This window comes from Cervus elaphus, chromosome 27 (assembly GCF_910594005.1).
Source record: "Cervus elaphus chromosome 27, mCerEla1.1, whole genome shotgun sequence".
Classification (NCBI taxonomy): domain Eukaryota; kingdom Metazoa; phylum Chordata; class Mammalia; order Artiodactyla; family Cervidae; genus Cervus; species Cervus elaphus.
In genome coordinates, this window is record NC_057841.1 from 56,384,947 (window position 1) to 56,616,270 (window position 231,324).

Here is a 231,324-nt window from a genome sequence, read left to right on the forward strand (position 1 = left end):
CATGGAAATAGCAGTAATACACGTTACTCTGTAAAAGACACATCTCTAAATGCGATAAAGGAGCTGATGAGAGAGAAAGAGCTCTTCCCCTGAAGACGCGACTCTGCCGTGTTGGAGAGAAAGGGGAAACTGAACTGCACTAAACACTTCCGTCAGCTCCGAGAAGTTAGTGGGGCTTAACATAAGTAAATCCCAACGTCTGTTATGTGTAGAGCTTCTAGATTTTAATAGTATTTTTCTAACTTGAAAAGTAAAATTTGTTCAAAGCAAAAGACTATTTGACAAATAGGAAAAAACCCAAGCATTTATTCACCTTATTGCTGTACATACAAACAGCGGCCAGCTCTACACACATCATGCTGCATGGTTCTTTAGACGCTTCTTTTTTGTACATAGGTATCATTTTTCCCCCCAAATATAAAATAAAGTACGTACCTTATTGAGATCATTTCTTTTCTTAACAATGTCTCATAAGCTCTATCCATGCCAAAAACAGCATTATCCTACCACATGATATTCTTAAAGTTTTTTTGGTGTTAAAGTACATACTACCCCCATTTACAATGATGTTTTTCTGAAAAGAAAAGAAAAATTTTGTTTGTGTGTGATGGGGACAGTCTTATATTTTTCCACAATGGAAGAAATGTTATTAGTATCAAGCCATTTTCATTCATGTTAGGTGCCAGTTCTAAAAGAAGCATTTTAAAAAGATGAATTGTACCCTGGAAAAACAACTCTTTGAGGGAATTTTTTGATTCACCAGTAAATGCTTCCAAAAGCAACAGACAGGTATGAGCAGCACACCTTAGTGGGGGAGGGGAGACCTCCGCTGGACGCCTGTTGGAAAGAAAGCAACACCAGGTATGAGGTGCACAGAGGGTGTTTCTTTGTTTTTGTTTAATGCATCTTCATAAGGCAATGATGAATAAATAAAAATAACAGGGAAAACGCGTTAAGGTTTTAATGCTTATTGCTTTGCCTTTGTTAGCAACAGTTAGCATTATTTATTTTTTATATTTTTAGCATTATTTTAAATGAGATAGAATTTTTAAAAATTGTATATATACATACATATGCATTTTTTTTTCTCTAGCTGGCTAGGCCCTCTAAAATTTTTGAATATCATGCTTAGCTCTGATGCAAGAATACTTTGGGGGGAAATAAAAACAATTATGAGTCATCTAAGAATACGAAAGAAAAGCTTTCTCAGAGTCTATTCTTTGTATTGCTAGTGGCAATTTTTGTCAAAGTTTAAAATGCACACAGAGAAAAAACAATTCTACTTCCAGGAAAATACATCACTCATATACTGACCAACATACACAAAGATATCTATAAAGTCATGTTCATTAAGTAATGTTTGCAAAAAACAAAAACCTGGAAAAAACTTGGATTTCCATTCTGGGAAGTGATTAAATAAATTAATAAATGGCAATAGAAAGAAATATACTTGTTACAAAGAATGAGATGGATCTATAATATCATTATGTTCTGAATGTATTACAGTATTGGATAACTTCTGTAAAATGGTTTGTATGTATGTGCATATTTGTTTAGAAGTGCACAGAATACATATTCAGACTGAATGACCAATGAACAAGGGTTAAAATCCACATCCAGATAATGCTGAAGCCAAACCAAAGTCACAATTAAGAGAGGGAAGTCCTGGGGTAAAGGAAAGAGTTTGATATTTTATTAAACATAATAGTGATTAAATTCTTATTATTAAAATGTCAGTAAGAAAATGTGGAAGTGTATTGTTATAGTGAAGGCAAAATAAATTCTCATCATCGACACGAGTCATTCCTAGGGTTCTTTTACTGCACATTCATGATCCTAAGAAGATGTTGATTTTCAAATGGCACACTGCATAATGCCATTTAACTTTTGGACAACAGGGTATAATTCAGAATTAAAATGTTAATTAATCTATCCTCTAGATGAAACATTGTATCTGGGTTCTGTAACTAAAAGTGGCTGGCAATCTTTTTGATGAGATTTTTGCATAAATTTTAGGTATCATAGACTCAAATCTATCAGAAATTGTCTTAAAACATTTTTCATGAAGTCTGTTGATTTGATATTTGAAGAGTGAGGACAAAATAAGATTTCAGATTTCTCATTTTTCTCTAAAATTTTTGGATTACTTTGTTTTAAACTTTCTGATATCTGTTATTATGTTTTGACTGAAGATGATTCCTTAAGTTTGATGTTCATGATTTTAGAGATTTTTAAGCAGCAAAATTGATATATCCTTTTAATTATTTCCCCAAAAGATGTGAAGAAATCTCACACAGAACTTTTTCTTGGAAGACTTATATTCTAATTGGAAATAAATAGCTAAAAATTAAAAATGTATCTATAAAGAATATACATTATAGTAACCAAATAATGCATATCTTGCTGTACAAATAATATGTGGATTGTTATGCTACGTATGTTAGATATTCAATAAATATTGAATGATTAAAGAACTTAATTTACTTGGATAATAAACTAATAAATAAAAGATGATAGATTATAGGCATTCAAAACAGGAAAATCCTTAAAAATTGCTTAGATTTATTGCTAATCTTTTGTTTTAAGTTACTAAGGCTTTTCATAAAAAAAATTTCCTAAAAGTCATCTTATGATTTTTTTCAAATAATTTTATCATTTTGCATGATATATGAAGTTATTTTGAGAAAAAATATTTTATATTAGATCAGTGTATTGTTAAAGATTATATTATGAAGTTAATTTTAATAAAATATTTAATAATATTACAAAATTATTTTTCCACTTAGTCAACCATGCTTAATAATTAATTATGTTAGGAAAAACACATGATTTGTCAACAAATAGTTTTTAAACCACATTATATTGTATTTGGTTTAGAGACTATTTAAAGTATAGAGTTAAACTGAAATATATTGCGGTATAAAAAATAAAATGGAACCTCCTTGTTGTTCTAGCGTGCAGAGAAGAAGCTTCATTCATTCATTCATTTAACAAAGGTTAATACTTATGAATCGTACTGTGTAACAGAAGGGCTTCCCAGGTGGCTCAGGGGTAAACCCAACCGCCAATGCAGGAGATGTGGGTTCAATCCTTGGGTCAGGGAGATCTCCTGGAAAAGGAAATGGCAATCCACTCCAGTATTCTTGCTGGGAAAATTCTATGGACAGAGAAGCCGGCTGGGCTACAGCCCACGGGGTCGCAAAGAGTCGGATGCGACTGAACACACCCGCACTTGCGCGCGCGCGCACACACACACACACACATACACACACACGCGCGCGCGCGCGCACACACACACACCCTATATGACAGAGATTCTGGGAACAGGAAATGTAACACCTAAGACAACAATTGTCCTGTAGTTTCAACTATAAGCAGCAGATTACTGAGCCTGTCCACCCACAGCCATTCCCAGGAACTATTCTGCTCAGAGGGCAGTAGCGCCCTGTACCTGGGACTCCTATTTGAGCCACGGCATCATCCTACCACACTAAGTCCCTCTTCCAAAAGCTTCCCAGTGGGGTTTGCTCCTTGGGTGGTACTTAGACCACTGCCCTGAAACCCAGACTTGGTTTGCTAAGAAAAGAAGAGCCGAATTAATCAGACTGCCCGTATTGGAAACTTGAATAGTGCCGAAGAGAAGAAGGCAAAGGTGATCAGCAAGAAAGGCTGAGGTGTAGAGACGGCTGCAGACACCATAGGAGCAGCTGAAGGATCAAGCATTCTATGTAATCCAAATCTATGAGGGAGATGGAAAGGGTGTGTGTGTGTGTGTATTTGCACATGACAGCAGGAGTGGGGAGAAAATGAGGCCGATGACTGGTAACAGAAGTACAGAACACACGTGCTGAAAAGCAGCAGAAAGACCTTTACCACTTTACCACCGAGCCACCTGGGACGCCCATCTGTCACGCAGTCCAGTCCATAAAGGACTAAGGATGTTGTGCAGGCATTGTCCCTGGAAAAGTATAACATCTTATGTTATGGAGAAAATAATTCCCCTGAGCCTGTCTGTTTTGGATAGCCAGCGTGGGCATTGAGGGTTGGCAGCTCCGTTTTCTCTGCTAGGGGAAGCCAGACCTCCTTGGGGAAAACTATCTTGAATAGGAAAACAAATAGAAAATAAATTTCTGTGGCTTCAGCCACCCATTATGCAGCCCAGCAGATTAATTCAGGTGCTTACTAAACATTTTGGGGTCTTCAAATGCAGTGTAGACCAGCTCTCGCCAAGGGCTTGCACATACTGTCCCTCTGCCCAAACACGTTCCCTCCTGGCATGCCCCCATCCCTGTCCTACCCGTCTATCGTTCCTGCTCATCCTCCAGGACACGGATGACTTGTTACTTTCTCTAGGAGGTCTTACTTGACCCTCCAGGTTGGCAATTTCTTTATCCTTTGTGCTTCTCTAACACCCGGGATCTCCCTTCTTTTATAGAATTTTATCATTTGAAGTTTTTTCTGTCTACATTATCCTCCAGCCTGCTCTGCTGGGGCACTGTAGAAAACAGAAAATCATAAACAATATGCATTTGTCATATAGTTTGATTTTATTCAAGGATCTTGTCCACGATAATTATCTGACTTCACTATTAAATTTTACTTTGTTCTTTTCTTTAGCTCCACTAGTGTAGAAAAGGCTTGATTTTACTCGTTGGTCCTTATCATTCAGGCTTACCAGGTAGCTCAGTGATAAAGAATTCACCTACCAATGTAGGGGATGCAAGAGACACGGGTTTGATCCCTGGGTTGGAAAGATTCCCCTGGAGTAGGAAATGGCAACCCACTTCAGTATTCTTGCCTGGAAAATCCCACGGACAGTGGAGCTACAGCCCATGGGGTCACAAAAGAGTCAGACATGACCAAGCGCATGCACGCGCACACACACACACAAAGACATTTTATCTTGGCTTTTACCTGACAGGCCCATTGGTAACTAAACCTTTGGCTCCTACAGATCTATTTCTAAAAAGCAACACAAATTTAACTTTGTGTCCATTAGCAGGGACCATTTTTACCTGGTTTCCCCTTATTTTTTCGAGTACTTAGAAATTAGTATTGATGTAATAAATATTTGAGGACAAAATGAATGCGTCCAGCTGCACTGGTACAGTTTCTTAAGCAATGATGCAAGAGAAAAGTAACTATAATGTAAAGTAAATATTATTCAAAAACTTTAATTTTAATCATTCTAATTATAGGTTTTTCTTAGAGGGTTCAATTTTTTTTTTTTGGAAACTCTCTACTTCTTGCTTTCCAGATATTGTACTCTGTAATGGACAATGTAGCCTACTAAACTATGTTCATGGAGAATTGTATTTATGGTGATAAATATCCAAAGTTTTAAGCTTACCTTGTATCCATTATATTTATTTGAAATATCATGGTAACATCATTCACTCCAATAATATTGCGCTGTAAAATTCCACACTGTTGCATTTAACACTGTTATCACTCTTAATTCCTATCCCACCTGGCAAACTATGCTTACATTTCAAGCCCTGAATAGAATTTCAATTCCTTTTGGAAGTTTTCTCCTATTTTTTTTGTCTTCACTGGTAATTTTTTTTTTTTTTTTTTTTTACAATCTAGCTCATTGTACACTGCTATTAGTGATGTATATGTCATTTTCCTGCTGGTCTGTAAGCTCTTCTGGGGAGGGGGGTGTATTCTTGTTTATAAACCCAGACCTCCAACAAGCACTTGTTAGGTGAATGGAAAAGAGAATAAAATTTTTTCCTTATGCTGATCCAAAACCTTTGGGAAAAGACCACGAGGCTCCATTTTCTAGCATCCTTTGCAGCTGGGACAGACATGAGACTTGAGTCCCAGTGAGCAGAGATGATGGCCCACTTGGAGGCAGAGCCCCTGAGAACCAACCCTGTGCCCACTTTGGTGCTATTTTCTCTCTGGCTGGTTGGGTGGTCAGCCCCCAGGAGACCTGAGAAGTCACCTGAGGTGACGGCCCCCACCTCACTGACATAGAGCATCCTTGCTGTTTCATGACCTTGTACTGTGTTAGGCCAAACCAAGCTTCTATCTATTTTTCACTGTGGCCTAAAAAATCCTGACATACTGGTCAAAGAGGGAACTGACCTAGTCTAAATGATTTAGTCCTCTTTCCTAATTCAGGGCAAATTAGAGATGAATGTCTAGGGATCCATCCATCCATCCATTCAGCCAGTATCAACCAAGTCCTCACCATCCACCATGTTCTCTCCTGTGTGCTGAAGACAAAACAGTGAGTAAGGAAGGCACTGATCCTGGCCTCATGGATCATAAAACACAACGGAAAAGACAAGTAACAGACAAGCAAACACAAAACATTTTCAAGTTGTGATAAGTACTATAAAAGAATCAAACAACATGTGAAGATAGAAAATCAAAAGTAAGCACATGGAGAGTTTTACTTGGAAGGAGGCTCAGGACAGACCTCCCTGAGAAAGCAAAGCCAAGACCCAAAGGATGAGGAGCACCCACTACGTGAAGACTGGAGCTAATATCATTCCAGGCAGAGGGAGCTGCACGCAAAGGCTGAGCATGGGAAGCAACGTGGCAAGTTTGAAGCCCTAAAAAAGGCGAGCCTGGCACGTGGAATGGGAGATGCTGTTGAGTTGAGCAAAGCCAAACTTCTGAGCAATTTTCAGCTGGGTGCATGTGGTAACATTCTGGTTCTCTTGTTTATAAATATATTATTGGATTGAAGACAAGACACACGTGTCTTCCGTTTGCTTTACCCAATTATTTTGTCCTGTGTAGACAGAGGTCACCCAGGGGAAAAACACTTCCAAAGCCAAAGTGGTCCAATACGTTTGATTCTAATTTTTCTTAATTAAGGGCCATCTGGGTTACTAAATTAATTCTATAAAAGAAACAAGGAGTTCTATTCTATGAAAATATTTTTTACTTTGCTTTATGCATAGTTGAAGCATAAACTTTACTGATTAGGGTTAATCATTTGGAAATACGGATAAACACGTGGTCTCTTCCATGGATTAGAGCACTGCACAATACATCATTAACATTTATTGATAGAAAATTATCACTCCTTTTAATTACTGTTACTCTTATTTGATTACCCAAAGATAACATCATACATTAAAGTTATTGAGACTTTATCCTTCTCTTAAATGTGCCAATGACTTTCTACTTTACAGCATCCATTTCAATGATTTTAACAATTTTGTCCAACTTCAGGTTAGCCTCAGTGCTGCTGTGACAAATTGTCTTGCCAGTAGCAACATGTGTAATTATCTCCATAGACTGCTCACAGTTTTATGCACAACGTGTTGCCTAAAGGATTCTTCACTGAATGCCATGAGTCAAGGACACCTAACATAAAAGCCATGGGATCTCATTTCAATGGCTTTATGGAGACGGAAAAGACAATCATCCACCTTGGAAATAGACCTGGGGCTTTTTTTCTATTAATTATTCTTACCCATAGACAGGGACAGTGTGGAATCAAATTCAGCAGGTTACTGGACAAATTCAGGATCTACAGAGCCTCTGATTCAGCACCCTGATGGATTGCTATGTTGACTGCCTTAGGGTTAGTCCATGGTAGCTTGCCTTGAAAATGAAATCACCATATTATGTTTTAGGCTTCCATGGCTCAGACAGTAAAGAATCTGCCTGCAATGTGGGAGACCCAGGTTCCATCCCTGGGTTGGGAAGATCCCCTGGAGAAGGAAATGCAATCCACTCCAGTATTCTCGCCTAGAGAATCCTATGGACAGAGGAGACTGGCGGGCTACAGTCTATGGGGTTACAAAGAGTCAAAGACGACTGAGAGAGTAACATACACACATTGTCTTTAAATGTTCTTGGGTAAAATAACAATATTTGGATTATCTCTTTGTAAATGCATATTAAAATATGACAGTGAAGTGTCAGGATATCTACAGCTCATTTTCAAACGAAATCTGAAGATAGAGCAAATGTGATAAAATGACCATGGGGGAGTCTAGATCTTTTCAGGTTTTTTTTTTTTTTTTTTTGCAGACTTTTAGTTTTTTAAATAAAATATAATTTGGGGAAGGGATGAGAAGGAGATAGCCTTGATGCCAATGGAGAATCTAAAGATCCTTTAAGTATAGCATGTAGCATGGGAAGCAACTTGGCAAGTTTGAAGCCCCCCCAAAAAAAGGCCAGCCAGGCAAATGGAATGTGAGGTCACACTGAGTTGAGCACAGGTAAAGATAAAGAGAGCCGCTACCTTGGTTTCCCCAAATGGTTTCTCAGTAGTTTTGCTCTGTCAGTGGTTTGTTGTCTGGGTTTTAAAGCTACACAAACTCCATTAAACATCTCTCAGTTTTGTGACACCCCAGGAAAAGAGGCATCCTGGGTTTCATTCATTTTCAATACCATAGCATACTGAGAAATGCTTTCCTAAAGCAAATCAGGGTTTTGTTCCCTGCATTGTCAGGAAATCCAGGCTTCCACATCAAATGTAAGGGAGACCATATGACACGCTTTATGTGAAATACTTAACCCCATGCCAGGCACACAATTAGCCTGTGATAAACGACAGCTGCCCTGTCATCACCGTGTTTATTAGCTCCTACAAATCCTTTGTTAGAGACTGACTGAACTTCAAACCTACGTCAATCAATCAAATTAACAGATGTTTATTGATAGCAGAATATGACTAATAGCTAATTCTGTGAATAGCCAGTATTGCAATAACTCAGGGACATTTCACAATGGAGTAAACAATCAGATTTCACACACACACACATTCAGGGTAGCACTGAAGCCAGGGTTTAAAGCATGTTTACATTTTCCACAGGCAGCAAGCCTGTCTCCTTCTCATCCCTTCCCCAAACTGTATTTTATTTTGAAAAACTAAAAGCCTGCAAAAAAAAAAAAAAACCTGAAGAGAAAAACATCTGTTTATTCTTGACCTGGATTTCTCCATGGTCACTGTTTTATCACATTTGGTCTATCTTCAGACTTTGGCTGAACCACCTGAGAATAAGTTGGAGCTATCCTGACACTTCGCCCTCAGATTTCAACACGTATTTCCAAAGAGAGAATCACCATATTGTTACCTGTTGTTGTGTTAGTGGCTCAGTCACGTCCAACTCTTCGTGACCCCATGGACTGTAGCTCACTGGGCTCCTCAGTTCATGGGATTTTCCAGGCAGGAATACTGGAGTGGGTTGCAATTCCCTTTTCCAAGGGATCTATCTTTCTGACCCAGGGATCAAACTCAGGTCTCCTGCATTGCAGGCAGATGTTTTACTGTCAGAGTCAGCAGGAAAGTGAAGTGAAAGTGAAAGTCGCTCAGTCGTGTCCAACTCTTTGCGATCCCATGGACTTTACAGCCCACGGAATTCTCCAGGCCAGAATACTGGAGTGGGTTGCCATTTATTCCTCCAGGGGATCTTCCCAACCCAGGGGCTGAATCTGGGTCCCCTGCATTGCAGGCAGATATTTTACCGTCTGAGCCACCAGAAAAGCCCAATTGTTATTTTACCCAAGACTATTAAAAAGTACTGCCATAATATCATCTAGTATGCAATACATTTTCAGATTTCCCCCTTTCACAAACTGTTCTTTTTATAGCTTTTATTGTTTTATTTTATTTTTATGTATTTTTTAAAGCCAAGAAACAGTTAATGAACAAGCATTTGTTTGCTATCAGGACTGTACCTCCTGGGACTTCCCTGGTGGTCCAGTGGTTAAGACTCCGTTCTTCCAATGCAGGGGGCATTGGTTTGATCATTGGTCTGGGAAAATAGATCCCACATACGTGCAGGCGCACACACACACACACACACACACACACGATTGTACGTCTGGTTCCAGGTGATTCCCATGAAGGCAGAGGCTCTTGATATTATTTTCTACACATGGAATGATAGGCACTTCATCAACCCTGAAATCAGTCATTCTAGGTAGTTGACAAATCCTCACAATTGAATTCCCTTTTGAAAAGACTTCCTAGAAACATCAAGGAGAATATTAAAACAATTACTCATGTGGTTCACTTTTAAAAAATTTTCATGTTAATTTTCTGATAATTGGAGGGATAAGGTGGAAGGGGGGCAGCAAATGATTGCTTTCCCTTTAATTATCTGCCTAATTGTTTTCACTCCCTAAGACGCTTTGTCACTGATGGTGTGGACTTAGCATTACATTGGGAATACAGGTGGCCCAGAGGTAAATATTGTTTCTACATTCTGTGGTTCATTTGAGTTAGTTTGAAATGTAGAGACCTATTTCTTTTCTCAGAGTGCACTTTTGTTTGCAGCAGATAGATCCTATCTCCTTGGAAATAATTAGATGAAGTTATAATGCTCCGCAGCTGCTGAGTTATTAGCCAAATGCTCACCAAATGAGATCTCTCATTAGGGCTCATGAACAGGTAATCTCTTTTGATAGATGAACTTATAATTTTCATATCCATTTACACAAGTCACAGATATCTGCTTTTATATTGATTTCTAATGACTTGGCACATAGGATGCTATATTTGATTTCCCCTTTTAAAGGAGATAAAATCATCACTGACACGTGATTAAGCTCATTTTCAAAATGGCACAGGATCCGCTAGGAATTAGATCCTGTGAATGGTGATACTTTATGCATTGAGACTCACAAATTTTTTCTTAGTTTTAACTTCAATGGAAAGTCATGTCTTCTGATATCTTCACCATTATGCAAACTGATAATTATAATTCACATACAACTTGTCCACACGTCCTTATTTAACCAAAGCTGATGAGTAGAAGTTAACACTAAGTTACAAATGAAAACAGGTAAAAGTGTTCATTTTTTCCTGCCTCTGAGCCAGATTGCTTCAGGATCTAAACTGCTGCTTGATAGCAATTTAGTAACTTTCAGGTGGTGCAATCTTTTTCTGGATGAACTGAGAAAATTCCAATATCTTTCCTTATTGCAAGTAGAAAAAGCTTACCTCATTTACAGGAGGTAATAAATACACCTGTGGCAGCTTAATTTTTTGATCATGAAAGGATGGTGTTGAAACTGGAATCCTCTTGCACAGTCTTACTAGGAATGTAAAATAATGCAGATCCTCTGGAAAACAGTCTGGAAGTTCCTACAAAGATTAAACAAAGAGCTATCATTTGACCTGAAATCCCACATCTAGGTATTCAACCAAAAGAATTGAAAATATATGTCCATACATTGAAAGCAACACTATTCATAATCACCAAAAATGGAAACATATCAAATGTTCATCAACTGATGAATGGAAAAATAAAGTCTGAAATAGCCATATGATGGAATGTTATTTGACAGCAAAAGCTGTACTGAATTGAGCTCCATCATAGATGAACCTTGAAAATATTGTGCTAAGTGAAAGAAGCCACAAACGAAAAAAATCATTTTGTGATTCCATTTATATTAAATAGCCAGGGTAACCAATTCTATGAAGACTGAAAGTTGATTAATTGTTCCTCAGTGCTGGGAGTGTTGGGGGAGAAATGGGTAGTGACTGCTAATGAGCATAGGACTTCTTATTTGGGTGACTAACAACTGTTTTAAAATAGATTGTGGCGATGGTCACACAACTTTATGAATATACTAAAAGCCATTGAAGTGTACATCTTAAATAGATCAATTGAATGCTGTGTAAATTTTATAAAAAGTGTTTTATATAGAATTAATATGTGGTGATGGTTTAGCTGCTAAGTCATGTCCAACTCTTGCAACCCCATGGACTAAAGCCCACCAGACTCCTCCGTCCATGGGATTTCCCAGGCAAGAATACTACAGTGGGTGGCCATTCCCTTCTCTAGGGGATCTTCCCAACCCAGGGATTTAATCCAGGTCTCCTGCATTGCAGGCAGTCTCCCGTACTGCGGATAAATTCTTTACTGACTGAGCCACCAGGGAAGATCAGAATTAATATATATACAACATATTTATGTAATATATAATATATATTAAATTACATCAATATATAGCATGATATAATGTTTAGATCTATCTATCTATAGTGGTAGTTCTTTCTGGGGAAGGAAAAGGTGGTGGTTTTGTTAACATGCAGCCACAAGGACAATGCAAAGATTATTCAATGATTATTACTCCTTTTGGAAAAGTATCTTAGAAAGATTTCTATTCACCATATTTAATTCATTGGTATTTGAGGACAAAGCACAAATACCACAGTTCTATGTCTGTGTCTTTCATAATATGAATGAGACAGACAAGTCATAGTGTGTCAGGCTTAGGAAACATTTCCTCTTCAACAAAAATGAATAAGGTTGAAATCCCTCCTCTTGCAGTCTCTGAGTTCCAGAATATTTTACTTCTTGGTCTAGGAAGTTACACATTGTATGTTTTATGATAATTCATTAAATTGTACATTTACATTTTGTGCACTTTTCTGAATGTTTATTATTTTTAAAATTTATTACCTCATGGGCTGGGGCATTCAGGCACGACTTGAAACATATGCATTAAGGGTTTTTCCCCAGGTACAGGTTAGAGGGGTGGGGAAATGTTTAAGCTTTGGCTTTCCTTCTCCCCCCGGACAATAGGGCAGGTTTGGGGGACATGGGCATGAAGTCAAGCTGGAGTAACTGGCTCCCAAGTCCATTAGAAACTGGACAAGCTTACATGCCACGTCCATCGTCACCTGTGTGATGATGACTGTCTTCTTGGGACCCTTGGGAGGTCCTGAGTCCCATCAATCAACTGCTGCTATGACTGGTGTGGGGCCATTGCCTCCTCCAGGGGCCCATCTTCTTGCAGGGTGGGTGAGGCCTTTTGAGTGGAGGCTAGGACCTGTTTCTTGGGCATTCCTTTCTCCAGTTTTCAGGGGTCCCACAGTTAAAACAGGCTCCCTTTCCTGGCAGAGGTTTATAGAAAGTACTTTTGGGGTGACCAGGAGCTGGGTCTGGTGTTGTCACGATGCTCCCAAACGCCTGGTTTTGCCCTTCTCATTGTGCTCTTCTTTCCTTTCTGCCTTGGCCTGATATCTGTTGTTAAAAACACTGACAAAGCACGTCAATAAGAGAGCTGAGAGGAGCTTGGGGTTCCCTGGTAAGCTTTTGACATTTCCGATAACGTCAAGGGTTGACCGGCTAAAGAAGTGGGTGCAAATACAATGTGCCCCTTGAAAGTGTTTGGGTCCACATTCATATGTTTTCTGATAGTATTGACTAACCACACCTGAAATAGGACTTGATTTTCATCTTGGTCTTTAGTGATCTATTTAACCTTACCGCAGTTGACAGGTTTAATTATGTATCATTTATCCCTTCAATGAAGCAAAGGATTCTGTGATCCTTTCTAGTGAATCCAGGCTGGCCTGGCTGACAGTGCCAGTTAGAATCCCTTAGAGGCACTGCCATCATGCCCAGGAGTCCCAGGGGTACTGATGAGGTTGGGCAGCGTGTAATCCTTCAGCATGTTTGACCTGTGCCCAAATGTAGGTCTTCCCCTCAAGGGTGCAACAGTGAGAAAGTACAATATCTGGGTCCTTCCCAGTAAGGTCAGGGCTTTCCAGGTGGTGATATTGGTAAAGAGTCCACCTGCAATGCAAGCAACACAAGAGATGTGGGTTCAGTCCCTGGGTTGGGAAGATCCCCCGCAGAAGGAAATGGCAACCCACTCCAGTATCCTTGCCTGGAAAATCCCAAGGCTGGAGGAGCCTGGCGGGCTACAGTCCATAGGGTCACAAAGAGTGGGACATGACTGAGCATGCGCTCAGTTTGAAGCTGGAAGTAAGGCCGAATGGGGCCTTCTCTCATAGCTCAGGTGGTAAAGGATGCCTGCAGTGCGGGAAACCTGGGTTTGATCCCTGGGTCGGAAAGATCCCCTGGAGAAGGGAAAGGCTACCCACTCCAGGATTCGTACCTGAAGAATCCCACGAACAGAGGAGCTTGGTGGGCTACAGTCCATGGAGTTGCAAGAGTAGGACACGATTTAGCGACTAAACCACCACCACCACCAAGGTCATAGGAGACAGTCAGTCCCTGAAATCCTTCCGTGAATCTGCGAGGCATTTCCTCTGACAACCAGCCCCAGCGGGGGGCCACTGAATGAGGTTAGGCAGAGAAAGCAGTGTGGACTTTGGTAATTCCCTGAGGCTCCACCTGCTACTTCCTGAAAAGGGCAAAAATACTCTGGCTGCACTTCTGGCTCAGAAGAGTAAAGAGGCTTACAGGGTTGGGGGAAGAGGCTGAAGACGGTGAAAGACTGCTGGGGCTTGGGTCTTCTGTCCCCCCACCCCAGGGGTGCCTCTAGGGAGGACTTTGTGTAGACTGAATGGGTTCCAGCTGGCTAGGTTCCCTAATGCAGGACTTACAGAGCTCTGGGTACTCTCTTAGGGCCATAAAAGTCTAAACGTAAGAAACTTCGATTTTCCCTGCCTTTAGCAGAAGATGTCTAACTGGAGGATGGTATTATAGTTGAGGCTTCCGTTTTCTGGAAAGGCCTAAAGAAAATGAGCTTTTTGGGGTCTTAAAGAATCTAGAGAAAACTTGTCCCTGTGACTCAGAACACAGTCAAGGGGTGAGTCCTTGCGCTGGACAAGGTGTTGCCCACAGATCTTTCAGGGAGAGGATGCTCCCCTTAAGCAGGGGTCCTGGAGGGGTGGGGAATCCCTAAGACAGGACTGCTTCCCGGTGTCCCCATCCACTTAGTCCCGGCAACTCTGGCCATGATGGGAGTTAGCCACCTCCGCAAGCGGTGGTTCTGGTGGCCCCAGCGTCCCGGGGCCCATGTCCTATCCCGGCCTCCTGGGTACCCAGGATGAGTGACCTTCCTGACGGCTCCTCTATAGATTCTATGGCCAATCATTAATCCCTGTGGGCTGAGGTGTGTTCCAGGGGAACTGCACAAATCCTCATAGTTCTAGGACTTATTTAGGTCCCAGGTTTTTGTTTTTTTTCTTAAAGGGTGGTACATTTCTGAAAACAGGCACTGGCTATTAATGGAAATGTGAAAAAGCCTCTCTTTCCTCCTCCCTTTTGTGGGTGGTCCCCGCCCATCAGCCTGGTGCCGCCCTCCCCTGCCCACCCCTTCCCACCCTCGCTCTGTCCGGTGGGCGAGGGGCTGGGTGCAGCGGCTGAGGGTGGGGTGTTAGGCCGTGCCCTGCTCTGCACTTGCGGGGACTCAACACCTGGAGGCCCTGCAAAGACGCTCCTGGTCTCGTAACCCTGGGAGGCAAACCCCGGGAACACGGATCAAAGCCCGGCTTGTACCCAGGGGGCGTGGCCAGGTGCGCCCCCTGCCCCGACAGTGGGAGCTGGGGCGGGGGCTGCCGGGACCCGGATGTGCGCGGACCAGAGAGGGGCCTGGCGGACCGCTGGGTGGTGGGCAGAGGGCAGAGCCGACGTGGAAGGACGGCCTGGACTGGGTTCCACCACTGCGAGTCTCAACAACACCCGGGGTTACTCCCACGGACCACCGACGGGGTAGGGAGCGCCCAAACGGACGCAGCGGCGCTACTGCCGCGGGAGCGCACAGAAAGGCTGCTTTTTCTACTTCCACTCACTTGGACCTGATGGTTTTTAGTTAAATAGTGGATGAGGCAACCCCACAGGGCAACGCTCGGATGGTTGGGGTCCCTGGCTGCCTGCGGGAAGGGCGGGAGACTTTCCCTGATGAGCCCTTTGCAGATGTAACAAGGCTAAGTGGAAGACCCCGCGGTAAGGTTGGAAAACGCCTGGCCGATTTTCACCATTTCCAGCGGAGTTAGGAGATGAGTGGGAAGTAAAAAGTCAGATAGGGATACAGTGATGAGACAAGAGAGTAAGACGTAGGTAGACCAGTAAGAAACTTATAAGGGGGGACTTTCCTGGTGCTCCAGGGGTTGAGACTTGGCCTTCCAAGACAGGGGTTGCAGGTTCGGTCCCTGGTCGGGGAGTTAAGGTCCCCACATAATTCGCAGCTATAAAACCCAAACAAACAAAAAAACCCCACAGAAGCAATATTGTAATAAACTAAATAAAAACTTCAAAAATGGCCCACATCAAAGAAATCTTTAAAAAAAAAAAAAAAAGCCTGTAAGGGTAGTGGTGGAGAAGGAGTGAGAAGATGCTTTTAACTGTGAACTTGAGGGGTAGCACGCAGACTGCCTTGATGTGGGTGGACAGACCTATTCTCTCACTAGTAATTTCCGCGACGCATCCTCTCCAGGGAGATTTCTGGGGCGACCATGCTAGGGACTTTTACGGTTCCACCCAGTTTGTGGCAATAGGTCCAAAAATGCCACAGACAGTAAGAAAGCATAGAAGAGAAAGAGAAGCAGGAATTCAGTCAGTGCCGCTCAAGCGCGAAGGAGGTGAGAAGCTGAGGCTTAACCGAAGTCTCCTGGCTGCCTCCACCAGAGATGTTATCAGAGGGTAGGTTCCTGTCTCCTTGCAGAAAGAATTCAGAGATGACAGGGAGGGCAAGAAAGCAAAGAGAGGATTTATTTAGGTGATAGTACACTCTGAAGGGGGCTTTCTTGGTGGTTCAGCTGGTAAAGAATCCGCCTGCAGTGCGGGAGACCTGGGTTCGGTTCCTGGGTTGGGAAGATCCCCTGGAGAAAGGAAAGACTACCCACTCCAGTATTCTGCCCTGGAGAATTCCATGAACTGTATAGTCCATGGGGTCGCAAAAAATGAGACGCAACAGAGCGACTTTCACTTCACTTCATTTCACTTCACAATCTCAAAGGGAGAGTGGGCAGTCTCAGGTGAGTAGCTGCATTGAGTTTCTTTGGCAAAGGGGTAATATGGGGTGTAGAAATGAAGGGATGGAATATTCATTCGGGAGGGAGTGGTTTGGGGGGTCCTATTCTTTGATTTTCCTCCCAGCTCCACCTTCCCGAGGGGAGGAAGGCTTTTTGTCCTTATTTAGCCTTGATGGGAAGTGTCATGGGCTGGTGCATGATGGGAAATTCTCATTTGAAGGTTTCTTATATTGTAATGAGAGCATAAGGAGCAAAAGTTACATGTGAACACCAGAGATTCCTTCCTTTTCCCACCTTTCTCTGTTTGCCTCCAGGACACTTATCACCCCAGCTGTGTGGTTTCCTGTCAGCCTGGAGGTTCCTTCTTTTGTCTGCTCAAAGACCCCCACTGTTTACAAGATGGGTGGTTTCCTGCCATCTGGCCTGTGCCCCCTTTTCTCTGCTGGTATCTAGCTACCTGCCTGCTTTAGCAAATCCACAGCATTACATGTTTTCTAAACCTATCACAGGGTCAAATTTTAAGTTGGAGCAGAGAAGCAATGCAAAGGGAATTAAAAACAAACAATAGTTTAAGCACTTCTTTGTTTAGAAGCTGGGCTCTTTAAAAAAAAAAAAAGTTTTATATTGGACTGTAGTTGATTTGGAGGCTTTCCTGGTGGTTCAGATGGTAAAAAAATCTGCCTGCAATGCAGGAGACCTGGGTTCAAACCCTGGGTTGGCAAGATCCTCTGGATAAGAGAAGGGCTACCCACTCTGGTAGACTTGCCTGGAGAATTCCATGAACGGAGGAGCTTGGCCGGCTGTAGTCCATGGGGTCGCAGAGAGCAGGACATGATTGAACGACTAACACTGTAGTTGATTTACAGGGTCGTGTTAGTTTCAGGCGTACAACAAAGTGATTCAGTGAGCAGATACATAGATCTGTTCTTTTTCAAGTTATTTCCCGTTTAGGTGATTATAGAATATCAAGCAGTGTTCCCTGTGCTATACAGTATTAGGTCCATGTTGGATATCTACTTTAAATATAATAGTGCGTGTATGTCAATCCAAACTCCCAATGTATCCCTCCCCACCTCGGTAACCTTAAGTTTGTTTTCTATGTCCATGAGTCTGTTTCTGTTTTGTAAATGAGTTCATCTGTAAGTCAGACAGGAAAAGACAAGTAGTACACCATACCGATTATATGGGAAATCTAGAAAAATGATATAAATGAACTTGTTAATGAAGCTGAACTCTTAAAAGCTTACCTGTTCCTCCCTCCCTGTAATGAGAATAATTGTTTGACTTCACATCTGAGGCCCGGGATGCTCAGAGGGGGCTCATTAAGTGCCAGTCCAATAGGTGTTCGAGGCAAAAGGTGAGAACAAGCCTAGTTGTGACCAAATGAGCCTATTTTATTATTCCATAATTAGCTTCCTTCTCAAGCCTGAGACACTCAGTTCAGTTCAGATTAGTCGCTCAGTCGTGGCTGACTCTTTGCGACCCCATGAACCGCAGCACGCCAGGCCTCCCTTGTCCATCACCAACTCCCAGAGTTTACTCAAACTCATGTCCATCAAGTCCGTGATGCCATCCAACCATCTCATCATCTGTTGTCACCTTCTCCTCCTGCCCTCAATCCTTCCCAGCATCAGGGTCTTTTCCAGTGAGTCAGCTCTTCGCATCAGGTGGCCAAAGTATTGGAGTTTGAACTTCAACATCAGTCCTTCCAAGGAACACCCAGGACTGATCTCCTTTAGGATGGACTGGTTGGATCTCCTTGCAGTCCAAGGGACTCTCAAGAGTCTTCTCCAACACCACAGTTCAAAAGCACCAATTCTTTGGCGCTCAGTTTTCTTTATAGTCCAACTCTCACATCCATACATGACCACTGGAAAAACCGTAGCCTTGACTAGACGGACCTTTGTTGGCAAAGTAATGTCTCTGCTTTTCAATATGCTGTCTAAGGTTGGTCATAACTTTCCTTCCAAGGAGTAAGCGTCTTTTAATTTCATGGCTGCAATCACCATCTGCAGTGATTTTGGAGCCCAGAAAAATAAGGTCAGCCACTTTTTCTACTGTTTCCCCATCTATTTGAGACACTCAGAATCCTAGTCAAAATTCAACTTCGGATTTCTTGGTAGCGTTTTGTGATTTTATGTCTGAGTTTATTCACCCAAATGTTGTATCTTCTGGATGGCTTGTAATAACTATATTACATGGTGAAAGATTCAAGATCTAAGGTTGTTGATACTATAAAAATACAAACTGCTTAGTAATGTATAAAAGCAGTGTCAACTAAAAAATATAGTCACAAGCTGAAAGTAGAGAGTTATTTTATTTGGTGGGAATGTTTAGGACTCAGACCCCAGGAGACAACATCTCAGTAGCTCTGAGAAAACTGCTCCAAGGGGGCAGGAGGGCAAGTCAGGCTATGTACAAGTTTGCAGCAAAGGGAGCAGGCAGTCTGAACATCAAAGATCAGGTAGCAAGTTAAGGAATTTAGCATTCTATGTGTGGGAAGATGCAGGCCTCCTGGCTCACTGAATTTGTTCCTTTCATATGCACCTCAGCTGTCTGGGGCCAATCCTGTTTCCTTGCTGGCCTTGCTTCTTGCATTCCCCCAGCTCCTCAGCAGTCACCGTGGGGGATGGCAGCATCCACTGGATGGCAGTGTTGGGAGCTCTCATTCACGTTTAGAGGCCAGAAACCGCTGATGGCTGTGACATTTCTTGTTTATTTATACATCAGGAGATATTTTCATTTCATAGCAGATTCAACAAAATGACAACAAAGTAGTAAGATGTCTTCAAAACCATTTAGTGTTTGACTATGTGTTTTATGGTTTAATACATATCAGCCTCCAAGAAAGGGTGGATTATTTCAATAGAATGACAGATACCTCCAAATTTACAAATATCCTGGTCATTTTCTGAACTTGGAGCTTTCATCTGAAGTTCTGGCTTTCTAGAAATGTTTTTACAATATTTATAATTTTATGAACTTAGTTATAAGCTCAGTCCTTGGACAAAGATCGGTCTAAATGACAGGATGTCCTACAGAAGTGAAAACATTTTTATATGCACCTTAACCCACCAAACCCTTGATTGAGAGTAATTATAATTATCAGCTCAAATTATGTATAAATTATTCCCCTGGAATTCCTTTCCATTATTGTTTTGTGAACACTATTTCCTCATAAACGTTGAGAAAACCCAAGTCTTGGTTAGATATTTAGTGGAATTCAAATTAATGCAATTTAATCATAAGTTTACATTTTACCACTTTATGTTGAATTGTTAATATTTAGCTGCTGGCCCTGTGTATGTCAAATGACCGCGATAAGTAACTTTTCTTATGTATATAGCTCCCAATTATTCTTCAGCATCACCTTACATACAATTTAGATTCTTTGAGATTTGGTCTGTCTGTCTCACTCAAGTGTTCCTTCAGGCATTAGGATTCTTGGCTTATTTTCTTGACCTGACATGGCCTTGTGAGAAAAATTTTGGCAGTTGTTTAGTGCCATCTAGTGGATAATTTGTGAAGAAAAGCTCTAAAAATCTTGTTTAACAAAAAGGCTTGTTGCATTTTATTTATTTTTAATAATACCACTGGAAGTATATAATTTTAATTTCAAATTTTATAAATTAGGACATAATAAAGCCATCAAAATTTTAAATCGTTTACTATTGCATTAAATAACTAGTTTTTTGCTTAGCTAAGGAACATACTTCAGATTGCCCAAGTAGCTTACAATCACTCTCTTATTAAAAAAACATTAAAATTTTCACACCTAATTTAAAACTCTGCCACACATATTTTGCATTAATCAATATTTTAAAATTATACTATTCAGAAGAAGTGAGTTAATAGTGCTGCTAAGTATACAAGTGTTAATAACAAGAATGTAATTTCTTATAAAATTACTTACTTTGGAGAGCATATGATTTACTGAAAAATAAATATTTTAGGGAAATAACTTAGAATATTTTAGCATAACATTCATGATGTTAATTCTCTAAAATTTTGCTCTTCATTAGTTTCATAAACAAAATGCCAGTGTATATTCTGCCATTATGAAATAGAACATCTTTTAAAATAATCACTTTTGATAGCATAGCATAGAACTGTATACCAGTTGGTCAGCATCATCCACTGAATAGATGATGCTGTGTAGTGTTAAGTGGGTAGAAGACACACGTTGGTTGAGGACACTGATGCATGAGCATAGTTAAAAATATAGAAAGATGCAGACGCTAGAGCCCCTGGTATTGCAAATCTGAAGTTTTTTGTTTTTTCAACATCACAGCTTGCTAATAATGAGAGCTATGTGGCAACAAAATGAACTGCATTGCATTGTAAAATATGGGTCTTTGTTAAAGTAGTTGAGTTGATGCTTTTGAACTGTGGTGCTGGAAAAGATGCTTGAGAGTCCCTTGGACAGCAAGGAGATCCAGCCAGTCCATCCTAAAGGAAATCAGTCCTGAATATTCATTGGAAGGACTGATGCTAAAGCTGAAACTCCAATACTTTGCCACCTGATGTGAAGAACTGACTCAATAGAAAAGACCCTGATGCTGGGAAAGCTTGTAGGCAGGAGGAGAAGGGGAAGACAGAGGCTGAGATGGTTAGATGGCATCACTCACTTGATGGACATGAGTTTGAGTAAGCTCTGGGAGCTGGTGATTGACAGGGGAGCCTGGCGTGCTGCAGTCCATAGGATCTCAAAGAGTCAGACATGACTGAGTGAATGAACTGAACTGAACTGAAACAATAGTTGGATGTTGATAGTGGTAATGATGATGCAATCACAGTGAGAATACTGGCATCATAACCTGCAAAGAAACTGCCATTGGATGGTTATTGATTTTCGTGAATTGCATCAATTGATCCTCTCCACAGATAAGTAAATTGATAGTAATAGTTCTTCCATATTACAGACTAGAGGAAAAGGGTACAGTATGGTTAAGTAACCTGTTAGAAATCATACAGCTAGAATTGTGTTGAAAGGATCGGGCCCCAGGTCTGCTCACACCTAGAACTCACACTCTCAATCGTGCTCTGTTGCTAATTTCAGCAGTTATAAATGAGTTTCAGTTTCACTTATTTATTTCATTTCACTCAGCTATAAGTGAATTTCTTGTTTTATGTGTGTGATTGAATCAGAAGGTTCTAGATTACCTTTTATATTCTACAATTCTGTCTCCGTGAAAGGATTTTTCGTAAAAGGCAAATATTTTGACCTTGTATTCTTTTAATCTCTAAAAATTCAATGGAAAATTCCATTTGTGAATTAGGATTTGCATAAAATTTGAATATTATACATATACTTGACACTGTCATCATTTGGGTTTCCGGGAAACTAAACTCCTTTCTTAATCCCAGAGACCCCCTTTGCATAAGTCTAGGCTTCATCACTCAAACAGAAACTGGCAAATGATGAAGACTTGGTCAATTAGATACTCTCACCCAGGACTCTGAATCATGGAAAATGATAAAAGGAAGAAGAGATGAGTACCACTCGCAGTGATGGTGATGCCTGGAGATAGTAGTCAGAGAAGACAGCCTGTGCAGAGCGGTCCTGCTAAAAGTTGATGTCCTTTCTGCTCCTCGTGTGCATGTGTGGTAAGCCACTTCAGTCCCTGTCTAACTCTTTGCTAACCTATGGACTACAGCCCACCAGGCTCCTCTATCCGTGGAATTCTCCAGGCAAGAATCCTGGAGCGGGTTGCCGTGCCCTCCTCCAGGGGATCTTCCCGACATGGTGATCGAACCGGCATCTCTTAAGTCTACCTGCATTGGCAGGCGGGTTCTTTACCACTGGTGCCACCTGGAAAGCCCTTTCTGCTCCCTGCCCCTCTTCTATTTTGCCAGCCTGGTTGAGCAGCCTCTTATCAATTCTGTGAACTTTAAAATGCTTCCAGTAAATCCTATTATCAGCTAGTTCTATTGCCTGCAGCTGCAAATGGTAACTGACTCCTCACTTCTAATGTTCACACAGTGACCCCTGTGGCTACTGATGTTTGCCAACATCAGAGAGCTTATTTGGGACTATCTCTAATGAATTATGTTTAAAAATATAAGTGTAACTAATTACGACTTTCTAGTGGCATACAAAGAACTTTCATGAGAAATTTTCTGACCTGACATCACTATCGTTCTTCTATATATCTCAGGATAAATATTATAATTTTCCTTCACTTACAGAATGATTATTACTGTTTTCAGTCTACTGAAGAGTGTGAGACTAAAATTATACAAGTGAAAGACTAAGATATCCTTTTTTCTCCCTGTGATATTAGACTGTGGATTTAGGAGAATGCAAGAATTTCCGCTGGGCTTCCCTGGGGGCTGAAACAGTAAAGAATCTGCGTGCAGTGTGGGAGACTTGGGTTCGATCTCCAGTCGGGAAGATGCCCTGGAGAAAGGAATGGCAACCCACTCTAGTATTCTTGCCTGGAGAATCCCATGGACAGAGGAGTCTAGTGGGCTACAATCCACAGGGTCACAAACAGTTGGACACAACTGAGTGACTAATGCTTTTTTTTTTCCCCCAAGAACTTTCCATTACTGCATTTTAGGATTTTATGGATGTGAGAGATAGTATAATATGATGCTGCTGTGGTATAGACTGTGAGCTCTGGAGCCACAATCAAGCCTAGATGTGAATGAATCTCTGCTCTAATTACAGTATGTAATCTTAGGCCAGTTACTTAACTTCTCTGTGCCTCCATTTCCCCAATTTAAAAATGGCAGTAATCACAGAGATTATTTTAATAATCTTACATCTAAGAAATTTAAGGAGTCAAAACTCTCATAATTTTTCATCAACACTTGGGATAAAGAAAAATATATATACACTTAATATATAAAACTAATGCATAGAAATAATTACTTATTTCTGTTAAGGAAGAAACAAGCTTCAAAAGTTACCTCTAAAGCTTTGCAGTAGCCTCTGTTTTCATTAATTAATAGACTGAAAATATATGAGTGTCAAACCAGGATTTAACATTAGTTTGGTATTCTTAACTAAAGACCTTATTTGAACTTCTCCAGTTTCTCTGCTAATGTCCTTTTTTTCTGTTTCAAGCTGAATAAGGTATATTTGGAAACCCTCTGTACAGTTTTTGCAAGTTTCCTATAAGTCTAAAATTAGTTCAGAATAAAGTCACTTTAAGTACGGAAAAGAAGCAAAAGATTAAAAGTTTAGAGGAGTAAAAATTGTGTTTTATTTTTCCCTCTAAACAAATATGCTGAATAAAAGTGATGACTTGGAACAACATTATGTCAAAAGATATTTTTGCACATAAATTGTAAAAATTTATTTTTAATTGAAGAATGATTGCTTTATAATTTATTGTGCTGGTTTCTGCCAAACATCAGCATGAATCAGCCATTTGTGTGAATAACCTCCCTCCCAGCTCCCTTCCTATCCCTCCCCTCTAGATATAAACATATGAAAAGATGCTCAATATCACTCATTATAGAGAAATGCAAATCAAAATGACCATGAGATATCACTGCACGCAGTTCAGAATGGCCATCACCAGAGAGTCTACAAGCAATAAGTGCTGGAGAGGGTGTGGAGAAAAGGGAGCCCTCTTGCACTGTTGGTGGGAATGTGAATGATACAGCCAATATGGAGATCCCTTAAAAAACTAAGAATAAAATCATATGACCCAGCAATCCCATTACACCTAAAATTTTAAGAGAGAAACTCTGAAGCTAGTCTTCCCATAACACTAAAGGGTTTATCGTAGACTTGGCAATATAGTAGTAGCAGAATGGTGACAGGTAAAATGATCAAGATCATGTTAGACTGACTACAACGAAATTTTAAGACAAGCTTCTGCTGCCTGCCTTTTCCAGCCAGTCCTTTACTTTCTGTCTAAATTCTTCTCACTATTTAATTGGCCTCTTCTACCTCTAGATCCCTTCCCTTTTGCAACACATTTTTTGGTTGATCTTCTAGGATACAGCTCTCTTGTACCATACCCCACTCTGAAATCGTCATTGTCTTTGAATTTCTTATTTTGTGGCCCATGGATGGATCACCTGAAAGGGTGTTAGGAATGCTGATTCATGGATGGAACCTCAGACCTGCAGAATCAGAATCCCTGGACACTGGTCTCAGAAATCCGCTTTCCAGAAATCATCCTAGGTCTAACCTGCAAGACCCCAAGGATATATCATTTGAATAAACAAGTTTGACACCTAAGACCTCTTACCACTTGCTGTGTATTCTCTCTCCCAGTGGGCCTGTCTATCTAGCTAAGAAGCTGGTCTTGTAAAAAAAAAAAATTCTTTTTTGCATATTATTGAGCATAGCTTATGCTCAGTTAAATTATTTTGTTTAAATCACAAGTAGCTTTCTCACTAATTTCCTTCAGATTTTAACTGCAAAAACCGAGAAAGAAAGGCATGAAGCCCGATAGAGATGTGACATGTTTCCTGTCTATTCAGTTGTAAAATGGGGATAAAGATAGCATGTAGTCTTTAGAACAGCTGTGAAAATTAAGTGAGAATTAAACCTCTAGTGCAGAATAATCTCAATAAATATTGCTTTTTATTATCATTATCTCTGTGATTAATCTACAAGCTTTTTTTTTTTTTTAAAGAGCAAAGCTTGTGTTTTATTCAGTAGTGTGGTGGTGCTGATTTAGTCGCTAAGTTGTGTCTGACTCTTGTGACCTCATGGACTATATAGCCCGCCAGGCTAGTCTAGTAACGTGTGACGTCATAGGAACTCAGTTCTTGAGTGGATAAGAGAATGATGAGGCCTTCAGATGATGAAAACATGAAAAGAAGGTAGAAAGAGAAGAACTGCAAGAATTTGCCTCTTACCTCATCAGGTTAAGAGGTCTTAGGTGTCAAACTTGTTTATTCAAACTATATATCCTGGGGGTGTTGCAGGTTAGACCTAGGATGATTTTCAGAAAGCAGATTCCTGAGACCAGTGTCCAGGGATTCTGATCTGCAGGTCTGAGGTTCCATCTGAGAATCAGCACTCCTAATACCCATTTCAGGTGATTCATCCATGGCTATAATCTCAATGTGCTCTAGATAGCCTCATTAAATTTAACCAAAACAACACTGAAAGAGAGAGATAAATTTGTCCATTTCCTCTGAAGAGGAAACTCACTTAAAGGATTTCCGTAACTTGTCTAAAGTTACGTAGGTGGCAAGGGGTGAAGTTGGGCTTTGAGAAAACCCTGGTTCCATGATGCTCTCTGTTCAGTGTAGCCTTGGCGGCCATGTTTGTTGGCGTGTTTGGTGTTGGGAAGGGCTGTGTTGCTCTTCTCACCTTGGGCATCATCAGTCCACGGGATTCTGTGTCACTCAGAGTCTAACAGGGTCAGTCAGATTACTTAAAATCTAATTTGAAGGACTGCATGCTTAATCCAATCAATTGTGTGCTAATCGGCCATTAAAATGGCTCACAGCACAGACCCCAGAAGCCTTGGGGATTCATTGGTCACACAAACAAGACCATCTGAGAAAGTGAGAGGGAATAACATCTTTTATACTCTCTGTTTGTTCCTACATTTCACTGCCCTCTCCCCCTTTTTTAAGCCCTTGCTAATTTTCTCTTCAGACAAAGAAAATTATTTTTTTCTTCTTTTAGCTTTATTGAGGTATAATTGACAAGTAGAAGTTGTAAATACTTAAGGCCTACAATGTGTTGATTTAATACATATATATTGTGAAGTGATTATCACAGTCAAGCTAATTAATGTAGCCATCATTTCTAATGGTTATAATTTTTTTGTGTGTGTATGTGGGGAGAACCCTTAACACCTACTCTCAGGAAATTTCAGTATATAATTTCAGGGTATAATTCAGTATTATTAACTATAGTTGCTATACTGTATATCTGATCTTTGGTTAGCTCTTTTCATAGTCTTTAGATCTCAGACAGTACTTTATATTCATCTCCAGGATTCACTTCTGTATGAACTTAAGGAAAGAAGTAAGGTGAAACTTGCTGGGTAATTTCTGGGTACTTTCATAACTATGATGTAAAAAAATGCTGACTATGTTATGTCACCTTATTCATTAAAAATTAGAAAAGTAAATTTATATTTATGTAGAGATATTGTATGCATGCATGCTAAGTTGCTCCAGTCATGTCTGAGTGTGCAATCCTATGGAGTGTAGCCCAGTAGACTCCGCTGTCCGTGGGATTCTTCAGGGAAGAACACTGGAGTGGGCTGCTGTGCCCTCCTCCAGGCGATCTTCCTGACCCAGGGATTGGACCTGAGTCGTTATATCTCCTGCATTGGTAGGCAGGTTCTTTACCATTGGCATCACCTGCGATGCCCTAGAGATACTGTATATCCCATATCAAAACTCAGAAGCAGTCAAAATAAATACTGGTGAATAGCATTGCCTGAAAGTCCACAAATTTCTACACAGAAAAGATGCACTAAAACAAAGTCAATAACAAGCTGCAAAAAATGTTTTTAACATACAGAAAAAATTTATAAATATTCTTTACATATACTGAGCACTTACAAATTAATAAGATACTTACAAACACATGAAAAGAGAGATGAGCAAAGGCCATGAATATGAGTGTCATAGAAAAAAATGCAAGTAGTGAATATAAACAGAGACAGATGACCTCACTAATAATGAAACACATGGAAACTACAATAAAAGTGAAATATTTTTATCATTAGGTTTAGGCTATTAGCATATCTGAAAATTGGCATGTTTTTAGCAGAGCTACTTGAACCTGATGTAAGTATCCCCTTATGAGAAGAAACCTACGATTTTAAAAGAACACATTTAAATATATATGTATATAACATTAAAACATTTGAGGACTCTGCTGCTTTCCTTGCCCATTGGCCATGGAGACATGAGATCTTTTCCTGCCAGTGTTTCCTCCTTTTCCAGCTATTTTGAGAGACTTGTTCAATGAGTCTTATTGAGCATATGGTCAAAGCCCTCAGGGTGTTTGGAAGGAAAATTCAGATTTGAGGTATGCTGGATAGTCAAGAAGAAACATCTTTCTCTTTGGGTTCTTCCCGAAGGAGGTGAATAGATATTTTAAACCAGGGCATTTGAATCAGTGGAATGTGGTGCTTATGAGGGTGGTTCCAGTGACGGCTCTGTCACTTCCTAGCCGAGCTACTCTGGGCAACTGATGTGTTCCCTCTAAGCTTCAGTGTCTCGGTTTCTTCATATATTCTTTTATTCCAGGAATATATGCACCAGTGTAAGCGTCATATCTATTTCGCTGACTCCTGTCTAAGCAATGCTGGGAACGTAGTTCTCTAGGTACCACTGCTTGGTGACTCTGGAGGTCAGGAGGGAGAAGGGATCATGGCATTGTGAGGAGAGAAGACGGCTTGGAGGAGTTTGAGGAAAGTGTTCAGGAAGCTACAGATTATAAGAGAGGGACACCTGTAACAAAGCTCGGAGGGATAGGGAAAAACTCAACAGGAAAATCAAACCCTCTGATAACTGCTGTGGATCAGAGAACACTGTCCTCTCACAGGAGGAGCTGGGAAACAGCTAATATCTGGGTAAACAGAGAAACACAGTCAAAGGAATAAGGTAGATATATCTGTCTTGCAAGGGAAATAGACCCTAAACATAATTAGTTTAGGAAAAAAGTGCAGCAGACGTGACAGAGGGGTGCTGGGCTATGTTTTCACATGCACGCTTAAGTGTAGATATGCGTGTTTCTTTGTACATGTAAACATAAAATAATATCCAGCAGACTCTTGGCGGTGTTTGTTTTGTATGTGTGGAAAATGATGGGATAATAAGGGGTTTTGCACCACTTTCGTCATCAACAAAAACAACAGGAATCCTACTTCATGGTAACCGCTTATGGAATATGACGATTCTAAAACGGATTTTAATCACCCAAAGGAAATGTGCCTTTTGTTTTATGTGCCTCTTTACTTCTCTTTTGAAAATTGATATCAATATTATTCTGTTCTAATGGAGATATATTTTATATGAAATCTGCTAGACAGGTCATGTTTTTGTCTTTGGCTCTAGCAAACATTTCTGTTTTCCCACCCCCACAGGAAAGAGAGGGGGAAAGCTACAGGGATAAATTATGACTCTTTGTGTCAAACAGCCGGGTCTATCGTGATTTAAGATCCCTGAATTGACTTGCATGTTTCAAATTCATCCTGTAATTGAATCAAGATTCAATCAAATATTCTGCAGCTTAGCTTGTGCCCTCATTGTTCTTCACAATTGTATTTGGGATAAAATATTCTCTACAGGGAACCTAAAATAACCAGGCCTCCAGAGATGTCCATAAAGTGCACAAGTACATAACAACAGATGAAAATTCTGGAAAAGTAAAAGTAGGTTTACCAAATGTTAATGTATGATGTTGCACTCAGTCGCTTCAGTTGGGTCTGACTCTTTGCGACCCCATGGACTGTAGCCCACCAGGCTCCATTGTCCATGGGCTTCTCAGGCAAGAGTACTGAAGTGGGTTGCCATTCCCTTCTCCAGGGGATCTCCCCCTACCCAGGGATTGAACCTGTGTTTCTCATGTCTCCTGCTTTGGCGGGCAGGTTCTTTACCACCAGCGCTACTTGGAAAGCCCAGTGTATCACGAGGCAGAGACATCGGAGCCACCTTCCCTTTCTGTCCAAGTGGTCAGCCTTCTCCAAGGTGGGGCTTGATGCACTGGAAGATTTGCTCCTGGTCTTTTTCTCTTAAAAAAATAAATCTTAGGGTGTCTGCTTCTGATGTGATTCTAAGAAAATGTCCCTAACGAGTCCTTCGAACCTTCATCTGTTTTCATCCTTATTGCCTATGCACTTTGCAATAGAAAATGCCCCGTGAAAAGGCTAGAGTGGCATCTATTGATTCGTCCAGTTCTTCCAGTTCACACGGGTCATGTTTGTGAACTGCCCTGTGTGTGCCCACCCACCACTCCCCCCACACTGAATTTAACAGGGTTGGCTCTCTGCCATTCTGGCTGTCAGAAGCCCTGTAAAACCAGTAGAGTGCCTGTGATGGGAAGATTGGACCATGAGCACTTCAGTCCCTCAGGACTTCCAATTAATCGTCCCAGGTTATTGGGCAATATAATTGCATAGCTATATATGCAGTGCTTATAAGCAATGCTGATGAGTGCTGGTTAGTTATAATTCCTTATGACACAGAAAATAATCTTTGAAAAGCCAGTCCAGAAGGAAAAAAAACAACCAGTAGATGTCTCTCTGGTGCTTCAGTTCATTCATTTTCCTGTGTGGTTAGCCACAGATGTCTGTGGATTCAGAAACAGTGGTACGAGGGAAGATTTGCATCTCTTAGTTTGGACAGGTGGAAGGAGGGCCCTAAGTGCCCTAGAAACATACCCAAACCTAGCCATTAGCAGTTGCACTTCTGATCTCATCTTTTTAAAAAGGTGTGTTTTACTTACAAGATGAGCAGTTATGAAATGTTGCACATATTTTTGCAAAATGATCACAGTGGTGATTTGGGGAATGTGTATCCAAGTAGGGATTCCCAGGTGGCGCTAGTCATAAAGAACCCATCTGCCAATGCAGGAGACGTAAGAGATGAGGGTTCCATCTCTGGGTCGGGAAGATCCCCTGGAGAAGGAAATGGCAACCCCCTCCAGATTCTTGCCTGGGAACCCCTCAGACAGAGGAGCCTGGCGGTCCACAGGGTCACAGAGTCGGACAGGACTGGAGCAACTTAGCGCGCACAACCCGCACGAGTATCCGGGCGAAAGATGGTCGTCCTGAGAAAAAATATTTCGTTGCCTCCTCAACAGTTCCAGTCCCTGAATAGCAGAGAATGTGGCACTTTGAAAGGGAAAAGGAGGCCATGAAAGGAACCCGTTGACAGTCCTGAAGACAACGTGGAGGGGCTCCAGGGACCCTGGACTCCCCGCTTCCTGTCTGTTCCCCCTGAACATCGTTCTCCAGATTGTGTTCTGTGTTGGGCCCCTGAGGTGGGCAGGTGCCCTTTCTGCAGGGCTGGGAACCTGCCGCTGGGGAAAATCACGAGTCCCATCCAACGCTGTTTAGCACTTCAGGGACAAGAACTTAGAGATTTCATATAACTACAGCAATTGCCCTGAATCCATTTTGTAAATGGGATATTTGAAGAGCAATCACTGTGAAGTGGGACTTGCTTGCCCTCTAATAAGGAAAGCAAAACAAAAAGATGAGCAACTCACTTTAAACAATGGATATATTTCTGTAAAATATAGAATCTTAATTTTTCTCTTTGTGAGTTTACCATGGGGAGTGTATAAATTTATATAATTATATATGCATGTATAATTATATAAATTGTTATACATAAGTTTAGTAAAGGATTCCTTTGACAGTCCTTTTGTGAATTAAGTGAATAACAACCCTTAATATGTATTTTCTGTAAGTATGATTTTAAAATTACAATATTTATTGGGATGGTTATAGAGTCACATGCAGTTGTAAGATGTAATACAGGGAGATGCCATATTCATTTTGCCCAGTTTTCACCATTTTGTGAAACCACTTTGATGTCATGAGCAAGATGTTGATACAACCCACCAATCTCATTCAGTTCCTCTGTTTTACTTGTGCTCATATCTCTCTGTGTGTGTGTGTGTGTGTATGTGTGTGTTCAGTTCTGTAGTTTTACAGTGTTTTAGTTTGTGTGTCCACCACCAGGACCCAGATGCTGGACAGTTTCAAACCCACAGGATCCCTCCTGTCGCCCTTTTATAGTTATGTTCACCTCCCTGCAGCCGCTTCTTGACACCCCCTTCACCCAGGGTTACCAAACCTTGGCAATCCTTAATCTATCCTCCGTTTCTCCAGTTTTATTTCTCAAATGCTATATAAGCAGAATCAAACAGTATATAGCCTTTTGGGACTGGCATTTTTCACACAACATGAATCCCTGGAGATTCTTGGAAGTTTTCAGTAAAGCAATAGTTTGCTTCTCTTTATTTTTAAGTAGCTTTTCCAGGGATATGTGTATTCTCCTGTTAAAGAACTTTGGATCAGATTCTAGTATTTTGCTACTACAAGTAAAATGGCTCTGAAATACACATACAGATTTTTGTATGAACATTAGTTTTCATTTCTCTGAGATTCATGCTCAGGAGTAAAATGCTTATTTATATGGTATGTTTAACTTTTGTGCAACTTTCTAAACTGCTTTCAAGAGTGACTGGATCCCACCTACAAAATATGAGTGGTCTAGATTCTCCACATCCTTTTCAGCATTTAGTATTGCCAACTTTTAGCTATTCTGATAGGTGTATATGAATATCTCATTGTATTTTTAATTGCATTCCTCTAATAGCTAATGATGTTTGAGCATCTTTTCATGAGCGTGTTTGCTGTCTACAAAACCTCTTTGATGAAATATCTCTTTGTGACCTTTGTCCATTTTTTCATTGGATTGTTTGGGCTTTTTTACTGTGAGTTTTTAAAATATTTTATATTTCATACATACTGATCCTTTGTTGGGTATGTGGTTTGTAACAATTTTCTCCCAGTCTATAGCTTGTATTTCCATCCTTTCTGTTTTACTCAACACTTAAACCTTGCTCACCGTAGAAGCCTCAGCCTAATGTAATGGTGCCATCCTCCATAAAACCTTAAACACATTCACCTCTTCTTTAAAATCATGGCTGGATACAAATCTGGAGGTGTCACCAGAAATTTGGGGAACAGAGGCATGGCTAGAACTCTCAGGATGGACTTACAGCCTGAGAGTGTGTCCCATGAGAATACCCCAGAAGGCTCCCAGTGCAAAAGAGGACCTTAGAATCAAGCAGCAAGGATGGTTTTATAGACGCCGGCATCTTCCTTCATTAGCCACAGCAGGGCTTGCTCACTGCAATCATGAATAAGGAGGCAGTGTTGATGCAGGACTGAGAGCTGTGTACCCCACCTATTAGGCTTGTAGTGCCCTGATTTAGAAACTGTGACGTAGTGTTCAACTTGAATTTTATAACTAAAATATTCCAGGTTTTCTGGATCTCGGCTGGACTAGACCAGTCTACTATGGGTTCGCAGCTTCTTCCCTAATGACAAGGATTAAGTCCTTGAGTACAGGTGAGGCTCCATCCTCTTAAAAGAATTTTTTTCAGTCGGACACTCTCAAATTCCATGCCACAGATTTATTTCAGCTTTAAAAACGTAAAATAATAGCAAGAACATTCCTCTAACTTTTCAAAAAGTCAACAATTATGAATCCTCATGTTCCTACCACACAGCCTCAACAATGGTCAGATCATTTCCCCAAGGTTTTGACAATGACTTTGGCAAATTTCTGTCATGTCCTCCTGAGGTCTTTTTTCTTATCTTTCCTCCTCTATTTGGTCTATATTCTGCATTTTCCCATGAAGACCACACTTAGTTTGAACCCTGGACACGGTTCAAAGTCATTAGGTGCCTTAGTGTTTCTTATGCAATCTATGGTTAAATAGCCAAGACATTCCACAGTAATAGAATGTGCATTTGAGAAGTCTTGACTGGTGGATAGTGAGGCTCATGTCAACATTTAATAAGAAGAGAGGAAAATCATGAGAGAGGTCAAAAAAGAAGACTTCCTCGCCAAGAAATCAGATATAAATAAAAAATAAGACTCTCGGGTCTTGTGCACTGTAATAGTTTGTCAAACCCAAGATGAGAGCCACAGTTGAGAATGTTGGAAGGAATTAGATTCAAATTATGGCTGAGTAAAGACATGCAAAACAAATCATCCATCTGAGGAAAAGCACATAATACAGTAAACCTGCCTTCCAGGACTGGTTGCCTGGCAACCAAATAGGGATATATGGTCACTGGAAAAGTCTAAGCCAGGAAGGAAGCGGGTCAGTGACCGTGGAGGGGTGAGGGAGCTTCCACGGCAGCAGAGTAGCAATAGCATTTCTGAGGGAAATTAGCCAGCAGGAAGATGCCTGGAGATTTAAAGGGGAATAGGATCATAGATATTAATCAGAAGGGATCTATCTGCTGACACTTTTCACATTTCCAGGGAAGTTTTATAGTTTTGAGGAAAAGTAGGTTATGGGATTATTTGCGTAAAGAGATCCTTAGCACTCCCAGAGTACAAGTATGTTTGAAATTTTCTGAAGACAACTGAAGACCGAAAGGAACCAGTGAAGGATTTTTGGTTTCAATCTTAAACAAACCTTTCATTCCATGTTCAAAAGGCTGTAGGAAAGAAAATGGAAAGGAAAAGGACCATTTGATATTGAAAATAATTCTTCACAACTCCACACACTCACACATTCCTGTATAGACTAACACACATCCAGGATCACTTTTTGGAGAGTCCAACTTATAAATAATTGTTTCCATTTAGTTCATTCAGACTGTTAAATACCATAAATTGTGTAGCTGATAAACAACAGGAATTCCTCACAGTTCTGGAGGCAAAGAAGTCCAGGTTAATTAACACATCTATCACCTCACATATTTATCTTTTTTATTTTGGTGGGAACATTTCAGTTCTACTCTCTTAGCAGATTTCACTGATATGACAGGGAAGCTTTTGAATTTTGTCCCATGTGAATGTGCTAGTTATTTTAAAATAGGACAAAAAAGAAGTTCAAGGTCAAGATGCTGGCAAATCTGGGGAATGGTCAGGGCCCACTGCCTGGTTCCTAGACAGCTATCTTTCCCTATATCCTTATATATCAGAAGGGTGACGGAATTCTCTGTGGCCTCTTTTATAAGGGCATGAATTCCATTCATGTGGGTCTAAACCCTTCCCAAGGCCCCATCTTCAAATAACATCGTATTGGGGATCACATTTCAGCATATGAATTTTGGGGAGACACACATATTTATTCTATAGCATTTTCCTTCCTACTGTACTTATTGCAATGGAAGCCATACAAGGAATGATAAGGTAGTCTCCGCCCTCAAGAGAATTGTAACATAATTGGGAGAAGAAAGCTTAAATAGGTGAGAGTATTCAATAAATGAAGAAAGAAGAAAGAGATGAATAAACATTCATGAAGTGTTCTATGAACTACATAGTATTATGTTCTATGTATGTTAATGACTTCACATATTTTTTTATTGACATTGATGGATATTTAAGTTAATGTTTCTCAATTCCTTTTTTGTATGGACCCCTTTAAGTGTCTGATGAAAGCTATGAGCCCCCTACAAAATGAAATGAGAATATATACATATATAATATTTTCTCACAATATTCAGGAACTTTTTGGACTGCTGAATTTGATCCGTGGGATTCAAGTTAAGAAATTCTGTTATTAGACTTACGGAGCATTGCTTTCCATTGAAGAACAAAACCGACTCTTAAAAGTTTACATGCTCAAATGTCTCCACAAAGTCTTACAGTGAGTAAGTAACCCATTTGGGGATAAAGCACCATCTTCATTATATATAGGAAATATCTCTAGTCAAACCATAAAAGGAAAAATGAAGTATGAAACTGAGATAAAATTACATTAAACCTTACAGAAATGTATTAGAAACTTTGCAAGAGGGCTATAAGATATCTCTAGGAAGTTGTTACCATCTCTAGGACAGATTCCCTCTTTTTTCACTAGAGCTTTTCCCTATTAAATATTGATAAAATCTTTCTGGAAATTTTAATGAAAGTTCTTAAACTCAGTGTTTAGATTTTTTTCCCCATTCTCAAGCCAAAGAAATTCATTCACAGTAACTCTAGCAGATAAATAAATCAATTAATTAAAGAGCTTTCAAAGTAAAGATAAAGGGGGTATCTCATGGAATATGCGAAAAGGAAGCATGGACCGCCTGAAACAGAGAACAAAAGAGGTGGTGAGGGACCTGGGGTGTGATTCTCACCTCTCTCCTCCTTAGATTCACTGGCTCTCATGGGAGTCTGATGTGTGCTCAGATGTGTTCTGAGCGCATCTGGGATGATGACCAAATCTAGCGCCCAAGTCACCTTGTTCTTACTTCTAGCAGTTAGAAACACCTGACATATATCTTTCCTGATCTCTTGATTTCCAAATTTTACTTCAACATCCTGGTAGAGATCATTTTAGTTGTTGAGTTTGGGTCAGTTTTTACCTTTCATCTAATCAGCGATCGTTGGGTGGGGGGAAAGGCAGAGATCAGCCATTAACAACTTGTTAGGGATCCATCTTGGGGGTGCCTAGAATATGGGAGCAGTGACCCCAAAAGGTTTCTGTAAAGGGCCTAATGGTTATTTTAGGATTTGTGGGTCAGATGGTCTCTGTCATGGATACACAACCTCTTGTTGTAACCCCAAAGCAGCCCTACTTAATATATAAACAAATGAAAGCATCTCTGTTTGGATGAAAGTTTATGGGCACTAAAGTTGAACTTCCTATAATTGCACATATCACAATATATTACCCTCCTTTTGCATTTTACCCCTAGCTATTTAAAAATATAAAAATCATTCTTCATTTCCGAGGTATACAAAAACAGGTGGCAGGCCAGATTTGGCCAATGACTCATGGTTTGCAAACTCTTGGAGTGCTCTCTTCCACCTGGTGACTTGGAGACCCATGCTTTCTTCATCTTTTCATGTCCTGATCTTAGCATGCGACTTCCAAGGTTGCCACAGCAACGGGAAAGGAAGAATGGAGGGAGCACACAGACTCTTAACTGTCTGGACCGGAAGTGACCCACATCATAAATGTCTTCTCACAATCCGCTGACCAGTGCGAGTCACATAATCCTAGACTAATTACACGAGACGTTGAGAGATACAGGGCAGCAGACAGACAGCTGGTGAGTAGCAACAATCTATGCCACACTACTGAACCAAGTAGTGGCCAATAACTTGTCTTTATGACTATTAATCAAATATACTGCATTTCTGTTTATTTTTCATTGTACATCTGGATGCACATAACCTCAGAAAACTCCCCCCCAAGTAATATTACTATAAAACTAATGCGTATATATGTAGTATAGAAAACTTAATGAATGTATGAAATAGAATTCAATTCATTTTCATTTCTTATATTACTTGATAATATTTATGTCTATTGCTATTTCTGCCTTATTGAATGCCAAAAACTGTATTTTATGCTCATCTTATCATTAAAAAACCTCTGCAACTCACTGAAATGAATAGAAAACATTTTCCACTACTCAGTAGCAGATGCCACTCAAAATGCCTGTGCAAAAGTAATGTCCACTTTTGCAATGTTGTAGTGCCTACATTTTTCCTATTAGTTTACTTGGAACTTTACCTTCTTAATTGGTTACATCCAAATTCTTTAATAATCTGCCTGGTAGCTAAACTTCTCCACCAGTTGACCTCATCTCACTTATTACCCTGGCGTATAGCCTTCGGTTCACATAGCTCACCTCTTTAATATTCTTTTTTTTTTGGCCACGCAGCATGTGGAATCGTTCCCCGATAAGGGATCACAGCTACACACCTGCATCGGCAGTACAGAGTAGTAACCCCTGGACCACCAGGGAAGCCTCTATCATTCTTGGTTTGTTTCTTTAATGTTCTACTATGTGAAACTCTGCTTTCTACCACTGCCATCACTTTCTGCCTTCCTCAGCTTACATTTCATTCATATCACATTTTACATTTTCCTGTTCTCTGAAGTCTTACCAGATTAGCCTCACCTCATGGAAAGTGAAAGTGTTAGTGGCTCGATCATGTCTGACTCTTTGCAACCCTATGAATTGCAGCCCACCAGGCTCCTCTGTCCATGGGATTCTCCAGGCAAGAGTACTGGAGTGGGTTGCCATTCCCTTCTCCAAGGGACCTTCTCAACCCAGGAACTGAACCTGGGTTTCCTGCATTGCAGGCAGATTCTTTACTGTCTGAGCTGCCAGGGAGGCTGTTCCTGTTTTTGATTTCTTCACACCACTGAGGATCTGAATCATTCTATCAGTTGTTAATGATACAACAACATACATTTTAATGTAATTTCTTTAAGTCTTATTTCCACATTTAGATTTTAGTCTTCACAGCGACAGGGCTAGTCTGTTTCCAATTCAACACAAAATATCCTACATAAAATTCTCTTATTTTTTATACTAATCAATCAGACTAGAAGGGAAACATTAAAAATTTTTGAACTAAAAATATTATCAAATGTTATTTATACATATTGCTGAATTTGAAGGAATTTTTGGTGATGAGTCTGTTACTGAAAAGTGCTATGTGGAAGACAGATGGTTCGTGCAATAAGGGTGTATTCTAAAAGCATTTATAATCATTTAATCTAAAGCTGTATTCACCAGAATGAGCTCAAACGTGTACATGCATCATTTTATGGGGAATGTTCTGTAGCACTGCACGCAAATTAAAGATGTAGTAGACACAGAGTTTTGAAAATAGAGTTGAAATTGATTTGACACTTTTCTCCAAGAATTCTTTTCACCTTCTTAGGAAAGAAATTTGTGATCAAAATTATTCATTTTCGTAGATAAAGAAGACAGGAGTCACAGTGAGGCGTGTCCACGTGATAGCTTTCGTAAGACGAGAAATAGCCCCAAAGGGAAAGTAGAGATCAGAGTGCAAGGTGGGTGAGATAGTAGCTAAGCAACACACTACAGAATCAGGGCCTGTAAATGGTAATTACAACACCTGACATCCGGTAGTGCTTTTCCAGCTGAGAACTCAAAGTGTACCCGGGCTAATAGCTTGGTCCCAAACCAAGTCATCCACCCTCAATTTAGTCATCTGAGAAATGAAGACGGAGTCGTGGCCTACTAACAGTTATACAGATAGCTTCCACATAGAAGAGAGATGAAAGGAAATTAATTCAGGATGTGAGCAAGCCTGATGACTCAATATTAAAATGAAAGAAACAAGAAGAAATATCAGAGACATACCAGAAAAAGCTTCTGATTTTTCAGAATTCTCTCAAATTGCTTCAGACTCTCATTTCAATGACTTCTAATGATGTAATTTCAAAAACTGTTAGCTCTCAAACATCTTGATCCAATAGAAAGTAGTCTCAAGTTTCATCAAGGATCATACAGAGAATTGCTTTTAAAGGTTAAATTATTTTAGATTTAATTGAAATACAGACCTTCTAATAGTAGAACAGTTTATACTAGAAAAATAAAAGACATTTTAAATATAAAAATAAACACTTTTCATTAGCACATTTGTGCTATAGCCAAATTAAAAGAACTGATTTTAGAATAAGCCTAACTTAGAAATTAGGTTAAAGCTCTAGCATTGATTATTCCACACCTCAGTGTCCTTGCTAATTTTCTTAATTATAAACTGGGTTGAACATCATTGCACAAAATATTAATTTCTCTCCAGTATTGAATCACCGTGAGGGTGATGGGATGTGTCACTCATTCATTCAGCTCAGGTCTGTATTAATTTATTGGGGTTTGTGTCTGCCAAATTAGGGATTCCTTCATCCTCTGGCCAGAGAACACCCTGGTTCTTTTCACTGCAATGAAAAGGAAATCTCAGACAACAGGAGACGATCCTCAGAGAGTATCACCCTCCCCTATTCTTTTTTTAAAGTAGTTTTAGTTATGTACTCGTGTTCGGCTGTGCTGGGTCTTTGGTGCTGTGCAGGCTTGTCTCCGGGTGCGATGCGCAGGCTCCAGAGTGCGTGGGCCTTGGCAGTTGCTGCCCGCGGGCCCAGCGGTTGTGGCTCCCGGCCTCTAGGGTACAGGCTCAGGAGCTGTGCTGCAAGGGCCCAGTGCTCTGTGCCGTGTGGGACCTTCCCGGCCCAGGGATCGAACTTATAGCTCCTGCACTGGCAGACAGATTCCCTACTACCGGGCCACCAGGGAAGCACCCCGCTCCCTTGTTCTCTTCTGAGAGTAACGGCCAAACATCTTTAGTTCTTCCCTCATTGTTATCTGGCCTTTATCGGAAGGTGGGAAACTTCATGCATTTGGAGCATTTTGGGCTCCTGAACTGACAGATTTCTCATCGGTGGGATTCAGAAGACCAGGAGTTTGCCATTTCCCTACAACTAAAGCCCTAGCGGTTCAGATGACCTTTTTAACAATCCTAGCAACCCCTCTGATCTGGTGTGGCTGGTAACTCAAGAGCTGTGACCTCCACTCAGATGAAATTCCACTAGATCTGTTACTTTATTTTGATGAAAAGGGGCACATCTTCCCTCTAGAAATCTGATAGATACCTATGTTAAAGAAATACTTCTCTAGACTTTCTAATCATCAGAATATATTTCTGGAGATTGGAGGATGATATTCTTCCTCAGTGAAGATACGTAGATTTTTTTAAATTGCAGGTCTAAACTACTTTGCCTGGAAGATATTCATTGCTCAAATATTTCCTTAATGGAAAAGTCTTCCCTGATCATCCTTTATAAAATACTTCACATACCTGTACTATCATTTTTACTTGTGCCCTTACTCTGATTTTTTCCCTCGTGGTTCATACTCTCATCTGAACTCTGTGTGTGTGTGTGTGTGTGTGTGTGTATTTGTTAACTTGTTAATGCCAGAGTAGAAATAAACTTCATAAGAACAGAGACTTTGCTTATTTATCACCTAGATTAATGATTAGTAACAGTGGATTCTTAGCACACATTGTCTAAATAGATGAATACATGAATGGATGGAAGGCTGGATGGTGGACGGCAGTGTTTGGTAGTCTTCAAATGCACAACAGAACCAATGTATTCTGTAGAAGCCCTTACCCTTAGAGAAAGTGATTAGTGAAATATCATAGCAGGCAGAGGACCTGACATTAGCTTTGAAAGATGTAGACAGTCAAGGAAAAGGGAAAGGAGAGCCTTCCAGAAAGAGAGCCAATTGTTTCATTATAGGTACAAAGTGGGGATACGTGTGTGTGTGATGGCTGAAGACCAGAAGTAGCCATCAGGATTCATGTAGGGAATGTTATAAGTATTGGTTGGAAAGGTAGGGTCAAGCCAATTTTTAAAAGACCTCTGATGCTTGAATGAGGAATGGGAAACAACATAAAAAGTGAGTAAATCAAGAAGATGAAGTTGAAAATAGAGAGGATGGATTGGAGACACAGGAAACTAAAGAAAAGAGCAGTTGGGAGCTATCTCAGTGATAAAAACTCAAGTGGTAAATTTCAGTTTTCAATAATGAAAAGGAAAACAATTTTTAAAGGCAGGTGCATACAGAAAATAGTATAGAAGGGAAATCAAGCAAATCAATATCATTTTTTTCCACATCTTCAGGAAAATAACAGAACCCATCTTCTTCATTAAGACACTAAACATATTTAGTTGTGTAACACTTTACAGTCATCATCTAATAATTCAGAGTAGTAAAAGGAATTATTTTAAAAATTGACATTGAATAAAACAAATCTTCTGGTTTATTTTTGTGATTTTTAAGTACTGTTTATGGTCTTCACATTTTATTTAATCAAAATAAAAAACAGAACCAGATGATTATACTCCCTATGGCTGAAGGCTTGGCAAATTGCCACAGATCAGGATTGGTTCTCATATTGCTTGGATATTTTTGAAGGATGGATCATATAAGATTTGAAAATCTTCTTAAGCACTATAAAATCTGTGGAACTCTAGTCAAAAGTATCATCAAGAATTAGGAAGAAAAGACACCGAAGAGCAAGAGAAAAATTTGATGTCTTTCAGGAAACTTTATCTTTAATTAGATTTCTTTGGTTATCCAAGCAAATAAGAAAGAAAATTTTAAGAAGAAGATATAAAGAAAGAGGGCTTAAATAAGATAGACAGTGAGTTTTTTAGTTTATGCTGGCTGAATCCTATGACCATTTTCAAATTATTCAATTACACTAAGGCACGCTGTATCTTTTAAGTCCTTTTGGGAATTTTACATGGTGAAGAGTCTGTCTTCCAAGCTGTTGGAATGATAAATCTTGATCTGAAGATAAGCTAAAGTATTATTTTTTCAATGAATTTAGCTGTGTTTTCTACATATGCCTACTCACTATAGTCATCAGTTTTACAGTCAAGTGGCAATGCATTTCATTTACAAATATTGAAGTGGAATTAGACTTTGTAATGCTCTACGGGACTGGTGTATTTTCTCTTAGCAAAGTCATGCCTGTTAAAGTACTGACCTTCACTGTGAAATTCTGTTGATGGTTAGTGCTCTATTTTAGATGTTATTATTAAGAAAGATTTTACTAATCTCTTATATTTGTTTTTTCTTTTAAAAAATCAGAAAAGTTAGATAAACTATCACAGAATATCTTTGACACCTTTGAAGGAGATCTCTTATTTGGGACACTAAAGGATCAACTCTAAAATTTAAAAAATTACAAATTGGATTACATTAAAATAAAAAGAAATATTCTCCAAAAGATATCTTTAAGAAGTTAAAAAGCAACCCACAGAATGAGTTCAGATACATGCATATGTAATATATATGTATATATACATATGTATAAATATAAGTAAGAAATAACTCAATAGAAAAGAGGATATTTAAATGACAAATCTATGAGAAGGTGCTCAACTATATTTGTTATTTTTTAAATGCAACTTAAATCATAATTAGATGTCACTAAATAACCACCAGAATGATCAAATATAAGGCTAATAATACCAAGTGTTGGCATGAATGTGGAGTAAACTGAATTCCATACCACAGGTAGGAGTGGGAATTGATAAAAATCACTTCTGAAAACTGTTTGGTGACATCTTTTCAAGGATAACATAAAATCTAGAGCTAGAAGTTCTACTTCTGGGTATAGCTAGCAGAAATGTGTGCATGTGTTAATCCTCCAAGAGACGTGTAAAAGAAAGTTCAGTGCGCTACAGTTTATATTACTCCTAAACTAGGTCACTACCCAAATCACCATCAGCTGTAGATTGGATAAATACATTCTGGAATATTCACTCAGTGAACAGTATTGAGAATAAAAAAATCTGAAGCTACTATAAAGATGATTCAAAATCATAATATTGAGCAAAAAGCCAGATATTAAAAAATTACCAAGCATACAGTTCCTTTTATATAAAATAGCAAAATAACTAAAAATAATATTAGTTGTCAGATGTCAGGACAATGATTACCTTTTGACAGAAGAGGACATTTCTGTTTGGAAGGAAACCAGAAAGTCTGAGCTGTGGGGGTCATTCTGTTTTGTGATCTGACTGCTCTTACTTGCCCATCTTGTGGAAATTCATTCCATGTCCCTACGTGTGCATGTACCTGTGTGTAAAACATACAGTATGCTCAGTGAAAAGTTTAAAGTATCTTAGCCAAGTTAGATGTGACTAAATTCCAGCAAAAGATTCACAAAATAGAGAAGTAAAATGAAGCATGTCATTTCCCCTTCCCCACTCCTCCCTTAATTTTAATCTTTCTCCAGAAACAATCACATAAATGGTTGCACATCCTTCTACCCCTACCCATAGTATTTATACACATAAACTTACAAATAATAGTTTGAAAATGTAAATTGAGTTATATTTTATGTACCGTTCCTTGATCAGTAATATCAAGTTTCTCTTTAAAAAGATTAGCAATATAAAATGCCACCAATTAAGTATGACAATGAATGACTTTTCCTACATTCTTGTCACTTATTTATGGAATCAACCTTTTTAATTTTTGATAACGAGATGGACAAAACATGCCAAGACTTGGGTTCTTAGTTCCCTGGTTGGGAAACTAAGATCCCTTAAGCCTTGTGGTATGACCCCCGTCCCCCAAAAAAGGTGTTTCTTAAAGCTTTGAGAGGCATGGCTGAAGATCCATCAGAGAAGATACTTCTGCTACTTTTGCAATATTCGAATTAGCCATGGCAGGATCTGTGCTAAATTAACCTGAAGATAGGATAATTCCAAGTCTAAAGCTTTTACTGAATTGGCTGGCATTCAGTTCAATTCACTTTTAAGGGAAAAGTTCATGCTATTTTACAAGCAGAGAGGAATATGGCATAAAAATATGTGAATTTATGTAATAAAATAGAGATCTTATGTCTAAAATAAAATTTATGTAATAAAATATGTATGGCAAAATTGAGTGATATGTAATTCTAAACAGGTGTGTTTTAAACATTTTTTTCTTTTATTCTGCAATTTTTAATTTTTAGAACTGAATAGATAATTGATCCTCTTCTTCATATATGCAGTCTTTTCTGACTTTATTTGGGGGATTCAGGTAATGATTACCTTATTTGTATCGATTATCAATAGATAATTGATTCTCTTCTTTGTATATGCAGTCTTTTCTGACTTTATTTGGGGGATTCAGGTAATGATTACCTTATTTGGTCATTAGGTACAAATGACCAATTAGTTGGTCATTTATAAGTTAATTTATAATTTAAGTCATTAAATAAGTGAAGGGATTTTGAATGTGTAGGGGGTGGGAAGTCACCAAGTCAATCAAATACTTATCTCAAAAGGCAGAGACCTAGGCTCAGGAAGTTAAAGGAGGATCTTCAGGGAGGATGACTTTAAAATGGGACAAATTCTGTGAAATAATAGTTGAAGGTTGGTGGACGCGACAAGGAAGGATCTTGGAGATAGTGTTGAGAAGCAAACGGTTGTTTGAAAGAAAGTTGTTTGCCCAGGTGAACAAACATCCTGGACAAATGAGTTGGCAAGAATTTTCTGAAGTGAACGTTGACTTTTAATTTTCTTGCTTTATGCTGTTATCTGGGCAAGAATTTCTCAGAATAAAGAATCAAGTCACGTTGACCCAAGAGTTCTCAGTTCGCAGTCCCAATAGTTGAGTTGTTTAGAAGCAGATGATGTTAATTCGCAAAGGGGAATTTAGTTGGCAATAAGCTGGATAAATAAGGCAAATTTGATGATGGAGAATCTTGAAGGACAGGTTGAGAAATTGAGCTATTATCTGAGTGTTAAATTCAGTGTAAGGATATTCGATTTTTAGTCTTGATTTGTTGCTGTTAAGCTGTGACAATATTGGCCCCATCTTCAGTTTTCTCTTGAGGTTACCTCCAAAACACTCAGTTACTGATTCTGCTTGACAGATCATCAGTCAGCTCCATTTGGGTTCTCGTGTTTCTGCTCCCTGAGGCTTCCCAATTTCTCACCCAGGCTCTGGCTCCAAATAACACTTCCATGTAGTACATCATAGGGCATGGAATTTGATGTTCTCGGAAGATGCCAGTGTAGCCAGGTGACGGAACTGGAAGTGTGGCAGAGTTAATTCCCTTGGTGTAAACTTTCAGGAGTAATAGAAAGGGAAGCAAGAAGGATCCATTAGGTAAACTCTCTCTTCCCCTCTCTCTTTTGGGGTATGGTACGGATGTCTGGAGTCATCTTGATTCACTGAGCACGTATATCTGCAGAGTAACCAGCTTTGTTTCTCTGAGCTTGGCAATCAGCGGTCCACATGATGATACATCATTGTCCATCTGCTTTCCGTCCTTCCCTATCTCACTTTCCTTACTTCCATTAACCTGGAAGTAACCTGGTGGCTCAGATGGTAAAGAATCTGCCTGCAGTGCAGAGATCCAGGTTTGATCCCTGGGTCGGGAAGATCGCTTGGAGAAGGAAATGGCAACGCACTCCAGTGTTCTTGCCTGGAGAATTCCATGGACGGAGGAGCCTGGTGGGCTGTAGTCCATGGGGGTGCAAAGAGTCGGACGTGACTGAGCAACGAACACAGAGCATTAAGATTTCTAGGAAACACAGGCTAATACAGTGAGCTTAAAGCATCGAATCTCTGTGGTCTCTAACTGTAATAACTGTAAAATGGGGAAATTGAACTAAATTATTTCTATGATTCTTCTAAGGTTTAAACTTCCCAGATAGCTCAGTGGTGAAGTAGCCACCTGCCAATGCAGGAACTGCAAGAGACAGATCTGCCCTGAGCCGGGCAGATCCCCTGGAGGAAAAATGGCAACTGACTCCAATATTCTTGCTGGGATAATCCCATGGACAGAGGAGCCTAGTGGGCTGCTGTCCATGGGATCACAGAGTTGGAAACTACTGAGCACTCACACATGCATATACCATTAGTATAATTTAATCACCTAAACTTTTGAGCAAGGAAGTGTGGTAGAAAGCTGACCCTGGTGGCACAGCAAGGATTTTTGGAAATATAAGGAAAATAAAAGCAATCTGGGGAGAACAGATGTTTATAAAAAGTTCTGTCCTGGTCCGATAACTACTGAAGAGATGATTTAATCATGATTCTCAGAAAAGTTGCTGAAATTGCACTGTTGTAAACATAAATGAAAAAGGAAAGATTACGTAAAAACTCAAGGAAAATATGTAACTTTTGCTGACAGTCATTGAAACAAGGAGGGCTTCATCCATTACTTTTTGCCCTTGACCATGACCTTGTATCTACTTCACTGGTGAAGACCAGAACTCATAGCCATTTCTAAAGAGAAAACAACATATTTTTCATGTGAAAGAATTCCTTTACAGCTCAGTGGCTTCTAAGAAGATTTAGTTCCCAAGATGCTGACCTAGGTCCTTGCCAGCACACAGGCCCTGTTTAAGCCCTTGAATAACGTGAGCTCAGTTTTGGATCAGGAGGGGTGTCCAGGGAGATCTTCTAACAGAGATTTCTAGTGGAAATCACACAATCCAACATGGGCTTTTCAGTGGCAACTGCACTATGTCTATTTGAAATGGCCTTCTCATTCTCTACACCTGATGACCTCAGAGTCCACATGTTCAGATGTGAGAAGCGTGTTGGATATCAGCTCATTGAGCCCCTCTACTTTATTGGTAAGAAACACAAGTCCAGAGAAATGAAGTAACTTACCCAACGTTATAGAACTGGACAAGGAAGGCCCCTAGACAAAAATTGTCTTGTAACACGAATCTTTTATTTTCTGCATCTTACTAAAGAATCTTTTTGCTATAATGTCCAGCAAAAAAAAAAAAAGCTAACATACCATGCTGGGGATTTTTTTTTTAAACCTCCTGCAGTAATAAAAGCTTCTGTGTCATCTGATGTATTTACATTCTATATAGGTAATATTAATTATGTATAATATGTCCCTCTGTCATCTGGAATTTTGTGAGTAAACAAGTCTTTAACCCCATAGAGCGATAAGAAAATGCAACCTCCCATCTAGTTTATGTCTAATGGAATGATCCAGAATAGAGTGAGAAGTCCTTAGCGCACTCAGTCTGGGAAGTGTCCTCAAGCTTAAGTGCTGCTTCTGCCTCGCGCGTTGAGAGCTATCATGCCGCACACCACCTATTTAGTGCAGAAAATCAGCGAGAGCTGCCCTCACTCATGTAGTTTAATGAGGGAGAAACTGATCCATGCCTGGTTGGCTTCAGGGATTAATATTTCACCTTGATGGGATACATATGTCGATATATCGTGCCTAATAAGTACTGTTTTGTTTTGTTTTTTGGTGAGTAAACATAGTACCATGGATATGACAGGTTACACAATGCTATCAGAAGGCTTGAAATTATAATGCTCTGGTTTTTATTCCAATGTTGGATAAATTGAAAGGCATCGAGCTATTTCAAGTCTGTCCTCTATTGGGTTTATAATCAGTTCGTTCATTTAATTATATCTCTATGTTATGGAAACCACAATGGCATGAAAATTGAAAGAAAAAGAAGGTACAAAGCATGCAGTAATTTAGTGTAAAGCAAATAGTAAAATATTTTGAGACATCATTATGTTGGTAGCAGGCATTATATGACAGGTATGGATAAAAAATACAACTACTGTGGTGAGTTCATAAGAGGAGATACACTTTCTGACTGATGGGAAAAGGCAAACCCTTGTAAAAGAAACTACATTAAACCTAGGCCTTGAAGAATGGGTATGATTTAATGAGTTAGGAAGAGAGGGTTAGGGTAAATGGTAAAAAGACATATTATGCATATGTAACTCACCAAAAATATATAAGGATTTAAAAATCCATGATTGGAGAATAGAGAATAGTTGAATTTTTTAAAGCTTGGCAAACAAGACTGGTAAAGGAAATGAAGGTCTTAAAGGCAAGTTAGGGACAATTTGAAGAGTATTAAATACCAGTGAAAGGAATTTTAACTTTATTCTGTAAGCAGCATAAATTCATTGAAAATTTATGAGCAGGAAATTAATGTCATTAGAACTTTAGAAAAGGAAGCAGTCAAGTAGGAATATGAGTCGAGGAAGATGTAGCCATAACAAGTAGACCAATAAGGAGACCATTTTGGCATCCTAGGATAGGCCTCAGATGAGTGCTCAGTTGCTCAGTCACATCTGACACTTTGCAATCCCATGGACTGTAGCATACCAGTCTCCTCTGTCCATAGAATTTTTCAGGCAAGAATACTGGAGTAGGTTGCCATTTCCTCCTCCAGGGAATTTTCCCAACCCAGGGATCAAACCTGTGTCTCGTGTCTCCTAAAGAAAATGAAAAATAAAGTCGCTCAGTCGTGTCCGACTCTTTGCGACCCCATGGACTGTAGCCTACCAGGCTTCTCCATCCATGGGATTTTCAAGGCAAGAATACTGGAGTGGGTTGCTATTTCCTTTTCCAGCATTGGCTTGAAAAAGAAAAAAAAAAAAAAAAAGCCCAAATGAAGGTAGGTAGGCAGCTGTAGCAGGATATTATAAAGCTGTATGTGAGAAAAGAGGTCAGATGTAAATGCTAAGAGAAAAGAGAGCTTAGGCAAGAGCCAAAGTTTGTTACTGAGATATCCAGGAGGATCCTGGAGGGAAAAGAATAGTTAGTAGGAAGAAGGGGCAGACAGAGTGAGAAGAGATAAAGCAGGAAGCTGGAGGGCCTCAGATCCAAGGACAAAGAGGGTCAATAGATCAGAGGCCTGAGAAAGATCAGGGAAGATTGGCCAAAACAGGTCATTAATATTGTGACTTAAAGATCACTAACAACCACTAGGCGTAAATGAGCAAAAGTAGGCGCCGAGAATGTGTGTGCCGTGGATGCAGGTATCCTTTCCAGGCGTTTTGTTATGAATAGTGGTAGTGATGTCAATTGGAGGACCACTTGGCCACATGATTCAAAAGCTTTATTTAGGACATTTACTTTGATTAAATAATTTCAGTTTTAGAATGGATGCAAAGATTTGTGAACCAAGGTAATCAGAAAAGGAAAAAATTGGCAGTAGTCAAAACATCCAAGAGTCAGAAATTCATTAATTTATAACACACTCATAAAATGAAATATCATGTAGCCACTGAAAACTGTTTCTAGCAAGAGTTTGCACTTTTTCTAGAAATACTAGTTGTAGGCTAAATAGCTATAGGGTCGCTATCACAATTACTCAACTCTGCTGTTATAGCCATAGATGACGTAAAACCAGTGAGCATGGCTGTGTTCTAATAAAACTTTATTTACAAAGAAAAGTGGCAGGCTGGATTTGGCATGTGTTATAGTTTGCCAACTCCTATATTTGAAGAATTTGTAATGAATTAGAAACAAAATGATAATATCAACAATAACAAGTTTGAGAGATCTGTTGTTTAGCTGCTGAGTCATGTCCAACTCTTTTGCAACCCCCTCTGTCCATGGGATTTCCTAGGCAAGAAAACTGGAACGGGTTGCCGTTTCCTTCTCCAGGGGATCTTCCTGACCCAGAGATTGAACCTGTGTCTCCTGCTTGGCAGGGGGATTCTTTACTGCTGAGCCACCTGGGAAGCCCAGTTTGACATATGACAGGCTTTAAAATCATATCTACTGTATTTCCAATTTTCTGTATGTGTTTGTACACCATCTTTAAACAGGATGTATCTTTGAGTATTCGCACCAGGATGAAGTTTATTATCCACTTCATACTTCTCTGTGTCTTCACCTTTTTCTTTATCACCAAATATTACTTGTTTTTGTAAGCAGAGAACAATGTTGTTTTTAAATGAAATTTTGTAGTGAGAGAAGTGAGATGAGATTGCAAATTGAAATAGTTTACTTATACACAGCTCCAGACTGTATAACCTAGCAGATCTTTATGAGGAATTGGCAATTTCCATAGATTTGTGAATTCTGGATTACTGGCTCCTAAAAGGCTTAACCAAAATAACCTAAAAGGCTTCTCGGTGAGCTGTGCTTGCCATCATGGCATGATTAACCAGCACTTGTTAGGAGAAGCAAGGTCAAGTTTACAAAGACCATCTTCTCAACCAAGTGAGAAGATGTTAATAGGACTGATATCTGTATTACATAGACACCCACGAACTGTCCCCGTCTCCCCCACTACCAGCCTCCCCTCACCTGCTATTTCTCCTTTGGTCCGCATTATTGTTCCAACTTGCTGCTCCAGTATCTTTCCACATATTATTTCTTCTATGTGAAATAGGACTTTTCTCTTTTATTTGCTTCAAGAATATATGTTATATACATTATCTGCTACACACAAGAATTAATATAAAGTACATGTAAGGTAAAAAGCATTAGATATAGTGAATGGCCACAAACCCAAGAATTATATCATTACTATTAAATTGCACATACTACTTTACCACTTCACCTCAGAAATGATCACTAGGCTAAGTGTGAATTCTTGGCTTTTTAAAATGTATAGCTCATCACAACATATTGTTTAGTTCTATTTTAAAGTCTCTATTACACTATCATGTTTATTCTTCTGGGATTTGTGCTTTTAGTTGAACATATGTTTCAAAATTTGGTTGTGTATAAGATTATACATTTGTTATTCTGTGTATTATTATTTGTGTAAATAGAGCACAACTGGTTTACCTAATCTTCTTCTCATGACTCTAAAATTTTCAAGTTTGTATTACTCAAACCTTGCTGCCATGACCATTCTTATATGTATGTCTCAGGTATCATCCCATCAACAGGATTACTGAATTTTAGAGCAATTGTTTTAATGTCATTCATAATACTGGAATTAATTAGATTTCCTGTTTTTTTAAAAAATCAGTTTTGGTAAATTGCGTTTTCTAGGAATTTGTCCATTTCCGAGTTTCTAAGTCTGGGTGTAAAGTTGTCCTTAGTGTCCTATTGTTACGTTCAACTTCTGCTTTGTCCACTATTGGGTTCCTCATTTTGATAATTTTATTGAGGCATAATTGACATATAGTCAACAGCACATTTTAAAACTGTCTACTTTGATGAGGGGATAGCCATGGGAATGTCCTTCTCAGATCTTCTACTGTAGGAGAGTACGTGGCTACCAGCACTGACTTCTGTGCTCTGAAATCCATCACTGCGTTTGGGCCAACGTCATGCTTCCCACAGGCGGCTCCCACCCAGTGACCAAGTGCCCCAGGGAACTAAGAGCCTTTCCTTTGCTACGCAGGACTCCACTGATGGCCCAGAGAGATCCATGTCAGCCCGGCCAATGTTTCTCAGAACTATACTCCTGTCCAAGACCTTCCTCTTTTTCATCCTGCTTTTCTGTTTCCCACAAACGGTACGGTGGTGTCTTGGCTCTCCCAGGCTCCTTCATCTCCTTCACCTCTTTCCTCCCAGGTTCCCCCCCCCCCCCCCCAATGCTCTCTTACAATCTGATCCTTTCGTGGGATCTGCCTCTTGAGGACTCGGCCTAACAGGGAATTTTGACTTCTGTAAACTCTATAAAACCATCACCATAGTCGAGATAATAAACATATTCATCATCCATCGTTCCCAACAATCTCTTCTTGCCCCTTGCCCACATGCAGACTCTGGTTTCATTTCTGTAACTATAGATAATTTGCATCTTCTCATATTATATATATAAATGAAATAATAAAATATGTACCCTTCCTTGTCTGTTTACATTTAGCATAAGGATTTTGAGATTCATCTATATTGTTGCATATATCAATAAGTTAACTCCTTTTTTATTGCTGAGTTTTATCCCACTAGGCAAATATATGACAATTTATTTATTTCTTGATCGATACAAAATATCTTGTTTTCCATTTTCAGTTATTGCAACTAAAGGTATGAAAACTCATATTCAAATCTTTGTATAGTTTTCATCTTTCTTGGGAAAACTACCTAGGAGTGGAATGGATGGGTTATATGACAAATGTGTGTTAAAATTTTTAAAAAACTAAAAACCTATTTTCTAAAGTGCTCTTAAATGGGTGTTTTGCCTTTTTTTTTATATTTAACCATTCTAACCAAATATTTACCTCTTTAACTTTCTAAAAAATACTGTTGGCTTTCTTGGTTCTTTATGTTCTATATTTCTGTGGTATAGATTTGTTTTCTTTTGCATTGATTTATTCTCTATTAATAACATCTTATCTCCTTCCTTAATTGTCTGACTTTTTATTTGTTAATATAAGAACTGAAGACTAAATGTATTTTTAAGCATGTTTTTATAGCCTCCTGCATGTAGTATTTTTATTTCTAATGATTTTTAACTTCATGTATTCATTTTGTCTTTGACTCGTGAATTACTCAGATGTGCGGTTCTATTTGTCAACTGTATAGGAATGTTTGATTTATCATTTCATCACTGATGTATGCAGTTGCACTCTGCTCAGAGAACATGGTCTATGTGATATCGATTCTTTAGAAGTTTTTGCAACTTGTTTTATGACCTAGTGCATGATCAGTTTTGATATATGTTCCATATTTTTATCAAAAGAAGATATATTCTCTGCTTTTCCCTATATTAGCTAGATGAAAATTTTTTTATTTTGTTGATTGAGTCTTTAATCTTTATAAATTTCTATGTATATAGTGACAACAGTCCGACTCTTCTTTCCTCCACTTGTATCATACAGAGACGACATGTCAGTGTTTTTCTGAGGCCCGACCATGGACACAAGCGCATCATTTCCCAGGATGCTTTCCAATGCACAGAAATCAGTGGCTACAAAGACATGCTTGATGGAGGGTTACTGCCTCCCTCTTGTACCAGCCACAGCCAGCCGTTTCCTGCTGCGGTCCTGTCCACACACCTTGTGTTCTCACCAGCATCTCTGGAGGGTACGTTAGCCCTTTTGCTGCTAGTCAACTTGTTCTTTAAAACAGAGTCTCAGTTCAGAAAACATGCTGAACTGAGAAGTGGAGAGAACTACCATGGATAAGTGAATCTTAATCTGTGGGCTCAAAAAGCAATCTATCTTTCCTTGAGGCAAAATGACTCTGGCTTCACTTGACTCTAATGATTGCCTGCCTCTCTTTCAGGCAGTTCTCGCCCAAACACAGTCTCAGCTGCTTGACCTGCGTGTGACTTGAGATCAGTCTGACTGATTGACCTCCACACCCTGAGATCTTAAAAAGCACCAGTGCCCCTTGCTGGGGGGGGTCAGTCTGGCCCTGAGTGTTTTGGGTGTGTACTTTTCCTATGAGAAACCCCCCGCCTTGACTGCTCCATGGGAGAGTATGACTTTGACCTTCCATCTTCTGTCTCTCCTGTCTTGGCCTCTGGAATTCTGAGCCTCAGCCTTACCAGCAAACCTTGTCATGGGCCCGAAGCTTGCTACTGGCTGCCATTTCTTACCGAATGGTCTGACCTCCTGACCATGAGGTGTGAGGGGCCCTCCCCGCCGCTCTAAAAGTCAGCCACCCCCTGACGGATGCTGGACCATCCTGCTGACTCCCTGAGGCTTTGATGCAGGGCCTGCAGCACCCACTTACCTGTCCTCCTTCTTGTCATCTATGTTGCTGGACTGTGCTTAGTCGCTCAGTCGTGTCCAACTTTTTGCAACCTGTGTTACTACCTGTATTTATTCTTTTAATAAATCTTACTGGAGTTCACTTTCCAGATTCTGATCCCTACCGAACCAATCTGCCTACTGCCTGCCAAACTCTAACTTTATACTTGAGGGGAGAAATCAGTGTTGAATTCTCAAACCCAATTCCCTGGCTGAAGACCGTATTCATAATGTCAAAACAGAAGCCCCTAGCAAGAATAGCACATCTGGACTTATATTGTTTACTCCATTATGGCAAGTATATGCACACATAATTGTTTGGTTGCACATATAGATTAATATCTCTTCTCTACATTTAAATTATAAGCTTCTTGAAGGCAAATATAAACTCAACTCCTTAAATAAAACAGCTGCTCAGAGAGATTTACCAATTGAATTTAATCAGTTAAGAGATTAACTTTTGTACTTGTTTATTTGAGTGTAATTTCTTGGTGTCTAGTTCATTCTTCCACAAGTATTTATTTATGGAGGATTGGGCTTCCCTGGTAGCTTGGTCGGTGAAGAATCTTACCTGCTGTGCAAGAGACCCAGGTTCGATCCCTGTGTCAGGAAGATCCCCTGGAGGAGGAAATGGCAAACCACTCCAGTAGCCTTGCTTGGAAAATCCCATGGACAGAGGAGCCTGGTGGGGTGCAGTCCATGAGGTCGCAAAGAGTAGGGCACGACTGAGCAACTAACCCACTATGTGCTAAGTAATCTTCCAGGCTCTCAAAGAATTACTGTGTCAAAGTAAATAGAACAGATTCCCTCATAGAGCTTATGCTGCAGTGGCCGGGGTGCGGGTGGGGGGCTTAGACAATAGCTAAATTTAAAACAAAAAAAAAGAATGTCGTATGGGAAAAGGTGCTACAGAGGGAAAAAAAGTGGGGCAGATGAATAGAGAAAGATGAAGGGTGGTGTTTATTGGGAGTTTTGTACTTTCACGTCTCTTAGAAAATAGGCTTCTAGAGGTCTCTACTCCATTTGCTTAGCATTTATTTTGAGACTTTTAAACAGAATACACCAAACACGGAGTTTTTAAGTGAAAGTGCAAGTCGCTCAGTCGTGTCCGATTCTTTGTGACCCCATGGGCTATACAGTCCACGGAATTCTCCAGGCCAGAATACTGGAGTGGGTAGCCTTTCCCTTCTCCAGGGGATCTTCCCAACCCAGGAATCCAACCCAGGTGTCCCACATTGCAGGCGGATTCTTTACCAGCTGAGCCACCAGGGAAGCCCAAGAATACTGGAGTGGGCAGCCTATCCCTTCTCCAGGGGATCTTCCGGACCCAGGAAAGGAACCAGGGTCTCCTGCATTGCTGGCGGGTTCTGTACCAACTGAGCTATCAGGGAAGCCCATGGAGTTTTTAGGCCTGTAACAAATACTTTTTGCAAATGGTAAGAAAAGAAAAGATTTATCAAGCTTTAAAAAATTCTCTACTCCCCTTTACATTTTAAATATTGGCAGGACTGGGGCGGAGGGAGGTGTGGGGAGTGAAAGACAAGGGTGGCCCTCAAAATAGTATACGTGGGGATTTATTTTCTTTCTTAAAGCCCTCTGACTCTAACATTTTCAACAGCACATTTTATTTAACAGACAAGATCGTCTGTACTATTTTTATTACACCCCCCCCCCCCCCCCCCCCCGGTTTCATCAGCAGTATCTGGAAACAGGAACGATCCTGTGTACTGATCAGTTTTCCCAAACCCAAACCCCCAGTGCCCTAATGCTTAAGGAGCTGACGTCCCTGAAAAACCCTTGGTGACACCCGCTGGAAGAATCACCAGGAGCAGGGAGGCTCTTCCGAGTTACCTCGGGTGCTAACCTGGGCCAGGCGCTAGGACCGCCCAGACGCCCACAGGCCGCGCGCTTCGCCGCCCGGCAGAGGGGCTGAGCCGCCTCCGCGGTTACACAAGCGAGCAGGCAGCGGCGGTCACCGCGCAGCGTCCCTCCCCCTTCTGGTGGATCGGAAGGTATTTACTTGCTATTTATCATTCAGATTTTGGACACCGTCAATGTGCCTTTAGTGTTCCCTGAATCTGATGCTCTGAAACGCGGTCCAGCACTTGTTGGCTCACTCTATTATTTTATGTCAATTTCCACAGCTGATGCAAGCAACAGTGCCATAAAGAAATGGGCTAGATATTTCCAGAGGCTGAGATCTGGAGGCATTTGGAGGTGTAAGTACATCGGTCACAGATTTCTAATGTGCTGGCTGTGTTAACTGTGTCTTCTGACCTTCTTCTTCCTCACTGAAGGCGCCCCACTGAAAGATGCCATCTGCATATTTCATTCATGAAGGAACAGCGCCAAGACGGTGACAGAAAGCCCTAATGATGGGCCTGAAACTCCACTTTGGAGTGGCTGTGGCTCCCTCCTCTAGTCTGTGGGTTTGCCAGAGGAGAAGCTGGGTTTGCAACAGAGTTTTCTTGGGAAAGAGCTTCTGCTCACGGCTGCAGGCTGCTTGCTTACTGTCGGCTCTCTGTTTTCAGAGCTCAAAGATGGTCCTTGCTAATCGCTGCGGTGGTGCAGTGTAGGAGTCTTTGTTATGCTTGGTTTATTTCCAGTTTCAAATACTCTTATCTTAAATGTGGATTACCAGAAAGCTGTGGAACCATTCTGTACCTCTCAGGCAAAAGCCATTGAAGAAAATTCTAGTTTGCTTTCTCTTGACCTTACTATACTCAATACTCCAATTAGCAGGTTACACACAGAGACATAAAAAAAAAAAATCTAGGATTCCCTTTCTTGTTCAGCAATAAATCTGGTTATGTGTGATAAGGGAGTAGTTGGCTATTAGAACACCTAAAATGAAGATGACTGTATAGAGAAAAGTGGACATTCTGTTTAAGTATTTTATGAATCAATTGGAGTTGCTCTTTTAGGGCTTTCTACCCATTTTATGCATTAAAAACTCCTTGAAAACTTTAAAGCCTTTTCAAATTGTCAGGTTAGATAATTATCTTAGAAATTAGATCAAATTTAGGAATCTTATACCAAAATGTAATAAGTAGACATACTTATAAATCCATAAAATGTTGAATTTTATTAATGGTCAACTCATAGAAAATTTTAAAGTAAACAGTGTCATTTAATTTATTTCTGGAAATAAAATATCAAACTAAGACAAGGCAATTCATCAATAGTGAAAAAGTGACTTCAGTGAAAATGGTTTTTAAAATAAGTTTTAAAAATACTTTTAGTGGTTCAAAAATTAAGTACATTGTATTTTCTATATTGCAGTACCTTAAGTGAGATATCAAATTACTTACATACTGAATGTTTGAAAACAGTCATAAAACTCTATTTTGTAGAAGGAAGAGGGACAGAGTATACGAGGGAGGGAAAAATTAAGTCTTCTTTTATTTTCCATACTTTGTATATTTTTAACATTCTGACTGAATATTTACTCCATAAATATGCTACCCATATTTTTAAAAATGTAACAGAAATTACAAATGTCTATATTAAATAACTTGCAACATCATTAAAAGCAAATAAATATAAGTATATAAAAATAGCATGCTAATATTGCTATGTAGTATTTCTTAAGTAGGGGAAATCTTTTTGAAGATAATGCCTTGCTTCTAGTGGAAATTAGGGAAATCAGATTGGGGTTAGTAATAACCTTTCAATATTTTGTGATGCAAAAGTCATTTTGAAAGTTTATTTTTAGTTGGTATAACAAAATTCTGGATAGCTCTGTGAACTTTCCGTAATAAAATATCTCCCTCTCTCTTTTAAAAACATTTTCTATATTCCAAGTTCAGAATGATGACTCAATTCTTCCAATTAATACTTAGTTTGAAAATTCTTGCCCAACATAGGACTTGCATCCTTCATCTTCAGTTTTATGTCATACTCATGCATGTCTTATCATCAATGATTTTTAAATAACTTCATTACATGTTCGGCCTAAAGACTCTTTGAATTCAGTGATGATGGGGGAAAAATCTTGAGAATACAGATCTTATTGGGAATTTGATACTTTTCTTAGAACCTGAACCTTCTTCCTGAGTTTAAGTTCTAAAACTGAGTCCACTGGCTTGAACAAATTAAAGACAGCGCTCAACCGAAATCTTGAATTGCTGGTAAACCAGTGGAGCTTAAGCTGAAGAATAAAATGCCAAAGAGGAAACTAATTTGTTAGTGTGAAAGTAGTGACTACCTGGTGATGTTATCGCTGAGAATAATGATAGTCCTTGAGAAGTCTCCCTGGCTAGGAGATCCAGGTGAATGTCAATATTGTCTACGTTTACTAAGTAAGTAAGGTAGAGATTTCTAAAAGATTGATTTTGAATACGCGTTTTTATTTAAAGAGCTTCAGCAGATAGCAAATCTGGTTACACCAATTTTGCCCACAGAAATGTGAATTTTTTTTCTAAAGAATATAGTATATTCGGTATGGAAATGGTGCTTAGTAAGACATTTAAGAAAGAAATAAAAAATAGCTTTTACATATTAAACCACCTACAAGAAAATAGTGTAAAGAGAGAGAAGACACATCAACTCAGTTTACTTTTGTTTTGGTTTTCTGAGCACCTGTGTTTTGAGTAAGGAAAGATGTCTCCTAGTAAAAGCCACAGAAAATGCACCTGGGGGCTGACTTCCAGTGGGAAGCACTTTGTGTTTGTGGTTGTTCGGTCACTCAGTCATGTCCGACTCTTTGCGGCCCCATGGACTGCAGCACGCCAGGCTTCCCTGTCCTTCACCATCTCCTGGAGCTTGCTCAAACTCATGTCCATTGAGTCGGTGATGCCATCCAACCATCTCATCCTCTGTCATCCCCTTCTCCTCCTGCCTTCAATCTTTCCCAGCATCAGGGTCTTTTCTAATGAGTTGGCTCTTCGTATCAGGTGGCCAAAGTACTGGAGCTTCAGCTTCAGCATCAGTCCTTCCCATGAATATTCAAGATTGATTTCCTTTAGGATTGACTGGTTTGATCTCCTTGTGTTTATTGAAACCAATGTAAAGAAATGACAAGTCATCCTTCTCAATTTGTCCTGAAAAGTGATTACAGTACTAACATGAGTTTTTCAGAATCTGTTGGCCACATATGCAAGCCACAATAAATAGGAATTACGTGTAACTTGAGAATTTATTTGATATCTAATTATGATTTTCCCTTATTAAAGACCTAAAGGAAAGGCTACAAGAGGGTATCGATGGCAGGCCATGTCCATAGAAGTTACATCTGTGAAAACAAGAGGGATAAATTATGTATTTTGCTGGAATTTGGCAATAGAGGTAAGCGATTATCCATATAATCACTTTTTCAGAAGAAGCTTTTCTTGAAAGCAAAGATCTTGTTGTTTATAGAAATTGATTTTACAAATAAAGAAATGTTTGTAGGTGCAGAAAGCTTTTAAATAGATGAGATGCAGCCTTTGGGTATAAAAGGGTCACTAATAATATGAAATACATGTCATGCAGTGTTGATAAACTGATTTATCCAAACATTAATTGTCCCTACTGGTTCTCACAACTGGAACTGGTGTAAATGTGTTGTTGTGTTGTTCAGTCACTAAGTTGTGTCCAACTCTTTATGACCCCATGCAGTGCAGCACGTCAGGCTTCCCTGTCCTCCATTATCTCCTGGAGTTTGCTCAAACTTCTGTCCATTGACTCAGTGATGCCATCTAACCATCTCATCCTCTGTTGTCCCCTCTTCTCCTGCCCTCAGTCTTTCCCAGAATCAGGGTCTTTTCCAGTGAGTGGGCTCTTTGCATCAGGTGGTAAAAGTATTGAAGCTTCAGCTTCAGCATCTGTCCTTCCAGTGAATATTCAGGATTGATTTCCTTTAGAATTGACTGGTTTGATCTCCTTGAAGTCCAAGGGACTCTCAAGAGTTTTCTCCAACATCACAGTTCAAAAGCATCAATTCTTCGGTGCTCTTTATGGTTCAACTCTCACATCCATATTTTACTACTGAAAAAACCATAGCTTTGACTATACAGACTTTTGTTGGCAAAGTGATGTGTCTGGTTTTTAATATACTATCTAAGTTTGTGATAGCTTTTCTCCCAAGGAGCTAGAGTCTTTTAATTTCATGACTGCAGTCACTGTCCATAGTGACTTTAGAGTCAAGAAAATAAAATCTGCCACTGTTTTGTGAGATACCACTAATATACGCTCATTCCCTACCCCTAGGTCTTTTATTTGAGGGAAGAAGTTAAAAACTCTAAGGAAGCATGACAGATATTAATCATGGTTTCATAAGTGTTTAAGTTGCAAATGAGCTTTGTTTTTCCTCTGCATGTAAGGTAATAACTCTAGTCTGTGCTTTAGAATCAGTATATAATTTTATTGGCAAAGGATTTAATATTTTTGGATCCTCTTTTTAAAGACCGTTATTTATAGGTTTTTCAATGTATGCCCGGTACAGTCTTTAGACCAGTAAACAAGATATGTCCACCATTCATGGTTTCCATTATTCCATCCTTTTGTGAAGGGAAATAGGCAACAAGCAATTATTATGAAGGAAACACATGATTATTAAAGTTCTTTTAAAATTATTATTATAACTTCTTTCAGATAAACCAGAATATATCTGATAGTTACTAACATGAAAATGAGAAGAGTGCTGTGGTAAAGAATGACTTGGTGGCTTTTGTAGATGTGGTTGTCTAGAAGGTTTGCTGAAAAGGTGATGTATCGTCAGGGACCCCAGTAAAAGCGGCAGCCAAGGAGAGGGGAGCACGTGCTATAATAGAAAAAGTGTAGACTGTTGCAGACCTACCACAATTTAAATCCTTTCTACGTCATTCTTAAACCTTGACATGTGGAGAATTCCATCCCCTTGATAAAAACTTTACAGAATTTTGAGAACAATGACTTTTCCATCACAGAGTTTTGAGAAGGACGAGGTAACATGTTGGATGTCCAGGGCAAATTTAAATTTCCATAATAACTTACGAAGTGTTCTCACAACTTTATGAACTCACTCCTTGGAGTATCTAGTCAAATAAACAAGTGTTGGGCTGTTTTATCACTCCTGTGCCCCTTCCTTTAAATTGGTGATTCTGTATCACATGGTTGAAGGAGAAAAGAGCACTTCCACAAACAGCAGAAAAAAAGAGCTTTGCTCCTGAAATTCCCAGACGACCAAGTCTCCTTGAGGAGCTTTGTTAGAAGCATTTATGGGAGATTTTTGATCATCTCCTCAGAAACCACCAACACGGTGCTTGATGGGGATCGATTAAGGCGCTGTTCCTCCCAGGGAATGCCAGACGGAGATGGCCGCACCCAAGGAACTTAGACACACGTCCCCTAGCGGGACTGTGCTTCCTGGGCTTGGCGTGTCAGCCGCAGCTTCTCGAGAAGTTCAGTGATTTGAATGTGGCATCTCACAGTGCATGGCGCAGGGTACAAGCTCAGGGCCAAGAGGCGAGTTCTTTGATGAACAGGATAGTTCCTTGACACTTGGAGTGACTCACATCTAATCACTTTTGGAGTTTTGTCATCTCATCAGTGTGCAGCCCTAAAGTACATACGTGCACACAAACAGCCACAGGTATATGTATGTGTGTATATGTAAGTGTATACGTTGTGTGTATATATACATAGATATCTGTGTATATACACATTCCATGAGCTACATCTACATGATTACCAAATAAATAAATCATTGGTTTATAATAAGTCCCGATTCTGAGGCCAAAATTCTATTGTGTTTACTCTGATAACTATGGGTAAATTCTCATTCTCAAGATTGCAGTTAACTCATAACTAGTCTATATTGCAATATCCTATATTTTTAATATAGAAATATTTCAATCACTGTAAAATAAATACAGACCAAATCCATTATCAATGGAATCCCAAAATGATTCATCTGCATCATAAATGCTGTAGATTTTATCCTTTTATATATGTTGTTTTAATTATTATCTTGCTTTTCACTTCTTTTATAAATATATATTTTTTAAAATCTTGGAATGTAGAACTTTGTATGGCCAGTGACAGACCATTTTAATGCTATGCTTTAGAAAAGTTTAAATTATTCTCAATTTTCTATTTGTCAAAATTTCTAGCTAGATCAAAATTCCATTTCAGGTCCATAGCAGCTTTGCTCTCAATCTGAAAAGGGCAGAGAGACTTTCTGTCTGAACGTAGCATATACTCTGATAACGAATGACCTCATTTCATGTCTTGACAAGAAAAAAACTCTAGGAAAGAGATAAATCTTGTATCATTCTATGCGTATGTCAAAAGTTATATAGCTAAAGAACAAATAGCTCAGTTAAAGAGCAATTACTCCTGCCTAAGTGATCATCTAAATGGTGCCTTTTCATTTTGAATGGATCCCTCTCGTGCAATTAAAAGATAGTATATTCCAAGTCTGTTCAAGTTCTTTTCAGAAAGTTAAAGCTTCCTTCTTTCAATAATATTCTGTCTCAACATATTAAACTTTAATGTATTCAAACTTCTTAGTTTTAGAATATTTAAAGTGAAGTTTAGAAAGGACTTTAGAAATCTTGGTCTACCACCTCCAGTTTAGAGATGACCATTCTGAAGTTCTAAGTGGTCAGATCACAAGAAACAAACATGTTTTATATTTTTCAACTGGACTTATTGTATCAGCATATGGTTTGTTAAAGTACAATTTCAAAATGTAAAATTACAACTTTTGGGCAAATATAAAATGGATTATGTGTAAGAATTTGCATTCTTAAATTTATATATTTATAAAATTTATATGCATATCAATTTATAAACTAACATACATATCCATTGCTTGAATGTGTATGTATATACATTTTATTTAATTCATTAATTAATGAAGGATATCAGTAACATGTAATGACCAGTTTGAAAAGCATTTAAAAAACAGAGGATATATTCACAATTTTAAAAAGAAGTGTTAGGGTAAGATTGTGGAGTTAAAAAAAAATCTTTGGGGTTATCTGTTTTGTCAGACAAAAATTATTTGCATCTCTATGAGACAAAAACCTAAAAGTTAGCAGTAACTTGACTAAATCTAGGATTTTTAACCAGTATTAAACAGTGGGATGAACTAAATCCCTTTTCTTAGACAGGGCCAATATATTATTGAAGGTACTTTCTGTCCATCATTTTGCCTCATGTCTGTGGTTTAGGTCAGATATTGACCAACTAAGCCTGTTTGCCGAGTCCGGCCCATCAGCTTTTTGTGAGTGAGATCGTATTGGAGCATAGCTTCGCCTTGATTATTTCCAAAGGTGTGTCAAGAGTGGTAATTTACTGTAGACGCCTTCTAGTGCTTGCTTTGCAAATGTAAGTTCTTACAGTGTTCAGCAGCCACTAATGCCACAAAATTTACTTCTATCTGGTAATTTTCTTAAGGAATCTTAAGTTGAACTTTTAGAATTTTGTTTTAGTACCTCTTCTACTGTGAGGCTAGGAAACCAACCCCAGAAGACTCTTTCCACTAGATTTCACCTGCAATACCTTTACTTTTAGGTGAAACCTTCTCTTTTAGAGGTCCCTCAAATTTGCTGAGGTCCCTAGTGTGCTGAAAGTAACCTTTTTACTATCTGAGAGGTTGGGAAAGTTGTCTAAGCCATGTGGGTTTAGAAGCCTGTCCCTGAGGGTCTGCTCTTTGAAGAGTACTTGGTGCTGTCCTTATACGAGGCTCCAGGACTGACCTCCTCTGTAGCAATTCAAGCCCATAGCTTACAGCAGAGCCTTCAGGCGGGCAGCAAGAAACAGGGAGCTGTTTGATGATGAGACTAATTGGCTGTGGTCAATTTATGACGACAACCAAGGACGTCAGAAGAAGAGGGGAACAGAATTACTTAATAGGCTTTCATAATGGTTTGACCAATGCGCTCTCTGAGAATAAGAACATATTATGGAAGGCACCGAAGAATCTCCAGAGCCTTCCCTCCAAAGCAACTAGTTTCTGAAATACTTTTATTAATATTTTATCCAAGCAAACTAGGCTAAAGAAGTCTGAGTCTCTATTTGGTTTTGTAGTTCTTCCCGTGCAGCTCTTATATAACAGTGTTGTACTTATTAGTAACTATGAAACTGCCAAACAAACCTAATTATTTCTAGCAATTTTTTCACTTTTATAAAGAAATAAATCTTTGTGATTATCAGGTTTTCTCTGAGAAATCTCAAAAATAATTTTATAAGTGAATTTTAAGGGCTTTCAAGGGTGACCTCCAAAGCTGCTAAAGTCTAATTTTATAATCATGCCTCTCTGGAAAATATAAAATGAACAAATGTCAGCAATTTCACATAACTTATTATTTAATAAGGAAACCAGATGTTATGGTCACTTTGGAGAAAATGTGAGATATTATATATATATATATATATATATGTAGAGAAATTTTAAAAGATATATGAAAGTAAAATTACTGCATCAGATTTACATATATATATGTGAAAGTCACCCAGTTGTGTCCCACTCTTGTGACCCCATGGACTATACAGTTCATGGAATTCTCCAGGCCAGAATACTGGAGTGGGTAGCTGTTCCCTTCTCTAGGGGATCTTTCCAACCCAGGGATTGAACCCAGGTCTCCCTCATTGCAGAAGAATTCTTTACCATCTGAGCCACCAGGGAAGCCTGCATCAGATTTAAAAATGGGCTAATATCCAACAAGTCATAAGTCTTTGGGTTTATTTGCTCCACTGGGCAAAATTATTGGTATATATAATGGATAAAATTCTACAAATTAACAAGTTATTTTACTAAATCTAGGTGCTTCAATTAATAATAAAAAATGAGACAAATAAGCAGGTTTCTCTAAACCTTTACTGTGTAATAAAGTAGCCACTAACTCTTTAAATTTTTTTTTTTTTTTTTGCTTTGCGTGCATGCTCAGTTGTATCTGACTCTTTGTGACCCCGTGGACTGTAGCCCACCAGGCTCCTCTGTCTGTGGGATTAGCCAGGCAAGAATACTGGAGTGGGTTGCCATTTCCTCCTCCAGGGGAGCTTCCCAGTCCAGGGATCTCTTCCATTGGCAGGTGGATTCTTTACTGCTATGCCACCTGGGAAATCCCAAATATCGCTATTAAAATTTAAGCTCAAATTAATTAATATTGGACATATTAAAATTCTGAGGTCCTCAGTCGCACTGTCCACTTCTCACATGCTTGGTGGTTGTACTGGCTTACTGGCTAGTACTAAGTGGCTCCTGTACTGGGCAGCATTTCTGTCTTCATGGAAATTTCTTTGAGATAGCACTGTGCCTGCCTAGACAATCCTTAGGCAGCCGTTGACCCTTTATGATGCGAAACAGTTAAGTTCCCCACCATTTTGCCTTATTTTCAAATTTCAGAAAAATTTTCTGACACTTTTAATTGTGACAGAATTTATAACCATCTAAAAATAAAACTCAATAGTAAAGGACTGCTCTCCAAATAGACTTTGTATGTAGCGTGATCAGGGCTTCCCAGGTGGCTCTATAGTAAAGAATTTGCTTGTCAATGCAGGAGATGCAAAGAAGCATGTTGAATCCCTGGGTTGGGAAGATTACCTGGAGGAGGAAATGGCAATCCACTCCAGTACTCTTGCCTGGGAAATCCCATGGACAGAGGAGCCTGGTGGGCTACAGTCCATGGGGCAGCAAAGAGCTGGACAAGACTGAAAGACTATCATGCCAAAACAGGATAATTATGTGATACATGATATATTTTGGTAGCAATGCACTTTGGAGCAGTGCACACAATGATACCAAAGTATGTATCATTCAAATTACTAAATTTGATTCAGTTAGGAAACCAAAAGAGCTGGGATGTTGTGAATGTTTCTGATAAACAAGAGGAGGGTCAATACAGAAACAGGACAACCATAGTATCTAAGGAAAATTTTGCCTTTTGCTTCACATAGCATTTTATTTTTCTGGGCTTAATTATGATAAAATGGAATTACACGTATTTCCATGAAAGTAACTTCTGTATTAAATAGAACCTAGGAAAAAAAAAAGAGAAAAAAATAAATAAATAGAACCTAGGTTTTACACGAAGGATCAGTAGTGCAGAAGGAAAAGAAACATCAAACTAGAATACTATTTTAAAATTGTGAGAATTACTTATGTAACAGAGAACTGCTTTATCTTGGATTTCTCATTAACAAAATGAAAGCATTAGTTCCCTGAATTACATTATTGCAAATTTGTAAATGTAAATTTAATTTATCAAACAAATAGCTATTAGGTGCCTATCGTACAAATAAGATGGAAACAGTATCTGCCCATATAGAGGGTGCAGGGGTAAGGAAGGCAGAAAATAAACACAGTAATAATTAATTGCAAACTCTGTAAGTTTTGTGAAGAAGTATCATGAGAGCATATGAGGGGAAACTCTTTCCTAGTCTGTTGGGATTGGAGCTGGGTATGTATTTGAAGGGATGCAGTCAAGAAAGTCATCTTTAAGAAAGTGATGTGTAAATCAGGATGTAGAGGATAAGAAGGGATTTTCTAGGTACAGGAGAACCATGGAGGATTGACAGTTTCTTAAAGGAAACATCATATAGAAGGTCACTTACTAAGGAGGTAATATGAACATTTGAGATTTCAAATGGATGAAGATGTAATGACTATTTTGAACTATTTTCCCAATGTTATTTTCCCTTTTTGGCCAAAAGAAAGGGAACAGATTGGCATAGATTACCTTTTTATATCAAATTGCAATGAGGAAATAACTAAGCAGATAAAATCCTTGTGACCTACTTCTCATTCAGAATTGCCACAAATGTTTCCCTCTGTGGAAGAAAGCTGCCTAGAGAGTAGTCACCTTGACCTTCTACTAAGGTCCACAATGGAAGAGGTCAATTTCTAATCATGTCTTAATGTACTGGTTCACTGTTGACTCTCTGGGCTGTTTATGCAAACAGAATTTCTTACAAATATAAGTGAAGCCTTGGCTAGGCTTATTGACTTTAGGCATGACTGCAGGTCTTGAGGTAATCAGCAAAAAAGAGTTACTCTCATTGCCTGGAACAATAACCAAATGGCAACCCACTTCAGTCTTCTTGCTGGGGAAATCCCATGGACATAGAAGCCTGGTGGGCTACAGTCCATGGGGTTGCATAGAGTCGATCATGACTGAGCAAACATAGACAATGTCTGAATAATTCAACCTTTATTTATAGTATCAATTACAGATCATCCACATTCAGATACATAGATGGCATTACATTTGATTACAGAATTTTAGATTAGATAATGAATGGATGGATCAAAATTTTATTTTGAACTTTATCTGGAATATTATCTTGACATCATCTTTCTCCCTGGCCACATACTTTGCATGAGTGTTTGTCCCACCATTATAAATTCATTGCTGTATTTGATATCTTTTCTAGAATATGAGTGCATAATAATCTCTATTTCCAACACTTAACATATTGCTTGGCCAGTAATGTTCAGTATGTGTTTATTAGGAGACTAAGCAAGTGAATTTTCCCCTGGTGGCTTACCTGGTAATGAATGGCTTCCCTGGTGGCTCAGCTGAAAAAGAATCTGCCTGCAATTCGGGAGACCTGGGTTCAATCCCTGGGTTGGGAAGTTCCCTTGGAGAAGGGAAAGCTACTCAGTCCAGTATTTCTGGCATGGAGAATTCCATGGACTGTGTAGTCCATGGGGTCACAAAGAGTCAGACACGACTGAGTGACTTTCACAAGCAAGTGAATAAATGAAGGATTGTAGATTTATAAATATATCAGGAAAAAGAAAAAGACCTTAAAATATCTGGTTGACTCTCTTTAAAAAGTTTTTCATTTTATATGGAAGTAAGTTAATAGTATCTAATTTATTTGATTAAATAATGTTGATGAGGCAAGAACTTTTCAAGGATATTATCAATCTTATCAACAGTATTCAACTTTTATTGAATGCCTCTTCAGTACAAGTGCAAGTCACTCAGTCGTGTCCGACTCTTTGCGACCCCATGGACTCTACAGTCTAGAATTCTCTGGGCCAGAATACTGGGGTGGGTAGCCTTTCCCTTCTTCGGTACAAATCAGCCATAAAAAATTAGAGGTATCAGGCATGGTTCTTGCCTTCTGGAATTCTTGACAAAATTGAAAAGCAAGGATATTTGCTTAAAAATATTATGTCTAATATAGAAAATGTGCATGTGCGTTCACGAGAAGTCATTTCAGTCGCGTCTGACTCTTGTGACGCTATGGACTGTAGCCCACCAGGCTCGTCTGTTCATGGAATTCTCTAGGCAAGTATATTGGTGTGGGTTGCCATGCCCTCCTCCAGGGGATCTTCCAGACCCGGGACTGAACCCGAGTCTCTTATGTCGCCTGCCCTGGCAGGCGGTTCTTGACCACTAGCACCACCTGGGAAGCCCCCTAGGAGATGTGTACTAGAAGTCAAATGAGTACAAGAAAAAGTGAGAGATGCCAGAGTTAGGAAGGTTAGCAGCAAGGACATTCTGAAACCCAGGTCATATTAAAAGTCACAAGAGGGAAGAGATTTCATCAAATACTAAGCTCCTCTAATTGTTCATTGATGACTAACCACTGACTCATAATCTTGTTCTTTCCTATATATTTCTCACTATTTTATAGTTGACTGCCTTTGAAGACATTAGTTATATCTTCCACATAAAACAACTGAAAAAAAAGAATGAAATTAGTATCTGTTGACAACCTACTATATCCCAGACATTGTAGTCAGAATTTTACATAATATATCCCTACCTCAAACATTTTTTAGAATATAAACACATTCACCATGTTTTTTAAAGATTTAAAAATATTTTTATCTGCATCTTTTATGACAGAGTCTAACCTGGACAAAAACCTTTTTTTTTTTTTTCCAGTAAAACAACTTTGTTGTGGTGTACTTACAGAAAACAAAGACTTATTTTATATTTACAGCTTAATGGGTCTTGACAAATGTATTCTCCTTTATATTCAATCAAGATAGAGAATACTATCTTCACCCCCCAAATTCCCTGATGTTCTTTTGCAACCCGTCTTGGCCTTAGACTGCCTCTGATATGCTGTTGGTCATTGTAAATTCATTTGCATTATCAGGAATTACATCTAAATGAAATCATATGGTATGTACCCTTTTGTATATGGCTTCTTTCATATGGAATGTTTTTGAAATTCGCCCAGGTCCTTGCATGTAGAGGTGGTTAAAGATTTTTTTTTTTTTTAATTTCTTAGTAGTATTTCATCTTATGAATATATTACAGTTTGTTTATCCATTCTCCTATTGATGGACACTTAGGTAGTTTTCATTTGGGAGGATGATAAAATTGGGGTGAACCTTGATTTTCAAGACTTTGTGTAGAAATGTGTTTTTATTTCTCCTGCTGAGCACCTAAGAGGGGGTTGCTGAGCTATGTGACAAGGATACATTTTGCTTTGTGTTTGTTGCATTTTGCTTTTCCAGCAGAAATGTGTGAGAGGTCCAGTTTCTCCTTATCTTCACTAGCACCTGATATTGTTAATATTTTCATGTAAACTTTCTTATTGGTGTGTAGTGGTATCTCACTGTAAATTTAATTTGCTTATCAAATTAAACCAGTCTCTGACAGACTAATGGTATTGAGCATCTTTACTTGGGCTCATTAGACATTTGTTTGGCTTCCTTTGAGAAGTATCTATTCAGATATTTTGCCCACTTTTGTGTTGAGTTGCTTGTGATAGAGTTGTAAGAGTTCTCCATGTTTTGTGGATGCAAATCCTTTGTAAGATACACATATTACAGATATGTTCTCTCCTTCTATGTCTTTTTTTAAAAGAAGACAAGTTTTTAGGGCAGTTCTAGGGTCACCCCAACGTTGAGAGGAAGGTACCAAGAATTCCCACATATCCCCTCTCCCGTCCTCAGCATCCTCCACAAAAGTAGCACATTTGTTACAGCTGATGAGCTGCGCTGACACGCCACTGTCACTCCAGGTCCATCGTTTACCTTTGGCTTCGCTCTTGTTTTACATCCTGTGGGTATGAAAAAAATATATAATGACTTATCTCCATTGTTACAGTATCATGAGGACTGTTTTCACTGCCCTAAAAATCCTTTGTCCTATGCCTATTCATCCCTGCCTTCTCAGACCTCCACAACCACTGATCTTTTTACTATCTCCATAGTTTTGCCTTTTCCAGAAGGTCATATAGTTGCAGTCATTTCGTATGTAGCCTTTTCAGATTGGCTTCTTTCCCTTAGTTATATGCAGTTAAGTCTCCTCCATGTTTTCTCATAGCTTGATAGCTCATTTCTCTTTAATGCTAAATAATATTTCATAGTCAAGATGTACCACAGTTTACCCATTTACTTACTAAGGGGTTATCTTGGTTGCTTTCAAGTTTTGGCAATTATGAATAAAGCTGCTGTAAACATCCATGTGCAGATTTACGTGGACATAAATTTTCATTTCATTTGAATAAATACCAAGGAGCATGATTGCTGAATTGTATGATGAGAGTGTGTTTAGTTTTGATTGTCATTTTATTTTCATAGGTTTCTTTTCTTTTCTTTTTTTTACTAAGAGCAGTAGGTTTTAATTTGATACAGTCCCTTTTACCTCTTTTTGTCTTTTATGGTTTGTGTATGATCTGGTGGCAATTTCACATGTCTAGAGGGAGAATTCACCCCATGCTTAATACTATTAAAGTTCAGTTACTTGATTGACTCTACATGAGGCAGTGATATTGAGGATCATCACATAAGAGTGATTTTATCTTACACATTTATTAACCAGTGCTCTGGATAATGAAGTGATTCATAGGCACTGTCCTCCTAACTGCCTGAATGTCAAAGCAGAGTTATAGAGCCGCAGGGTCAGGAAGGAAATGATAAGACATCCTTTCCATCCATTGGATAAACATTTTAACAGTCAGATCATTTGTCTAATGCACATTTCCAGAACCTGTTTTCATCATAAGCAGCAATGTAGCATAACTCATCTGGATGTTAGAGCAGGAAAAGAAATAAGAACCTTCTCTCCTTTTTGTCATTATAAGATGCCTGCCTGACTTTCCACAGCTTAACAGTGGAACATTTCCAGCTAACATATCACTTGCTTTCAAGTAGAATGATGCCTTTGGAGTGGCTAAGTGGTCCTCTGAGCAGAGTGGGAGCTTTCTAATCAAACCAAGCCCAGGCATGTATGCTAGGCTAGCAGAGTGAGCAGGTCACTGAAATGTCCTGAGCCACGGTTTCCATCATCTGTAAGATTTGAATATATGCATCGAAATATAGTAGGCTCTCACTGCTGCTGCTGCTAAGTCGCTTCAGTCGTGTCCGACTCTGTGCGACCCTAAAGACGGCAGCCCACCAGGCTTCTATGTCCCTGGGATTCTCCAGGCAAGAAGAATACTGGAGTGGGTTGCCATTTCCTTCTCCAGTGCATGAGAGTGAAAACTGAAAGTGAAGGTGCTCAGTCGTGTCCGACTCTTTGAGACCCCATGGACTGTAGGCTACCAGGCTCCTCTGTCCATGGGATTTTCCAGGCAAGAATACAGGAGTGGGTTGCCATTGCCTTCTTCAGGCTCTCACTAGCTGGGTGTTTTTTGGTTTTTTGGTTTTTTACTAATTGGTGATATAAATAATGAATTAGAGAGAAATTTTATTTCTGGTGCATTTTTATCATTAGAAGAAAGAGAACTGAGAAATTCAGGACAAAAATATCTAGATTAAAAACTTGGTCTTTGTTTTCCATAAATCCTATCTAGGTTTGTACTCATGACCATAATCTAATTGTGGTCTTTTTTCACAAGAAGCATGTCTTGGAAGTGATGGATATTGAATTATGTTATTGCTATACAAAACCAGAGAACAAAGTGGCATCACAATTATTTTCAAATCTAAGGCAAACAGATATTATTGAGGGACCTTGTCTTCCTATGAGACCTCTTAAAATTTTGAATAAGTAATAAATTGCACTGCTGATTCAAAACCAAACAATAAGACTACACCAAGAAGCTTTAACCTCCACTGTTCCCCCATCTGTAAAGTTCTCCCTACCTTGTTCCCTAAGTTTTATTACCTACTCTGTTTTTTAAGTCAACTTGGGCAAATATGGGCTTCCCTGGTGGCTCAGACTGTAAACAATCCGCCCGCAATGCAAGAGACCTGGGTTTGATCCCTGGGTTGGGAAGGTCTGGAGGAGAGCATGGCAACCCACTCTAGTATTCTTGCCTGGAGAATCCCCATGGACAGAAGAGCCTGGCGGGCTACAGTCCACGGGGTCGCAAAGAGTCAGACATGACTGAATGACTAAGCACGTGGACAAAAGTTAGTATACTACATACTCTCTTGCACATCTCGCTTATAAAAATGTATGTGTAGAAATTAACATGTCATCCGTACAGAGTGGCCATGCTAAGATTCTGTGTGGCATTCCAACCTTATTGCACGTGCTGCTGAAGTGAAAACCCTGCAAGTCCTTTGCTAAATAAAAAAAGTGACCTGCCTCTCCACCTTGATGACTTGGTACTCTTCATGCCTAGAGGCAGAAAGTGGCAACAGGTAAGAACTCAAGGCCCCTGGAATTTTTGAAGACATAATTCTAGCATGTAACTGCTCAGGGAAAGAGGCTTTGGGAATTCTGATGTTCTTCCCTCTGGCAAAATCGGTCTTGAGGGATTGGTTTTAGCCTGAAGGCTTGTGCTACAAATAGAAGTATGTTTCAGCATAAAAGTTAATATGGCTTTTCATTAAGAGTGAATGTTTTCATGTGTAAAACTTGAAAGGGAAAAGTGTCCAATGTAGTCTTACCTCCTGATTAGAGGAAGTGACTGGAAGGAAATCCTTCTAAGGCAATTGCTTGTAGAGGCGACTTACTTGTCACCCTGGAGGAAACTGTAAGCTTCTTGGAACACTATCTCCCAAGAACATATAGGAGAGGCCTTTCTCTGAGTCGTAATGATGGGTGCAGCACGGCGTTGGAGATGCTGTCATAACTGAAGTTTATTTGGTAGCTAAAATTTCTGAATTCAGTTTTGTCTTTGAGTTTATAAGCATCTCAGCTTGTTTTTCAAAAACCTAAAAGCACATGTATACAATATACATGTATACACATGCCTTATAATAATGGAAGGCAGGAGCAAGTTAGGGTCAGATATACAAATATTAAAAAGTATAAGGTTACCTAAGTCACTCATAATTTATTTACTGAAAATTTATTTATATCATATTATATATTAGGTATGCTTATGATATAATATATGATATGACTTATATGTGGAATCTAAACAAGTAATACAAATGAACTTATTTACAAAACAGAAATAGACTGTACAGACATAGAAAACACACTTATGGTTTCCAAAGGAGAAAGAGGGGAGGGATAAACTAGGAGTTTGGGATTAACAGATACCTACTATATAAAAATATACAGAAGAACTGTATAAAAAAGATCTTCATGACCCAGATAATCATGATGGTGTGATGACTCACCTGGAGCCAGACATCCTGGAATGTGAAGTCAAGTGGGCCTTAGGAAGAAGCATCACTACAAATAAAGCTAGTGGAGGTGATGGAATTCCAGTTGAGCTATTTCAAATCCTGAAAGATGATCCTGTGAAAGTGCTGCACTCAACATGCCAGCAAATTTGGAAAACTCAGCAGTGGCCACAGAACTGGAAAAGGTCCGTTTTCATTCCAATCCCAAAGAGAGGCAATGCCAAAGAATGCTCAAACTACCGCACAGTTGCACTCATCCCACACGCTAGTAAAGTAATGCTTAAAATTCTCCAAGCCAGGCTTCAGCAATATGTGAACTGTGAACTTCCAGATGTTCAAGCTGGTTTTAGAAAAGGCAGAGGAACCAGAGATCCAATTGCCAACATCTGCTGGATCATCAAAAAAGCAAGAGAGTTCCAGAAAAACATCTATTTCTCCTTTATTGACTACGCCAAAGCCTTTGACTGGGTGAATCACAATAAACTGGAAAATTCTGAAACAGATGGGAATACCAGACCACCTGACCTGCCTCTTGAGAAACCTGTATGCAGGTCAGGAAGCAACAGTTAGAACTGGACATGGAACAACAGACTGTTCCAAATAGGAAAAGGAATATGTCAAGGCTATATATTGTCATCCTGCTTATTTAACTTACATGCAGAGCACATCATGAGAAACTCTGAGCTGGTAGAAGCACAAGCTGGAATCAAGATTGCCGGGAGAAATATCAATAACCTCAGATATGCAGATGACACCACCCTTATGGCAGAAAGCAAAGAAGAACTAAAGAATCTCTTGATGAAAGTTTCTGAAAGAGGAGCATGAAAAAGTTGGCTTAAAGCTCAACATTCAGAAAACTAAGATCATGGCATCCGGTCCCATCACTTCATGGCAAATAGATGGGGAAACAGTGGAAACAGTGGCTGACTTTATTTTTCTGGGCTCCAAAATCACTGCAGATGATGATTGCAGTCATGAAATTAAAAGACGCTTACTCCTTGGAAGGAAAGTTATGACCAACCTAGATAATATATTAAAAAGCAGAGACGTTACTTTGCCAACAAAAGTCTGTCTAGTCAAGGCTATGGTTTTTCCAGTGGTAATGTATGGTTGTGAGAGTTGGACTATAAAGAAAGCTGAGCACAGAAGAATTGATGCTTTTGAACTGTGGTGTTGGAGAAGACTCTTGAGAGTCCCTTGGACTGCAAGGAGATCCAACCAGTCCATCCTAAAGGAGATCAGTCCTGGATGTTGATTGGAAGGACTGATGTTGAAGCTGAAACTCCAATACTTTGGCCACCTGATGCGAACAGCTGACTCATTGGAAAAGACCCTGATGCTGGGAAAGACTGAGGGCAGGAGGAGAAGGGTATGACAGAGGATAATATGGTTGGATGGCATCAGCGACGCAATGGACATGGGTTTGAGGGAACTCTGGGAGTTGGTGATGGACAGGGAGGCCTGGTGTGCTGCGGTTCATGGGATTTCAGAGTCGGACACGACTGAGTGACTGAACTGAACTGAACTGAACTATATAAAAAATAGGTAAACAACAAGGACCTTCTGTGTAGTTCAAGGAACTATAGCCAACATTTTTAATAACATATAATGAAAAAGAATAGACATATACATGTATGTACAACTGAATCCCTTTGCTGTTCGCCTGAAACTAGTGAAATGTAAATCAACTATACTTCAATTAAAAACAATAATGATTAAAGAAAGAATTCACTTGTTATTTCCTCAATAGATTTACCTTTATTTCTGTGTTTTACTTCTGCTAATAATCAAGTTTATTTGCATTTACTGAGTGCAAAGCAAGTCTTTAAAAGAACAGGTGCCTTGAAGATAGGAGTAAACCAGTCTGGTGTCCTCTGTTTCTGGGTTGCTAGATAATAATCATCCTGAAGGGCCAGAGTCCTGAGTCCTCAAAAAGGGAGCTCATTTCCAAGGCTGTCACAGTACTCTAGGTGAGAGATAATAGTGGTCCATCCAGTAGCTAGAGGACTCAGTCTGACTTAGTTAATATCCAGTGAACATCTCTCAAGAGAATTTGGGCCAAGCAATGTGCCTGAGTCTCTGCTGTTAACCACTGCACTGTTCTTAAAAAGTAAAACAGTAAGTGACTGTTACAATGATAAAATAGATTGATTTCATTCATGTAAAAGTTTTTGAGCCATGGCTACACCTCTTAGACAACTTTTATTGGATCCCTTCAAGATGCTTATCAGATATGGGTTTTTAATATTGCTTTTTACTTTTCCTAACTCATTTCAGGACAGAGTTCTTAGTTATTTATTTTTATCCCAACACGTGATAAAGAAGTCTTCTTAGAGAAGATGAAGGCTATTTTTTTCTTCCTTTAAAATTTGGACTGAATTGATAATAATAAATAAAGCAAATGATAATTGATACTAGAACTATGAGACCCAGATCATAGGTTTCCCTGTATCTCATCACCTATGGTCTAGACCTGTTAGCCTGTTTCTTTTTATAGGAGGATGCATAGACATATCGGAACCAATGCCATCTGGGGAAGAATAATAATTCAAAAGAAGTTACGGGAAGCATCCATTCAGTCAGTCAGTTATTGAACTGTGGCAGTGCGTTGACTACCGTGCCATCATGTAAAGATGAACATTACAGTCTGGTTGAGGAAACAGCACATAATCTACAGTTATAACGAAGCGTGAGGCACAGACCACAGGAGACATATGTGCAGAACACCGTGGGAGTAGATGGAGGGAGGTGTCAGAAGATGTTGACGGATGAGATGAAGCTAGGAGGAGGTTGCTAGGTGGACAAGGAAATCTGTTGACTAGTTTTTGAACTTATCCAAGAAGAATGAAATTAGTAAGTGCTCATTCTAAAAAAAAAAGTAGTTCACAACTGGGGAAAAGCTGTTTAAAGATTATGCTGGTGTTATTAGGCAGCATATCTTTTGCTCAGGTCCCAGGTATAAGTTAAGACTCTTGATTGTCAGTTAGATGGAATAAACCAGGAGGTTGATGTTGGTTTCTGGATGGCAGGAGTATTATTAGATATAGCTGCTATTGAGAGAATCTATGGTATGACCTGAGTCCTCAGTGATGTTAATAATTTTTAAAGACCTGTTTTGAAGTCTTTCTGCATGGGTAGACTTTAACTTATGAGAATGTTCCTGAGGTTTTGCAGGGAAGTTTAAAAATAAATTTGAATTACTTTTATACAGATCAAAGAAGATTGCAGGTACAGGAACCTTAAATTTAAGACTTTTTATGTAGTCAACATTCTTTTAGTTTTTTGAAGGCATTCAAGCTTGCAATTAAGACAGAAGAGAATGGAATAAAATCAGACTCTGGTGTAACTAAATCTTGGCTTTATCTCTTACCTGCTGTCCTTATTTAATTCATCTTTGCTTAGTCATCTGAAAAATTGGAAAATAGTAGTACTTTTCATCATAGTTGAAAATGATGTTAGTAGACATAAAACACTTAGCAAAATGACTGGCACAGATTAAGTGCTTAATAGTTATTGTTGTTGTTGTTCAGTCACTCATTCGTTCCCGACTCTTTTCAACCCCATAAAGCAGCACGTCAGGCTTCCCTGTCCTTCACTGTCTCCCAGAGTTTGCTCAAACCCACGTCCATTGATTCAGTGATGCCATCCAACCATCTCATCCTCTGTTGCCCTTCTCCTTTTGCCTCCAATCTTTCTCAGCATCAGGGTCTTTTCCAATGTGTTGGCTTTCCGCATCAGGTGGCCAAAGTATTGGAGCTTCAGCTTCAGCATCAGTCTTCCCAATGAATATTCAAAGTTGATCTCCTTTAGGATGGACTGGTTTGATCACCTTGCTGTCCAAGGGACTCTCAAGAGTCTTCTCCAGCACCACAGTTCGAAAACATCAATTCTTCGGTGCTCAGCCATTTTATGGTCTAACGCTCACATCTGTACGTGATTACTGGAAAAACCATAACTTCGACTGTATGGACCTGTGTCAGCAAAGTTATGTCTCTGCTTTTTAATACACTTTGTTTGTTTAATATGCTAGATTTGTCATAGCTTTTCTTCCAAGGAGCAAGTGTCTGTTAATTTCCTGGCTACAGTCACTGTCCACAGTGATTTTGGAGCCCAAGAAAATAAACGGCCACTGTTTCCACTTTTCCCCCCTCTATTTGCCATGAAATGATGGGACTGGATGCCATTATTTTGTTGTTGTTAATTTTTATTGGAGTATAGTTGCTTTACAATGTTGTGTTAGTTTCTGCGGCACAGCAAAGTGAATCAGCTGTGTGTTCATATATGTCCCCTCTTTTTGGGTTTCCTGCCCATTTACGTCGCCAGAGAGCAGTGCGTAGGGTCCCCTGAGCTGTACGGCAGGTCCTCATCAGTCAGCCTTTTCATGCACAGAGAGCGCATGCTTGTGCTCAGTCCTGTCTCTGCGACACTTTGGACCGCTGCCCGCCAGGCTCCTCTGCATGCCAGGAAAAAAATCCACGGGATTTTTCAGGCAAGAAGACGGGACTGGGTTGCCATTTTCTCCTGCAGGGGATGTTCTCCATCCAGGCATCAAAGCCACACCTCCTGCACTGCAAGCAGATTCTTGACCACGGAGCCATCAGAAAGGGTATCTATGTCAATTACAGTCTCCCAATTTATCCTGCCCTCCCTCCCCCCCTTAGTAGTCATACACTTGTTCTCTACATCTGTGTCTCTCTTTCTGCATTGCAAATAAGTTCATCTGAACCATTTTGTAGATTTCACAGATAAGCAATATTATATGATATTTGTCTTTCTCTTTTTGACTTACTTCACTCTTTATGACAATCTCTAGTTCACCCATATCTCTGCAAGTAGCACTATTTCACTCCTTTTATGGCTGAGTATATTCCATTGTATATAAGTACCACATCTTCTTTATCCATTCCTATATTGATGGACATTTAGGTTGCTTTCATGTCCTGGCTAGTGTAAATCATATTGTAATGAACATTGAGGTACATGTATCTTTTTGAATTATGGTTTTCTCTGGGTATTTGCCCAGGAGTGGGATTGCTGGGTCATGTGGTAGATATATTTTTAGTCTTTTAAGGAACCTTCATACTGTTCTTTATGGAACTTTCCAGGTGGTGCTATTGGTAAAGAATCCACCTGCCATTGCAGGAGACTTATGAGATGTGGGTTGGATTCCTGGGTTGGGAAGATCCCCTGGAGTAGGAAGTGGCAACTACTCAATATTCTTGCCTGGAAAATTCCATGGACAGGGCACCAGAGGATAAGATGGCTGAACAGCATCACTGATTCAATGGACATGAACTTGGGCAAACTTTGAGAGGTGGTGAGGAACAGGGAGGCCTGGCATGCTGCAGTCCATGGGGTCACAAAAAGTCAGACACGACTGGGCGACTGAACAACAACAAAGAGACTATATGCTGTAGAATATTTTCTCTCCCCTTGTGATGATCAAAATGTGCTGGCCCAATGTCTCACTTTCTTGGTTCATATTGCCTTATAATAGATACAGATTAATATGATAGTGGTTTTTAATATTTATGGGTTACTCTTTCTAGGTGACAAGGTTAAAAACTAGCAACAGCTTGTAATACACAAAGTTTTGTTTTATTCTTAAATATAGATTAAAAAAAACCTGAATAATACCAGTACTAATTTGCCATGGATGGGAATTATAAGCTAGTGGTGCTATGCAAATGACCACAGTGGGTGATTCATTCTGAAGAACGTGGGAGAATTTTTAAAATCTGAATGATAGTTCTTGACATTTCAGTGTGTGTGTGTGAATGCTCCTGTGCACACATTTAAATTCTCTTTCTACTTCCATTCTTTGCCTACATGTAATTATGACATTCCAAAATAGGCATGGACTTCAGAGCCAATGTTAGTTATTAGATTGTGAAATTAGAATTTCCAGCTCAGCTATTTTATATTCTCTTTATTAAGACTTTCTCAGTGGTTGGTCCTATCCAATCTACAATTATAATGCTGTATTACATCCACAAAATCATCTGAGTTCTCGTAAGAAGGAATATATTTCCTATGAGGCTAGCTCTGGAGGGTCAGCCTTTAGGAAGTCTTTTCTAGAGAAAAATCAGAATGACCAGTGTGGGGGTTCAATGAGCTAGATTCCTTCAGAACTTCACAGTGGTTCTCACCTCAGAGCCTTAACACATACGGGGATTCACTTAAGGTATGTCAAGAGTAATTTCTTGTGAGTAAAATACTAATTTATTTAGCTTCTAAATAAAATACCTAAATGCAAATGGATTGAAAGCTGACCCTACGATTATGTGGTCCTCTTGGGTGAGAGGGAAAGGAACTGTAGTCATAGACATTTTGCATATAGCTTAAAACAGATTCCCCGAACTCTACCCTGCCTCTGAATCTTCAGGAACACTGGTGACATTCAGGTTCCTGGGCCCTTCCTCCGTGAAATTTGATGATGTTCATCCGTGTTGAGGTGTAAACACGCATTGTTAACCAGCAACCCAGGTGACTCAGACTCAAGTGGGAAGAGATCCCATTTTCACAAATAGTCACTGGACTTCACAGAAGGCAACCTGTCTCCAACAGGTCCCATGATTTCCTTCCAGCTTGACTGCCTTGTCCTGGCTCCCGGTCTAAGACTGGCTGGTATGTTCTCAGTAACGAGTGGTTACTTGTCACAGACCCTCATTTCTTATGGCAGGTGCTGACAGCCGCCAATTGCTAATGTGAGTCACCCTCCTCTTCAGTTGCACTAGCAGAGATTGTAGAAGACTTCTCTAAATTATATATCACTGCCACCTACAAATAACAACACAGAAAATGGAAGAACAGTTTTATTCATTTCTAAAGAGTACATGTTATATGAAAAAGCTACTAAATGGATGGGATAAGAGAGGTCTAAAAAGCTAAAGTTATGAGTTGCTTACCCAGTGTGAAGAGAGGTGATAGGGAAAAAAGAAGCAAAATTTTTAAGTATTCATAGCATTCCCCAGCAACGCTACAAACAATACTAGAGTATTTTTGGTTTTGTTTTTTATCTGCAAGCTATAATTGCTATGTTTTATTATAAATTAATACTGCTTATTAATTATGCTCTTTGCTTTGCGCTTTTAAAATTTTTCTTCTGTTTTATCATACCTACTGACAGCTTTTAAAAATACTGACTGTTGCTGAATCCCTAATCATTGATGTTTGAGATTTTTGCATTAATTTAGTATCATGCTTTCAACCACATTATACCCGAGCTAAAAAAAGATAGATGAGTCTTGCTTCATTTGTATACAATGGAAGGTCCATCTTTCCTAACTAGCCATTATTTCTAGAATGTCTCTGTCCATTCACACATGTAAGGGAACTGTTTCTTACAGTTAGGACAGATAGAAACTGTTACAATTTTCTATCATGGAAATTGATGATCTCTTTTAGAATCTTAGAATTATTCAACTCTGGAATAAGGGAAATATTCTACTTATAGTTGGCTATGTGAAGGCAGTAACTGTTTCTTTTTTTAAAAATTGAAGCACAGTTGATATACAGCATTATCTTACAGAGGTACAGTATAGTGATTCACAATTTTTAAAGGTTATACTTCATTTAGTTTTTGTAAAATATTGGCTGTATTCCCCTATTGTACAGTCTATCCTTGTAGCCTATTTCCTACCTCATTGTATCTCTTCCTTGCCCGTATATGGAACCTCCCTGCTTCCCTTTCCCTACTGGTAACCACTAGTTTGTTCTCTATATCTTTGAGTCTGCTTCTTTTTTGTTATATTCACTGTTGTATTTTTTAGATTCCACGTATACGTGCTGTCATACAGTATTGCCTTTCTCTGTTTGACTTGTTTCATTTGGCATAATGCTCGCCAGCTGCATCCATGTTGCTGCAGATGGCAAAGTTTCATTCTTTTATGGCTGAGTAGTGCTCCAGTGGATGTGTGTACCACATCTTCCTTGTCCGTTCATCGGTTGATGGACACTTGGGTTGCTTTTATATCTTGGCAACTGTAAATAATGCTGCTATGAACTTTGAGATGCATGTATCTTTTAAAAATTAGTGTGTGTGTGTTTTTAGGATATATATCCATGGTGGAATTGCCAGATCATATGATAGTTCTATTTTTAGTATTTTGAGAAACGTCCATACCGTTTTCTGCAATAGCTGCAATAATTTACATTCCCACCAACAGTGTACAAGGGTTCCCTTTTCACCACATCCTCACCAGCACTTATTTGTGTTCTTTTTCATGATAGCCATTCTGACAGGTATGAGGTGATATCTTATCATGGTTTTGAATTGCATTTCTCTGATGATTAGCAGTGTTGAACATCATTTTATGTGCCTATCGGCCGTCTGCCTTTCCTCTTTGGAGAAGTGTCTGTTCGCTGCTTCTGCCTATTTTTTAATTGAGTTGTCTTTTTGATGTTGAGTTGAATTAACTGTTTATATATGTGTTGGATATTAATTCTTTATTCATCATATCATTTGTAGATATTTTCTCCCCTTTAGTAGGTTGATTTTTCATTCTGTTGACAGTTCCCTTTGCTGTGCAAAAGCTTTCAAGTTTAATTAGGTCCTACTTGTTAATTTTTTCTTTTTTTTAATTTAGGGGATGGACCCAAAGAAATATTGCTGTGCTTTATGTCAGAGTTTTGTCTGTGTTTACTTCTGAGAGTTTTATAACATCCAGTCTTACATTTAGGTCTTTAATCCATTTTGAGTTTATTTCCGTGTATGGCATTAGAGAATGTTCTAATTTCATTCTTTTACAAGTATTTGTCCAGTCTTCCCAGAACCACTTAATGAAGAGACTGTGTTTTCCCCACTGCATATTCTTGAAGGCAGTAACTATCTCTGATATTCTAGGAATCTTTCATTGTTTCATTTGTTTGTATAGAGAAGTGAAGGATAATATTACAAATTTTACTTAAATTTTTAATGCCGACCATTTTCACATTGTGCTGACCCATGATATGGAAATTGGGCCTCACTTAAGTCCTGTTTTCCAGTCATCACTGATTGGAACACCTACTTATGCTCAGGCAATATAGTCAACACTGAAGAAATAAAAACGAACACGGTAGTCTTTGACGGTCGTCCTGGAGTTAACAGTCTGGTTAGAGAGAGAGGAAAGACACAATAAAAGCTATCGAAGATAACGAGTTTCCTGTAGAAGGAGCAGATACTGAGTGCCATGGAGGCAGTCATCACTCACAGTGTTTCACGGAGTACCAGACTGGCTGGTTGCTGAGAATACGGAGTACAGTCACTGAATTCAAGAAATTCTCATTATAGAGGAGGATGGTGGTTCATTTTAGTCGTAGAGAATTGCACGAAATACTATGAAAGCAAATTCTATTTGCTGGGAGGCAGTGGGAGACAAGGTAGTCTCCTGGAAGAGGTGTAACAGGAAAGAGTCTTAGGTGATGGGCAGGAGTTACCCAGGGAAAGGCAGAGGGCCAAAGGCACGGGTTACAAGGCAGGTTGAAGGGGCAGTGCAAGCAGTTATGATCTCTGGAGCGCTGAGTCCTAGACAGAGGCTGCTGGGAGTTGTAAGTGAAGAAGACAGGCCAGTCCATGTAGGGACCCTTGGCCATCTGAAGAAATGGGACTTTATCCTGTCCCTGGGGGACACTGAAAGTTAAGAGGGCAGTGAAACAGCCAGGTTTAATTTTACATTCTGGCAGTTACATAGCTGATGGTTTTAAGAAAGACAGTACTAAGAGCTCAGACCCTGAACTGACAGTGCTTGTGAATCGTAATGGGCTTCCCTGTTGGCTCAGATGGTAAAGAATCCGCCTGCAATGTGGGAGACCCAGGCCTGATCCCCGGGTTAAGAAGATCCCCTGGAGAGGAGAATGGCTACCCACTCCAGAACTCTTGCCTGAAGAATTCCATGGGCAGAGGAGACCGGCAGGCTATAGTCCATGGGGTCACAAAGAGTGGTCCGTGACTGAAGCAACTTAGCACACACGTGAGTCGTGACAGTTTTAACACAGGCAGCCCACTGTTGAACAGGATGGTAGCCGAGCGCTGCAGACGTCAAACCAGTAGCATGTAGTGGCCGGTTGATATGAGAAGCGACGATGAAGGAGAAAAATCAAGAATGACACCCAGAGTTCTTGTTTGAATCCCAACGTGGATGCTGGTGCCACTGTCTCAGATCCGGCGGGAGAGACAGGTGTGAAGAGAAAGATGCTCAACTTGGTTTTGGGAACATGGGTTTGAGGGGCCCATGTCACTCTTAGGGGAGCCATCACAGATAAATATTTGAACATGAAAGGGAATCTGGGCAGGGGATTTGGATTTGGGACACCCCCCACCCCCACCCCCCGCCCCCCGCCCAGGGCTATCAGGGTAGTTGGAAAAATCTGAGTTCTATTTTGGACACAGTCAATTCCTGGAGCCATTAGAATGTGGCCATGCCCATCCAAAACTCAGAAGTGAGATTGAGGGAGATAGATTTTGCAGCCTTCTATGTGGACTGTATTTCTTTCAGCTCACACAAAATATGATAAATGAGGTGGTTAAATCTACCCAAGTGCTGGGAGGAAGATGTAAAAGATGAAATTAATGAAGCACCGAATAAAGAAGGTCCATAAAAACTGAGCATCACAATCTGTTTGTTGTTGTCTTAGTCGCTAAGTCGTGCCCGACTCTTTGTGATCCCGTGGAATGTAGGTTGCCAAGCTCCTCTGTCCGTGGGATTTCCCAGGCCAGAAGACTGGAGTGAGTTGCTGTTTCCTTCCGTAGGGATCTTCCTGACCCAGGGTTTGAACCTGCATCTCCTGCATTGGCAGGCAGGTTCTTTCCCACTGAGCCACCAGGGAAGCCCATCACATCTATTAGGCTGTGAGAAGATTGACTGGTGAAGTGATGCAGTCATTAGTGAAAACGCTGAGCTGGGAAAATAGTTGCTAAAGTTGTAATTTCTCTGGTTGTCACTTTGTGGGACTGCAGTGTAACAGTTCGTGCTAGTTCGGGTTTTCCAATCTTCGGTGGTCCCATCTGGTTCATATTCTAAGACCCAAATTGTGAGGTCAGGATGAGGACATGGTTCTTCCAATTGAAGAAGTTATTATTACTTGCAACCATTCAATTTCACATTTCACAGCACATCGTTGTATTTTTTCTGTACTTGATTCATGTGTAAGTTGAGACAGAGGAACACAGCGGGCAGCTGGCCTCCTTCTGACGCTAACTCTGTACACTGAAGCCGTGAGCCCAGTTCATTTTCAGGCTTAACGGCCACTTTCAGCATTGGCTGCCCACTGGAATCATCTGGGAGCTTTTATTAAGCAGGATGCATTGAGTAGCCCCCAGAAATTATGATTCAGTTGCTGTAGGGTGGGGCCCGGGAGTGCTAAGTCGCTTCAGTAGTGTCCAACTCTGTGACGCTATGGATTGTAGCCCGCTAGGCTCCTCTGTCCACGGGACTCTCCAGGCCAGAATACTGGAGTGGGTTGACGTGTCCTTCTCCAGGGGATCTTTCCCAACCCAGGGATCGAACCTGCATCTCTTCTACCTCCTGCTTTGGTGGGTGGGTTCTTTATGACTATCACCACCTGGGAAGTGGGCCCCAGGCAGTCATATGCTTTAAAAGTCCCCCAGGTGATTCTCGTGTGTAGACAAGCTTGAGAATCACTTGTCAAGTAAGGAAACAGATGCTTTGCCAACTCAGAGCAGTGGGAAGAAATCCAGTAAGATAAATAATGTGTGTGAAAGTATAATATTTATTATAAGAGGGTACTGAGGAATGAAATGGCGAAGTCCCAGGAAAGAGGCACAAAAAGGTGTTTGTTTTTGTTTTGTTTGTTTGTGAGTTTTAACCTTAAAAGATTTCTGTGCCAGGGTGAGCGTTTGACTCAGGCAGTAGACAGTCTGGAAGTTTCTGTGGTTCTCACAGCAGCCAGGAGACCTATGAACGCCCTCCTGTCTGAGCAGGCATTTTACGTGGCCCCACCCCCTCTGATGGAATAGCTTTGTTAGCCATATATTTATAATTGCTTCCCTTGGGATGTCTGTGCCTTTTTCCTGTTTTCTAAGCTATCCACGTGCCTCTCCACTTTCTTTATGTATCTCCAGGCAGCACATTCCAAGACACGCATTCTGTCTTCTAGGCTTCACCCTTAATAACTGTTTGGCTTTGGGCAAGTTATTTGAATTCCTTTTACATCCATTTCTTCATCTGTACTCAAGTATGTTGTGAAAGTTAAATCAGATAGTACATCTAAAGTGTTTAGCACAGTGCTGGTAGATTATAAGCTCCCCAAAATGGTTTTCAGTGCACATTGGCATTTAACTTCCTCAGAGCTAAAGAGAGCCCCAGTTACGCATACCAACAGTATGGACTGCAGAGGATCATCACTTAGCTGTAGTTTTATTGTACAAACACTGGGTCTGACCCCAGAGCCCCATCTTTATTAAGGTTCAGTTTAAATTCCTGGTAGGAACAGTCGATGATAGCAAATGCCCTGGTTCCATCACAGACAAATGAATTGGGTTCCATCAGACAAATGAATCTTCAGGAAGTAACCTAGACATCATTGGGCAATGATTGTATAAAAACATTGCACAAGAAGATGCTGAATATTATGCTGAGAACAAATAACAATGTTACTGCAATCTAGTTTTGGTCCAGAGCCTTGCATGAAATCACAAGCAATTAACCCTCAGAGACCTCTGTCCATTAATAGTGACTCTGCTTTGATTTCAGTAGAGGTCTGAGTAATATTATCTTTTTACAGTTTGTATCTCTATACACAAGTGAAAACATCTATCACTGAGTAATGAAGAATGATAACTGAATAATATCATCAGTTTATTGAAAAAGTATAAAATGATCATTGATCTGTCAGCTAGGTAATTCTATTGAACTTGACCTCACTATAGATGTACCTTGGAGATATGGTTCCAGACCATGACAGCAAAGTGAATATCACAGTAAAGTGAATCACAGAATTTTTTTTGTTCCCTAGTGCATATAAAAGTTATGTTTATAGTATAATCTATTAAGTGTGCAGTATTATATCTATACCTTCATTAAAAATTGTTAAAAATGCTAACCATCATCTGAGCCTTCAGCAAGTCTTAGTTGTAATATCAAAGATCACAGATCACCATAACAAATATAACAATGAAAAAGCTTGAAATATTGCAAGAATGACCAAATATGACAAAGATGACAGGAAGCAAGCAGATGCTGTTGGAAGCGTGGCGGTAGACTTGCTCCATGCAAGTTTGCCACAAACCTTCAGCTTGTAAAAAGCTCTGTATCTGCAGATCAGGATAAAGTGAAGCGTGATAAAACGAGGTTTGCCTGTACACAAAAATCAACAGAGATGATCCAGGAATTACAAAAACTTACCTATTTTCCCCTCACCCCCAACAGTGATAATTTCCTTAAGAAACCGAAGTGCCATGTGAGAACACCATTTTGTATTTCCCTGGAGTCATTACCACCATTTCTGCCTTTTGATGTCTACCATCTGCACCTCTGTCAACTAGAAGTCTCTCCACACTGCAGTTAAGTGATTCGTTCTCCCAGGTTGTTCTAAGTCTTTTTATGTTGATACATTCATTGAGAATCCTGAATGCTAAGTTCAGTTTTTCCAGATTCTAAAATGCTGCTTTAATACCTGTTCAGGTAAGTTCACCCTAGAACTGTGTTGTTGGGTGGAAACCTACTCTGCTCCATCCTGGGCTGGATGGATTTGTGTGTTTAGACCAGGCTGGCCCCAGGCCAAACTGTGATGTCAGCATGTCTAGCTAACCTCAGTGCTTTGCCAGATACTCATGGTAAATGAATGGATGAGTGAATGGCCACGTGCATAGATGAATGGGTGAAGAATGAAGGGGATGGAATAAATTACTAAGGTCAGATGAGAAACTGCTTTTGCTAGTGAGAAGATGAATTTCCTCTACTTACCACCTTGATTTTCATCAAATTCCTTCTTTATTTCCAACTAAACTTGACCCCTGGGTTGGGAAGATCCCCTGGAGAAGGGAAAGGCTTCCCACTCCAGTGTTCTGGCCCAGAGAATTCCATGGACTGTATAGTCCATGGGGTCACAAAGAGTTGGACCCGACTGAGCGACTTTCACTCACTGAAGCTTTCACGCTTCCTGTAAGTAAACGACTTTTAGGGTAGTGCTCATTGAGTCAGCTCAGCCATCTCTCCCACATGGCATACGATTGGTAGGGTCTTCAGGTAGGGTGATCCCTGCAGCGGTCACTAGAGGTCAGGACAGAGCTGGGAACCAGGTGGGCAGAGGGCCATTAGGCTCAAAGCATGGAACTTGGGAGACCAAGCCCAGTCCTGGTTTTAGAGCGGGAGTAGACAAAATCTCAGTTAGAAGCCATAAACAAATATCAATCCAGGAAGGATGAGCAGAATAGGAAGCAGACAGGGCACAAGTATTAATAGGACTCCAGAGTCAAAACAGAACAGGGATCCTGGAAACCCTTGGATACCAACGCCATTATCAGGGAAAATGGGAACCACAGTCTGGAGATAAAATTAGAACTTTTGCAGGAAGAGTAAACAAGCTAATGTCCAAACAGCATCTGAGTGGGTTCTAACCACTATTACATATCTGTTGGATATCAATTAAAAACAATTTCCTTATAACATTTGCAATTAGTCATAACTTTTGACCTCAATTTTTCATCTTAATTTGAGAGACCTCACATATTAGTCAAAAGAGCATGTAAAATTGTCTCCTTTACCCCAAGAAATTTGTTGATTGTCTAATTTTACCATTCACAATATGTCTTGTTGTACATACAGTGAGTTTGTGTCCATCAAAAGCTGACCATGAATAAATCAGTATAAATTGTAGTAGAGACAACATAATGTATCTGTAAGGAAGAGTGTTTTGACAGAATAGAGACTGAAAAGGGTTATTTATTTCTTCATTTTGGTAAATGTTTAAGAACAAGATAGTTCTAGTTGAAATTATCATAGTTTCAGAATGGAAAATAATAGGTTTTATAGGGCCTGAAGTTTGTTATATTTGGGGGAAACCTCTTTGATTTGATTGTAAATGAATTAATTATGAATACAAAATTACATATGCAAGCAAATAATTGTTTTAAATGACAAAAACAAAAGAAATTACAAATCCTTGTAATTTGAAAAATATAAGAAACATCATAAAATCTAGAAATATTTTTGTTAATGATTTGTCTGATACATTTCTATTATGTCTTTTTTTCATTGGTTTTTTGGCTATGTTCTTTTCTTAAATTTATTTATTTTTAATTGAAGAATAATTGCTTTACTGCATGTTCTTTATATGATAAAGTTTGTAGGATCATTTTTTTATAGATAGAATAGAAAGGTATTTCAGTCTCTTTGTTAGCATAATTGATCAGAATGTGTGTGTGCAAGTTTACATGTGTATACATGTATGTTTTACTTATTGATTATGTAGAAAAGTTTTTTTCATTTTCACACCACTTTTGGTAGCATCATATACAAATTTGATCTGTAGACAAATTTGGCAGACCCCTATGAGCTTTCTCTCATATATGAGCTGTAGGCTTTTAAAACATTTCAGGTTTTCTTATGCAATATCTAATCTTTAAGAACTATTTAAGTTGATGATGCTCATTTACCAGTTTGTCATTGCTGTCCTTGTAGTAATGATATATTTAAAATTTTGTGTTATCTTTGCTGTCATCCATATTTTGTAGGAAATCAGCAAGAAATAAAAACTTTTTCCAGGGTCTATGGATTCACTCCTTTTGGTTAACTGAATATTCAAACTGTGAAAGAGGGTTGATTCATTACTTCTCTTTAAAATATATTTCCTCCTCTTAATAAATCATTGCTTTTGGTAGATAATTTTTATCTGATGGTTTTGTTACAGTCCTCTTCTTGATACTAGACTGATTTCATTGCTGATTATTATTGCTTTCACTTAATTTTCATTTAATTATTTTTATCAACATTTTCTCTCAAGTCTTTAATGAATGCTGTTAGAGATAAAATAAGCTACTTTTCATGTATGCTTAAAGCAGGCATTAGTAAATACTCAGACTGTTTAAATTGTGATGAGAATGGTGATTTTTCAATTCAGCATTCTCTTAGCCAAGTACCCAAAATACTCATAGCCATTGAGATATGTCTGATGTGTGATGGAGGAAAAGTCAGAATGAAAACGGACAGTGTTCCTATCTAAGGCAATTAAAATATCCCATTTTTATAACTTTAGCAAAAATATATGAACTTTCGGTTATGCCATACAAGTTAAGGGAATCTGAAAATTTATGCTTCTTTGGCTTTATAGCAAATCTTTTTATGAACGACCCCTAACATATGCATCTATAATTTGCATATGAAAGTATGAGCTATGACCCAATCATTTACAATATAATCTGTGTGGCACTAGGTAATATCCAAAAAATTGTAATTTTCAGTTAAAAAAGACATGATCCTAAATTTTTGCAAGCAACATCTGTATTAGTATTTGTAAATACCCTGATACAGGAAATAGGGAAAAACAGTAATATACTTGAAAACCAGTGAAATAAAAGTTATATGCCACATACACGTACTCACAGACTGCTTGCTAATGCTAATAGCATGACCTGCTTTGAGATCTGATGAGAGGAACAACAGCCTATCATAATTCTATAATTTGGTATCTCTAAAACCCAAATTCAGCACTTCCCTGAATCTTGCCAGTCATGCTCATCATATAATACGCAGGAAGTTTCACTCTAACTTAGATAATGAATGAGAAAGGACATATGAGTCTGCCTTGGGCATTGTCCCTGGTAAATAACCATCCGGATTATATCTTAAACAGAGCAGAATCTCAATAAACATTTGCTGATTTTAACTGAATTATTACTTTATTCAGGTGCTATTACTTATTTTGAAGTGCAGCTAGTGTGTTACCATTTAAGAATCTGACTCCTAGAATCTCAGTTTGTCCAAAGCTTATGCATATAAATTTGACCCTTACCACTAAGCTCTAAGAGTTCTGCACCCTCTCTTTCTCCTCATTTTTTAACGAATAGCATTGTTTCAAGTTATGTGAGACCAATAGCACATGTGAAATATCATGTAAAATGTAAGGCACATCCGAACCAAGAATTGATTTTTTTCTTTGTAATCAGTGGATTAAAACTGTTGGACATTTGCATCAAATTACCATACCTGCCAGAGCTGTTAGATTTGTGTTTACTCAAATTGTTCCCCCAGTAAGCACAAAGGTTCTGAATTTTTACATGTAGCCCATTGTTTGAACAATTGCAGCCAAAATATAATTTGATTTCTAAAAGTTCTGATAATTATTTTAATTTGTCAAACATGCATGATCCTTTAAAGATTTCTCTCTTTATTTTTAATTTGAATCTTTCCCTAACTTATCAAGTAGGCTTCTTTGAAAGCTCTCTTTAAAGTATTTATTTGTGTTACATATCAGATTGCCCTTCATCTCACCAATCAAGGGAATAACTATGCAGTCTTCTTAAGAAAGGGTAGCATATGTAGGAAACCAGATAATCAAGAATTGTACTTTTCTCTCACTAATCTTGGCATTCCTTTAGAGCAATGAGAATTCTTTTGTGAAATGGGTTGTGATTCAATGAGTATGATATCTTTTCTTTCTCTGGAGAATGAAAAGGGTTTTGGGTTAGAATAAAAGAACTATTTTTGAAGAATATGATGAATGTTGTGTAAAATCAATGCTGTATTTTGCAATCTACATTTTCTTTTTCCCTGTGTTTTCCAGGCAGTTCTTTTTCCTCTGTTACATACTAGTGAAATATTCTTAAAGCAGTTTCTGGTTGGAGGCATGACAGTTAAGATTGTTGTCGACTCCTTGGCTATTTGATTCAGAAAACACCTTCTCTGTTACTTACACAACATGCATAATATGTGGTGATTTTTCATTAATTCCACACTTAGGAATTTAAATTTCATAAAGAAATTAAATTTCATTCAGTTTGCTAAGTATTTATGGAAGCAATTAATGTGTACAGTATTGTGTTAGTAACTGCAGATGATACAGAAATAGAACAGATAAAAGTTTTACTCAAGAAAGTGACAATGAAATAAAGAAAGTTAAAAAGCATCCAAATAAATACAGTACAAAATTCAATGAGAAATACCTAAAATGTGCAAAATATTAAGAATTAGAGAGGAAAATATGTCAGGTTTGGGAGGCATTGGGAAAGACTTTATGAACGAAGGACCATTTGAGATGAGTCTCAAAGTTTCAGGAGGGTGATCAGTAGACGGAGGTGCCTCTTTCCAGCTTGCAAGTGACCAGAAACAAAACACAGAGGAAGAGGTTGAAGCCAGGACATCCTGCTGGATCTTAACACTAATTTTTGCCATAAGTCCACTCTATGTCACTGTAGAAAAGCAAATTACTCTCATTTATCTTCTCCCTAGTCAAGGCTATGGTTTTTCCAGTGGTTATGTATCGATGTGAGAGTTGGACTGTAAAGAAAGGTGATGCAGAAAAATTGATGCTTTTGAACGGTGGTGTTGGAGAAGACTCTTGAGATTCCCTTGGACTGCAAGGAGATCCAATCAGTCCATCCTAAAGGAGATCAGTCCTGGGTGTTCATTGGAAGGACTGATGTTGAAGCCGAAACTCCAATACTCTGGCCAGCTGATGTGAAGAGCTGACTCATTGGAAACGACTCTGATGCTGGGAAAGACTGAGGGCAGGAGGAGAAAGGGAAGACAGAGGATGAGATGGTTGGATGGCATCACCAACTCAATGGACGTGAGTTTGAGTGAACTCTGGGAGTTGGTGATGGACAGGGAGGCCTGGCATGCTGTGGTTCATGGGGTCGCAAAGAGTTGGACATGACTGAATGACTGAACTGAACTGATCTTCTCCCTGAAATGAAGATGTTGGACTCATGACTCTAATGTGCTCTGTAGTGTTCTGAAGTAGGAACAAATATTAGTGTAGCAAGTAGGAGTTAATGAGTGGTCACTCATTAGCTTTGTGTCACTAACCTGCTCAGGCCTTGATAACTCATTTTAAAGTGAGTTTGAGTGAGTCAGAAACCTCTTCAAAATTCTCTCTGTAGCTCTGCAATTATAATTAAACAGGAACCCAGAACCAAATTCTATTACCATATCCTTACCAGAGGTAAAGGAATGTTTCCTTTTTGTTCTTTTAATTGTGGGTATTCTAGTCCATCAGTGAATAGTGCTGTTCCTTGCCCACAGTGGTTGGTCAGTAAGTACATACTGAGTGACCGCTAGTGTCAGGAAATGTGGCAAGTCACTAAGTAGTCATGAGAAGGGTAGATATGGTGCTTTGCACGATGCTATATATTCAGAAGGGGTGTATATACAAAGATAACTAGGAATCCTGGATAAAATACAATATGTGTCAAAAAATGTGGTAGAAAAAATTGGTATTCATTCATTAAACATTTAATTAGCTACATCTCTGTTCAGGATAAATGCCCGGGGAACCTAGAAATGATCTTGACTAACTCAGATATACTCCCTTAACTGAACTCATAATAACCATAGCAAATATTGCAGGCATGATACATGCTATAAAAAATGTAAGGTACCATGAGCACAAAAAAGCAGGGTACCGGATCTAGTATGATGGATTGGAGGAACATTTCTGAGGATGTGATGCTTGAGCTGAGAGCTAAAGGATAAAGAGAGTGAAACTGGGAAAGAACTATTATTTCAGGTCAGATGAGGTAGGTGGGAATGTGCATGTAGATCAGGCTCAGAGTGGATAGCTGGTGTTGCAGGTAAAGATGGGTTTGGTTAGAGAGAGAACCTGGAATTTTATGTGAAATGGAAAGCCATCCACAGGATTTTAAACAATAAATAACATAAATTGACTATGTCTTGAAAATATCATCTTGGCTGCAATGTGGAAAACAGACTGGAGGAATGAAGGGTGAAAACAGGGAGGGCAGTTAAGAGGCTATTGCATGAGGCCAAGAGATGATGACTTGAACTTGTAGGGTTGCCCCAAGTTTTCAGTTTTGAAAAAATGCAATATTCAGAAAGAGCAATAAAGTGAATGTAATAATATAAGGTATGCTCAAATGTGGATCCTAAAACCAAACCAAATGAACAAAGAAAACAAAACTGACAGATACAGAGGACATAATTCTGCCTTCCCTGCCCAAATAATTGGATGGTAACTAGACTTATTGTGGTGATTATTCCACAGGGCATAGAAGTATTGAATCGTTATGTTGTATACACCGAAACTAATATGATGCTATACGTCAATCATACCTCAATAGATTAAAAGAAAAACTTATAATAAAGATGTTTCTAAATAGTTACGTGTAAGCTGCTTTCAGCTTAATATTTTTTCAGTGAAAGGAAATCACCCAAACTGTAATTAATGTAGGCAAATGTTTAGCAATACTTTTAATAAAGACATTTCTAACTAAGAAAAAAACAAATAAGGAAAATGTGGAGAACTTTGAGTGAGAGAGATGGTGTCCTATTTGGGCAGGGAAGGCAGAAAAGTGAAGGTGAAAGTACCTGGGTTAGATCTCTGGTTTGGGAAGACCCCCTGCAGAAGGGGTAGGCTACCCACTCCAGTATTCTTGGGCTTCCCTTGTGGCTCAGCTGGTAAAGAATCTGCCTGCAATGCAGAAGACCCCAGTTCAATTCCTGGGTCAATTCCCTGGAGAAGGGAATGGCTACCCACTCCAGTACTCTGGCCTGGAGAATTCCAGTCCATGGGGTCACAAAGAGTCAGACACAACTGAGTGACTTTCACTGAGTGGCTTTAACTGGAGCTCTGACTCTCTTATGCAATGTGGAAAAAATATTGAACATGAGAGCTAGATTGAATACCTATCTTAGGAAATGGAAGAATATTCCTTAAGTAATAAAGGACAAGAGGCTGTTTTTGAATCAATGGGAAAGGTCATTGGAGAGGCAAATTTTTTTTCTTTTTCTTTTTAATTGGAGGATAATTGGCTTCTCCAATGGCTCAGTAGGTAAAGAATCTACCTGCAATGCAGGAGATGCAGGAAACGCAGGTTTGATCCCAGGGTCAGGAAGATCCCCTGGAGGAGGATATGGCAACCCACCCCAGTATTCTTGCCTAAAAAATTCCATGGACAGAGGAGCCTGGCAGGCTGCATACAGTCCAGGGGTCACAAAGGGTCAGACACAACCAAGCACGGGGCAGAATTGTTTTACAAAGTTGTGTTGGCTTCTGACACAGAGCGACATGCAAATCAGCCGTGATAGATATATATTGCCTCCCCCTTGAGCCCCCTTCCCACCACCCTCTCCCCACCCCTGCAGATCATCACACAGTGCTGGGCTGGGCTCCCTGTTACAAGGGGCAGGCTTGGTCTTTATTCTGTACTGAATATCAAGAAATGTGCTTGAGGACCTAACATCACAGTGGGGATAATTAGAATATTTCACTTCCCTTCATTCTCCCTGCATGTCCTGTCTCCCTGAGGTTATAACTTGGGGAGTAAATCAAGATTTCAACTGAAACTGTTACCAAAGCACTCCACAGTTCCTGGTGATTCTCATTATTATTTTTCCAGTTGAGCTTAACTCCTAAGGTTCTTTAACATGCCGGTCTTGTCTTTCTTCTCAGATGGGTGAGAACAGTTTCCTTCCCTAAAGAGAAATATTTCCATTTAAATAGATTCAGTGCATCAGAATATAGAGTTGTTTTGGTTCTAGGGTTTGCATAAGAAATGTAGTACATTTCTGCCGTGTGAGTGTAATTCCCTCCCTCAGAAAAATGGACTTATCCTTAAAGGGTTGCTCTATTTGGATTGTGACAAAATACATTAACTCATAGACATACTTAATAAGAAACACCAAATATTAAAATGGCAAAAAGGGCCCAACATCCCCTGCCTACATACAAGTGTTTGTAAACCATCACTCAGGTTCATCCCTGATTCACGGCAGATTCAACCCGGCAGTAATGACTATTGGGCTGCCACATAACTTTTTCTTTTCCTAACACCAGTACTTTTCTTATTTATAAAGCAGTGAAGAAGAACAACCCAGTAAATAAAAAACCCTATGTGTCGATAAATCTCATTGCCTTAATTCAAAATAGATCTAACAGGACTGTTGCAGAGAGGCCGGTTTTGACTCCATGTTGGAAACTTTCTTTGACTTGCTTTTGTCATTATGTTGCTGTTGTTAGGTTGCTAAGTCCTGTCTGACTCTTTGTTTCCCCATGGACTGCAGCACACCAGGCCTCCCTGTCCCTCACCATCTCCCGGAGTTCACCCAAGTTCATGTCCATTGAATCAGGGATGCCATCAACCATCTCATCCTCGACCACCCTCTTCTCCTTTTGCCTTCAGTCTTTCTCAGCATCAGCATCTTACAATCGTATATAATGGCTTGCCTCAAAGGACCCCGCCTGTCTGCCTGACTGTAAATGCATTTATAAGCCAAGGAGGGCCAAGGATTGCCGGCAACTACCAAGAGCCAGGAAAGAGGCGTGGGACAATTTCTTTCTCAGAGTTTCCAGGAGGAACTGACCCAGCTAACACCCTGATTTTGTGCTTCTGATAAATTTCTGTCATTTTAAGCCCTCTGTGTGAGGGCTCAGTCACTCAGTCATGTCAGACTCTGTGACCCCGTGGACTGGAGCCCACCAGGTTCCTCTGTCCAGGGAATTTCCCAGGCAAGAATACTGGAGTGGGTTGCCATTTCCTTCTCCAGGGGATCTTCCCCTCCCAGGGACTGAGCCCCCGTCTTCTGCATTGGCAGGTGGACTCTTTATGGCTGAGCCACCTGGGCAGCCTTTACGCCATGCATTTGGTGATAACTGGTGATGACTGCCCTAGAAACTGAAGAACTCCCTTCCAGTCTAGCTTTATTTCTGTCTCTTCTCCTCTTGCTCACTCTGCTTCAGCCACAGTGGCCTCTCTGCTGCTCCTTAGACAACCAGAACATACTCCTATCTTGAGTCTTTGCACTCGCTATTTCCGCTCTTGGAAATTGTCTTCCCCCAGATACATGAATGACTTGCCCAGTCATCTCTTGAGATGCTTTGCTCAAAGATGACTTCTTTCTCCAGGGCTTCCTTGATCATCTTATTTTATTTTTAAATTTTATTTATTTATTTGATCATCTTATTTTAAATTGCACACCTTCCTCCTCTCCCTACCCACTCCTTGTCCTTCTCCCTGCTCCATTAGTCCTTCCAGCAGGTGTCACTCCTTGGCAGATATTTTACCCCTTTATTTTCATTTTGGATGGCTCCTTCCTCTAGTCTGTGGGCTGCGTGGGTGCCAATCTTTACTGCTTCTGTCACGCCCGTATCCCCAACACCAGTAACTGTGTGTCTCAGCATACCCAGGCAGAGGAAGAAAAGCTGAAACTCGAGAAGGTTACTTTACTTCCTCCAGCAGAAAAAATGGCACTTGTTATTTGCCTCTACAAGGATGTAGTTACTGGCTACTGCAGCTGCTGACCCTCAACACACCCTGAAAGGAGTTCAGGGTTGAGATCAGTAAATGAAGCACTCTGTGCTCTGGGAAAAACTAATAGAATAAACCTTTATATAGATGTTTGGAAGACTTTATGAAAGCAGTTCTTACATCTTATATCTAGAAAAGCACTAAGGTCATCAACAGTGACATCTGCTCCTTTTGAATAGCAGCAAGCTTCTGCAGGGATGTGTGTTTGACTGCACACACTACCACTTCACTCAGATCTTAGTTTATACTGACCTCTCCGCTACCTCTTCAATGCAGTTTCTCAGAGCTATCTGAGATGCTGTCTCCCAGGCTACAGTCCTCATTTTGCCCCCAAGTAAAGCTTCACTCACAACTTTCATGTTGTGCATTTTGTCTTCAGTCAGTACTTCACATTTATTTTTCTAATTAACTGATCCACCCATCAAATATTTATTGAGTCTCTGAGCTCAATGCTTTGATCTGTAAAACTTGGTCCTGGCCCACAGGGAGCTTAAAACTTAAAAGGATAAATAACATATACAAAAGAAAAGAAGTAAGTGAGGGTACCGGAAAGTCTCTGAGGGTATCATTTTCCCATACTGTGTCCAACAGTATTTTGAGCATTTAAAATACTTTATTAACTTTCCAGTTTTGTAGATCATGCTTTCTGAAAAGTCACAATACGGACCAGTGAGTGACGCAAAACATAAAGTCGTCCCTCCCCAAAGCACGACGTGCTAAAGAGCCCAGAAGGGAGAGGTCATTTCAGGCGGACATTCAGGGAAGGTGTTCGGGCAAAGCTATTGAAGGGAGGCCTGATTTTGGTTGGTAGAGATGATCAGAATGTACTCCAAGAACAGCAAATAATGCTGTAATGTGCTGTGTCTTAATACAGTGCCCTGGCGAATGTGCAGGGTCTCCAGGCTTTGTGGGAGAGAAGCCGGGAAAGGGAGGTGATAGGCCGAAATATCCTCTATATGGTTTGATTCCTCTAATGCTATTTGACAGAGAAATGGGTAGGAGTCGTCTGTCATTCAAAAACTTTGTGACTCAGGCTTCTTCCCTGCAACCCTTCTGCCTCCTTAGTTTCTTTTCCCTTGGCACCATCCATGTTAAGTACTAAAGCCCCACGCTCAATCCAGGACTGCAACAAGAATCTGATCCTCGTGGAAACTGGCAAATTGGCTGACTGAGAGGTATTAATTGAATCTGTTTTTCATTCTTGGTTTGCCTGAAGGGGGTACTATTGAGAAGGGAAAGTTTCCAAGTTCTCACTCCCAGTTATGGTGTTTGTCACCTCTAATCAAGCCATCCCTCTTAGGCAGACTTGACATCTAAAACGCTGGGCTTTCTTCTTCTTCAGGGTCAGCCATGCCCCCTGTCTTGCATGTAGTAGGTACTCAGGAAAGGTAGTTAACTTGGATTTATATTTAATTTGACTTGTTTATTGGTTGCTGTCTCTTCTTCTTAACCTTCCCAGATGTAAGCCCTTGATTACATTCATCATCTTCCCATTCCCTCATCGAGGTTGCAGAACTGGACACATATCAGACACCCTATTAAAACTTGTCTAACTGAACTCAGTTCTCATGGAGTAAATACCGTGTCCCTACTCTCATATCTGTGTGGATAAATTTCAAATCTCTGTATCTGACCAGACATTTTCTTTTGACCCTGTATCTCCTGAAGTGTAATATTCTAAGCAGATGTTGAATATATAATCAGGAGATAGGGATTAAAGCTTTGGCTGTGCTCTCTGCTGAGTATATGTGTTTAGAGCAAAACCTAATGTTTCTGTTGTATGGTTTTCTCATCTGAAAAGTAGAGGTGATAGTAATCGTATCCATATCTCATTTGGAAAATGAGCTGAGATTGGTGAGTGAGCTTTGTGAGTAGTTGTGCTTTCCTAGGTCACCTTTGTGGTGATGGAATGTCTCCCCTTGGATATTTGCCATCATATCCTCAACACTCAATCCCTCCACAAATTCTGTTCCTCTTTGGAATTTTCCTTTGTCTTTTAATGACACTGCCACTCTCTTAGGTTTAAAATCGGTTCCTATTTTTTAATTGTCCCTTTTCTTTGTTTTCTTTATTTAGTTGCTCTTCAGGTGTATTGATTCTTCCTTCAAAATGTATTTCAAACTTGTCTACTCCAGGGTAAAAATTTGTCCTAAACTCCTGCTTTTGTCTTCTAACTGATATCCGTTTTTCGTGATATTTCACAACCCCAACCCACTTCAAACATCACCAACCAGATTTACTTTCAAAAAACATTGCTGGGTCATCGTACTTTCCAAACGTCGTATTTTCCTTCACGTGTTTTCCATTGTACATCTTTGATTCATTCATTTGTTCTTTTCATTAACTTTTTAACATCTTTTAAATGCTGGTTTCATGCCTAGACTACTTACAAGGCGCTAAGGATGCATAAGTAAAGACCCACAGATTCAGGAAGACTTTGGAGTTCTCATTAGAATGAAGATATTTAAATTCTGCATCTATCCTGCCCCTCCAATCTTCATTTCCTTTCCCCTCAAGCTCAATGCTCACCCCCAGCCCACTATAGGCAACCTTGATTCTTCACTCTTCCATGACTAAAACGTTACATTCGGATCTGATTTCAAGATACACTGTTCATGCTGCTTCCCAGCCCAGAATGTCCTTCATTTGTTAAGCAAACGTATTGATCAAGGCGCTTTGTGCAAGGCAAAATCCATTCTGCTTATACTTGTGGGTCTAATTTAAAATGTGCTTTGTCCCAGTTGAACTCAAGTTGAAAATCCTAATGGCTTCATCTGTGCCTTCTGGGGATACAGGATGCTGAATTATTCACTGCCTTATGATTTTGCTTTTTTGTGTGTTTGTCTTGCTTCTACGCAATGAGATGATAAACTCAAGAAGTTTAGAGGCTTGTTAACTTCCTACATTTCCTCCCCTTGCGATATACCCAGCCCCACCACACAATGAGCTGCCTACAGAAAACATTTTGCAAATGCTTTTTAATAAAATGAAGTATTGAAGAATGAGATACTGGCCTAATCCATTGCTCACTGTGACAAAGCAACTTACTAATGTTTGTTCTGTGGATGATGAGTTCTGTCAGGAAATGGAATTGGGCATGAGCACGCTTGCGCATACACACACACACACACACACACACACACACACACATACACACACAGACTTCCCTATTCAGTCAAATGTGTTTGAGAAATAATGGGTTAAATAAAATTAAACTAGTTTATTTATACCAGGACTCCTCAGATCCCTTAATATGCTAATAAAAATTGACTTCTTCCAACCAGAACTGTAGTTTCTCAAATTTATTTAGCTACAGAACACAGATGTTTTTGTTGTGGCTCATTCTTAATATTAGTGAGCAACAGTCACACACCTCTGGAATTGCCAGTTTTAGACTCAGTAAACCGATGAGTTCCTCAAGTTCAGTTCCAGATATGAAATAGCTGCAGGAAGTAACACAGGACTTCATTCCATTTCATCATCTTCATGGTAACCCTCCAGAGATTATCAAAAGCTGCAAATAATAAAAACAAATATAAAGCAAAGCACCATTGGAATGTTACAAAGGGGTCATTATTGGAGAATAAAAGGGCAGTGATGACCCTGTATGTCTAACTTATAGAGGTTATGTAGCAGGTAGAATTGAAGCTGGCAGGCTTATGCAATAAACAATGGATTAAGATTCAGAAGAACTGTCCCCTCCCCGGCCCCGACGGGCGGGCGGGCGGCCCTGAGGAGGCGGGAAGGGGAGGGCTGGGTCGGCCGGCGGGCAGACAACGATGCCGAACTTCTGCGCGGCCCCCAACTGCACGCGGAAGAGCACGCAGTCGGACCTGGCCTTCTTCAGGTTCCCTCGGTCCGGCCAGATGCCAGAAGTGGGTGGAGAACTGTAGGAGGGCAGACTTAGAAGATAAAACACCTGATCAGCTAAACAAACATTATCGACTGTGCGCCAAACACTTTGAGACCTCTATGATCTGCAGAACTAGTCCTTACAGGACAGTTCTCCGAGATAATGCCATACCAACAATATTCGATCTTACCAGTCATTTGAATAATCCACATAGTAGACACAGAAAACGAATAAAAGAATTGAGTGAAGATGAAATCAGGACACTGAAACAGAAAAAAATTGATGAAACTTCTGAACAGGAACCAAAACATAAAGAAGTAAACAACAGCAATGCTCAGAATCCCAGTGCAGAAGAAGGGGGTGAAGAGCAGGATGAGGACATTTTACCTTTAACTCTTGAAGAGAAGGAAAACAAAGAATATTTAAAATCTTTATTTGAAATTTTTATTCTTATGGGAAAACAAAACATACCTCTGGATGGACATGAAGCTGATGAAATCCCAGAAGGTCTTTTTACTCCTGATAACTTTCAAGCACTGCTGGAGTGCCGGATCAATTCTGGTGAAGAGGTTCTGAGAAAGCGCTTTGAGACAACAGCAGTGAACACACTGTTCTGTTCCAAGACGCAGCAGAAACAGATGCTGGAGATCTGCGAGAGCTGCATTCGGGAAGAGACCCTCAGGGAGGTGAGAGACTCTCACTTCTTTTCCATCATCACTGACGATGTGGTGGACATCGCGGGGGAAGAGCACCTGCCTGTGTTGGTGAGGTTTGTCGATGAAGCTCACAACCTGAGAGAGGAATTTGTAGGCTTCCTGCCTTATGAAGCTGATGCAGAAATTTTGGCTGTGAAATTTCACACTACAATAACTGAGAAATGGGGATTAAACATGGAGTACTGTCGTGGCCAGGCTTACATTGTGTCTAGTGGATTTTCATTCAAAATGAAAGTTGTTGCTTCTAGACTTTTAGAGAAATATCCCCAAGCTATCTACACTCTCTGCTCTTCCTGTGCCTTAAATATGTGGTTGGCAAAATCAGTGCCTGTTATGGGAGTATCTGTCGCATTAGGAACAATTGAGGAAGTTTGTTCTTTTTTTCATCGATCACCACAACTGCTTTTAGAGCTTGAAAATGTAATTTCTGTCCTCTTTCAGAACAATGAAGAAAGGGGCAAAGAACTGAAGGAAATTTGCCATTCTCAGTGGACAGGCAGGCATGATGCTTTTGAAATCTTAGTGGACCTCCTACAAGCACTTGTTTTATGTTTAGATGGTATAAATAGTGATACAAATGTTAGATGGAATAACTACATAGCTGGCCGAGCATTTGTCCTCTGTAGTGCGATAACAGATTTTGATTTCATCGTTACCATTGTTGTTCTTAAAAATGTTTTATCTTTTACAAGAGCCTTTGGGAAAAATCTTCAGGGGCAAACCTCTGATGTCTTTTTTGCAGCCAGTAGCTTGACTGCAGTGTTACATTCTCTAAATGAAGTGATGGAAAATATTGAAGTTTATCATGAATTTTGGTTTGAGGAAGCCACAAATTTGGCAACCAAACTTGATATTCAGATGAAACTCCCAGGGAAATTTCGCAGAGCTCAGCACAGTAACCTGGAATCTCAGCTAACCTCTGAGAGTTACTATAAAGAAACTCTAAGTGTTCCAACTGTGGAACACATTATTCAGGAACTGAAAGATATATTCTCAGAACAGCACCTCAAAGCTCTTAAGTGCTTATCCCTGGTACCCTCTGTCATGGGACAGCTCAAATTCAATACGTCAGAGGAGCACCATGCTGACATGTACCGAAGTGACTTACCTAATCCTGACACACTCTCTGCTGAGCTGCATTGTTGGAGAATCAAATGGAAACACAGAGGGAAAGATATAGAACTTCCATCCACTATTTATGAAGCCCTTCATCTACCAGACATCAAGTTTTTTCCTAATGTTTATGCATTGCTGAAGGTCCTATGTATTCTTCCTGTGATGAAAGTTGAGAATGAACGCTATGAAAATGGGCGAAAGCGTCTCAAAGCATACTTGAGGAACACTTTGACAGATCAAAGATCAAGTAACTTGGCTTTGCTTAACATAAATTTTGATATTAAACATGATTTGGATTTAATGGTGGATACATATATCAAACTCTATACAAGTAAGTCAGAGCTTCCTACAGATAATTCAGAAACCATTGAAAATACCTAAGGGACTTTGAATCTAGACTTTCTCTTATATTTGATATTTGAAAAAAAAAACTTGTAAGAAATTTAAAAATATCTTACAGAAAAGTTGTAAGGGTAGGCCACTTAATCACTGAATATCTTGACCTGTAGGCCTCCCATTGAGTACATTAGTCATTGATAATCTGCCTGTTTAAACGGCCTGTTCGAATGCCCATGCTTTGGAGATCTAACTGTTCTTCCAGAAGATAGCACTGAAAGTACCATATTACAGTTTTATGTGATGTCTGCTAATGGCACTTTGGAACTGTTTTAGTTAAGTGATTTTAGACATTACGTTTATCACTGTGGATCAAATTGTCAGGTATTAAGTTATCAGATCTTTGAAAAAATAAAGTTAGAGGAGGTATGGGAGGAAGGAATGCATTTTGTAAAATGTTACAGTGAAGCTCATGACTGACTTTTGAATAGTAGGAGTTATAAGTATGCTATTAAAAATCTGTAAAGGACAGTTAAGAAAATTATCAGACTACAAGAGAAACGTGTAAGCTTGTCAAACAAGGATTTCAGTGTAGATTTTCTCTTTATCAAGTGAAGTTAAAGCAACAAGTTAAAATTTGAATGGAAGAGCCTGCCATTGTTGTTCCACATCTGGTTATTGCTGTTTACATTCCTTTATTGAGCCTACGTCTTCGTAAGCTTTTTGGCAGGTATGTGTTGAACACTTCAGTTTCGTGGTCAAGAAAGGATCAGAGGCCATGGATACTGACAACTGATTTGTCTGTTTTCTTCTGTCTTTTTCCATGACTGTATCTACTGCCTCATCTTGATTTACAAGCAAAGCCTAGAAAGCCTACAAAAAGAAGTGTTTTGTAGTTTATCTAGGAATAATACAGAAAAATTGCTGTTATTTTTGGTGAAGAAAATCAATTTTGTATAGTTTATTTCAACCTAAATAAAATGTGAATTTTGTGTAAAAAAAAAAAAAAAGATTCAGAAGAACTGGCTTCCATTCTTGCCTTGCCCTTAACTGCCCTAAGAAGTGAGCAGATAATTTACTATGTCCAGTTGTCAGTATTTTTTCCATTTATAAAATGAAGTGAAAGTCACTCGGTCGTGTCCAAATCTTTGTGATCCCATGGACTATTCAGTCCATGGAATTCTCCAGGCCAGAGTACTGGAGTGGGTAGCCTTTCCCTTCTCCAGAGGATCTTCCCAACCCAGGGATAGAACCCAGCTCTGCCACATTACAGGTAGATTCTTTACCAGCTAAACCACCAGGGAAGCCCATAAAATGAAGTTCAGTTCAGTTCAGTCACTCAGTCGTGTCTGACTCTTTGCGACCCCATGGACTGCAGCACACCAAGCCTCCCTGTCCATCACCAACTCCAGGAGTTTACCCAAACTCATGTCCATTGAGATGGTGATGCCATCCAACCATCACATCCTCTGTTGTCCCCTTCTCCTCCTGTCTTCCATCATTCCCAGCATCAGGGTCTTTTCGAATGAATCAGTTCTTTGCATCAGGTGGCCAAAGTATTGGAGCTTCAGCTTCAGCATCAGTCCTTCCAATGAATATTCAGGACTGATCTCCTTTAGGATGGACTGGTTGGATCTCCTTGCAGTCCAAGGGACTCTCAAGAGTCTTCTCTAACACCACAGTTCAAAAGCATCAATTCTTCAGCACTCAGCTTTCTTTATAGTTCAATTGTCATACAATGAAGGGGTTAGGTTAAATAAATACTAGTGTCTGAGTGCCAATGTTTCTGTCCTTTTCATTTTAGTTGTGTCTTACTCTGCATACAGATTCATGAAGCATGCCTCCAGACATCTACGTAGTGCATGAAATGCTAGAAATCTCCAATAAGGGATGTGCAGGTGACTGACTCTTGTTTTATATGCCCTCTGGTCGTTTGTGTGCGGTTCCCCAGAGAGAATAAACTCAGCTTCATTGTAAAGTGAAGAAGCGATGCCTGCAGAGGGAATTTTTAATGTGAATCATGGAGCTAAATCATCACTAACTAATGCATCCTAATGTGACTTTCCTAATGGCTTCTTCAGAAGGTTGCTCCTGGTTCACTTTGGGCTCTTCCTTTAATAGTACTAAATGATGAGAATGTAGGCATTTGGCCACAACTGATAAGAAACCTTTAAAGACTATCCAGTTCGCTTCAGTTGTGAGTGAATACAAATTTGGACTCTAGACTTAAACAGAGAAGGGGGGAACACTTTGGTCTATCACAAAGATTTTTCCCATCTTGAAAGCCAAAGATTTTTTTTTGTCCAAGACTTTTAGCATATAGCCTAAAGGAAATGAAACACTAAAGTACTTTCTCCATTTTTCCTCTGAAATGTTTGCTCTAATACTCCCCAAGCAGGTTTGCACATGGGTAAATAATCCGGAAGGGCAAATAACTCTACACACAACCAAGGTTTACCCAGTGGCTCATACCGACATAGGGTAGGCGGTATTGACTTTTCAGGAGTCACCAGCTGTTCTAACCAAATGGTTAGAGGTCATAGTATAATCCTCCTGTGAGATAATGGCCGTGAGGGCGTTTGATTGCAATAACTGTTTAACTCCCTATATTTTCAAGAGAACCACCAGTAGATGGTGAGTGATTAATGGTCTTTCAAACAAGATACAACTAAAAATAATACAAGTAGGACCTGTTGGTATCAAGGTGTTCACCGACACAGTGAGACAATCATTTTATTTTGGTATTTTAGATAATAACCCTGAATACCATGAAGTCAGCAAAGGTTGTTTATCTTCCATTTTTATCTTATTTAATGTACACTCATTTCATTCCATCTGGTCAGTCCTCAACAAGTGGAAGTCAGACTTTGGTTCTTTTGCTTGCTTCCCACAATTCACCAAAGAGCACACAAAATCACCACCACTGCCGCCCTCTGCATGTAGAATTTGCTATTGTTGTATGGTTGAGCTCTGCCTACTGTGTGGATGCAGGAAGCTCAGCCTTATCGCCAATGTGTTCTTAGTCGCTTAGTCGTGTCCAACTCTTTGCGACCCCGTGGACTGTAGCCCGCCAGGCTCCTCTGTCCATGGAGATTCTCCAGGCAAGAATACTGGAGTAGGTTGCCATGCCCTCCTCTAGGGGATCTTCTCAACCCAGGGATAGAACTCAGGTTTCCTGTATTGCAGGCAGATTCTTAACCATCTGAGCCACCAGGGAATCCTTATAGAGGAATCAAATTGTAACGGAATGTTTTGCTCCATTAAAGTAACCTAGAATCATTTCAGGGAATTCCTATGTTGAGGGAGCTAGTGAAAAACTAAATGATGATCAGAGACATAATGATAAGTAAGAGATGACTCTTTCTGCCAAGAATCCCAAGCCAGTAGAGACACAGGGAAGTCAGGCCAGCACCAGCCACAGTACCGCCCAGTAGGAGCCACTGCAGACAAGGAAGGTGTCTGGTGGCTGGATGGGTACCCTGAGAAGGTGAGACTTGAGCTCCCATTGAGAGGTGGAGTAGAAATTCATCAGATAGATAAAGGGGAAATCGTTTTAACAGTAAATCCAAAGAAAAGATGGGGTTAGAGAGTGAAGCATGTTATAGGAATGGAAAAATGTTCCCTATGGATAAAGCATGAAGGTGTTTGTGGAGATGGGAGGACTGTGATGCTGTAATAACAGGTGATGGTCAAACAGTGAAGAGTCTTGAAGGGCAAACAATCTTGAAATTAAAAAAAAAATTATTGCCTCAAGTCAATAAAGAGCCATTGAGAACTTTTACATTCTCTTTCCTACACTCAAAGTAAATATTCTTTTCATATACACTAAAAGGGAACACCCACAGGCTTTCTATATTTGATTTCATCTTTGCCTCTTGTCTCTTATATTCTCATCAGTGAACTACCCCCTCAGGGCAGGCAACATTAACAATCTAATCTAACCTTCACTTTCTCATGATTCATGTAATCATATACAAATGTATAAAAGCACACATAGATGGAGTTGTCGTTGTTTAAAAAGAATTTACTCATTTTTCTATTCTTTTCTGCATCTTGCGTTTCTCACTTAATGCCTCTTTGAAGCTCCTCCAGATTAGCTTACATTTTCAAGGCTTCATGAAATGTGAATATCATATTTTCCATGTTTACTTAATTCATCTGTTCATCTATTGTTATGGCTTTTCTTTGCCTTCAGCTTATATATACTTATGTGTGTATGCATGCTCAGTTGCTTTAGTCATATCCGACTCTTCGTGACCCTGTGGACTGTAGCCCACCAGTCCATGGGGATTCTCCAGGCAAGAATGCTAGAGTAGGTTGCCATTCCCTTCTCGGGGGATCTTCCTGACCCAGGGATCAAACCTGAGTCTCCTGCATCTACAACATTGACAGGCAGGTTCTTTACTTACTGAGCCACCTGGGAAGCCCATATATACACATACATATACCTATATATTCTTACAAACCTGTTGCTATTTCTAGGGTGAATACTTGATTTTAATAAATTTCCATATTCTCAGGCAGTTATAACAGCACACATATCTGCTAGCAGTACATGAGGACACCTTTTATTACACAACTTTTATAGCACTGGATGATATAGTTCTTTTTCCTTTTGGATGATCCATTGTATATTAAATTTTAACATTATAGCCACCTCATTAGTACAATAGAGCACAATTTCTTCTATTCACCATTGGGATTTCATCTTTTGGGACTAGCTTTCCATTTTTTGCTCACTGTAGTTGTATAATTTTTTCTTGTTAATTTTTGAGAGCTCTTTGTCTGTGGTCTGTGAGAGTAATACTTATTTAAAATCTATTTTGTCTGATGAATTTTAATAACAGTATATTTTGTCATACAAAAGATTTAATGTTTATATGTTATCTTTTCATTTCTAACATTGGTGTTTCTGGTTGTGGTTAAGAAGGTCTTCTTTTCTCCTACATTGTACATGTATTTAATGAGATGTTCTTTCACAATTTTGTGGTGTTATTTATTTTAATGATGTCTCTAACTCATGTGGCATTTATTTTTGTATATAAGGTATGTTGGGTCCAATTTCTTTCCCTTTAGTTAAGTAGCCTGTTGGGCCACATTATTTATTAAGTAAGCTGCTCTTTCCTTCATTACACCAAAATATTTCAATACAACCTAGTTGTTGTGGCTCAGTTGCTAAGTCATGTCCGACCCTTTGAGATCCCATGGACTGTAGCACACCAGGCTCCTATGTCCTCCAATGTCTCCCAGAGTTTGCTGTCACCTTCAAAATTCTTCTATATTCTGGGATCTTTTTCTGGATTCTCAAATCTGTTTCATTGATTATTTTTTCTGTTCCTATGCCAATACTATGCATTTTAAGCACAGCCTTAGAGTGCTTTCTGCTATCTGCAGAAAGGGCAAGGCTTATCCCTTCTTTAACATTATTTTTCAAAATTTTCTTCACTCTTCTTGTTCTATATAGATGCTAGCATCATTTGATCTGATTCAAAAAATCTTTTTGGGGCTCTAATTAGAATTGAATTAAATTTATATATCAATTTTGGGAGCAAAGTCTCTAAAGTTTTCCTCACTTAAGTTCTGTCCCTTTCTTGTTAAACTGAAGAGTCTTCAGTTGTGGCTTTGCCTGACCAGATGTGCATTTTAAATGTCCAGTGCAGCATCAGAATGGAGAAGACGTCAATAAAACCACGCAAGGAAGTCCATTATGTGATATTGTCACTGTGCAGAAGATGCTGAGTCTAGGATATGGCAGTGACAGGTGGGCCAAGAAGGGACTGACTGAAAAGAGAGTTATTTTGCAGATAAAGATCAGCTTCAATTTTTAATGGAATCAATTCAGAAGTTAAAGGAGACATAGAAATATTTAATGACTTAGGTTCTTGTGCCATTCATAATGAGATGACAGAGTAAGGTAAACATTTCCAAGAGTAGAGAAACAATGAGCTCAATATAGGACGTATTTCCTTTTTAAAATGTCTAGTAATGTGAATTTGGAGTTGAAGTGAGAGATCTGGTTTAGAAGCATAACGGGGGCATCATAGGGTGAAGATTATAGTTGAGGGGTGTGTGTGTATGTGGAGAGGGTGAGATTTCCCCCAAAGACCATGCAAAATAAGAAGATAAAAGTTCTTTAAAGGAATTCTTCCACTCTCTCTTTAAAACATCGAATCAGATCTATGTTTGGCAAAGTGACAAAGGATATTTCTACTTGTGAAGAAGCCAGGCAAGGGATAAGTATCCACTCAGTTTTCCTAAAATAGAAGGATAGATTAAAACCAGCAGCCTAGGACACTGTGATCTGAAGACTGTGGGTAAGAATAAATATTTACTTTGTTTATGGTGTTGAGGAAGTCTAGTCACTTTCAATGTATGACAAAACCCACTGAAATGTTGTGAAGTAATTAGCCTCCAACTAATAAAAAAATTAAAAAAAAAAAAATATCTGGCACATACAAAAAAAAAAAAATATATCATCTGTATTACTTGATGGAGTAAAGACTTGCTCATTTGCACACATTCACTGATACACATGCAAATCCGCACAAACACATTGATTTATTCAGAAGCGCCTCTGATTTCTTTGTGATGCTTTTGCTTTTTGATGAGCTGCCATGTTTATTTCTAATAATGAGTTTCTTTAGAGAGTGTGTCTCTTCACCTCCAATGATAATATTATCAGTATAGTCACATAGAGGTCCTGGGTGGGTATTGCTTTGTTAAATGACATTTGGCAGCTGGCTGGCGAGGTTTAGCCAATTGCCATGCCAGATATTTAGTAACATAATGTATCATGGGTTGGATGCCAATGGTTCTTGGACCATTTCCTCTCTGTGCTTACGTGCTATGGGCCCAGGGGGGTGACTAGCAAAGTGGCATGCTTTATTCATCTGTGAATAACAGCATGTGCAAATGAAGCCAGGGAATTAGAACTCTCCTTCCTTTGCTGGGGAAAAGACTGTTCTGGTGGCTCATCCTTAATTCTGCATTGGCCTCTGGGCTTATCCTTATTGATTGTTCCCACATTTTCATGCAGCAATTTGAATCAAAATGTAGGATGTTTCAGTTAAAAATTGTATGCCTCCAAACTTCAAACAGACGTGAAGTCTGAGAGTAAGAGATGTTTTGCATTTAACTACTTATATTGAATTAGGACAGTGAAGATCCTTACTCTAAATCCAGTTCTCCTTTATTAATTATTGCAAAGTAATATCTAGTGCATTATATTTTATATTCAATTTGTTGCATACTTAGTAAAGTGAAAGTCGCTCAGTCGTGTCCAACTATTTTCAACCCCATGGACTACACAGTCCAGGAAATTCTCCAGGCCAGAATACTGGAGTGGGTAGCCATTCCATTCTCCAGGGGATCTTCCCAACCCAGGGATCGAACCCAGGTCTTCCACATTGCAGGCGGATTCTTTACCAGCTGAGCCACAAGGGAAGCCTGAGATACTAGAGGGGTGGCCTATCCCTTCTCCAGCAGATCTTCCCAACCCAGGAATCTAACCAGGGTCTCTTGCATTGCAGGAAGATTCTTTACCAACTGAACTAGCAGGGAAACCCACATAATTAGTAAGGAATACTTCTATTGATTCACTTAGTTAACAAGATTTTAATCAGGATATACTGTGTACGGGCTTCCCAGGTGGCGCTAGTGGTAAAGAATCTGATGCCTGTCCTCGTAGGAGATGCAAGAGATGAGGGTGTGATCCCTGGGTCAGGAAGATCCCCTGGAGAAGGATATGGCAACCCACTCCAGTATTCTTGCCTGGAAAAATCCCATGGACAGAGGAGCCTGGTGGGCTACAATCCATGGGGTCCCAGAGAGTTGGACACGACTGCGCCCCTGAGCACACACACTGCTGTCCACACTGAACACTGCTACACACACAGCGACTGAGCCTGTGTATAATCACTAGGCCAGATGCTGTCCCATCCCGTATACTTAAATACGTGCGATTCTTACTGCTTTCATTTGTTGGCTCCTTTCTTTGTGCAGCTCACCTTTGCTACCTGGAAGCTCAGCACACATAGCATGCGGCCTGGGGGAGGTCGCTGAAAAGGCAGCGGGGGTGCCTGCACCAAGCGTGGAGATGACTTTGGCCTGATTCTCCCCAGGCCAAGGAAACAGCTGGTGGAGGCTCCTCCCTGGAAAGGGAAGGGGTATCACCATAGTGGTGAGCTCCAGTTCCTTCCTGTACAAGTGTGGCTCAGCGTGATGGCCTCTGCTCTGTCTCCATGGCTATTATTTACTATTCCTTTCCGTCATGCCACTCGGGTCAAATTGACCTTGTCTTCTAAGCATTTGTGTGTGTGTGTGTGTGTGTGTGTGTGTATGTTAGCTGCTCAGTCATGTCCAACTCTTTGCGACCCCATGGACTGAGCCCACCATGCTCTTCTGTCCGTGGGATTCTCCAGGCAAGAACACTGGAGTGGGTTGCTATTTCCTCCTCCAGGGGATCGTCCCAACCCAGGGATCGAACCCTTGTCTCTTATGTCTCTTGCATTGACAGGTGGGTTCTTTACCGCTAGCACCACCTGGGAAGCCCTAAGCACTTGACTCTGTCTTAATTGTTGCAGATACACATAAAGAAAGATTTTTTACATGAGAATACACACTTGTAGCAGAGGGTACAGATAATAAAGCAGGATTATTATCTGCTTTATTATGCTGCTTCCTAAAGCCAGAAAGTGTCAATGAATTTAACTTTTGACTGGTAGGAAATATACCTTCTATTTTTTTTTTTTTTTTGTAACATCTTCATTTTCTTCAAATGGTAACCAGAGGAATCTTCAAAAGAAACTGTACGTTGTGGCAGCCTGGATGGGAGGGGAGTTTAGGGGAGCATGGACACATGGACATGTATGGCTGAGTCCCAGAATTGTCACGACATTGTTAATCATCTGTTGCTGTTGTTTAGTTGTTAATCTGTGTCTGACTCTTCTGTAACCCCATAGACCATCACCCACCAGGCTCCTCCATCCTTGGGGTTTCCCAGGCAAGAATTGGAATGAGTTGCCATAACCTTTTCCAGGGTCTCTTCCAGACCCAGGGATAGAACCTGCTTGTCACTCACTGGCAGGTGGATCCCTTACCACTGAGCCACTAGGAAGACCCAATCAGCTATATCACAATGCAAAATAGAAAGTTTTGAAAAAGGAAACTATATAAATGAATAACTAAAATGCACACAAAGTGTCTCTGCCAAATATATTCTCAATCAGCACTCTACTCTTCACCTCTCCCCCTCAAAAAAAGTGAGTGCTATCAGAAAAAAATCATAGATTATCATTCAGAAGTAATTATAATCCTGTAAGGTCAATTTTTATACTGGGAACACTCCCCTGAAGGGGTTACTATATTAATAGATAAATTATAGTGAGCATCTCTTCTATATGACCAACTCAGAGCTAGGTGCTTTGTTTGTGTGTTGCCTCATTAATCCTTCCAAAACTCCACAAGGAAGGTACCATTATTATTTCGCTTTGCAGACAAGAAAACAGAGACCCAGAGAGGTAAACTGGGTTAACTGACTAAGGCTATGTAGATTTTAAGGCGTGAAACCAAACCTGAATGCAAGATGTTTGACAGACTTCTAAGTTCTAGGAGAACTTAACTACCCCAATAGTCTCAATCTCAATAATTATGTAAGCTGCTGACTATTCACTACTTGCTATATTCCAGAGAGATGGCACAGCTTTGCATAACTCTGTTGCATTCACTTCTTGTTGTGACTTGGAGAAATTGAGACTATTCATTTCTATGTTCATTTCCACTTTATAATGAAGAAACACTGTTTAGTAATTGATCAAGGTGCTCAAATAACATCTTCTTCCTGCCATTCTTTATCTTCATATCCTGCTTTATTATTTTATTTTCCCAGCACTGACTTCCATCTGACAGTTTTGTAATCACTTGTATATTGTCAGTCCCCTCTCACTCCATCGAAGGCTCCTTGTGTTTTGCTTACCTATGCATCCCCAGGGCCTAGATCTGTGCCTTAGGAACACAATGAGCATAACAGATATTTGCTCAGAGGTTGAATGAATAAATACAAAAGAATTTGTGTGTTTCTGGCGGCTGTCAGTCATTGCTCTTGCATCCTGGGAGGAACTTGGCCTCTGTCATTTCCAGTGCATCTTCAGAGAACCTGGCCCTGGGGTGGGCACTTCAGCTTTTCACCCAGGCTTAACTTGGGGAATGTGTCTGCCATTCTCCTTTTGCACAGCCCCCACCCAGAGGACGCCATGACAACACTGTCAGCATGAAGCAGCTCCGAAATTGTGCAAAGCCCAGAAATGATGTCTGGCACATCCTCAAGCTCCCATTAGCTAAATGATGGAATGTAGCAGTTGCACTTTAGACCTTTTTCTTGAGGCTGGAATTGATGCCAATTTGACAGTATTCCATCCGTTACACTTCCAGAAAACAGGCTGAATTTCTTGGCCTAATTTTTGTCCTCTTGGCATCATATTGCCAAGGAAAATGGATCTAGGAATTTGCTCCCCTGCCTCAAACCCAGGCATTAATGTGGTCCTTTCCGCATCCATAAACTCTTGCCATCTTTTTCAACTGCCAAGCTTTGTATCCTAGCCTTTAGGATGGTACTAGTGTATGCGGGCCCCATGGAGTCTGACCCCAGAATAACTGTGAATTGAATCTAATAACCCCTTGAAATCTAACCCTTGTATAATTCATCTTCCGCTCCTACTACCCCCCAATAGAACCACTTGTATGTCTCCCACGTCAGCCATGCTACCTTCGCTCACAGCTTTTGCTCATGTTGTCCGCTCTCCCTGAACATCACCCCTCCTCTTGGCGACCTCATCGTTCTCTGGTCTCTCCGCCTTTCTCCTTGAAACCCCCACCGCCCACGTGAGCGCCTGATCAGCATCAGTGCCATCGCTCACCATCGTACGCCTGTTGAGTGTCTGGGCGCTTTGCAGTGTCCCAGACTCTGGGAAGCGTTGTGATACTATAAGGCAACCTGAGGAAAATGCTGAGGCCCTCTGGCATTTCCACAGATGATTTCTCGTGGAAAAGATTGGGAGTTACTACACTGTGATCATAGCTCTGAGACTTAGGTGCTGCTTGATCAGGAAATAGGTCAGATGTGACATTACGAGCAGACATGTAGCATTTGTGAATCCCTTGGTATAAATCCCATTTGTTTGCAAATCGATTTTCTTGACTTCAGTGTTTTTAGGAAACAGAGAGAAACTGGCCTTTCAGTATTTCCAATGAGGAAAGAAAGATGCCCGTAATGTCAGCTATGAGCTACAGCACCACCCCTCCTCGGGATGGTCTCCTGCTCAGACAGGCGAGGCCTGGCTTCAGGCGGAGCCCCCCAACCCCCACTACTCATCACACACCTTTGCATTTCACCCCAGAACCAATGAACTGATCCTTCTCTGAGGCCTCAACCATGGATAAAATCAGGCTTGGTAGAGTCACCTTTGGGGAGTGTGAGCAGCCTGGGGCCTGCCTTTTGTAGGCAACAGGGGCCAGTAAAGCTCAAGTGTCTGGTCTCTCTCCCTGGTTTCCTGAAAGCTCCACCTTCTGTGGTTGAATGACTCATAGAAAGGACAGCCCAGAAGACAGGTGCCATCGCTGCTTTGAGGAGATTGCAAAACCAGCAGTGAACAACGCAGAAGACTTCCTTTTCTTTCTGGAGGAGAGAGTCTAGAGGGTGTTGCTGTGATGCCCTTGTGCAGATTTCTGTGCGGACCCCTTCATTATTCTGCAACTATCAGTTTATGTGCCTGCCTCTTGGACTATGGAAATCTTTGGAGTCTTTTCATTTTTGTGTCCACAGTGCTCAGAGTAACTCCATCTCCCAAGCAGTCACATACAGACTATTTGGTGACTAAATGAATCTGATCACAATAACATAATCATATATAATAATTGGGTACTGAGAAGCCTTCTTTATTCATTTACATTTTGGGAGAAGGGAGATACATTCTTAAATTTGCAACACCTTTTATAAGGCAAAATAATTGTTATAGCTTTGAAGAATATGAGCTCTGGCCTGTTAAAGTACAGTAGTGACAAAGGATAAATGTTGAGTGGTGAGAAAGGAGAAGAGACCATTCAAAACATGGAACTACAGAACTCACAGAAAAATTAAGGATGGGATGGGGGCTGGTGGTGAATGGAAAAATGTTACTAGCAATGCATTGATGAAAAAACATTTTTACAGAGTTGGAAATCAGAACAGTATTTTTGCAGCCCAGCATACCTGCATAGTTAAGCTCTAGCTGCACTTAAGTTCAGTGGGAAGTTCTCCAAGAAAAACCGGAAGAATTTAGGAGAAATTTAGTAAGCAGCATGGAGATAACTTACCTTTTGTTTAAGTAATTAATTTGTGTGCTGAAGAACTTGTCCCTGTGTTCTTGGCTGTGGTTCTTTAGGGTGACTGTATTTAGCATTCGGTATTTATTTGCTATTTGTCTTAATTTTCCCTTTACCTCCTTAAAAATAGATTTAAATGGAAAATAGTATTTCCTTATTTCCTTCATGATATAATCAAAAACAAAGTTCCTCACAAATTTCATTAGGAATTGACTATTTGGTTTTTAAGTACTTCTTTCAGTATAATGAGTGGCATTTTCTCTTAGTCTATTTCTCACTTTTACTTACTGATTCTGGTAAAAAAGACAAAATAACAGGACAAGGAAAACTTACTAAAGAAGTCAGTGTGCATATGAAGAATCTCCTCCCCTGCCAATTTGCTATAACAGTATACAGCTTTTCAGAATTATAAATTTATGTATAGTTTTTTCTTCTCAAAAATCTTTTGCCAAATGTTGGCAGGTTACCTCTGGCCAACAAGCCATGGGATCTTTCTCTTAGTATCACACAAATGCTGTAATTGCCTTTCTCTGGGTAGTTCCAGAATTTGCATTTGAGCCTCTGGCCATCACCTCCAACTGAACACATATTGATGCCATATTTATTGTTTTTCTCCAAAATGGCTACATAGCACAACCCTCAGTTGCCCCTGCTGGATGTCTTCCCGTTTCCCCATGTCTTACAGTCTCAGAATGTAACACATTAGCTCAGAGAGCGCTGCATGGATGAAAGCAACTGGTGTTTGAGTCATACAGTTCTGGATACAAATCTGCCTGTGACACTTGAAGAAGTTAATTCACTTCTGTGAGCCTATGAAGGGAGATGAGACACCCGAGCCCGTCACTAACGCACATCAGCTAAGTGACATGGAGGCTTACCTTCCCTCACTCAGCCGCTTTCTGCTGACCACTTGCTGTGCAGTCTGCTTGGCTCTGCGGTAAAAGACTGTCCTCCCAGTTTATGGTGTAGCTTTTAGTGAAGTTCAGTACCTGGCTGCCGTTAGCCATAAATGGTCGCTCTGTTTAAGGCTGCCCACTCTGGGTTAAGCCAGCTCTCTGCCCTGCTTCTCTCCTCTCCCTTTCCTTCCGGTGAAGACGGCCTGTGTGTGGTCCTTGGATAGAGCTTGTGTTTTCCTACCTCTCTGCTTTGTTCGCTTTGGCTTCTACTCGCCTCTAAATCCTTTCTCATTCCTTTCTCTACATGTAAACTCTTCTCGCCTTTCAAGGGTTAAGATGGCTCCCTTGAAGTCATTCTAGGCTCTTTTAGACAGCAATTCTTTCTCCCTCCTCTAAAATTTTGTGGCGTTGATTCTCACCATTGCGTGCATGCTCAGTGGCTCAGTCGTGTCCAGCTCTTTGCGACCCCGTGGACTGTAGCCCATCAGGCTCCTCGATCCGTGGGATTTCCCAGGGAAGAATATTGGAGTGAACTGCCATCTCCTTCTTCAGGAGATCTTTCCAACCCAGGGATCAAACGTGTCTCTCTTGTGTCTCCTGCGTTGGCAGGCAGATGCTTTACCCCTAGAGCCGCCTGGGAAGCCCTCTCACTGCTGAGTAAGATGCAGATCGCCTGAAGATCTTGCTGACTGTGCCGCTCTCACACACCGAGTTACACACCCCGCTGCATAGGATTGGAGTCAATAGTAGAGGCTTTGGAAATATACAAAGTAAGACTCATGATGGATAGTTTTTTCTATTTTCCCCCTGAGCATCCCGGGTCCTGGTCCCATCAGGCAGCACTGCTCCGTGGGGCACCGCACAGACAATTTCAAGACTGAGGTCTCATGCTTTGAAGGTACAGTCAAAATCAAGCTCAGCACAGCAAAAGAGGACTATACACAGCCACATAGGAAGGTCCAGAACTGAGAAGCTTCCATCAGCCGGAAGGACTAGATCAGTGGTCCTCAAGGTGTGCTTCTTCAGGGCAGTAGCGTCAGCATCATGAAGAGTTCGCTAGAAATGCATGGTATTGGGTCCCATCTCAGACCTGCTCTATTAGTCTGTTTCCTCTGACAAATCTAGACAGCATATTAAAAAGCAGAGACATTCCGTTGCTGACAGAGGTCTGCATACTCAAAGCTACAGTTTTTCTAGTAGTCATGTATGGATGTAAGAGCTGGACCATAAGGAAAGCTGAGCACTGAAGAACTGATGCTTTTGAACTGTGGTGCTGGAGAAGACTCTTGAGAGTCCCTTGGATGGCAAGGAGATCAAACGAGTTAATCCTGGAAAGGAAATCAGTTCTGAATATTCATTGGAAGGACTGATACTGAAGCTGAAGCTCCAATACTTTGGCCACCTGATGCAAAGAGCCGATTCGCTGGAAAAGACCCTGATGCTGGGAAAGATTGAAGGTGCAAGGAGAAGGGGACGACAGAGGATGAGACGGTTGGATGGCATCACCGACTCAAAGGACATGAGTTTGTGCAAATTCAGGGAGGCAGTGAAGGACAGGGAAGCCCGGCATGCTACAGTCCATGGGGTCACAAAAAGTCGTACACAACTGAGCGAGTGAACAGCAGCCCCGAGGGCTGCTATAAGAATGTACCACATCCTGGGTGACTTAAATAACAGAAATCTATTTTCTAGCAGTGCTGGAGGCTAGAAATCAAGATCAAGATGAGCAGAGTTGTTTTTCCCACGGCCTCTTTCCTTAGCTTGCAGATGGTCACCGCCTCCCTGTGTTTCTTTTCTTTCCTTTTTCTTTTAAGTCTTCCAACAGTGTATTAGAAAGAATGTAGACAGTTTTAAAAATCTTCACTGTCATGATCATAAATTCAGGTTTTTAGCCCTGATACAAGCTGAATCAAGAAATGAAAAATCCAATAGTGTATTATAATGTTTTTCTCACTCATTCGCTATACAACACAAACATGAGTTTGCTCTAAGTGTATAGATTCTCAAGCAACACTGCACAGCCTTTCTTTGCCCTCCATGCCAAGAGATTTAAGAAGATGCTTTTTTTGCAACAACAATTTAGTTTGTTTTAAATACCCCAGGAAATTTTTCTTCCTATGCTCTTCCCTTCCTACTTCTCTTCTTTTATTAAACACCAGTAAGATACAACTTTATGGCTATTCTGATATATTTTTGTCATTGATTGTCGTATAAATTCCAGGAAAACCTCTACAGCGATCTTCAGAATTAAAATTCCAGTGATTCTTTCAATTTGATTGTAAAACACACTGTTTATATTTGCTCCATTTTCTGAGTAGTAATGATGTTGACTCTTCCGTAACTTCAGAAAACCATAGTAACAAGTCAGTCAATAATAGCTAGAGCAACATGTTTTTTAAACTGCAAATATACTTTACAGTTCTTCCCTTGGTTCCATTAATGAGATAAGTATACAGTATCCGAATCCTGTATGAAAACTAGAACTAAATGTGCGACTGACACAATGGATTTCTTAGGCTAATAGTGATAAGATTCTTGCGATAGTATTTTAAACTACTTTGGGGAACACACCAAACTGATGCTTAGCATTACCACAGTCCTTTCAGAGTTTGAGGAATGGGTTTTATCACCTCCCCTACTGTGATTTTGCAACTCTGATATCCATTTCTAAAAAGCGTTTCAAATGTGGTAGCTGAATTAGCAAATTCAGCTTTAAAATGTTAAACATGTAGCCTGTGGAGATATACATTTTTCTGTTTATGTATTTGTGCATATGTATGTATGCCCGGCTTCCCTGGTAGCTCAGCGGTAAAGAATTCACCTGCCAATATAGGAGACCCGGGTTCGATCCCGGGGTTGGGAAGAGCCCTTGGAGAAGGAAATGGCAACCCACTCCAGTATTCCTGTATTCATTCCTGCCTGGGAAATCCCACTGACGGAGGAGCCAGGCGGGCTGCAGACCAGGGGTCACAAGGAGTCGGACACAGCTGCGTGTTGCTGAGCACACATGCACGTAAGCACAGTCGTCGTGCTTTTAGATCTTTCGTTGTCACACTAGGTTCTCATGTTAAAGTTTTCTGATTACAGTTGCAACTAATTCAGGCTCACAGTGAGCAAAAAGGCAATTTATTGTGAGGATAGAAGGAAGGGGAACCACACAAATGTTCTGGAAACTGCTTCCTTCAGGCTTGCATTTTATTCTTCCCTTTCCCTTGAAATCAATTTCTTTCTCTTCAGTCTCTGTGGTGGAAAGTGATGCCAGTCACATGTTTCAAGCTTATACCTCCATTCCTCAAGAGACCAACCAGACTCTGGGCTTCCAGAATTACAGATACCCTTGGGAAGCAGCCCACGGATCAGAGTGGGTCTTGTGCCTGACCCCGAACCAATCAGTTGTGATAAAGGCAGAATCACATTGTCCAAATATGTTTGCCCCAGTGAAAATATGAGAAAGAAAGGAGAAGGGAGAGGATGGGGAGAGTGATCCGTAAGGAGCCAACCATGGAATAAGCATCTAGTCATGCCTCATCTGGTTCTGCTAGGCAGCCAAGGAATCAAATAATTTCAAATCTCACTGTCTTTTACCTTTTTGCATCCCATTTTCAATACAGTAGTCACAGTGAATGATCCCCTTAAAACATAATGTTAAATCATATCACCTCTCCCGCCCCGACTTAAAATGCTCAAATGGCTTCTGTCGCTAAGTGAAAACCTCTATGATCTTACCCCAAACCGCCTTTCTAACCACATCCCTTTCCCCTCACCTTTGTTCATCCCTCCAACAATTTCCGAATTTCAGATTTCCACAGTGCCTGCCCAGTCACTCAACAGACACATCTCTGCCTCAAGACCTTTGCACTGACTTTTCCATTTGACTGGAATGTTCTTTCCCTTTAATGATCTCAGATCTTTTATTATTGTTATCATTTAAAAATATTTATTTATTTATTCATTTTTGGTTTTGTTGGGTCTTAGTTGGTGCACTCGGGCTGAGTTGCCCCAGAGCATGTGGGATCTTATTTCCCCAAATAGGGGCTGAACCCTCATCCCCTGCATTGGAAGGCAGAGTCTTAACCATGGGCCACAGTGGAAGTCCCTCTCAGATCTTTTCTTAAAATGCCACTTTATCAGTGAGTCCTTGTCTGACCCTTCTTTCAAAAAATTATATTCCTGTTCCCTTTCTGTTTTTCCCTTGGTAACACCATCTTAGATAAAGAAAGATGTTTATAGTTTATTTATTTTGTTTATGAATATCTTCTTGCATCAGAATGTAATCTCCATGAGAATTTGTCTATTTTTTTTTCTTCCCTGCTGTCTTCTCAGTGTCAGGAGCATGGGAGGTATTCAATAGTTATTTCTTGTTCAAATGCATTAATGCATATTTTATAGACACTGCCTAATAATAAGGGAAAAAGTGGAATGCGTGTTTTTGAACAGCTGTGTGCCAGCTAGTATAGCACATGCCTTATTTATGAGAAATCTAAGATCAAACCAATGAATACGATTTCTTTCTGTCTACACTTGTGACTGTAGAGGCTCCCAAAGTGAAGTAGCCTGCCCATGCCAGGTGTCAGAAACGGGTTATGAAGCCACGCTGTTCAGCGTTTTCCAGAAACACGTTCTCTCTTCCTCCTTTCTGGGTCTAACTTGCCTCTTCCTTCTCCTCCTCTGCTTTGGCTTCTTGCTTTATATTTCCTACTCCTCTGCTCCCGTCACTTTTCCATCATTTCTGTCTTCTGCAAAATAGTTCCTCTTTCTCAGACAACATGATGTGTGCTTTCAACTTTATGAAAAAGGCAAAATTCCTTCCCTTGAGTCTTTCCGAGTTATTTCAGCCAATTCAGAATTGTTGGGAAAAAAGTGACATCAACAGCAACATGCCTTTGACGTTGCCTGCCTCCCCAGACCTCTTCTCACCTGTCTCTCTATCTGCGAATCTTAGTCTTGTGGAAGTGGAAGCTCACTGGGGGCAGCCAGGACCCAACCTTCATTTCTGCCTAATTCCCTAGTGACACGCTAACTCATTACTCCATTTCATATACAAATCAGCAAGATGACACAGTTGTCCAAACGAAGAATGTACCATCTGAAACACCAATGAAATACCAGATTAGTTTAGATAATATTTTTCCTTTTTCTAAAACTTAAAAAGTTATATAATTGGTGTATAATATTTGTTACAAATATACAACATTGTGATTCACAACTGATTATTTTCCATTTATCATTATTATAAAATATTCACTATATTCCTTATATGGTACAGCATATTCTTGTAGCTTATTTTATACTCAATAGTTTATACCTCTTAATCTCCTACCCATATATTGCTCCCTCTCCAATGGGTAACCGCTAGTTCATTCCCTGTATCTGTGAGTCTTCTTCTTTTTGTTATTCATTAGGTTGTTGTATTTTTAAATTCCTCACATAAGTGATATCATCTAGTATTTGTCATTCTCTGTCTAACTTATTTCACTTAGCATAATACCCTCCACGACCATCCATGTTGCTGCATGGCAAAATTTCATTCTTTTTCATGGCTGAGTAATAACATTTAGATATACATAGACACACATTGCCTCTGTAACACATGCACTGGACGTGTAACAGAATAGTCTTTGAATTATTTGACAAACCGATGCCATTTGAAATGTTAATAAAAGTTTGAGAGATTTAAAAATCACTATAGAACCTCATTTTCAGTTAATTATTTTTTAACATTCCTGAAATGTATTTATCTAAACATGATGTATTTGAGATTTGACAACTACAACTAGAGGAAGTATGTTCATAAGTAAATTAAAGCACTTCAGTTATGATAAAGTGGTGTTACGATTTATTGCAAGGTGTTTGAATACTGAATACTGTATTTTAACACATCTCTCTGTGTCAACAGAGATTAATAAAAGTTCTCTTGTGCTCATAGGCATTGATAATTGGAAATCGACTCAGGTTTATTTGCTGTGGTTAATTCACCATGCCCAAAGCAATTTCATATTTCAGGATATAGTAAACATACTGAATAGTGCAGCTCAAAATTTCAGTCCCAATCTTGAAGACAGAGTAGTAGCTATGCAAAATACGTATTCAATAGAAAAAGAGTGAGCAGAAAGGAGATAAAGCTTTTCTTTAGTCCCTTGTCTTAGTTCCATGTCAGAAAAATCTTTACTTTAGTTTCACACTCTGAAAGTGAAGAGTTGCCTCTTTAGATGGCATCAAAATATTGTTTTGAATATTTAGTGTTTCTAACAAAAGCAGGAGTCCTGAAAGGTTTAGGAGCAGACCGAACTGCAAAGAGGGATGGAGTTGCCATCTGAAACTGTTGTTAGGGTCGTTTGATCTCTTCCATACCTAGGCTTAGTTGTCTTGGGTTGACTCTGTTGATAAGCAGTTCACATCTGTCGGGGTGTGACAGTGGCCAGCTATCCCAAGTTTATTACCTACTAATGCGAAAATATTCTGGAATTGTATCTCATTGTTTTTGAGTCTTGTACCTATTCTTTCCCACAAGAACCGTGTGGTCAGAGAGTGAGCAAAGAGTGACTCCCAAGTATAACTGCCATGTTGTTAATTTCTAAAGGGGACGGAGCTCTGAGCAAACACGAACTGTAGACCTTTGCCTTACTACTTGTAATTTCATGGTAGGTAGAGATGAAGAGAATCACCTTGCTTCCTGTGCAGTCGCCAAATTTCTTTTAGACATTGGGCCTGATTGTCTTGCCAATAAGGGAGATCTTAGCCACTTAGCAAAAAAGGTTAATTTTAATTCCAGCTTTGAGGTTGAAGAAATGTAGATCATCTGGGCCAGAGCTATAAGGAATTTTTCAGTTCTTCTTTATGATGATATCTATAACATCCTCAGATACTATTATGAACTAAAAGAGCACATCAACATTGAAATGTTTTATTTTTATATTCATACCAAGGGCATTAATTTACATTGTATTAATTTTTTAAGTATCAAAAGCATAACTTTAGACACACTATGGCACATTTTCAGTCAAACTGATTAATATTTTTCTAAATCAGTATATAGACTACTGCTTAAATAACAATGATGTCTTTTTAAATTATAAGCAAGCAAAATATTGGAACACTGTTTAGATCTTAATATCACAATAATTAACAGATATTTGAAAAGCAATAAAAATTCCACTGTGCTTCATAAATATGTATGTGTGCATATTCATTTGATCATGTTATTGACCAAATATAGTTTTCAGATGTCCTATCTTGAAATTTTTTCCCTCTGTTTTCCAACAGGAAATAATGTTTTATATTTGAACTAAGTAGCTATAGCAATGGTGTTTTACATATGAACTAAATAAGATGTTGCAAGCGAGGAATGTTAGAAAAAACACACTACAACTAGGCTTTCATGTCTTTCTCATGGATTTTTAGATCAAACATCTCTGTAATATAATTAGCATATCAGAAGGACTGGTCATGTTCAAATTCAAATTACCTTCTGCTTGCTTCCTATTTCATTAGCAGAATTGAAATTAAACACAATGAAACAATCTGTTACTAGGATTTTTTCATATTAACACTTCAGTCCCACCCTGGTCTATTGTACATTTACTAAGATTTTGCTTTTACATTTGAGCAGTGGACTATTTTAATTAAATTTAAGATCAGTTGCTATAAATTGTTTTTTATTAAACTATCTAGTTTTAACTGACTGTCAATTTCACTCAGTGTGGCAGATTTCTTAGCTCTTTTTTTGGACATGGCTTAATATGAGGCAAACCTCTTATTGAAGGAAAATTAATGAAGTTGAGGAATGAACTAGTGACTCTGGTCATTCTGTGTCAGAAAAGAAAGTATTTAAAAATATCTTAACTTTTTTTTAAAAGAAAAACACACTATTTGTGTGTTTTAAAGTATTATATATATTATAAAGTATTCTGTAAGTGCTTATCTCTATAGATGAGCTGTATTAATGGATGAAGCATGGCATATTTTAAAGAAATAAAAGGCTTTAGGTATATAAGCCAGATAGCTGTAGAGGTGAAACTTAGTTACAGTGGGGTTTTTTTAAAGATTTTTTTTGATGTGGACAGTTGTTTTAAAAATCTGTATTGAATTTTTTCTAATATTGCTTCTATTTTATGTTTTGGTTTTTTGGCCATGAGACACGTGGAACCTTAGCTCCCCAGCCAGGGATCAAACCCACATCTCCTGCATTGGAAGGCAAAGTTTAACCGCTGGATCTCCAGGGAAGTCCCCATAATTACAGTGCTTAAAAACAGAATCCAAGAAGTATTTGTAGCATTTTCAAAAAGAGTGAGTACATTCATGAAAAATTATTCTTTCCAAATACTTTGAGTGATCTCTGGCCATACCTGAATTTATTTTGCATATCAACTACATAAAGACCATCAGTAATTTAATCTTGCATGATGCCAGAAGACAAGCACATGGATTGTCTTGTATATTAAAATATAGCGGTAAACATTAAAAAAATCAATAAGCAACTGGATGTTTTCAAGGAGCCAGATGAGTAGCATATATTCTTAACAGACATAATTTTAAATAAAGAAAAAAATTTCAATTTCTCTTTTAAGTGTTTTTGTGTAATATACCACAGTCTTAAAACATTATCTAGAGATGACTCCAACATTTATTATGGCAGGAAAAAGACTCTCCTGTATTCTGACTCAGTTTTGGTGCTTAATGGAGAGCTAGGTGTCCTAAAGCTCATTTAGTTTCCTGAAGTTCTCAGTTAGAGACAGTTTGGATCAGATGATCTCTATGGTCTGTCCCTTCTGATTTTTATTCCTTAGCATTTTGTGAAATATTTGAAATGACAACATCAAGTGAGCAAATCAATGTGCATATGTGCTCAGTCGTGTCTGACTCTTTGTGACCCCATGGACTATAGCCCACCAGGCCCCTCTGTCCATGGAATTTTCGAGGCAAGAATACTGGAGTGGGTTGCCCTAGCCTACTCCAGGGGATCTCCCTGACCCAGGTGTCTCCTGCATTGGCAGGCGGATTCTTTACCACTGGTGCCACCTGTGGTAATTTTTCCAATTATTTCCAAATATTTCCATAAAGTAATAAAGTCTTCCTTGTGTTGTGTTTGGGAATGAAAACATGGCCAGTGGTTCATAACGGATTCAGAAGATTGTGTACTGAAACAGTCCATTCAGAATATAGAATAGTTATATCCTATAGGTTGCATTACAGGAATGCACATAGTCTGAGATTCTGCTGTAGTTTTCATGGTTCACATAATGATGGACAATCATTTGCATATTTGTTAACTTGAAAAGCTGGCAGACAGATTGATGTTGGACTCTGGAGCCAAACTGCATGAGTTTAAACCCTGGTTCTGCCACTTACTAGCTGTGTGAGAAGTTAGGCAAGATACTTAAATCTTTGTACTTCAGTTTCTCTATCTGTAGGGAGATGAGAGAAGTAATACCTCCATCAGGTCACTGTTATGAGAATGAAATGAATTAATACATACAAAGTACTTAGTACAGAGCCTGGGACCCAGGAAACACTATATAAGGTATGTCATCACTGTACACGCTAACCTTCTAAGAACGCTCTATAAACTCTGAGTCCTGAATGAACACATTGGCATATTTTTCTGAGTGCCTTTGTCAGTGACATTTAAGTACGATTGAATTTTCATTGAATAAAAGGTTGAGAATAATCGGAATTTTGAGCTCCAGTGGCTATATCAAAAGGCTTAACTTTTTTCACTTAGTTAAGCTGGAATGGTGAAGTGCCATTCAACTCTGGCATGAGCTCTGATAGAGTGAAACATCTTTACACTTTTCTAAGAAATGAGGTGTGAGGCTTATATGTAGGAGAATTCTGTCTGGAAATACTAACATAGATTTACAACAAAGGTCACAGATTGGTGTGTTTGATCCGTACACTGTTGAAGAAAATGATTGGAATTGCTATATTCTAATGAGAGTTCACATAAATGTCCGGTTTCCCATTTCTTTTGCAAGAAGCAAATACCTGGCAACATATCCTGACAGTGACGGCTGGGCTGAGCAGAGGCGGCCCCTCTGCGGTGAAGGAGCAGTTTCCAGAACGCCAGTCCCAGCAGTCCCTGAGTTTTTCATCCAGCATCTGGCTGTCCCTCCAAATGTGTTTGTGTTTGTGGTTCCTGCTTTTAGTGTGACTTCCCTGGGAGCTCAGATGGTAAAGCGTCTGCCTACAATGCGGGAGACCTGGGTTCGATCCCTGGGTCAGGAAGATCTCTTGGAGAAGGAAATGGCAACCCACTCCAGTATTCTTGTCTGGAAAATCCTGTGGACGGAGGAACCTGGTAGGCTACAGTCCATGGGGTCGCAAAGAATCGGACAGGAGTGAGCGATTTCACTTTCTTTTAGTGTGAAATAATGAAAAATGTGGACTTTCTTGGTGGCTCAGTGATAAAGAACCTGCCTGTCAATGTGGGAGGTGTGAGTTTGATCCCTGGGTCAGGAAGATTCCGTGGAGAAGGAAGTGGCAACCCAGGTCAGTATTCTTTCCCGGAGAATCCCATGGATGAGGAGTCTGGTAGGCTGCAGTCCAAGGAATCTGAAAGAGTCAGACACGACTTAGTGACTAAATAACAACACTGAAAAATGGAGATAGAAGCAAATGACCAGCAATCTGGTCACATGACACAGAAATAATGATTTCCTTTGAATTACATGGCTGGCTACTCTACGTGTTTCTTGCTTTCTTGGTTATTGCTATTTATTGCTGAGACTCTGAGCATTATTTTTCAAAATGACGCCTTCTGTTCCTCACTGCAGCACGTCAGGCTGATCTCCCTCCTGCCACCAGTTTCCCAAATGTTCCATCCTTCTATCAGAGTGGAAGTTGGGCTTCAGAACGATTCTTTAAAATTTTTAAAGTTTCTACTTTGTCAGTGTTCAGCTCCATGATGTTACCATGATGTCCCTCCCTGGTCACATGCCTGCGTCTATAACGCTGAAATACAGCCTCAAGACCTCTCCTTCTGGGACTAATGCCTCAAAATCTGGTTTTAAGTTCAACATTATTAATTAAATTGTTGCCATTCTTACTGTCTTTATCATCATCAAATGTAGTCATATCAACTTCTAATGGGAAAAATATGGATATTGACTGATCAAGTCATTGAAAGATGAAGCAGAGTAGGTTTGAGGAATAATCTTCTTTCCCAGATATTTTAAACAATCAGAGACTAGTATTCTCTGTAAATATTCTTTCCTCATTCTTTCTCAATTTATATCTGCAGTTTAGATAACTACCGTCGGGGAACAGTCATTCTAGTGGATCCAAGATGGACACAGTACTCATGTTACACTTGTATTAACAGCTGTATCACATGGTACTTGGTCCTGAAAAGGGTGTAGAGACAGAATTTTCTAAGACGTCAGAGCCTAAGATGAATCCTTGCGATCCTTTCTCCATTCCAGAAATGGGGATATAGAATTTTATCTATCTGGTTCATTTCTGATGTGACTAATATGTAATTCTGTCAACCTCAAAACATATTTCGAGCCCTATAAAAGTATGTGCAAAGAAATTATATAAATGTGTGCAGGCTTTTGAGTGTGCAAGTGTATATACAAGCCTTTAAGAATTTAGAATTACTTATTGGGATCCAGAGTGTTTTTAAAAGCTGCAAAAACATTCATTCATTCATTCTTCATTCAGAGTAGTTGAGTCTGATTTATTTTTATTATTTATGATAACAGAAAAAAATGTAAACAACTATCTGTCCCTATTTTCCAATGACTGAAGTCTGGAATCTAATAGGAACCAAATTATAAAATGTTGCTTACTTCCTTATGCTCTAGAGATTCTCAACCCTGGTTGCCCAATAGACTCATTAAAGGAGTGACATAGTTTCTTCATAAACCAAGGAGAGTTAAGATTTTTAGGTTTGTCGATTTAAAAAAAATCTTTATTTGCATAAGAGTATTTCTGAATTGATTTATTTTCTCTCTTTCTCAAATGATACTCTCACCATCATCTTGTCGTGTGAGTCTCAGTCCTGGCTGTGCCAAAGAGGTGCCTGGGAGTCATTATTTTTTCCTCTCATTTCAATATCAGTGTCAGCCTGAAGATTCTGATTTAATTGCTTAAGATAAAGATTCTGATTTACTTGATTAAGATAAAGCCGAGCAATTTGTTAAAAACTCCCTAAGTGGCTCTCATGTGTGAATCATTGGGCTGTTCTGTAATCTAACAGCTGAATACTCTGCTTATTTCTCTGTTCTTTCTGCTTGTCTTTCCCATTAATATTTCAGATTGAGGGTTCATTTCCCCTCTCTATTGTTCAGCAATTCATTTCCTAGTTCCTAAGAACATTAGAAGCCCAGGAGATCACTATCCAGCTCAGAGCAAGTGGAACATACAGGCATCTCTCGAAGGCTGAGAGATGCTAAAAGAAAGCTCCAAGGAATCTGGGATTAATCTATCTTATTTCCTGATCTGGTCATAGAATCTTAGAGGTTTAGTGATTGAAGGGACCTTAGCTATCAGGTTGCTGGACTCTCTCATTTTGCAGGTGATGATGTAGGCATCAAAGAGCTGGTGATGGCAGAGCCCGGATGAGAATCAAGGTCATGGGGCAGCCAGGCTTACTCAGGCTGAACTCCATACTATGTTACCTCTGTTATAGGAGGGTAGATGTGAGTGTATGTGTGTGGTTAGTCACTCAGTCATGTCCAGCTCTCTGGACACGACCCATGGAATACAGCCTGCCAAGCTCCTCTGTCCATGGAATTCTCCAGGCAAGAATACAGGAGTGGGTTGCCATTCCCTTCTCCAGGAGCTCTTCCTGACCCAGGGATCGAATCCAGGTCTCCTTCATTGCAGGTGGATTTTTTACCATCTAAGCTACCAGAGGAGCCCAAGGAGGGTAGGTAAGTCCCTTCAAATAAGTAATAAGGCAGAGAAAATTCAGTCTTTCCAAGCCAACCTACACTTGTGAAGTTTCTCTGTGTGTTAAGCACTCCAAAAAAAAGTAGGTAAAAATACTGTCAAAATGACAGCATTTCAAAGTACTACTTACTATGGAGAGAGAGATCTTGTAAGTTTTGGTACTGCTAAGTTGCTAGCATTCAGTTATAAATTAGATCATATTCTATGACGCAAACTTTAATATCAAAGAGTTCTAGGTGTTTGAATACTAAATATTATTATTTATTTATGAATCTGTTGTTTCACTCATGGTGTTAGATATTAATGTAGTATATCCCTCAAGTCTTGTAAATTAAAATATTTTAAAATTAAGTTGTGTTCTGGAGTGTATTATTAACATTCAAGTGTTTGTAAAAACATCAAAATCATCAAAAGGAGTGAAGATGAAGACAAAGATCAAAATGTACATTTTTCAGAATTATGTTTACTCACTCTAGGACTAGTTGTATCAGGAAACATCTTTTGTTCAATTTCTCTGGCAGTTTTCATGTAAAAGTAAGATAAAATTGTTATCTCCAATTGGTTTCTACCTGCAAGTGATTTCTTATTCATAGTTTAGGTTACGTTCAGCACTAGTTATAAAAATCTAAAAGTTTAAAATTTCTATAATGGTGACTAATACTTATTTTTTAAAACCAAAATTATGACTCACTTCCAAATTGGTGTTAGTAGATGATGCTAGAATTTAGAAATATAATAAGATTTTATGTTTTGTTTTGTTTGGACCACTTCATTAAGGGGGAAAAAAGTCTCTTTTTGTAACTTGATGGCAGTTTTGCTTTCTGTAATTATGCCTTTCTCAGACTTTTAGAGATACAAATAAATCAGCTTGAATTTTCTTGATTGCTAACAGAACAAGTCTGGTGTTAATAATCTTTTAGGTCATGACATACAACTTTATATAAAGAAATACTACAGTGAAATTTCCTCAAGGGTATAATGTATGGATATTATACCTTTAAATGTATATTATGTTTCAGGTTGATTTATGCATGAAAGTAATAATATTTTATGCTTTAATAACAACTTTTATTTCTTTTTTCTTATTATAGGGGCAAGATATATTTGCAATATATATAGGAAAAAACCCAGAATATATAGATAATGACTTTTAAGCAGAATAAATATTATCTCACTATCTAGAAACAAGCAGTAAAAGCATCAATCAACAGAAACGTGAACTATTGAGAACATTTCTTTCAATGCCTCCTTTCATTCATTTTCTATCATGCCCTCCCATCTATTTTATGTGTTTATAGTATTTCAAGTTTTTCTTTTACTTAAAAGAGACCATTAACTATCTTCTCCATACATATGAACATCTCATTCTCTTTGACTGCTGTTTAACACTCCACAGGGTGATTGTTAATATCATTTATTTTATGAATGGACATGTGGGTTATTTCCAATTATTTGCTATGATAAACCATGTTGCAAAGAACAGAATTCTATGTAGCTCTGTATCCACTTGTTTGTTTCCTTAAGGTATTTCCTAGATGTGTACTTGTGCATGAAAGAATGTGCACATTTTCAATTTGAGGGCAGTATTAGATTTCAATTCTAGATTTCAAAGAAAGTTTATACTTGTCAAGAGTGCACTGGTGTGCCACTCTCTCTCCTCTTTACCTGGCCACACTGGGCAGTTGTTATTTAGTCGCTAAGCTGTGTCTGACTCTTTGAGACTCCATGGACTGTAGCCCGCCAGGCTCCTCCGTCCATGGGATTCCCCAGGCAAGAATACTGGAGTGGGCTGCCATTTTCTTCTCGGGGATCTTCCTGACCCAGGAATCGAACCCAGGTCTCCTGCATTGGCAGGCAGGTTCTTTACCACTGAGCCTCCAGGGCAGTACTTTCTGTTTAAATTCAATGAGGAAAATTGTCTCATTTTAATTTGTATAGATTTGATAATCGTGACAACTGAGCATCTGTTACAACTGTTTGCAATCCTTCTTCTGAGGTTAACCTGTATGTATTTTCCCCATCCTTCTGCTGTATATTCTTTCTATCATCTATTTGAACCAATCCTATAGATCATAGATTTTAAGACTCTGGTCCCTACTTGCCTGCTTAGCATCCTTTATAATCTTATCAAGTCCCTGATATTGTTTAAACTTAATTCTTGTTTATATTAACATTTTTTTTAACTTGTAGGCATTGTCTCTGGTTATTGCTCAGACTAATGCCCATTTTAAAACTGCTATCTGTCCTCCTAGGTGCTCAGACTTAATTGTGTGATTATAGTCATCTCCTGTATAGTAAACAGAGTCCCAAATCTGCTGTGGCAAACCGGCAATCCGTGGGCCAGATCCAGACCACTAATGCATTTATTTTGGCTCATGGAGTAAGTAGCTTTATTTATTTTTTAAAATATTTTGCTTCTGCATTTTAATTTGGATTGGTTTTCAACACTATAAAATTTATTTCCAGAATTTATAAAAAACCATAATAACACAGGTTCACAATGATATAAATCACCCATTGAGAACCCAGATTCCTTTCCTGTCTTCATACGTTGCCATCCCTGGTCCCGTATTGCTGTATCCCAGAGCACCGTTGTCCCCGTGTTGCCCTGTGGATTCACAGCCAGCTTCACATTTCCTGTTGTCCATCTGTGTCCACTGACCTTTGAGCGGGATCTCTGAATCTCAGAACTACTGCCATATTGAGCCAGATAACTCTAGCCGGGAATTGGAAGGCTGTCCAGTGAATGTTAAGGTCGTCAGATGTGTCTCTGACTTTCACGTTCTAGATGCCAGTGGCCTGCTCTCTACCACCCAGCTGTGATAACCAGGAGTGCCTCTAGCTGTGGCTAGCCTCCCCTGGAGAGGGAGGGGTGGGGGTCAAAAATAGTCCCTGTGTGAGGACCACTGCCTTAGAGTTTGGGACCTCTGATCTAGATTGGCTGAAACGTGTAGAAGATCTGTACTAAGCAAAGCATTTGCGCTGAGCGCCTTGTGCTATCTCCTATAGAAACTGTCCTCCTGTGTTTTTTAGTGTGGAGAGGGGCTACAGAAAACTGGCAGTGAGCCCAGATTTAGGACCTGTGAGTAGATAGAGATGGAACAACTGATGGATTTTCCTTCAGAATATATGTCCGTCAAGAGCAAGCAACTGCTGGGTGTCCTGGCCCCTTTCCCTTCCACTTGATTGCTTGATTGCGGGATTCTCTAAACAGCAAAGCCTCCATTTCTGTCGGCTGGCCAACCACAAGAATAAAGCAGGAATCCAAATTATTAAAGGTGTGATAAAGCTCGGCCCTAGCAGAGTTCGCAGGATCCTTTTCTTTGTTTTGGTGCCTTCTCATAGTATCTCCGGACAGTGTATATTTCCTTCCGTCAACAGTTATCAGAGGGAGGTAGAAACAGCATCTCCAGAGAGAGAGCGCGTGCACTGAGGTTTTACTCCTAGGCTGAACCAAGCTTCTTCCTTTATTTGTTTGTTGTTTTTTGCTTTAGAAGGCTGAAGGGAGCTGGTGATGGGAGCACTGTCATTTCCCCCTTAGTCTTTCTGTTAGCCCTCACCCACTGACTTAGCTCCTGCCTTGGCATCTGGTACCTGGTGATCCAAGCTTGTACACATTCCTGGAACTGGTTGACGATGTTCCTTCTCCTATAAGTAAGGAAATAATATAATTTCACTGAGTGATGGAGCTTACCATGAAAATAAAAGTGGCGGGTGGAGAAGTATAGAAACTGAAGAAGGAGGCGATTTCAGATCAGGCAACCAGAAGGTCCTCGGAGGGGTTGGCTTTTGAGCAGAGGTCTGAGTAATACGGAGTAGCAAGCAAGCTGTGCAGAGTTCAGGAGGAAGCTTAACTAAGGCTGAAGCAGCTTGAAGCTTGGCTGGTCAGAGAAAAAACAAATCTGCCAGTGTTCAGGCAAGGACGAGATGACAGAAGTCACACAAATCCTTGGGAAAAAGAAAGGAGCCTGAAGCTTTTTTGTTTTTGTTTTTTTGCCTAAACGTCATAAGTAGCCATTAGAGATGTTTAAGAAGAATTATCCGGCGTGTTCTTTTGCAAAGCTCTCTCTGGCGGCTGTGGGGAGAGGGGCAGAGTGGGAGCAGTGAGACCAGATGGGGAATAGCTTCAGTTGTGCGGGGGGAAGTGCTGATAACACGGTGTGTGAAGGGCAGCAGAGACATGGAGAAGTGAACAGATTTGGGGTGTTTGGAATCAGATCCTGTTGCCAGATTGACTGTGGGAGCAGAACAAGAGAGAAGAATTAACGATGACTTCTTGGTTTCGGATTTAAACGACTGGGTGGATGATGGATCTGTTTACTAAGATGATGGTGAGGATAAGTCTGGCAGTTCAGTTGGGGGTGGAGGAAATCAATAGCTCTGGAAGGCTGGGATTTCTGGTGGTGAAATCAGTGACTTTGGAAGGTTTGGACTTGTGGATGTCACAGCACTAACCAATTAGGGAGGATGGTGGTATTAGTCCTGATAAGCAGGGAGGGCGATAGTCAACCCTAAGTGTAGCCTCCACTTCTTGACTGGTGGCTCATGGACTCTTTTTAATCAAGTGTGGTCAGCACCATCAGTGACCTAAGGGCTTGTTAGAAATGCAGAACCAGATAAATAACAAGGATCCACTATATAGCAAAGGAAACTGTATTCAATATCTTGTCATACCCATAATGGAAATGATATATTCTTTTCCAAAGGTATGTGTGTGTGTGTGTGTGTGTGTGTGTGTGTGTGTGTATAATATATATAACCGAATCACTTTACTATATTTCTGAAGCTAAAACAGCATTGTATATACATCAACTGTATTTCAATTTAAAAAACTGCAGAACCAAGAATCTCACCAGAGTCTTCTTAATCAGAATCTGCGTTTTAACAGGATCTCCATGAGACTGTGTACATTAGAATGTGGCTGTTAGGAAGGTGTAACTGAATCTAACTATGAGGAAACATCGAACAAAACCAAACTGAGAGATATTAAAACATTTTGTACTCTTCAAAACGGTCAAGGTCATGAAGACCCAAGGAGGGCTGTGGAACTGCTCATGATTAAAGAAAACTAAAGAGATGAGATAATTAGTGCAGCACATGACTCCTGATTGAAGTTGGATTCTCCTGGTCCAAAAGATGTTCTTGGGACACTGGGCCAAACTTGAGTGGGGTCTCTGAGTGAAAGATACATGGGAGTCTCTTACTGTGTAGACACCTTTTTCATATATGTTTGAAGGTTTTGTTTTTTGTTTTTTTGCTTTAAGTTTTGACTAGTGTGGGCTCTTTGTACGCAGTGTTGAGAAAGGTGATGGAGCTGACGGAGGGTCTCTGGAGGTCTCGCTTCCACTCAAGGACACCCCCCCCCCAAATATGCAGCTGCTGCCGCTGCTGCTAAATCACGTCAGTCGTGTCCGACTCTGTGTGATCCCATAGACGGCAGCCCACCAGGCTCCCGTCCCTGGGACTCTCCAAGCAAGAACACTGGAGTGGGTTGCCATTTCCTTCTCCAGTGCATGAAAGTGAAAAGTGAAAGTGAATCCGCTCAGTCGTGTCTGACTCTTTGCGACCCCACGGACTGCAGGCTCCTCTGTCCATGGGATTTCCCAGGCAAGAGTACTGGAGTGGGGTGCCATTGCCGTCTCCCCAAATATGCAGCTAGTGGTCGACAAAGCCATACCAGATGCAGAATGCACCGTGCAGACCCCTCACATTTTATTTGAAGTGGTGTTGCAGGCAGGCGAGGGGCTTTTCATCAAGTATCGGAGAATTAGTAAGAGGAGTAACTTGGGTAGATGAGGGGGTCACTATGGCTTTCATTCCCAAAAAGGCTCTACAAGAAAACACCATAGAAATATTTTTAGTTCCTGATCTCTTTTCCTTCTGGTTCATTTTTCCCCCGTCAGCGTATCATGGTAACACTCTCCATTTGCCTTTTTCTCCACTTGTAGAAATTTATGTCTTTCTATTCAAAATTTTTGGGCTAGTATCCCAGGTATAGATTCAAAGCACAAAACAATTTTCTCAACCTTAGATGCTAATGATTTCCTCCCTGTTCTCAGAGAATCCATGAGTAGGTTTGTCTTTATCCCAGTGTGGCTGAAGACATCCCTCTCTAAAAAGATGACAATCCAGGAGTGATGACTTGAAAATCCTAGCTTGGGTTTGGGATTTAGAGATCTGTGCTATCATGCCGTGAAAACAAGGGGCAGATAATATTTTTAAAATATTAATAAAGTTGAAAGCAATCTCAAGGCTGACTCAGTCTTCACTAAACAGGTACCTTTAGTTGTTTGAAACATCAGTTTCTAAACAAAAGATCCATTTCAAAAGACTGGGTTTCATGTTGAGTAATAAAAATGTTATTTTTATCTTTTTACTCCACTGGAAAATATAGTGGAGGTCCTCAAATGCATGGATTGAGTAAGTAAATAGTCCTCCATCAAAAGCATGCATCTCTTTCTCGGAAGTTGAGACAAAGCCATCCCATATGAAGTTGTGGCTCACTTGTTTTTGTGGCTCTGTGATAGAGCATCTGATTTAGCTGCTTCTTCAGGATAAAAGTGAATGATGTTCAGTCCACTGAGTTTGCGAGCTGTGGGATTTCCCTAGAGATATCAAGCGCTTTGCTGTTGCTTCCTTATTTGTTTCCGATGCCCACATCCTGTGCGCAGTGGAGAGCACGATTTTTGAGATAATGTTGACAGTCAGTACAGATAAGCAGTGGACTCAGCCTTAGGTCAAGGACTGTGGATCGTTTTGGTATCGGAGTCATCTGCTTAACTCAGAACCCATCTCTTAAAGAGATGAAGCCTGTTGTAACACAGAGACTATTGTGTGTTACTTTGTAGGGGGCATATAAGACTTTGATTAGAGGAGCGCCTTTCTTTTTATCTCCTTGTTTAGCTAGTCACTTTGATTTCAACTGTACACAAGCATTGAGGATTCAAATAACAAATGAAACAATTCAGCCTACCTAACACTCTTGGACACTGTTGCTTTCTCATTCATATTTTTAAGAACTTAAATGTATGCCTAACTCAAAAGTTATTATTACAAGAATTATCACAGTGAAAATTATCATCATAATAATTCTCTAGTTCAGACTCTTTCTTTTCTTTTAGGTCTGTTAGGTGTTCAGAAAAAATAAGGCATGCCTTCTTTTTGTCAGTCACTTGAAATGTGCCTCACTTCCAAGGTGAGCTACTCATGGAGAATGTGTAAGGAATAAGACTGCATTTAAAGGCTTCGCTGGTGGTCTGGGGGTTAAGAATCTACCTACCAAGGCAGGGAACACGGGTTTGATCCCTGGTCTGGGAGGATTCCCCATGCCAAAGAGCAACTAAGGCCTTGAGGGGCAACTACTGAGCTCACGCACCACAACTGCTAAAGCCTGTGTGCCTTAGAGCCCGGCTGTAGAACAAGGAAGCCACCGCAAAGAGAAACCTGCGCACTGCAGCCAGAGTGTACCCCCAGCTTGGCACAACTGGAGAAAGCCCCTGTGCAGCAATGAAGACCCAGGGCGGCCAAAAATAAATGTGAAAGGAGAAAAAAACCAAAACAACACAGTATTCACCTGCACGTATCTGCAGAAAAATACACACGCTTCTAAGACTCCTGTCAAAGAGGGGGAAAGTTACCAGAGACTGAAACAGTGGCAGATGGGGCATTCTCCAGGGGGTGCTAGTGATGAAGAACCCACCTGCCAATGCAGGAGACATAAGAGACGCGGGTTTGATCCCTGGGTCAGGAAGATCCCTTGGAGGAGGAAATGGCAACCCACTCTAGTATTCTTGCCTGGAGAATCCCATGGACAGAGGAGTCTTGTGGGCTACATCTATAGCATCTATACATCTATACATCATCTATACGAAGAGTCAGACATGATTGAAGCAATTTAGCACGCACGAGGCAATCTCTGCTTAGTCTGTGTATTTTGAAAAATATTTAAAATTTGTTCACTTAAATGATTCTGAAATTGGTGTAAAGAGTCACTGGCTGCCCCTATTTGTAGGAAATACATTTTTGTCTGAAATAAAGGCATTAGACATATTATTTAAGAACTTGTGGCTTTTTATTTCTTTATTGATGGAAAAGGAAAGTTTGCTTTATTTCAGGTGCCAGCAACTGGTGGGGAGGGTGGTGGACATCTGTCCAAAGGCCGACTCCCCCCACCCCCAACAAGCAAGGGGCGAGAGCCTTTGTAGACAGAGTTGGGGGTGATGGTTACATGCAGAAACATCACAGTCATCTCTGACAGTCATCTTCAGCTGGTCATCAGTGAACCTGTGGCTTTTTAATCACTGATTCATATGACTGCTAATGCTAAGACAAAGTAGCTGCACGTTGGAATTCTTCCCGTAAAAGGCACATGACATTCAAATGGCTGAATCTGTATGCTTCATTTTGGACACCTTTGGCCGTTAACCCCTGTGAAGCAAATATGAGTTTTCCTTGAATCTGACGGGGGCAATTCACAGCTAATGCTGACTTGTGACTTTTCTTTGGGTTGATAGTTGAAGCTGTGGTCTCTCATGGATCTCATAGAAAATTTCAAGTTCCATTTTGCAGTCTTTGCATCAAGAGATAATATTCATTTTAACACTTTTGCAGGCCTCTGCTTCTCAATTAGGAACTAGTCAGTTTCCTTCTAGTTGCTAACTCTAGGGAAAACAAGAAGTCACCAGGATTGATCCTGCAATCAATGAATGAATGATGGTTGATTGCGGTAAATCCAGTCTTCACCAGTTCCTCAAAGCCACACCAATTAAACCTATTTTTTGTAAAAAAAAAAAAAAAAAAAAAAGAAAAAGAAAAAACCCTAGCCTACTCATTTGCACTCTCTTTGGTGAATTTGTATAATATCCCACTCTACTTGAACACCAGTTGTTCAAGTTTATGAAGACATAGCTGGTTCCGTATTTTCCTTCAATACCTCTTTATAGGAATACTCATGACTCTTTTGTAGTATCTTCTTCCTCTTAATTTTTTGCTTTCCTGCACAGCTTATGGGATCTTAGTTCCCCAAATAGGAACTGAACTCAGGTCCTCACAAGCATGGAGTCCTAACCACTGGTCCTCCAGGGACCCTTGAGTGTCCTTAATTAAGTGTCCCTTAATTCTTCAGCACTCAGCCTTCTTTATGGTCCAACTCTCACATCCATACCTGACTACTGGAAAAAACATAGCTTTGACTATACTATAATTGGTCTTAATATGTAATCCTTCTCATGCTAGAAACTTATCTTGATCTCAGGGACTTTATATGCTGGCAGGGGAGAAAATACAAATAAATCTGAAACAATCCAGGTATCCTATGATAAGTCCATTCAACATAGGGTTTGTTATCATCAGTATTTTTTAGAGAAAACTATTTGATAAGGCAGGACTTTCATGCTATAGGAATACATGAAGGATTTGAACTAGTCAAGGTGGTGGGTTTGGTATCCAGAGGGGAAAGAAATGTAAACAAAGATACTGAAGTGGAAAGGAATTTGCTCTAACAGACTTTGAGGAAATTGATTTCAGTTATGTGAGAAATTTGTATAGAAATTACTAGATAAGAAAGATCAGATAATGAAAGTCAGGCCAAAATATATATTTAATGCTGTAAGACTGAAACCAAATTTTGAGGCATGGCAGGGCATGATTTTAAAAACTCACACCTACACTTAAGCTAGCTGAGAGAAACCGTACTCAAAGACTATAGACCATATGATTCCATTTATCTGAAACTCTTGAAAAGGCAAAATTACGGGGACAAAAACCATATCAGTAATTGCTGGGAGGTTGGGGCCAGGGAGCATGGAGGATTTTTTTGAGATGATGGAACTGCTCTTTGACAGAGGTGGTGACTAAATGACATTTACCAAAGTTTCCAGAATTACACACCAAGAATGGTGAATCTACTGTCTCATTATTATTATAATACCCTTAAAAATAGAAGAAAAAAACAGCAACAAATATGGATTGAAAATAATAATGAATTTGTTGACAGGAACAGATAGAAGGAAGGACTGTTAAAATTTAATGACGATATGGTAATCAAAAGCTTTGAAAATTTTAAACCTATGAAAGAAGATGAGCTTCCCTAGTGGCTACGGTAGAAAAGAATCTGCCTGTAATGCAGGAGATACGGGTTCAGTCCCTGGGTTAGAAAGATCCCCTAGAGACTGGAATGGCTACCCACTCCAGTGTTCTTGCCTGGAGGATTCCATGGACAGAGGAGCCTGGTAGGCTATAGTTCCTGGGTTCGCAAAAAAGTCAGTTGCAACTGATTGACTAAGCACAAACACAGAATAGAAGATAGCAAACATGGACTATAAATACATGTCTGAGGACTATATATATGTATAATTTTATAACATCTTTTGGATGCATAATGGCATAGTTGGACTAACTTTCAGGACGTTTGTTAGCTGCTATCAAGCTGGAATGGTTACGTGGGTAGGAAATATGAGTCTCTAAGTGATTTACTGGTGGCTCAGACAGTAAAGAATCTGCCTGCAATGCAGGAGACCCAGGTTTGATCCCTGGGTCGGGAAGATCTCCTGGAGTAGGGAGTGGCAACCCACTCCAATATTCTTGCCTGGAGAATCCCATGGACAGAGGATTCTGTCCTGGCATGCTACCATCCATGGGGTCACGAAGAGTTGGACACAACTGAGAGACTAACACTTTCACTTTCAACACCATTTTTAAACTGTTAAAGACTAGAAAAAAAATAACATTCAAGATCAGTCCTGGGTGTTCATTGGAAGGACTGATGTTGAAGCTGAAACTCCAATACTTTGGCCACCTGATGCAAAGATCTGACTCGTTTGAAAAGACCCTGATGCTGGGAAAGATTGAGGGCAGGAGGAGAAGGGGATGACAGAGGATGAGATGGTTGGATGGCATCACTGACTCGATGGACATGAGTTTGAGTAAACTCCAGGAGTTGGTGATGGACAGGGAGGCCTGGCGTGCTGCGGTTCATGCAGTCGCAGAGTTGGACATGACTGAGTGACTGAACTGAACTGAAAAACTAAAGAATCACATCAATATTGACCAGCTCAATATCAGAAATAAACATTCTAAATCTCTTACAAGCAAACATGAGTAGGTTTGAGCCATTAAGAATGGTAAGCTTATTCTGAAATGCTGAACCATTTTCTGAGGTTTATTTAAATTAACTGGCTTTTAGTTTTCATTTAACTGTTCTTGTCCTGCTTTGAGACATAGCCCATTAGGTGCGATGTCAGTATTCAAAACAAAAAAGTTTCCTAATGTTAATGGGCACTGGCTTTGAGGATAATCCTGTGTTTTGAGGGTTGAACTTATCATGCAGGAGAGGGCAGCAGAAGGGTTAGGCAGACTTTGTAAAAGTCCTTATCTTTTTTATCCTAAAAATGCAACCTCCTCAGGAACCTGGGGCTTTGCAGGGTTGACCACAATAGCTTGACTCTCATTACTAACCCTCAACTTTTGACAAAACCAGCTAATTTTTTAACTATGTCAATAGGCATATAATTTGACAGCCAGCTATGGAAACAAGCTCATCTTATTCCTGGTGAATGTATGTCAGTGATGATACCTTTGTGAGACTCAAGTACCACCTGCAAGGTCTTGTTAGTAATGTAATAGTTTTGTTCTTGAACACTCAGTAGGGAACAAGCCCCATCGTTGCAAGGTCTTGTTAGTTTTGTTCTTGAACACTCAGTAGGGAACAGACCAAGTTTACTAAGTCCTTCATCTAGAGTTGCACTCACAGATGAGTTCTGAAAATGGGAAAAGTCCATGCTGGCAAGCCACACCCTGTGAAAACCACTCCTGTCTGAACTAGGGGGATAAATCCTTCGAAAGTAAATGAGACCTTAAAGTTTGCCTGTTATTTCATCACTTCAAGGGATATCTCTCTCTGAACATAGACATATACTATCATACTAGGCTTGGTCTTTTAGATCTTTTTTTTTGTCCCCAGTCCCTTTCAAAATAGAAGTGAATTTTGGAGTATCTGCATGTTGATAAAGAAAGAAAGTGTAGTCGGTCGTGTCCGACTCTTTGTGACCCTGTAAACTGTAGCCCACCAGGCTCTTTGGTCCATGGGATTTTCCAGGCAAGAATACAGGAGCGGTGTTGCCATTTCCTTCTCCAGGGGATCTTCCCGACTCAGGAATCAAACCTGGGTCTCCTGCATCACAGGCAGATGCTTTACCCTCTGAGCCACCAGGGAAGCCCAATGTTGATCAAAGCTAGTAAAAAGCCAGAGGAGTTTCAATTGTAACTGAAGCAAGGACAAATAAAATTGGTTACATATAATGCCATGATGAATACTTAAAATTCATTCATCGTTTACTACTTAAGGTGCTATACAGTCTTTGTACTCGTCTGGATATGATCAGTAATGCTGTGGTAACAAATAGTCCCCATCTCTGGGCAGTTATTTCTTATTCACTTGTGGCCTAAGCAATCCTTTCTTGCAGCTGTCCTCCGTGAGTTGGCTCAGCATCCCAGCTATCTTTCTTAACGCTTTGTAGAGTACACTCATGCCTATTCATGTACAGATAATCATATTTGGATTATACATGTTTTGAAAAAGCTTAAAAATTAGGTTTTCTTATTAATTAAGAATCTAAATAGCCATAATTTTGTTTTTCTCCATCTTTTCAACATTTGTCTTAAGTTGTTTGAAAAATACTGATCTGAAAACATTATTGAAAATATACCACAGGAGAACAAGTAAACATCTTTAAAATGTAAAATAGGAGAACCAGTACTTACAAGGCACTCCACATTGAGGGAGACAGAGTAGCAGGGGAAAGAGCTAAATAAAAAGATGATGGTGTCACCTTTCAGTTCAGTTCAGTTCAGTTGCTTAGTCATGTCTGTCTCTTTGCGACCCCATGGACTGCAGCACGTAGGCCTCCCTGTACAAAACCAACTCCCAGAGTTTACTCAAACTCATGTCCATTGAGTCAGTGATGCCGTCCAACCATCTCATCCTCTGTCATCCCCTTCTCCTCCTGCCCTCAATCTTTCCCAGCATCAGGGTCTTTTCAAATGAGTTAGCTCTTCACATCAGGTGGCCAAAGTATTGGAGTTTCGGCTTCAACACCAGTCCTTCCAGTTCAGGACTGATTTCGTTTAGGATGGACTGTTGGATCTCCTTGCAGTCCAAGGGACTCTCAAGAGTCTTCTCCAGCACCACAGTTCAAAAGCATCAATTCTTCAGCGCTCAGCCTTCTTTATAGTCCAACTCTCACATCCATACATGACCACTGGAAAAACCATAGCCTTGACTAGATGGATCTTTGTTGACAAAGGTGTCTCCTTTGAGGGTTGCTATTTAAAAAGCCTAGTTTTATGTTTATGTTGCTTTTTTCAGACAGCTTTATTGATGTTTCATTGACATAAACTGTATATAATTAAAGTTACAATTGGATACATTTGGCACATGAATATAGGGACTCATGAATGGATCCACCATTTGTAATCCATTCCCCATTCACTTTCAGTAAGATTAAACTTTCAGATTCCATTGTAAGGCCTCTCACTTATTCAGTTCAGTTCAGTTCAGTCGCTCAGATGTGTCCAACTCTTTGCGACCCCATGAATTGCAGCACGCCAGGCCTCCCTGTCCATCATTAACTCCCGGAGTTTACTCAAACTCATGTCCATCGAGTTGGAGATGCCATCTCACTTATTAGGCTCCCAATAAATCTAGTTGAACAAAGCTTAATTCTAGGAAATACTGTGCTTTCTCTTTTTAATATATATTTATCACAAATATCTATCAAAGTATTTTCAGGCATCCAACTCTATGAAGTGGTCATTGTTATTCTTTTTATATAGAAGGGGAACAAGTGACTAGAAAGATTATGCAATTTCTTTGAATTAATATAATTTTCAAATTCAAAATAGGGATCTCACAAAATTTGTAGGTACTCACTAGACTAAATAAATCATTATCTTAAAAAGCCAGCAAAAGTTTGTGAGCTCCTCGAACTCCTGCAGTTGTAAACTATCATAAACTTTAAGATCAAGAATCATGGCTTTCATAGAAATTTTATTGTTCAGTAATCTTTGTATCCCCAGCACGCAGTCCATTGTTTTCATGTAGTTAGTGCTCAGCGATGGTGACCTGAAACTAGTGTATTTCCTATGGAAAAGTGAGTAATTATTAGAATCTAGATTGTTTTATTGGGCTTCTCTGGTGACTCAGGCAGTAACAAATCTGCCTGCAATACAGGAGGCCTGGGTTCTACGCCTGGGGCAGGAGGAGCCCTTGGAGAAGGAAATGGCAACCCACTGCAGTATTCTTGCCTGGGAAACCCCATGGACAGAGGAGCCTGGAGGGCTATAGTCCATGGGGTTGCAGAGTCAGACATGACCGAGTAACTAACACTTTTGAGATTTTATTACTTTTCAGTTAGCCTTCCTGTGCTTCGTTGACCAGGAGAGGAGGTTCTATATAGTTCACTCAATCCTTATGTGTCAGCTTGGTTCAGCGTTGTCTCCAATGGATCTGTCACCCTCCACTGTGTCTCCCCGCTACCCCCATGCAGGGACTTGGTGAGTTTCCACCACTCTGCTGAGGCGGGTGGCACACTTCTGCTTGCTGCTGTCAAAATAGCTCTTGCTCCTTTCTCTTGCTTTTGTCCTTATGGATTCACACCTTTCTAATTCCTTTATTGCCATCTCTCGGAGTTTGGGGATCGAAAGAAGATAAACATGTACTCAACAGGACTTTGGGATCTAGAAAACACTTATATCAATGGTTGACAAACAGAAATGGACTGAGGACAGAAGTTTCCAAGCTCGGTTTTTGTCGTGTTGTTGTTCAGTTGCCCAGTCATGTTTGACTCTTTGCGACCCCATGGACTGCAGCATGCCAGGCCTCCCTGTCCCTCACCATCTCCTGGAGTTTGTCCAAGTTCATGTCCGTTGCGTTCAGTGATGCTATCCAGCCATCTCATCCTCTGATACCATCTTCCCCTTCTCCTCTTTTGTCATACACGATGACATTTCCTTATATCTAGACTGAGTGAATTAAACTAGGTGAAGACTTTCAGATGTTCTGGGAAGAAGGCTTCTAGGAGATGTAAAATAGGAGTTTATGAGTAAAGAAACTTTATTACCTAGGATAAGGCAGGCTCCCTAGGACGGAAGGGTTTTGTTACTGCAGACACTTTAATGTGCTTTTACTCATTGTGAGTTTGTTGAGGCAATAGCAGAAGCAGTGTTTCCCAGAGTGGTTTGCCTAAGGAAGTCTTCTTACACTTGCACACAATTAGTACTGCTCATACAGTTTCTTGGAAGAGAGTTTGGAAAATTCTGACCTAGATGATTGCTTTCAAATTTTGAGTTTCTGTGTCTCCAAATTAAGTAACAAGGACATTTTGAGAATTACATTGGTTAATAGCTTCCTTAATGATGTAAAGATAAAATGAAGAAGGTTAGTGTTAGGAAAAAATATACACATATATGTGTATATATATATATGTAGATACACATATATAACGTTGTTGTTGTTCAGTTACTAAGTCCTATCAAACTCTGCGACCCCATGGACTGTAGCACCAGGCTTCCCTGTCCTTCATTATCTCCCAGAGTTTGCTCAAACTCATGTCCATTTAGATAGGTGATGCTATCCAACCATGTCATCTGTTGTTGCCCTCTTCTCCTCCTGCCTTCAACCTTTCCCAGCACCAGGGTCTTTCCCAATGAGTTGGTTCTTTGCATCAGGTGGCCAAAGTATTGGAGCTTCAGCTTCAGCATCAGTCCTTCCAATGAATATTCAGGGTTTATTTCCTTTAGGATTGACTGATTTGATCTCTTTGCAGCCCAAGGGACTCTATAGAGTCTTCTTCAGCACCACAATTTGAAAACATTAATTTTTCGATGCTCAACCTTCTTCATGGTTCAACTCTCACATCCATATATGACTACTGGAAAAACCATAGCTTTGACCGGGCAGACCTTTGTTGGCAAAGTGATGTCTCTGCTCTTTAATATGCTGTCAACATTTGTCACAGCTTTCCTTCCAAGGAACAAGTGTCTTTTAATTTCATGGCTGCAGTCACCATCTGCAGTGACTTTGGAGCCCATGAAAATAAAGTCTGCCACTGTTTCCACTCCCCTCCCCCCGCCCTTTTTTTTGCCCTGAAGTGATGGGACTGAATGCCATGATCTTAGTTTTTTTAATGTTGAGTTTTAAGCCAGCTTTTTCACTCTCATCTTTTAGTTCCCCTTTGCTTTCTGCCATTAGAGTTGTATCATCTGCATATCTGAAGTTGTTGATATTTCTCCCAGCAATCTTGGTTTCAGCTTGTGCTTCATCCAGCCCGGCATTTCGCATGATTTCCTCTGCATATAAGATGAATAAGCAGGATGACAATATACAGCTTGTATGTATGTAAATGTATACCTACATACAATATGAATATACAAAATAATGGCAAATAAAACTATTAATAAGATATTTTTTTGACCATTTCTTGATGAAAATGGGGAATAGAACAAGTGAAGAAGCATAGTTCCTCTGTCATCCTCTGCAATTATGTCTTAATTGGCATAATTCGGAGAAGAAACCTGATGTCATGGCCTAGAAATAGATAAATACCCTTTTCTCACGTTGCTGTCAGTTGTGGCTTTTTTCTCCGGGACTCTGTGGTCCTTGTCTATCACTGTGGGAAAGAATGGCCCAGGCTTTGAAAAGGTTTTCTTTACTCCTTTCTCCAAGCCATCTAATTACTGAAAAAGAAATGTTAGGAGTTTCTTGTCTCTTCTATTGTCTATTGAAACTGAGATAAGAGGAATATTTTAGAATGTAGTATGTCTTTTTATGTTCTAGATATCATGTTACAACTTTTCTGTGTTTTATTTTATAATTAAATTGCCATAAGGGATGGATATTGTAATGCTAATTTACCATTAATCAATTTTTTGGGAGGGAGGGGTAGAGCTATCTATATTTGAATATCTCCGGTGTGTAAAAAAAGAAATTGAGCAGAAAAGTCGGGTAACTTATCTGTTTAAACACAATTGGTGATTAGCTGGGTCAGAAATGGAACTTGTCAGACAGTTGAGCTCCTTCAGTTCTAAGCACAGTGGCCCAGATAGTGTCATCTATCTATCTATCTGTCTATCTATCTATCTATCTATCTATCTATCTATTTAACTAACTATAGACATAGATACGCATATATCTTTATATATGCATAATTTAGCTGAAAGTGACTTCTACCGTGTATACTGTTTTCAATTGTTTGGTTCATATGCATTGTGAGTCTCTTTTCATCTAATTACACATCCTTTTATAATAACATTATAATGGATATAGTCTTGCATGAAATCAATAAATAAGAAATTATGCTCTATTGTTAGGGACAGCAAACTTTCTTTGTAAAGGGTCAGATATTAAGCATTTTAGGCCCATGGCTTATTTGGCAACTACTTTGTAGCAGCACCTAATCAACTTTGATTCTGTACTGGGAAAGCAGGTATAGACCAAAATTTATGATCCAGATTTATTTACTATAACTAACCTTTAAAAAACAACCTGTATATGGACATGAAGAAGCTTCTGCATACATATAAGGGTCAACTAGTATTAGAAAAGACATGCAAGAATATGCAATAGAGAAAAGACAGTTTTTTCAATACATGGTGGCTGGGAAAATTGGATATTCACATGCAAAAGAATGAAATTGTACTTCTCCATTTTGCTACTTATTGAAATTTACTCAAAATGGATTAAAAACTTAAAAGTGAGACTCGAAACCATAAAACTCCTAGAAAAAACAGAGAAAAGGGTCTTTGACCTTGGCCTTGGCAATGATTTTATGGATATGACATCTAAAGCACAAGCAGCAAGAGCGAAGTAAACTGGTGGGACCACGTCAGACTGAGTAGGAAGGGAGCCGCAAGGTGAGAAGAGAACCTACAGGATGGGAGACAATGTTTGCAAACCACACATCTGATAAGGAATCAATATCCAAAATATATAAGGAACTTCTACAAATCAATAGCATGAATACCAAATAATTCAAGTATACATGGGCAAAGGAACTGACTAGACATGCTTCCAAAGAAGATATTCACATGGCCAGCAGGTACATGACAAAGTGCTCAACATCACTAATCATCAGGGAAATGCAAATGAAAGCCATGAGATATCATCTCAGGCCCATTGGAAAGGCCACTATCAAAAAGCCAAGAGATAACAGGAGTTGGTGAGGAAGTGGAGAAAAGGGAAGCCTTGTGCCAGGTTGGTGAAAATGCAAACTGGTGCAGTCACTATGAAAAACAGTTATAGAGGTTCCTCAAGAAATTAAAAATAGGACTAACATGTGATCCAGCAATTCCACTTCTGAGCTTATAACCAAACAAAATGAAATCACTATCTTGACGAGATATCTGCACCGCATGTTCATTGCAGCACTATTTACAATAGCCAAGACATGGAAGCTATCTATGTATCCAATGATGCAAGAATGGATAAAGAAATGTGATACACACACAAGAGAACATATTCAGTCATAAGAGAAGGAAATTCTACCATCTGCAGCAACATGGGTGAAACTTGAGGACATTATGCTTAGTGAAACAGGTCAGAAATAAAAAGACACTTAGGATCTCACTTACATGGAATTTAAAAAATCCGTACTTGGGGCTTCTCTGGTGGCTCAATGGTAAAGAATCTGCCCGCCAATGAAGGAGACGCGGGTTCAGTCCCTGATCCGGGGAGATCCCACATGCCGTGGAACAACTCAGCCTGTGCTCGAGAGCCCAGGAGCCGCAGCTGCTGAAGCCCACATGCCCTTGAGCCCGCGCTTTGCAGCGAGAGAAGCCAGTGCAATGAGGAGTCTGTGCACAACAACTAGAGAACACTCCCCGCTCACCATCATTGGAGAAAGCCCGAGTGCCGCAACCAGGACCCAAGCACAGCCAAAAATAAAAATAAATAAAATGTAAAACCCTGCTTCATAGACACAGAGAACAGGTTGGTAGTCATCAGGGGCAAGAGTTGGAGGGTGAGGCATGAGAAAGGTGGCCAAAGGATACAAATGTCCAGGTATAAGATGAATCAGTTTCTGGGGATGTAAGGTACGGTCATGTATAGTATGTAAATATGGTTAACATTACTGTTTGTAGATTTGAAAGTTATCTAAGAGAGTAGATTTTAAAAGTTCACACACACACAAACACACAGACACACACGATTGTAACTATATGAGGTGATTGCTCTATTAACTGATTTTATTATGGTAATCAGTTTGCAATAGGTACATATATAAGATCATTTCATCATACACCTGAAACTTATACAATGTTATACGGCAATTATATCTCAATAAAGCGGGGGAAGAAAGCTTGTGGAAATGCCTTTGAGTAACTCGAGGGTGTTGGACAAAATTCAGTAAGGGAATTTATGGCTTTATATGCTTTTGCATTGTTTCACCAGTTACATCGAGGACTTTCTACTTTTTTAAAGAAATTAATTTCAGTGATTCCACTTCAGTGCTCTAGAGCATATTACCCTCTGGCTACTTTTTATTTTTAACCACCACAAGATACACGTCTTGAGTGAGCTGTATCTACCCCCTCCTACTGCAGACCATAAAAAGACAGGAGTTGATAAGCAGTATAAGACAATTTTTTACTTTCCCAACACAGGACTGACGTTAGTAGAACAACAACCAAGCCAAAATATTAATATTCTAAACGCAAATTCATCTTTTTACTAGACATGGTCCTACATTTAACTTAGTTAACTTATTCGTTTCGAGAATGTATCAATATATTATAAATTATTTATATTAAATGAATGAGGTTATGGTGGAAGTTTAAATATTTAAATAGCTGTGAATCAGGGCTGGAGAAAGGTAGCTGATATTGTTTTGTGTTTAGCATTTGATTACATCAGTTTTTCTTAACCTTTATTTCATACCCCCACCCCAATCCAAGAAGCCTTTTTGTTTTTCCCCCTTAATTGCCCCCCCCGCCATGAAATTTTAATACCGCAGATATGTAGTACACCTGTGTATATGCTGTATGTATATCTGTGTCTTTACATACAAAGAATAAGATTATTTCACTCTCCAAGAATGAATTTCACCCACTTATAGGTAGTAGTGTTTCCATTGAAAATGCATGGGTCACATCTACATAATTTTTTTCCCCTAAAGAGTGGGTTAATGCTCCACGAGGTGGCACTTAAGGGATGTGATGACTGTATAGTAGGGAAGAGCCCCAAACTGCTTACCCAGGAGCCTGTCTTGGTCGAACCTCTCAAGGTTCAACCCTTACAAGTTCCTCGGCTTTCGTAACAATATGTCTCTTTGATGTATTGGCTAAAACCCATGGAATCCTCATGTAACCATCAATATCATGGCTGCTGTCCATGTACTCCTGGGGAGATACAGTCTGACATCCATTTGCCTCAGGTCTTATCAAAACCTACGTACTGAGGATACAGCCTATCAATTCCTTACTCTAAAACCATTTCCTCAACTAGATTAAACTTGCAAAGAATTCCATTTTGTGAACCCCTCATTTGCCCGTAGAACTGCTTATTTACTTTTACTGAATTATAACTTCCTATTAATACCATCTTTCTACACTGGTAGCTGTTTTAAGAAACCACCCCAAACCAATTCATTGTGGTATTTTATTATCAAAATGTTCTGGAAACCATAGCTTATTACTCAGCCAAGATCGTTGGCTATGCAAGGGAACAGAGATCTTAGTTACATGAATGGGCAGGTGTCTTTTAAGCACAGGTTTGTTTTTATAGATGTAATGGATGATATTGACTTTATGGTCTCTAACAAATGTTAGAGAAGGTATTTTTCTGTGCTAGCCTAACTTCTGACTTCATCCATTCACATTCTCTTTTTCACTGTAATCTGATTTCAGTTTTCATTTGTTGTTAATTTATCTTTTAAGATAATTTTACAGCTGGACAAAGTGCATGCAGAAATGTGTACAAATTGTATGTTTGATCACAGAACAAATGCATCTTGTAACCAGCACACAAATGAAGAGCTGGAACATCCCTAGAATTTCTCTCCAATCTCTTCTTAGCCAGTGCTATCAACCCCGACAAGATAACCACTATCTTGATGGCTAACTCTATGGATTAATTTTGCCTGCCTTTGAATATATACATATTCAACATATATATTGTTTTGTGGCTGGATTTTCTTTTGCAGCATTATGCCCGTGTGATTCACTAGTATTGCAGGTAAAAACACTCTGTCCCCATTGATGTGTAATATTCCATTTTATGAACACAAGTAACTTTAGGTTTTTTTTGTTGTTGTTCATTCACTCAGTTGAGTCCAACTCTTTGCGACCCCATGGACTGCAGCACGCCAGGCTTCCCTGACCTCCACTGCTTCCTGGAGTTTGCTCTAACACATGTCCATTGAGTTGATGATGTTTAATTTTTTATGTTATTATTAATGAACATTTAAGTTGTTTTCAGTTTGCAATTATTAATACTACAAGTAGCTCTTGTAAAAGACTTCTGGTGAACATGTTACAGAGTTCTGCATGCTTAGTCGCTTAGTCGTGTCCAACTCTTTGCAACCTCATGGACTGTAGCCCAATAGTTTCCTCTGTCCATGGGGATTCTCCAGGCAAGAATACTGGAGTGGGTTGTCATGCCCTCCTCCAGGGGAATTCACTCAACCCAGGGATCGAACCAAGGTCTCCCACATTGCAGGTGGATTCTTTACTGCCTGAGCCGCCAGGGAAGCCCAAAGTTCTACAAATCATACATTTAAAATGGGCCATATCTCTGCCCAAGTTTAGTTTTCCAAAATAGTCAAACCAATTTACACTTCCACTAGCAATAAACAAGCATTTCATTTGCCCCATGCCCTCACCAACACCTGGTATTTGGTTTTATTCATACCCATAGATGCATAGTTGTATCTCATTATGATTTAATTTGCATTTCTCTGCTGGCTAATGGGGTTGAGCAACTTTTCATGTTTACTGGATATTTGGATTTTTCTCTTTTTATAAAGTGCCTATTCAACTTTATGGCCCTTTTTTGTATTCATTGATTTCAATTGTTACTGGATTTTTATGCACTTATATAAAAAACTATCATCTTTATAAAGCAGGTTGGGATATAAATAGACACAAATAAGTGAAAAATATGAAATAGGTGCTGAATCCAAACTAACCATAAGCAAAGCATTAGGGACACAGGACTTAACTATTTAATACTAATAAACACTAAGAGGAGGCTGGGAGGGTTAAATCCTACTTTGTAACAGCAGCATTTTTATGCAGAAACGACGTAAGTGTCATGTTACTGTCAGTCCTCAGTGATCCTTTGTGCTCATTAGGCCTTAAACTAGTCTGGTGGCTCAGCAGTAAAGAATCCTTTTGCAGTGCAGGAGACCCAGGTTCGATCCCTGGGTCGGGAAGATCCCCTGGAGAAGGAAATGGCAACCCACTCCAGTATTCTTGCCTGGGAAATCCAACGGGCAGAGGGGCCTGGTGGGCTACAGACCTCAGGGTTGCAAAGAGCTGGAGACGACCGAGAGACTGAACTACCGCCATTCACCGACCAACTTCATGAAGCTTATTCTGAGTAAGTTGAGAACTGCTGGGACGGGGCAGTCACAGTGACAGCATTCTCACGTCCAGTATACTGTAGGATTTCATAATGTAAATTGCTACTCATTTAAAAATATTTATGTGCCAAGGGATAAATCAGCAGCAGTTACCTTTTTTTTTGGATTAAAATGTTAACTTTAAAAAAATATAGTCTAAATTTTTGACTACATATTAGTCACTGTGTACAAAAATTATCATAAGTTATGGCTTTAGGGAAATGAATTATCCTAGAACTAGGGTCACTGTAGTCATAAAAGAACACTATAGTTTTAATTTAATGGATAAATCAGCTAAGCTAAGGTATAGAATAGAATGCTTCATGTTTTCAGGAAATAAAATGTTTTTTAATGGTCAAAAACAATACTGAGGACTCAAGAAAATAGGCATGGTTATTACATGGGTCCTAGAACCAACCATATTATACTTAATTTATTACCACCTAACAGATTTTTTAAAAGTCATAATATTTTGAAGAAAGAAGTTTAATAAGAACTATTGAACAAAAGTATCTGTTAAAACTCAAACCTTTCCCTCTTGTCAGTATCATGATAATCAGGGCAGATATTCAGTCAAATGATACAATTTTTAAAATTGTAGGCAGATATTAATTGAATGAAGAAATATGCATTAAACAGGGACACCTAAAAAGACAAAGTGGAGACAAAATGTTTTATTTTGAGGATCAGCAAATAAATAGATAATTATTCTAGCTAGTGAAATCCAAAAGTGTGAATTTTAATTTTCAAGGTTAAAGCACATAAATGCTTGAGAGAATTTGATATTCTACTTAGTATTTTTAATTTATCAGCTAGATAAATCTCATCTCGTTTTTAAAATTAATTTATTTATTTTAATTGGAGGCTAATTGCTTTATAATATTGCAGTGCTTTTTGCCATACATTGAGTGTTTGTATTTATTAAATTTTAATATATAATCCTTTGCTTTTTTCAACTGGTTTATTGACTATAATTAATTGTTTTTGTAAAAACAGAAACTCAGCAGTAGAAATGAAACTATTCATAGTCTCTGTTAACAGTGTAAAATAAAGCATTATTATAACAAGCAGAGGTGTAAGCAGCAAGCCCTTTTGGAGTTAACTGTGGAGAAGCAGATTTGGTAGTTACCTGTCTTAGTTAAAACCCATCAATTGTACCAGTTAGAGTACTGGGAGGTCATTAAGGGACTGCAAATGCTTTATGGCTCCATAGGAGCATATTGAAAGCAAGAAGCCAATGTCAAGTCAAAACTAACTTGCATACAATAATAGTTGCAACTCCATAAATCACGGGGTCATTGAGTTATGGGGTCAGGGACTGAATTCAACTTTGAGATATTTTACAAATTTCCAGTGTTATCAAAAGCCTTTATCTGTGTTCTTTTTCTATCTGTAAATATATTTATCCCCAAATAACTGAGGAATGGCCATGTGTGGTTTTACATATTAAATTTCCCTCTAACTTATTGGGTGGTTATTAACAATTGAATGAATTATTTAAGCAAATATTTCATTTTAATTCCTAACTGTAAAACAGAAGTATAAATGATAATAGTTTTGTCTTTACAGTGAAAGTCTCAAGGAGGAAGAAGAGACAGAAAACTTGTAACCACTTGCTATGAGTTGGAGAAAGCAGATTGCAAAGGGTGATGACAAATGTTAAAAGATCTTAGATAATTAAGTACAAGTTGGGCCATGCATTTTCTGATTGTTACAGATCCAGTTTAGTCACTAATAAGATGAGGCAAGGCTGAGGGTGCCCAGGAATACCCAAGGCATTTCTGTGATTTATTTATCTTGTGTTAAATAGTAGGAGAGTTGCCAATATATTTACTTTTAATTGTAGCATAAGTTTATGATAACTAAAATGAGAGAATCAAAGTTTCTCTTTCTAATTTTCACTGAAAAAAAAATACACACATTTGTATCATGCTGCCTCAAGGAGTTTCCTTAATTTGCTGTGGTTGCTTTTGTCTCAGATCACATTCACTTTGAGAGTCTGATATACAGCTCTTTGAATCATTTTTACAAGTCTATTTTTTGAACTTTTAATTTTTCAGTTATGAAAAATAAGATTTGATGAAATATATTAAAATCAGAATGGACAAGAGACTCTTCTCCATCCTGCCACTCCCACTTTTTGAGAAAATTTACTCACTAAGGATGTCAAGGTAGTGAACAAATTCATTTATTTATTGACTCATTCAACAAACATTCATTCTTTAGACACATATACTATTGTCAGACATATGAAATTTTTATAAGCAGAACGAATTATCTTAAATCCCTGTTTCTCATATGTAAAAATCAAAGAAGAATCACCACAAATGTCTTTTGGCCAACGATGGATGGAAAGCCAAGCCTTCCAATTTAGAATGCTTGTTTACCTTACTTTGTCCTGAACCTGGGAAGACTTTCCATTCTATGATTTTACACATAGAAGCTTCCAAAATGATTTCCCTGCTAGAAGATGCCAAAGGTTCTATATAGCACACTACTACAGATAATTCTTTTATTATAAACCTCTTGGGCTTAAAGTACAAGAAACAGAAATGCTCTGTCTAAATCTGGATCAACTGGAGAGACTTTCAGGTAATTCAGTAAATAAATGATTTAGAGTCATCTATGCAAGTATATTGGCTTCCCTGATGCCTCAGATGGTAAAGAATCTGCCTGCAGTGCAGAAGACCTGGGTTCAATCCCTGGGTTGTGAAGATTTCCTGGAAAAGAGAATGGCAACCCACTCCGGTATTCTTGCCTGGAGAATCCCACGGACAGAGGAGCCTGGCGGGCTATAGTCCATGGGGTCACAAAGAGGTGGACATGACTGAATAACTAACACTTTCACACTTTCATCAAGTATATCATATAAGAAGCTATCTTAGAAACTATGTCTCTTTAATTGCATTAGTTGCAGTTGAAATCACCTGATTAAGTGTAAAGATGTTTATTGACATTCTTGAACACCCATCCACCTTAAACACAGGTCATTGTAGAGAATCAAGTGGAGATGTGATAGGAATCACCTTTTTTTGCATCTTTCCTAGTAATGATGCGAATGTCTGTAATTCTTTCAGAGAAAAACTATCCAATTGGAAGTATTCTCTATGGTTGCATTGCATAGTTTCAATATCTTCAAATTAGCTTTCTATCACATTTAACCTATTGGTTAGAGAAAAATGAGATGGATTTGAGTTCCTATTGAGCCCACTGTGAAGCTGAATTTGATTAAGGCATCAGCCCTGACTCCTATCTTTGAATTGCAGTGACTTTCTTATTACTCAGACATTAGTGATATCTCAGGGTTGACATTCTACTGTTCAGAAAAAGATTGTTTCCCCAAAATCACCTTGGGAAATTGTAATAGCAACATGATCTTTTGGGCAAATGTACAAAGAAGACATTCCGCATGGTATCTGCAGAGTTGTTCAGTGTCCTTCCTAAAGATCAAGAGTAGATCTTTGAATTAAGGTAGGGCTTACTCTAGGTTTGAATTCCATCAAACTGAAAACAATTGCAAGCATTCTGAGCTAATCAGATTAGTGCATTTTATCCTGAACATCCATATTAACCAGCCATCCTGTTCTAAAACTGTGTTCCTTCCTCCCTGGTATAAGCACCTTTCAAAGCCATTCCCATATGTATTTTTCACTTCTTTGCTTGTGTAAATTAGCAAGTTTCATATTTTTTCTAGTTGTAAGATTCCTTTTTCCAGGTTTGATATTTTGTGGTCTCCACTCCAGGGCATGCTGGCATAGAGCTAGAATTGTAAGTCTAAAAGCACTTGATCATGTAATTAGAACAGCACCATCGGAACCACTTTATGCTACTGCATTCTGCCCACATTCACATTCTGCCAAGGCTGTCTGACTAGCTGATCCCTTTGGTTTTTACAGGGAGCTCTCACCAAGACATGAATTAAGACTCCACAAACAAAAAATGGGGTTTGAATGCTTTATAAGAGGACTAATACTTACCACATCTTACAGATAGTGGCTTCCCAGGTAGCTCAAACGGTAAAGAATCTGCCTGCAATGCGGGAGACCTGTGTTCGATCCCTGGATGAGGAAGATCCCCTGGAGAAGGGAATGGCAACCCACTCCAGTGTTCTTGCCTGGAGAATCCCATGGATAGAGGAACCTGGTAGGCTACAGTCCATGGGCCGCAAAGAGTTGGACATGACTGGACAATTAACACTTTACTTTCACAGGCAGTGTAATGCAAGAAAAGGAGAAGTTCTTATCAGCTTTTGTATCTTCATTCTGATCATGTGTTCTTTTACCAGTTCTTTAAAAACATTGTCTCTCCTAAGACTTGCACGAAATATATGACTTTAAAAATAAATTATTTATAATTTAAGTTGAATAGTTCCAGCAAACATGTGTTTTATACGATGCACACAGAGATTTTCTTCCATTCTCTCAATCTTCAGTAGTAATAAAATATGTATAGAAATTGCACAAAATGGGGACCTATTTAGTGGTTATGGCAGCGATGCATATTTCAGGAGGTATTATATGGGCTAAGGTACTTACAGTTTTCATGCTATTTTGGAAATAGGAAATTTAAATATATCTTACAAATATGATAGAACTATTATAGGTATATAAACTGTTGCCATTTTGATTACAAAAATGCATTAAATGATATTTCATGTAATGATAATTTAAGATCATTTAATGAAACAGCCTAACTATTTCTTACAAACATAGGTTTAAAAAGTAATCATTTATGGATAGGAGGGAAGTTAGAGGAAGGGGATATATTCATATCTAGGCTTAGAGCTAAATGACATTGTTGTACAGCAGAAACCAGTGCAACATTGTAAAACAGTTACCCTCCAATTAAAAATAAATTTTAAAAAAGTAATTATTTAACTTGGGATTCTTGGATATCACCAAATCTTCATTTGCTAATTGTTATTTTTGCAAATTATCTTCTAATACCATATATGTTCAGACATAAGGCACATCATTTCCCAGATTATGCCTTAAAAATATGTTTATCTTATATTGGTATCACTCTAGATCTTTTATAATGGAATATTAATGAAAGAACTTTAATTTGATCAAGAGAGTATTTGGAGAAGAAGACATATTTACCTGAAATTACATCAATCAATATCAGCTTGGATGCTTGAACAGATTACCTGATAATTTGCTAAAAGACAGATTAAATTATTCCTGGGTGTACAGCATCTCAATTGAAGTGTTTGCAGTTAAAAAGTAGCAAAAATTGTGAACAAGAACACTATGTTTTGATATTTTGGGAAAATGACAGAATCACCTTATGGTTATTTACATTTACATGGTAGGCTCATATGACATTTTATTTTGTAGCTCACTGTAAAGCTAGCTTTAAGCATATGTACCTACATACTTCACGTGTGCTTTTAAATGACTGTACCAATGTCCGTGTGTGCAATTATATATGTTGATATATGACTATATTTATGTGTAGGTATATATGTTGTCACTGTATTCTTTCCTGTCTCCTTAGTTTTCATCAATATGAATCTATTTCTCCTTAATCAATTTGATAAATTGATAAAAGAATTTTATCATTGTAATTTTGCCCATAATTATAGCATTTTTTGTTTTTTGTCTATATTGCAAACATTATTCATGAAACCATTTGGTCCCTTCCCACAGAATGTTTCTTTAACACAGAGAGAATTAGGCTAAGATACATAATTTCCATATAAAGTTCCAGTGTATGTCCATTTCACATTTTAAGAAACTGAGTCAAAATGAAATTAGAAGTGGGGAAATTAAGACATCTCCATAAAATAGATGCTATACATATAATTATGTGAACAGGTACACTTTAATGCCTAAAATAGGTCTTGATGTGTTACACATTTAAAATAATTGCCAGTAAAAATTCATTCAGGTATATGTATTCCTTGACATCATGTCTTTAAAAGTAGTTAGGAAAACTAGCATGACCTGGGAGTCCAGTCTTGTGAGTTTGAATCATACTGTGAGGCCTCCTCATACTAGGGAGGGGTTGATTGTTACTTGTGATTAGAGAGACCTCATGTGGACTGCAGGTCAGCAGAGGGTGGAGGCAAACCTGAGCGTGACTGCCTAGCACAGTCTTCACTTCAGTCCCAGAACAGGGGTGAGTTAGGAAACCTCTGATCTCATCAGTGTGGACCTTTTATAAGAGGATTTTGAAGTACGAAAGGCAAGCTAAGTCAGTGGCTCGTGTCACCTAAGACAAGAGAGAAGAAACCAAATATATTTTTTGTTTAAAACTGTGAAATGCTCCTTTCCTCGGTGTACCTTACGTTTTTCCTTCAAGTTCTCCACTTCATCTCTAGTGCCTGATAGCCCTAAGGATCAGGCACATGTTACTTAATAAATGTTTGCTGAGTCAATAAATGACTGTGCAAACCTCTCAAATCTATCTTCAGTCTACACCCCAAATTCACTTTCTCCACTGCTCTTAGGCTATTATGCAAAAATATATGAAAGTAATAATGAATTATGATCTTTTCTCTATTGAATAAGTGTCTTTTGTCTTCTTCTGTATATTTTAAAACTACTTCAATATTATTTTTACTAAGGTAAAAACATCTAATAGTTTTTAAAAGAGGTGTTCAAATTCTTTAAAAATAGCACAGATTTCCTCTTAAGTCCTAGTCTTAATCCCTACAGCAAAACTCCTGACTTTGACTCTTTTAGTGGATTTTTATTATTCTTACTTGCGTATTTCTAAAAGGTTTGCTTGTCCTGCCTTCCTTTATTTAGCAGTGTAACACAGTGTGTATTGACTCCATGTATAATACTTGAGTATTTAGTTCTCTTGCACATTTGTATACCGTCTTTCCCTAAACTCACGCTTCACATGCAGTTATATCGTGGTTTATGTTTACTCTCTTGCTAGAGTTCCCATTATTCTGATTATATTCACATCTGAATGAAATGCTATATTATTATTACTTTTCTCTACTCATAACCTCTTGTTTCTCCTTGAGTTATTAATATGCTTTTTCAATTTGTTTAGTAGACTTTGTACCTGGTATAAACTATTCATGCACGTGTGCTCAGCTGCTTTAGTCGGGTCTAACTCTTTGCGACCCTGTGGACTGTAGCCCGCCAGGATCCTCTGTCCATGGGATTCTCCAGGGAAGGATACTGGAGTGGGTTGCCATATTCTTCTCCAGGGGATCTTCCTGACCCAGGGATCAAACCTGTGTTTCCTGCATTGGCAGGCAGGTTCTTTACCACTAGCACCATCTGGGAAGCCCATAAGTGATTCATAAATGTCCCCAAATGGTCTTTCAAACTGTAACAGTCAGAGCAGTCTAACTACTTTAACAAACAACTCCAAAAACTCTCAGTGGCTTATCTCGGTGTAAGTTTATTTCTTGCTCATGCCATGGACCAGGGGTGACGGTTAGGGTTTCTATGCCACACGATCATTGAAAGCCTCAATTTCTTTCATCTCGGGCTTTAATGTCGTCTAGGGCTTCAGAGTTCTTCACTGAGTCTTTATGTCTGGATACCAATGAGGAGGATCTCATAGGTCATTTTATGGGATTGACCCGGAAGTGGTGTAGGTCACTACTGCCCGCATGCCATTGGCTGGAACTCAGTTACATGCCTCCCTACCAGCAAAGGGCTAAGAATTGAAATCCAGTGGGATGCTCGGAAGAGAAAACCTGGAACTGGATGAACACTTCAGTCTCTACTACTACATGCACATTATCAAAAATGTTTCAAATGTACATGTCCATGAAATAATTATTTCCAGGAGACGTTGCCTCTGCAGTCCGCTCTTCTGCTTCTGTCTAGGCCTGTTGTTATGGAGAATTCACTTCACTGTCTCCTGTGTTGGACCTTCATTTCCTGGGTTCCATCTCCTCTTTTTTGATTTATAAGCCTATTTTGGGGATCCTTCCTTAAACACAATAAAGGAATTATGTTTTCAATTCCTTACACGTCTAAACATATTTTAATCACACTTGGCTACATTTTGTATGGGTATACAATTCTCATTTCAAAATAGTTTCACTCATAAATTGTGAAGGCACTTAAAGACTCTTCTGGATCCATTATTGCTCTTGAGAAATCCAATATCATTTTTATTAGTTTCCTTTGTATGTTATCTGCTTTATGTTTCTGGAAGATGTTTTTGTTCTTTTTGTTCCTGGGCTGCTAATATCTCAGAATGACATATCTTGGTGTGTTTAATTGCTTAGCAAAAAATTATACTCCTGGACTTTCCATTTTATAATCCACCCATCTTTCAAATTTGTAAAATTTTGAGTGTATTTTGAATTTTGAATTTTTTTTTTTTACTGTGTTGAAGTCCACTTGTTTTTAATTCATTTTCTACAGGAGCAGAGTAAAAATGCATGTGTTCAGTTCATTTTGTTAAGCCACAAAGTACTCTAGTTTACTTTCACCAGAAAATAAGCCTCCAGTTTCTTGGAGGCTGAGTTGAGCAGATGGAGAAACTTATGTACAATTGGTTGATTATACGGTGGTGAGGAAGTGAACTTTGGGTCTGGACATTCTGAATACAGACGTCTAACCAAACCCCTGTGTTCACCCCACCAGCTGGCCTCTTTCTCTGATGGTATTGCCGCCTCCTAGGCTTGAGCCTCTCAGGTTACACAAGGAGTTACTGCTTCTCATCCATCACCCCTCCTACAGGCAAGCAATATATAACTCCTCCTCTTCCTATCGGTTACCCAGCTTCCATCTGACTTAAGTTTTTCCAAACCATCTATTGGAGTTTGTTTAATCTCTTGATGTCTCTTCTCCTCTTTATTTGTCTTTATGATTTCATAACATATAAAAATGTATTTATTATTTTTTAAGATTCTTTTGGATGCACATCATTTTTAAAGCCTTTATTGAATTTGTTAAATATTGTTTCTGTTTTATATTTTCTGGCCACAAGGCATGTGGGATCTTAACTTCCTGACCAGGGATCAAACCCACACCTCTTGTATTGGAAGCCTTGACTGCTGGGCCTACAGGGAAGTCCTCCAAATGTGTTTATTCTTGTGTCAGAGGAGATTGGGGAGGGAGAGGTGTTTAACCATTTTTAACATCCAGGTACATTTATTTATCTGTTTACCTTGGGGCTGTATTTATTCAGTGATAAGCTTATTGAGAGAAATTATGTCTATTGAATTTGTGCTAGGCAAACGCCAGGTGCAGAAAGGCATTTTTTTCTTTTTTTTAACATCACAGGATGCTGTCACCCTGTTTTCATGGTTTTCCAGGGTTTTTTTTTCTGCTCTGTCTCTGGTCTAAGTGGCCTTCATGAAGTGGCCAGGAATCGTTTTGCTCATATTCTCCCACTGCCATCTCCTCCTGGGAACCCTCTTCCCACAGGGAAGGAAAGGTCCACCCTCTGGAGTAGCTGAAGAGCATCCCCATGTAACACTAGCGCCTCTGAGCCTCAGAACTAGAAACATAGGATGTGTGCGGTGGGTGACGCCTGGAGAGCTGTCCCTGCAGGAGTTAGTCCTGCGAGGCCGCTGACACGCTTCCCTTTTAGAGAAGGGAAGGGTGGCAAAGACAGTAGATGATAAATGAGTGTCTTAGACTTTCTCACGACAGGAACCTTCCCTTAAACGGAAGGTAGGCGGCACGCTGTCCTGACTACTGTGAGCTCTCCCTTCCGGATCAGCAGATCTGAATCCTACATTCCTGGGCCTTTGGGATTCTGGGCACGTCGCTGGGACTTTCTCAACCTCAGTTTTCTTCATTCTTAAAAATGGGGACAATAAAAAGTAACAGATGCCTTGCCTCTTTCAAAGCAACATCGTGACAGTCAAGTGAGAGGCTCTATGGACAAGGGCACCATAAATGCTGTTGAATATGGGAAATAACAGCTGGTAGGATTAAGTGAACACAGAAACTAAGTGAAGAATACAGATTGCCATTTATATCATGTACAGAGAATCATTTTAAATTAACGTGCTATGAAAAGAAGAATAGTCAAGGTTGTTTATGTATTTCTTTTCTCTCTTTCAGGCCCCATAGACACACACAGCAATACAGATAATGCTGATGCAAAATAGATTATACTACAAATATATATTCCCAGCATATATATTTGAAAATCTATAACCCGAACCTCCAATAATATTTCCCAGTAGATCAGAATAGTATTTATAAATCAGACCTTACTTTGGGAGAAAGGAGTAGATGATTGTTACCAAAATAATGTGCAGGCAACACCCATAGAGGCTTTACTATACCACTGGTCTATGCACTTTGCTGATCTGAACTCATTTACTGACAATAACCCTACAAAGGCATTTGATTCTCCCCATTTTCAAGATAAGAACATTGAGGCACAGAAAATAGACCTTCTCCCATATTTTCTTAGTAGAATAAGCAGATTCCTGTGAAACCACATGTTTTCTCCAACACTCCTCTTCTCCAGTGCTTTGCTATTGTTTGCTTGCCTTTGGTTTGGGTTTTCGCTTCTCCCACAGATGATCCACTGCTAATGTCAGCGGCTCTCAGTTGCCTCAAAGGCCCTCTGCAGAACTGGTCAAACAATGAACACTTAAGCAGTCACCTCACCGTTCACCAACATGCATGCAAGCAGCACATTTGGAACTTTTTCATTTTCTTCACAGTGGGAAAAAAAAATCAATTGCTACTGTATGTCTTCAACCTTGGGCTCTTACCATCAGGCTAAACACCAAGGATGTCTTAGTCTGTCTGAAATGTGATCTCAAGACAGCCAGCCAGGATCGTGGGTGTGGGCAGATGATTGCCAAGTGTCGGCCAGATAGTAGGTGCTTAATAAAGATGTGTTCAGTGAATGTGTGTGCTGCCTGATCTCTGATCTCATAGACACGACCCCTGCTGACTCAGCTGCAGATCTCTGAAATGACTGTGGGAGGCAAAGGTGAGGAAGGCGCATCCTGATGAATGGATTCACATGAACAGACCTTAACTTTTAAAACACGGATTTCCTTCGGAGCCGTTTTATTTCCGGAGGCCCCTCTCCGCTCCTTGGTCTCTTAGGCAACTGCTTGTTCTCTTAATGAAGACCTCCCCTCCCGGAGCAGAAAATGCAGTGCCCTGGAAGCCGTTCTCACAGTGCCCAGGGGCTCTTTGGAAAAAAGAAATCCAAGAAAACACGGAAAAATCAAGGACTCAAAATGAGATGGCTGCTGGGGCTTGGAGACCCACAGAGCCGAGAACTCGGAGCAGAAACCGAGCGCCCTTGAGTCACCAGCAAGATTATCCGAGGTGCGCCCCGCACGTCCGCCTTCGGACTGGGAGACACGCCTTCGTCACACACGAACCCTGCAGATCCCGGAGCTCGGCGGACTCGGGGGTGGTGCTTCCAGTCCTGCCGCTTGCCATCCGGACGGGCAGGGGCTGGGGACCCGCCGGCTGCTGGAGCGATCCAGAGCCACAGGTTGGGGGGAAAAAAAATCGGAGCGGTGCCCGGGACCGTCGCCCTGGAAGGCAGACCCCGGGCAGTGGCTGGTGTCCAGGAGTTCCCGGGCTTGGGGAAGGGGGAAGGAAACCTCTGAAACCCGACACCTCTCGCCAAGGAAAACTTCGCAGGCTGGTGAGTTGGGGCGGCCAGCCCGGCTGTTATTGCTGGAATGTGTTCCCACCCACTCGGGGGGTTTGCTGAGCGGCTCGCCTGCGAAAAGGAAGTGAGACGTGGATGGGGAGATGTAGGCCGGCGCCGAGGGACCCCGGGTCTGGAGCGGGGTTCGGGGTGTGAGCGCCCTGGATCGGCGGCTTCCACCTGGGATTCCGGTGCAGGCGTGATGGGGGCGCGGATGTCATCAGAAAACTAGCTGGTGTCTGTCTTTGTTTTGGTCCTCGCCGATCAAACAGCTGGTTGGAATTAAAAAAAAAAAGAACCTGGCTTAGCAATGTCAGTTTCCTTCCATCTGTATCTCAAAGACAACCGAAATAACAATTCTTTTTCATCATCATGTGTTTCGAGGTTCATTTAAGGAGAAGTCATTTCGTGAGGCGAGACAAGGGATTGGACGTTTCTTTGTCCGTCCTCAGGTGAAATAGCCCCAGAGAAATCAAGAGCCTGTCTGACAGTTTTTTCTTTTTTTTTTAACCTCTTCTTTCAAAATTGTGATCCGGGTATTGCAGTCCTAGAAGGGTGTGTACACGTGTGTTTGTTCAACTGGTCACAATAAATGAGCTTCCAAGAGTTTCCAACTCCGTACATTATCTCATTATCTGAAAGCTATTGAATCAGGTGGAATGTCCCTAAGCAGAAGTTGCAGGTTCTGCTCCTAGGAAAAGGCTGAGTTTGGTCAAACTCATCACACTTGCTACTAGCTGTTACACACTAGTTAACATTGTTACTGCTTTTTATCTTGAGACCTAAAATTAAGGATATGTACGATTCCAGTTGTGTATCTAGCACCTTATTAAGACAAAGTCAACAACGTGCAGTTTCAGAGTTCTTAGCAACAAAATTATTGTTGAACATAATAATGTTAAGAATTTTTAGTCAGTTTCAAAGATGTACTCTTCTTAATATTCAGTTACATTCACACATCTTCAGTAATATTATAAATAAACATATATCTATATATATGTTTTATGCACATGGTTATAGAGTTCTAAATTTGAAGTTAACAGAAAAGTTAACTTCAGCAGGATAGCCTCAGGCATTTCAGTTTATTGAATTTTCAAGCTACTGTAAAGTCCGAACTGTCGTATGAAGTGAGAGCCATACCTGCCTTGTGCTGTTCCCCCATATACTTATTTTTCACAGTTTCCTATTATTAACCCTCTACCTGGAGGGAATCAGCCCTTCTTGAAGGCAAGAAGGGATTTTAGAAATGACCAAAACAAGGTAATCTTGGCAGATAGTTTAATGCCAGGGAGGCTTTTCTGTTTAAGAACTGACAGTGGCCTCCCATAAAATGTTACCATCTTTGCTTTCGAAAGACCAAAACCTTGCCAATGAAACTGGACAAGCCTGTTCTCAAAGATGCCAAGAAGGAATCAAAGGGTATCTGTCAAATGTAAGCAAACCACAACTCTCTCATAGGCCATTTCTGGAACAGGACTCTGACAACCTGATAGGGAAGGTAACTCTAAAATAATTGATTGGCTCAGCTCCTTGGCACACCAGCTTATATTAAAATTATCTACTGGTTTCTGAACTGCTTTTCATTATATTTAACTGTACTTCTGGAAAGATAGAAGTCATCCAAAGCCCCAGGTGGTTCAAAACAGAAATCTGCTGTTTTCCCACCTTTAGCCTGGGACATTTTTGGTTAGGTTTTTGGTCTTGCAGATCAGGACAGCATGAAACATAGACCAACTATTCACATAAAGCTCAGCTCACAATTAATCCAGTTTCTTGAGTTGATTCATCAAGGTAGGTTAAGTAATTGCAGTTTTGAGAGACAGGAAAACAATTACTGTAAAAACAGACAGGACAAACTAGGTGTTTCCCATGAAGGGTAAGTCACTTTTTTGGAGTTGGTGGCTAAAGGGGTGTAATTTTTCACTCATTATTAGGTGTAGAATGGAGCTGACATTATTCTATAGTAGTAGGAAGTAGCAACACCACGAAGCATAATAAAAACCAATTGTAAACCTCATAAATGGAGTTGAGAGTATTACTTAACTTGCTTCACTCCCTTTGCGATCATTATTCATATTCTTTAAATATTAACCTTCTGTCATAAGCCCTCCTTAAATGAAGGAAACCTGTCTGGATTATCAGTAATGAAAATAAAATGCTGTTTAACACATTGCCAAAAATTTTTAAATAAGTTGTCTTTTCTAAGTAAACAACTGGTGAGTGTAGTTGAGAAAAAGAACTTATATTTCTTAATATAATATTCTTAAATATTTATTTGTTTAAGTCTTAAACAAATATTTATTAATAGTGTCAAGCCTTATGCTGGGCTCTGTGTGAAGAGAAGTGGACCAAATGCACAGAAACGCCTGGACCCCAGAGAACTTGCCTTTCACTTTAGGGAGTAAATGGATGTGCAAGTTAGATCTGTGATCCACCTGAGCTAAGTGCTAGACGAGAAGGTAAAGCAGAGAAGGAACAGACTGTGGCAGTGACACGCCCAGTCAGTGTTGAAATTTTAGATCAGGTGCCCAGGGAAAGTCTAACTGAGAAGGTGACATTTGAATGTTGTTCTTAAGGAAGCTCGGGAGTGAGCCATGTGGTTACAGGGAGGAAGAGCTGTCTAGACTGAGGGATCAACAAGCAAGAGTTTGCCTGGCGACTTCCAGGAGTGGCAAGGAAGGCTGTCTGTGTCCCTGGGGGCAGGGTTGTCCTGGGGCAGGTCACAGAGGGCTTTGAAAGCAAGCATGTTGGCTTTTGATTTTTATTCTGAGTGGAGGAAGGAGTCACTATCATTTAGATGTTGTCTGTTGAAAAGAAGCTGAAGCTCCAATACTTTGGCCACCTGATGCGAAGAGCCAACTCACTGGAAAAGACCCTGATGCTGGGAAAGACTGAGGGCAGGAGAAGGGGGACAACAGAGGGTGAGATGGTTGGCTGGCATCACCGACTCAGTGGACATGAGTTTGGGCAAACCCCACGAGCTGGTGAAGGACAGGGAGGCCTGGCGTGCTGCAGTCCATGGGGTCGCAAAGAATCAGACAGCCTAGGGACTGAAAACAACGGAGGAGACTAGAAAGCAGGGGCAGGAGAAGGGCACAGAGTGAGGCTGGAGAGACCACCTGGGTCAAGTGAAGTGAAGGGAAAGTCACTCAGTTGTGGCTGACTCTGTGCAACCCCATGGACTATCCAGTCCATGGAATTCCCCAGGTCAGAACACTGGAGTGGGTAGCCTTTCCCTTCTCCAGGGGATCTTCCCAACCCAGGGATCAAACCCAGGTCTCCCACACTGCAGGCGGATTCTTTACCAGCTGAGCCACCTGGGAAGGCTGCCTGGGAAGTCATTGCAAAGACGGGATAAGGTCCGTCTGAGAAAACTGAGGAGTCCACGCCATGACTTATTTGTTATAGACAATTGTCTGTACTGAGAAGCTGAGCGAAGTGATAGTCAACCTCTCTTCCAAAACTGTGACCCTACAAACCCAAGAAAGAACACAATTTGTTTGATACTTGATAGATATTGTAGATCACATATTAAGAGATAATAGTGAAAATTTAGTTTATACAGTTGTAAAACATAGCATCAAAGTAAAGTAAATAACATCATAGTATATGGCAGTTGCCTGGAGAAGGAAATGACAACCCACCCCAGTATTCTTGCCTGGGCAATTCCATGGACAGAGGAGACTAGTAGGTTACGGTCCATGGAGTTGCAGAGAGTCAGACACGACTAAGCAGTTGAGCTTGCACACACGCATATATAGCAATTGTAGCTGCCATAGAAACCAAATGTCTAATATTCAGAAATGCAAGAACAGCCTTTTTTAGTAGGTAAAGTATGTTCAAAGACATCAAGATTCACATAATTTGGGGAACAATTTTAGACAAGGCAGATATAGGTATAAATTGGTGAGATTTAAATCAAACCTTTAAGAAGCCCATCATTAATCAAATTATACTGGTGCTTAGTAGTAAAGCTATGAGAATGGCATTTAGTTTCCTTAAGGCACAGTTTTCTCCTGTGTGCAGCAAAAGGAATAGACTGATTAGTTTAAATCTCTATTGTCTAGCTCTAGACCTGGGTAACCTACAACTCTTGCTTCCTGTTTAGTTCCTTACCTTCCTTTTCCCCTTGTTTTTTTTTTCTCTTTCATTTATGTACCTATTTATCCAGATAGATATTCATAATTATAGATGTATTATATGCATGAGTTTAGATACTCATAGATATAGATGTATATATATAGGTGTAAGTATATATGCACACATGTACACAGAGACAAAAAGAAAAAAAGAAAAACATAAATTCTATAAAAGAGGGCAAATTTCTTTTTAAGAGGCTTAAGAAAATATTCAAGATTTTCTTTTCGTTTTCTTTCTGTAACCCATAAATTTATTGTCAATTATAGTGAACTTGGGGTCAACCCGATTTGTTTTCTTGTTCCTCTCTTCTTAACTTGCTCAGAAAAGTGAAACTGTGTGTTAACTCTGACCTGAGGGATACACCAGAATAAAAATAATTAGAAAAGGCAAAATGGGTCTGTGTGATATTTGTCCAATCCAATGTAGGCAAGGTCCTCAGAGTCTGAGAAGTTTGTTAAAAGAGTTGCTCAGTTCTCGTGGGCTGTTATTAAAAATATACTATTTTCATAAACAATGTACAGTTGATATATGTTTCTGGATATGTGAAAATATTTTTTTTAATATTTTTTTAAAGTATAGAATGAAACTAGATTTTTCAAAGAGGGAACAGAAAACCTAGCCTCTCTTAGTGCCTAAAATAGTAGAAGCCTTTTCCAAAATCGGGAGCTTTCTTATATTCACCTAAGGTGCCTCCTTGAGCTGACTTAGACCTCGGATTTTCTGAAATCTTTTTTGCAAATGCTGGGAAGCATTGGAGCAATGCATCTAATTTGCTAATTTCTTAATTTTTTTTTTGAGTGAACAAAGCAACTAAACAGGTAGAAACTATCACACCCAGTCTCGGCCCTGTCCCTCCCTCATTCAAACTTTGATCTTAATCATTCCAAGGTTGGCGATGCCAGCTATCAAAGGCTGCTGCTCACAGTTTGGAGGTGAATGATTCTATGAGAAACAATACAGAAAACACTGCAAAACATATCTTAGGAAAAATCACTTTAGTGAAAATATCCTGGTATTTACAACTAAGGGGTTAGAGACATGTAGAAACAAATTCAAATAAATACAACATGATATGACAAAGCCCCATTCTTTAATATTATGTTAGAAATGAGATGCTAAGAAGATGTGGCGTGCACACACACACATACACACACACACACTGGAATTCTCTGCTCAGTCACTTCAGGTGTGTCCAACTCTTTGTGACCCCATGGACTATAGCCCACCAGGATCCTCTGTCCATGAAATTCTCAAGGCAAGAATAGTGGAGTGGGTTGCCATGCCCTCCTCTAGGGATCTTCCCAACCCTGGGATAGAATTTGAGTCTCCTGATCTTCCTGTATTGCAGGCAGATTCTTTACCGCTGAACCACTGGGGAAGCCCACACTGGAATACTACTCAGCCATAAAAAAGAACAAAATTTTGCCATTTGCACCAACATGGATGGACTTGAAGGCATTATACTAAGTAAAATAAGTCAAAGAAAGATAAATACTGTATGATATCACTTATGCGTGAAATCTAAAATGTTGTTTCCCTGGTGGTAAAGAATCTTCCTGCAATGCAGGAGACCCAGGTCTGACCCCTGGTTTAGGAAGATGCCCGGGAGAAGGGAATGGCAATGCCACTCCACTACTCTTGCCTGGCAAATTCCATGGACAGAAGTGCCTGGTGGGCTACAGTCCATGGGATCGCAAAGAGTCAGACACAACTGAACAACTAACCTGTCGTATCACAGAAAACTAGTGAATAAAACAGAAAGAAGCAGACTCACAGTTATAGAGAACAAACCAGTGGTTATGCGTTGGGGGAAGGGCAGTACAAGGATGGGGGAGCGGGAGGTACAAACGACCGGCTGAAAGATAGTTTCAAGGATGCATCGTACAACGTGGGGAATAGAGCCAATATTTTGCAAGAACTCTAACTGGAAAATTACTTTTAAAAATCATACAAAAATTTAAAAAAAGATACAGGATGCTAGTTGACAAAGACCACACAGTAGCAATGAAATGGAATGAACAACTTTGGGTTTGCTTTTTTCTCAGGACTGCACTGAGCCATCATCAGGTGCTAGTCATTTTGAAACTGACCTAAAGACTGCAATTCCACCCCCACCCCCCAACTCCCGCCACCTGGTTAGATTATAATTTTTTCACTTAGCTACTAGAAAAACCAAGGAAACAAAGGTGGAATATGTAACTCATTATTAGTACTGCTCCTGGATAGTCCCTAATGGAGGTGCCCTCTTCGCACTCCAGAAGTTTGCACGTTTGATGAGAAATCATCTTCCGTTTAAGATTGCAAAGAGTATGCTTAGACAAAGGTGAGAGCGAGATGAGAACTGGAAGGTAAGGCCCCGCGTCTCTAACGGGGGTGGTTACGGCCACTGCAGTCTTGCCCTACGCTGCAGACTTGACAAGCCTGGCAAGCATCTGTTTCCGGTGCGAGGTGGGGGAGGTCTTCGAGTTTTATGGTGTGGTTTTCTCTGTGAAACGACTCTGTGATGATAGCTGAGTTGTGATGAAGATGCATTTCCTCTGAGCTGTAATGCTCTTCTCTCTGGTTCCCAACACAGCTTTGCAAATCAAGGGTGGTTTTCATGGCTCCGACTCCTGGTTTTTCACGCTTGCCAAGTGCACTTTGACTTTTAAAGTCAGCTCATGTGTGAGGCCCATGGGACCAGAAGCTCTTTTCCTATCCTTCACATTCTGGAAGGTGTTGGATTAGGATGATTTTAGTGAAATAAAGGCTGAGGTATGCTGCAATTCGTCTAGAGTAGCAATGATTCTTAAAACCAGTATAGTAAACATGCAGACACCTGAGGGGATAGGCTTGGCACCTTGAGAACAGAAAGCTAATTCAAAAGAGTAAATTTCAAGGTTTCATAAATGTTACCTATATATTTAAAGAGAGACATGTATTCTGTTTCATCATATTTTATTACCAGTAGAAACATTTTTGTCTTATTTCTCAGGAATTATGTTCTTTAAAAGTGTGTAGAAAATGAAATAAGAGGGTTAAAAAATAGTTCACTGCTTTTTAGTCATTTCTACCATAAACATGTTATTGTGCACTGTCAAACATGATCCAAAACATGAAAATAAAAATCAAAGAATTCTTGACATCCTTCGGAGAACACAAATTCTACCTGCATAGTATAAACTTTAGAGAAAATGTCAAGTTAGTCATGTTAAAGTTGACATTTAAAATTATTCATTACAATAAAAAGATCTGCCTACCATGTTAAAACTAATAATAGCAACTTAGTTTCTAGTATAACTTTTACATATCTGAATTGTTTATTAGAAATATTCATTATGTGCTGTTTTGTATCAGTAGCATATTTAGTCATTTGATCGAAAGGCTGTATAAGACATAATTCAGTTGTGAAAGAGATCGCCAGTCCAGGTTTGATGCATGAGACAAGTGCTCAGGGCTGGGGCACTTGGATGACCCAGAGGGATGGGATGGCGGGGGAGGTGGGAGGGGGGATTCAGGATGGGGAACACATGTAAATCCATGGCTGATTCAGGTCAATATATGGCAAAAACCACTACAATATTGTAAAGTAATTAACCTCCAACTAATATAAATAAATGAAAAAAAAAAATACAAAAAAAAAAAGACATAGTTCCTACTCTTGAAGAGCTTAGAATCTGTTGCGGTAGATCCATGAGCAGATAATTTGAGTATAACCTGGTAAAGTTTGCTAGTGGTTTGAACACAGTATTGTGGTAATAAAGAGGAAGATAACACCTAAGGGGGCTAAAACTGTAGAGAGAACAGTTAGAAGTGGGAAATACAAATGGTCTGAAATTAGCTCAAAGACAGTTAAGGTTGAAGTCAGATTAGAGAAATAATTAATGAATGGAATTGACCAGCTATAGGAGAAAAGAGAAAGTTTTATGGTCTCAATCATAAGAAGGCATTAGATGAATGAATGGTGGTTCCCAGAATTGAGATTAGGTGTAGAAAAAGTGAAGCATGTTGGAGGAGAAGACCTGCTGCATTCAGGTACCTATAGTGATTCAACTGGATTTATTCAGGAAAATGCCTTCAGGAATCTAAACCATCTAGGAGAGGTCAGACTGATAATAGTAACTGGGAAGTGCTGTTCTGCAAGTGATCACAAAAATCCATAAGACCCAATGCCATCTTGAAGGAAACCCAGGGAAGAGGGAGGTTTAGTAGCCATAAGGTAGGAGTCATGATTTTCTTCCTATTCTATCGGCACCAATCAGCTTTGGCTAATAAGGCCATTTACATTCTGGAAGGACTTAGGGTTATATATGATCATGTTAATTGCTATTATTATTAAATTGGGAGGATATATTAAATATGCCTGTAGCTCTTAGTTATGAACAGGGCATCATTTATCCCTGTCTGTGGGACAACCACTTTAAATATTTCCATGCCCTAGGATTCTGTTCACCCATATTTTCTCCCAGCCCCATTTGTGAAAACTGACATGTCATAGCTCGGTTAGGAATGTGCTCTAGTACCATAGAAAAAAGACTGAGCAGAGTACTCAAGCGATTGAACCTATTGATTTTGGCTCATTAATATCATGCTTCAATAACTGATGCCCAGCACATATTAATTGAAGAACAAATTAATTGCCATTCCCTTTATTGCACTCAATAGCTTTGTTCCAGCTCTGCTGTGTCTGAATTTATGACACTTCTAATCTCAGGATCTGCTTACCAAAGCCTCACACAATGTATCTCGATGCTCTAAAAGAATTAAAGGATAGTTATCTAGTAAAGATTACTTTTGAAGTTTCCAACCCATGTAAAATACTGTTACATAATTGACTTGTAAATGTGTGTCCACTGACTAAGTTTAAGGCAAGTTATTCTGTTTTCTGCTTCCTCTTCCCCCCACCTTGTCCATCCCCATATTAATACTCTTTCCAGTTCATTGTTCAAAACAGTTTGGGAAATATGTTGCTACATTTAAGAACATTCCTTATACAACCATCTGACTGCTTCTCACTCTCCATCGCAAGTATTCTGATTATTAGATAATCAGCCCGAGAACCTTCTGCATGACTACTTGTCCTATTGATTCCTTCTAGATGCAGGTGTTAAAGGTTGTCTTTGTTACGGATGCATCATTTCAGGCATCTAGTTCAGAACAAATGTGTTTTTTTTTTATAAAGCCTTCTCATAATATGCCAATAGCTCAGTTATCTGTGTTCTGGTTATTATAGATAGAGAAAGAAGACTTCTAAACAATATTTTCATGACTCATCTATGAGTTAGACACATAATCCATGTCTACAAATACCCCAGTCAAGATTTCTAATTAAAACCATGTTGACTTTAGTCCTTTTTGTTCTCTAGCATTTGGTTACTTACATTATTTACAAGCTGTTATCCAACTGTGAATCTTCGAGATTATCCCCTTCTGTAAATTCATCAATATTTCATATATTCTGGGAAATATCAGCGTGTTTCTTGTCTGAGGTTTCAGCACAGGTAAGTTAGCATTAGGGACACAAATGTCTTGTTTTTGGCACTCCCACTTGTGTGGTAGTGTAGCAATTAACATGAAGAAAAGACAAATATAAAAAAATAAAAAAAAAAAAAAAGACAAATATAATTGCAAAAAATGCTGTGTACAGCTTATGATGAACATTTATAGATTGCTATAAATTGTGATTTTTTGGCAGGATCGTCAAGGGTGAAAACTTGCATTGGTGTTTAATCTTGGATTAAAGACTGATAACAGGCTTCCTTATTTTCAGCTTTGAAACAGCAGCAGCAGCAGAATGTATCCATTGAATGAACCAATTTTCAAGTTAAGGCCATTGTGGAAGAAAATGAGAAGTTTGATAATTTTGATTTTAATGGGTGCAGTTTTACAAATTCTGCATTCTCTTACAACTGGTTCCTACTTGGAATAATTTTTACATGTTACTTGTTGAGATTTCAGCCTGTATTAGTGAATACAGGCTATATGTCAGAGTATGAAGGAGATGAAAGAAGTTAAGAAAACATTTTTCCCATTCTAGGCATAATCTTTATAAATCTAGTTTCTTTTAACATGATTGCCAAAATTGGCCCCAGGAACAATTTAAAGGCACATCTGAACTGAGTGACCCAAGCAATAGGAAAGTCAACTCTAAATCACAGAGTCCCAAAGAAAGGGGTATATATAGGCAGAAATAAAAAAGTTTTTAATCTATGTAGGGCCTTTCTCTTGGCCTGATCAATTATTTAGCACCCCTAGATACTGAGAATATATTTTAAATACAGTACTAATTAAGAAATGTCTGAATATAATAAATCTTGGATAATATATTCTTGTTTGTTTATTGCAGTGAATATCACTTAATTCTGATTACTCAGAAAATATTCCTATTTAACTGGATCTGAAATGAACTGGTGTTAGAATTAACAAGAGTGAATAATCTTATGATAGCCATTCCAAGAGTGAGTTTCCAGAACTATGTCTATATGATAGCAATGGGGTCTATGAGTAAATCCATAACAATAGTAGGTTTTATCATGAACCTTTATTAAGGAAGAAACAAAGGTGCTTTTCTGTAGACTTTTGTAGACATGATATATCCTCAGCTTCTCCTGTGTAATTGGAAATAATGAAGCTTTTTATAAGGCCAGATATTCCCTATGGTCCCTAAAATTCTGTCTAGGTAAGTAATTTTATGTGTCTGTTTTATCAAGGAGGGAAGATTGTCTCCTCGTATCTTTTTTCCTTGTCATTTATTGAAGGTGGAACAAAGAATTTTCTTTTTAGTACAGGTCATGGGTAAAATTGCTCTCTCTCAGAACTTTATCGCAGAGCCCACTTTTATCTCTTTTGATACTTTTCTACAGTGCTAATACCAGTGTGTTGCTTTCAAGTTGGGAAATCAATGACTTACTAACCAATCATTTTGGTGAATTAATTTCTGCTAAAGTAGCTATGACTGAAAACAGATAATGAGTCACTCTTCCAAGTAACCATGGTTGCTTTCTCACATGTAGCAAAAATCCAAAGGCATGCCTACTGTTAGACATTCCAGATTTAAGAACAGAGTTATAGGGCAATAATTTGGAGCAAAAATAACTTTATCAGTGAAAGCTAATGTAGCCTATATGGATGGTGACACCCTGGCCTGGAATTCCTGGAGCAGCCGCCATTTAATATCTTCCATTACTAGGGCAGACTCTGGGTTAAACAGATATTCAAATCCCTGGTTTTGAAAATATGGTCCTTTTGAAGAAAGGATGCCCTTTCTGTAGAGCCTCTTGGAAAGGAAGAGGCTCCACCCTTGGAAAGGAAATTGGTTCTTTCATAGAGTTTGAGGCTTTATCACCAAACTGTTTGAAACACTTCCCTGTGTATCTTTGACAGTAAGTTCTTAGTTTCCTGTCTTGGGGTGAACCTGACAAGTAGAGGTAAATAAACTCGGTTGATAAACTGTCAGACACTGGTTAGTCTGCCTGTTAACAGTAACTGCCTGAGTATTTTTCCATCAGGAATGGTGGCATTTTTTTCTTAGCTAATCTCAGCCAACTGCTAATATAAGAGGTGGGTTCATAAAACCTGTAGTTTCTCTAAAGAGCTCCAGATGCACAAAGGCAAAATAAATAGCCAACCTTACAGACAGCAAAAGATTTCTTGGTTGTTTGCATCTTGGTAATTTTAGAGTAATGCTTAACACCAGTACTACCCTCTGATTTGCTGCCTTCAGAAATAGATACCCATCTACTATTCAGTTAATTTTCCAGCCTGCCAGCCTAAAAATACAGACTTGTTACATAGAATAAAGTGGTTCAAAATTGAGGATTTTGACAGTTCGCGGGTACCACAAAGAGATACCACAATGGTAACCCAAAAGGACTTTCCAGGTGGCACAGTGGTAAAGAATCCGCCTGCCAACGCAGGAGATGCCAGTTTGATCCCTGGGTCAGGAAGATCCCCTGGAGTAGGAAATGGCAACCCATTCCAGCACTCTTGACTGGAAAAGTTCGTGGATAGAGAAGCTTGGTGGGTGATAGTTCATGGGATCGCAAAGAGTCAGATATGACTGGGCACACACATACATAAAGAGATAACTGTTTGATTTTCTAAGAGACAGAAACATACCTTATGGATCATAGTAAGCAAAACAGCATCCAGTATTTGCCACATAAAAATATTTGGAAGCACTGTCAAGTAACAAGAAAAGTTAAATGTCAGATAGCAGAAGACTTTTATGGCAGAAATAGCCTTAAGTATAATTAATAAGTTCATCATGGGAAATTTTAGTCCTGGTTTTCTGTCTGTACTTGGCTTATTTCCCAAACAATTAAGTCAGTTTTAGAAAACTTAGAAAACTGCCATGAGACTGGTTTACTCTCTTATTTGTAAGCAGTAATATGTAAGCAGTTTCTTATTTATTCTACTATATGGAAAACCTGTGTCAGATAACTACTGACATTTTTAGAAATATTCTATGGATTTTTCTTTGCAGAACTTTTAGAACATGTAAACAAATACACTGAAATAATTGCTAGTCCCTTTAAGGACTTGAGGTTTTTGAGGTTTTTTTCATAAAAAGAGTTCTATAAAGCTTTATGTTTCAAAGGAAATTTATATGGATATTTTCACATAATTTTTAAGCATGACACAGTATATCAGGGCATTATCAAGTCCATCAAAGCTTACACGATAATGTAAAAAAATGTCCATTGAGAACATATCAATAGGCTAGGTTCAGTTCAGTTCTGTCGCTCAGTCGTATCCGATTCTTTGTGACCCCATGGACCACTGTACGCCAGGCTTCCCTGTCCATCACCAATTCCCGGAGCTTGCTCAAACTGCAGCTACGCTCAAACTCAAAATAGGCTAGGTAGAATTCCTTTTTCCTGTGGGCTAAAGAAGAATTCAAAATATTGACTGTCATATATGTTAAAACACCCACTGCCATTAATTAAGTTTTATCTGTCTCTACTTGTAAGAGCAAAATGCCTATTGAAAAATATTCTTAGTTTGGAGGGCTGCTGCAACTAAAAATTTCACCTTAGATTTGCCAGTTTCAGGCAAAAATATCTTAAATTCTTCCATTTGTATTGTTTTTTTCATGAGTGGAAACTGTAAGCATCTATGAAGTCAGTCACTGTCCTTCAAATTTACTTGTACCCTTGTCACTGGGTTTTCTGTCAGCAAGTAATCTAACCTGATGAGAGTTTGTAGTTAAGCTTTTTGTGATTAAAACAAAAAGCTTAACTTTTGTTAATTAATTAAATTAACAAAATTAATTGTGTTAATTAATCAAATTTTGTTAATTAAATCAAAAACCTCTGGTGATTGAGGTTCAAGAAGACATTTTAAAAAATTAGCACCATGTACCATTGATATTTATAAAAGCTTTGTGGTAACAGTGAAGCTGTAATTTTAGATTTTCAGTAAAATTCATGGTTTTGTTTTAGCAGTGCCAAGCTGCCTTATATTGAGAAGGTGATTCTGAAGGGAGACCTTGGACTTGGGGTTTAGAAAGAGCATCAGGGATATAGTTGCACGCATCTTTCCTGTTTCCGCTCCTGATTTCCCAAGGGACCGGGGGCTTGCTATTAAACACATTAAACAACTGCCATGGCACCTTGAGGACCAGTAAGAGTAACAGGAACACTTAAGCCACACTGGTGTGTACCTGATCGCGTATCACCCGGGCCAGGGGACAATGTCAAATCATTACAAAAGAAAGCAAAGCCAACTGACTTATTTGGAAATTAGACACATTTGAACTTTTAGCTCAGTCTACTTAATTCTAATGCTGTAAGTGTAATATGATAACAAGATTATTTCCATTCTCCTGAAATGTAAAAGGTGAGTGATGAAATCTTCTTTGAAAGATACTTTGAATTCTTATAAAGTTTGGCCAAAATCAAGCTATACATTTTTCTCCCCTTTCAGATAATCAAGAGTAAGCTAATTTTTAAAAACATGAATATTCAGGCAACCATTCCTCCTATGCTGGAATCTGTTTGCCAGTTGCTCGTTCAAATAGATTTAAGACCACAGTCCAAATGAAGCCCAGGAAGTATAAGTGCTTCCAGAATCAGAAAAGCCCTTCCAGGGACTTCCCTGGTGGTCCAGGGGTTAAGACTCCAAGCTCCCAATACATGGGGCCCGGGTTTGACTCCTGGTCAGGGAACTAGATCCCACATGCTGCAGCTAAGACCCGACATGGCCAAATAAATATATTTCTTAAAAAAGAAAAGAAGCCATCTCCATTACTCTGAGATGGCTTCAGTGAGCAGAGAAGTATCACAGTAATCAAGGTGGGGGGGGTCTGAAATAACAAGAGTGTAGTTTCAAGAACCAAGCCAAGTGCATAAATAAAGCACAGTGCACAATTACAGTTTATATATCAATATCATCTACAGAAAATAACTTTGTGAAAAAAATGTTGAATCAGCCATCCACTATGACAAATAACCATGAGTTGAAATATCTGTGGAGCCCTGTGGCGCTAGTAATCCCAATAATTTTCACTGAATGGAAGATCTAAGAGGGTTAATTAGTGTTGGCCCCAAGCCAAGTATAGGCAGAAAACCAGGCTGCATTTTCCCTTCATGAGCTAATAAGTTTTCATTCAGAGTCACTTCTTACATAGTTGGTCCCTGGAGGACTTAGCTATGCAACTTCCTAATTGAATGGACTGATCTGTTTTACTACTAGTCCTACAAAATTCACATGGATCTTTCCCAATCTGCCTTTCTGCCAATTTTTGCCTACCGTGTGTGTTTACGTTGGTGGCATTGTGAAAATAGAGGGGTTGGCGAGGGGAGTGTGCTATTTCTGGTCTAGTTCTGTTTTTCATCAAAGCCAGAAACAGGAGTCCCTGATTTGAACCTGGTATTACAACTTTTACTAATGATTTGGCCAAAATTAACGAAATATGTACCAAGCTCCTTTTCCCTCAGAAGTATTTGCGTGGCAATACCTGGTCATATAGCCTGATACACACTTCTACCTTTAGAGTAGGAATTTACTGGGGAAGAAAAGAGACAATATAATATAAGGCAAATATAATACAGGCAATATAATATAATATTATGTAATATATATTATGGATATAACAAAAGGGTCACTGCAATAGAAAAGAAAGTAAACTTGTGAAGGCAATATAATATAATATTACATAATATAATTATGGATATAATAAAAGGGTCACTGCCATAAGAAAAAAGTCAAGTTGTGAAGTAGGTTAACGCAGGCTCCTTTGTAGGCTCCTCTTGTTTCTTCTCTACTTTTCCCAGGGACGCGAGTCCCCTGTGTGACTCTAGCTGCCCTCTCTGCCTCTGCTGCTCTTGTCTTTACCTTGCTCACATTTCCACGAGGTCACCAAAAAGTACCTGCTCCTGTTTGCATACCTGGGGCTCTCCTTTCTTCTCAATCATTTAATATTCTAATTGTTGCTCATGTGCTGATTGACCAAAATTTAACAAAATGTTTACCTTGGGCAAACATACGCTCCATCTTCCTGATGCTCGGGATCACGTACGTGTGACCTTGCCTACCGGCTGAAATGCCTTTGTAATTAACTCCCCAGTCAATACTCAGGATGGTTTTCGCAGTCATTGACTGCCATGCTTGAAGTGGGGAACACTTTGTGTAAGTTCCTGGATGAGGTCAAATAAGTCAGCGCTATCCCTTGTTTCAACTCTCGCACAGTAAACAAATGTCCTTTTCATGGTTTATTTAGAGCCACATTTTTTGCATTTTTGTGCTTTTAGGTGGTACTTTTTCTGTTTAAAATAACTCCCAAGCATATTGTTGAAGGGCTGTCTGTCTGGTGTTCCTAAGCTCAAGAAAGCTGTGATGTGTCTTATGAAGAATGTATGTGTGTTAAACATCATTCAGGCCTGAGTTATGGCACTGTTAGCTGTGAGTTCAGTGTTATTGAATCAACAATCTATATTAAATAAGGTCTCTTTAAACAGTTGCTTTTGTTAAGGCGCTTAGTCATGTCCGACTCTTTTGTGACCCCATGGACTGTAGCTTGCCAGGCTCCTCTGTCCATGGGATTTTCCAGGCAAGAATCTTGGAGTGGGTTGCAATTTCCTACTCCAGGGGATCTGCCTGACTCGGGGATTGAACCCACGTCTTCTGCTTGGCAAATGGGTTCTTTATCACTGAGCCACCTGGGAAGCCTCTCTTTAAACAGAAATACACATAAAACAAGATGATGTATTGATCACTTGGTGAAAATATTATAACCAGAAGCTCACAGGAATCTCACTCTGTATTTTCCCTAGAAGTAAGAATAGTTCTTCAGTGTTTGCTAATTCGGTGTTGGTAGTGACTTTATAGAATAAAGCTACCATGAATAATAGGAATCGACTGTGTTTACTTCCTTCCATAAAAGGATTTGCAGTAGTTGAGGGTTAGTGATAAAAATGCAGTCAAGTAGATAAAAGAAGAATAAAAAAAAAGCAAAAACTGAGTCATATAGTTCAGAATTAAAGAGAAGCAAATTGTTTGAATAAGAGAACCTTGATGATTATTGTATTTAAGCAAAAAATTGAACTCGGATCTTCCAGGCAAAAAGATAATGAGCACCGTAGCTTTTCTTGTCAAATTTAAAAAAGTATACAATTTATTGAGAGAGACATCTTTTTCTATTATGCGTCCTAAGAGTAACTTTATGGCACAAGCACAGAGGAGATAATGTTTCTAATGGTAGTTTTATAAGTGATGCAGAAAAGGACCTTATGTAATTGCTAGTGTATTGACAAGAAAGCCCAAGGCATAAATACTATTTTGTTGTTCTAGGAAGGATTTCTGAAGGGATCTGAATGTTCTGTATATTTCTGGGATGCTGACATGAAATGCAGTACTGTCACATGTATTATGCTGACATTTACATTCTAAAGAACTTCAGATGAAATGATAGTGATGGTGGAGTTACTCAGCTCTCTGGCAAATTATAGGAGGAGATATAGTTCAGAAGGTTACAGTTTTAGTGTCTTTGAAATCGCTGCGGGGGAAGGGGAGGGTGGGATGGATTGGGAGAGTAGCGTTGAGATAGATGCACTGCCGTGCAGAACAGATCGCTAGGGGGACGCGGCTGTGCATCGCAGGAAGCTCAGCTCCGGGCTCTGCGAGGACCTGGGGGCTCAGAGGGGAGCTGGAGCTGGGGTGCGGGCTTCACCAGGGAGGGGTGGATGTTTACCTAGAGCTGAGTCACTTTGTTGTGCAGCAGAAACTAACAGGCACAGCACTGTAAAGCAACTAATACTCCAATTAAAAAAATAAAATATAATAAAATTTTATTATTTTTTTTTAATAAAAATAAAATAAATCTAGAGAGAGGACATCTGTACTTGCCTGTGGATTAGAAAGTCAGCATGCGGTGACCAGGGAAAGAGGAAGGCCATGGCTTCCAACTGACGCCAGACAACTCCACTTAAGAACATGATGTTAATTAGAAATATCATGCTGCTTGTGAGGCTAAATATACCCTCCAAGCTTTGACTCTTTTAAATAGCCATGCTCATTTTTATTTATTAATCAATCCTACCACTGGCACTAAGAATTTTCTGGTAAGATATGGGGGAAGATATAAAGTATAGGCTCAAATAGTGAGGAAAGAAATGTTAAAAAAAATTCAGCAGAAGCCTATAAACTCATTTTTAACCCTCCCGCATATATTTCATTAATTGACTTTTAAAAAATTATTTATTTATTCATTTATTTGTTTGTGTAGGGTCTTAGATGGAGAACGTAGGCTCTCTCGTTGAGCTGCTCAGACTTAGTTGCCCTATGGGATCCCATCATATGGGATTTTAGTTCCCCGATCAGTGATTGAACCCTTGTCCCCTTCATTGGAAGGCAGATTCTTAACCGCTGGACCACCTGGGAAGTCCCATGAATCGATTTTTGATGCCCAGATTATTGAGCTTAATTTGTCCTGATTTAAATATTAACCCAATTCTCGTCAGAATTTATGAAAATAAGTGTTTACAGCTGCTTCATAAACCTATATTATCAGCAGTTTTATATAGAGATTTTTATATTGAGTGTTGGGTCTGCATATTATTAAAATATTAAATGGGAAAAACTCATAGAACTAACTCAGAAATAAATGTACAAGTTTTGCCCTGGGCTCTATGTAAGGAGATGTTTAAGTAGTAACAGGCTACCAACCTACAGAGAAAAATAAATAAATAAGGGCTTCAGAAAACTGAGGGAAAAACATTTTTTAACCATTATGATTTATGAAAGATATAAACCATTCAGTTTTTCTATTTTTAAAATTAAGAAGAGTAAACAAAAAAACTTGATTCAATTAGATGTAACAAATACAATTGAATGGAGATGCAATTTGATTTGTTGAAAACTATTTGAGTTTTATGCAGATTAATTCCTGGTAATGCTTTACCAGAATGTGATAGATTCTGGAAAATATCTACTAAATCAAATACGTGTAAATATTTTAAAAAGCAAGCAAATTTCATGGTGTGGGGAGGGGTGGAAAAAGAAGGGAGATGGAGGGGTGTCTGTCTCGATGGAGTAAAAGTGATGTAAAACCCTCAGTGACTCATGGCCTTTTAGACACAGTGTTGGTGGTGTAGCTCTAGCCTTTTCTACAGATCCTGTAGTTTTGTTCTTTCCAAGAGAATGCTCACTTTTTAAGGAATAAAGGAGAAAATAAATAGAATATCTCGATAATGGCACCAACATTGCTCTACAAAGATGGAGACCAATGCTGACAAGTGGAGATGGAGACGTGACCCAGCCAACAGCACCTCTGGGGCAAAGTATTTTTTTTTTATTTAACGTGGACCTCTTTTAAAGTCTTTAATAAATTTTTTACAATTTTTTTTTTAAATGTTTTGGTTATCTGGCTGCAAGTCCTGTAGGATCTTAGCTCCCCCAGTAGGGATCAAACCCACACCCCTTGCCTTGGAAGGCAAAGTCTTAACCACTGGACCACCAGGGAAATCCCTGGGGGCATAATAGTAAATGTTCATTCCAGAGTTGACTTTTTAAAAGCCTGGGTTGGGAATTGCAGTACTGGCTGCTCGGAAGAGTCAATGTGTGATGGGAGAAAGTACAAACGAGAAAAGTCAGACGTAGGGGACCCTGGGGAAGTCGGGCCTGCCTTAACCTCAGCGGCCCTACTCTGGTTGTACTTGGCCTGCAGAGAGGCTTACCTGTCTCTCCAGCACTCCCATCCCAGTATCTGCTAGAAATCCCGACAGCTGTTTAGGAGTCTGTGGCTGTCCTCTCAATGGAATGATCATTTCTGATCCACTGTTTTTAAAGCTACTAATTTTCAAAGACCAAATATCAGCTTTCACTTGTCATATCTAACAGATAAACCCTTTAATCCTGCTCACCACATCCTGCAGTGTAAAGTGGGCAGATCCTTGGTGATGCACGGAATGTGTAGACCAGAACAGGTTTTGGAGAAATCTTTTAAAAACCATTCACATGAGAAAACGAAATATTCCTGTCTCTGATGAGCTGTGAAAATAGTACGGGTTTGAGAAGTGAAGTGGCATCCTGCTTCTCCCTGGCAAATATTCACTCCTACATTTTAAACACTAGATTAGCTAGCGGTAGACTCGATTAGAAACTTAAGTTAGCTAGTTAAACCATTTGTCATTTAGCAAAGTAGCCCCTCTACACAGAGGCCATCAGTCATGTTTTGTATTAAGATCCCTAACTCCAAAGGGCCATCAGCAAACTCCTAGATTATCTCATTTTGTTCCTCGTCCAAAACCAGCAGAATCTGGGTCAGCCATATTACAAAAATAGCTTCCCTTCTAAAGTAGAATTTCAGAGTTTATCTAAGAAGTGGATTCCCGATTTTATTCTAAATGCAATTACATTTGCATAAATGTTATAAACAACTGTCCTGGAACAGAAGGGCTGCATAAAGTGAAGTATATCCCTGCATTTTCACTTAGAAAGAAGCACAGTACTCAGCCCGGTGTCCTGTTTCATGGCTCAATGACTGATGTTATTAACAGCATATAAAAGTGCTCATTTATTGTTCTTCCTTTTTGCATCAATTTTCATGCCCAAATACAAATGCCCTGACTTTAGGCATTTATATTCTTGAAGACAGTACAGTGATGCCTTGTATTTAAAAACTATAGGCAGTGGGTATGGACAGACCTGAATTCAAACACCAGCCCTGCCAATCATTAAATGTGTGGTTCTGGGCAAGTTCACTAATGTGTCTTTGTTTCAGCATTTTCATTTGGAAAGCCCCCAAAGCTTATTGTGAGGATTAAATTAAATTTGCATTAGTGTGACTAAACAGGAGTTTGCTAATATTAATTCCAATTATATAGTCTGACAACTCAACAAGTGATTGTTAATTTTCTACTTATATCTAACTGCCAGAGTAGAATAGAATAAAATACTGGCGCAAATTTCAGTTAGTTTTGTTTTCCAAGTGTATCATTTGTATTAGTTTTGTCTCCCTATATTGCCTTCATTCCTATTAGAAATTATTTATTTTATAGTTTTGTTTTAAAAATATGTAATACATTCATATGGTTCAAAATTCCAAAGACGCAAAAAGTTAACAGTGAAAAGTATCTTTCCCTTCCTTGTCTCCTGGCTACTTTTTCTCCCCAGAAGCAAATCTTCCAAATCCATTTTATGCATATGTAATTAAACAATTGGATTCACATATTCTATTCTGTCTCTTTTTTATGCATGAAATTAGCATACTATTAGCTTTGCCAAAGCAATGCATGACATCCAGTTAAATGTGTAATATTTGGGACACACTTACACTAAAAGATTAACTGTTGTATCTGAAATTCAAATTTAATAGAGTCCTGAATTTTATTTGCTAGCTCTGGCATCCCTAAGTCACCGTTCACATTGCTCAGCATCTTGTTTGTCTGCTTTTGGTTTTCAATTTTTTTCATGTTTGAAAAAATCTAACTGGGATAGTTTTAAAACTCCCCATACTCAAGTCACAGAATGCAGACCAATTTCATTGAAATCTCTAATGGCTGTACTTGGGCAACAGAGTTTTCTTTACGCAATTGTCTTTAATCGAGGAATAATTTATGCACAAAAAATACACTCATTTTAACTGTACCAGTTCAGTGATCTTTGATAAATGCATACTCCTGTTTTTACTTAATAATATATTTTGGCAATCACCCAAACATGATTTCTTAAGTGTGTAGGTGCTTTAGAGCAAGCATTGTATTTTATACTACTTTCTTACTAGCACTGGAACACTTCATATGTTGTGTTTCAGATGAATGCAAGTTGATTCACCACAAAGTCCTTTAATGCAGTCATTATTTAGGTTTAAAGCACAAAATGAGCAATGTTATTAATAAGTGTTTGCAACACTAATTACAAAAACATGCAGAAATTGCAAAGAATAGTTGCCAGCACTGCTTTATACCAAGGGACCACCTCCACCTACTTACTGTCTCCTCATTGGCCAAGTGGTGAGACCAGAGCTTTACCCACACTGTATACCCCCCTCCCCTCTTACACAAGCAGGATCTGAGACCCAGGTTAAATAAAATAGAAGCCAGGGAGCTAGTAAGTAGAGGACCTGGGTTTTGTTTTTTAAGTAATTCATTTGTTTTTAATTGGAGGATGCTAGCTTTATAATATTGTGCTGGTTTCTGCTGTACATCAACAAGAGTCAGCCAGACACACACATATGTCCCCTCCCTCTTTCCTTCCCACCTCCCATTTCTGACCTCAAAGTCTCCCTCAGGTCACCTCCCAATCTGGCTTAATTTTGAGACTCCGGTTCTCTTAACAGTATTCAAAACCTCCTCTTTTTAATTTGGAAAAAGATCCAGAACAGCAGTTTCTGTTTCTCGGTGGATGACGACCTCAGCTAAAATGCCTTCTTGAGAGAACCAGCCAAGATAAACCAAACAGGAAAAATTCCTCTGGGCTCAAGCTTCTTTCATGGCTGCTAAATCCTTTAAGGTCATTCTGGATTTTGTGTTTTGTTTTTTTTTTTTTTGGTTCACCTGCTTTGTATCACCTGAGCGTGAATGGCTTATAAAATTAAAAGTTGAGCAAACATAATGACCAGTTGTGATTTGGGGGGAAAGGAAGCAGTGTCTCTTGCTAATGAACCGTATCTTTCTGCTCAAATTGGATGCATGTCATGTGCATGTCTTGATGTGTGACTAAATGAAGGAATTGAATTAAGACACTCGAGGGTGGATAACTTGTCCTGCACATAACAAGCATGTTCACTCTCTTCCTTTCTGGACATGCTTAATGAAATGCACGGTGTAGAGGCAGACCAAAAATGATTTCTAGTTTCTGCAGCAGAGAACACAATGTGAATATCTGTTTCACGGTCATTTCCAGATAATGATGTCTTCCAGTTAAGACACAGGTTCAGGGAGGAGAGAAGAAACTGACTTTTATTTCTGGCTTAACTGCTTTCATCTGTCTCCCTATTTATGGCACTTTTGAGAGTCTTGTGTGTAGCCGATGTTCAGTGAATGTTTATTGAATTGTCTTGACATTCTCCTTTACAACTGAGGGTATACAGTGTTCTGGGTATTTTGGCAACGTGGAGACATCCGTGGGGCTGAATCTGAAAGCATAGTTATCGTGGAATCAGAGACCGTGGAGCTGCAGTGGAATCTTAAATTCTTTTAATTTTGACAACTTCAGTTCACGTAGAAGCATCTTTAGAAGGGCAACTAAACTTGAAATCTTAACATTCAGCGAAAAGTAGATGAGAAAGAACTCTTTAAGACCCAGTGAATTTCAGGGAGAGCTTGATGCTTGGCAGTCTATGGCAATGCGGATTTACTTAAAAAAGAAAAAAGACATCCATGAAACCACAGTTTCAGTTATTCCAGCAGTTTGGAATTGGGTCTCAGCCCAGATTCCAAAGGATAATGCTGTGACAGCATCAAAGAAATTGTAAGTAGCTTTCTCTAAAGGCTACGAAAGAAGAAAAAAGTGGAAACCAATCAGCTTCTTCATTTTTGTTAATTCTTTTAGTGTTTTGTTACTTTTGTGGACTGGCCTGAAGTCTCCTCACTCTTTTTCAGAAGTACCACGATGCGTGCTTTGCTCTCCGTGGGTTGCCTGTCTCTTCATGTGTATTACTGTTAGTGTACCCTCTTTTCATTGAGAGATCAGTCTTTAGAAGCTCAGAATGATGTATTTCTCTTGCTGGGAGTTTATAAAATCTCTTTGGTCCAGACCAGGCCTGTCATTATCTCACACTATTTTCCACCTCATTTCATCCTCTGTCTTCAGGCCACTTGCATTTGAGTTTTTGGTGCCCTTTTGCCTATGGCTCCTTTTGTTTCTAGAATCAGGTAATTCAAGTATGTCTTTGTAAATTCTAGCAGTGAACAATTTGGTGTCTCCTCTTGATGTCTCACAATTTTACTGCATCTTCTTTCAACACACAGCTTTAGATTCAGTATATTAGTAAAAGTGCAAATTATTACAGATTTAAATAAATGCCACCAGTAAAGAGCAGAGCAGTTTTCCCAAGTTAATGATTTACAGTAGCTTTTAGAATCTTAAAGAACTCAACAAATGTGGGCTGAGCCCATTTACAATACAGATATTTAGAATGTGTTATGACATCCTTATGGCCAACGAGGAGCAAAATGCCAAGGGGAGGGGCTTGATAGGTTTGACTTTGTATCCTCCAGACCATCGTTTTCAGTGTCCCTCCATCTGCCCATGGACATTACTCTACTGTTTCTTCTCTACTTCCGTTAATACAAGTATGTCCTCATCTAATCTTGTCCCCCTTTTCATTATCCAGTCAACAAAATATCTTCCATTTCTTTTTATCAGGTGCACTGCTAATGAAAATTCGCTTTGGTGACTGTGGGAGTAATGAGTTAACTTAAGGCAGGGAAGGATGGAGGAAAGGAGAAGAAACAGGCAACAGAGGGTGAGATGGTTGGACGGCATCACTGACTCAATGGACATGAGTCTAAGCAAACACCGGGAGACAGTGAAGGACAGGGAAGCCTGGCGTGCTGCAGTCCATGGGGTCGCAAAGAGTTGGACATGACTTAGTGACTAAACAACAACAACAACAATAGTGAGGAAACTAGTTAATATATTATTAATACTTCTTAGGGCGAATTCTTGCCCTAAGGCAGTTAAAATTATTTCTCTTACTAGACTCTTTATGAATGCCTATTTCATCATGACTTCATGAGAATTTAAGGCACTGTGACTTGGGCAGATGCTGGGGTCCAGGAAAGTCTCAGTTAACCTCAAAATAACTGTCCATTGAGGCCACTTTTACTGAACAACTATGGGGAAAAAAAGATATGGGAGCATACAAGATACAATGTGCATTGTATCACACAGGGAAGATCAACCATAACCTTTATTTTAAAAATATGTGGATGTTGAAACATAAAATGGATAAATTAAGTAAAAAGTTTCCTAATCCCCTGTAAGATGCCTGTAATACAAGTTCTGCGAGTTTAGGATAGCTAAAATTTGTCCACAAGCCGACCTGCCTCCAGAGTCTAATCCCTCACTGAGAAATTAAATTTATTCTCTTTCCAAGAATCAAGTCCAGAGTAAAAACAGTGGCTCAGTAGAAAACTTCATTCTTCAGTTTACATATAATGTGAATTATTTGTATGCTATGGTGAGAATGCTTTCTTGAATTTCCCTGAAACACTAGCCCTTTTCATACATTTAAAACATGATATTGCTCTTATTTGAAGTACAGGTTACTTTTAGCATATACCCTCCATAGTGGATATCCAATACAATGTGTTGCTCCATTAAGAGCTTGCATTCTAGGGGAAATAATGAGTGACAATAAACAGGAAGACAGATACCAGTGGGGCAGAAGGGCTAGCCAACAAATTGAAGTAGGGTGATGCCCAGGGCTTCACTGGTGGCTCAGACAGTAAAGAATCTGCCTGCAATGCAGGAAACCTGGGTTCATTCCCTAGGTCGGGAAGATCCCCTGGAGAAGGGAATGGCCACCCACTCCAGTACTCTTGCCTGGAGAATCCCATGGACAGAGGAGCCTGGCGGACTATGGTCCTTGGAGTTGCAAAGAGTTGGACACGACTGAGCGACTAACATTTTCACCTTTCATGGAGAGTGAATGGGAGCCTTCTTTACATTTGGGTGCCCTCCAAGATCTCTCTGATGAAGAAACATTTAAACTGAGAACTGAATGATAATAAGGAGATAGCTTGTGAAAAGCTGCAGAACAGGGAACTTTCCTGGCAGTCCAGTGGTTAAGACTCCACGCTTCTATTGCAAGAAGTGGGGGTTTGATCCCCAGTCAGAGAACTAAGATCACACATGCCTCACAGTGCAATCAAAAAAAAAAAAAAAAAAAAGAAGGCAGCAGTGGAGACCATCAGTGCCAAAGTCCTGAGATGGGATGAAAGTTGGCTCCTTCAGGAAAAGAGAGTTGGTAGAGGAGGGTCAGAGGAAGGTCATACGGCACTTTGTAAGGTAAAAGAAGAACTTTGGGTTTTATGTTCAGTTTGATGGAATGCCATTGGAAAATGTTAAGCAGAAGAGTGGCGTGGTCTGACGTACACCTTTAAAAGATAGCTCTGCCTGTTCTATGGAGGATGGATGGGGGAAAGGCAAAATTGGAGACCTGAAGACAAGTTAGGAAGCTCTTATTAATTTCAGTGAGCATACAGTTCGTGCAGATTAATATCCTTCTGCGAGTGAAAGGGGAGGCTATTAATAGAATAGAAGGGGGAGACTGGGCCTGGCTGAGCCTCTAGGATATGTGGTTGCTTGTGGCTTTTATAGTTGTTCTGGGAGGATGAGAGGAGCAGAACCTGTTAGGTCACTTCATTTAATCCCCACTAACAAACACCCAAAGTACCCAGCACATAGTAGGTGTCCAGTACGTGTTTGTTGAGTGAGTGAATGAGTAAATAAGGGAATGTGGGAGAAATTAGTGTCCTATCCTTATAAATGTTGCTGTGTTACAAGTACATCGCACAGTCTAATTTTGATTCTATTAATAAAACTCACACTCCTTTTTTCAATTTTTTTACACAGTCCTTCATTGTTGCTGCTCTTTCCCTGTTTCTAAACCATCTCACACATACTTCCATTTTCTTCCTTCATCTCTTCCTCTCTCCTGGGGTGAGTGTCCTATATACAAACTTTCTGTAAATGTGCTTGCTGCACTAGTTTTTATCAAAGGCAGGAATCAGGGAGGCCACAGAGTCTAAGCATCCCCAGGCAACTTTTTGATCTTCTCTTTGAAGCTTCCTGTGCCATTTTTAATGCCCAACCTTGGAAGGCCTCCACCTGGGCAATCTGTCTGGGTTCATTTAACAAGGCTGATGGTAAGCAGTGCCCTAACATTCCACTTGCTCCTTTGACAGGGACCCCCCTCCTTGGTCCTCTTCTGTCCCTCCAGGAAATTAGTACCACCTTTCTCCCAGGTAAAGAAAACTAGGAGTCATGTCCATAAGACTGCATCCCACTTTTTACAGGTAGAGATGCTTTTGCATGTTGTATGTGTGCATGCATGCTAAGTCATTTCAGTTGTGTCTGACTCTGTGCGACGCTATGGATTATAGCCGGCCAGGCTCCTCTGTCCATGGGATTCTCCAGGCCAGAATACTGGAGTGGGCTTCCTTGCCCTCCTCCAGGGGCTCTTCCTGACCTAGGGATTGAATATGTGTCTCTTATGTCTCCTGCATTGGTTGTATAAATTTTGCCAAATTCTCAGCATAAATGACTATCTCAGTCTCCTACTTTGCATTGCGGGCACAGAAAAAATTCAACTTTGGTTATTTTATCAAATTTGTATTTTTTAAAAAGATTTGACTGCTCTGGGTCTTCATTGTGGCATGCAGACTTCAGTAGTTGTGACACACGGACTTGAGAGCACACACATCCTCTGTGGTTATGGCATGTGGGCTCTTAGTTCCCCAACCAGGGATCGAACCTGCATCCCCTGCATTAGAAGGCGGATTCTTAACCACTGGACCACCAGGGAAGTCCCAGATTTGTAGTTTAGATTGTAAATATTTCTGGCTTATTTCATAGACATTCAAAGCAGACATATCTTCCAACTAGATCAAGTTGAATATTAATAGAAGACTGGCTTTTGGGGAGTGTATACACGGGCCTAGTGATCTTCTTTCTATGCTTGGTGAAACTGCATACATATGTTCCTTTGTATGTGTGTGCATTTGTGTATGCATGAATGTCTGTGTGCATATATTCCAGCTTGCATTCTCATACTCATTCCCCATATTTTATCCTACACATTTATGTTGCTTAAGAGAATGTAATTCTATCTACCATGAGAGAGTGTATCATTTGCTGACTTTTGTAATCATTCAGCAATGACACATTTCCTGTACTTGGATTTATAAAACTATTTCTGTTTAAATTCTAGGGAAATTCAACTCTTTCAGATGATGCTGAAAGATTTCAAGGTACATGCTATCATTTGCTTCATTAGGGGAAATGCGACGAACTTAGTGTTAGTCTCTTGTTTGTCATTATGTAAACATGAGCTAGATTAGCTGCTGAGTAACATTATCAGAGAAGAGCAGAGCGAACTTTTTTCTAAAATATAAACCCCCAGACAGACACTTCCCTGTGACTAGGGGCTTCCCTGGTGGCTCAGACAGTAAGGAATCTGCCTGTAGTACAGAAGACCCCGGTTGGATCCCTGGGTCAGGAAGATCCCCTGGAGAAGAGAATGGCAACCCACTCCGTTATTCTTACCTGGAGAATCCCATGGACAGAGGAGCCTGGAGGGCTACAGTTCACGGGGTCACATAGAGTCAGACATGACTAACACTTTGGCAAATAGTCACACACGATGGTGTGTATATTCACTTTAGCATATTCAACAGAAATGTTTAGAAAGAGCAAATGTCAGACTTCCGTCTTTTGTTATTCTGGGTAACTAAAAGTTATACTCCTGGAATTTAATATGCAAGCTTTTCACTTTCATAATTTTGCCTCTTATTGTAATAATAAAATATACCAAAATGGGCTTGAATTTCAGCAGGAAAACCTTTAGTTTAACTATATGGCCAAAGTTACTGGAACCGTAAGAAGCAGGGGAGTGAAAGAAATGTATTTGAATTTTCCTTTTTAAAAACTTGATGGAAATGATATAGGGAGAACATTCTTTGATGTTGCAAAAATTGATTTCCAAGAATTTCTTCAAGGCACAGACCATCTATAAACTAGACAGTATCGGATGCAGCAAATGTATTCTGCGTGTCAGGTAGTTTATTATGATTTTTAGCCCTAAAATGCTAGCATTTATCTTTCAGTGTTTTGACTTACCATGGTGAATTATGATACTTGTCCTTTTGTCCAAAAATGTGTGTATGCTAAGTCACTTCAGTCATGTCTGACTCTTTGCGACCCTATGGACTGTGGGCCTCCAGGCTCCTCTGTCCATGGGATTCTTCCCCACCCAGGGATCGAACCTGCGGCTCCTTTGTCTTCTGCATTGCAGGCGGATTCCTTACCCACTGAGCCACCTAGGGAGCCCATACACTACTGTGTATTAATATAAAATAGATAGCAGATGAAGACCTACTGTATAGCCCAGGAAACCCTACTTAGTGACCTGCAGTGACCTAAATGAAAAGAAAATCTAAAAAAGAGGGGACATCTGTATTGTGTAGCTGATTCACTTTGCTGTATTGTAGAAACTAACAAAACCTTGTAAAGCAGCTCTACTTCAATATGATTTTTTTTAATATCTGATTTAAAACAATCAAAGACACCAAGCAGCAGGAAAAGGTGGGATAGGTATCCATGTCCTTGTGCTAATGATGACTTTTCTTTTCATATCAGTAGCAGCTGGAGATGAAAGTTGTCTAAGACAAATTATAAATGGTTGATATTGGAAAGTGCTAGGTGAGGTTAAGACGTGGTTGGTTGGTCAATTAGGTTACTGCCAGGAAGTAAACAATAGACTCATTAAGGTTGTAATTAGTCACTGTTGACATATTGTATATTTTATCAGAGCTCCAGCAGGGATCATGTGGCTGAATTAATCTAGTGCTTTGTTAAGGAGCAGTAAGACCTGGCTTTTAAAAATATAGCCATGCCTTCTCCTTGGGATTTCTATACCACCTTTGTTCTAGGAAATTTGGTGACTTCATGTTAGACTATAAAGTGATCCATGTCAGTTGATGATTCATTGTGTGTTTTTGTTACCTTGTGCCATTGATCAAAACACTTTTTTATTGTTCTCTGTTTCTTGGCAAGTCTAGAATAAAGGGGAATTCCTCCTGACTGAATGCATTGAGTCAGGTATTTTTACCTATTTATAGCTTCAGATAAAGGTCCTAGGAATAAAGAGTTAAATAATTTGCCTGCAGCGACATCGTTTTAGTTGTTGTTGTTGTTGTTGTTGGTTAGTTGCTAAGTGGTGTCTGACTCTTTGTGACCCCATGGACTGTAGCCCACCAGGTTCCTCTGTCCATGGGATTTTCCAGGTAAGAAGACTGGAGTGGATTGCCATTCCTTCTCTAGGGGATCTTCCTGACCCAGGGATCAAACCCACATCTCTTACATTGGCAGGCAGATTCTTTACCTCTGAGCCACTAGCATATGGCTGTCACTGAACTTGCAAACAAGGGCTGTGGACTCCTACCTGTACTATTACACCACTTACAGTCAACACTGGATCCTTCAGCTCCAACCACATCAGCCAAGGGTCCCCAGAAAGCTGCTTCTGCTCCCATGCTTAGTCTATCTATCGTGTCCGACTCTTTGCAACACCATGGAGTTACCCGTCAGGCTCCTCTGTCCATGGGGATTCTCCGGGCCAAGAATACTGGAATGGATTGCCATGTCCTCCTCCAGGGGATCTTCCAAACCCAGGGATCGAATCCAGGTCTCCTGCACTGCAGGCGGATTATTTACTATCTGAGTCACCAGGGAAGGCCAAAGCTAAGTTTCCTGCAGCCAGTGCCCCAGGGCACACGTGCTGCCTCCAAGACCAGAGAATGTCCTCATCCCAGTCCTTCTCTCTCCTTTCCCCATCAACTCCAGCTCTCAGCCCACCTCCTCTAGGAAGCCCTCCCAGTTACGTCTGCTGCCACTTGCATGTCCCTCTTCACGAGTTTTTCCTCTCTCCTCTCAACACCTGTCAGAGTTAGAGCCTGAGATTTTCCAATGTAGACCTCATTTCATTCAAGTTATCAGAGAAAGGGACTGAATATTTGTCGATTTTTCTCCCCAACCACGTAAGGGTTAAGAACCACATGAAATAGCCTTTTTAAAATTTTCTGTTCGGCCTCAAATCATATCTATTGCAGAAATAAAATTCCAATTTAGACATTCTAGTTAGCATAAGCATCTACATAATGTGGAAAGCGCCCTTGTGAGACCAATGAGCACTTTCTGTGGACCACAGGCTTCCCAGGTGGCTCAGCGGGTAAAGAATCTTCCTGCAGTGTAGCAGATGCAGGAGATACAGGTTCGATCCCTGGGTCAGGAAGATCCCCTGTGGGAGGTCATGACAACCCACTCCAGTATTCTTGCCTGCAGAATCCCACAGACAGAGGAGCCTGGTGGGCTACAGTCCATGGGGTCACAGAGAGTCAGACATGACTGAAGCATCTGAGCATGCATGTGGACCACTTCATTCTTTGTAGATATAATCTATTTTTCCACATTTATCAAGCTAATAAAATCTATCTTGTTAAATATTGGCTAAAATAATGACCAGGCAACATTTTTTCCCATAAAGAAGCATTGGACTCTTTAATCTTTCTTATTCTCGGAATTGTATGGCTCTGGGAGTTATCTAGAATTGTGTTTAAGGGAGAAAATTGTAATAACATGGCCCTCATTTTATTTCCGTAGATATCTGCCTGTGAGCTCCTAGATGCTATCTGACTTGGCTTCCTCACATGTCAGAGAGGAAGCCTTTGTGGGCAGATATTTTGATTAGTGTGTCCTTTCTCAGATAATGACGCAAAGCAGTAGCAATTTGGCATGACTTTCTCAAAGCACAACCAGCTGGAAAACGAACCCAATTTGTAAGACTATTAGGCCAAAGTCTGGAAACTGCGTGTGTGTGTTAGTCGCTCAGTCATGTCCAACTCTCTGCAACCCCATAGACCGAAGCCCACCAGGCCCCTCCATCCATGGGACTCTCCAGGCAAGAACGCTGGAGTGGGGTGCCATTCCCCTCTCCAAAAGGAACTCTAGAGAGAAAGAAAGTGAAGTCGCTCAGTTGTGTCCAACTCTTTGCGACCCCATGGACTGTAGTGTACCAGGCTCCTCCATCCATGGAATTTTCCAGGCAAGAGTACTGGAGTGGGCTGCCATTTCCTTCTCCACAGGAAACTTAGTAAAACATCTTATTCAACAAACATCTCTTAATTGGAAATTGTGTCTTTTTTTAATATGAAGACGTGGTTTAAGAGTAGAAACTTTAATTTACCTATATATACTTAATGTACTTTTGTGTATCACATAACTCTACAGAGAAAAGAGAGATATTGACCTCGGACATAGAGGATGACATGTCCTTGTCATGATAAGGGAAAGATTCAGTTCTGTGACAGGTGCTGGCTGGCCCATTGAAGCAGAGACCTATAGTAGGAAAGGACCATCTTGCTACCCAGTCACTGTCGTAGGAAAACAGATGTCTTTATGAAGGCGGTCCACTCTTCTGTTCACTGTAGGACGAGGCTGAGATTACTTCCAGATTAGGAGTCATTCACTGGCTGTGGGGAGTCCCTGGGCTAGGAGATAAAGCAGTGGGTCTCAAAGGAGGCTGCATATTGGAACCATTTGGAGAGCATCAAAAAATACTAACACTTGTCTCACCATCAGGATTCAGATTCACGTGGTTTGGGCTGTGGCCCAGGCAAAAGGGAATTTTAAAAGCAGCCAAGTTTGAGAACCACTAAGTTGGAAAAACCTATTTTCCGATCTTGCTGATAGATCTCAGGAAAAGCATTGGACTCTTTGTGTATACTTCCTAATCTGATTTATTGCATCACAAGATTTTCCAGCCTGGAAGAGATGTAATATGTCAAAGATTCTTTCCATGTAAGGCTTTGCAGAATTTCAGGGATTTACTTTTCTTTTTCTTGCTTCCTGGCTGAAGTCCTGTCTAAAAGCATCTAGGAGAGCCTTAAGAAAAAAAAAAAAAGTATGACTTCCTTAAAGAAGTAAGTCGTGTAGTCCATTTATGGAGATAAATAGAAAAGGTTTTTAGGTCAAATATTAAATCTTGCAAAAAGGTCTTGAAGCTTAATTTATTTGAGCTAAATATGCAATATCTCAGTGATGTAGTGTTTAGCATGAGTAAAGTAATGATTTGGGGCTGAAAATTTTCAGGGAAGCAAAATTTAGAATAGTTAAGGGAACAAAAGTACACACAGCTCAGAAACCATATTAAGGGCATTGTGACAATGGGTTTCAGCCAGAGAAGGAATTTACTAGCTCCATGCTAAGCTTTGCTGATGATGATCACCAAGAGGAAATTGCTGTCAACTGTAACAGGATCAGATTAGATAAACTGACTGCTTTCCTGACCACTGTGTTTTTCTATACTAAAGTGGGTTGCTGAAAAGGATCACAGGGTCTCAGGAATATAATTCCTGGAGTATATTCTACAGGCCCTTTTCCGTAGGCTTTAGGAGGGTGTTACTGTCTGAATACACAGGACATTTGCTAGGAAGTGGCTTCATTGTAAACAAATATCAATTATTACCTAAATGGTGGTACTGGAACTAGGCCCAACCAACAGTTTTTTTGTTTTTTTTATTTATTTATTTTTTTTATTAGTTGGAGGCTAATTACTTCACAACATTTCAGTGGGTTTTGTCATACATTGATATGAATCAGCCATAGAGTTACACGTATTCCCCATCCCGATCCCCCCTCCCACCTCCCTCTCCACCCGATTCCTCTGGGTCTTCCCAGTGCACCAGGCCCGAGCACTTGTCTCATGCATCCAGCCTGGGCTGGTGATCTGTTTCACCATAGATAATATACATGCTGTTCTTTTGAAACATCCCACCCTCACCTTCTCCCACAGAGTTCAAAAGTCTGTTCTGTACTTCTGTGTCTCTTTTTCTGTTTTGCATATAGGGTTATCCACCATGGAATATTACTCAACCATTAAAAAGAATTCATTTGAATCAGTTCTAATGAGATGGATGAAACTGGAGCCCATTATACAGAGTGAAGTAAGCCAGAAAGATAAAGAACATTACAGCATACTAACACATATATATGGAATTTAGAAAGATGGTAACGCCAACCAACAGTTTTTAATATAAAACATGGTAGTCTTACACTGTTGGGTTTTTTAAACAATAGCTTTATTGAGATATAATCCACACACCCAAAAGTCTCCCTTTTTAGAGTTTTTTATATATTTTTTAATAAATTTTTATATATTCAAGAAGAGGTCTCACCACTCATATCTTAATCCAGAATTTTCATCATTTGTCCCCCACATCCTTATACCCATCAACAATAATTTCCCCATTCTTCTTCTCTGCATCCCCTGGCACACGCTACTTTGTGTTCTGTCTCTATGAGTTTGCCTATTATGTACACTTCATACAAATAAAACCGTCAAATAGGTAGCATTTTGTTCCTGGCTCCTTTCACTTAGAATGATGTTTTCAAGGTCCATCCATGTGGTCACATGCCTTGGTACTTCCTTCCTTTTTGTGGCTGAGTAATAACCCACTGTGTGGGTAGGCCACATTTTGTGTATACATTCATCCTTAGGTGGACATTTGGGTTGTTTTCAACTTTTTTGTGTGGACATACGTTTTCATTTCTTTTGAATATAGACCTAGGAGTGGAGTTGATGGGTCTGAGGATCACTGTATGTTCAACTGTTTGAGAAAGTGCCAGACTGCTTTCCAGGGTGGCTGCACCATTTCATATGCCCACCAGTGACATGGGAGCACCCCGTTTCTCCACATCTCCACCAGCACTTGATGCCGTCCCTGTTTTTATGATAGCCATCCTAGTGGGTGGGAAGTGGCATTTGATTGTGGTTTTGAGTTGTACTTTTCTCGTAACTAATGCTAGTGTTATTCACTCAGTTGCTTCTGACTCATTGTGACCCCATGGACTGTAGCCCACTAGGGTCCTCTGTCCATGAAATTCTCTAGGCAAGCAGACTGGAGTGAGTTGCCATTCCCTTCTCCAGGGAAACAAATGCTATCTTAGCATCTTTTCATGTGCTTATTGGCCATGTGTACATAATATTTGGAGAAATATCTCTATTCAAATCCTTTGTCCATTTTTAAATTGGGCTGTCTTTTTATTATAGTTTGGATTAAAATTCCTTATCAGAAATATGATTTGCTACTATTTTTGCCCAGCCTGGGAGTTGTATTTTAATTTGTCCCATGGTGTCTCTTGAAGAAAAAAGTTTGCAATTGTGCTAAGATTCATTTATCTATTTTTTGTTACTGGTACTTTTGGTGTTACATCCAAGAAACCACTGTCCAGTTTAAGGTTGTGAATAAGTACTCCTATGTTTTCTTTTAAGCATTTCACAATTTTAGGTCTTACATATAGGTCTGTGATCCATTTTCTGTTAATTTTTGGGTATGGTATAAGGCAGCACTCCAAATTCATTATTTTGAATGTGATTGACTAGTTGCCATGGCACCATTTGTTGAAATAAAACTATTCTTTCCCCATTGAATTGTCTTGGCCTTCTTACCACAAATGACAATAAATGTAAAAGTTTATTTCTAGACTCTCAATTCTATTCCATTGATCTATATGGCTACTTTGAGGCCAGCACCACATTATATTATTTACTATAATTTTGTAGTAAGTTTTGAAATTGGGAAGTATGAATCTTCCAACATTTTCCCCTTTGGTCTAGATTATTTTGGCTGTTCTACGAATTTTGCATTTATGTATAAATTTTAGGGTCAGTTTGTATTTTCTGCCAAAAGGCAGTTAGATTTTGGTAGAGATTGAGTTGAATCTGTAGTGTTAAAGTGAGTTATGTTAAAAACTAAATGTGTTAAACCTTAATACTTAGTTCTTAGTAAAATGCCTGGTATGTAAGGAGGTTATATAACTCTTGTTAGACATTATCATTTGAATTATCTCAAGTATTCCTTTTTTTATTTGATATTTTTGTTATTTTTGCTGCAGTTGTCCTGTGTGTGGCATTTTTCTATTCATAGTCACAAATCGCTTTCTTTGGTAAAAATTATCATGTTTATATGAAAATTCTGTTAATTGGTAAAATCCATTAGAATTGCCCAAGTGTCATTCTTATCTATCTGGAGAAGCAATCACAAAATCCTACATTGTAGCATTGTAGAGAACTACCTGTGAAGTTTCTCGTTACTATTTCTGAATTTCATGAAGTCTTAAACTCAAGAATAACATCTACAGAAGCTCTTATTCCAAGCCATAAAAGAATTATTCTCCCATTGGCTTAATATATTGAAAATTGGGCTAGAAGTCAACTTCTTGCTTTAAATCATCAATGTTGAGGTGAAGGCTAATGTGTACACTAGCTCATGTGTGTAAATTTCTGGAGGGAAATGGCCAGAACCATAAGACTTAAAACTAACTTACAGTAGATATAGAAATACTGCAATGGAATAAACAACAAACACTTCAGCTACTGGATACTTCACTGAGAGACCCTCTCAGCTGCTCATGAGGACATCCAAGCAATCCTTAATGTGGGAATTACGTGGCTGTTTTTCAAAATTAGAATTTATGAGTTTGTAGTAAGTTATATAGTGCTTCCCTGGAGGCTTAGAGTGTAAAGAATCTGCCTGCAATGCAGAGACCTAGGTTCGATCCCTGGGTCGGGAAGATCCCCTGGAGGAGGGCATGGCAACCCACTCCAGTGTTCTTGCCTGCAGAATCCCCATGGACACAGGAGCCTGGCAGGCTACAGTCCATGGGGTTACAAAGATTCAGACATAACTGAGCGACTAAGCACAGCATATTATATAGGAGATCCAAGATGAAATAGGTTTACTTTCCATGATACTATCTTAGCTATCAGTGTGTCAATTATTCAATTTCCTAAACCTCACAAAAAGGCATATACCTGAAGTGAGCCTCTCAACATTCAAGCATTTGAACTGTTGTTGTTCAGTGGCTCAGTCATGTCCGACTCTTTGTGACCCCATGGACTGCAGCACGCCAGGCTTCCCTGTCCTTCACTATCTCCCGGAGTTTACTGAGACTCATGTGCGTTGAGTCGGTGATGCCATCCAACCATCTCATCCTCTGTCTCTCCCTTCTCCTCCCACCCTCAATTTTTCTCAGCGTCAGGGTCTTTCCCAGTGAGTCAGCTCTTTGCCTCAGGTGGCCAAAGTATTGGAGTTTCAGCATCAGCATCAGTCCTTCCAATGAATATTCAGGACTGATTTCCTTTGGGATTGACTGATTTGATCTCCTTGCAGTCCAAGGGACTCTCAAGAGTCTTCTCTAGCATGACAGCATTTGAATGTTTTCATTTAAAAAAGTAGAATCACTGTAAGGGATACAGAACGTGAGCTTTATTAATCAGCTTGGATTTTACACAGTTGTGGGAGCTGGTTAGGAAGTCTGTGTAAGCCTACTGCTTTTCTATGTTGTGTTGCACCTGAAGTCATCAGAACCAGGGTCAGGAAAGAAAGATGGACATGAAGTCAGAGCCAGGTCAAACGGGGAAAGCCACAAGGAATCCAGCAGGACGCCTGGAGCGTGCCTGTGTCTCTCGCCACCTCTAAACTCAGAGATGCAGATGGCCTGCTGAAGGGGCCGCGCCTTCTCTGTGAAGCGGCACACACACTCAGTCTAGGATTTCAAGAAGCTAAATAAGGAGATCTTATGAGAGCTAGAGAAACAGTAGCCCAGTTCTTTCCTGTGCCAACAAGGTGAGGTGACAGGTCAGTGACAACATCCGTGAGCTTCAAGGCCTGTGCCCTCAGCATGACCCTGCACACACTTTGGGAGTGCAAACATTTAAGTTTCCAAGAAGGCTGTGAAGTTCTCTTTTTTAAGGGGGATTTCAGTTTATCAGCATTTAAATATATAAGTACAAGCTTTCAGAGGTTTCTCGGCATCTGAAACAGCAGCTTTGTAAAGTACTGTTTTATTCCTGTTGACCATTTAAAGCCAAAAGCCTGAATTGCTTTAACTACCCTGAGATTTGCGTCATGTCTGCTAAATGGTGTTTTTAACCACACATCGGTAAGGGGTTTGCTTTCTACTCAGGGGTACATGCGAGCCCCAGGAATAATGCTAGGCCATTGTTCTCATGTCCTTTTCAGAAATATTCCATTTAGAACATATGTCAGTATGATGCTACAACAGGGGACAAAATAGCTTTGTGTTTGGCAGGCTCCAGCTGATCTGTAATGATCCAATGTTAGGGAAACACACAAAAAGCATTGATCTAAATGAATCGATATTAGCAAACAGAATGATTTAAAAGCTCTTTCAATTCAGGTAGAAATGTCTTAGACCAGGAAGCAGCTGTATCCTGACCCTGATTGTGAGAATTATTGGCAAGCCGCAGGGTTTTAAGAATACTCATTGAGCAAATTTGGGTTTTAGCTGTTTCAAGTCCAGAATTTCAAGGTCTACTAGATCTTGACCAGAGTTCTTTGCTCCTTATGGGCACAAAGAAGCCAGAATAAAATTGAAGTGTACTAATTCATGAACAAGGAAAGTGTGGATATGATTTGAGTTGAAAAGAAAGAGCAGGGTTAGAGTAGGACATTCTAAGAGAAATGTAATGATAGTAGAAAACAAGATTACTGCACAATGGGTTATAATATGAAAGTTAAAATAAACTCAAGGCAATAAGACTGGTACATTCACTGATTTTCTAAAGCCTTTCACAAATAAATGCAATTATACAGAATTAGAAATGTCAGGTGGAAAAATGACTATCAAAACAGAATATTTTAAAAATCATATGAGAGTAGTTTGTACAACTGCATAAAGTACATTTGAATTTTTAGATGAAACGATTAATGTTCTACAAAATTACAACTTTGCAAAATTGATCCTACTGGAGAAGGATTAAATGGACCAATTACCAGATAAGAAATAGAGAGTAATTGAATCCCCCTCCTCTGCAAACAACACACACAAATCACCCCAACAAGATGGTTTCACATGGAAATTCTTTCAAACATTTAAAGATCAAATAACTTCCATAATGCTTAAACTACTCTAATGCACAGAAAAAGAAGGAAAATTTTCATATCCTCTCAATGAAATGATTACAATGTAAAGCTCTAAAGCAAAGATTATTACAAAAACAGGATAAATCTTATTAAAACTGATAAAAAATTAAAGTGTAAGTGATAACTTACACCTTAATAATAACCCAATAAAATAACCCAACAGCACATTACAAGATACTACACCCTGAACAAGTGAAAATTATTTCAGAAAGGTAAAAGTGTTGCTCTGTAGGGATATATATCAATAAAATTAAGCTAAGGAGAAAAACCAGAAGATCATCTCAATAGACGAAGAAAGAATAATTGACAAATTCAATATCCACTCCTGTTAAAAACAGCCAGCCTATTCCTTGAAGGAAAAATACAAGAGAATTTCTAACTAAAATCAGAAACAAGGATGTCCATTATCTCTGCTGTTCTTTACCTTTATAGCAGAGGCATCAGCCAATGAAAGTAGATAAGAGAAAGCAAATATAAGCATAAAAATTTGAAAGGAAGGTATACCTACTAATCAATGATATGATTGTACATCTGGAAAATTCAAAATAATGAATTGAATAAAGCACTAAAATAATAAGGAATTTTGGCAAAGCATTGGGTAATAAAACCAATATGAAGAAGGCAATAATCTTCGTAAAAACAAGAAAACAATAATAGGCAGAAGTTAACAGATGAATCCCAAGTTACAAAAGCAAATGAAAAAATAAAATAGTTCATTGTGAACTTAACAAAAATATCCAAAATTTGTATTAGAAAAACCATAAAGTCATCCTGAAAGTCACAATAGATGACTTGACCACATGGAAGACATGCGTTTGGGGATAAGAAAATTTAATATTGTAAAGATGTTAAGAAAAGAAGAACAATGATAAAGGGATAACTTTTTCAGATATTAACCATTTTGTGAATAATTATATTTAAACTGGTGCTGCAGGAAGAGACTGTCAGACTATGGGAAGAGAAATTTTACTACGTGACAAAAGTAGTATCTTAAGTCAGTGATGAAAAGATTAATTTGTACATAAGTTGTATTTGGACAACAATAAAAATATGTTTGAATCAATTTTTCATATCATTTTTTTGGTAAATTCCAGGTGACTTAGATATTTAAATATAAAATTAAAACCATGTAAGTAGTCAAAGAACACATGAGTGAATTCCTTTATTACTTGGGATGGGAAAACCTTACTGTGATTCAGAATTTGATTTCTCCTCCCCCAAACATCAACAACAAAAATACAAATCTTTTGGGTGGCATAAATATCACAAGCAAAGTAAAGAGACATGTGGGGGAAAGTATTGGCAACTTAAAAGCAAAGTTTTAATATCCCAAAGACATGAAGAACTTCTAATAATAGGAGGAATAACCCATTTTAAAAAATGAACAAGACATATGAGCCTTCCATTCACACAAAAAAGGAATACAAATAACCTTTAACCATATGAAAATACACTTGACCTTGATCATTATAAAAGAAACACGGGCTAAAACAGTATTAGGATATGGCTTCTGATTATCAAATACACAGAAAGCCAAATGTTTGACAGTCTTCTCTGTAGGTAACCACAGTGTCAGTGTTTAGTTGAGATGTCGTCAAATTTATATTGAATTATTCATGAAAAAAAATGTTATGATGCCCTGGAATTTGCTTCAGAATAATCTGGTAAAGAGAGAGTTTTGGAAACATGAGACAAAATTAGCCATGTACTGGTAAGTTAGAAGGTGGGCAGTCAGTATGTGGGGGTACACTACTATTCTCCCAAACTCTGTATATGTTTGAAGTTCTCATAAAAAGTAAAAGGGAAGTTCATGCAGTTTCAAAAGATACCGCAAAATTAAGCTAAAGGGAAAAATGTTACCTTACAGGAAAAAGAATTTTAGAGAAATAAAGGTATTCATTGATTTAGAAATGTGCTTAGTTTGTGAGAATAATGATATATCAATGGAGGAAAAAAACAATTTAAGGCTGACCTGTGTTAGAATTTTTGCCCTTTATTTTCAGTGTGCATGAGCTCAATGAATTCTTGGTTTATCTCTATTATATTATATCCCTTGACCATAGAATGAAACAAAATGAACACACTTTTTAAAAATAGATTTGATTGCTCCAGGAGACACATTGACCCCCTATCAACTTAAGTAAAAGTTGTTCTGTTAAGTCGATGTTGATTTATGTTTGCAATTTGGTTTGAATCTTCCATACAGGCTCACATCCATTAATTCTAAGTAGCCTTTAGGAAACACGGAAGTAAAAATTATCTTTAATAAACCTTGCTAGAGGAACAAAATGTTACAGAATACACTACAGAGAATGTTTGTTTGTTTTTAATTTACACCCCCTCTCCTTAAGCTTTCCTCCTTCCAGAAAATGCCTTCTGTTGTACTGATACAAGGCTGAAGGTCCCTGGAGTACTCCAGCCATCCATAAGTTAACTCTAACGTCCTGGACATGCATGTGGTTATAGGAAGCTGTATTTCAAGGTCAGTTAATGAGAACCACCTTCAGGCTATCATTCAGATAATGAAGAGCTTGCTCTGAGAGTCCCAGACCTCAAATGCTCTTACTGAAGCCCAACACAAACCCATCAAATAAACATAAATGAGGAAATATTCAACAGCTGTCCATTTTATGCTTGCTAGTTTTATTTTATTGAAACCATCTACACTGAATGCAAAGCAATATCAGTGATATTTTATTTGTCTACCATTTTAAGCTTTCCGAAGTACCTTAAGAATATTAAGTTGGTTTTTATGAATTTAGTAAGTTCAGATCACAAGGTCGTAGCTTGTCAGGATGTTCTTAAAGTTGTTATTTATGGAACCAGCTAAGTTCGTATGGATCAGTCTGTCTGTGTAGTAGTCACCCACACACATCTGTAGCATTGGTTAAGCTCCTTGCTAGAGAAGTCAGATCTTATCCGCAGAGCCAGGCAAAACGTCATGCAAAACAGGTCGTGCCAGTGGTTGTTAGATGGACAAATGGATGGTCTCATGGAGCAGCCCCATTCTCTGAGCTCTGAACTCTTCAACAGACAAGTCTATATATTCTCTGCCAGCGCAAATCTCACTTTCAAAAATTATAGTTCCTTTGTACTTTCCCTCTTCCCAGGTTATTTGAAACTGTTCCTCTAAAGATATTGTTTTGAGGAAGTTTTTATACTCTTGTGCAGCTTAAAATAGAAAAATGAGCTCAGGAAGTCAGACCTGGAAACTAACAAGGTCATTATTTCATCTAAATATTCACTTTATAGGTGAGGAAGGAAGGAGAATCCACATTCTGAACTTGGAGAGACACCACTTCCACCAGCTATTCAAAGATAAATATTGTTAATCACGACACTGGTGTGGCTCTGAGAAGCTTAAATAGATTTATATACTAACACATATGTATTGATCCTCTCCCAGGTGGCGCTAGTGGTGAAGAACCCACCTGCCAATGCAGGAGATGTAAAGAGACACAGGTTTGATCCTTGGGTCGGGAAGATCCCCTGGAGAAAGAAATGGCAACCCACTCCAGTATTTTTGTCTGGGAAATTCCATGGACAGAGGAGCCTGGCGGGCTACAGTCCATGGGGCTGTGAAGAGTCAGACAGGACTGAAGTGACTTAGCGTGCACATGCATAGGTATTGAGCTCCTCCTACATGCCAACCACTGTACTGGGCTCTGTGGTTCTAGCAGTGGTCAAGGAAAGTGAATTCCTGAGCTAATGGAATTTATATTGAAGAAGAATGAAACATGAGGGTCAAAAAAGAGAGAGAGAGAGAACATATAGGCAACCTCATTTGAGATAGTCTGACTATGAAAATCATGTTCCTAGAGAAAGCTCCTCTCCCCCATAAAATGAAAATATTTCTACTGTCTACCTTTGTAACTCACTTTCCATTTCAAATCATGAACAGCAGTCTCGGGGTTCCCTCTATTAGACACTGCCACCCCATAAATTCTGTAACTTCCCTGCACATGATTTCTCATCTGTAAATCAAAGGCTGTGCACATGTGCATAGCCACTCAGTCATGTCCAACTCTGCAACCCTGTGGACTGTAGCCCGCCAGGCTCCCTTGTCCGTGGGGATTCTCCAGGCAAGAATATTGGAGTGGGTTGCCATAGGATCCTCCAGGGCATCTTCCTGACCCAGGAATCGAACCTGCGTCTCCTGTGTCTCGTGCATTGCACTGCATTGCACTTTACCACTGAGCCACCAGGGAAACCCAAACTAAAGGCCAGGCCACATAATTACTTAGATTTCCTTCTACCTTTGAGATTTTTCATTAAACAGAGCCTCATGGGTGTGTTGAACTCTTTTCCCTACTCCTCCCAGCCTCTCTCCGTCCCACGAGAGGCTCTGAGGGAGACGCTGCTGTTTCTGGGTCTCAAAGCCCTTGTGGCTCTTGTGGTGTAGTTTGTGACACAGAGATAATGTAGGGAGGAGTCAGACCCATTTCCTGAAGCATGACAATCTTTTGGCTTTTTCTTCCTTTTTAGATTCGTAGAACTACAAATACTGTCAGTCATCGTGCAGGAATAAACAATACTGCTAAACTTGTCAGCTTTTTGATCCTTCCCAGATCTTTTTACTTTTTTAGCCCAGTTCTTGGAAAAAGCAGGCTTATCAAGGCTTTTATTTTTCTTTGCAGTGTTATATTTGCTGTGCCAAGGATAGATTATTGAAATAAAATCATATATTTTAGGACTCAGGGTCCTAAAATTTTAGGACTCAGAAAACCACACAAACTAAATGCAAAACAATTATATGTATATATGTATGAAATGAGGGCTTCCCTGGTGGTTCAGATGGTAAAGAATCTGCCTGCAATGCGGCAGAGCTGGTTTTGATCCCTGGGTTGGAAAGATCCCCTGGAGAAGGGAATGGCTACCCACTCCAGTAAAAAATGAGTCATAAAATTTATTTTTAAAAGAAACTTGGAGGCAAGCTATCTTATACCCAGCTTACTATGTCAGTTTCTTTAATAGTCTATTGAAGACACTGAATAAATTGTTTCCACAGTGCCAAGTTTTGCATTCATTTCAGGTGGAATTTATGCTCAGTGCCACAAAATCTCCACCTTCTTTCACTTAAAGAAAAGATTCTGTGTGGGCTACGGTAGAACTGATCCATGTTAGCTAGGGGCATTGACTCTGAATAAGCATGTGATCGGGAGGCAACCCCAGGCAGTCTATGCACTGTGGAATGGCGTCAGGCCAAAAATACATGGTAGGTCATGTAGTTGGCAAGGAGTGATAGTCCCATTCTGTAAGTGGCGATTAATATGGTCCTGAATCTCCTCTCGTACCTCATTCCTCCCTACGCTGTAAGGTTAAATGCAAGTTCATCTTCCTCCACAAAAGCTTCTCTGACATTTGCAGTCCATGAAAACTATTGTTTTGCTGGAACTAAAAAGCACAATTATTTGACTCATTTATCAACTAATCATGTTCCACCACGTAAAATTATATTGTATTTTCTTGCATCTTTGTTCAGCTTCTAAGTGTGTGGATGCCATGTCAAAAGCTAGATTACAGAATAATTTGTGATTAATTTTTGTAATTTTGTAATTTTATATGGTATAGTTTGTGACACAGAGATAATGTAGGGAGGGAGTCAGACACATTTCCTAAAGCACGACAATCTTCTGGCCTTTTCTTCCCTTTTAGATTCATAGAACTACAATACTGTCAGTCATCGTGCAGGAATAAACAATACTGCTAAACTTGTCAGCTTTTTGATCCTTCCCAGATCTTTGTTTTTACCCCCAGTTCTTGGAAAAAAGAAGGCTTATCAAGGCTTTTATTTTTCTTTGCAGTGTTATATTTGCTGTGCCAAGGATAGATTATTGAAATAAAATCATGTATTTTAGAACTCAGAAGATCACATAATTGTAAAAGAATTTTATAATTTTCATCTTTGGACCTGATACTATATATTGAAGATATTTAACTAGATTTGCTCAAGGTTTAACCTTTTGTGACACTGTCACCTATAATATTGCAAAAAGCATAGTAGACTTTAAGCAAGATTTTAAAATGTGCTGATCTATCTTCTTGACTCTGTTTTCATTTTTCCAGGAAACCACAGTATCCTCCAAGTTTATCTCGTATTTAGGTAACCAGTAGCTTCAATTTCTTCCCTCTGATTATCAAGGTGTCTGGGGAAGAATTTTGCTTTAGTTACTTAACTATCTTAGAATGTTTTAACTTAGTCTGTTTTTTCCCCAAGAGAATTAACAATTTTATCCGATTCTACCAGTGAAATGACAGAGTTTATCACCCTTGGAGGAGCTTCGCATGAGCAAGTTTGGAAGGGGAAGAGAGAATAAGATAGAGTGATGGTGGTGGTGATAAACCTTAAATGGGGAGGGGGAACCATACAACTTTGGCATCAATCTCCTCTAGCAACACATTTGGCTTTAAGACTAGGAGCAGCAGTATCTTCAACCAAAAAGTCCTGAGAAGACATTGAGTGCCATCCAAACACAGCGCTAGTCGCTGCTACACCATCCCTCAGGGCAGACTTTTTCTAAGAAGAATTTCACATCAATAGTGGAGATACCTGTATCGAGGAAAGCTGGTTGTGGATGGTTGCTAGGCACTTCTTCCTGAGCAGTGATTATACTTTCTATGGCTATTACAGAAGGAAAAGAGTACATTTGTAGTCAGCAAGCATCCACCCTGAGAGTCTCACTTGGTGAAGAAAGGATGATGTTATAAGAGGAAAGCTTTAGTGCAGAAATATGTATTGGCAGCTCTCAAAATACCTGTGCTCAAAAACCATTCACTAATTAAAGAAATAGATATCCATCACCCATAATACGTTTATTAGGATTTAGCATCAGTAGGGTTCAAATTTTAGAAAATTCTGGTGTAAAAACATTGTAAATCTTCCAAATGATGTAATAATTCTGGCTGGCTAACTACATGATTTTTTTTTCCATCATTATTTACCCAAAGGCTTGAAACCTTTTAGTTTTACCATGTGCTAAAATGACAATGTAAAATTTTTAAAGTTTTGTTTAAATTGCATCATTTTCTTACATGTAGAAAAATGACTAAAATTATGTAGCAATTTTGTTGGAATAGCCTGTTGTTGACATTTGATTTGGATCATCTCAGAACTCCTGAAGAATACAGTATTTTCTGAACTGTAGAAGTGGAGGAATATTCCTCCCTCTCACCTAATAGAAGAGAATGTTTCTAATTCAGGGACATCTTCAGAAGCCTTTCTCTACATAGAACATGACAAATACATTTCTTTTTTTTTTTTTTTTTGACAAATCCATTTCTATAAGCCAAATCAGTTGTACCAAATGGCAAATAATTTTGCTACCCTGGAGAGCAGAAACTGCACCAAGTGTTCAGTGGATGATGGTGTAATTCAGAAGCATGTGGCAGTAGTTTTAGTGTCAACACTGTATTTAATATTAACCCTTGGCATCTATCACTGGTAGTTATTGTAACAACGGAAGAAATTAAGACTGAGACAGATGTTTAGGGCACTGGGAGAAATGGCAAGGGATGTTCCTTCAGGAGAAACATGAGCAGAATTACCAGAGTTATGCCTCTGAATAGCTCTTCCTCTTTTTCCAAGGCCTAGAAAATATCCAGCAGATTTGCCAAACACAGCAGATTTGCCATTGAAGAACAGAGGGCTCAGTATTTCAAAACAGAAGATTTTAAAACATGGCTATTGAAATGATTTCAAATCAATGTTTTTAAAGGTTGTCATTTTGTTAGTTTTTTTAATTAAAAAGGGAATATTTTGTATTCATATAATACAAAGTTCATCCTGCAGGATTAGATGAACAATATCCCCCTAGGTTTTTGTCTTCCATTACTTATATATAATTTCAGTCTCCCTCTACACACCTGCATCGTCTTGGACATACTTTTCTGTTCCCTATGACTTGTCTTCCTAGCATCATACTCCTGATCTGAAGGGACACTGGTTTGAAAAAAAAAAAAAAATGAAAGCTATAACTCTTTTAAGTTCTACTATTGCCTTGGCAATGGCCATCCATGGTGGGTATCACACACTTTTTGCTCCACATTACCTGACACGAGAGCTTCTGTGGTGGCTCAAATGGTAAAGAATCTGCTTGCAATGCAGGAGACCTGGGTTCAATCCCTGGGTCGGGAAGATCCCCTGGAGAAGGAAATGGCAACCCATCCCAGCATTCTTGCCTGGAGAATTCCATGGACAGGGGAGCCTGGTGCAGGCTATGGGGTCACAAAAATCCAGACACGACTGAGCAGCTAACCCTTTCACCTGACATGATGTAAAAAGATAGGCACTAAGTGAAATCATGGAAGAGTTCTTAGCTCTGAGGCTGCTCTGAACTGGTTAACTCAGAATTTCACAGAATAGAGGCATTTCAGCTTTATAACGTTGAAAGCTAAATTTACATCGTTTTGAAGGAAGCCAAAAGAAAACAATTTTCATCATAAATGCTTATTTTTCCCTTAACACAGGCCCACCATCACGACCATCACTATGACCGATGGGGACTATGATTATCTGATCAAACTCCTGGCCCTTGGAGATTCGGGGGTAGGGAAGACAACATTTCTTTATCGATACACAGACAATAAATTCAATCCCAAGTTCATCACGACAGTAGGGATAGACTTTCGGGAAAAACGTGTGGTAAGTTTTTAACCATACTGTTAACCGGTTGCTGATCCTCCTATATATAAAATAAGAATTAAGAAACTATGTTTATTGCATTGCAAGGTGTCTGTCTTTTATCACATGAAATTCATAACCTGTCACTTTGATCCAATTTGAATATTATATTTTACGGTCTCAACTCTAAATAACATTTTGCTTAGGAAAAAATCCAGTGGCACTTGTCTCCAGAAGCACACAGAGCAACTAAAATAAATTATTTATGGGTTTATATAGTGTGTTTTTCTATGAATTCTTAAGGAATCTTTCCAAACATGAATTCGTTATCTAAAACCATTAAGTCCTGATCTAAGTTTCTCAATAAAAACAAAGTGTTCATTTCCCCGTGCTTAAGAAAGAGGTATAAGAATGATTGGCAAATAGCTGGAACATGAGCTTTGTGAGTTCCTGCTACATTTTTATTTATGTGTAGACTCAGCCATCAATCACTAGCTTCTTATGAACAGAATGTGAGACCAACCCATGCGATTTTTCAAGATAAGAGAGTTAAAGTGAGAATCACAACCACTTCCTTCCCCTGTGCTAGACGCTAATGACAGGAATAAGGATATTGTGACATGTGAGACGTGGAGCAGAGGCGCAGAAGCCGAGCCGGAGTTGCTGCCTCCCAAGGTGCTCTTGAGCGCCAAGATGGCGGCGGCTCCGCTTCTTGTCACGAATGCCCTCAGTACCTCGAACACGATTCACTTTGCTGTATTTGTCGTATTAGAAACGAATACAACGTTGGAAAGCAACTGTACTCCAATAAAATCTTTCTTAAAAAATAAATTCACTCATTCCCCAAGAATTGGGGGGAAGAAAAGAAAAACAAAGAAAATGAGGATGGAGACGTTAAATCATGATTTCTTAGAATGTCCTGTCCCTTATCCGAAAGTTCAGTACTGTAGTCTTAGCAAATTTGCTCCCAATCCCTGCAGTGTTTTTCTGTGCCTTCTCCCCATATGCCTCCACTGATCCAGCGATAAGTCCTTGCAAAGTTTTCCCTTTAAAATATTTTCACTAAACCATAAGGAAGGGCGCTAGACAATATTAAAATTGTTATACTTGGTTTAAATAAGAACTCAAAAGGCCATCACCTATAAAATTTAAACGTTTCTGAAAAGAGCCTTTGAAGAATGGATAAAAAGGGAAGACTTGGAAGAGCCTGTGTAAACTTATTGAGCAATCCTGTGTGCATTTCATGGCTAAGTCTTTTTGAAAGTCCCAATTCAGAGTAGAAGATACTCAAGTACTTGTAAAATATTTTACTGTTTTAAAAATTCCTTAAAATCTGTTATTTCACTCAAGTTTGCAGTAACTCTGTAAAATAGGAGATTGTGGGTCTCAATTTGCCAATAAGAAAGTAAGATTCTATGAAGTTAAATGAAGAGTTGATATTCGAACCTAGAACTTGGGTCCTTAATCGACTGTTTGCTGCTTCCTTGAGGAAATGACAGAAGGTGTCTAATTTAAGTTTGCAGGATGCCTAAATTGTGTTGAAAACCATACTTATACTTGACATTTAAATGTGAGAGTATATGTGATAACTTCTAGGAGGAAAAAAGCAAATATTTATTCTCCACTGTGAACTTTGACTATAATAATTGAGAAAAAATACGCCGAGTGAACCCAGAGAATTTGAATGCTGACAAAACAAAGCATCATAAACTAATGACATTTGTATTCTTTCAGGTTTACAACACGCAGGGACCAAATGGGTCAACAGGAAAAGCATTTAAGGTGCATCTTCAGCTATGGGACACTGCAGGACAAGAGCGGTAATAGTGAATTATTTTGTTTCTAGCTATAAATAGCTTAGAAAAATTTACTTTAATGTGAGTGTGTGTTTGTACAGTGTGTGTGTGTTAAGTTGCTTTAGTCATACCCAACTCTTTGTGACCCTGTGGACTGTAGCCCACCAGGCTCATCTGACCATGGGATTCTCCAGCCAGGAATACTGGAGTGGGTTGCTGTTTCCTCGGGCAGGGGCTCTCCCCAACCCAGGGATAAAAACCCATGTCTCTTATGTCTCCCGCACTGGCAGTGAATTCTACCACTAGTGCCATCTGGGAAGTGGTATTGTATGTGCCATTTTAATACGACTACTGTATGTGAACTTGAAAAATGTAAGGAAATGCAACTCTCCTCCTGGTTTCAAAATAGACATCTATATCAACAGATTAAATTATCTGTAGTGAATTAACCATAACTAGCAATTGTGTATTTGGTGCAGATTGCAAAAATCAAATTTTCAAAAATCTCTGTGAAGATTCTTATGCATTGTCTTTGCACTTTGTGATCATTAAAAAAAAAAAAAAAATCCAGAGTTTAATTGAACCGGGGTGGGAAATTAACATTGTTACAAGTGCTACTTGAAGAGTGAGTTGAAGGAAAGGGTGTTAATATATTTTTCATCTCTTTCTGTCTTTACGCACAGCCACGCATCCTGTACCATTTGACTGACTTGACTATAATTTCGGTCACATCATCACCCTCCAGCTGGAATGTTTTATTCCCTTCCCCCCATTCCTGAGCCTCTCCTTTCAATAGGCCTGGCTCACATTACACGTGCGTGGTGGGGCTTTGCCAGACTCCCCAGCTGAAACAAACTCCCTCTTTCTTGAACTCTTACAATGTCTATTCTTCCATGCCTGCGAGGCTGCATGCATGCTGAGTCGCTTCAGTCATGTCCAACTCTTGGCGACCCCATGGACTGTAGCCCACCAGGCTCCTCTGTCCATGGGATTCTCCAGGCAAGAGTCCTGGAGTGGGCTGCCATCATGCCCTCCTCCAGAGGATTTTCCCTGCCCAGGGGTGGAACCCAGTCTCCTGTGTCTCTTGCATTGGCAGGTGGGTTCTTTACCACTAGTGCCACCCGGGAAACCCATCCATGCTGTAAGTTACTTTAATTAAATAAGTTAATTGATTATATACCACCTTATAATAAGACTTCCCTGGTAGCTCAGTGATAAAAAATTCACCTGCCAATGCAGGAGACATGGGTTCGATCCCTGGGTCAGAGAGATTCCCCTGGAAAAGGAAGTGGCAAACCACTCCAGGATTCATGCCTAGGAAAACCCGTGGGCAAAGGAGCCTGGCAGACAACAGCCCATGGGATCGCAAGAGAGTTGGACGCAACTTAGTGATTAAACAACAACATCTTGTGATAAGGCGTGTCTTTTATTTTTGTCTCTCACGGCTGTTCTTCAATTCACTTGTGGCCTTCTCACCCCAACACAATTGTGAGATTCATAAGAACAGAGACCATGATTGTTTTCTCAGCCTTGTCTCGGGTGCAGCGACCCAGACGAGAGACACCCGGTAGACCGTAGTGTTGATTGTTTAGAGCTGGTGGTGCTATGCCATGATTTGAAGAAAATACATTTCTTTGAGATCCAAGCTTTCAAAGTGCAAAAGACCCCAAGCTAGTGAAGCTTTTCAATATTAGATGAAACAGAAATTGGCAATAGGTTGTCAGAGAAGATAAGTAGAAGGCACATACCTCCAAATTCTGCATCACATGTCTTACAATGTTTTTGCTTGTAAACACTTCAGGCTTTGAAATGAGTCCAAAACATTCTCACGTTCAGTGAGTGTAAACGCCGGGAGAGGTGCCGGGCCCTCTCTGGGAGCTCTTTTGACTGTGAATTCCATTTACACACATCCTTCAACGCGGCTGGTTCCTCTGAAGTCGTTCCTCACAGGAATCTCTGTTCATGTGTCAGTTTTGTTGTCACAAAGATGTATGTTTTATAGACCAATTGAATTCATTTTTGAAGAAGTAATATGAGAAAATGTGGTTCCCATATGTCTTCGCACACGATATGTCAGCCTAGCATGATGGCAGGCTTCTCTCATCTGTCCCCTTAAGACAGCTGCTCTAGGAGAGAAATGGAAATACTAGGGATTGTCTTAGTAACACCAAGGTTATTCATCCCTTGAGAATTTTGCGTTCTGTATATTAAAGTGTAGCTAAGCAACAAGATAAACAATGCCTCACACCTCAAGCCTGTGCCCGAGGACGTCTGGCACTGTAACCCATGTAAGATAATGGTTATTGATAAAAGTCACATTATGGGAAGGAGGTAAAAGATCATACCCCTTATGTAAACCTAAAGGATGCAGAGCACAGACTTAGTTCTCAGTGAGGGAGAAAGAGCTATTACGTGCCCCTGGGATCTGATTATTCATGGGGTCCTAGCTTTCCACATTCTGGGGACAAAATGAGGTTGGTGGGTGGACCTGGAAATAAATAAGATTACTCATGGAGTAAACCCTGGAAAGGCTTCCCTGGTGGTGCTGTGGTGAAGAATTGGCCTGCCAGTGCAGGAGACACAGGAGACATGGGTTTGATCCCTGGGTTGGGAAGATCCCCTGGAGGAGGAAATGGCAGCCCACTCCAGTGTTCTTGTCTGGAAAATCCCATGGACAGAGGAGCTTGGTGGGCTACAGTCCACGGGGTCGCAAAGAGTCGGACACGACTGAGTGACTAAGCATGAGCACAAAAGCCTGGAAACTCCGGGGGCTCACGAGGGTCCTGGGGTGGAGGGGTCCAGGGTATGAGCCTGGCTCAGAGCAGAAGTCTCCTGTCCCTGTTGCTGTGGATGCACAAGTGTTTGCTCCAATGAGATCTACCCAACAAGCATGTTTTAAAGTAACTGTCATGGGCTGTGGTAATGAGAGGGGAGGAGGGCGCAGTAGATTTGTCCTCAGATGAGAAACACACAGACTCACACACTTAAAAAAGACAGGACAGAGAACAGGATCGGGGCTGACTTAGCCACACTCTTGTGGTTTGAATAGGAGACAGTTTTGTGAGAACAGATAGTCCCCAAAGAGAAAGAAACAACCATTCAATGAAAGCAGTATAATCTCTGAGCTTCTAGTGACTGGCAGGGACAAATCCACAAGGGTAAAATTGAGTGAGACTTTTGGTATTTCATAATCACCATGATTATATCCTACCAAAGAATCTTATTTTGGAAATAAATAGTCTTAACTAAAATATCTCTTTTCTGTGTCTCCATATTAAAAGTATTGTTTCTATTGGAGTCATTTACCTCCTTAACAATTTCATGTCCTTTGCTATTTTCTATCTTTCTTTCTCTAAATTTGGCAAACAGCCATCAAAAAAAAAGTTTCAGAGTCATGAAAATGCAATGGATAGTGCATTAAAAACACTGCTTCTTTTCTCTTGGAGGTTCCCATCTAGGATGGAATTTGGACAAATAAACAATTGGAATAAAGCTTCAGGACAGTAACAGGGAAACAAAGACTGGCTGGTGGCTGTCAGGTACAGCAGGAGTCCATACCCAGATGGTGGTGTTAGGAAGTCTGCGTGGGGAAGTGATCCTCTTATATGTATAAATATTATACTCATACACAGTGTATGAGTAAATCTTTTCCTGGCTAAAGAGGCAGGAGGTAAAGGAAGCCTGAAGGCAAGGTCACCCACAGGAATAACAGCGTGGGTGAAAGCCCAGGGGAAAGCGTGAACTTTCCAAGAACTTAAAGAAGCTCAGCATGCCTGTGGGTAGTCAGGAGATAAAGCGGGATAGATGAGCAAGGGTCGGTTCGTGCAGAGCCTTGGTGGATTATTGAAAAGTTCAGTCGTTATCTTTAGAGCCAGGTATCATCATCTGACATTTTTAGCAGAGGGTTTATAGAATCAATAGGAGGAAATCAGGGAGTGAGAGGACCCAAACCACACTGGAGACAGGAAGCCTGTTGAGAATGCTGTCGAAATTATCCTGGTGGAAGATAATGGCCTCGAAACTAGAGTAGGGCAGGGTACGAGGAGAGACATGAGAGGGTCAGGAGATATTTGTTGATTGCTTGTATATAACAGGTGAAGGAGAAGGAGGCCGTGGCACCCAAGGAGGGTGGTGATGCCACTGATAGAAAAATCAGAGGGAGGGTGAGTTTGGTTTCAAACATGTGAGGTTGCTGGTACCTTAGTTTCCTCCAAGTGGAAATATCCAGCAAGTAATTGGGCATACAAGTAGCAAGGCAGGAAAGATCTAGACCTATAAACTTGGGGTTCAACGTATACACCAGGATAATTGAGCCAGCAAAGTAGACAAAATAACCCAGTGAATGCACGTAGAGGATGAAGGGGTCAAGAATAGAACCCAGAGGAAACCCAAGAATCTACAAATAGGCCAAAATAGGTGACCAAAATATTAGGAGGACATTTAGGATAGGAAGAGATCTGCTTCTCTGGTTAAAGTCATGTGTCTTTCTTAAAACCAGTGGCCAACTTCACTTCTTTATCAGTATAACCCAAAGCTTCTCTGGGCCCTGCATGTCATCTCCGCTTTTGCCCATTGCATACATTGAAGTGGATCTCAGAGCATCTTCAACTTCTCTGAGGATGTTGGGGTGGGGAGGGTTGGCGCAAGAGAGAGAAAGTGTTTACATTGCACATGATGGAGTGTATTCTTCAAAATCCTCCCTTAGAAATGAGTGTTCTTACTTTCTGTCCTCAACTAGTAAGTCTCTCTGCCCTTCCTTCCAGTCCCCTAATCATAAAGTTTTCTTCTTCCTTTCTTCACTGTCTTTCTTCCTTCTCCTTAAGAGACATGCATGTTTTATCCCCAAAGAGTACGAATAAAAGCGTTCTCTCGCCAACGTTGTTTTTCCCTACAAAAGAACCCCAGTTCCAGCTGCTGACGAGTTGTGGTTCTCTGCACGCAATCACAGGCACTCATTTTCAGCCTGCCATGTGCTAAGCTTCCTTCTGGCCACAGACAGGAAAATTGAAAAGTAGAAGTTAAAGTCTCAGTCCTGAAGTGCCTTATATTTTAACTGTGGGCCACAAGATGCCTGTGAGCCAAAGAGAGAAGGATTCCAAGAGGCTATGTAAGCAAGCGTGTGATAGAAGGTTACAGACTCTTGCCTGCCTGCCTGCTGTGGATCATAAAGCCTCAACGGGATCTTAAATCTACAGCCAGATGGGCTCCTCTGACCCTTCAGCAGTCTTTCTGCCCACTCGCCCACTCGGGAGGATCATCCAGAGGGGTGCCATGGAGAGTTCATATCTGAAAGGGACCTAGCGTTGTTTGTATTGTCATCAGAGTATCCAGCGGACTAACTTTCAGAACTGTCCACTGTGTTTTCTTGGCAGATTCCGGAGCCTCACTACGGCATTCTTCAGAGACGCCATGGGTTTCCTATTAATGTTTGACCTCACCAGTCAACAGAGCTTCTTAAATGTCAGAAACTGGATGAGTAAGTGGGACTGAATAACTTCTGTTGGCCACGTCAGGACCCAATAGCTCTATCTGCTTCTTGGCCTCACAAGATGAAACCAGAAAAAGTCACAGGTTTAGTGTTGCCCATGTTACCTGCAAAGTGGTGGCTTGTATGTGGCTCACCAAAGTGGCTTGGAATTGGTTTTTCCTTTGACACCTTAGACGAATCACCACCTGTGCGTAAGGACTTTATGATTGCAATGAACGGGCCATTCATTCCACGTGTGCAGTAAGTCTCCAAGGATTTCTTGCAACTGAGCGAGCAGTCACTTCTACTTTGTCTAGCCTGGAGTGGACACAGAGAAGGCACGGCATTTTCTGAGTAGGCACACTGGCACCTACAGTGTGTGCCCTTGCACGTGGGTTAACTAAATAGTTAACTCGGGGGTCAGTTAGGTGAGAAATTGTTTCAGAGCAGAGCAGCCGCATGAAGATACCATATAGTGTGTCTGTCAATAAGCGCACGTTGAAATTTTACTTTTTTTGAACAAGTGGTCAAATGTGAGAAAGACTGGTATAGAAAAACCTCCAGCTTTCATGGCAATTTAAACACAATAAGGCTTCAAATTAACCTAATCAGTTATTAAAGCCAGATTGATGTAAATCAGCACAGAAGAGTGGTATTTTATTTTTCCTTTTTAAAAAATAGATATAGCACTAAAGACCATATTTAAGGTTACAAATGCCAGTTTTGAACGCACTGGGACACACTAGCAATCCCACGGGGCTGGTGCTACTTATTTCTAGAGTTGTCGGGGCTGTCTGTGGCCAGAGGGCTATTTTTCGAAAGATCAGATCATGTTATACCCTGCTCCAGATCATCCTTCTGGGGTTTCCTGCTTCACTTGGAAGAAAACCCAGAGTCCTTTGCTGACCTCTAAGGCCATCATGGAAGCCTGGCGTGCTGCAGGCCATGGGGTCCCAAAAAGTCAGACATGACTTAGCGACTAAACAACAGCAAAGACCATCATCGTCGCTTCCTCTGTAGTTCATTCTCTCTGCCCCGGCTCACTGGCCCCCAGCCGAAGGTCTCTGCCGAAAAGCACAGTCCTGCCTTGGGGCCGTTGGTCTCTGCTTCCTTCTGCCTTGATGTCTGTTTTCCCACTTACACCATGTGTTAATTCTTTCGCCTCCTTCAAGTTCTTGTTCAGACTTCATTTGTCTCTTGGGAGAAGCTTTCCTGATGGCTCCATCTAAAACTGTTCTTCATCACTCTGTGTGTGCTCAGGACACTTTCTGCTTCATTTGATCACTGCCCCCACCTGACATCATATATATTATATTACATCATATCGTATCATATATTTCTTTGTTTTGTCATTGTTTTTCTTTTTTCTTTTTTTCATTTATTTTTATTAGTTGGAAGCTAATTACTTTACAATATTGTAGTGGTTTTTGTCATACATTGACATGAATCAGCCATGGATTTACAAGTATTCCCCATCCCGATCCCCACCCCCACCTCCCTCTCCACCCGATTCCTCTTTGTCATTGTTTTTCAGTCACTAAGTTGTGTGAAACTCTTTGTGATCTCATGGACTGCAGCATGCCAGGCTCCCTGTCCTTCCTTATCTCCAGGGGCTAGTACTCAACTTCAAGTCCGCTGAGTCGGTGGTGCCAGCCAACCATCTCATCCTCTTCCGCCCCCTTCTTCTTTCTTTGCTTCCTTGTGGTTTTGATTCTTTCCACCCCTAGAATGTGAGCTCTGTAAAGGTTCAAACTTGGTCTGCTTGTTCTGTTGCGATACCCCAGAGCACCTGGCTGAGTATCTGGCTGTGTAGATTCTCAAATACACGCATATCTTATTATTTCATATTACATATAATTAATATATACAGATATATATAATGGCTTTAAATGTAAGCTCACTAACACAGTTGTGCTAGTGGAGAAAAATACTAACAAATTCTGACTTGCTTGCTTGCTTTTCCAAATGACTGTTCATCCTAGGATCTGTTTCCATTTTCTTTTATCATTACATTTCTTTATCTAAAGTGTTATTATTAGATAATAGATAATATTTTATTTTTATTAATAGGCAATATTATTAGATAACACAACAAATGTTATTATTAGATTCTGGGGAGATAAGGAGATAATAAGGCTATTCAAGTCTTTCAGAGTGATTTGTTCATCATTTTTCAAGGTAGATGAGATGCTCCCTTGCTTCTAAAATTTTCCAGGATACTGTTGGGATTTAAGATGATTAATTGCCATTTCTGATAAGGCTTTAATTTCTAATATCCAAATAACTGGTGTTACAGAGTCACTTCCTCCTCTGGCCTTGAGGCCTTGTTGACAAGGTTGCACTTAGCATGCTTTGAGGTAGAGAGTAAAATAGTCCCATAACCTTGAAAATATAGGTTGGCAAGGTTTTTCTCTTTTTAATCATTTCTTTCCTTCCTCCCTCCTTTCCTTCTCTTCCTCCTCCTCCCCCCATACCTCCCTTCTTTTGGAAAAAAGAGAAAAACAAATAACCTGTCTTAATATTATTTCTACATGAATTTGGGGTGGTTTAAAAAAGCTCTGCTCTTATGAATCATTACCTTGGATTTCAGGAAAGGAAAACATAGCAGCATCCTGAAGGAAAGAGCAGACAGCCCCTGTGCTTGAAGGGGCTTCCCAGGGGGCACCAGTGGTAAAGAAACCACCTGCTAATGCAGGAGACATAAGAGACACGGGTGTTCGATCCGGGGAGGGGGAAAGATCCCCTGAAGAAGAGAATGGCAACCCGCTCCAGTGTTCTTGCCTAGAGAATCCCATGGCCAGAGGAGCCTGGCAGGCTACAGTCCAGAGGGTTGCAGAGAGTCAGACACTACTGAAGTGACTTAGCACACACGCACATATACTTTAAGACCATGTTCTCTTATCTTCACTTATATTTGAGGAATAAATGGTCTGAAAAGCAGTATATTCAACTCAGGTGAACATTCCCGGATGTTCATTTCCAGGGGGTGCGGTGATAAAGAATCCACCTGCCAATGCAGGAGACACAGGTTCAATCCCCGCATTGAGACAATCCCCTGGAGAAGGGAGTGGCACCCCACTCTAGCATTCTCTCCTGGAGAATCTTATGGACAGAGGAACCTAGCAGGCCACAGTCCGTGGGGTCGCAAAGGGTCGGGCATGGCTGAGCACACATCACCTCACCTGTGTTCGTCTCAGAGGTCATTTCCCCGATGTATAAGATCACTGACAGGTATTCACACAGGTGCTTCATACACACTCTTACTAATCTTCACAGCCTGCCACCTGTGAGGCAGTATCTCCACGTTCTAGGCAAGGAAACCATGGCTGGGAAGAGTTAAGCACCTTGGCTAATATAACTCAGAAACAGCCAAGCTGGAGACGCACAACTCGATTAGGACCCTAAAATATGAGCAGTCTTTTGACATCACTTGTTTACAACTAACTTGCTGGTTCCATCTGTTTTCTTTCCAAGGCCAACTGCAAGCAAATGCTTATTGTGAAAATCCAGATATAGTATTAATTGGCAACAAGGCAGACCTGCCAGACCAGAGGGAAGTCAATGAACGGCAAGCCCGGGACCTGGCTGAAAAATACGGGTAAGTCGGCTACGTGGAAATATCCTCTGACCTCACACACTGCTGCTCAGTTAGAGGACAGGGTCATGAAACTGATATTCGGAGGGATCCCCTTGATTCAGGAATGACAGATGAATGAAAAAGATCTCCCAGAGGAATATATGTGATGCTTTTAATGAAATTATTTAACAATAATAACCACTCACATTTACTGAATGCTTATTGTGTGCTAGCAACTATTCCTAGACTTTAATTTATCTAACCCCTGTAATTATATATAGGAAATTTAGAGTTATCCCATGTGATATATGAGGAATTGAGACACAGAGAAGTTGAGTAACTTATGGAAGGCCACATAGCTAGTGAGTAGTAGAGCTTGAATTCAATCCAGGCTGTCTGAGATCAGAGCCCATCATTTTGAACATTGTGTTCTACAGCCTCTCAATAGCTGCAAAACTCTAAGGAATAATACCTGACCTGGACGTAATACTGCAATTATTATACTGAGAGTGAAAGTGTTAGTCACTCAGTCTTGTCTGACTCTTTGCAACCCCATGCACTGTAGCCCGCCAGGTTCCTCTGTCCATGGAATTCTCCAGGAAAGAATACTTGAGTGGGTGGCCATTCCCTTCTCCAGGGGATCTTTCTGACCCAGGGATTGAACCCAGGTCTCTTGCATTGCAGGCAGATTCTTTACCATTTGAGCCACCAGGGAAGCCCAATTATTATTATTCTTATTATCCTAGCGAGTTAAAAAATGTTTAAACACCCCAAGTAGTCAGAAACTGATTTCCAAGGCAGAAATTGTCATTCTTTTTCAAATTTAAGTTCTTTTGCCAAATATGACAGTTCTTTACCTCCTTGCGAGTTTTACAAATAAATGTACATGTCTTCTTGAAACTTTGGATTCTAAATAAATGTAGATTGTATTCACATGAATATCCTATGTAGTGCCTGCCTAATTTCTAAATCAGACTTCTAGATAATTGATTATAGGGAAGTAAGAGTTTAATAGGCTTCCCTGGTGGCTCAGATGGTAAAGAAACTGCCTGCAATGCGGGAGACCTGGGTTCGATCCCTGGGTCAGGAGATCCCCTGGAGAAGGGAATGGCAACCCACTCCAGTGTTCTTGCCTGGAGCATCCCAGACAGAGGTGCCTGGTGGGCTACAGTTCACGGGGTTGCAAAGAGTCAGACACAGCTGAGCGACTAACACACTAATAGTTTAATGGCAACATTGATCACTAGTTTAGGCATATTTGCCCTCTTCATTTTTAAAAAATCAGTGATGATGCTTGGCTTCAAGTACCTGAGCACCTCTTCTAGCAGTTTCCTTGCCCATGTAACACTGGTTACACCCATACGTAAAAGCAACCCACCAGTTTTCACTCACTGAGGAAAACCAAGGATGTTTTCCAACTCAGCCAGCAAAATCGTGATTATTTCACAATCTCTCAGCCAGCCATGTTTTCACATGTGTGACTCACTGGCACATCTTGTTGTATCTTTTCTGGTTCCTTCCTTGCAAAAATATTTGTCATCTCTTCCATTCTAGCATACCATATTTTGAAACAAGTGCAGCGACCGGCCAGAATGTGGAAAAAGCTGTGGAAACCCTTCTGGACTTAATAATGAAACGAATGGAACAGTGTGTAGAGAAGACCCACATCCCCGACACTGTCAATGGGAGCAGCTCTGGAAAGCTGGATGGGGAGAAGCCAGCAGAGAAGAAATGTGCCTGTTAGACTTTACCCCAGCCTCTGATCATCCAGAACCCCAGGCAAACGTCACTTCCAAAAAGAGTGACAAACCACACAATTTTTGTTGAGTAAACCGTGTATAACGGCATGTTTTTCTTTTCCTGCCAGAAATTTAAAAAAATCTGAATAGTCAACAGTGTTCAAAAGAGTTGACCAGTAATCCCCACGGCCCCTCCAAACAAGATCAAAGATTTCCCAGTGTCATTGTACCATCATGGATACTCAATTTGTTTTTTTCGTAAAGAAGATGAACATAAAAAGGAGTGTGGAAGAAGAGATATCAGTGAGTTTTCCATCAGAACCAAAATTACCTTGTCACACTGGGGACAAGAATAGGTTTCTGAAGAGAGAACACAGAAAGATGACTTTTTTTTTTAAAGGTTGGATTTACTAGTTACAGAGATTCTGATTTGGACTTTTAGGTTTGCATTGAGGGGGACATATTAGCTAAAAGTGCATACACAATAAAGAATTCTAAGTGGTTCATTTAGAGTGACATTACTATGTATATCCTATAAGCTGTGCTAGAATGACAACATTACTGATAAAGTTACGAGAGGATGAATGTCAGACTTCTGAGAATATGTAAGAGGCTGTGTAATAATGCCATTTGTGTATTCTTAATAAATGGCAGATAGACAAGAATAGGACTGTGAATGACAGAGGACAAGAAAAAGGCCCAGAGAGAGAGATGAAGGTATGGGAAAATGGCATTTGGACAACTGAAATTAAATGTGTCTCTTACAGATGTCTGGGAGAGTTACTTAGCCAAATTTCAATCCAGCCAGTTGGAAGCTGACATTATTGGTTGGCATTAAGAGAGTGTCCAGAGGTTTCCATTCCCAGCACAGTTTTAGAAATTGGTCTAGTGTTCAGCTTCTGGTGTGATGTTCAGCTTCACATTTCACATTTCTTAGCAAATCATGATAAACAGTCACAAAGAGAAATTAAAGATTGCTGTTTATTAAATATCTCTTTATGAACTCAAGAAAAACTATTCAGCCTTAATTTTTTAGATAAAATATGCTGGTGATATGAAATTAAAAGTGACTATTAATTCTAGGTTTCTAATTTACAAAGTACTAGAAACTCTATATCACATTGCTCCCCTCCAGCCTACACCCACCCCTGGCTTTGATTCAACCGTAAAAACACAGATGTGTCGCTTTGTAGATCAACAACTTCAGAATTATGATGGATCAATTTTATGGTCACTGAATTTTCATGTCGTTCATCACAAAAAAGTTGATGATACCTCATGCCATATTACAGTGTATTTAGCATCTGTTTTTATTTTGCCTAAGGCAAAATACCTATGGGTGAACTATATTTGGGGGTTGGCAGAGATGGAACTATATCCTGTCTCACCAAAATTTGGTTAATGGCTTTATTTTTCCCATAATGCTGTCTTTTCTTTCTAAAAATGATCACAAAAGCATTTTCCATTGGCCTATTCTTATTACTGTGTCTAATATTACATTGGTTTTTTTATTTTAGCTTCTGATAAACATAAGCCATTCCTTTTAAACTTTTATTTAAGTGTTTCAGTCAAGTTTATCAATAACAAAGTCATCATACTTTAAGTTTTCTCTGTTTATTATGAGTATATGATTTTTCTAAAGGCTAGTTCCTCTTTGTAGAAAATTTTGCCAATTAAACTGCACTTTTCTAGACTCTGTATATTTTTTGTTAAGTTACAAATGTAGGAAACTCTAAATCGCAGTCCCCCACCTTTAACCTCCTCTGTCAAACTCCATCTGGTACGAATCAGTTTTTGGAACACACATCCAAGGGAGCATCCAGCTGTAAGGCCCACAAATGTGCCATGAATCAGGTAATTTGGAAGCTTTTAAGTCAGTCCCTTAACAGACTAACAGTCTCAATGTTGGCTGCCCAGGTCCTGTGATTCCTGTGTGATGCCAACTTCTAAAATTGGTCATGGGTGGGGTATTCCCTCCCACGATGCTTTTCTCTTTGATGCTCTTCATGACCTCAGTGCCTGTGCCAAAAGGATATTAGATATTAGCTAACATCAAAGATGTTTCCTCTGGAAGGCATATGAGCAAAACCAATGTAACCATCGAAGTGGCAAATTTTGGTGAATTATTGTGGTCATTATATCGATTTCTCCTTTGGATTCAAATTGTGATGTCCCCTGCATTTCCATAATAGGAAATATTTAGACTTTCTAAAATCCAAAATGCATTCTATTTTGGATATTTATTTTTTCTATTTATTTTCCAGTTATATGATTGATTTGCTTATGCCAAGATTCTGTCACTGTCAGTTATTTAACAAGCTTTTAGTTCAGGAACTATTTTAAGATTATTATTCGATAGCCATAGCATGAAGCAGAGGGTGATGATGCCTTTAATTATAGAACTATTCCTATAAAAATAACAATTATTGGGTAATAATATCAAGAGGAACAAAATTAAAAACAGTCAAGAAAATTATTTTAAAATAGTATTCTACTTATACATACTTGATCTAAAATATTTTATTCTCTGTTGAGTTTGACTTAAGACCCCAAAGTCTATGTAACCATTACTAGTAACCATTACTCTTTCATTATTTCAGAATTATTTATTCCATATAATTCATGTTACAATTTTAAATTGATTTGGAGTCATGAAGTATAAGACTGCTTTTGAAGAATTGCATTGTTAACACATAGCAACATGTGTTACGTATTATCTCCCAAATGCTTTAGTAAGCCATATTTTATTTTGGAGAATTATTTAAAATGTACGTGAAGTTCTTTCTGATATAGAAACCATTTCTGAAGTGTTTACACTGGTTTGATGTTTACATTGTCCTAATACAGTGCCTCGGATACCTCCATGACCAAATTTGTCTATAGCCACATAGCTCAATTCCTATAATACCATGGTATAGGAAGGGCTCACAGAGACACTAGTGCAGCTAAAGTTATTTTGTTGTCTTCAGCAAAGGGTATAAGGATATTATTCAAATCTGAAGATTATTACCACCATCTCTTGGTCACATTTTGGGAAATGGACATTTCTGGAGACTCTAACTGTGATTAGGTACAAGATTACCTTTTAATCTAAAAAAAAAAATCCTTTGGAAAATGTATCAGAAGTAGTTAAGAGAACATGTCTGTCTTATTGTGATGAGGATAAGAAGATTGGCAGAAAAAATGCTGAATACTGGAAATTTAACTTGTGGGTCAAACTCTGGCCAGTGACCACTCTAGCCAAGTTGCTATCATTTCCATATTATCAGCTGTCATGCTACAAATAATTCAAAACCAGCAATTTACTAAAGTAAATATTTTCCCTGTTGTTTTTAACCAGATAGGGCATTCTGGGTATCAGTGAGTGCTTTTGTTATGCTTCTAGTACAAGTTATTCTCTGCCAACCCATTCAGATAAGAAGGATTGGGCAAGAGTTTTTCCAGCCCTTTCTTGTCTCCTTTATGAAAGAGAGAAGCTTTGACCATAACGAAGGACTGACTACATTAAAAGACAGTTTAATAACAGCTGATGCATTCTTTAAAGTGTAAATTTTGTCCACTGGGAATCAACAAATTTGATGAAGCTCATACACATTCTCACCAATGGAGTGGGTACATTGGTTAGAAGGAAAAGCAATATGTGTAAAAAGATACAGTATATAACCAGGTGTAGAATATAACCTGGAACTACAAATATGAGGGAGAATCCTCACCCATAAAGAATTTTGGAGGTTAAAACTCAAATTGTAAAGAGATCATATTGAAGTTTCTGGTTTCCTAACGAACTTAATAATTTTTTAAAAGGAAGATCTGTGAGCTGTGTTAGCCAAAGCAATAGAAAAGTTGTCCTTCACCTTCTACTCCCAAGCTTTAAAGCATTAAAAGACGTCTAATGTTTTTGAGTATTTTGGGGAAAGCGCTATAATTTTTAAAGATACCAAGATGCTGTCTATATTTAAAACTATTGTTTAGGAATTCACCAAAAGCTATATTTTCTTCTTGATCTTTGACCAAAATGGTATAAGCTTATTTCTGGGAAGAGTGCTGAGCTCCTAAACATGGAAAGTAGAGAATATGCCCTGAGTTGAGTGTTGTCTCAATGTTGTATAAATCTATAAAGATAGTTGCCTCATAAAGTAGAACTGTTAGATGAATAGGGAATTTTATAAACTTATTGCCTTGGAGTTCTTGGGTAGAGACCCAGCCATGACGACACTGTTGAGTAAGAACTATAAAGAAAGATTAGAGATTCAAGTTGTCTAAATAGAGTTTGTAACTATGGGAGAACATGGAGAAGACCATACTTAAAAGGTTGATTTTTATGTAGGAAAAACAAAACAAAACAGAGAAAGTGTTATATATTTGGGGCTTCCCTTGTAGCTCAGTCGGTAAAGAGTCTGCCTGCAAGGCAGGAGACCTGGGTTTGAATTCTGGGCTGGGAAGATCCCCTGGAGAAGGAAATGGCAACCCACTCCAGTATTCTTGCCTGGAGAATCCCATGGACAGAGGAGCCTAGCTGGCTACAGTCTATGGGGTTGCAAGAGTCAAACACGACTTAGTGACTAAACCACCACCACGACAAATATTTACCTATTATTTTTATCTTCCAAGTAGAATTTTAGGCCCTTAGAACTAAACTAATAAAAATATTTAAATACCAAATATTTCACGATTGGCATCAAAATTTGAGATGCTTAGAACCATTTTATTTATCCTATCTGAATCTAATTTCCTCATATATTGCACTTTAATTTTTTAAGAAGTAGCATCACAAAGGCCTTTCTGTACAGTTCTTTTTACCAACAGTCTACATTTAAGATATTTTCTAATCCATATTTAGAGAGAATAACAGGCAAACAAACAAAAAGACGAGTACCAAAATAACACGGTTATTTAAAAGCATGTCATCTTTCAAAGAAAAAAAAATACAAAGAAATCATCTCTGAATTGGGTTATTTAAATTTGTTCCCCAGTTCCTTTTCTTTCCAACAGGTCTTGGAAGTCATGGCTATTATCCCTCAGTAGACTTAATTGTTGGCAAATTCTGTTGGAGCTGCATGTCTGTTCTTATCCTAACGGATCCCTTATTTAACCAATGGCTATTGTTGACAAATCAAAATATTATTTGTCCCTAGCAAAGCAATAACATACGCTTATCCTTACTCTTCTCTTCTCCAGGTTATTTTTTCAAACACTGTTTGAGAGGAAGACTAGTATTGTAGAAAGGAAAGTGGCCAGATAGAACAACTTGGGAGCTGTGGGTATGTCATTAAATATGGCTTCTCCTCATATGAGGCTTATAAAGCCTGTGTAACTCACAGGGTTCATTTCAGGCTCCAAAGAGAACATATGTAGAAACTGGTTTATAAATTATGTTCCATTTCACAAACTGACACTATTATCCCAAGCTAAGAATAATAAAATATCACAGTCATACTTTCACAACCATATGTTCACAAGTGTTATAGCAGGCACAAAACACTAATTTTAGTAGCGATGTCGGAAACTTGAAATGGGTAGTCAGCTCTGGTCATTGTCTTTAATTGAAAATGTTTAATATATCTCAAGTTATTGAAAAAATAAATATGAGTTCCATTTCATTCTGTAGGTCATCTCGTATTTCTTTCAAGGATTCCAATTACATTCTAGATAGTATATTAAAATTTGGTCAAAATCCTCCTTGTATAAATAGGGCTTTGTGTCCACAGCCTTGTAAAAGATACTGACTGTATCTGAAATTATTTGAGGAAAGTAAGTTATCCTGCTTAATGTGTTAAAAGTAGACAACATTTTGGCCTAACACTGAAGTACTTCATTGTATCCCAACAGTCTACATTTAAGTGATATTATCCTCATTTTTAGGCTAAGCACGTTCGATTGTTTTGTCTGTCATCTACTCAGATCTCTGTTTTGTCTAGTGCTATGAATGTAAATTAAAACCTTGAACATGGAGTTTTGATTCTCTGTGCCCCTGAATAGACTGTGGTGCCTGACAGACTCTGTCAGGTCATTATTTTGTTGTACCAAAGTTCTATTAGCTTCAGAAATCAGAGCATCCAATGATTTTGTGGTGTGTGGGTTTAAATATTACAGTCGAGAACTGTATTCAGTGATTGTTTCTGCACACTTTTCAAATAAAAATGCATTTTTATCATTATTTTGTGTACTCAAAGCAATCTTATTTCTGTACTATAGTCAAATGTATGGAGGATGGGGAACATTAAGTGAACACCAGTTTGGAAACTGTATGACGTTAAAAGCGATGTCCATTACGAACTAGGAAAGAAATGATTTAGATTTCGCCAAGTGATTTTTATCCATCTCTCTAAACTTTCTAATATGTGAAAGTGAAAGTGTCAGTCACTCAGTCGTGTCCGACTCTGCGACCCCATGAACTGTAGCTGTCCAGGCTTCTCTGTCCATGGGATTCTCCAGGCAAGAACACTGGAGTGGGTTGCCATTCCCTTCTCCAGGGGAATCTTCCTGACCCAGGGATCGAACCCAGGTCGCCCACATTGCAGGCAGATTCTTTAGCATCTGAGCCACCAGGGAAGTCCCACATATTATTTGTTTAAAGACTGGGATTTTCAAGGGAACTTTCCTAGTAATTTTGAAGGATACACTTATAAAATTGGCAGTTAATATGTTGAAGTTATGTCAAGGTTCGTCAATACTTCAACGTATTATAACCTATTTCTTTTCCATAAGAAAATGCTGAAGATGGTCATATCTCCTTTAGTCACAGCCTGGGAACAGGACTGATGTTCAAAGCCAGTTCAAGACCACAACCATACAGCTTACTTTTACATGTTCATTCGCAAAGTTGTTCCCAGAGTTGTTCTTCCTCCATATGTTACATAGATAAGCTTTGCCAAGATAATGATGAGTTTTTAACTTGAGGATAAACAACTCTCCCACAGTAAGCAAATAAATCCTTGGCACCATTCTCTCAACTTTACTCCCTGGTAGCGGAAGTGCCTGGAGAAGGAAATGGCAACCCACTGTAGTATGCCTGCCTGGAGAATCCCATGGACAGAGGAGCCTGGAAGGCTACGGTTCATGGGGTCACAGAGAGTTGAATACAACTGAGTGACTCACCACAGCAGTAATGCCGTGTCACACAGGCAGAATCTTTTTATCCTGGGTTCATCTTAAATAATTCAAGGTAGGTCATTAGAGATTTGCTTTTCCTAATGGTTTTATAGGGTGTAAAAATAGTCATAGTGTGCCCCATACTGAAGAAAAAGTAAGACCATTGAGACATTCAACTGTAATGGTAGGACTTCTCTTTTTAAAACTGTATGTAAGGTATTTGTATGATCACAGCTCACGATACCAAGGAAAATTTTGTTTCTAATATGGATTGTTTGCTGTGGAGAAAGAATAGCTATAATAAGAGTGTGAGCATTACTTTTCTGTTAGAAACTCATCTAGGGGGCTTGCATTATGATTTAGGAAGCCAACACACTAATTATAATTTGACTAAGGCTTTATTGTAAGTACTAGAAAGATTTTGTGATACATGTCAGATTTTTGAAATCACCATCGTTTGGCCCATTTTTGGAGGTTTCTGAGAGAAAGAATTTTTTTTTTAACCAAAAGTTTCAAAAAAAAAGCAGCAGACTTCAATCTCTTTAATTAATTTCCTAGAGACATTTACATCATGAGCTCATTCACCCTCGTGAAAAAGTGAACCCGAAGGAGCAATTTGGCATCATGTTAGTTAAGACACTGGATTATGAACCCATATTACCCAGCTTCACGGGCCCCCTTCTTGTCCCTTGACTTCGGAGAGCAGTTCTGCCTGAGTTCTCTAGGCCAACAGGGTAGGTCAAAACAAGACCTCAACTTAGCCTTTTAAGGGCAGTTTTCTCATCACTGACCCTTCCACAGAACCTGGGCTTGCTTCATAGTCAGGGAAACGTGGGCAAAGGAGGGAATTGAGATACAGATTCCTGAAAATCATTAGCTTACCACTGCTAGGAAGTCAAAACCGAACTTGAAGGCTAACTTGCTAAACAAATAAAAGGGAAGACTTATACAACATAAATGTGAAGGAATATGTTGCATGAAAAATGATTTAGACAATACTGGGGCTTATTCTTCACCTGCCCATCCAGCTGACGTCCTGGCTATTCCAGAATACACCTGGCCTGTGAGACTCATGCACCTGTGCCCCACTCTGTCTGGACCCCTCTTCCACCCAAAAATATCTCCTTCCAGTCACTTCCCTAGCTTTCCTCCTATCTTTGCTTAAATATTACCTTCAAAGAGAGAGGTCTTGTTTAAAATCGGCATCCTATGTAACTGACAGATCTATTCACAGTAATAGCTTCGAAGATCAGTCAATTAAAAATTGGAACTACAGCGCTTCACCCCTGGTTACTCCCTATGCCTATCTTCTGCCTCACTTTTCTTCACAGTCCATGGGACTTCCCTGAGTATATTATCTGTTCCTCGTCATTAGAAGAAATTTCCATGAAGACTGAGATTTCCCCCTTTTCTTTCTTCCCTACCACATGCACCCTCTCCCCTCTCCCCCCTGCTTTTGCCTTGGCATCCAGAAGGGGCCTGGCAAGTAGGGAGCCTCAATAAATATTTAGTGGAATAAAAAATGAATGAATCTTAAAGACGTGGTGCTCTATTGAAATAGAGCCACAGATGTAGATCACAAACATGGTCACAAGGGGATAAGGAAGGGAGGGATAAAAAGGGAGACTGGGATTTAAATAGACCCTGCTATATATAAAATAAAACTAGCAAAAACCTGCTGTATAGCACAGGGAACTCTTCTCAATATTCTGTAATGGCCTATACAGGGAGATAATCTAAAAAGAGTAGATATATATATATGTAACTGATTCACTTCACTGTATACCTGAAATTAACACAACACTATAAACCAACTATATTCCAATAAAAAATTTAAAAAAGAATACATTGGCTAGAACAAAATTTGAGACACTAAACATTACTACTACTTCCCAATGTTTCTCTGTACTCCTTCACACTCTCTCCCTCTATGCCTATCCTCAAATACTGATTTACACCCTGTCCCCATAAACTCATATGGTACTGAATGTCCTCTTTTTTCTGGATTTTTTTTCAAGTGTCATAATTTTATATTTATCCATAGTTGCAATATTTGTGGTTTATTTTTATTGTTGAGTTATATTCCAATATGAAGGAAGGCAGAAAGGAAGGAAAGGAATTATAATGATTTTATTTGTTTAAAGAGTTTTTACTTACTGAAAGATTGGGTCCCTACGTTGATATTGACAAAGATCCTATAATTATTTTCAGATCAGAGGATTTCAAGTCAAGTAAGAATTTTCAAAGTGAAACAATATGAAAGAATCTGATAAGTGTCTGTATGTTCTTAATTTTATAATGCTACCATTTTCTCAAATTTAGAATAAAAATTTAATAGATCAGTTTTGCTATTAATTTGGATTCAGAGAAAATTAGGAGAAAAATTCAAGGTGCTATTTAGATACCTGCTCACTGACGAAAACTATTATTATGGATTATATTGTCATGAACAGTCAGATAACAACTGCTTGATTTATTTATGTATAAGAATTTTAATGTAAAAAGAAACAAACCCCACAAAATGATATCAAC

At 39.5% G+C, this 231,324-nt stretch overlaps 2 protein-coding genes across 4 annotated transcripts; both read left to right on the top strand.

Moving 5' to 3' along the window:
• Positions 1-54,946: 54,946 nt before the first annotated feature.
• RAB27B (RAB27B, member RAS oncogene family) lies at positions 54,947-227,857 on the top strand. 3 transcript variants are annotated; one of them, XM_043888695.1, is made up of 8 exons: positions 54,947-55,034; positions 55,167-55,241; positions 58,197-58,308; positions 208,968-209,142; positions 210,856-210,941; positions 216,290-216,393; positions 219,859-219,982; positions 221,516-227,857. In XM_043888695.1, the coding sequence occupies exons 4-8, from the start codon at positions 208,990-208,992 to the stop codon at positions 221,703-221,705; spliced, it is 657 nt and encodes a 218-aa protein (XP_043744630.1). In that variant the 5' UTR covers positions 54,947-55,034; positions 55,167-55,241; positions 58,197-58,308; positions 208,968-208,989; the 3' UTR covers positions 221,706-227,857. The 3 variants fall into 3 exon arrangements, with proteins under 3 accessions (XP_043744630.1, XP_043744629.1, XP_043744628.1); XM_043888694.1 differs by lacking the exon at positions 58,197-58,308; XM_043888693.1 differs by lacking the exons at positions 54,947-55,034; positions 55,167-55,241; positions 58,197-58,308 and adding an exon at positions 161,864-162,201.
• Positions 99,620-102,886, top strand: LOC122684611 (52 kDa repressor of the inhibitor of the protein kinase-like). Its single transcript, XM_043888692.1, is given in 2 exon segments — positions 99,620-99,711; positions 99,713-102,886. Coding segments are annotated over 2 exon segments (2,286 nt in total). The 5' UTR covers positions 99,620-99,634; the 3' UTR covers positions 101,922-102,886.
• Positions 227,858-231,324: the final 3,467 nt, after the last annotated feature.

What these genes read in the sequence shown, in the direction of transcription:
- RAB27B (XM_043888695.1), top strand. Translation starts at nt 208,990, where the DNA reads ATGACCGATGGGGACTATGATTATCTGATCAAACTCCTGGCCCTTGGA. An exon ending in AAATGTCAGAAACTGGATGA is followed by an intron (nt 216,394 to 219,858) that starts GTAAGTGGGACT and finishes TTTCTTTCCAAG; the next exon opens with GCCAACTGCAAGCAAATGCT. An exon ending in GACCTGGCTGAAAAATACGG is followed by an intron (nt 219,983 to 221,515) that starts GTAAGTCGGCTA and finishes CTTCCATTCTAG; the next exon opens with CATACCATATTTTGAAACAA.